Here is a 284,879-nt window from a genome sequence, read left to right as displayed (position 1 = left end):
GCAACAACAACAACAACAACAACACAGACGAGACCAAAGCACCAGCAACAGGTCAGAGATGTGAGGGCCTAGCTGCAGCTGTTTTCCAGGCTTTACAGTGGGAAGAACATTGTATTTGTTGTACAAAGCTTCATGCTGCATCCTAAATATTTATCTCTGTCTTCAGAAAATGGAACGTCGCAGCGAGCGTCCAGCAACGCAGACAAGAAGACCATCAAGTCAGAGCCGGAAGACTCCACATAGTGCCTCCCGCCTCGCCATACCCCCAGCCCCGCCCTTCGTACCCGCCCCGTGTCATTCTACTCACACTTGACAGTATGCAGTTATTACCCATCAATAGATACTAAGCAAGCACAGACACAGTAGAGCCTTAACAACCAATGTTGCCTCATAGATAGCATTTATTTTTCTTTGATTTTGTTTCCAAAGTATTTGCCAAAGCACCTGGAGAGCAGTCGAGGAGCTCTCGGTGCTCTGCAGGTCTGCAGCTCTGTTGATCGGTTGTACGCGTTAGACGTAGACGTAATTTAAGAGTGATCTGTTCGTGTGCTCTTTACCTCCGTCTGCGTGTTGCATCTGTTCTTTCTTTGGACAGCCAGGCTGCAGGCTGCGATGCCGGGGCTGAGTCTTAACTCAGACGTAGATTCAGAGATGAGATGGAAGCAGAGACGTCGGTAACATTTAAACGACTACCATGTAGCCAGTGTTTGAAGGCCTTCAATCACTTGCACCGTAAAGGTGAAGGGGCAGATGGTGCCAATATGGACACATATTCCCCGTGTGCAGTGTTTCTCCCACAGATTTATGGCCACAATAGCAGTGGAGCCCCTCACTTTGGTGCAGACTGGAATATCCTGATAATTATCGGTTTGGTTCTGATGTTTATGCAGTGACCAGTTATCCCTTAAGGTTTCATCTTGTGCCGTACCTGCAAAACTAACCATATTCCCACCAGCCTCAGTGGTGCTAAAGGAACAACTGCTAGCATGCTAACTAAGATGCTAGCCACAGCAAATATTGCATTAGACTTTAGCTTGAAACGCATCATAATAATGGTAGACACACAAAGCGTTACCTGATTCTGAGATGCTTGTCCAGCAGTGTATTTGAGTGTATGCACACAGACATTCACACTGTTTTCATGACTTTACCAGGAAAGTAATTCTTAAAAAAATAAATTAAAACCTACCAGCAACAGCCAAAGATTTAGCAGTATTTGGCAGGCGGCCTATTGGACATCACCCCGCGTCCTCTGAGCCTCCGTCATTCTCCCAAACATGACTTCCGTCTGCATTTGTACTGTAACGCAAAAGGTGTGAAAGTACCGTAGGGAGATGGAGTTAGGACTCAGCCCGTTTAGCAGGTTTTTTCTTCTGTCGTTCACTTCAAAGGGTAAAAGAGGAGCGGTGGGATGAATCCTCCCGTCCTCGCTCTTGTCTTGTGTATATTTATGGAAGGTCATTTAAGAGGAGGATGTACAGGAGCTGTTGTGGAGTAGCAGCCGGGGACCTCTGTCGTCTGTCCTGGGCTGGCACGCCGCGCCCCAGCTCGATGCTTCATTTCACTTTGTAATTTAGCGAAACACTGCTGTTAAAGCGAAACCACGCACCTGCAAACAGGGAATCTTTCAGGAATAAATATGTGTTTTTCTTATTTTTAGACATGATCCAACAAGCTTTCAGCACAAAATCCACTCCCTACGTAAACTTCTGCATATGAAATATTGCAAGTATGTGGTTTTTCAACAAAAGCAGCCAAAAGCAGAGTTCCTGTTTCTTGGTGTTGTTGGCGGAGCAGCAGCCCGGAGTCTGTAAATAGTGACGTGATAACAAATAGTGCTAGCCTAATCTCTCCACCAGGGTTTCCTCTGTCCAGTGTAACTTTGCTGTAGATGTTTGGTGTCGATACAGTGTTCATGTGTGTAGAGCAACAAGAAAAAAGAAAACTTAAGTGTCTCTGAGGAAAAATACAACAGTGTGAAAGTGTCTGGTATATAAACACCTGCATTACATGATGATAATGTTGATTAGCCTTAGCTCTTAACAGTGTTCAGTCCACCTGTGATGACCATCAGTGCATATTCCAAAAGTGTGTTTTTGCTGTTTAGAGGTAGATGCATAACAAATAAGTGTTCACTGTGTTTTTATGTGTTTGCCACACTGTGTAAATACGTCTACAGATGATAATAATGTCCAGACAATTTGGTCTGACCCTCCTGTCCCCTGACTCCCTGCACATAGTTTAGTCTCACTCAGTGTAATGGCAGACCAATGCAATATTTATGTAAGTAATAAGTCTATTTGCATACTATATGGATCCATTCTTCTGTTATGTGCTCAGTAACTGTACGTCTGTCATGAACGTCAGGGTGGGGACTCACTTCCCACCCGGGAGATGTTTGTGTCGCCTCTCTTTGGCGCACAGGGCACTGTATTTGTATTTAAAGACGTCGTGTTCTTTTCATGAAACTCCATGAGGTGGTTTTGTTTCAGCAGCCGCCGTGGCGAGGAGCGGGCAAGGGTGTGTCGTCGATCTAGTTTGCTCAAGCTAAACACGCGTGGTGCGGTCTGTCTCTGGCCTGGTTGGCTCAAAAACACTGGCCTAGTCCGCGTGACTGTTGTACGCATGTGTGACCTGCCGTCTCACTGATCACCGTTCTCCTCACTGTTTATTGTAAAGTGATAGATTAGGCTTCACCTAGTTATGCACCTGTTTTTTAAACACTAATATATTTTATTTGTTATACAGCACATAAACATTAAACTTTATTTTTTTGAACTCTATTGTGAGGTGCGTTCTGTGTTCAATGCTCATCAAGGAGCTGAATCGGAGCTCTTCAGGCGCACTCATCATCCAGCAACAACTCTGTCGGGGCCGTTGAGCAAGGCAGGGTGGAGCTGGATCCAAGCTTTCCAAGTGATGGGATGAACAATTCAGCTTCCTTTAAAGGAGCGTCTCTGTCTTCTTCTGGTCTTTTTTCGTTGTTGCACTGAGATGATTCCCTGCGCAGGCCCATTTACATCAGCGTCACATCGACACATTGTGAAACTGGCGGATGACTCACTCTGACGCAGGTCCTTTTCACATACTTCCCATCATCCTCTCTCTCTCTGGCTCTCGCTCTCTCTCCACTCCCTCCATTTCTCCCTTCACACACACACACACACACACACACACACGCACACACAGTAGTAGACAGATATTCTCTGGAGAATAGCTCGAGAACACCCATGCTGGTTGCTGCTCACAGTGGCAGCCCTGCTCGGCGCTCAAACGTCCACCCCTCCCCTCCCTGTCCTCCTCCTCCTCCAGTGCAAGTCACTGATGATGATGTGTTGCTGTGGCAACGGCTGGAGGTGGGCGGCTCCACGGGCGGTGGGCGGAAGCCAGCCGCTAAGCAGCGTGGGAGGGATCTGCCGAGCGCACCCATCACCCTCATTTTGAAAGGAGCAGGAAGCTGACTGCTTTTGAGAAGGTGTGGGTGTCGGTGAATTATCACCTCCCCTCCCTGCAGCTTCGTTAGGGATCGCCTCGTTTCTCTCCCTGCCTTCCTTTTGTTTCCTGCTTCACTGCTGCGTGCACTGATCATACAGCTGCAAAAATAAACTTTGAGAGCTGCTGTTAGTTTGAAAAAGTCATAGTTTTCACACCGAAGGTCTCTCAAGACTTGAGAAACAAAAAGACACAACACTGAAATTGGAAAAACAAATTCGTTTTTGAAGGATTAGGTGGGTATGGAGAGGCAGGTGGGTACGGAGAGGGTGGTGGGTCTGGAGAGGGTGGTGGGTATGGAGTGGATGGTGGGTATGGAGAGGATGGTGGGTACGGAGAGGGCGGTGGTTACGGGGAGGGCGGTGGGTACGGAGTGGATGGTGGGTACGGAGAGGGTGGTGGGTACGGAGTGGATGGTGGGTACGGAGAGGGTGGTGGGTACGGAGAGGGTGGTGGGTACGGAGAGGGTGGTGGGTACGGAGAGGGTGGTGGGTACGGAGAGGATGGTGGGTACGGAGAGGGTGGTGGGTACGGAGAGGACGGTGGGTACGGAGAGGGTGGTGGGTACGGAGTGGATGGTGGGTACGGAGAGGGCGGTGGGTACGGAGAGGGCGGTGGGTACGGAGAGGGCGGTGGGTATGGAGAGGGCGGTGGGTACGGAGAGGGCGGTGGGTAAGGGGAGGGTGGTGGGTACGGAGAGGGTGGTGGATATGGTGGAGGTCAAGTTCTTCCACACCAAACTGGAAACCCACTTCTTTCTTCTTCATCCACGTCCTTGCATCTGTATCGTGCAGCAGCAGCCGGGCTGATAATCTAATCTCTGCAACTGCAAACAAGGGATTTTTTTAAACTGAAAATGTAGAAAATGTTGGAATTACCCTTTAATTCCTGACCTTGATAACTTAGAGTTTTGAGCCACAGAGTTTGCGTTTCTTCCGGTGCGTTTAGTCCAAATGAATGGATGTTTCATGTTTGAAGAGAAGCATTATTAGTCAGCATGAGTGTGTTTGCTTTATCCTGGTTTGAGGTCCAGGTGGGTGGAGTTTACCGAGATGCAGATAACGTCAGATAAAAGTTTGGATCCACAGAAAAATAAACTGAAACAACTTCTAAAATTCTTTCCAGTGAGTAATCTCTGTTGTAGGTCAGTCTGTGTTTTCCTCCATCCACCCAGGCTGTGAAACCGGGTCAAAACAAACATTATAACTATCAGAAAACGTCTCTTTTATCGGTTTACATTAAAGGTGTTTGACCTGACGATTTATGAAAGGGTCGACTGTTTAAGAAATCTCACTGAAAAATACATAATTCATCAATTAAAAAGGAGCATATGATACAAATGTCTGCACAGTGGTTCCCAGAAATCTATCAGAGAGGAGAACAATAACCCCTAACCCACAGAGTACGTTATTACGGATCACTGCCGGGTATTTAAGGGGACTCTTCTGTCCGCCTGTGCCTGTTGCCTGTGAACTAATGCAAAACAATTCCCAACCATGAGATGGTGCTGTAACTATTTTATTAAAGACGGACAGAGACGCCATCTGCTGAGGAAACTACGGTCTAAATATGTGCAGTACCACAATCACTCACATGGTGTCACACCAAGACAGGACGTGCAGATATGCATCTGTCTGTGCTGCTCACTGGGGATTCATACGGATTTATAAGGCACTTTAATTCACTCAATTATTATAAAGGCTGCATTAAAATATGCACTGACATATTCTCTGATAGCATCAACTTGCTGAAATCATGAAATCATCACAGGTGGCGCAGGCCAGGGGCAAAAAAGGAAGAAAGGGCCACATAAGGCGCCTCCTCACCACTAAAGAAGGCACTTTAGCACACGTTTAGGCTCTTAGAGGACACTTTAGCACACATTTATGCTCCTACACTTTAACACACGTTTATGCTTCTAGAGGACACTTTAGCACACGTTTATGCTCCTAGAGGACACTTTAACACACGTTTATGCTCCTAGAGGACACTTTAACACACTTTTAGGCTCTTAGAGGACACTTTAGCACACGTTTAGGTTCCTAGAGGACACTTTAACACACGTTTTGGCTCCTAGAGGGCACTTTAACACACGTTTAGGTTCCTAGAGGACACTTTAACACACTTTTAGGCTCTTAGAGGACACTTTAGCACACGTTTTGGCTCCTAGAGGACACTCTAGCACATGTTTATGCTCCTAGAGGACACTTTACCACACATTTATGCTCCTATAGGACACTTTAACACACGTTTATGCTCCTAGAGGACACTTAAGCACACGTTTTGGCTCCTAGAGGACACTTTAACACACGTTTAGGCTCCTACACTTTAGCACACATTTATGCTCCTAGAGGACACTTTAGCACATGTTTATGCTCCTAGAGGACACTTTACCACACATTTATGCTCCTAGAGGACACTTTAACACACGTTTATGCTCCTAGAGGACACTTAAGCACACGTTTTGGCTCCTAGAGGACACTTTAACACACGTTTATGCTCCTAGAGGACACTTAAGCACACGTTTTGGCTCCTAGAGGACACTTTAACACAAGTTTAGGCTCCTACACTTTAGCACACTTTTATGCTCCTAGAGGACACTTTAGCACATGTTTATGCTCCTAGAGGACACTTTAGCACACGTTTATGCTAGGACACTTTAGCACACGTTTATGCTCCTAGAGGACACTTTAACACACATTTAGGCTCTTAGAGGGCACTTTAGCACACGTTTTGGCTCCTAGAGCACACTTTAGCACACGTTTAGGCTTTTGAGGACACTTTAGCACAGGTTTAGGCATAGTGCATACATTCATAATCTCTCTAAAATGTTGAAAACTGTGAAAACTGATGGAGAAAATTGATCAAACACTGTCTTTCTCTTTTATTTCATTTACATTTTTATTGGAATTAAAATTAGTTTACATTGTACACTATTTTCTCTTTTGAAAAAAAATAAAAGGGAGAAAAGTATATATATATATATTATATATGTGTATATATATATATTTATATATATGTGTATATATATAGAGAGATATAAACAAATATAAATTAATAAAAAGAATGGGGCAGTTTTGATGATTGACAGCTCTCTTGGCCAATCAGGTGCAGACGTGCGTTCTCATCCTCCAATCAGAGCGGCTGTCGTGTGAAAGGTAGGTTGTCCGTCGGTCTGTTGTTGAGTCACCGGAGAACCGTTATTCGGCCGAGAAAAGCCGACTCTCCGGTTAGAAACTGCGCCTGTATTTCTCTCGTTACCGCCTCACGGTACTTCCATCATCCACTTACTTTTCTCCACGGGATTGAAATGTTACATTTTCGGTCAACGGTCGCGCTCAAGGAGTTATTTCACACCCAGCTGAGGCGTCCGTTGACAGGTAGAGTTGGCGTTAAAGCGACACCTGCGACCGCCGCCTGCTTCAGCACCGTCCCCGGTTTGGATGGGTGTTCTCCGGGCAGAGGGGGGGCGTTCGCCGGGTGGAGAGCCCCGCAGCGGTACACCAGAAGGCACGGCGTGAGAGGCTTTTGCTCCAAGGGTGACGGACCCAATGAAGTCACCAAGGACTCATCGGCGGATAAGTGAGTATCGTTAACCCCGGTGTGTGGGCTCCGCGCTGGGCCGAACCTCATAGGAAAAACCGCCAATTTACCGCCGCGGTCGCCGATGGACGGAAGCCTGTGATGACATCTGGGATCACGCCTTAAAGTGTCTTTTTCAACTAAAATAAGTCAATATTTACGTTCAAAACATATGCCGAATTAGAGAGGGCTTCTAGCACTACCATGTAAATATTTTGTTGTGTGTCTTACAATTATAAACGAGGCCTATTTTAAAGTAAAAGTTATTTACACGGTATTACAGAAAGCGCTTCAAGGGCTAGCTGGGCGTGTTAGCTAAGGAGTTCCATTATCGGACAAGTTGTGACCATAATGGTATTCCAGGACTTTTCCAAATCGTGTCTCGGTCTTATCAGTTGCCTGTGAGAGAGGAGCATCTGCTTAAACTTCCCTGCAGATAAAAAGTCAAACAGATGCATTTGGTGCGCATGCAGACAGATGTCGTGACCAGAAGATGCAGCTCTTCATCCATTCAAGCCCGGCATGTTAACTCACTGAGGCGTGAACCTGCCACCAGCTTCTCTTGCCTTTTTCGAAATGACAATACAACTACAACAAAAGACATATGTGTGTGTTTAACTGGAGGAACCGTGCAAACACACACACACACACACACACACACACACACACACACACACACACACACACACACACACACACACACACACACACACACACACACACACACACACACACACACACCAAGCCTCAGCTCAATGTCTAATGAAGGTCAGCAGGCAGGTCAGTCATCATTACATAGGAAGGCAGCTAACTGTCCTTTTTGATTATGGATGAAAAGTATTGATTATTAGTTATTAAGTCCATGTTGGGACACAAATGACCACAAGTTTCATCAACAGGCAACCCCAGAGATTTCCATTCAGTGTGGCATACAACAATACAACTATACAATCATAAACAATCAGCCAAATGTGCTTCTCTAACAAGCAAATACAGTATTTTCCGACTGATTTTTGACTTAACATAATTCAGAAGCCTAAACGTGTGCTAAAGTTCCCTCTAGGAGCCTAAATGTGTGCTAAAGTGTCCTCTAGGAGCCAGAACATGTGCTAAAGTGTCCTCTATGAGTATAAACGTGTGCTTAAGTTCTCTCTAGGAGTCTAAACATGTGCTAAAGTGTCCTCTAGGAGCCAAAACGTGTGTTAAAATGCCCTTTTCAGTGTAACAAAGTATCAAAGTAGTTGCCAATTAACATTCTTTTGATTGCCAAATCTTTTCAGCAGTGATATCTTGCGTCCATCGTCTCCTGGCCATTTACTCTGTTAAAGTCCTTCTTGAACTGCTGGATGTTTGGTTAACTTTAGCTGTTCAGAGCAGCTGTGCCACCAGCCACCACGCCTTCAGATAGTTTCCATGGTAATCAAACGCCTCATTGCCTCCACAAGCCGTCGTCGTCCTGTTTCTTTCTATTCATGGACAATTTGCTGGAGCTGTCGGCTGCGTTTAGGCGTCCCTGTGCTCAGCTGCAGCATCGTCCCCTTTCCCCTGGAGGCTCATTTCAGATTCAGTGACGCGGCGGCTCGCTCTGTTAAATATCCTCAGATTTGCTGAGTAAGCAGAGGAGCACTGGGACTGCTGTTGAGCAACACATTGACTCTTCAGGAACACGCTTTAAGTTATCTAACGCAACAAAGGAGGCGACGTAGATCACAGTAATTAGTGATGTCACTCAGGTCTGTGGGCAATTTTAAAATGCTTTATGCTCTGACAGGGAAGCCAGAGTGATGCAGAAGTTAATAAGAAGAATATTAAACACATTATGAACATATATTCGTTTTACAACTGAAGCATGGAAAACATTGTGTACTAAACACCTTGAGTCAAAACATACAAATGTGACACTTTACAGACTAAACTACTAATCAGAAAAGTTACACAACACATTAACCACGGTGCGTACTCGCCCAGCAGGCAGACTTAAAGAATAACCCGGGTTAAAAGTCAGTTTACAACATGATTAAATGTGTTGAATGTAATTTCCAGGGCAGGATGTTTGAAGTCCCAGGGGTGCAGACACATCCAGCCTTGGCTCCGGTCTGGTTGTGAGGGTCCTGAGGCTGTGCTCCAGCTAATACAGGGTTAAAAAAGATGTTTGTGATGCAGGGGAGCTTATCCCGCCTACATCATTCCTCCACGCTTTTCGCACCAAAGCCTGGATGCTGGCGTGCTGCCCGGCAGTTGTCAGGGCCTCCTGGAGCAGATGAGTCACTTGCACGGATTGATTTGTGCAGCGCCGCCTCTCATGCTGCCGCTGTAACGTCTGCCTCCGCCCCCCACGCCGACTCCTTGTGACACCCGCGAGACGGACACATCAGGTCAAATGTTACAGATGCAGACGTCTGCTTGTCAACACAGGTTTTAAAGTGTGTCAGTTACTGGAGGGGGACGCTGCACATCTTCATCTACACTATAGTTGCAAGATAGTTGTGATTCTACTCCATGGGACTGGGATTGAATCGGATTTCTAACTTTTAAAACTTAACTGAAAGTGAAACAAACTGTAATGTGGAACTAATATGGAATTAATATCAGGAAATGTAGGCCTCAAATATTTTCATTATCGGCTCATTTTGTTCTCTGTAATCGCCTTTAGTGTCTTATCTAGTTTGATTTACAGTCCAAATCCTGAAGATTTTCATTTTTTCGGGTGACACTGAAAAAACAAAGAGAATATTTAGCATTTTGTTGAAATAACGTCTAAAGTATTAATCTGAATTCACCTTTCTCTAGGAGCCAAAACCTGGAGCATAAAGGAGCATAAACGTGTGTTAAAGTGTCCTGGAGCATAAACGTGTGTTAAAGTGTCCTCTAGGAGCATAAACGTGTGTTAAAGTGTCCTCCAGGAGCATAAACGTGTGTTAAAGTGTCCTCTAGGAGCCGAGACGTGTGCTTAAGTGCCCTCTAGGTGCCAAAGCGTGTGCTCAAGTGCCCTCTGGGAGCCTAAACGTGTGCTAAAGTGCCCTCTAGGAGCCTAAACGTGTGCTAAAGTGTCCTCTAGGTGCCAAAGCGTGTGCTAAAGTGCCCTCTAGGTGCCTAAACGTGTGCTAAAGTGTCCTCTAGGTGCCAAAACGTGTGCTAAAGTGCGCTCTAGGAGCCAAACGCTTGCTATAGTGTTCTCTAGGAGCCAAATCGTGTGCTGAAGTGTCCTCTAGGAGCCAAAACGTGTGCTAAAGTGCCTTCTAGGTGCCAAAGCGTGTGCTCAAGTGCCCTCTAGGAGCCTAAACGTGTGCTAAAGTGCCCTCTAGGAGCCTAAACGTGTGCTAAAGTGTCCTCTAGGTGACAAAGCGTGTGCTAAAGTGCCCTCTAGGTGCCTAAACGTGTGCTAAAGTGTCCTCTAGGAGCCAAATCGTGTGCTGAAGTGTCCTCTAGGAGCCAAAACGTGTGCTAAAGTGTCCTCTAGGAGCCTAAACGTGTGCTAAAGTGTCCTCTAGGAGCCAAAACGTGTGTTAAAGTGCCCTCTATGAGCTAAAGTGCCCTCTAGGAGCCAAAACATGTGCTAATGTGTCCTCTAGCTGGAGCGCTAATGAGAGCAGCGGAGGTAGATCCAGATGTTCCAGCGGCCTCCTCTCACCCTGAGGTGGTGACGCTCCCACGGGGGAAATCTCTCCCAGGCCTTGTTCCTTAAACGAGCTCAAATACAGCTTCATATAATCTGTACTGCATTTAAGTGTCTCTTTGCTGTTTGCACTCAAACTTCTAATGAGATGTGTTTCCTTCACTTTAATTGAAGTCTCAATAATAAGGATTATAGCTGAGGTTCATTTTTAGGTTCAGGCGTCGTTAAGTGCATCTTAAGATTCACTGAGTCACCCATGAATTATGCTCTATTCATACTTGTGTGTGTGTGTATTTAAACAACTTTAATTGAATCTAATGTAGTTTATTATAACATTAATGCTTATTGTTGTATGATGTGCTGATGTGTGTGGAGGACAGAAGCTGCCAAAGTCAAAAATATATACATTTAATATGCATTAAACGTGCCACAAATACTTTAATAATGTGACATAATTAGATATTTCTTCTTTCTGATTAATTCCCCTATTTATGCACTTTTTTCCATTCATTTATTTTTGATTTTGCCAGCGTCTGCCCTCCGTATCTGTGTCCATTCTGTGAATATAAAAGTCATTTCCACTGTTACTAATTCAGTATTCTTCCCTCTGCACACTCTCTCCCTGTTGTTGATCTGCTTGATTTGCATTTGTAAGTATGTTTCTACTTTTTATTTTAGTTGTAGTCGTCTGTTTTGGTTTGTTTTCCAGTAGAAGTAGAGGTTTTCTGCAGAAAGCCGCTTTTACCTTGAAATGACCTCACTTCCTCCCAGCGGCTGCGCTTGAATCCCTTCCCCTCTACTTCACCTCCATCCCTCCCTCCCTCCTCCCCCCCCCCCCCCCCCCACACACACACACACTCTGATGTGTGTATCTTCCTCGCCAGCAGACATCCACCGTCATTAATGAGGTCAGACCAGGCGATGACAAAGTTGCAAGGGCGCAGTGACGGGCTAATCCGAAGTGCATGAGAATCGATTTTTGACTCTAACAATGTTGCGTTGCACACACGAGTTGGAAAGTCAGAAATTGAGATTTCCTCCTTAAAGGAGCCTTACGTCAAATCACTAAAGTCCAGATTTCCGTGTAAGAGACGCAGCAGACATCATGGTCAGCATGTGCTCACACTCAGGAGGACGGGGAGAGGAATCCATCCTGCGTCCTCCATATTTGTCTCTGAGCTGCAAAAGCTGAGTGCACGCGTGACTTTCTGACTCTTGAGTGTGAGTGAACTGTCGGTACACGTAATGACTCATGCCAGTGTTTGCTCTGTGTTGTTCTGCAGCAGCGTGGTCCAGGAAAAAGGTTGATTCTTCAGGTTTTCAGATATTTTCTCCCTCTCTCTTCTTTGAATCAGTGAATCGTCTAAAAACACCAGAACCAACAATGAAGTGATCCTGCTGACACCCGGATGTCTGTTTCAGTTTTGATTAATGTCCCTCATTTTACAATTTCCCTGGTATCCATTATACGCTCTTGACAGTTGCCATGGCAGCTTGGTTAGTTAGGAGTTTTTATTTCCTGATAACTCACTGCTGCAGAACTCCAGAGGAATCCCTGTTAATGAGTCAAAGTGGTAGATTTCTGCTCTCATGTCTCAATCTCAGCTTTATATGTGGTCGGCAGCTGCGAGGAGCCACCTGCCAACTAAAGCTTTACCTTAAGACGTCCTCTCCTAGCACACAGGCCAGTGTCCCATGATGCACTGCGGGGCAGGGGGCGCCTGGGCACCCAGAGCTTTGCACAAATCCAATTTGGTTTTGATATGAATCATAGCGGAGAGTCTTCTGTGAGCCGGTCGGCCCGTCTGCCCTCTGACACTAACTTTCCTCCCAGAGACAACTTGGTGTGGACGCACTGCTCAGAATACCTGCCAGGCTAGACCGTAATACTGTGTGATTAGATCATCAGGCACACGGAGATTACGTTTACCAACTAATCTCCATGGGGAACAAAAGATATTACAGCTGCAAATTAGAGGATTGCAGCAGCATAAAGAACGGGGATAAATGTTTATATTCCTTAAACTGAGATAGCCAAAGAGTTTCAGCACTTGTGTTGAAACTGTTGGTGTAGTTGCACCAATAAAGAATAGTTTCAATGCTGTCACCCAGCCCTCGTGCTTAATGGGTTCACAAACGTGAAGTGTGTGACGTTGTGACGTTGTAGGTTTGGTAATCTGAATCATCTGGAGACACATTCCTGGCTGGTATTCTAGCAAAATACACAATTAACAGTTTACATTACAGTGGCCTTATGGCAGCATGTTAACCTGTGGGAAGGCTGTTCTCAGGTCGTAACACTGACATCAGATCAGTGTACGGTCATGTTTTCCAGTACAGTATTCCAGGTATTACTCACTGCTTCTCCTTGCAGTCAAAAAGCTTTTCTTTCCTCCTCCCTCTGCTGCGGCTCCCCTCCATGTTTCCACCACATCCGGCCTCACCCTGGAGTCCCGTTCCTCACTTTCCTGTCTGTGTTTTCTTTCCTGCAGGAGAAGGAAGGCAGGCATCCTGCCCAGCCTGGAGGACCTGCTGTTCTACACCATCGCTGAGGGCCAGGAGAAGATCCCTGCGCACAAATTCACCACAGTGAGTGGAAAAGATCACTATTGTTAAACTCAAAGGGCTTTCAGTGACACAGAAAAGGGTCCTACACTGCAGGATTTATAGCAGGTGGGCAGACGTGAGTGCTGTTTGTGATTTAACAGCAGTAAACAGTGTTCCTGAGTGTCCGTGTCTCCCTGCTGGAGTTATGTCGGGCTCTTCAGGAGCCTCAGCTCACGGCTCGTACATTTATTGATTTGTTGTCAGGCTGTCTTAATCATCATGCCCCACCCCCCTCTCTCTCCCTGCAGGCTCTTAAAGCCACAGGGCTTCGCACTGGAGACCCCCGGCTGAAGGAATGTATGGAGATGCTGAAGGTGACCCTGAAGACGACCTCTGATGGAGCGCTGGACCGACACCTCTTCAAAAAGTAAACCTTTTAAAAGAACACACACTTATTTTCTAGTGTTGCCTTTGAAAAGATAGCACCATTTAATTTGCCCACAGTTTGATTCTGTACGTTGCAGGTGTTCGTCTATGAGAGCAGTTAAGTGTCAGTGGATGGGCTCTTGTAGTTTTCTCTTCCTTTATTATCAGCATTAATCTTTCATCAGAGTCTATGGTAGGAATAGCAGATGCTGGTCCGAGTCCTCTGCGCTTCCCTGCAGCAGAGGAGGGTCACCGCATGTCATCAATTATTCATCACTCCTCAGTTTGCACGTCATCGCCTTCTTGCTGCCGTCCTCATCCAGCTGGATTCATTCGGAAGCTGCTGGGAGGGAAAACGGGGCTGATGAATAACTGTGATCCGTTTAGCTTTAATTAAAAACAAACACCTTCAGACCAGGACACAACATATCAGTCCCAGTTCAGATAACAAGACAAATCAATGATGTTACAGCCTGACTCCTCTCTTTACGTCTGTGTTTAATCAGATAGGCTGGAGCCCCACCAGCGGCTGAAGCTGAAATAAAACAAGAACGTGTGTGTGTGATAAAATAACATATACCCCGGTAGCACTGCTGCAGTCTACCCCCTCCTCCGTGAACCCAGAGGGGCCGGTGCTGACACAGAACTGGGTGACAGCTTGGGTGAGAGCGCTGAGTCCTCACTGAACAGATCCCAGCGCCAACAGTGCTGGCTGGGATCCATCACATCCGCTCCTCCCCAGGCTTATTTATAGAGCCCGGCCTCACAGAGGGACGCACGTGAGCGGGCGGTGGAGTGTAGCGTGTGTGTGCTCTGTTGGGATCCCATGCTACAGGGATTAGACAGGGTTTGATGCAGTGAGATAGCTGAGCCACAAATCTCTCTGCTCCCAGCGAGGCCCGGCTTCTGTCATCCTGCCTTATTATGTGGAGTCGTGTGTTAACCGTCTGTTGTCCGCTCAAATAAAAAGCTGTGGCAACATTTGGGAGATGTTATTCTGGAAATGAAGGCGCTTTCCCAGAGAAGCAAACAGATTCCCCAAAGACAACACTGCTAATGAGGTGATAGATGAGTCCAGTAGCAGATGTCTCACAGTGGAAGGACTGGACCAGTTCACCCCGCTGAAGGGTCTAAAAACGGTGTGATGATCAGTTTTATGCCAAGGCTCAACATTAAGCCATGAAACCACTGAGCCAAAGTGTTAATTGTTTGGGAAAAAGAACCACCTGTCCAGAGCAAATGAGAAATCCAACACAGCTCTCTCCTGTCTCAGGTGTGTCCAGAGCAACATTGTTCTGCTCACCCAGGCCTTCAGGAAGAAGTTTGTCATCCCAGACTTCCAGTCCTTCTGCGCCCACATGGACGAGCTCTACGTCAAAGCCAAAAACCTCTCTGGAGGGCAGGTGAGTGCGGGCTACAGACGCCTATACCGAAACTACTGTGAGCAACTTTTACCATGAAGAACAAGCGATGCACCTGGCTCTTAGAACTGTGTGATGTCCTGCTGCAGGTGGCCGACTACATTCCCCAGCTGGCCCGCTTCAGTCCAGACCTGTGGGCGGTCGCCCTGTGCACCGTCGACGGACAGAGGTACGAGTCACACCTGCATGTGATCTGAAAACACACACTGACCAATCAGACCTGAAATATCTTACCATATGTCTGCTAAAGATTAGGAGCACTGGACTTAGTGAAGTTTGTAAAGACCTTATGTTTTATAATTTAATATCAGCTCAGATGACCCTTTTTTCTCATGCACCTGTCACATTCAGGTGTGCAGCGCAGTTTTAGAAGTCTCATGCACCAAAAAGTGTTCTGTTCTTCTCAAGATCATGTCAGAAGAGAACAGGAAACATTGAGTTAAAGCTTTTTATGTATTCATTTATTTTCTTGCACCTTACTTTAACTTTATAGTCATAAGCAGCCGTCAGTGAGAGAACAGAGATACAGAACAATGAGAAGAGAGATGAAAAACAAGCAACACTACGGAGCCAGAGACTGTGAGAGAGTGTGTGTGTGTGTTTGTCTGCGTATTTAACGCAGACACACAGGAGAAATGTGCCAAAGTATCCCTTTAAGATCAGACTCGGCAGAACTCATGATGCCACACCAGTGAAAGTGTAAATCTCTTGGATGGTACGTGTGTAAACAGATGCCTTTGTTTGTGTGTGTGTGTGTGTGTGTGTGTGTGTTCGTTCCTCAGGCACACTGTGGGCGACACCAAGGTTCCTTTCTGTCTGCAGTCTTGCGTGAAGCCGCTGAAATACGCCATCGCCGTCCACGACCATGGCACGGAGTACGTGCACCGCTTCATCGGCAAAGAGCCCAGCGGCCTGCGGTTCAACAAGCTCTTCCTGAACGAGGAAGGTGAGGAAGCAGCGGCCGCGCTCTCCTGGTCCTCCGTGCATCGTGACTCAGCCAGCTGCTGCTGAACTTTCCCTGCAGGCGTCCGTTCTCACGTACGCCTGGTTGCCATGGAAATAGATGTCGTAAATAGTTAATGAGAGGTTGCAGCACCACAGCAGAATAAAACAGAGTGGCCAGTGTGTAACAGAGACTTCTAAAAACCTGAAAAAGGAGCAGCTGCTGGCACGTGGCTCTGTAAGAAGCAGCCAGGCCTGAGACAAAACCTCTTTTATTTGAGATTTCCTGCAGTTTCACCAAAGACGGAGAGGAGGATTAAAGATTTCCTCTGTGTTTAAACTTCCCACAGTAGGAGATTCTGAACCTGAACCTGACCAAGAGTTCAATTCCACACTTTAAATCAACAAATATTACACAAATATGATCATTTCTCAACACATTTCTCATTTTTCCATCCACTCCAGACGCCACCTGGAATGAAACCTGCTGTGAGAACGTGTCTCTCCTCTCCTTGTTCTCTAGCAGAGCGGATTAAACTCCAGCTGCTTATTTTTTTTTAACATTTCCCGTTGCATAAGAGGATTAAGCGTATCATTGGACACTGTGTTGTTTCAGTTTTGAGGATATTGTGTAGTAACCTACCTTGTTAAGTTGATGCTCACATGTTAAAGTTCCTCTTTGTTATCCAGGTTCTCCACTTTCACACATCAGTATAAGACAAAAGTTTATATTTGTGCTCAGACTCTTTATTTCCTCTCCCACAGATAAACCACACAACCCCATGGTGAACGCTGGAGCTATTGTCTGTACCTCCCTCATTAAGGTGAGCTGCAGGTACACACCCCATCATATGTCCCAGCCTGGGATCAATAACGTATTTCTATTCTAATTCTAATGAAGTCCTTTTATTCAGGACACTGATCAGCTCAAGTGCAAAGGTTGTTTGGGAAGACGAGATTTAGTTCTTTTTGTTTTTTTTAACTGGAGCTAAAAAGAGAAATTGTATGAAAAAGAATCATAATCGTGTGGAGAAAGCGTTTCCTCCAGATTACCACATACAGGGAGATTAAAGTGTTAGATAATCACGCTGAAAGGGGGATTTGGTTGAAAGCAGCGTCGCTCAGATATCCTACACACGCGCGCACACACACACACATGCACACACATGTACAAACGCACACAGGTCAGAGAAACTGCTCTTCTACCTGTTAACACAACGCTCCAGGGGGAAAACGACAAAATATTTGATCACATGTGCCTTTCGTTTAGACAGCGACGATGTTTTGGGGCTTTTTGTTTGCGTGTAAAGGTAAAAACACTAAAGTGAGCTCTGATCTGCTCCAGCGTTGTGTTTGCGTGTAAAGGTAAAAACACTAAAGTGAGCTCTGATCTGCTCCAGCGTTGTGTTTGCGTGTAAAGGTAAAAACACTAAAGTGAGCTCTGATCTGCTCCGGCGTTGTGTTTGCGTGTAAAGGTAAAAACACTAAAGTGAGCTCTGATCTGCTCCAGCGTTGTGTTTGTGTGTAAAGGTAAAAACACTAAAGTGAGCTATGATCTGCTCCAGCGTTGTGTTTTTGCGAGTAAAGGTAAAAACACTAAAGTGAGCTCTGATCTGCTCCAGCGTTGTGTTTGCGTGTAAAGGTATAAACACTAAAGTGAGCACTGATCTGCTCCAGCGTTGTGTTTGCGTGTAAAGGTAAAAACACTAAAGTGAGCTCTGATCTGCTCACGCTGGCTCACGTGGCGTCCGTGTCTCCGTAACATCCGTGTGCAGAGTTCAGGTAAACAACAACAAACACGTGGGACTGTTTCCATCAGTGGGACGTTCAAGTGTCCTGGGTGGAGCCGAGGCGGTGGGAGGCTGCAGACCGTGCTGCAGTTCCCTGTCACGCTGTACGGCGTCCTGCTTCTCCGCTGTTAGGGAGAGAAGGAGAAGGACGTTTCCCAGCATGCACCAGCTCTGGGTGCTGTTGTGTGGCAGCGCTTCACAGCTCCACCTACACACCTGACGTGCACACTACATCACATTTACACACTTAAGTGTCACCGTATGCACGCAGATTTCCCCCCAAAGACGCTCGTCTACACGCAGAAAAAAAAGTACGAACGCAACGCCACTTTAGCGTTTCCTGTCCAGAGCGTCTCCGTCTGAACGCGGCCTACAACAAACATCCTCACCTGCTCTAGCGCGCTGTGGTCTCCAGTCACAGTTCAGAGCCTGATCAACTGGCAGCAGCTAACGCATGATTACATGTGTATATATCTGTTTTTTGTTCATTTTTAAGTTACAAACATTAATTAAGCACGAGTTCAAACGTCCAAACAACAGGAAAACCTCACGAACGTAACTGACATCACGCAGATAACGAGGAAAACTACCTTTTTAGTCCATTTAGCAGCAATTCAGTGATGCTTCGTGTGTGATATGACAACATTTCTGTAGCTGCAGGTTGATCGTGCGCATTGACCCGAGTAATAACAGCAGGTTCTGTGCACCCCCCCTCAGATCCACGCATCTGTAATGTACCTTTTCCCGGCTCGTTGTGTGGTTTTATGTGTTGTTGCATATTTTACAGCAGTAGGATCTGTGGGAAATTATGACCACTGCAACAGGTCAATGACGTTGGTAATTTTCCCTCTTTAACTCTTTGGTTCCCCTCTTTGCTCTGGGTGTGTGACTGAAGCTTTTAGCCTTCACGTGGCTGTGTCTGAACGCTTCAGTGTGGCTCTTATACTTTTCACCTGCATTCTCCCAAACTGTTTCTACGTCCAGAGTATAAACAGTTCAGCTCCGGCTCAACCCAAACACTGGTGTTATATCATACTATCATACTTTATATCATAGGTTTTTGTTTGGATGTCTTTAATTTATATCCTTGGATTAAATGTCGTCACTTACAGATTTATTAATTTAGCGCTTTGTTCTTGTTAACCTGTCGGCCACAGTAGATGATAAAACCCTAAATGTGAAGTCACACTGCGAGCTGCATGTCAACAAGTCACTTTACTGATGGATTCACTCTTTAAGTCTCACAGTCTGACTGGAGTTATTATATTGTTGCTGCAGCAGCGGGGGACAACGTGTGTGTATGTGTCTTATAGATCCATATCTTCTGCTTGATTCCTGCTGATGTTAGCGTTTAGATCAGAGCACAGCAGCTAAGACATCAGACACTTTATCATCATTATATTCACATTAAAAATGACCTTTGACTCTGAGTGAGCCGCAGCAGCAGCACATAACGACATAAAAGCAAGATGAGAAGATAGAAACGAGATAATAATATGATGTCAGTGTTGAGATGAAGAGCAGAAGCCACAGGTACAGGTCAGGTACGTAGAGGATGGACCCCGGTGTTGGTTTAAATATCGACGGTTCAGAAAATCCAAGATCAAAAAACGTAAAGATAACAAGCAGCATACAAACTGAACCGATACGGGTGACAAGATGTGAAAGTAACAGAGCAAGAGGTGGTTTAATGTCTTTAATATCTGAAAAAGGCTCTTAGGGCGCACTCCCACTGTGCCTCCGTACCGTGCCCCAGCACGTTCCTCGGCTAAAGTCTGGTTCCTTTGACCAGTGTGAGTGCACCCGTATCGCGTCTAGGAGCGGCACGCTTGCTGTCCACGGCCCGTTTGGGAGAGGTGGGCTTTAGTAAAGCACGTTTGCACGTGTACAAGCACGAGCACGAGGCCTACGGCGGTTCTGAGGTCATTTCCTGTGCGCCTGTTGGGACATAGAAAAAAGACGGAGGGACCATGCGCGGACATTTAAAACAATGGCGGTGAAAGGTTCACGTTGGTGTGATGCGGAGGTGGAGTGTTTACTGCAGATTTGGTCGATGAAAAGATTCAAAAACAGTCGACAAGACGCACAAAAACTCAGAGGTCTACGGAAAGATCTGGAAACAAAGCCATGCATCGCCATGACGACATCAATGCGTGTGACGCGTTACGGCGTGATGACGTATAGGCAGCAAGAAGCATTCTCCGAGGCCCAGGTAGTGTGAGTACAAACGGGCCTGGAGGGGGGGACAAGGACCCTAAAGCACGGGGCACGGGAGGGAGAAACAGTGGGAGGGCGCCCTTAAACACTGAATGCTACGTTTCCCATAATGCAACACATGGCACGACTCCCCCAGAAGGCTGTGACGTGTTGACGGAGCAGCTTGCAGTGTGGATGCTCCTGAACGTGAACTAACTTACCTCCACGCTGTGATCAGTAGCTCCACAGCTAACGCGCTTTAGTGGAGAACACTTGATGACACAAGTTCCCCTTTTAAGTTTAACAAGTTTAACAAGTTTATTCTGAGTGGATTAACTCACTTCACCGTCTCCATCTGCAGCTAGGGTCCCGCCTCTAATCTTACTTCATCCTGACTGGTTCGGTTGGTCATGTGACTGATGAGCTCGACTCTTCATTAAAACACCGTAGTGATGTGAACTCACACCGTCTCCTGTCCTTGTTTCATGAGGATCATACATGATGGTGCTGATGTCATGACATGGGTGACTCTTAGTGGCACTTTGATGTATTTGACACTCGATTTAAAGTGGTCAAACAAACATTTTTAATATTTTACTGTGTTTGTGTTTCAGCAAGGGTCAAGCAACGCTGAGAAATTTGATTATGTGAGTATCACTGTGTCGTGCTTTGGTTCCTTCATTTTACTTCATTCTGGACTCGTTCTCCAGGTAGTTCATGATGCATCGATGCGTCGTTTGGTCCCACAGCACATTGTCGTCATTTAAATGTTGTTTTTGTGTGACCTTCAGTTGTAATGTGTAAACGTTTTGTTCTGCAGGTCATGAACTTCATGAACAAACTGGCAGGAAACGAGTATGTGGGCTTCAGCAACGCGACGTGAGTACGACGATGCAGTGATCCAGACGTCACTGTCCGATCTTATCCACTTAAGGAAAAGCTTTTTCACTGAACAAACAATGCAGGAAATGATACCGGGGCTGATTTCGGTCTCCCCTACTGTCCGACGCGAGCTCAAACAACTGAATGAAGAAGTCCTTGAGGACAGGCAGCAGCTCCGTCAGGACTGTTTTTTATATTTTATATAACACGAGCTGAGTCATGCTCCTTCTCTCCCCGTGTGTGTCCCAGTTTCCAGTCGGAGCGAGAGTCCGGAGACAGAAACTTTGCCATCGGCTACTACCTGAAGGAAAAGAAGGTAAAGTCAAAGGTCGCCCACAGCTGAGGGACGCAACCGTCCTCACGGTGCAGCCGGACGCTCAAACACGTCACATTTATTATTCTTTTCATTCTTTAAATGTTGCCTTTGTAACAATAATCTGTGTCTTATGTTCTCCTTGTATTTGCTGTGTTCAGAAACTATCATTTCTACATTATTATCTAATTTTGGCCTTTTTAGAGCAACGACGCTGTTCTTTATGAGCAGCAGGTGAGTTTGCTGACATGTTGACAGTGTTGTTGTTCTCTCAGTGTTTTCCAGAGGGGACAGACATGACCTCCATCCTCGACTTCTACTTCCAGGTAAACGCAGCACCCACCTTGTATAGTGTTAGATTTATTATTAAGGATTCATACCGTGTGAAGTTCACAGGATAAATGACGCAGGAGAACATTAGTATCATCCTGGAATCGGCATTTAAATGAATCAAACTGTCACAGAGGATGAAACTAAACACAAAACATTATTAACCTTCTGTGTACGTGTGATCTCCCCCGTCAGCTGTGCTCCATCGAGGTGACCTGTGAGAGCGCCAGCGTCATGGCGGCGACTCTGGCCAATGGCGGCTTCTGTCCAATCACAGGAGAGCGCGTGCTGAGCCCCGAGGCGGTGCGAGACACTCTGAGTCTGATGCATTCCTGCGGCATGTACGACTTCTCCGGACAGTTCGCTTTCCACGTCAGTGTCTCATCCGTCAAACATTTCCCCCGCTCCTCGTGAACAATGACCATCGAATGAACACGGGGTTGTTGTTGTTCTTCTGTCTCAGGTCGGTCTGCCGGCCAAATCTGGTGTCGCCGGGGGGATCCTGCTGGTTGTTCCCAACGTGATGGGCGTCATGTGTTGGTCTCCTCCACTCGACAAGCTGGGCAACAGCGTCAGAGGCATCCAGTTCTGCACGGTAACCTCCGCCTTTGAAACTTCCACAGTGGTAATAACAGTCACAGCCATCGCGCTGCTTCTCCACATGTGTCCACAAGGAGGTGCTACACCTCCCTGACTGACTCCAACACACAGCTGCAGACATGTCAAACTGTTTCAGCTGTATCTTTACATCGGACTGTGTCATCATTTCATCTTTTATCTTTAAATTTGAAGAATCTTGTCTTGTGTGTTTGTCTGCGTGATCCTTAAAAACGGTTGTGTCTTCTTTCAGGACCTGGTTTCCCTCTTCAACTTCCACAACTATGATAACCTGAGACACTTTTTCAAGAAGCTGGATCCTCGCAGGGAGGGAGGAGACCAGAGGGTGAGTCCCAGCAGCCACCAGCAGTCCTCCAACAAAGCCGGCTGTGCCAGGACGCTGCGTGACACACACACATTAGAATCCACAGCACCATCTGCTGGACAGTTACTGTAAACTAACTCAAAAAACAAACCAACACACTGTTAATGAGTGCTTCCTGTTTTTAGGTGAAGTCAGTGATCAACCTGCTGTTTGCTGCCTACACTGGAGATGTGTCAGCCCTGAGGAGGTGACCCAGCTCACTGAGAACATGCACATGGAATTACAAAGGTTTCTTGATCCAGTGTCTAATGATTGTTGGTTATTTGTGCAGGTTTGCTTTGTCCTCCATGGACATGGAGCAGAGAGACTACGACTCCAGGACGGCCCTGCACGTGGCAGCTGCTGAAGGTGGAACACTGTTAATGTGTCAATATTAACTCATTCTGTCAGTGTGTTCATCGACCTGACGTGTGTCTGTGTGTGTGTGTGTGTCAGGACACGCTGAGGTGGTTCGCTTCCTGCTGGAGGCCTGTAAAGTCAACCCTGTTCCCAAAGACAGGTAACCATGATGTCATACTAGTTTGTGACTTTTTTCATCACATGCTATACTTTAAACTTTTAACTGCATCACTTTCTGACATTTAATGGACTAAAGGATTTCATTCAAGCAGCGTAACGTATTCATAAAAATAATCTTTCACAGATTGTGGTTTTGAAGAATTCAGTGGTGTTTTTTTTTTTTTTTTAAATTCTGTTCCTGTTAATTGAACTCCAAGTGTTTTAGGGCGCGCTCCCACTGTTCCTCCGTACCGTGCCCCAGCACGTTTCACGGCTAAAGTCTGGTTCCTTTGACCAGTGTGAGTGCAACCGTACCACGTCTAGGAGCGGCACGCTTGCCGTCCACGGCCCGTTTGGGAGAGGTGGGCTTAGTAAAGCACGGGTGCACGTGTACGAGCACGAGCGTGCGCACGTGTACGGGCACGAGGCCTACGGCGGTTTACAAAAACTCTGAGGTCTACGGAAAGATATGGAAACAAAGCCACGCATCGCCATGACGTCATCAATGCGTGTGACGTGTTACTCCGTGATGACGTATAGGCAGCAAGAAGCATTCTCCGAGGCCCAGGTAGTGTGAGTACAAACGGGCCTGGAGGGGGGGACAAGGACCCTAAAGCACGGGGCACGGGACGGAGGCACAGTGGGAGGGCGCCCTAAATGGATGCTTTAATGCTGTAGTTGACTCTCATCCCCCTTCGTGTTCGCTGCAGGTGGGGGAACACACCGATGGATGAAGCCGTCCACTTTGGCCACCACGATGTGGTGACGATCCTCCGCGATTACCACAACAAGTACAGCCCTCAGGAGAACCCCGAGGACAAGCAGACGGCAGAGAAGAACCTGGACGGGCTGCTGTGAGGGACACAGCAGCTGGACGGTCGTGAGTTCTGCACGATGGATCGACCTGCAGGGAGAGGAAAGGTCTTAATGTGGGTGGAAAGGTCAGAGAGGAAACCGTATTTAACTCTTAGAACATTAACACAAGACAGACGATCAAGTGTACAGTGGGAACAAGCCCTTAGATGAAACCTAACACTCCCTCACACACCGGGCAGCCACCACCCCTTCAGTGTAAAAGCTCCTCATCATGTTATTAGATGTTGGTGGTTTTTAATGTATATATATATATTGTGTATGTTCCTTAAGTGGGGAAATATTAGTCTTCAGTTTCTCCGTCTCTGTTTTGTCCACAGCTCTGTAGGAAGTGAGTCGACGAGCGCCGCGGTTTACTTTGAAATTGTTTTTATTCTGAAAAGCTGAAAACGGGAAGTTGAAAACCTTCCTCATCACAAGGTGGTGGAATGTATTTCCCCCAAACTCTGTGTGTACGTGTGTGTGTGTGATATTTATTTATCTGTTTAAGATGAAGTGTGTGTGCGTGTGTGTGTGTGTGTGTGTGTGTGTGTGTGTGTGCGTGCGTGTGTGTGTGCATACAGGTGTACAGTTGTAGTCAGATTCAGCTTTGAGGTAAATTTGCGTCAGTGTTTTAAACAGTTCAGCCTTTGAAGGTGAAAACGTGTTTTTGTTTTTGTTTTCTAATGATTTGATATTTATTTTTTGTAACTTGAGGACAGAATGTGATCGAGCGTCTCTGATCCTCGTGACGACACTGCCAGCGCCAACGCCAGCTTGAATTCCTGTAAATATCCAACGTTTGCACTCAACGACAGAAAGAAATCAAACACACGCAACTTTATTTAACATTCCACAGGAGAACCATAAACCCCAGATCTGGAGCGATGCATCAGTGAATCTGAATTATGTTTAATATTTACATCAACAACCATCAGAGAATCAAATCCTTTGTGCAGCAGAGCAGCGATGCTCTGCTCTGATTGGTTGTTCCTGACTGCAGTGCTCTCTGGGACTCGGAGTGAACTCCTCATTTTGTGTTGTTTTCTGTTGTTCGCAGGATTTTACTGCAAACTGTTTGACGTGCTGATGTTAAAGTGAATAAATGCACCTTTTTTAAAGTGAACTCTGACTAAAAAGAAAATCCTGGGGCCTCGTTTATAAAACTGTGCGTGGAATCCTTCCCCCAAAGCGCTGCATTCACACAAATCCATGAATATGAGATTAATGAAACTGCGGCGCACATCTGCACGGATAAATCCCCACCTGCTGTGAAGTGTGCAGGGATGATCTCCGCCCCGCGTCGTCCCACTTTTCCCTGTTCCATAAACGGCGTCTGCGAAACAGCTCATGAATACGGACGCGGTCTTAATGAGGACGTCACAGTGACGGACGTGAGGAAAATGAGACAGAAGGAGGTGGAAAAAGCAAAGTTCTCTGAGGAGGAAACGGAGGTGGAGCTCCCAGAGAAGGGTGTTTTCCTTTTTTAGAAGAATCAGTCGAGACATTTGGAATAAACCTAAACGGAGCGAGGGTCGACGTGTCACCAAGACTCAAGAAGCTTCATTATCCCGAGGGAAATGATCGTGCAACAGTTTCAACACAAAGATGAAAGGATCAGAGTAACAATAAGCATAAAAACATCAATCACATCAAACAATAACTAAAGTGCAACAGACACTGTGGTTAAACGCAGGTATATACAATATACAACAATACGCAGTGTGCAGTTTAGCAGCAGATTCAATAAAATAAGTACAAACTAAATAAGTGAGAAGGAGCGATAAGTGATAACAGTGTTAGAGTGTAGCAGCGTTTCTGACTGAACTAAGTTACAGTCTCCACTGTTCCTCACGTGAGCGCGGTCCACAGCTGTGAATCCAGTTCACTCCTCTGTTATTATGTGTACGGACGTTTATGGCATTCATACGTAAAACACCAATTAATGAAATGATTAAATAACTAAATAATACGACGGGTCCTCCTGTGTCTCTATGAAGAGAGAAAAGAAGTAAAGGAGATCGGTCCTTCCTGTCTCAGCAGGCTCATCACTTGTCATCATTTCCTACATTTAAAAAATTATTCATAATTACTGCACAAAACTTTGTCACAGCTTCGGTCAAACGGACACACCTTCTAAATCCAATGAAACATGATGTAAAGACATGATCATGAACTCAAACTGCATCTAAACTGATGCCAATAGTACAGTTTTACACCTGTCCACAGCTCCAGCGACGCTTTAAACACAGGAATACACTTATTTTACACTTAAAGTGTGCGTTTCCTCTGCTAACTCAGCTGTATTTCACGCTGTTTCCACTGAGTGTCGCTGATTCCAGAGTCAGAAAAACTTTGCAGAGCGCGGCAGCTTTATACACGAGGCCCCTGAGGTGTGTGTGTGTTGAGTGCACCCGTTCCTCTCGTACCACGCTGAAACACCCCAGTGGTGTTCAAATGTGTTTCTATTGACTCTGTTTTCCAAAGGTGTGTTGACTGTAAAGGTTTGTTCCTGCAGGACTCAGGAAGGTCCGGTCTGTTCCCAGGTCAGATTTCAAACCTGAAAACAAAGTGAAGGAGCTTTATAACGCACACGGACTGTTGCTGCTTTCCATTTGTGAGTGTGTCGCACTCCAAAGCGCGTGCAGAGGTTTAGTTTTCCAGAGGTTTGGTGTGTTTTTGTAGCGTGTTGGAGGTTGGATGTTGTTTGTGTACAGACAAAGTGAAGCAGGAGGTCGACGTGTCGGCGATATTAAACATCCACAGTTCACATGTCGTGCGTTTTTACTCCTGGGGTCGGGATCGCTCCGTTCACTTTGATTGAACTGTCATTGACGTTAAACCTAGATTCAAAGAAGCACAAAACGACCTAAAAATGCAATATTCTGCGAGAAGAGCATCAGAAATGTACGGATTGTACCGTGAACTTGAGGGGATCCCGACCTGCGGCTCCACTGAAGTGTTCTGAATGTACCGTGTTTGCTGTCGTTCTCTTCCTGTTTCTTCTTCATGTGTTCGTGCGCTGCTGAGCGTCACACGCAGCCCACTTATTTATTCACAGATCCAACATTTAATAAAAGCTGTAAAAGTCAAACGTTTACTGTCTCCTGTCTTCTCACTTTAACGTGTGCACAGTGGTCCGAGGTCAAAGGTCACAGTGAGAGTGAAACACACGCAGAGGACGGTTGTCAGTGTGAATGGGACTGGTGTCACTGCGTAACACTCACTTTAATTCAATTGAATTGAATTGTCTTTATTGTCTTTGTTCCAGTACAACGAAATATACAGCACGATCCCTTAAAGTGCATCAAATAATTTAACATTAAAAGCATCAATAAGAAAAAGCTAGACCTTTAAAAGACACATTTAAAACGACAAGCATACACTAACACGCACACACACACACACACACACACACACACACACACACACACACACACACACGTCTCTCGGGAGACAAAACAAAACACTGTAGACTGCAGAGACCCTGAGCATCATGGACCCTCAGAGGTGAAGGTGTTTGCGGTGTTCAGCACTGTTGTAGCTTAAAGGGAGAGCATTCAGCTGCTGCGTCTGACCGCGCCGCCATCTTGCTTCTCTCACCCCAGAGTGGGTCCACAGGTCCAGTCTTGAGACGCGTGGGTGTGAACATCGTCTTCTAACCCTAACCCCCCTAACCCCCCTAACCCTAACCCTAACCCCCCTAACCCTAACCCCAACCCCCCTAACTCTAACCCCAACCCCAACCCCTTCTTTCTTTTTTTTCTTTCTCTCTCTCTCTCTCTCTCTCTTTCTTTCTCTCTCTCTTTTGTTTCTCTCTCTCTCTCTCTTTTTTTTCTTTCTTTCTCTTTCTCTCACCCTCTCTCTCTCTCTCCCTCTTTCTCTCTCTCTTTCCTCTCTCTCTCTCTTTCCTCTCTCTCTCTCCTCTCTCTCTCTCTTTCCTCTTTCTCTCTCCTCTCTTTCTCTCTCTCTCTCTCTCTCTCTCTCTCTCTCTCTCTCTCTCTCTCTCTCTCTCTCTCTCCAGCGCTTGGACCATCGTCCCCACCAGTCTTTTGGAAACGCTTGCCTCACGCACGCCAAGACGAGTTTTTGAAGTGATGCACAATAATGGAGGAGGAGTCTGGTTTGGACACTGAAGCTTGAGTTTCAGGAGGTTTGTGAGTGTTTTGGATCAGCTGATGAGCAGCCGACTTCAGTTCAATAGTTGTTTTTTAATAAATCACCTGCTCAAAACGTTTGGTCTCTTGTTCTGTATATTGTAGCTGTATATTCAGCTACACCAGTTAATTGCATGTAGTATATGAGTCCTTTTATTTGCCAAGTCCCTCCTCACAGTCCAGCTCTACGCTCTGAAAGACACAAACACACAGCACAGGTGAAATGATCCTGGGAACAAATGACAGTGAACACCAGAGGGAGGTGACGTACCTTCCTAACCCGCGTGCTGAGGTCCTGGACCAAGAGTCTGCAGCTCTTTGGCCTGAGAACAAAAAGAAAAAGATTCAGAAGGAGAGAGTAACGTACAACAGACATTCACCCAGGAGACAATTCAACCCTCGTTCAAGGAGGATAGAAGACGGGTCAGAGGACCAGAGAGCCAGGGGACCAGAGGACCAGAGGACCAGAGGGTCAGAGGACCAGAGGACCAGAGGACCAGAGGACCAGAGAGTCAGAGGACCAGAGGGCCAGAGGACCAGGGGGCCAGAGGGCCAGAGGACCAGAGAGTCAGAGGACCAGAGGGTCAGAGGACCAGGGGGCCAGAGGACCAGGGGACCAGAGGGCCAGAGGACCAGAGGACCAGAAGATGTGGATTCAATCCTTAGGATCAAAGATCTAGATGGAAGAAGTCACATTGATGAAGAGCTGCTTCAGATAGTACAAGGAGAGAGAGGACAGGCTAGAAGGCTGGAGGTTGTGGGTTTGATTCTTATGTGGTAATAAAGCTTTTACATCAATATCATCAGTGACGTGTGTCAATTATCTCTTGACTGATAGATCAGTGAGGATGATAGATTGTTGTCAGTGTTGTACACAGAGAAGACTCAGTGTTCACACCAAACAGGAGTCCAGGTTCTGAACAGTTGGCTCAGTGTGAAAGGTGCTGGGTTAGAGGACAGGAGGTTGTCTGTTTGAATCTTAAGCTGTTCATTAAAGTTATTTATCAATAAAATGCTTATTGACCTGACCGATGCATCAGTTTATCAGGGTGATATTTGAGCTTTTATCACAGTGATTTATGTCAGTGCTTCACTCAGATCAGTTAGTTTAAGGTGGTAAAGTGTTGGATTCAAAGACAGGAGGTTGTTAGTTTGATACTTATGCTGTGCAGATGTTTTTTTTTAAGTACAGTAAAAGTCAGCCATCTATGACCTCACCAATGCTTCATCATGCTCTACATTAGTCAGGTTGAGATGTCTGCTTGTGTTGGTGCAGAAATATCAATATCAACAGTGATATCCATCAATGTTGTGATGTCTACCAAACAGCAGAAGAGACAACAGATCAGTTAGCTTCATGTGTTAAGAGTTGGGTTTGAAGACAGGAGGTTGTTGGTTTGATTCTCTTGCTGTGCAGTAGATTTATTTATTTAGATACAACAAAAATGTCAGCCATCTTTTGACCTCACCAATGCATCATTGGGCTCTACATTTGTCATATAAGACAAATCTATATCAGCAGCGACATCAGTCCACAGAGAGTGGTGATGTCTAACAAACAGCATGTAAAGTCTCAGCTCAGTTAGCTCAACTTATTATGTGTTGAGTTCAAAGACAGGAGGTTGTTGGTTTGATGCTTATGCTGTGCAGTAGATTTATTTATTTAGATACAGCAACATGTCAGCCATCTTTTGACCTGACCAATGCATCAGTGGGCTCTACATTTGTCAGGTTGTGGTAGAAGCTTGTTTGAGAAAAATCCATTTCTGTCAGTGTTGTATCCAGAGAAGACTCAGATGTGATCTCTACCAAACAGCTGATGGATCTCATATCAGTTAGCTTAGTGTGTAGAGTTTTGGGTTTGAAGACAGGAGGTTGTTGGTTTGATACTTATGCTGTGCAGCAGATTTATTTATTCAGATACACAAAATGTCTTTTGACCTGGCCAATGCATCAACTGAACACTACATTTGTAATATAAGCTTTTTGGCACAGACAAATCAAAATCAGCAGTGACATCAGGCAGTGTTGTACACGGGGAGTGGGGATATCTACCAAACAGCACAGACACACTCTCAGATCAGTTAGCTCAACTTATTATGTGTTGGGTTTGAAGACAGGAGGTTGTCTGTTTGATACTTATGCTGTGCAGCAGATTTATTTATTTATTTAGATACATCAATGTTAGCAATCTTCTGTCCTGACTAATGCATCAGTTGACCTCTACATTTTTCAGGTTGATATATGAGTTTTTTTGGCATAGAAAAATCAAAATCAGCACTGATATGTGTCAATGTCGTACACAGGGAGTGGTCATTTCTACCAAACATCATGCAACCTCAGATCAGTTAGCTCAGTGTGTAAGGTTTTGGACTAGAAAACAGGAGGTTGTCTGTTTGATTCTTGGGTCGTACAAGAAGTTTTAAGGATGTATTTCCAAATAAATGACTAATTTAATGTTGAACACAAAACGTTTTAGATCAGAAAGCTCAGGGAGTTCAGAGCTTGGTTAAACTACAAGAGGTTGTGAATTTAATATTAATCTAATTCTCCATCTTTGAAGGTCTCATGCAGCAGCTGAATAACAAATACAACATCAAACGTGATATTTTCCTGATCAGATGGTGTGAGGTGATAAGAGATGCTCTTCCAGAGAGGAGGTTGTGAGTTCAAGTCCTGTGGGGGAGGTGACTTTTGAATTTTGGGTTTGAATAAACCCAATGAAGTCAAAGTCAAATCCGCCCAGAGCAGAGTTTAGAGTGTCTGTGCACTGGTGGCGCAGCAGGTTTGATCTCGGCACGATGGGCGCCCGTGCCGGGTTCAAGGCTGCTCGTCACCAGTGGGCAGGTGTGGTTAGAACAGGTCGTCGGGTAGAGTTGTTCGGATGGTTGGTTGGTAGATCAGTCGTTGGAATGGTGCGTCAGTAGAGGAGTTGGTTGTTGGGCAGGTTGTCAGTTGGTGGTTCACTTGGTGTGTCGTAAAGAAGACTTGGTCATCGGTGATGGTGGTAGTTTCGGTGTTGGTTGCGAAAGATAGTGACAATCGTAGGCGACCTTGGTAGATCTCTCGATAAGTGGATCTCAGCCATAGGTAGAAGTGCTGGGGTGGGTGCAATTGTAGAAAGGAAGGGAGCTGGGAGAAGGAATAAGCAAATTCTCTCAATTTGAGCTTTTTTTTTTGGTAAAAAAGCCATTTTTGCTAAATTCACCTGAAATTTCTGCAGGACTTGAACCTGTGTCTCCTGGCTGCCAACTCTGGCACTAACCCCTGGACCATCAGCTCCTCCACATTGAACAACATCAGAAGTTGTATTTCTGATGGAGTCGGTTCGATGCCTCCCACAAAAAAAAAATAAGTAGAAAAACCTGGAAAACGGATTAAAAAAGAGGTGAAATCATTATTTACAGTTGTTTTTGTAGTTGCAACATAAATCTCACACTTTCACACAAACGTCCTTCACTAAAAAGATAAACTGAATGAAAATATAACATTATGTTTAAACACATGTCTCCACTTTAGAATACATTTGTTTCAGTCCTTAAATACCAAAGGGATTAAACTCCCACACAAATGGAAACATTCAGTAAATGACATCAACTCTCACTGAAACATTAATGCAGACGCACAGAGGTCACTCTAAAACACTGGAGCACTAACTGGGAAAGATGGTTTGGATCTAATTCACATTCAAAAGTCACAGTAGAATATTTCAAAGGGTCAAATCTAATGCTTCAGTCGGTCATAACAACAGAATAAATCAAATAAATAAAGTCAGAGTCGAGTTTGTCATGAAAAAGATCCCAACAACTAAACAAAAGTTAAAGTTCAGCCACTCACCACAGTCTCCTCCAGGTCCTCTCTGGTCCTCTCTGGCCCTCCAGGCCCTTCAGGTCCTTCAGGCCCTCTCTGGCCCTCCTGGTCCTCCAGGTCCTCTCTGGTCCTCTCTGGCCCTCCAGGCCCTTCAGGTCCTTCAGGCCCTCTCTGGGCCTCCAGGCCCTTCAGGTCCTCTCTGGGCCTCCAGGCCCTTCAGGTCCTCTCTGGCCCTCCAGGTCCTCCAGGTCCCCCAGGTCCTCCAGGCCCTCCAGGCCCTCCAGGTCCTCCAGGTCCTCCAGGCCCTCCAGGTCCTCTCTGGCCCTCCAGGTCCTCTCTGGCCCTCCAGGTCCTTCAGATCCTCTCAGGCCCTCCAGGTCCTTCAGGTCCTCTCTGGCCCTCCGGGTCCTCTCTGGCCCTCCAGGTCCTTCAGATCCTCTCTGGCCCTCCAGGTCCTTCAGGTCCTCTCTGGCCCTCCAGGTCCTTCAGATCCTCTCTGGCCCTCCAGGCCCTTCAGGTCCTCTCTGGCCCTTCAGGTCCTCTCTGGCCCTCCAGGTCCTTCAGATCCTCTCTGGCCCTCCAGGCCCTCTCTGGCCCTCCAGGTCCTTCAGGTCCTCTCTGGCCTGCTCCCTCTCTTCATTCAGAAGTCTGCACAGAAAAGAAACATGTCCAAATCAAAGTGCATTAGATCTGATCCTCAGAAATGAAGAGTACGGTTCGATGCCTACATGAGTTTCTGGAGCTTTGCATCCTTCTCCTGCTCTTCAGCCTTCAGTTTGTCGTAGTCCAACAGGAGCCGCTCCTGCTCCAACAACAGACCCTGGTTCAGACTGTGAGAGGACGACAAGTGGCAATAAGTCACATCATTCAGTTTTATTCATAGTGCAGTTTCAGGAGGTGTGGTTCTGCTGCTGTGTGAAGGATACAAACGCGTGTCACTGTCAGAGCGACGTGCATGAGCAAAGTTAAAGAGGCGTAAGTGAACACAGCATAGAGAGGCTCGCTGTTGAAGACGCTCTTCAGAGCACACAGGTGTTCAGGACGACACCTGCACCATTGTGTTCAGGGATCCAATCAACAACAATCTAAAGTGAACTGAAGAAACTCCACCAAACTCCACCGTCACACCACGTACAGGCAGCAGGAAGCATTCACCGAGGCCCAGGTAGTGTGAGTACAAACGGGCCTGGAGGGGGGGGACAAGGACCCTGAAGCACGGGGCACGGGACGGAGGCACAGTGTGAGGGCGCCCTAAGTGGTCAGCTGCAGAATTATGCCTCATTACTTTAACCTGTATTTGAAACTCTTCTTCCATCTGAAACGTGCACAGATTAGTGACAAACTAAAGGAAACAACAGTAAATGAGAATTCATCTGTGTGTGTTTTCTTATCTCACCGTTGCTCCAGCGCTGGAGTTCAGCCTCCAGCCTCTGGATGATGCTTTCAGGCTCTTCTTCTTCTCCTTCTGCTTCTCAGATTTCTTCTTCCACTCCTCGGCCGTCAGCTCCAGGTTCACCGACACTGTGTTCTTAATGGTCTTGGCTCTGACACAGACAGGACACAGACAGTACACATGTTTGAGCCCCAGATCACCCACTTTCTTTCACTGTGCTTGATCTTTGGACAGCCTGAACCTTCATCCCTCAGCAGCCACATCACATCATTCTCAGTGTTCATCAAAGTCATCCAAAACAGAAATAAGGTGCGTTTGAATTAAAGGGACCTTTAGAGAACAGTGATGAACCAACATGTGCTTTAAAAAGTGACAAAAGGAGGAGAAGAACGATGCTTTTGACTTCCTCTTGAAGCTAAATGTGACCTCATCATTATGGAAATGTGTTTTTGTTTGTTAATAATTCTCTGAGAAACAAAAACTACCAGTCAAATGATCCCAAAGTGATGAAGCAGCTGAAGTCGACTGCTGATTCAATTCTGCACAATTCAAAATGTCGACAACCTGCATCACATTTAATAAACATATAAAAGCACAATAGGGACGTTTCTGTGGCGCTAACGTTCGCTTCTCTCTCTCTTCCTGCTGCGTTCATGTGCAAATGTATTTATTATGACGACACAGCAATAAATACACAAGTTTAATCTAGAGTTTGAGATCAAACTAAAGTCCAGTCAGGCTCCTTGTCCACTAACTGTTGCATCTGTGTCTTCTTCTGCTCTTTGCTCTGATGCTGAAACTCTCAGTGTCTCCTCGTCCACTTGTTATTATGAACTAACTGTTGCATCTGTGTCTTCTTCTGCTCTTTGCTCTGATGCTGAAACTCTCAGTGTCTCCTCAGCAGAAGCTGCAGAGGAAACGTTGCTCACTGCTGCGACTCATCTTGTTTTAGCATCAGCTGTTGGAGTTTTCTCTTTGCACGAGCTACAAACACAACAAACTAAATAAACACATATGTGATTTTCCCTCATACATGTGTATTTTTAGTCAAACTGCTGTGTAACAGTGGGGGATACTCTTTCCACATGTGCAGATACACTTGTCAAACACGTCTGAATGAATGAAACATATGAATAAAAGGGCTTGAAATGAAAAACAGGTTGAGTGTGTGTCATACATATTGGAAATAGTGCACTACTGTGAATTATTATTGGTTTTAGAAGACAAAAAAAAACAAGAGAGCAACATGAGCCTCAGCCAAACACAGAACAAGGTGTGGAGCGTTTGGTCAGAGGAACATGAGAACAGAAATAAACCCAGGTGCACTGTGGGAAACTGAAGCCATCTGGGCACTAGTTCTCAGCTACGCTCCTAATGAGTCACTGTACTCTTCATCAAGTGTCCCAGACTGAGGAGCTGTGTGTTCGGTGGCACAGGACAGAAGAAGAAGTTCTACCTCTGTCCAAACATGAGCGTGGTCTTGGTCTCGGCCTCGTTGTAGATGGACGGCGAGCAGCAGATGATGATGGTGGTGCGACAGTCCCCCCCCAGAGAGTCCTGCAGGGTCCGAGTCATCTTACTGTCTCTGTACGGCACGTGGGACTTCTGAGAAAGAGATGCATCAGACGTGTCACACACTCATTGTTCCAGTGCGTGGAGATGAGAGGTAACTGTGAGGGACTTCACCTCGTCCAACACGGCTCCCTCTGCTCCCGTCTTACTGACCTGTTCAAACAGCAACAACGCACAGATTAGACTTCACGTCAGCTTTACATGAACGCATCCTCCCGATGTCACTCAGAACGACCTTCTCGCTGCCCGCCAGGTCGACCAGGTAGAGCTTCCCCGACAGCTTCTTCTCCGTCTCCATGTTCTCCTGCTTGATGTTGATGAGGAAGATGCTGTGGCTGCGAGAGCTGTGCTCGTTCATGTCTGGAGGATTAATAACTACAGTTGGTCGACAGACATGGTTCACATGTGTGAAGCTCAGGGGTTGGAAGTACTGTGCTCATACTCTGATACATTTCAGAGGGAACAGTGAACTCTTTGCTCTACTACACTGATCTGAGATCTGCTGTAGTCACCAGTTTCTTTCCCAAACGTGTAAAATGAGATTAAAAGGGCGTCTGTGACAGTTCTGGGACCCCCCCTCTGCTGTTGCCGTTTCCTGTCTTCAAGGCTGCAGACCTGCTGGAGGGTAATCAGCTGCATGGGACTCACCTGGAGCCCATGCACATGAGCCAGCGCCTCAGCCAGTGTTTGGATGGACGGACGGATGGATGGACGGACACACACACACACACACACACACACACACACACACACACACACACACACACACACACACACACACACACACACACACACACACACACACACACACACACACACACACACACACACACACACACACACACACACACACACACACACACACACACACACACCTACCTACGTGTCCTTAAAGCACAACATCCATGCAGCACATGTTCACGCATCCTCTGACTTTACAGATCCTTCAAATCTATTTGTTGCATTTGTTGTTTGTTGCTACATTTACTAAAGTCAAGGATCTTTATACTTCCTTACTTAAAAACACATTAAATATAAATATCTTCTTACAAAATTGTGATAAAACGTCACTTAATGACACTAGAACACACATATGAAGATACATACTAGTCACTGCCACGTGCCCATTGGTTTTACCTTCGTCTGTGACATCATCACCTCCTCTGGACACAAAACGCTCAGTGCAACCCTGACATAGAGAGAGAGAGAGAGAAAGGGGGGGGGGGGGAGACAGACAGAGAGAGAGAGGGGGGGGGGAGACAGACAGAGAGAGAGACAGACACAGTGCACATGAGTGTCACAGTCACACAAACACAGGGCAGCCCCCGTCAGCTGTAAGTGAACACACACTTGTGGTGGTGTTTGAACACAGTCTGTGATGCATGAAGAGCACAAACAGATCAGAGACATCACAGATGTCACTTTGACTGTTGTTGTTGTTGAAATATCACAGCTCATGTGGATGCACTCTGGTTTTGTCTTCATGCACAGAGAGGTTCGTCTTCCACACTTCAAACACAACAAACATCACCACGGTCACGTGCTGAGTCTTCAAAAAGGGCTTTTGCAAAACACTAAATGTTCGATACACTTGAGATGAATAGACCCATGTAAAGACACCTAACTCTCCTTTACAGTTTTAATTAATTAACTAATTAAAAATACACTTTAATTCACAGAAATGTCTCTAAAGTGTGTTTTTAACGTAGTGTTTAGCTGCACAGACTTTAAGAATCTCTAATTTGAGCTCAATGTTCAGTTGTAGTTTCTCACCGTGGCCACAGGAGGGCGCGCTAATCCATTTAAAACATATTATTTTGAAGGATCAGAGCGGAAGTGCTGCTTAGATGTACTTCCTCTAACTTGCCGTGAGTGCAGTTGTAGTTGGTGCCTGCGGCCACAGGAGGGCGCACTTTCTCACCTTCTGAACAGGATGTTACTCAGATATTCTGCTCCGACTGCAGCTAACGTTACTTTACACACTGTTTCACATTTAAACGTCACTAAACTGCGGCAGGAAAATAACCAGACGCCATTTTAGAAGCTCACAGGTTCGAGTCTCACGGTTAGCTCACATTAGCCGCGTGTGTTTCCAGTGCGTTGAGCCCGTAGGGCCACCGTAGTTAGCTTACAGCATTAGCCGAAGCTAACGGAAGCATCGACACATATCTACTTCTCTCCAAACTGAATGTTCTCGTACCTTCGGTCTGAACAAGAAGAAGGTTGAACACGTTTCCATGGTTCTCATCGAGCTGACGCCAGACACAAGCGTAGTGTACTTCTATCATTATTAGCGCGCGCACACAGGAGTCTCACTGTTATTGTGAAGGGTGTAAGCGGAAGTGCTTCATATCTCCTTCCGCTAACTTGAGCTGGATGCAGTTGTAGTTTGTGAGCGCGGCCACAGGAGGGCGCCCTAACTCCTCTTTGAACAGGCTGCTCCTTTAACGTCCCTGCTGAGACTGGAGCGAGTTTACTAAGAAGGACTCAACTGGACTCAAGGCTCAGTGAACACATGAATTAATAACAAACACAGGAATCATTCACACACGTGTGTATGTGCTCGTGTCCTGTCTCGTGCTGTATATGTGCTTTTATGTAGGTGTGTGTGTGTGTGTGTGTGTGTCCTGTTTGAATCTACGGCCTAATGTTCTCATGTCTGATTCCTTCTGGCTCTTTCTCCTAATAAATCATTAAATATATGAATAAATAGATCCATAAATGCATGAATAAATAGATCCATAAATGCATGGATACATGTATAAAAATGCTTTTGTGTTTCTGCATTATTGTTTATTTTGGCATTAATTCATTCCTGTATTTATGAACATGTATTGTTGATTTATTGTGATTTAAGTGATGTTTAGTCCTCTGTAGTTTACCCACCTTCAGCTCTTCTGAGTTGAACTGAACATTTCTAGCTTTTACAGGAGCAGCTCACTTGTTTTGAATGTTTGGGATCAAAAGGCTTTGTACATGTTCTTAAATCTGTTTCCCTCAGGTGCACACACGTGAATCCTGCAGCAGCACAATGCTCAACGTCCTGCAGCCATGTTTCACTGCAGCCTGTCATCACGTCCCTGCTGAGACTCTGAGGGTTTGGACATAAATGTAAACACACCTAACTCTCCTTTACAGCTTTAATGAATTAAGGAATTAATTAAAAATACACTTTAATTCACAGAAATGTCTCTAAAGTGTTTTTAACGTACTGTTTAGCTGCACAGACTTTAAGAATCTCTAATTTGATCTCAATGTTCAGTTGTAGTTTCTCACCGTGGCCACAAGAGGGCGCGCTAATCCATTTAAAACATATTATTTTGAAGGATCAGAGCGGAAGTGCTGCTTAGATGTACTTCCTCTAACTTGCCGTGAGTGCAGTTGTAGTTGGTGCCTGCGGCCACAGGAGGGCGCACTTTCTCACCTTCTGAACAGGATGTTACTCAAGATATTCTGCTCCGACTGCAGCTAACGTTACTTTACACACTGTTTCACATTTAAACGTCACTAAACTGCGGCAGGAAAATAACCAGACGCCATTTTAGAAGCTCACAGGTTCGAGTCTCACGGTTAGCTCACATTAGCCGCGTGTGTTTCCAGTGCGTTGAGCCCGTAGGGCCACCGTAGTTAGCTTACAGCATTAGCCGAAGCTAACGGAAGCATCGACACATATCTACTTCTCTCCAAACTGAATGTTCTCGTACCTTCGGTCTGAACAAGAAGAAGGTTGAACACGTTTCCATGGTTCTCATCGAGCTGACGCCAGACACAAGCGTAGTGTACTTCTATCATTATTAGCGCGCGCGCACACAGGAGTCTCACTGTTATTGTGAAGGGTGTAAGCGGAAGTGCTTCATATCTCCTTCCGCTAACTTGAGCTGGATGCAGTTGTAGTTTGTGAGCGCGGCCACAGGAGGGCGCCCTAACTCCTCTTTGAAAAGGCTGCTCCTTTAACGTCCCTGCTGAGACTGGAGCGAGTTTACTAAGAAGGACTCAACTGGATTCAAGGCTCAGTGAACACATGAATTAATAACAAACACAGGAATCATTCACACACGTGTGTATGTGCTCGTGTCCTGTCTCGTGCTGTATATGTGCTTTTATGTAGGTGTGTGTGTGTGTGTGTGTCCTGTTTGAATCTACGGCCTAATGTTCTCATGTCTGATTCCTTCTGGCTCTTTCTCCTAATAAATCATTAAATATATGAATAAATAGATCCATAAATGCATGAATAAATAGATCCATAAATGCATGGATACATGTATAAAAATGCTTTTGTGTTTCTGCATTATTGTTTATTTTGGCATTAATTCATTCCTGTATTTATGAACATGTATTGTTGATTTATTGTGATTTAAGTGATGTTTAGTCCTCTGTAGTTTACCCACCTTCAGCTCTTCTGAGTTGAACTGAACATTTCTAGCTTTTACAGGAGCAGCTCACTTGTTTTTAATGTTTGGGATCAAAAGGCTTTGTACATGTTCTTAAATCTGTTTCCCTCAGGTGCACACACGTGAATCCTGCAGCAGCACAATGCTCAACGTCCTGCAGCCATGTTTCACTGCAGCCTGTCATCACGTCCCTGCTGAGACTCTGAGGGTTTGGACACAAATGTAAACACACCTAACTCTCCTTTACAGCTTTAATGAATTAAGGAATTAATTAAAAATACACTTTAATTCACAGAAATGTCTCTAAAGTGTTTTTAACGTACTGTTTAGCTGCACAGACTTTAAGAATCTCTAATTTGATCTCAATGTTCAGTTGTAGTTTCTCACCGTGGCCACAAGAGGGCGCGCTAATCCATTTAAAACATATTATTTTGAAGGATCAGAGCGGAAGTGCTGCTTAGATGTACTTCCTCTAACTTGCCGTGAGTGCAGTTGTAGTTGGTGCCTGCGGCCACAGGAGGGCGCACTTTCTCACCTTCTGAACAGGATGTTACTCAGATATTCTGCTCCGACTGCAGCTAACGTTACTTTACACACTGTTTCACATTTAAACGTCACTAAACTGCGTCAGGAAAATAACCAGACGCCATTTTAGAAGCTCACAGGTTCGAGTCTCACGGTTAGCTCACATTAGCCGCGTTTGTTTCCAGTGCGTTGAGCCCGTAGGGCCACCGTAGTTACCTTACAGCATTAGCCGAAGCTAACGGAAGCACCGACACATATCTACTTCTCTCCAAACTGAATGTTCTCGCACCTTCGGTCTGAACAAGAAGAAGGTTGAACACGTTTCCATGGTTATCATCAAGCTGACGCCAGACACAAGCGTAGTGTACTTATATCATTATTAGCGCGCGCACACAGGAGTCTCACTGTTATTGTGAAGGGTGTAAGCGGAAGTGCTTCATATCTACTTCCGCTAACTTGAGCTGGATGCAGTTGTAGTTTGTGGTCGCGGCCACAGGAGGGCGCCCTAACTCCTCTTTGAACAGGCTGCTCCTTTAACGTCCCTGCTGAGACTGGAGCGAGTTTACTAAGAAGGACTCAACTGGACTCAAGTCTCAGTGAACACATGAATTAATAACAAACACAGGAATCATTCGCACACGTGTGTATGTGCTCGTGTCCTGTCTCGTGCTCGGGTCCTGGGCAGGGAGGCAGCAGCAGCTTCACGTCACAGATGAGCAGAACCTGATGGACGCGTGCTCCTCCAGGCTGCAGCTCAGGTGTGGAGGCTGTCTGCCAGATCTGAGCCCATCGAGGGTGAACTTACCTGGTTCTCGTTGCTCAGAACGATCATCAGGTGATCGAACAGTTTAGTCTCAAACATTCTGACTCTGGAGAAGTTCACTCTTCTCTCACCACAGGGGATCATCCGTGTGCGGGTCCATTTAAAGCATCTCTCCACAATAATAAACAAGTGTGACACACAATGACTCCCTGGAGGCTGAGTTAATAATGAAATATCAGTTTAGACTAGTCCTTAAATCATTTTACACAGTTACACAAACGCAAACACTGCATTTAAGTGCTTTAATTGGGTTTGCTTCCCTCACTTGTGGAAATCCAAACTACGATAGTTTCTTAAATAAAAAGCTTCAGGAGACGCACACGTACATGGTGTGTTTACGTGTCACACACAGTAAGATGATGCTTTGAGCTCACAGTTCCTGCTACAAGAGGATGTTCAGGCAAACAGAATCACATTCTTCACGCCACTGTTGGACAGCCGGGGACTTGGAGCTTCACATTTGATACAAACAGGAACATATGTACAAAATTAAAGTGACAGATCACATCTAAACTCGACTGAAGCCCCATTCAGGCTGGACTGACTTCTGTAGGGGGGGGGGGTCACACACCTGGCCTGGGCAGCGCGTGTGTCTCTCTGTGCTCCCAGCTCCGACCTCACAGGCTGCAGCAGGTAAACAGCTCTCCTGACTGACTGATGAAACGTCAGCTCCAAATGGGGCATTGGTCTCTGGGGGGTTTGGTAACCGTACTAACTTTTATTCTGATTCCATAATCGCAGAGTTTCAGGGCCTTTCCATCACCACTAAGAGCAAAGTACATGAAACAAAAGAGAGTCCCATACGAAGTGAAGGAGCTGCATCAGTTCTGGTCTGCAAACTCTGCACTCATCTGGGGAGGAGAGAGGAGGACAACAGCTCATTGGATTTTCTGAAGCGTTCCTTCTGAGGCACAGAGACACAAAGTCAAGCAACTTGTGCTGAGAACTGTAGTTAACGAGTCAAGTCCTGATCACAGCAGTGTAAAGAGTATTTAGGGCGCACTCACACTGTCCGTTTGTACCGCGCCCAGGCCTGCTTCAAGGCTAAAGTGCAGTTTGTTTGACCAGTGTGAGTGCAACTGTACCGCGCCCAGGCACGGCACGCTTGCACGGCACGCTTGCACGGCACGCTTGCACGGCACGGATGCACATGTACGAGCACGAACATGAGCATGTGCACGAACACGAGAGCGTGTACCAACATGAGCGCGTGTACGAACATGAGCGCGTGCACGAACATGAGCGCATGTACGAACATGAGAGCGTGCACGAACATGAGAGCGTGCACGAACATGAACACGAACATGAGCGCGTGCACGAACATGAGCGCGTGCACGAACATGAGCGCGTGCACAAACATGAGAGCGTGCACAAACATGAGAGCGTGCACAAACATGAGAGCGTGCACAAACATGAGAGCGTGCACAAACATGAGAGCGTGCACAAACATGCGAGCGTGCACAAACATGAGAGCGTGTACCAACATGAGCGCGTGTACCAACATGAGCGCGTGTACCAACATGAGCGCGTGTACCAACATGAGCGTGTGTACGAACATGAGCGCGTGCACGAGCATGAGCGCGAGCATTGACGGCGGTCCTGATGTCTTTTTATACGCGTCTGTTCTCCGCAACGGACATTTAAGATGACGTGCTGAACGGTTAACGGTGGTCTGATGTGAAGGTGGAGTGTTTACTGCAGATTTGGACGGACAAAACTTAGATCTCCGAAGAGTGATGACGCATAAGCAAGAAGCATTCGGGCCGCGACCCAGATCATTTCAAGTAATGTGAGCGCAAACGGGCCTGGGCCGCGGTACGGATGGACAGTGGGAGTGCGCCCTGAGTGCAGAGCAACAGATTAGAGCTGCAGCTACCTGAACGTCAAACTCTCCAAATCCAGAAATCAGATTGTTGGCCTGAAAGCAGAGAAGGAAGACAAACACCAACAGCATGAAGCCGGCGTGACTTTAGCTCCAATCACATCACAGGAGGAATGAACAGAAGGAGGGAAGATGAAAACTGGCAAAGCTTCAATTTTAAAGACATGTTTGTGTTGAAATAAATAAACCTACACAGGGGCTGTCTCAAAGACAACTAGTGGAGCTCTGTATTTTATATATAACGTCATCATTGGCAGATTTTAACAGCCGTAGTATGCGTTTTAGTTTACTGACTGTGACACCTGTGTTGACTCTACTTGTGTGTTATTTTCTGATTGTCAGTGCTCACTGACACTAAGCAGGTGTCGTACTGCCGTGAAAGTAGCAGCAGCTAAATTTGAATGGAAGCAGATCTGACATTTAAGGCAGAGCAGCGGTCGGTTAAGCTGCAGGACTCACCACAGCATCGATGTCTCTGGGACTGACGTACTGCGACAAAACCTTGTAGTCGTCAGGAGACATCGGCATCATGTTGTCCTGCAGTCGGGACGGATGTCTGGACAGAAGAGCGACGATACTGGCGGTTCAATCTCTGACAAAAGATATCGCATCAATCGTCATAAATGTGAATACTTACACCTCAGAGACGGATATGAGCTCCGTCTTCATGTAGCCACTCTTCTCTGGATTGTTCTCCACGTCCATGGGCTCTGGAGCTGGAAGTCAAACACAAATGGTTTGGTTTATAAATGCGTTGACATGAGTGAAAGCTCTGAAGTATCATCAGAAAAATGTATTTAAAGTATGGTGTCAAATACATGGAGTGCAGTTCAAAGTGCAGTCAAATGTAACTGGAGCTTGGGGACTTACTCTCGGATGGTTTGGGGTAGTACTTCCCAAAGGCCTTGTCTTTGGGGATGTTGGGGTAGAGGAAGCGGAGCGGGTTCTCTGGGATGTTCTCGGCAGCCATCACCTTGTAGGTGCGGATGATGTCGGGCAGAGAGACGGCCGACAGCTCCTTCTTGGTGTACGGCTCCACAGAGTGGAAGAGCGGCTTGTCTGAGTCCAGAAGAGCGTTCATGCAACAGACGTTAACACGCATCAGCAACCAACCTTTATTCTCAAAATGCAAAATCTTTACTGGTGAGCATTTGATGCATTCCTTTGACAAACACAACCAAACATTGAATATATATATTTGGGTTTAGATTGTTGGTGTGACAAAACAGGACACACATCAGCCAACAGCTCGCAGACAAAGTCTGACAAACATCAGTGTGACTGGTCCGAATGGGTTTCATTAAATGCACATGGTAAACGTTAAGATCATATCACAGGACAACTCATTTAATCGAAAATAAAGTGTGTTTGAGCAGCAAATATATTTAGACGCAGTTATTTATCTACCTGACGTTTAGAGGCAACAAAGAGGTAAAACTGTGACTGCTGAAAAAAGGAGGAGGCCCATTTTGCTCACCGTGGACGTCGTGTTCAATCCAGGTGAAGGTGATGGCTCCCTCCCTGCTGCTCTCACTGAACCTGAGCAGGAAGGTGCCGGGACATTTATCACTCAGCAGACCCTTCTCCCGCTCCTTACTGATGAAGCCCATGATGGAGCTGCAGACAGGAAACACCAGAGGAATGTAAACAAGTACACTGACTCAAATACTGTACTGAAGGAGGTACTTTACTTTGGCTTTAGCTTCACAAATGTGAAGGTTTGCTGCTTTTCCTGTGGATCACTGTTATGTATTTGTTATAATGTTGAGGTGCCGTCTCCCCCAAAACAAAACACTGTGAAGGTTAAGAGAGCGTTAAGACACGGGCGGTGTGTCACCGTTGCTCCACCATTGTAGGGGATGTGGATGAAAGGTGCGAACACACATCACCAAGGGCGACTGGGACTCAGGAGGGAGAGCGTCTGATAATCAGCAGATTGGCAGTTTGATCCCCAGCTTCTCCAAACGGGTGAATAGGTAAATTTGGCATTTAGGGCTGAGCAGTGTGAGTAGTCCGAAGACTGGAAAGGCATTAAATATATGCAGGTGGATTTACGGGGGCCATACATGTTTGGGTGCTTTGGATGTTTAAACAGAGCCACTAATCAAAACACTCTGTCAGACACATGTTTGATGTTTTATTACTCTATGTGTCGTAGCTGTTTGTCAAACGGAAAGAAAAAATGTCAAATCAAACGTTAAACGGTACGAATCAAAAGGCCACTGATGCACCGTGGGCTGGGATGTACGCCGATGGGAGAAAACATAAACACACACATTTCAACACAAAAGGAGGTGTATAAACCTCCCAAAAGTGAGCAAACAAAACAGAAGACAACCCTGTGCCTCTCCCGCTCTGGTACGAAACCATCTGCCCACCCAGGTGCATGCTGGTCCCTCACAGACGGCCTACCTATATAAGATCAGGTGCCCCCTTAAGTGCCTGAATGAAACAAAACAAAATTACTAAACGAGGAACAACTAAATAAACAAATAATAAACCAGAATACCAATAGAAATCTAATCTTTAACGAACTACACACTAAACAGAACAGTAAACAAAACTAACTACTAACAATAACTAAACAGCTCCAACACGATGCATTTTCAGTTTCGTAGCTTGTTGCCTTTTGGGAAAGTTTCTCTTTTCTAATCACTGTTGTTTACCAAAGTCTCTCCCAGGTGAGGTGCAGAGGAGAGAGGTGTGTGTGGCACAGCTGCCGTAGTGTGTTCACTCCAGGTGTGTGTCACGCCTCTTTTCTACGTCACAGGTACCAAAAAGACTTACACCTGTGCATCCTCACTCACAGCGCCTCCTATCTCCTCAAAATGCATTTTAAGAATTTAGACATCCTTCAAGATGGCTTGCTGAGATCGATGGCATCGAGAGGACACCCAAAACAGAGAAATGAGAAGAGCCCTTCGTCCGTCTCAGACACCTGCAGTGTCTGTTCAAGGTCACAGAAAAGAAAGGATCCTTGATGTATTTCTACAGTGTGGTGTTGGTACTTTCACAGCACTCACCCGTCGTTCCAGAGGGAAAGCAGGTGTCTTTTAATCAAATCCAGGATTCCTTCGATCCACAGCCAGAAGGGGAACGCTTTCTCATTGGCACTCTGCTGCTGGACAAAGGGAAAGGGGTTTAGCTTAGCAAGGATACTGTGCAGTGCAAGCAAACAAAAACAAATGACACACCTGACAGAATAAGACCACGTCTCATCTCATCTCATCTTCAGCCTCTGATCCAGGATCAGGTCTCAGGGGCAGCAGCTTTAGCAGGGGACCCTAAACTTCCCTTTCCCAGGCCCAATAACCAGCTCTATCTGGGGGATCCTGAGGCGTTCCCAGGCCAGTGTGGAGATCTAATCTCTCCACCTGGTCCTGGGTCTTCCCCGAGGCCTCCTCCCAGCTGGACGTGCCTGGAACAACTCCCTAGGGAGGCGCCCAGGGTTCATCCTTACCAGATGATCCTGAACCACCTCAACTGGCTCCTTTCAACGCAAAGGAGCAGCGGCTCTACTCCGAGTTCCTCACGGATGGCTGAACTTCTCCCCCTCTCTCTAAGGGAGACTCCAGACCCCCTCCTGAGGAAACACATTTCGTCCGTTGTACCCGCGACCTCGTTCTTTCTGATTTTTAATCCCAACCTATATCACAGATATAGTCACCGGTCGCTTTTTGGAGATAAAGTGTGTGTCAGTTACTGTCTGTGATGCTGTCCACATGAACCACTGTGCAGCACATGTGTGTCAATTTGACCGGCACAGAATCGGCCGCAACTGAGAGTGACTGGCCGACGGACTGATGCATCTCTAACTGTGGCTCACCTTGCAGAACTTGATCCAGGGGATTTGTCCCTCTGGGTTCCTCTGGGCTTTGGCTCCTGCAGAGAAACACTGAGGTTCGTGGAACTGTACGAGTAACAGAGGTGTTCATCTATAAAAGTTGTGTTTCCTACCGAGCAGCTTGTCAGCCAGCATGTTGAGCTGCTCCTGGTTCAGACCTCGCTTGGTGACGGAGGAGAACTGCCAGCTGAGGACCTCAGACAGCTGAGACCACTTCGCCGTCGGAGGGGTCAGGAAGAACTTCAAATTCTGAGGACGAGGAGAGAAAAGAGGGGGAGTAGAGGAGAGATGGGGAAATAAGAAACGCATTTTCATTTTTTTGGATAAATAAAAACCTTCATAGTGAGGACGCTCTATTTTGATTATGAAAGAGCAACAACAATAAACTTCAGGGACGACAGCAGCGGTGGAGGGTGTACTCAGTATTTTCACACTAATTAATCATTGATGCATTATTTTAAGGCAGCATTCATCATCCATCATCATTTGCACAGAAAACAGCAAAATTTGAATGCAATTTGTGCCTGAAGGAGTGTGAAGAAGAAAATATAATAAATAAATAAAAAGTATACCCCGCCCCTTTTTCTCATCAAGCGTCTCAAACAGAACGTGTGATGTCACTTCCTGAATTTATGCAAATAAATGTAAATAAACAAAAACACACACATAAAAAACAACACCTTACATAAAGTTTAGGCAGCTGATCCACTTGAAGTAACTTAGAATTATTATTATTATACTTTTATATTCAATCATAACGGTGTTTAGCAAAGCAAGATGATGATAAACCAATAACAAACAAAAAATGATTGTGTTCATCATTTTAATGTTGCAGCTGGTCACTTCATTGCTTAATTAGGTCATATATTGTTTTCATAAACCGCTATTGCTGAATTTGCTGTCATTTGACCTTTAGTTTCTCTTTTATATACTTATATACTACAATTTATCTTTCACTTTTCTCTGTTTATCAGCAGTGAGAACACCTGAGTTTGCAATTGATGAGCCAATAATGGACAATGTGTTGGTCAGGCTTTAAATCAATGCAGCCCTTCCTCTTCTGAGTTTGTGTGCTCACCTTGGGCTCCGTGGTCAGCATGTTGTACCAGAGGATGGAGGCCCAGCCACTGGGCAGCTGACAGACGTTAGAGATGACCACAACAGGCAGAGACATGGCCTACAACAACAACAACAACAGCAATGAACAAACTCACATACAAACCCAGAGTAAGTAACTATTTCTGTCGTCTGGTCTCACCTCCAGTTTGATGTTGAGTCCCGACTGGTTGAGCTGCAGCTCGGATTCAAAGCTGAGTGAGTGAAGCTCCTCTGTGACGATCAGGGGACCCTGAACACACCACGGAGCGAGAGAGAGAGAGAGAGAGAGAGAGAGAGAGAGAGAGAGAGAGAGAGAGAGAGAGAGAGAGCTCAATCTCACATGAGCAAAACTCTCTGGACCCCCAAACTCACCGGTTTTAAAATGACACCATTTATGAAATTGTATCTGTGCCGTATAATCTGTTAATTTCATCATCGACGAATGCTCCAATCTAAGCTTAAATAGTGAGATTTCATCAAAATAATTTTAATCTATAAATCATTTGCACGATTCTGTAAAAGAAACATTTAATTAACGGAGAAGCCATAAATGTGGAATAATCACTCTATTGCGTACAGTAACATCTTTAGGTTACCTACTTATATTTAATTTACAGACTTGGTTGAGAGCTGTGTACCCTCGGTAATTCTACTTCTTTTTCGCCTGAAAAATAAATAAATAGTTAAGCACTTTTGGAAAACAGGTATTTCTCAGAGAAAACCGAGGATCTTACCTCGTTTGTTCGGTTGCCGGCGACTTTCTGCTCTTTCAGTTGCTGCGTGAAGAACAAGAAGTAGTTAGCGTCCATTTGGTGTTTGTGAAAGGTATACATCATATTTCCCTCCAAATACGCCCCATCCCTCCATCCCAACACTTATTCAGTGTTGTTGTGATTGTTATTTTTTAGGTTTAACTGCCTGCACCTCCCCTCATCAGAGCACAAACTTTACTCTTTATTTAAAACTCTTCATGCTGTAAACCAAGCTCAAGACAAACATGACTTTAAATGATCTAACGGACGAATGAACAAAAAATTAAAACCAGCACAATTGACTTGCTCATTTCAGCAAAGCTCCGATAAAAGGATGAAAATCTTACCAAATGTCTGAACTCTGCTGCCAGACTGCCGTTCGACTCCTCCATGTTCATAACTTTGGTGTTTGTTCCCAAAATATTAAACTTCCGAAACCTGACAACAGACGTATCGTTGAGAGCAATTTATTCTGCATTTATTTAAATTTGAACAAGAGGAGGAGAGGAGATAGGGAGGATGAACAAGAAGACGATGGAGGAGCAGGAATTTATTTACATTCAAACATAAAGAACATTTCTCCCCCATGAGCTTCTCCTAACTTAATAATACAGATACAGTGGAAGTATAGTAATAGATGTGTTAATCTTACTTTATACAACAAAAATAGATATTGAAATGTGTGTAATTGGTTTTGAGACTCACCCTTTCTTCTCGGTCACATCTCTGGACGAACAGGAGAAGACAGGTTAAGTAACAGGCTCAAACAGATATATCACAACGGGTTACACAAACTCTTGAACGCAGCTTACTTATCGAACACAGCCTTGACTTTGAGCTGGTAGTTAAACTCCTGCAGCTTCACCAGGAACCTGAAACGAAAAAAAAAAACCCTGAGATGTTCAACTGAAACAGGAAGTTGGCGAGAGGAGGGCTGTACTGTCCGCACTGCAGTGCCACAGATTTCATTGAAAACAGTTTCCCTTTAAGTGACTTCATGGTATTTAGGTAATAGACATCAGGAAGACAGTAGTCGTTCTTACCGGAGTTTCACGGTGAACTGGACACCTGTTTTCAGCACGAGGGGTCTTTGTGGATGGGTGGGCATGCAGGGCTGCCTCTCTACAACCAGAGAGCTACACACACACACACACACACACACACACATACACACCATTACTAGCCGTACTAAGGTATGAGATCCATTTCCTCGTTGATAATCAATAATCAATAATGATGACTAACTTGAGTGAGAGGTTCCTTACTTGGAGAGAAGGTTCTTGAGGAGGTCGAGGGCTCGGGCCTCCAGGGAAGCTTTCTTCTGTGTGATGGGGTCGCTGTCGTACGTGAACTTCTGCTCCAACTCTTGCAGCTTCTTCAGGTGCTGACGGACCTGTTGGAGACTCTCTGCTACTGCTGTGAACCTGCAGCAGGAGGAGGAGGAGGAGGAGGAGGGGAAGGGAGGAGGAGAGGGGAACAAGAGGAGGATGGAAGAGAACAGGAAGAGGAGGGGAAAGGATGCAAAGAGGACCTTGAATGCAGACACTGAAGGAGAGATCCGGTTGTTGTTTAAAGCTTACTGGATGACAGGAAGTCTCACCAGTTCTGCACCTGGTCCACGCAGGCGTTGGGGGGACCTCCGATACAGGCGATCTGCTGCCGCTGCTTCCACTCCGGCAGCTCCTCGGAAATCAGGTCTGAGAGTAACGCCTGAGTGATGTTCAGGAGGTCCGTCAGCTGGATCACCACGTCCTGAGGAACGGCAGAGAACATGGAACCGTTTCAACAGCATCGTTGGTGGGAGACGGATTATCCACGACTGCTCCACTGTAAATGTTGTGCATTGAACAAACAAAAGCTAGATCTTGATGATTCAAGTATAAAAATATTAAATAAACAAATATCCACAATCAAAAAGGGCTCAACAAGACCTGTAGCCTGTGGGAAGGGCTGCAGATGACCAGTGTTTGAGAGCAATGAGCCTTTAGTGCACACACAAAAAGATCTACGAGAAACTAAAGTGCTTGGTTGACATTTTTGTTCCCCAGAAAACTTCTGCAGAGAAGTTTCTCCAAAGTCCTGGATTCATTTTACAGGAACCAACACGTCTGTGCGCTCACCTGTCGTTTGGCTTTCAGGTCAAAGCACATCCTCCCAACGGTCATCTTCTCTTTCTCCAGCTCCTTTTGTGTCATGCCGTTCATTTCATTCTCTACAGAAACAAATGAACTTGAAATCATCTTCCCAATCTAACTCTTCCAAAAACAGAATTCCGTCTCATGACCACTGACACACCTTCACGAAACACCTAATTGTTTCCCTTTGTACACAGTTCAATTTCTCTCACCTCTGTTCTTCAGCGTGTTGACTTTGAAGTCATACTCGTCCTGCACATCTTCCAGGTTCTTTATGTTCTGATCCGCCATCTGAAGAAGACGATTTGAAAAGGAATTTTAGCTTCAACTGTGTGTATACAGTATTAAATCCCTTATTATTCCATGTTGTTTTACCTGGACTCTATCTTTCATCTCCTTCACTTTGTTGTCCAGCTTCTGTTTCTCCACCACCATGGCCGACACTGCCCCCTCACCCTCCTGCTGCAGACAGGAGGTGAAACTTTATTTTACTTTGAGAACTGCTCCACTAGAGCCCAAGTAAAGATTCATTTATTATTTGAAATGTAATTCTTTATAAATTCTGAATTGTACTCAACTACAACTGTGTATGAAGCCTCACTAAATAATTTATCAGAATGAGTTAGTTAATTGGTAGGGTGTCAATAACTAATTTGACTTAAGAGCGCACTCACACTGTCCATCCGTACCGTGCCCAAACAGGTTCCACAGGTAAAGTCTGGTTCCTTTGACCAGTGTGAGTGCAACAGTACTGCGTCTAGGAGCGGCACGCTTGCCGTCCACGGCCCGTTTGGGAGAGGTGGGCTTTAGTAAAGCACGTTTGCATATGTACGAGCATGAGCGTGCGCACGTGTAAGAGCACGAGGCCTACGGCAGTTCTGAGGTCATTTCCTGTGCGTCTGTTGGGACATAGAAAAAAGAAGGAGGGACCATGCGCGGACATTTCAAACAATGGCGGTGAAAGGTTCATGTTGGTGTGATGCGGAGGTGGAGTGTTTACTGCAGATTTGGACGATGAAAAGATTCAAAAACAGTCGACAACACGCACAAAAACTCAGAGGTCTACGGAAATATTTGGAAACAAAGCCACGCATCGCCATGACGTCATCAATGCGCGTGACATGTTACGACGTGATGACGTATAGGCAGCAAGAAGCATTCTCCGAGGCCCAGGTAGTGTGAGTACAAAGGGGCCTGGAGGAGGGGACAAGGACCCTAAAGCACGGGGCACGGGACGGAGGCACAGTGGGAGGGCGCCCTAAGTGCCAAATTACAAGGTCATAGTAACAGAAACAGTGAAAGTGTATTTTTTGCCCCTTGTTATCCAAGAAATAAAAAGTTCAGTCAAAAGATGTTTTACCTCGGCGCTCTTCGCACTGACCAGGATCTTCTGCTCCTCCTTCAGGTTTCTGGAGATGATCATGGCCATGTGGACTGGATCTTCCTGGAACCGATCCTGCAGAGACATTTAGGGTGCATCACCAAAACTACAAGTTAGAACTAACACACTACACGGGGACTGGAGTGTCGGGTCTGGCTGCAATCGGACCTGCAGGTTCCTCTTGATTTTGCGGATGTTGTGCTGCAGCAGGAAGTTGTTCTCCAGGGCGAAGCGGCTGTGTTGGTCGTCCAGCTGAGCCAGGAGGTCGTGGAAGCGAACAGTGGCCAGAGAGTCCTGAACCGCCACTGTGTCCCTGAGGAGGCAGAGAACACAGCACCACTGCTACTACTGCTGCAAATTGATTATCCATTTATCTGACCAGTATATAATAAGTGGAGTATTACATTTTCTGTTGATCAAATTAACTGATTGTTTAACTTAACTACAAATTCTACGACGACAAACAATCATAATCATCCCGAATGAATCAGTGAAAACCCAATTCAAAAAAGTCAACTATGAGTGATGATCTGATGTCAATTAAGGTACATTAATTAACATTATATTTATGTTTTTGACCCCAGTTCAGAAGTCTTTCAATTGCCTTTTAGCATAGCATACATTTACATACTAATGAATTACAGTTCACCAGGAAGAAGAAACGCAAAATCAAACTATCTCATCTCATCTTCAGCCTCTTATCCGGGGTCAAGTCGCGGGGGCAGCAGCTCCAGCAGGGGACCCCAAACTTCTCTTTACCGGACCACATTAACCAGCTCTAACTGGGGGATCCTGAGGCGTTCCCAGGCCAGTGTGGAGATCTAATCTCTCCACCTGGTCCTGGGTCTTCCCCGAGACCTCCTCCCAGCTGGACGTGCCTGGAACACCTCCCTAGGGAGGCGCCCAGGGTTCATCCTTACCAGATGATCCTGAACCACCTCAACTGGCTCCTTTCAACGCAAAGGAGCAGCGGCTCTACTCCGAGTTCCTCACGGATGCTGAACTTCTCCCCCTCTCTCTAAGGGAGACTCCAGACCCCCTCCTGAGAAAACACATTTCACACGCTTGGACCTGGACCTGGTTCTTTGGGTCCTGACCCAGCTTTCATGACCACAGGTGAGGGTAGGAACGAAGATTGGCCGGTAGATCCAGAGCTTTGCCTTCCTGCTCAGCTCTCTTTTCGTCACAACGGTGCGGTAGAGCGACTGCAGCTCCGCCCCCGCTGCTCCGATTCTCCGGCCAAACTCACGCTCCATCGTCCCCTCACTCGTGAACATGATCCCGAGGTCCTTGAACTCCTTCACTTGGGGTCAGGACTCAAACCAGTAATCGATTAATACACTTGAAATTCTGCAACTATTTCAATAGTAAAAGCATTTAATAAGCAAAAACACAGAATATTCTCTGATTATTGATCATCGGTCCAACAAAACAAGACATCCAAAAGACATTTGAGGAGATCAATAAATAAATAAATCATAATCATTTAATTGCAATTATGATTTGTAATTGAGCTGCAACTAAGGATTATTTTCACGACTGATTCATCTTCTAATTAACCGATGATTGGTTCATTAAAGCGTGCCCGTCCCAGTTTCCCAGAGCACAAAGTGACCTCTTCTTACCAGTCGATGCTCTCGATCCACTTGCTCAGGTACTGTCGGATGTCCATGGGAAAGGAGTCGTCGTACAGCTGGTCCACCTGCTCCAGGTACTTGCAGTCCAGCATCTGCAGCTGGCACCACTGTGCCATCTTCTGGTGAACAAGAGCAGGTTTGTTTGAGTAAAAAACTAGAGCATAACACTCATCGTAGACACTTTATATCAGCAATCTGACAATGAGCCTATATGTTATTACATTAACATTAATCATTTTGGATAGAGATCTGTTAATGAACTGAGCAGGACCTTTTAGAGTTAATAATAAACATGTCAGTGCTCTCTGGGGACACCGTAAACTGATATTTTGGACATTTCTTTATCAAAATGTTCTTGTTTTTTGATATGTATGGAAAAAAAACAATATATTTGTGATTGGGTAATAACTACCCAAACAGATTCATCAGCTGGGCTCGAGCCAAAACAACAAATCACCTTTGTCAAAACTAAACTAACAATAGGAAATGTGCTATTTTTAACTGAAAGTAATTGTTTATTCAAACTATAATCTGCAGTAGGACTATTTTAGTTGAATTAAGTTGCCTCCTCAGCCTCCCAGTTTTCCCACAGCACTCAATAAAGTTAAATTTGATCCATAAAGTCCTTTAAGACCTTCAAACTATTGGAATAATGCAATAATTTGATCATTTTAACCGGTTTTCTGTTCCTTTCGTCAGTATGGTCAGAGGTCAAAGGTCAGGGAGCTCTGGAGCTTGAAGGAAATCAGTGTTTTGCACAACAGCAAAGACTTTAGAGTAATATTTTGATGGAAACTCAAAAGAGAAAGACAAATAAAAAAGAAAGATATGGATTTGACTCATTCTTGCATTTCCAAAAATGAAGATAGTTACACAACTACCACTGCTACTCAGCTTGAGTTGTTGTTGGATCAAGGCTTATTGTTATTATTATTATTATTATTATTATTTTAACTATTCAAACTCAGCAGTAATATTTTAATCTATAAGTTTCGTTTTGCAGACTGCTACCAATTCTCCTCCAGCGTCAGTTTAGAAAATTCCCACACCTGAAATCTCCCGTGAACTCACCACGGTCTTCTTAAACCAAATTCCGCCCAGAAATGTGACTTTTTAAGCATTTATTGTATATTTCAATAAATACCAGCGTCGTAGTATTAAATATAATACTTTATCTAAATGTTTATTCATAATTAGTGGATTCGGCAACGTTAATATCGAACCAACGGTTGTTTTAGTACGTCAGTTTGGCTAACGGTACATTTATGTCAATAACAGGTTTGGGCTACATTTGGTTGCTATGCGAGGAAATTGGACATTTAACTTACCTTTTATTTGGTTGAAAAGTGTAAAATACCTGAAGAAAAGCAGTTATATTTCAGAAAATATGTTTCCAAAATTGTTCCAACGTCTCTCAGGCTATTTCTGCTAAAGTACTGTACGGAAACAGTGTCAGCCAATCACAGCTTAAGCTTCCTGACATGCGCCCGCCCCTTTTCTTGTGACAGCCAATCAGAACGATGAAAAACGGCTGTTCTATCAGTTAGCAAGCTGGCTCATAACAACAAATATAAACACATTTTTTACCCTGTAGATTTAGTAAAATTAACAAAAAATCAAGGTTAAACTCATGTAAATGTGTTTCTCACACACTCTAAGGGTGTTAAACTATATGTGAAAATTGTATTGGATGTGATTAAAAGCAAAATAATGTTGTTTCCGGGGGAGGAAAGCCAGTAATTGGAAGAGCTAAGGGGGACCACGTGTTTTCAGAGAATGAGAAAGTAACTCACACCTACAACTCTGAAACTGAAACTTAACTTCAGACTAATATAAGACAATAATTAAAAACATAAGAGTGAAAATCAAGACTCTAATTATCAATAAAAAGCTATAAAATAGACGTGTGTGAGTATTAGATTTGGCCAATAATAATAATAACAACCTCTAATGGGTCACAAGATAAAACAGAGGGGTTTGCAAGATTATTTACAGGCTAGGAAATACATTTTGGATGTATAATTAATAAATATATATATTTTTGTTTTTGTGAAGTTGAATTGTGTCCCTAATTAGGTCCTGGACTAATGAAAAAACAATAACTCAAACACTTCTCGCACCATGTTGGGTCACAAATCCCAGCAGTGTGGAAACTGATTTAGGGATTAAAGTTGTTCCTGTTATTTAACATGGAAGAGAAGATATTGTTTTGTCCAGTAGCACAATAAAAAGTTAAATCTGAAACATTTATAAATGCATTCAAGCATTCATTCGTTTTCTCACCGAAACATGATCGAACCGTTATTCATGCGTGTTTAAGAGTAATAATCCCTCAGCTCTGGGCTAACCCTTTCCTCCCATACTTTAACACTGCATGTAGAAGTGTATAGTACATGCATGATTGTTCATATACACTGATACAGAGTGTGTGAACCACCAGGTGACATAAAGGTCATGTTCTCACTCCCTCAGTTTGAAAACAGTGCACGTTGGCGTCACCTGGTGTCAGAAATAAATAACATTTCATTTCCCAGAAACATTTGGCTTCGACCGTTTGCAAACTCAGACAGCCATGAGGAAAAAGCACCTTTAAATGACTTCACATTCCCATTTTCCAAAGCATTCAATCACTGGTTCCAGTCTTTATTTGTGATAATTAAATAAACAAGGTAATTCAGGTCAATGCAAGAATTGCTCCCAAACTGATGGTGCTTTCAATGACACCAAGATGTATCCAAGGCAGAAAAACATTTTACCTTAGAAAATGATATTTTCAAGTGTTTGTCAATGTGTTCACTCATCGCCTCATTGGTTCAATGCTTCGTTTTCAGCCGTTTTCGCTCTCATCATGTCATTTCATTCAAATTCTGACCTCAAATGCAGCACCATGGCCTGAGGTCTTGTTTACTTCGGCTCTGTGTGCACGTACGTATATGCTACTTACAGTAAATTGTAAGTGACCATCGATGGATTACTTAACGGGGCCCTGCTGAGAAAAGCACAGAATGATCACAAAGATACTGTCAGTGACCACAAACCTACACAGAACTACAAACGAACCACAGAGACGCGTAAAATTACCACAAAATTGCTAGAAATGGATGCAAAACAATCACAAAGAGAGGAAAATTAAATATGCAGAACAAAGGAGGCATTGGGTGTTTTGTGCAAGTGGGGGCCTCACGTGTCTGTGCACAGTGGCCCATTATTTCATAATCCATCCATGATCCAGAAGAAATAGCAACAAATATCCTTTCAAGTCCACTTCTTTCAATATTTTTATGCTTGTTTTTTGAGGTTACAATTTAAAACTAGAACATGTAAAAAGATCCCCCTTTACATTTGATTTAGAGGAATAATTTAGCTTTATATGAAATGCAAACCTTTGTTGTTTTGCTTCCTCGAGTGAATTCATTTGCATATCCTAAGAAAAAAGCATCCCAATAAAAACAGGATGAACTATCCGAATGATCTTATTTTTGTAGGAAAGCAAACCAGTGTGCACCAGATACGTTTGATGGACATTTTGTGTGCCGCAGAATCACAAATGTGAAGCTGTGTCACTCGTGGACGTTCTGTTCCTACAGCAGAGCAAAGACTCTTGGGTCAGAAACCCCTGTGAGGCACAACAACAGTCAGGACATCTGCACTCGGCTTCAAATCGAGATCAAACCTCCCTCTGAGATCACAGTTCCTGCCCTCACGTGTAATGCAACTGCCTAATGGATACAAAACCTCCCCAAACTAAACAGATTTTACACATTAATGATGATTTTCCAATTTGAAACAGCCTCTAGATCAAGGCTGGTTCTGATTTCATTTTTGCTCTATAGGAATGTTGGGGTGAAGTTAGAGTTCAGAGGTCTGGTTTTGGTGCCTGCTGAGCCCCCAGGTGACCAACAGGGAGCTGTGTTTGATTGCAAGAAAACCTCACAGGTGCCTTTAAGATTTGCTTGGAGGTTTGCTTTGTTGACAGGCCTCTCAGCCTATCGTGCCGTCCATTCACTATATTCCTTATATCATAGGGTAAGACAGGGCAGCCCTTTCGCTAAGAACAAAACCTTCTATCTCTCTGTAACACTTGAGAGCAGATCACAGCGAGGAGTTTGCAAACAAGTTTTGGGACAGGGAAGGGTGATCTGTCAGCTCAGAGTCATTTGGTTCATGTTTTTCAAAATAAAGGCACACATGGAAGACACCCTGCAGTGTTTGTTCTGGTCAAGGATCACATCAGGACATGCTTTCATAAGAGAGGAGGACAGGAAGTGGCAGGAGTTAGTCGGTCCTTCAGATTAACATCTCTTGGTTTTACAATGTTTGGTCTGATATCAAATATTTGTAAAAAGTACAAAGTATGACACTAAAGACAACTGTAGGAGTCCTGTCATTGAGAATATTCCTTGCACCTCTTTCATAGATGGGATGTTACTGGGTCTAAGTTTAGATTTTTAACAAAGCATCACTTTTGCTAAATACGAAACTTCTATGATGGAGCCTGTGCCCTGCATGTGCCTGGGTTTCCTCAGGAGCAGCCGCAGTGGTCGACCACCATGGATGGGATCTTTCCGTAGATGATCTGCTCCTTGCGGTTGAAGTAGAGCATGTTGATGGGCGACATCTTGGTAGGCGTGCAGCAGGGCCCCGCTGTGCCCCGCGGGTTGGCCTTGTTCACCAGGTGTGCATGTGGGTACTGCTGCAGATGCATGAACTGGCACTCCCCCGAGCAGTAGTTCGCCCGATAGCGTTTGGGTGCGATGATCCAGTCCCAGCCGAACTCTTCGAAGTCGACTGTGAGTGGGTAGCGGCAGCAGCGGGTCTCTGCAGACTCCTCATCACAGTTGAGGCCTGAGTCCCGGCGGGATCTCTTGGGGCTGTCGAGGATCTTCACTTCAATGAACGGTTGCTGGAAAGGAATTTAAAATGTACTGGCAATGCAAGAACCCATCTTCAGCAAACTTCCATCTGTTTTTGAAGTTAATGTGTTGATCTGTGGTACACTCACCAGTCCTTCCTCTCCAGGCTCTGCTGATGTGACAGCCAGATCTTCTCCATGGGAGTCATAGGCGTTGATCTCGATCCCATAGTTAGTCTCTGGTTGACGCAGCCAAGCCTGCAGCAGAGACTTGATGTCAATGCTCTGCCAGGAGCCGGCGCCAGCGTCGGTGTCTATCTTTAGGGAGCGGACTCTGACTCGTGTGTTGTTTCCCTCCTTCCCAGGTTTGAGGCGGGAAATCTGCAGAAACACGGTGGTGACCATGTCAGCTGGCCGCAGGTGAACCCACAGCTGCGCACGCAGGATGTTTTTGGGCTGGATCTTTGGACTGAGGCTGAACAGACAACAGGAGGACAACTCGTCCTGGGCGATTGGATTAGCTGGAAGAAATCATCAAATTTAACTTATTTCATACAGAATGACTGGCTGTTGTTCAATTATCTAGTTTGTTACATTCTTTTCCATCAGATTTGTAATGAAAGCCCAATTTCAATTTGTCTGAGGGTATTTATGGCCCCCTCAAGATATAATCTTAATGTTCTTCGTGACCCCATGACCCCTCTAGTGCCACCTTGGAGCCACAGAATCCTCTCGTGCACAAGTTAAATCAAAATCTAATGTGCGGTTTGCCACAAAACAGTTCTTATGTTTGCACTACCCTCAGTACAAGACAACAACATTGCCTGAAATTATAATTCACGTAATGTAAATGTCAGATGGACAAGTCTTTTACACAGGTTTGTATGTAATCCAAAACATGTGTTTTGCTGCTGTTTGAGTTTAACACAATAATGTGATGTAAACTCATTCACACCACCAACATTGTGTAAAAATGTTAAAAATCTCTTGCATGAAAGTCCAGCACTTGTTGTTACTTAACTCGAGTGAACATATTTCATCTATTAAACTATTTTGCACGGTTGTTTACACCCAAACTGTCCTGGTTTCTACTCGGAAACAAACTTTACGCATAGGATTTACGCACGGATCATACGGTTCACTATTTGCGTATGCTGCTCAGAAGGTGCAGAAGAAAGAAAAGAAAAAAGAAACGAATACTATTTTAATTTGGGTATAGTTACGCTTGGTGGCCATGGTAATGATGGTTTCCGTCGTAGCGTGGTCCTCGTCCTCAACCCGCGGGTCGTACTGGTCCAGGAGCTGCGTCAGAGGAGGCGCTTTGGGGAGCAGCTGGCGGATCATGTCCCGGCTGATGTTGGGAGCCTGTTCGAGCCGCAGGATACTGAGGATCTGAGACTTGATGCTGTGGAGCCTCATCTGCTTGCTGTGCTCCCGAAAGTCGCAGGCTGAGCACTGCTCTCCGCTCTCCGCCAGCAGTTTGGATGTCTGGTTCATCTCCACGGAAGAGCTCGCAGAGAAGAAGACGGTCAGACCGAGAAAGAGGAGCATCCTGGAGAGAAGAAGAGGTCAAAGCCGTGACGCTGTCTGATATGAGTATGTCCTCAGGCCTCGGGACTTCACGATTGGCTGCAAGGAGGACCTTTTTAATCAGAAGGCAGATTTAAAGAGGTAGCAAGATTTTAGGATCATTTGGTTCATTGAATGACACTTAAATGAAACTACGTTGCTGTCTTTATTTTAACACTTAGACAGACAAAAAACTTCCTCGGCTAAATGGCATTTGTTTTATTTTATTATGGCATTTCCATAAATAGAAAAAAACATTTAAAAAAAAAGGAATCAGCCACTGTCTTTTGCTCAAGGACCCTTCAGCAGATGGGTATGGTTAATTAATCTGATGCACCAAAAACCTTAATAAATAAGCCATAGAATGTGGTCTATACCTACTCTGTAAAGTGTCCTGAGATAACTTTTGTTATGATTTGGCACTATAAATAAAATTGAATTGAATAAGACGGCAAAGCCAGCCCTGTAAACTGTAATTTAAATGCTACTTAAAGAGTTGTCCAAGTTGTCCAACATCAAATTCACATTAGTTCAGTGTGCAGTGATTGAATTGCTGCTAAACACACACACACACACACACACACACACACACACACACACACACACACACACACACACACACACACACACACACACACACACACACACACACACACACACACACACACACACACACACACACACACACACACACACACACACACACACACACACACACATATACTACTTCAAACTAGACTCATTTAAAGTCACTGCCTGCTAAAAAAAAAAAAAAATGCAATTTTCCAGCTTGTGACCAATAAATAATATTTCTATCTATTAAGCCCTGCAGCACACTCATAAACATCAATACTGCATGCTTTACTAGAGTATGAACATTGCAGCATGGAATACATTTGGAGCAACATTGAATGCATATAAATAAACTGCAAATTGACCTGTTAGCAATGAATCTACATTCACCACATTATTTTTTACACCTATGTATTTATACCCTCATTATGCACATACATTTACTACATTTTCCCAAGTACAAGTATTCCCTGTACTTTAAGATTTACTTTAAGAAGAACAAAAATCCAAATAGCCTTGGTTGAGGCTTTTACTATCTTACTAACTAGGCTTCTTAAAGCAGCCATGCACATGAATACATCCTTAAAATGCACCAAAAACCTTAAGAAACACACTGGAAAAGGTGTGTTTGGGTGGTATAGGGGATGGATCTGCTCCTCCCACCAACCTGCATCAGGAGAAAACTGGTTCAGTTGTCTGTTTATCAGCAGCTCTGAAGGTCGTGGGAATCTTAAACAAACGTGCAAGGAGCTGCAACACAGAGCAGAGGGTAAGAGATTAGAAACACCCCGCTGTGGCAATGGGTTCTTTAGAAAGTGTTTAAATGGATGCAGTTGTTTTTTTAATTAGACAAATGATTTGTGTTGCTTTTTGACTGTAAAAAATTGAATTAATGTAAACAGAAAAGTCTTGTTTACAGACTACAGTATATGCTCCATGTTTAATTATTCACTGGACACAGATGACCTCGGTCGAGGCATTTACAAACTGGATCATCTTGATTTACGGTTATTGGTTGCAGGTAATGAAACGTATTCTTGTTGGGGGAAAACATCTTTTTTTATATATGTTTTGGTCTTTTCAGCAGTCGTGGAAATGATCATCAGATGCCCATCTTGTTAAACTGCTCCAGTTGAGATGGGATGTAATGATTCCAGATGCTGGTCTTGGGCCTGTTCAGACAAACAGAAGGAGTCCATCATCAACAAACAAGAAGAAGGTGAAACAAAGGGACTTTTAAAGGATGTGAAGGAGTCAAAGTTGTCTCTCGGTTCAGAGGAGACACCGGCTGATGATGGTTGTTTGTTGAACCTTCTTCCAGTCAACAAACAGATACTGGATTTTGCTCAAAAGATGTCTGAGGACATCATCGCTCAGGCTCTAAAGCTCTGCTGGGAGGAGCAGATTCAGTACAAAGAGTTGCCTTTCATTGACATTGACTGTGAATATGTGATATGAGGTACGTCTACTTGAAGGGAAGTTTTTGACTGAACCAGGACTTAAAACTAGACCAGTGCGTTCTAGCTGCTGAAGTAACAGTTGACATCCTGCTGTTTGAACATGGTCCTCACATGCTGGAGGAATGTAGAGTGTGTTCACAGCATGTAATTTGGTTTTGCGAGCTCCAACTAACATTGTTAAGTAGAATCATGACGTAGAAGTAGTTACACCTGCTCTAAATAGTTAAAGTATTTCTGAAACAGTATTTTGCAAATCAATCACAAAGCAAGAAATGGGTCATTATCTCGAGGAATGCTAACATGCAGACGTTTTCCAAGTATGTCGTGTACCATGTTGGTTCTTGCTGATGGGAATGCCAATCGTTTTTAGCAGGTATTTGCTCATAAGTCAAAGTATCGGACCTGAAGTAGTTTACATGATGATGGCTGTGAGGGACTGGGCTGGCAGGCATGAGGAGTCACAGGTGGAGCCATAAAAGCAATTAACTAATCAGAACCTAACTCAGGCTATGCTAACATGCTAACTGTTCCAATGACGTGATCTACCAAACTGGAGACAAACAGGGAACATGTAGGACTCTTCCTGCAGGGAACGGCTCCTCTTTTATGAGGTGCATCTTGTGCAGCAGCAGCGACCTCAGCACTGCTTGCTCATAAGAAAAAGATATGTATTTATTTATACAATGTTGAACTGTGTTCTGGCTCTTGGATCTTCTCTCAGTGTGCAGGTCAGCTTTGCCTTGGGTATGTACAGGTGCCTCTAATATTAATGAAGCATCCTCTTTAATGTCTTCTTTTCAATTTACCTTCAATGGGAGGAGGCCTCGGGGAAGACCCAGGACAAGGTGGAGAGATTATATCTCCACACTGGCCTGGGAACGCCTCAGGATCCCCCAGTTAGAGCTGGTTAATGTGGCCCGGGAAAGGGAAGTTTGGGGCCCCCTGCTAAAGCTGCTGCCCCCGAGACCTGATCCAGGATAAGAGGCTGAAGATGAGATGAGATGAGATGTGTGAAGGCCATTCATTCAGGGGGAACTTTCTAGCTGGATGAAGGACCGTAAAAAAGACAGTCAGATCAGAGAGCCATACATAGAGTTTAACTTATAAAATCAACTGCAATTTCATTTCTTTGGTCATTTACCTTGTGAAGACATCGGCCCTAGATGCATATGAGTAGACCAGGCTTGATAAAAGTTCTGACTGCTTTCTTTGAATTCACTTTTTTACAACAATTTCTATAACAGTCATAAACAATCCGGGACTAACAATGAGTCAGATGCATAAAACAAAAGTGAAGTGTGATAATTTACCTGTTTGTTGTGTGTGTGCAATGTGCGTAAGGTGAAAAGGTCAACAAAACTCCCAGAGGAGAAAATGAACTGTTAAGTGTCAACTAAAGAAAACTAAGCTGTGTGCAGGAGGGACGTTTAAACCAACTGTTAGATGCAGGTGCAACAGTCACAATGAAGGAAACTCAGAGAATCTGTTTCCTTGAGGAATAAAAAACATGTCACATGGCCCAAGGAAGAAAAAAAATGCTGAACAGACACAATGATCTCTGATTAAAAAGTCTGCAGGTCTGTGAGTGAGGGCGGCCATTTTTGATTTCATATTCAAGTCCTTTGCTGTCTGCAATATATGGATAATTCACCAGGTGTCAGATAACATCTGACTGTACACAACAGGTTTTTCAGGAAAAGCAGTCATGTGTATCAAACAGGTGACAGGTACTAACATCAATCCACCCTGCCGCCTGGAGTGCACCAGGCAGAGCCACACCTGTCACCCGAACAGTCACACCCAGAGGTGTTGGCTGCATCGTCACTCTTTGTATTACTTAGAGCACTAAAGTTATACCGGGGTCGGGTCGCGGGGCAGCAGCTCCAGCAGGGGACCCCAAACTTCCCTTTCCCGGGCCACATTAACCAGCTCTAACTGGGGGATCCCGAGGCGTTCCAGGGCCAGTGTGGAGATCTAATCTCTCCACCTGGTCCTGGGTCTTCCCCGAGGCCTCCTCCCAGCTGGACGTGCCTGGAACACCTCCCTAGGGAGGCGCCCAGGGTTCATCCTTACCAGATGATCCTGAACCACCTCAACTGGCTCCTTTCAACGCAAAGGAGCAGCGGCTCTACTCCGAGTTCCTCACGGATGCTGAACTTCTCATCCATTATTTTATAAAGATCTCAAATGTCCTTAATTTTCAATCATTTTGCATTAAACACGGACTGAAACTCAATTTCAGAGATACCTACAGCCAATACCTCAAACACTGGCATAGCTACTTGAGATACATACATACATACATACAGATGAAACTGACTACTTTAGGTGCTTTCTGCAGGATGTTTTATTTCATATAAGAGCAGAAATACAGTGTTAACCATTTTATTGAACAATGGCATAGTTTTCTGGGACATTTAGTGGCCAATGTGTCTGCTGCCTGGAAGACAAAATAAGACAACAACAATGAGCTTTAAGAAGATTTTTTTTAAAACACAAGAAGCTTTTCAGCGCTCCTTTAGAATCAAAGTCAACTTGGGAATTCATTTTCTCAGCTTGTTTAATGTGAACCAACATACATTTCCACCAAATACATTTCTAAAAAAGTAGAATAAAATGATTTTAGACTGTAAACGTGGCCTTGAATCTTTGTGTATATGCTGCTTATTTAGCAGCATATATGTATCTCACCTGTATTCACATTTTACCAGCGTCCGTGCTCGCCACCACGACCACGCCCTCGACCACGCCCTTGACCATGCTTGTGCCCGTGTTTGTGATGTTTTTTACGACGGCCACCATGCCCATCATCACTGCTACTGCCGCTGCCGCTATCACCACCGCTGCCACCACTGTGGTCACGTTGGCGAGGGCTGTTTTCTCCATGGCGATCATCTCCTCCATGGCGTTCATCTCCGTCATGGCGATCATTTCCTCCATGGCGTTCATTTCCTCCATGGCGTTCATTTCCTCCATGGCGTTCATTTCCTCCATGGCGTTCATTTCCTCCATGGCGTTCATTTCCTCCATGGCGTTCATTTCCTTCATGCCTGCCCCCAGGCTCATGGCCACCCCCATAAGACTCCTGGTCCCCTGGCTTGGGGTCCAGGTTGTAGCCAGATGGGTGGAGGTGACTGGTGTCTGTTGGAGCACCAATCCGAATCAAATAAAGGGATTAGTTTCATAAATAAAGCTTCAATTTCAATAAAAAAATATGACTCAACAAGAAACTTTCACAACAAATTATGATTAGAAGAGAAACTGTGTCTTACCTTGATCACCGCCACCAAACATGTTCTCTCGACGTTGTTTGTCTTGGCAGATGGTTTCTTAAATAAAAGGAAAACAGGTGACAGTGACTGTTCCCTTCTTAGTTAAACCAGTTTGAGATGAAAATGAAGGGCACAGCATCAAGACAAACAAGTCACTAAGGTGAACACTTAATATGCAAATACTTATTTTCAGCATATTTTGAAATTGCTGCAGAACTTTTTTACTTAACACAAGAATTCAATCCGTCAGTGTTGTTTTTTATGCAACACTCTTTTGCTTCTTTGTCTTATCTTCTCAGAAATGAAAAGTTCTGACTTTTACAGGAAGTAGCATTTGGCATTCTGTTGTGTTCAGCTGATCACTTCTATACTAAGCAGCTGTTCAAAGTCAAACCAAAATGAAGAGGACAATTTTACAGGTGTTTTCATATGATCAACAAATCGCATATCACTGATTCGACAGAAAACAATCAATTTAACATTGTTTCATTTTTAGATAGATCTGAAATTCTGCAAAATACTTTCAGAGGTTTTAGTGTAAAAGCCTCATCCCCCAAACAATGTGCATTATTAATGAAAGACGATAAAACTCACATGAGAGGGATGTCAGTCAAAAACTGTATGTTCAGTGGAGCAGACAGACGATGTGGGCGACTGAAATGATCACTGTAATAAGCAGTGTTTTTCACAGCAGCATTCTTGTCCCATCACGTCACTGCATGAGGCAGGTTCACAGAGAGGCGTTGTCATTAAATAAAACCCTGCTCTGTTTTCAGGTGTTGATTTGATCCCCAGCCAAAGTAAAATCCTATCACCTGTTATTCTTGTTAGGCCTGGGCAAAGGAAGACTCAAATGCCGTCAGGGTACAAAATATATATAAATGCATGCTTTATTCCTTGACAAGGCTGGAAGGACACAATAGACGATAATACTCTGGCAACAAGACAGGGGAATAGAGAACTATATACACATGAGGGAGGGTAACACAGGTGGACACAATCAGGTAATACAGCAGACAGGTGACACAGGAGGAAGGACAAGTGACCTGAAACGAGAGGAAGATTAATCTTTCAAAACAAAACACGACTTTCACAAGACAAAAAACCCAAGACAGATAGCGTAGACTTCTGGTTTGGCTGAGATGGAGTAGACACGGGTCGAGTCTTGCTCTCGCAACTTTTGATAATTCTTACGTTTCAGGACCCCCAAAGTCACAACACGGATATACCACCTAAAAATGCAGACACATTCGACCAGACAGACTGTAAAAGACCAGGGGGCGAAGGCTAGCCCCGCAGGAGGCAGGTAGCAAGATTAGCATAACGGCCATTGCTAACCTCTTGGAGCATCACCATGCAAGCCCTCTCCGCCGAGATCAAAGCCCACTTCGTCGAGACCAAAGCCCACTTCGTCGAGACCAAAGCCCTCTCTGCTGAGTTTAAAGCCTCTCTTTCAACACTCGAAGCAAAGCTGAACCATGTCCATGCCACAGTGTACGACCATGCTCAGATAGGCTCCCTCGAGGTAAATGCAAATTTAAAGGACGAGCGTCTGCTAACGCTGGACGCCTCCTGTGCCGTGCTAACAGAGAGCAACGCTAAGCTGCTGGTTATAGTCAGCGACCTGGAGTCCTGGAACCAGCGCAATAACATTAGAGTGATTGGATTACCAGAATCTGTTGAAGGTCCGCGGCCCACAGCCTTCTTCGCAGAGCTGCTCATGGAGGTTTTCGGGGAAGGCTTCCTGGAGTCACCGCCGGAGTTTGACAGGGCTCACCACACACACACGCACACTAGCTAAGAAACCGAAGCCGGGCAGAGACCACGGACAGACATCATCGGGCTGCACAAATACTAGGTGAAGGAGAAAAATCATACGCGAAAACCCCGCCAGGAGAGGCCAGCTACAATACAGAGGGTCTCCCATCGCCATCTATGAGGACTACGCTCAGATGTGGTGGAGCAGCAGAGAAGAAGTGCTAGAAATACAGAGAAGTGATGTCAGAGGTTTAAAACCTGGGCTTCAGACCCGCGTTGCTGTTCCCCATGAGTCTGATTGTCACGATGAAGGCCGGAGCCAGGAAAAGGCTCTCCACGGTCACTGAGGCGAAGCCTTCATAACATCCACCCGCACAGAGGAGCCCTGATGACCGTGGCAGAGCTGTTGATTTCACCGCAAACGAGCCGCTGTCACGTTGTCTGTATAACCGGGAGTGGTGCTGACTGTGCAGCTGTGCTATAACAGCCCCAGACTGACCGTTTGTATATTGTAGTGACACTGGGTTTTGTGTTAGAGAACTCCTCAGAAAGTAGTTGCTTTGGGCTCTTGTGTTTTACCTGTTTCTGTGTTCTGGTCTGCAAAAATCAATGAAACAATTTGGAAAAATAACCCCAACCCAAGACAGGACACCTCTCTATGCGGTGTGACAATTCTGTGTTTAAACAGAAGAATAGCTCATACTGATGAATTAGGTCAAGACTACTGAGATGATTTAAATAACATCCAAGTTCATCCATGATGTCGAATGAGTTCAGACATGAATGTGGTAGTAATGCAACTTTTCCTGAATCCTTGGCACTTATCAGTCGAAAAAACAAAACAAACTTAAATACAAATTCAAGGTACTTTAGTTAAGTATTTCCATTGTTTTCTACTTCATTAGATCTCAGTTCTCTCACCAGTGCATCCATGATTTGCACCCTGGTAAGAACACTCATGGGTGACAGCAGCTATTTGGCTAATTATAAGGTATGTACAGTATATTTACAGGTGTGGCTGTTTCGAGTGACAGTTGGGTGTTGTCCATTGAGAACATGCTACCATAGACAACGCAACATAACATGACCTAACCACGTGTTTGGCTGGTTTTCTCCCAGCCGGGTTACCTTAGATGCCATTGGGCTGGTAGATGAATTGGGTTCTAGGGTTAATATATCAAATGTCATTGATATAGTAACTGTGATTTTGGGTTCCCTAACAAAATTGAAGATGTTGTCTGAATGCTTTTGTTTTTCCTTCTCTCACTCGTCTTCAGGAGCACAGTGTCATTAGCAACGTCTGTTCGATGTTCCTGCATAAGTGTGATCTAGACCTACTCTAAGTGTCATAACGTTTGTTATGATTTGGCACTGTAAATAATATTTAATTTAAATAAAACAACAGAGACGCTCTGAGGGGCTAAAGTCTTTCCATACACCACAGGACAAACCCAATAATGGTCAAAAATGCCTTTTTGTTTTTCCTCTTCTTTCGTGGGTAAGGTTGAACGCATTGTTATCGCAGCTTCTTACCAAATCCACCTGCAAATGTAACCTAAATTACAATTTGCACATAAAACAAATGGGCTTTCTAGATTCAAAAAAAAAAAAGAAAAGGTAAAAAAAAAAAAACGGACCTTCAGCTTCCACAGGTGATATTATACTGATCCTGTACTGCAGGACCAGGGTGGTTGGTTGAAGTGTTGACACGTTATACACGATTGTAATGGGTGGTGTATGGACCCAATTGCAGTACAAAGGACTCAGAAACAGTGGTAAAAGTTCAACGGGTTACTCAGACTCAGGCGGTTGGGCAGGGACAGAAGGCTGGGTCGATCTACCAGGATGCAGATGAAGCAGGGAATACGGGACAGGCGAGGTCAGTACCGTGAAGACAGGCAGAAGAAAGCTGGAAAGTCTCGCATGGCACAAAACAATCTGTCACAGGAGTGAGTGTGGAGCTGGTGATTATGTGCTGGGCTGATTGCATGTGATGAGAGGCAGCTGTGTGCACAGGTGATTAGAGTGAACTGATGAGGTGGGTGTGGCTGACAGGCTGAGTGGGGCAGAGGCAGGATCAATGGAAAACTACTGAGGGCTGGATGACTGAACTGTGACACCGATAAAGTGTTGCCTTCATGATTTGATAATGGAGCCCCTCCATCATCTGAACATCAACATCTGAGTTTTATAACTCGTAACCTTAATAAAAAGTTAAATAAATGACTGGAACTCATGTTTGTTTACCCACAACCTTTATTGATTTTTTTTGGTCTTTCTTTTGCTCGTAGTAATAAAAACATAAAAATGGTACAACAGCACATCTCAGACAGTTTTAACTGACAATCTTCATTTGCAGTAACTTCAATGTTCACATTCACATCGGTATTTTCCTTCTTTCAGAGTCTGACAAATGTTTTTAACTTCATTTCACTAAAATTGAGTTTCTGCAGTCACTCAGTAGCATTTAGGCTGTGTACATTTAAAGGACAGTTCATATTAAGGAAGACAGATATTTGAACCCACAGTACCAGGAAGTAGTGCCCAACGTTAATCAAACCCTCTAAACGTGTTCTTCACTCAAAACTTCACTTCTATGATTTCACCAAAGATTATGTTTGATTTCAAAATGAGTAATAAAAAGCATGAATCGTGGATTGAATCAGCAGCCCACAGATTCTGCAGGAATAATATTTGCCATCTCAGGTGGATCAAATGAAGATGATCTGCCGACGTTGTTTCACAGCAGTGAGAGTTCAGGCTTCGTATTGGGACGAATCAGAAGTCAGGAATCGGCTGAGAACGACCAGACAAAACTGTGATGAGTCAGGATTTATACTTTGTCTCTGATGAAGGTTCAGAGCTCAAATAGTCACATTGTTGCTAACTTTCCTCATCACACTCCTGCTACTGAGAGGATGAAGCCTTTTGATTTGAATGCCGTGACCTTTCCTCTGGCATCACCAACAGGACATTTTTAGCTCCATCAGTCTGATCGAATCATCTGACTCAAACAACTCATTCAGTTCATACATACCATGGAAGGGATCTTTAATTATTCCAGCCCATGGTGATGAGGGCTGCGTCTCCTTCTGCATATTTAGTCCTAAAAGCTCTGCGCTTCCTGCCGCCACCACAGCTCTGTAAGACAGAGGAAGTTAGCCAGGACACTTTACCAAGTCTAACATTTAGCTTTATCCACCACAGCTCTGTGAGACAAAGGATGTTAGCCAGGACACTTTACAAGTCTAACATTTAGCTTTATCCACCACAGCTCTGTAAGACAGAGGAAGTTAGCCAGGACACTTTACCAAGTCTAACATTAGCTTTATCCACCACAGCTCTGTGAGACAGAGGAAGTTAGCCAGGACACTTTACCAAGTCTAACATTAGCTTTATCCACCACAGCTCTGTGAGACAGAGGAAGTTAGCCAGGACACTTTACCAAGTCTCACATTTAGCTGTAGCTACATACAGTCATTATATACTAGACAAGTTTTACATACATCATTCTTTCTAAGTACACACTTGTTTCTGAAACACATTTTTAAAACAAGTGGATTCAACACCGTAAGTTTGACCTTGTTGTAGAACTACTTTTACATCAGTATTTTCTCCAGCTGCTTACCGGAGCACAGGATTGGCCCAGTGTGGGGCACAGCTCCACCATGCAGTGCAGGTAGACCTCATCTGCTTCGCCGACAAACTCGAACATTCTGAAAGTGACGGCGTTGGACGTTCCCAGTCCGTTTCCCAACACTGACACTGTGGTGTCAGCTGAGTTCGGGCATCTGCTCAGAAACAGAAAACAGACACGATGACTTCAGCAGCTGATTCTTACAGCCGCTGACAAAGTCTCACAGTTTTTCTCACCCGTCAGTGACGAGGTCGTGTCGCGGAGTGCTGTCAGGTGAAGTCTGGCTGGTTGCCCAGCAGGAGTCGGTCACTATGGCGACCATGTCTTCATCCAGCCCCTCTGTCTTTAACTCCACCCAGACCGGCTGGTTCAGCAGGATCTCAGTGTCCATGTCTACAAGGTTAACGAGGCTGGAGTCGGTGTAGGCGTTCATCATCAGTGTGTAATTCCAAACTCCAGATACGATCTCCTTCACCACAGAGCTGGAGAGAACACACACCCACACACCCACACACACACACACACACACACTTCAGCTGTCTTAAACTTTAACTACAACAAGCTTCACATTAAAAACCACATGAGGCTCCACACACACCTGTCTTTGATCTTGAAGGACACACTCTTGACACCTTCTGGCTCCGTGTAGTAGCAGGAGAAGTCGATGTTTACTTTAGTGTCGCGGTTGATGATGCCAGAGCTGATGTCAGAGCTGTTGCCTGTCGTGATGGTGTTCTTGTAGATGAGTTGGCTGTTGTTGGACTATATTGTGACAGGAACACAGACTGGTTTTCAGCTGAAGGTTCATTTCATCACAGCAGTCAGATTATTTCATAGTGCTTTCACAGCCCTCGTTGGGGTTTAGAGTCTTTATCACCCAGTTCTTAAATCCCATGCATCTTTCTGTCATTCAAAAAGAAAACTGGTGGAAAATATCCTCCCAGGATTGAACCAAAGTCCAAACAAGGTGAGTTAACAGCCTTACATCAGTCACAGAGTCACTGTCATGTTTGAATAGGACACCGTCTGCTTCACATTCCCAATAACAACTTTATAAAGTGACAATAAGTCACTCTCTGTGTTGTCACTCAGGAGCCAAAAGAAGTATGCTGAGCCTGTCCTGAAAGTAACATACAGTCTGCCTGGCTGACACTCATCAATACTTTTTTTGGTAAAGGGAGGTGAGGATTGTTTGTGCTTGAAGAGAGCAAAACAGAGGAGTGCACCCACCAAGACCTCCGTCCCACAGGCGTTGCTGCTATTGAAGCTGAAAGCCAGCATGTGGGTCTCTTCATCCATGTGTCCTTTGCAGTCGGGGTCATTGAGGTGTAAGGCGGAGTAGTCGATCCCTTTCCCCGCCAGCAGACATCCAACCAGAGTCAGAGTGGCAGAGCTCTCCACGCAGACTGTTGGATCGCCTGAACACCCAACAGAATATAAAACATCACCACTCCAATATGGATTCATCTGAGGTTGAGGAGCTCCATAAGTATCTGCTAGCCTGTGTTGATGTTATCTTTTGATTGAAATAAGATAATGTTCTGAGCTACAGGAGGCAGAAACACGTCCAGTATTTAATGAAATAATTATCATAGAAGAAAAAATGGTGTTTACAACTTCTGAGGAGGTTGTTTCACTTGTTGCACTGTACCTAAAGAGTCTGTTGCTTTGTACTTGGAGGCAAACGTGGCCCGACAGAGGCAGTGCCTTTCACCAAGGCTCTCTCCGCAGAACTCGTGATCACTGCAGTACTGCGGACAAAACGCCTCACGGACAGCTGCACACACAAACAGACACACAACAAAATTTTTAGTATTTGATTGATTCACTTCTTTAAATTCAACTTCCTTCCACTTCTTTTCCACTGCATTTATTTGACAGCCATGGCTGCTTGTTACTTTCTTTGTTCGAGTACATGAGGTATATTTGACTTACACTGTGACTTCTGAGCTTCAGCACTGAAACTGAAGGTTGTGTATGGTGTATTTAAACCCAAGTTAAATACATTTTCCTTATTAGATTCTACTTTCTCTCATCTGTATGATTAAAAATAGTTTCATCCAGGAACAGCAGGGGGATATGATTCACATCTCATGGTGTGAAACAGAATCAGTGAAAGTGAAGGATGATCTTACGGCAGTTGGTCTGTGCCCTCCAGTCCAGTGGGATGTCTTTCAGCAAACAGGCATCGGCGTAAGCCTCAAAAAACTGGCAGTTGAGACCGTCCACCATCGGGTATTGACAGGTCAGGTTTACGCAGGCGGTTATGAAGCCCTCTGGGTCAATGTGGTCGTGGCAGGCAGTGAAGGGTGCCTCATTCAAGAGGTTACAGCTGTTCCAGCCGTGCAGAGAGGAAGAATAAGGGTCAATGAGCACTTTTCTGAACAGGATTATTTAGCTTCCAGAATCCCCCCTGCTCATATGACAGCGTCATGGCACCTTAGAAAGGTACGGGAAAGAAGACTGCAGTTTTAAGGATGAAAGAGTGTTTTGTGATGGGTCAGTTCTTACCGTTCAGTTGCGATGGTGCAGTTGATCGTACTGTCGGGGTCGTCGCTGTGCTGAATTTCACAGCTAGGGGGTGACAAACAGGACAGAACATTGCATTTAAAACTATACAACATTAATGAACAGCTTATAATCAACAATGCATCAAGTTAAGACTAAGTCGTACTCATCACCCAAGGAGACATTCTCATCCGCCAGAGACGTGACAAAGAAGGGATCAACTGTATTGCCACACAAGCCTGTTAGGACTTCAACGAATCCTGATGCCAGGAGACAATTAAAAAGAAATGAATGAACTCTGAAGTTATCAAGCACAGCTGTCATTCTTTAACTCAACACCAGCTTTGAAAAAGGAAAATATTTATGTATCCAATATTGTGTCCAGACAGGATTCATTTGTCTGTACCTGACACCCGTGCAGTTCTGCCATCAAATGAGATGGTCATGTTGGATACTGATGGAGGTAACTTGGCAGTAATTCCAGTCTCGTCCTTGAAGAGCTCCACACCCTCAAACAGCTGAGGCGTGTCGGTGAGCTCCGGTGCATCTCCAATTAAAACCTACATCACAACAGATCTGTGAAGGAACACTGTCTCAAACATTTCAAATACATATGTGTGTGCTTTGTATTTTCACTTATTCCCACTTAGCTTGAGGTTTCTATCAGGATGTTAATTGTTATTTTTTCACCTTTATTAATATTTCACACTTACACTCTTCTCCTTAGTAAATTTTAATAATTGTGGATATCTTTTGCTCAGGTTACAGCACATTTGAACTCAATATGTCACAAAGTTATACATAACATCATATATACTTAACAGATGACAGAAGTGACGGAGGATGTCAACGATTGAGACATTTTGAAATAGATGAATCAAAATCACATTTTGGCTTTGTCACAATGCTTTTAACGTTCAGTCATCATGCAGAAAATCCATCCAGCAGGAGGATAGAAAACCTCAAAGAGCTGTTATTCATAAATGATGAACATGTGGCAACTGTGCAGTGTTTACGTCTTTTTTCATGCATTAGAGGTGAATGCTCTGAAATCACGACACTGTAAGGTTCACATAAAGAGTTTATGAATGCACGGCCTAAATCCCACAAGATGATCCGTGCACCACACAGACATAAGGAGTAAAAAAGATTAATAAAATCAAATTGATAATATGAATCCATAATAATAATTAAATATCTGACACCTGAAGAATAGATCTTTAAACTTAGATGATTTAGTTTCATAGAAGTAAATATGATGGCAAATAGAAACTGAGATAACACACTAATAACTTTGTATGCCTCCGTTTCATTGGATCACCACAGGTCTGAACTTTAAATACATCAACACAAAGTAACTCCTGGCACGTAAAGATTCTCAGTGATCGATCAAACAAAGAGGAAACACATGAATATGCAGTTATTCGCTCTTAGTTGGCAGCTTACCTCAACGCTTCCATCCTGATGCAGAGTAATGACATCAGTTGGCAGAAATATCTTAATGTAGTCAATCAGTGGCACATCTTTACGGCGTTGCTCATTGAAACCAACACCTAAACTATACCTTCCATCACTTATAAACTGCATCAGCTTGTATGCACATCGATCGGGGGCAGTGTGGACTCTGCCCAAGAAATCGATGATTGAGGAGCCAGTCACAGTGCACACAAGAGAGGATGGAGTACACCTGATGGGACGGAAAGAGACAGAACCTTACAGATGTGAGTCTCTCATTTTCTATAGATACTATACTATATATACTGCTGGAGCACATGACCACAGCTTCACACACACAGCACACATTATCATTATCAGTGGCAGTAGTAGTAGAAGTGTTAACAGTGTCAAAGATCGGGTTCTGCTGCTTTGATTTTTAAAACGGTCCATCATGGCACTAACCCTGTATAATCACAACCGTGCAGGAAACTTTACAGGTGTTTTGTTGAGATCAAAATGAAGAGTTCAAAGATGGGTGTGGTCTGAGCAAGGGCTCCAGAAGTAGGGGGTAGCAAAGAGGGCTCCATTGCCCAGCACTACAGTTAAAGGTTTCATCAATAATCAAAATAACGTTAGCTGCAGCCCTGATCCAAATAATATCATTCACAGGTGATTTGTCTGAATACTTTCAGTCCAAATGGTTCGTTTAAATCAGTCTGTCTGACCTTTATTCAAACTTTTCTCAATATATATGCAAACATACTTACACGTGGTTGCCCTCACAAAACTCGAAAGGTCCACAGCCATACGGAATTATCATTCCAGAAAAGCTACACTCTTTAATGAGGCAGTTGTCTGTATCATTCACGAATACAGGTGTATCAGGTAGACCAACTTGACCTGGAAGGGGATAGGTTTGTGAAATTATTTTTAATATTTAACTTGCAAAATTAAAGAAAATGAAATAACAACACTTCTGCTTTGATGAGGAGTCCCAGTCTCTTCTATGTGAACAATCAGATTTGCCTACCTGAGTCTCTGCATCCAGTTAGATCTTCGTAAACTTCGCTGATTAACTCAGTCTTAGGCCATGACCATGACTCTAGCTCTGAGCCCCCAACCTTTGCAGTTATGTTCTAGAAAAGGATAAACAAAGATCAAAGTTAATGCTGTATTACTGGTTGGACAGTGGAGCCTGGAATTGAAAGTTTTTTTTTGTTTGCAACTATTCAAGCCATTAGGCTGCATCCCAATTCCACCCCTCACCCCTTTCCCTTAGCCCTACCCCTTAACCCTTGCACCTTGAAATAGGATAAATTACTTTGTAATAATACTTTGTAATTGTCTGAATACACTAGTGAACAAAGCCTTCTGGAGCAGACAGTCACAACAACAAAGCATCTGAGAAGCGTCTGTGTGGAGCCTAGTTTCAGGTTTCACAGATGTGAAGCAGTGGTTAACAGTTAAAGTTTTTTTTTATAGCGTGGCAGCTCATGCTCAATAAAGACTCTCACAGTCAAAGATTTGGGTACAGCCATTAAATGTCTATTCATTCATCTACCAAAACCATTTGAATATTCTTTCAATATCTCTCACAGTGATTATTGATGTATGCCATCAATTTAGTTTAATAATTCACAAAAAGTACGCACTTAATTAGATTTAAGCCCTACTTACAATCTGATCACCAGGAAATGTAACCTCGACCACGACCCGCAGAGCTGTTTGACCTTCAATCCTGTAGAGCTCAAATTTAGCCTAAAATCAAAAATAGATGAGACAGAAAATATCAGGAGATGCCTTCCAAATGATTTAAAAAATAAACTTTGATTTGAAGTTCCCTGTGCCACACCACAGTTAATCTAAAAACATTGAAGTGTAGATGACTCACCTGAGTGGTGGTGGTTTCCATGAAATTGAAGGTAACTTTGCAGGATGAGTCGTCAAGGATGTTTGGGACAGAGCTGACAGTGCCGAACTGCACTAGCTCAAGCATAGTCGACACATCGACACTGTTTGTAATCCCTCCATCTGACCATACAAGACAGTCCTGGGAGGTTTGACCTGGACCATCGGTGAAACAGATTTCAAAGGTTGAATCTGGATTACGTGTCACCTGAAAAAAACAGAAACAAATCCATCAAGTAACAATAATATTCAGAGGAGTTTTAAATAAAAAAAGGGCATCATTTCATCAGGGAACTACATTCTTGTTCTTTTTATGGTGCAAAACGTTTTAGTCCTACCTACGACCAGCACCTCTGAAGATACATAACTAACACCTGGAATCTGCTTTGTTTGATCCATACAAACACAGAAGTGTAAAAATGACTCAGGTGTTAATGTGCTGGACGATTTCTAACAACAGATGAGCTTTCACGTGTGAATTAGGGAGCTTTAAAGGTGCTGGAAGGTGCAGAATGTGGCACAGCTTGGGAATACAGGCAACAAGAGAAAGGCAGACAAAAGCAGGCAGATAGGTACAAGAAGGCAGTCAGACAGGTACAAGAAGGCATTCAGACAGGTACAAGAGGCAGGCAGAAAGGTACAAGAGGGCAGGCAGACAGGTACAGGTGCAAGAAGGCAGTCAGACAGGTACAACAAGGCAGGCAGAAAGGTACAAGGAGGCAGTCAGACAGGTACAAGAAGGCAGGCAAACAGGTAGAGGTGCAAGAAGGCAGGCAGACAGGTAGAGGTGCAAGAAGGCAGGCAGACAGGTACAGGTACAAGAAGGCAGTCAGACAGATACAAGAGGGCAGTCAGACAGGTACAAGAAGGCAGTCAGACAGGTACAAGAAGGCAGTCAGACAGGTACAAGAAGGCAGTCAGACAGGTACAAGAAGGCAGTCAGACAGATACAGGTACAAGAAGGCAGTCAGACAGGTACAAGAAGGCAGTCAGACAGGTACAAGAAGGCAGGCAGACGGGTACAAGAAGGCAGGCAGACGGATACAGGTACAAGAAGGCAGGCAGGTTTAGGAATTCTGGCAGACTAAATAAATTATATGAATTTGATATATTAATGTAACAGGCCGCTTCATATACATGAGGTGGGTGGATATGACAGTGTAGACAGAGTATACAGCTATGATTCAATCAATATTCATAATGTTAAAGTGAGTATTTAAGAAATATATCATTTACTGGGAAGTGGATGCTTGGGTTATTGCACAGGGAAATTCCCGACACTATGGACTAATATTGACTGTTTATCGTAGTTACGGCCTGCGGTACAACCTGTTCTACCACTGCTGGCTGTAGCTTCATATTTACTGTACAGACATACAGTGATGTCCAACTTAGCATCTAACTCTCGGCAGGAAAATCAAATGAAATCTGTGTTAGATATCTTTACTAACAGACAGTCATCAGCAGTCAAACTGTTCGATAACAAGTTTCATTCACTCACAGACAGCCCTGCGTATTCCCTTCCATAATAGAAGATGGGACAGGGGCTGATTTCCACGTCTCCAGAAGCAGTGATTGTTGTTATTATTTGGGAGAGTGAAGGGTCAACCTGGCTGACGGCAACTACGGCAAAAGAAATATAATTAAACATCAATATTCATGACAAACTTTGTTACTGTTCAATTACACTTTTGACATTCATTAATGCAAAAGATTAAAATAAAGAATATAATAAGTATGTCCCTTCAGTGTGAATCATGTGATTCATAAATGGATATGGTTAAAGGTGACCTGCGTCATGAACAAGTGGAGGAATAAACTGACTCTATAAAACTAAACTGCCCAAAACTTGACTTACTTATGTTGGTTAAAGATATCTTTAGTCATTTATATCGATTTCATGCATGAATATATGTTTTAAAAATGTTTTCCAGTGGAAATTTACCCAATGGCACTCATCATTGACTTTTAAACCCACACAGGCACTTTAATGTCTACAACAAAGATTTGACTTTAAATGGATTTTTGAACAGAAATGTGTCAAATCAGAGGTCCTGAAGAAGCTGCTGTTGAAAATATAGGCTGTTCATGAAATGCCTTTAAAACAAAGGTTTTGGTCTAAAGAGGTGAAAACTTTTAAAGGCTGTTTACCTGCCAGCAGGAGGAGCAGTGCACCCGACTTCACCATGATGGAGCCTCAGCCGTAAAGTGTTGCTGAGGAGAGAAACAGATCACATTGTAAGTACTTAGTATTTAAGAACCCTACACCCAACACCACATATACACACAGCATAAGGTGCAGTAGATTCATAGTATTTTAATGTCTTTATTGCATGTTGCATCAGGTTATCAAAAGATTTCTTACACTATCTAAAATCCATGAAATGGACTCAGACTAATGACCTTAAGTTGTAGTTTATTCAACAAACAATAGTTGGATTAGAATGAGGATCATGAATTAAAAGATCATGAATAAGCTGTAGAGGTGTATAAGGGTAACCACGTTTCTCCATGTAAAGAAGGAATGCCGTTTTTGTGTTTTCCTGAAGCCACAGTTCGAAATGGGGTTTGAATGTTGTGGACGTTGTACTGAGTTCAGTACTTCAACCCAGTGTACAGAATAAAATGTTTGCATTGAACGCTTCTACCCAGATGTTGATTATCATCGTTTCTGAACTGCTGCAATCCGTTCTCCTTCACTGCTCGACACATACCGACCCTTTCTGACGCTCTGTGATCATAGTTTTAAACACACTTTTAACATTACTTAGCTTTAACCATCAAAATGACATGGTTAGTTAAGAAATATTGTGATTAGGGTTAAAATAAGTACATCTGTACCCCAGGGTGAAAGTCCGGTATGTGTTTGACCCAGTCATCCTCCTGACCTCCTTCTTAAGCAATATATATATATATATATATATATATATATGTATGCCTGGTGACCGGACTGGCCTCTTGATGGAAGAAGAAGAATGCTCCAGTAATCCTGTAAATGCATAATAAGCATCGTCTACATGAAGCTGGGCAGACAGAAGAAGAGCATCCAGCTTGTCTTACCGTCCGGAGGTTGAGTGGAGCAGCCAGGAGTTGAAGTTCTGCAGATGGAAGTCGGCGTTGAACCACTCTGGGTTGTTTCAGCTCTCGGGCAGATGCGTCGGATGTGTCTCTCTGTCTCTCTTTTTATACAGGAGCTTCGAGATCCCTGCCCTTAAAAGTTGGCCGAGGTTGGCTATGTCCTTGAAAGACTTTGACTCCCCAAACTGGTTTTTTGGGGGTTTTTCAGGTTGTTGGTAGAGCATCAAATCAACACAACTCACCAATGTGCTGCAGGCACGACATAAAAATACAACCCTGTGAAAATCCACATGTGACAATGCCGCACATGTTATGGTATGTTTACTCAAGTGAACACAGACATCTACTTTAGAGACAATGGCAAGGCAAATTACAGACACTAGGATCCACTTGATATGCATCGGCATCTTGTTGGAACAGCAGAAGTCTTCTTCAAATGTGTTTTCCTTTGGTCACACCCTTTTCAAAACATTTCACACAGATCTAATGGAAAAAAGATGAACTGCTATAGATTGACTGTGTTAACCAAAGGGAAAACATGTATTCACAACTGATTGAAATTACTTTTAAGATGATTAATCTCTAATGCGACTGTGTGAAACACTTTGCACAATTCTTCACTAAGTCATCAGTCAAGAATGAATGGACACATTTATAGAAATAAATAAATATATATATATGAAATGTGTTTCCTCAGGAGGGGGGGCTGGAGTCTCCCTTAGAGAGAGGGGGAGAAGTTCAGCATCCGTGAGGAACTCGGAGTAGATCCACTGCTCCTTTGCGTTGAAAGGAGCCAGTTGAGGTGGTTCAGGATCATCTAGTAAGGATGCCACCTGGCGTCTTTGGTGTCCCCTGCTAGAGCTGCTGCCCCACGACCGGATCACGGAAAAACGGTTGAAAAAAAAAAAAAAGATGTGGATCTAGGTAAAACCATTTTTAGCTTGGCATTTTGGGGCTGAACAGGCTCGGTGCCAGGTCTTGTTGCACAACACAGACTCAGAAAACAATACAGGTGCAAACAGATTGCTGACATTCTTTCATAATGAGCTTGCCTTTTATATCACAAGGTGAATAGGTGTGTTCAAATAAGGTAACGCTACAGAATGTACTCTGTGGTCGAAGAAGTATTTAGGTCATTCACTGGAGTAAATGTCTTCTGGGAAAAAGAAGGGGTCATTGACAAATCACAATATTACAGGCTCTATCCCCAGGACTCAACCCCCGCTTATATGCACTCCCAAAAATCCATAAAGAAGGAGCCCCGCTCAGGCCCATTGTCAGCAGCATAAACTTGGTCACTTGCAACATTGCCAAGCACATAGCCAATATCCTGGCACCACCCCACACCACATCCAAAAGTCCGGGACTTAAAAATGGATCAAGATGAAACCATGGTGGCCTACGACGTGACTTCCCTGTTCACTTGTATTCCAACCATGGAGGCTCTGGCCACAGTAAGAGAGCGGCTCACACAGGAAAACTCCTTACACAACCAAACAATATCAAACCAGACCACATTTGCCAACTTCTGGATTTGTGCCTGAACACCACATATTACCAGTTTAATGCCATTTTTTATAGATAGAAACACGGCTGTTCCATGGGTTCAACAGTAGCCTCTATCGTGGCAAATCTATACATGGAGGAGGTAGATGACAAGGCTTTGAACTCCTTCAAAAGGAGTAACCCCGAGCCATTGGTTCAGATATGTGGACGACACACAGGTTCAAATCAAATCCAAAGAGGTTAAAACTTTTACTGAACATATAAACCCAGTGGACAGGAAGATCAAGTTCCCCAGAGAAGAAGTCAAGGACAATAGTTTGCCTTTCTTAGACTGTGATGTCCATATGGAGAATGACAGGAGCCTCAACATTGGGGCTGTGAGCTGCTGCCCCGCGCCCGGATCACGGAAAAACGGTTGAAAAAAAAAAAAAAGATGTTGATCTAGATAAAACCATTTTTAGCTTGGCATTTTGGGGCTGAACAGGCTCGGTGCCAGGTCTTGTTGCACAACACAGACTCAGAAAACAATACAGGCGCAAACAGATTGCTGACATTCTTTCATAATGAGCTTGCCTTTTATATCACAAGGTGAATAGGTGTGTTCAAATAAGGTAACGCTACAGAATGTACTCTGTGGTCGAAGAAGTATTTAGGTCATTCACTGGAGTAAATGTCTTCTGGGAAAAAGAAGGGGTCATTGACAAATCACAATATTACAGGCTCTATCCCCAGGACTCAACCCCCGCTTATATGCACTCCCAAAAATCCATAAAGAAGGAGCCCCGCTCAGGCCCATTGTCAGCAGCATAAACTTGGTCACTTGCAACATTGCCAAGCACATAGCCAATATCCTGGCACCACCCCACACCACATCCAAAAGTCCGGGACTTAAAAATGGATCAAGATGAAACCATGGTGGCCTACGACGTGACTTCCCTGTTCACTTGTATTCCAACCATGGAGGCTCTGGCCACAGTAAGAGAGCGGCTCACACAGGAAAACTCCTTACACAACCAAACAATATCAAACCAGACCACATTTGCCAACTTCTGGATTTGTGCCTGAACACCACATATTACCAGTTTAATGCCATTTTTTATAGATAGAAACACGGCTGTTCCATGGGTTCAACAGTAGCCTCTATCGTGGCAAATCTATACATGGAGGAGGTAGATGACAAGGCTTTGAACTCCTTCAAAAGGAGTAACCCCGAGCCATTGGTTCAGATATGTGGACGACACACAGGTTCAAATCAAATCCAAAGAGGTGAAAACTTTTACTGAACATATAAACCCAGTGGACAGGAAGATCAGGGACAATAGTTTGCCTTTCTTAGACTGTGATGTCCATATGGAGAATGACAGGAGCCTCCACATTAGGGTGTACAGAAAACCCACTCACACAGATCAGTATCTACTGTTTGACTCCCACCAGCACCTGGAACACAAGCGTGGAGTTATCAGAACCCTGCAACACAGAGATGACAGCTCACAGGCCGAAGGGAGAAGTTCAGCCATCCGTGAGAAACTCTGAGTAGAGTTGCTGCTCTTTTGAGTTGAAACGAGCCAGTTGAGCTGGTTCAGGCATCTGGTAAGGATGCCCTCTGGGCGCCTCCCCAGGGAGGTGTTCCAGGCACATCCAGCTGGGAGGAGGTCCAAGGGAAGACCCAGGACTAGGTGGAGAGATTATATATTCCCACACTTGCCTGGGGATCCCCCAGTTAGAGCTGGTTAATGTGGCCCGGGAAAGGGAAGTTTGGGGTCCCCTGCTAGAGCTGCTGCCCCCGCGACCTGATGCCAGGTGAAGGAGAAAATCATACGCGAAACCCATGCCAGGAGAGGCCAGCTACAATACAGAGGGTCTCCTATCGCCATCTACGAGAACTAAGCTACGGAGGTGGTGGAGCAGCAGAGAAGAAGTTCTAGAAATACAGAGAAGTGATGTCAGAGTTTTACAACCAGGGCTTAAGACCCGTGCTGCTGTTTCCCATGAGGCGGATCGTCACGATGAAGGACGGAGCCAGGAAAAGGCTCTCCACGGTCACCTAGGCGAAAAACTTTGGATTTATTTTACCTCGAAGTAGGGTACCACACCAAAATAAGACAGGATGTTTATTAATCTTTGGTGAAGGTTTTATACCTGTTAGCAACTTAAAGTAACTGATTGTTTAAATGTTATCTGTCTCGTCTCGAACGCGTTAGTTCGTACCACAACCTAACAGTGACTATCCATTTCTGCACGGAAGGGAAGATTCTCACAACGACGTAAAGTTATAAACATTTATTTGGTTAACTAACAAGGATCATACAGAATAGTGCAATAATGAATAGATGAGTGACAAAGGGTTAAATCTGGATATAAAAAGTTTAAGACAGAGTGATTCAGACCTAAGGGGCTGGTTTATAATATTACTGGCGGACTTAAACTGGCTCTAATTAGCCTAGCAACAGAACTCGGATCAGAACTTAATTATCACCAACGTCTTAACCAGAAGTTGTAGTAAAAAGCCAGCCTTACTTCTCCGTTGATAATACAGTCAACTAGGCATCTCACAGTACAGATGCAGGTTCCGTGGGTCCGAGTCCCGGTGTTTGGCGGACCGGTGGTTTGTCTGTGGACTGGGTCGACTGTCTGACTGGACTTTTCTGCTTCACGTCCTGGCTTGGATTCCGGCCCTTTAGGTGGCTTGGCTCTGGCTGTTGTTGGTGGTCAGAAAGAAGTTCTGACCGATTCTGTTGAGCTGGTGTCGCGCAGAATTCAATGTACCTTGCCGGCCGAACAAAGTCGCAAATTAAAGTTGCGCGATAAAAATAGATTAACAAAAACATTTTAGTAAGAAAACTAATTATAAAGTAACGTTTCTTGCAAACTCTTGAGCAACGAAGTTGAACAAAGGAAACAAAAGAAAAACAAAAATGGAAGACAACTGAATAGGAGGTGCGCAGAAGAGGGGAAAGAGAGAAAGACACCTTTGCCGGTGATCCTTTATCCCCCGGAGGCGCAAGAAGTGGGGTCTTGGTCTGACCCAACCTCCTGCTTCGGAGCGAATTAGCTGCTTCATATTCCAACAATCTAACAGGGAAGATTAAACTATCTCTGGGTGATTTTCCGTTATCTACCTTTCTCATATCCAATTTAACCAAAATCTTCAGACCGAGTGAATGGAAGCATTATTAAAACACAGAATATTCAGGGACTAAACAGAGACTTTGCACTTCTGAAGCCACATAAACATAATCACGAACAAGGTACAAATAAAGCATATACAGTTACAGATTTAAAGAATGTCTTTGAACAGCTAGTTGCGATGAAACAGCAAACTTCAACTGTTTTTCCAACTTTTTAACAGGTGTCCTTGTTCTTACCCCGTCCTACCACTGGATGTCACTCTGTCTCCTTAGAGAAAGACCGACCCTTAGTTCAATTAACGGTCAGATTTGACGTTGATTTAAGGGAAAGGGTTCTTCATCCTGGGAGTAGACCGTTCCGGAGTGCAGGTTTTAGTTACACTAGCAGAAGGGCAAAAGTCGTAAAATTTCCTTATCTCATTGCAAAAGGGGTATAAAAACTTCTTATCTCACACTCCCCTCCTGTAACGCTTAGCAGATGGCCAAAAAAAAGGGGTCGGGGGTGGGGGTGGGGGGTTAAGGAATAACAGACTTTCACAGAGGAGCAGTTCATATCGAGGTTCCTACATTACGTTATCTACTTCTGTTACATGTTATTCAATGACTTATTTATTTATTTTTTTACTGCGACCGTGTCTGACGTGGGTTGTGGGGATGATTTAAATAACATCCAAGTTCATCCATGATGTCTAATGAGTTCAGACATAAATGTGGTAGTTATGCAACTTTTCCTGAATCATTGGCACTTATCAGTCGAAAAAACAAAACAAATAAAACAAACTTAAATACAAATTCAAGGTACTTTAGTTAAGTATTTCCATTTTTTCTACTTCACTAGGTCTCAGTTCTCTCATCAGTGCATCCATGATTTGCACCTTGGTAAGAACACTCATTGGTGACAGCAGCTATTTGGCTAATTATAAGTTATGTATATTTACAGCTGTGGCTGTCTCAAGTGTCATATATCAAATATCATTGATATAGTAACTGTGATTTTGGGTTCATTAACAAAACTGAAGATGTCGTCTAAATGCTTTTATTTTTCCTTCTCTCACTCGTCTTCAGGAGCACAGTGTCATTAACACCGTCTGTTCGATGTTCCTGCATAATTAAGGGAAGGTTGCCACTGTGTACTCAAGGGGGAATAGTATGTAAATCATAAATAAGTCATGGGGTGTGGTCTAGACCTACTCTAAGTGTCATAACTTTTGTTATGATTTGCCACTGTAAATAACATTTAATTGAAATAAAACAGAGATGCTCTGAGGGGCTAAAGTCTTTCCATGCACCACAGGACAAACCCAATAATGGTCAAAAATGCTTCCTGTCATTTCTGGTCTCTTTGTTTACCCTCTTCTTTCGTGGGTAAGGTTGAACACATTGTAAGAACTGGATCTTGGTCTTTTTTGCAGTTTCTTACCAAATCCACCTGCAAATGTAACCTAAATTACAATTTGCACATCAAACAAGTGGGCTTTCTAGATTAAAAAAAAAATGGACCTTCAGCTTCCACAGGTGATATTGATCCTGTACTGCAGGACCAGGGTGGTTGGTCAAAATGTTGACACATGAAGAATTGATAATCAGTGAGTGAAGTTTCATAATCATGTGTTAGCGTGTGTATTAGTAATGATTAATGAGAGTGTGATAATGAGACGCAATGAGTATAATTATTTAAGAGTGTGATAGTGTGATTATTAGTCCAGGCTCAAGCTTTCTGCTTCCTGCAAAACATCAGCACCCAAACCTTTGGCAGTCAGTCAAGGTCACAAAGACAATGAAATAGCCAGCTTGTACAAACGCACCTAGCAACTAGTTGAGATTAGAGAATTGCCGTTCGCAAACAACAACCATATAAGGAGGCAGGAACAACCATGTAAGGAGGCAGGGGACAGGGAGGATGAGAGTATGTGCTTCTTTCACAGATAAAGAAGAAGAGTACTGCTGAACAGATGATACCCTGACGCGCGGGGGTGGAAGATGGAGGAGTCGGAACGGCTACTTTTGAAATACACATATGCATGCACAAGCAGACACATAACCACGCCTTTGTAACAAGCATAAATACTGGAGTAGTTAGAATAGATATCAGAACTTCTTGCCTCTGATCACGGGTACTGTGTTGCACACAGTTACTCTAGATAGAGAATTGAACATTTCTCCAGACGTCTGTATCATCCGATGTCCTTCTGTTAATAAATGCCTCATGACTTCTGTTAATAAATGCCTCAATGACTCAGAAACAGTGGTAAAAGTTCAACGGGTTACTCAGACTCAGGCGGTTGGGCAAACAGTCCAGAAAACGGCAAACAGGAATCAGGAGAGGAGAGGCTAAAGTCTCGGTCAGGGACAGAAGGCTGGGTCCATTTACCAGGATGCAGATGAAGCAGGGAATACGGGACAGGCGAGGTCGGTACCGTGAAGACAGGCTGGAAAGTTTCGCATGGCACAGAACAATCTGGCAAAGGAGTGAGTGTGGAGCTGGTGATTATGTGCTGGGCTGATTGCATGTGATGAGAGGCAGCTGTGTGCACAGGTGATTAGAGTGAACTGATGAGGTGGGTGTGGCTGACAGGCTGAGTGGGGCAGAGGCAGGATCAATGGAAAACTAGTGAGGGCTGGATGACTGAACTGTGACAACGATAAAGTGTTGCCTTCATGATTTGATATTAGAGCCCCTCCATCATCCAAACATCAACATCTGAGTTTTATAACTCGTAACCTGAATAAAAAGTTAAATAAATGACTGAAACTCATGTTTGTTTACCCACAACCTTTATTGATTTTTTTTGGTCTTTCTTTTGCTCGTAGTAATGATTACATAATAATGGTACAACAGCACGTCTCAGACAGTTTTAACTGACAATCTTCATTTGCAGTAACTTCAATGTTCACATTCGCATCGGTATTTTCCTTCTTTCAGAGTCTGACAAACGTTTTTAACTAAACACTAAAATTGAGTTTCTGCAGTCACTCAGTAGCATTTACGCTGTGTACATTTAAAGGACAGTTCATATTAAGGAAGACAGATATTTGAACCCACAGTACCAGGAAGTAGTGCCCAACGTTAATCAAACCCTCTAAACGTGTTCTTCACTCAAAACTTCACTTCTATGATTTCACCAAAGATTATGTTTGATTTCAAAAAGAATAATAAAAAGCATGAATCGTGGATTAAATCAGCAGCCCACAGATTCTGCAGGAATAATATTTGCCATCTCAGGTGGATCAAATGAAGATGATCTGCCGACGTTGTTTCACAGCAGTGAGATTTCAGGCTCCGTATTGGGACGAATCAGAAGTCAGGAATCGGCTGAGAACGACCAGACAAAACTGTGATGAGTCAGGATTTATACTTTGTCTCTGATGAAGGTTCAGAGCTCAAATAGTCACATTGTTGCTAACTTTCCTCATCACACTCCTGCTACTGAGAGGATGAAGCCTTTTGATTTGAATGACCCCGTGACCTTTCCTCTGGCATCACCAACAGGACATTTTTAGCTCCATCAGTTTGATCAAATCATCCGACTCAAACAACTCATTCAGTTCATACATACCATGGAAGGGATCTTTAATTATTCCAGCCCATGGTGATGAGGGCTGCGTCTCCTTCTGCATATTTAGTCCTAAAAGCTCTGCGCTTCCTGCTGCCCCCACAGCTCTGTAAGACAGAGGAAGTTAGCCAGGACACTTTACCAAGTCTAACATTAGTTTTATCCACCACAGCTCTGTGAGACGGAGGATGTTAGCCAGGACACTTTACCAAGTCTAACATTAGCTTTATCCACCACAGCTCTGTAAGACAGAGGAAGTTAGCCAGGACACTTTACCAAGTCTAACATTTAGCTTTATCCACCACAGCTCTGTAAGACAGAGGATGTTAGCCAGGACACTTTACCAAATCTAACAATTAGCTTTATCCACCACAGCTCTGTGAGACAAAGGATGTTAGCCAGGACACTTTACCAAGTCTAACATTTAGCTTTATCCACCACAGCTCTGTGAGACAGAGGATGTTAGCCAGGACACTTTACCAAGTCTAACATTAGCTTTATCCACCACAGCTCTGTAAGACAGAGGAAGTTAGCCAGGACACTTTACCAAGTCTAACATTAGCTTTATCCACCACAGCTCTGTGAGACAGAGGAAGTTAGCCAGGACACTTTACCAAGTCTCACATTTAGCTGTAGCTACATACAGTCATTATATACTAGACAAGTTTTACATACATCATTCTTTCTAAGTACACACTTGTTTCTGAAACACATTTTTAAAACAAGTGGATTCAACACCGTAAGTTTGACCTTGTTGTAGAACTACTTTTACTTCAGTATTTACTCCAGCTGCTTACCGGAGCACAGGATTGGCCCAGTGTGGGGCACAGCTCCACCATGCAGTGCAGGTACACCTCATCTGCTTCGCCGACAAACTCGAACATTCTGAAAGTGACGGCGTTGGACGTTCCCAGTCCGTTTCCCAACACTGACACCGTCGTGTCAGCTGAGTTCGGGCATCTGCCAGGAAACAGAAAACAGACACGATGACTTCAGCAGCTGATTCTTACAGCCGCTGACAAAGTCTCACAATTTTTCTCACCCGTCAGTGACGAGGTCGTGTCGCGGACTGCTGTCAGGTGAAGTCTGGCTGGTTGCCCAGCAGGAGTCGGTCACTATGGCGACCATGTCTTCATCCAGCCCCTCTGTCTTTAACTCCACCCAGACCGGCTGGTTCAGCAGGATCTCAGTGTCCATGTCGACAAGGTTTACGAGGCTGGAGTCGGTGTAGGCGTTCATCATCAGTGTGTAATTCCAAACTCCAGATACGATCTCCTTCACCACAGAGCTGGAGAGAACACACACCCACACACACACACACACACACACACACACACTTCAGCTGTCTTAAACTTTAACTAAAACAAGCTTCACATTAACAACCAAATGAAGCTCCACACACACACCTGTCTTTGATCTTGAAGGACACACTCTTGACACCTTCTGGCTCCGTGTAGTAGCAGGAGAAGTCGATGTTTACTTTAGTGTCGCGGTTGATGATGCCAGAGCTGATGTCGGAGCTGTTGCCTGTTGTGATGGTGTTCTTGTAGATGAGCCGGCTGTTGTTGGACTACATTGTGACAGGAACACAGACTGGTTTTCAGCTGAAGGTTCATTTCATCACAGCAGTCAGATTATTTCATAGTGCTTTCACAGCCCTCGTTGGGGTTTAGAGTCTTTATCACCCAGTTCTTAAATCCCATGCATCTTTCTGTCATTCAAAAAGAAAACTGGTGGAAAATATCCTCCCAGGTTTGAACCAAAGTCCAAAAAAGGTGAGTTAACAGCCTTACATCAGTCACAGAGTCACTGTCATGTTTGAATAGGACACCGTCTGCTTCACATTCCCAATAACAACTTTATAAAGTGACAATAAGTCACTCTCTGTGTTGTCACTCAGGAGCCAAAAGAAGTATGCCGAGCCTGTCCTGAAAGTAACATACAGTCTGCCTGGCTGACACTCATCAATACTTTTTTTGGTAAAGGGAGGTGAGGATTGTTTGTTCTTGAAGAGAGCAAAACAGAGGAGTGCACCCACCAAGACCTCCGTCCCACAGGCGTTGCTGCTATTGAAGCTGAAAGCCAGCATGTGGGTCTCTTCATCCATGTGTCCTTTGCAGTCGGGGTCATTGAGGTGTAAGGTGGAGTAGTCGATCCCTTTCCCCGCCAGCAGACATCCAACCAGAGTCAGAGTGGCAGAGCTCTCCACGCAGACTGTTGGATCGCCTGAACACCCAACAGAATATAAAACATCACCACTCCAATATGGATTCATCTGAGGTTGAGGAGCTCCATAAGTATCTGCTAGCCTGTGTTGATGTTATCTTTTGATTGAAATAAGATAATGTTCTGAGCTACAGGAGGCAGAAACACGTCCAGTATTTATTGAAATAATTATCATAGAAGAAAAAAATGGTGTTTACAACTTCTGAGGAGGTTGTTTCACTTATTGCACTGTACCTAAAGAGTCTGTTGCTTTGTAGTTGGAGGCAAACGTGGCTCGACAGAGGCAGTGCCTTTCACCAAGGCTCTCTCCGCAGAACTCGTGATCACTGCAGTACTGCGGACAAAACGCCTCACGGACAGCTGCACACACAAACAGACACACAACAAAATTTTTAGTATTTGATTGATTCACTTCTTTAAATTCAACTTACTTCCACTTCTTTTCCACTGCATTTATTTGACAGCCATGGCTGCTTGTTACTTTCTTTGTTAGAGTACATGAGGTATATTTGACTTACACTGTGACTTCTGAGCTTCAGCACTGAAACTGAAGGCTGTGTATGGTGTATTTAAACCCAAGTTAAATACATTTTCCTTATTAGATTCTACTTTCTCTCATCTGTATGATTAAAAATAGTTTCATCCAGGAACAGCAGGGGGATATGATTCACATCTTATCGTGTGAAACAGAATCAGTGAAAGTGAAGGATGATCTTACAGCAGCCGGTCTGTGCCCTCCACTCCAGTGGGATGTCTTTCAGCAAACAGGCATCGGCGTAAGCCTCAAAAAACTGGCAGTTGAGACCGTCCACCATCGGGTATTGACAGGTCAGGCTTACGCAGGAGGTTATGAAGCCCTCTGGGTCAATGCGGTCGTGGCAGGCGGTGAAGGGTGCCTCATTCAAGAGGTTACAGCTGTTCCAGCCGTGCAGAGAAGAAGAATGAGAGTCAATGAGCACTTTTCTGAACAGGATTATTTAGCTTCCAGAATCCCCCCTGCTCATATGACAGCGTCATGATACCTTAGAAAGGTTTGGGAAAGAAGACTGCAGTTTGAAGCATGAAAGAGTGTTTTGTGATGGGTCAGTTCTTACCGTTCAGTTGCGATGGTGCAGTTGATCGTACTGTCGGGGTCGTCGCTGTGCTGAATTTCACAGCTAGGGGATGACAAACAGGAAAGAACATTGCATTTGAAACTATACAACATTAATGAACAGCTTATAATCAACCATGCATCAAGTTAAGACTAAGTCGTACCCAACAGCACCGAAGGCCTGCATCTCATCCGCCAAAGACGTGAGAAAGAAGGGATCAACTGTACTGCCACACAAGCCTGTTAGGACTTCACTGAATCCTGATGCCAGGAGACAATTAAAAAGAAATGAATGAACTCTGAAGTTATCAAGCACAGCTGTCATTCTTTAACTCAACACCAGCTTTGAAAAAGAAAAATATTTATGTATCCAATATTGTGTCCAGACAGGATTCATTTGTCTGTACCTGACACCCGTGCAATTCTGCCATCAAATGAGATGGTCATGTTGGATACTGATGGAGGTAACTTGGCAGTAATTCCAGTCTCGTCCTTGGTGAGCTCCAAACCCTCAAACAGCTGAGGCGTGTCGGTGAGCTCCGGTAGATCTCCAGAGAAAACCTACATCACAACAGATCTGTGAAGGAACACTGTCTCAAACATTTCAAATACATACATGTGCTTTGTATGTGCACTTATTCCCACTTAGCTTGAGGTTTCTATCAGGATGTTAATCGTTATTTTTTCACCTTTATTAATATTTCACACTTACACTCTTCTCCTTAGTAAATTTTAATAATTGTGGATATCTTTTGCTCAGGTTACAGCACATTTGAACTCAATATGTCACAAAGTTATACATAACATCATATATACTTAACAGATGACAGAAGTGACGGAGGATGTCAACGATTGAGACATTTTGAAATAGATGAATCAAAATCACATTTTGGCTTTGTCACAATGCTTTTAACGTTCAGTCATCATGCAGAAAATCCATCCAGCAGGAGGATAGAAAACCTCAAAGAGCTGTTATTCATAAATGATGAACATGTCGCAACTCTGCAGTGTTTACGTCTTTTTTCATGCATTAGAGTTGAATGCTCTGAAATCACGACACTGTAAGGTTCACATAAAGAGTTTATGAATGCACGGCCTAAATCCCACAGAATGATCCGTGCACCACACAGACATAAGGAGTAAAAAAGATTAATAAAATCAAATTGATAATATGAAGCCATAATAATAATTAAATATCTGACACCTGAAGAATAGATCTTTAAACTTAGATGATTTAGTTTCATAGAAGTAAATATGATGACAAATAGAAACTGAGATAACACACTAATAACTTTGTATGCCTCCCTTTCATTGGATCACCACAGGTCTGAACTTTAAATACATCAACACAAAGTAACTCCTGGCACGTAAAGATTCTCAGTGATCGATCAAACAAAGAGGAAACACATGAATATGCAGTTATTCACTCTTAGTTGGCAGCTTACCTCAACGCTTCCATCCTGATGCAGAACAATGTTATTATTCGGCAGAAGTATCTTAATGTAGTCAATCAGTGGCACATCTTTACGGCGTTGCTCATTGAAACCAACAATGAAACCATACCTTTCATCACTTATAAACTTCACCAGACTGTATGCACATCGATCGGGGGCAGTGTGGACTCTGCCGAAGAAATCGATGATTGAGGAGCCAGTCACAGTGCACACAAGAGGGGATGGAGTACACCTGATGGGACGGAAAGAGACAGAACCTTACAGATGTGAGTCTCTCATTTTCTATAGATACTATACTATATATACTGCTGGAGCACATGACCACAGCTTCACACACACAGCACACATTATCATAATTAGTGTCAGTAGTAGTAGAAGTGTTAACAGTGTCAAAGATCGGGTTCTGCTGCTTTGATTTTTAAAACGGTCCATCATGGCACTAACCCTGTATAATCACAACCGTGCAGGAAACTTTACAGGTGTTTTGTTGAGATCAAAATGAAGAGTTCAAAGATGGGTGTGGTCTGAGCAAGGGCTCCAGAAGTAGGGGGTAGCAAAGAGGGCTCCATTGCCCAGCACTACAGTTAAAGGTTTCATCAATAATCAAAATAACGTTAGCTGCAGCCCTGATCCAAATACTATCATTCACAGGTGATTTGTCTGAATACTTTCAGTCCAAATGGTTCGTTTAAATCAGTCTGCCTGACCTTTATTCAAACTTTTCTCAAAATATATGCAAACATACTTACACGTGGTTGCCCTCACAAGTCGTGAAAGGTCCACAGCGATTAAGCGAAAATATTTCTCCAAGAACGCTACACTCTTTAGTGAGGCAGTTGTCTGTATCATTCACGAATACTTCTGTACCAGCTAGACCAACTTGACCTGGAAGGGGATAGGTTTGTGAAATTATTTTTAATATTTAACTTGCAAAATTAAAGAAAATGAAATAACAACACTTGTGCTTTGATGAGGAGTCCCAGTCTCTTCATTGGGAACCATCAGATTTGCCTACCTGAGTCTCTGCATCCAGTTAGATCTTCGTAAACTTCGCTGATTAACTCAGTCTTAGGCCATGACCATGACTCTAGCTCTGAGCCCCCAACCTTTGCAGTTATGTTCTAGAAAAGGATAAACAAAGATCAAAGTTAATGCTGTATTACTGGTTGGACAGTGGAGCCTGGAATTGAAAGTTTTTTTTTGTTTGCAACTATTCAAGTCATTAGGCTGCATCCCAATTCCACCCCTCACCCCTTTCCCTTAGCCCTACCCCTTAACCCTTGCCCCTTGAAATAGGATAAATTACTTTGTAATAATACTTTGTAATTGTCTGAATACACTAGTGAACAAAGCCTTCTGGAGCAGACAGTCACAACAACAAAGCATCTGAGAAGCGTCTGTGTGGAGCCTAGTTTCAGGTTTCACAGATGTGAAGCAGTGGTTAACAGTTAAAGTTTTTTTTTTATAGCGTGGCAGCTCATGCTCAATAAAGACTGTCAGAGTCAAAGATTTGGGTACAGCCATTAAATGTCTATTCATTCATCTACCAAAACCATTTGAATATTCTTTCAATATCTCTCACAGTGATTATTGATGTATGCCATCAATTTAGTTTAATAATTCACAAAAGGCAAGCACTTAATTAGATTTAAGCCCTACTTACAATCTGATCACCAGGAAATGTAACCTCGGCAAAGACCCGCAGAGCTGTTTGACCTTCAATCCTGTAGAGCTCAAATTTAGCCTAAAATCAAAAATAGATGAGACAGAAAATATCAGGAGATGCCTTCCAAATGATTTAAAAAATAAACTTTGATTTGAAGTTCCCTGTGCCACACCACAGTTAATCTCAAAACATGGAAGTGTAGATGACTCACCTGACGGCTGGTGGTTTCCATGAAATTGAAGGTAACTTTGCAGTATGAGTCGTCAAGGATGTTTGGGACAGAGCTGATAGTGCCGAACTGCAATGCTTCAAGACCATCCGACACTTGGACACTGTTTGTAACCCCTTCATCTGACCATACAAGACAGTCCTGGGAGGTTTGACCTGGACCATCGGTGAAACAGATTTCAAAGGTTGAATCTGGATTACGTGTCACCTGAAAAAAACAGAAACAAATCCATCAAGTTACAATCATATTCAGATGGGGTTTGATTAAAAAAAAGGGCATCATTTCATCAGGGAACTACATTCTTGTTCTTATTATGGTGCAAAACGTTTTAGTCCTACCTACGACCAGCACCTCTGAAGATACATAACTAACACCTGGAATCTGCTTTGTTTGATCCATACAAACACAGAAGTGTAAAAATGACTCTGTGTTAATGTGCTGGACGATTTGTAACAACAGATGAGCGTTCACGTGTGAATTAGGGAGCTTTAAAGGTGCTGGAAGGTGCAGAATGTGGCACAGCTTGGGAATACAGGCAACAAGAGAAAGGCAGACAAAAGCAGGTAGACAGGTACAAGAGACAGGCAGACAGGTACAGGTACAAGAAGGCACGCAGACAGGTACAAGAAGGCAGGCAGACAGGTACAAGAAGGCAGGCAGACGGATACAGGTACAAGAAGGCAGGCAGGTTTAGGAATTCTGGCAGACTAAATAAATTATATGAATTTGATATATTAATGTAACAGGCCGCTTCATATACATGAGGTGGGTGGATATGACAGTGTAGACAGAGTATACAGCTATGATTCAATCAATATTCATAATGTTAAAGGACAGTGAGTATTTAAGAAATATATAATTTACTGGGAAGCGGATGCTTGGGTTATTGCACAGGGATTTTCCTGACACTATGGACTAATATTGACTGTTTATCGTAGTCACGGCCTGCGGTACAACCTGTTCTACCACTGCTGGCTGTAGCTTCATATTTACTGCAGAGACATACAGTGATGTCCAACTTAGCATCTAACTCTCGGCAGGATAATCAAATGAAATCTGTGTAAGACATCTTTACTAACAGACAGTCATCAGCAGTCAAACTGTTCGATAACAAGTTTCATTCACTCACAGACAGCCATTTGTAGTCCCTTCCATAATAGAAGATGGGACAGCCTCTGATGTCCACATCTCCAGAATCAGTGATTGTTGTTATTTGGGAGAGTGAAGGGTCAACCTGGCTGACGGCAACTACGGCAAAAGAAATATAATTAAACATCAATATTCATGACAAACTTTGTTACTGTTCAATTACACTTTTGACATTCATTAATGCAAAAGATTAAAATAAATAATATAATAAATATGTCCCTTCAGTGTGAAACAGTGATTCATAAATGGATAAAGTTAAAGGGGACGTGCCTCATGAACAAGTGGAGTAATAAACTGACTCTATAAAACTAAACTGCCCAAAACTTGACTTACTTATGTTGGTTAAAGATATCTTTAGTCATTTATATTGATTTCATGCATGAATATATGTTTTAAAAATGTTTTCCAGTGGAAATTTACCCAATGGCACTCATCATTGACTTTTAAACCCACACATTCACTTTAATGTCTACAACAAAGATTTGACTTTAAATGGATTTTTGACCAGAAATGTGTCAAATCAGAGGTCCTTAAGAAGCTGCTGTTGTAAATATAGGCTGTTCATGAAATGCCTTTAAAACAAAGGTTTTGCTCTAAAGAGGTGAAAACTTTAAAAGGTAGTTTACCTGCCAGCAGGAGGAGCAGTGCACCCGACTTCACCATGATGGAGCCTCAGCCGTAAAGTGTTGCTGAGGAGAGAAACAGATCACATTGTAAGTACTTAGTATTTAAGAACCCTACACCCAACACCACATATACACACAGCATAAGGTGCAGTAGATTCATAGTATTTTAATGTCTTTATTGCATGTTGCATCAGGTTATTAAAAGATTTCTTACACTATCTAAAATCCATGAAATGGACTCAGACTAATGACCTTACGTTGTAGTTTATTCAACAATCAATAGTTGGATTAGAATGAGGATCATGAATTAAAAGATCATGAATAAGCTGTAGAGGTGTATAAAGGTAACCACGCTTCCCCATGTAAAGAAGGAATTCCAATTTTGTGTTTTCCTGAAGCCACAGTTCAAAATGGGGTTTGAATGTTGTGGACGTTGTACTGAGTTCAGTACTTCAACCCAGTGTACAGAATAAAATGTTTGCATTGAACGCTTCTACCCAGATGTTGATTATCATCGTTTCTGAACTGCTGGAATCCGTTCTCCTTCACTGCTCGACACATACCGACCCTTTCTGACGCTCTGTGATCATAGTTTTAAACACACTTTTAACATTACTTAGCTTTAACCATCAAAATGACATGGTTAGTTAAGAAATATTGTGATTAGGGTTAAAATAAGTACATCTGTACCCCAGGGTGAACGTCCGGTATGTGTTTGACCCAGTCATCCACCTGACCTCCTTCTTAAGCAATATATAAATGCCTGGTGACCGGACTGGCCTCTTGATGGAAGAAGAAGAATGCTCCAGTAATCCTGTAAATGCATAATAAGCATCGTCTACATGAAGCTGGGCAGACAGAAGAAGAGCATCCAGCTTGTCTTACCGTCCGGAGGTTGAGTGGAGCAGCCAGGAGTTGAAGTTCTGCAGATGGAAGTCGGCGTTGAACCACTCTGGGTTGTTTCAGCTCTCGGGCAGATGCGTCGAATGTGTCTCTCTGTCTCTCTTTTTATACAGGAGCTTCCAGATCCCTGCCCTTAAAGTTGGCCCGAGGTTGGATATGTCCTTGAAAGATTGTTGGTGGAGCATTAAATCAACACAACTCACCAATGTGCTGCAGGCACGACATAAAAATACAACCCTGTGAAAATCCACATGTGACAATGCCGCACATGTTATGGTATGTTTACTCAAGTGAACACAGGCATCTGCTTTAGAGACAATGGCAAGGCAAATTACAGACACTAGGATCCACTTGATATGCATCGGCATCTTGTTGGAACAGCAGAAGTCTTCTTCAAATGTGTTTTCCTTTGGTCACACCCTTTTCAAAACATTTCACACAGATCTAATGGAAAAAAGATGAACTGCTATAGATTGACTGTGTTAACCAAAGGGAAAACATGTATTCACAACTGATTGAAATTACTTTTAAGATGATTAATCTCTAATGCGACTGTGTGAAACACTTTGCACAATTCTTCACTAAGTCATCAGTCAAGAATGAATGGACACATTTATAGAAATAAATAAATATATATATATGAAATGTGTTTCCTCAGGAGGGGGGGCTGGAGTCTCCCTTAGAGAGAGGGGGAGAAGTTCAGCCATCCGTGAGGATCTCGGAGTAGGGCCGCGGCTCCTTTGCCTTGAAAGGAGCCAGTTGAGGTGGTTCAGGATCATCTAGTAAGGATGCCACCTGGCGTCTTTAGGGTCCCCTCTAGAGCTGCTGCCCCGTGACCGGATCACGGAAAAGCGGTTGAAAAAAAAAAAAAAAGATGTGGATCTAGATAAAACCATTTTTAGCTTGGCATTTTGGGGCTGAACAGGCTCGGTGCCAGGTCTTGTTGCACAACACAGACTCAGAAAACAATACAGGCGCAAACAGATTGCTGACATTCTTTCATAATGAGCTTGCCTTTTATATCACAAGGTGAATAGGTGTGTTCAAATAAGGTAACGCTACAGAATGTACTCTGTGGTCGAAGAAGTATTTAGGTCATTCACTGGAGTAAATGTCTTCTGGGAAAAAGAAGGGGTCATTGACAAATCACAATATTACAGGCTCTATCCCCAGGACTCAACCCCCGCTTATATGGACTCCCAAAAATCCATAAAGAAGGAGCCCCGCTCAGGCCCATTGTCAGCAGCATAAACTTGGTCACTTGCGACATTGCCAAGCACATAGCCAATATCCTGGCACCACCTCACACCACATCCAAAAGTCCGGGACTTAAAAATGGATCAAGATGAAACCATGGTGTCTTACGACGTGACTTCCCTGTTCACTTGTATTCCAACCATGGAGGCTCTGGCCACAGTAAGAGAGCGGCTCACACAGGAAAACTCCTTACACAACCAAACAATATCAAACCAGACCACATTTGCCAACTTCTGGATTTGTGCCTGAACACCACATATTACCAGTTTAATGCCATTTTTTACAGATAGGAACACGGCTGTTCCACGGGTTCAACAGTAGTCTCTATTGTGGCAAATCTATACATGGAGGAGGTAGATGACAAGGCTATGAACTCCTTCATAAGGAGTAACCCTGAGCCATTGGTTCAGATATGTGGACAACACACAGGTTCAAATCAAATCCAAAGAGGTTAAAACTTTTACTGAACATATAAACCCAGTGGACAGAAAGATCAAGTTCACCAGAGAAGAAGTAAAGGACAATAGTTTGCCTTTCTTAGACTGTGATGTCCATATGGAGAATGACAGGAGCCTCCACATTGGGGCTGTGAGCTGCTGCCCCGCGACCGGATCACGGAAAAACGGTTGAAAAAAAAAAAAAAAGATGTTGATCTAGATAAAACCATTTTTAGCTTGGCATTTTGGGGCTGAACAGGCTCGGTGCCAGGTCTTGTTGCACAACACAGACTCAGAAAACAATACAGGCGCAAACAGATTGCTGACATTCTTTCATAATGAGCTTGCCTTTTATATCACAAGGTGAATAGGTGTGTTCAAATAAGGTAACGCTACAGAATGTACTCTGTGGTCGAAGAAGTATTTAGGTCATTCACTGGAGTAAATGTCTTCTGGGAAAAAGAAGGGGTCATGACAAATCACAATATTACAGGCTCTATCCCCAGGACTCAACCCCCGCTTATATGCACTCCCAAAAATCCATAAAGAAGGAGCCCCGCTCAGGCCCATTGTCAGCAGCATAAACTCGGTCACTTGCAACATTGCCAAGCACATAGCCAATATCCTGGCACCACCCCACACCACATCCAAAAGTCCGGGACTTAAAAATGGATCAAGATGAAACCATGGTGTCCTACGTGACTTCCCTGTTCACTTGTATTCCAACCATGGAGGCTCTGGCCACAGTAAGAGAGCGGCTCACACAGGAAAACTCCTTACACAACCCAACAAATCTCAAACCAGACCACATTTGCCAACTTCTGGATTTGTGCCTGAACACCACATATTACCAGTTTAATGCCATTTTTTACAGATAGAAACACGGCTGTTCCATGGGTTCAACAGTAGCCTCTATTGTGGCAAATCTATACATGTAGGAGGTAGATGACAAGGCTTTGAACTCCTTCAAAAGGAGTAACCCCGAGCCATTGGTTCAGATATGTGGACGACACACAGGTTCAAATCAAATCCAAAGAGGTGAAAACTTTTACTGAACATATAAACCCAGTGGACAGGAAGATCAAGGACAATAGTTTGCCTTTCTTAGACTGTGATGTCCATATGGAGAATGACAGGAGCCTCCACATTAGGGTGTACAGAAAACCCACTCGCACAGATCAGTATCTACTGTTTGACTCCCAGCAGCACCTGGAACACAAGCGTGGAGTTATCAGAACCCTGCAACACAGAGATGACAGCTCACAGACCCAAGGGAGAAGTTCAGCCATCCGTGAGGAACTCGGAGTAGAGCCGCTGCTCTTCTGAGTTGAAACGAGCCAGTTGAGCTGGTTCAGGATCATCTGGTAAGGATGCCCTCTGGGCGCCTCCCCAGGGAGGTGTTCCAGGCACATCCAGCTGGGAGGAGGTCCAAGGGAAGGCCCAGGATTAGGTGGAGAGATTATATATTCCCACACTTGCGTGGGGATCCCCCAGTTAGAGCTGGTTAATGTGGCCCGGGAAAGGGAAGTTTGGGGTCCCCTGCTAGAGCTGCTGCCCCCGCGACCTGATCCCAGGTGAAGGAGAAAATCATACGCGAAACCCATGCCAGGAGAGGCCAGCTACAATACAGAGGGTCTCCTATCGCAATCTACGAGAACTAAGCTACGGAGGTGGTGGAGCAGGAGAGAAGAAGTTCTAGAAATAAAGAGAAGTGATGTCAGAGTTTTACAACCTGGGCTTCAGACCCATGCTGCTGTTTCCCATGATCTTCACGATGAAGGACGGAGCCAGGAAAAGGCTCTCCACGGTCACCTAGGCGAAAAATTTTGGATTTATTTTACCTGGAAGTAGTGTACCACACCAAAATAAGAAATGATGTTTATTCATCTTTGGTGAAGGTTTTATACCTGTTAGCAACTTAAAGTAACTGATTGTTTAAATGTTATTTGTCTCGTCTCGAACGCGTTAGTTCGTACCACAACCTAACAGTGACTATCCATTTCTGCACGGAAGGGAAGATTCTCACACGACGTAAAGTTATAAACATTTATTTGGTTAACTAACAAGGATCAAACAGAATAGTGCAATAATGAATTGATGAGTGACAAAGGGTTAAATCTGGATATAAAAAGTTTAAGACAGAGTGATTCAGACCTAAGGGGCTGGTTTATAATATTACTGGCGGACTTAAACTGGCTCTAATTAGCCTAGCAACAGAACTCGGATCAGAACTTAATTATCAACAACGTCTTAACCAGAAGTTGTAGTAAAAAGCCAGCCTTACTTCTCCGTTGATAATACAGTCAACTAGGCATCTCACAGTACAGATGCAGGTTCCGTGGGTCCGAGTCCCGGTGTTTGGCGGACCGGTGGTTTGTCTGTGGACTGGGTCGACTGTCTGACTGGACTTTTCTGCTTCACGTCCTGGCTTGGATTCCGGCCCTTTAGGTGGCTTGGCTCTGGCTGTTGTTGGTGGTCAGACAGAAGTTCTGACCGATTCTGTTGAGCTGGTGTCGCGCAGAATTCAATGTATCTTGCCGGCCAAACAAAGTCGCGAATTAAAGTTGCGTGATAAAAATAGATTAACAAAAACATTTTAGTAAGAAAACTAAATATTAAGTAACGTTTCTTGCAAACTCTTGAGCAACGAAGTTGAACAAAGGAAACAAAAGAAAAACAAAAATGGAAGACAACTGAATAGGAGTTGCGCAGAAGAGGGGAAAGAGAGAAAGACACCTTTGCCGGTGATCCTTTATCCCCCGGAGGCGCAAGAAGTGGGGTCTTGGTCTGACCCAACCTCCTGCTTCGGAGCGAATTAGCTGCTTCATATTCCAACAATCTAACAGGTAAGATTAAACTATCTCTGGGTGATTTTCCGTTATCTACCTTTCTCATATCCAATTTAACCAAAATCTTCAGACCGAGTGAATGGAAGCATTATTAAAACACAGAATATTCAGGGACTAAACAGAGACTTTGCACTTCTGAAGCCACATAAACATAATCACGAACAAGGTACAAATAAAGCATACACAGTTACAGATTTAAAGAATGTCTTTGAACAGCTAGTTGCGATGAAACGGCAAACTTTAACTGTTTTTCCAACTTTTTAACAGGAGTCCTTGTTCTTACCCCGTCCTACCACTGGATGTCACTCTGTCACCTTAGAGAAAGACCGACCCTTAGTTCAATTAACGGTCAGATTTGACGTTGATTTAAGGGAAAGGGTTCTTCATCCTGGGAGTAGACCGTTCCGGAGTGCAGGTTTTAATTACACTAGCAGAAGGGCAAAAGTCGTAAAACTTCCTTATCTCACATCGCAAAAGGGGTATCAAAACTTCTTATCTCACACTCCCCTCCTGTGACGCTTAGCAGATGGCCAAAAATGGGGGATGGGGTTAAGGAATAACAGACTTTTACAGAGGAGCAGTTCATATCGAGGTTCCTACATTACGTTATCTACTTCTGTTACATATTATTCGGTGACTTATTTATTTATTTCTTTACTGCGACCGTGTCTGACGTGGGTTGTGGGGATGATTTAAATAACATCCAAGTTCATCCATGATGTCTAATGAGTTCAGACATAAATGTGGTAGTTATGCAACTTTTCCTGAATCATTGGCACTTATCAGTCGAAAAAACAAAACAAATAAAACAAACTTAAATACAAATTCAAGGTACTTTAGTTAAGTATTTCCATTTTTTCTACTTCACTAGGTCTCAGTTCTCTCATCAGTGCATCCATGATTTGCACCTTGGTAAGAACACTCATGGGTGACAGCAGCTATTTGGCTAATTATAAGTTATGTATATTTACAGCTGTGGCTGACTCAAGTGTCATATATCAAATATCATTGATATAGTAACTGTGATTTTGGGTTCATTAACAAAACTGAAGATGTCGTCTGAATGCTTTTATTTTTCCTTCTCTCACTCGTCTTCAGGAGCACAGTGTCATTAACACCGTCTGTTCGATGTTCCTGCATAATTAAGGGAAGGTTGCCACTGTGTACTCAAGGGGGAATAGTATGTAAATCATAAACTAGTCATGGGGTGTGGTCTAGACCTACTCTAAGTGTCATAACTTTTGTTATGATTTGGCACTGTAAATAATATTTAATTGAAATAATACAGAGATGCTCTGAGGGGCTAAAGTCTTTCCATGCACCACAGGACAAACCCAATAATGGTCAAAAATGCTTCCTGTCATTTCTGGTCTCTTTGTTTACCCTCTTCTTTCGTGGGTAAGGTTGAACACATTGTAAGAACTGGATCTTGGTCTTTTTCGCAGTTTCTTACCAAATCCACCTGCAAATGTAACCTAAATTACAATTTGCACATCAAACAAGTGGGCTTTCTAGATTAAAAAAATGGACCTTCAGCTTCCACAGGTGATATTGATCCTGTACTGCAGGACCAGGGTGGTTGGTCAAAGTACTGACACGTGAAGAATTGATAATCAATGAGTGAAGTTTCATAATCATGTGTTAGTGTGTGTATTAGTAATGATTAATGAGTGTGATAATAAGATGCAATAATTTGAATCATTTAAGAGTGTGATAGTGTGATTATTAGTCCAGGCTCAAGCTTTCTGCTTTCTGCAAAACATCAGCACCCAAACCTTTGGCAGTCAGTCAAGGTCACAAAGACAATGAAATAGCCAGCTTGTACAAACGCACCTAGCAACTAGTTGAGATTAGAGAATTGCCGTTCGCAAACAACAACCATATAAGGAGGCAGGAACAACCATGTAAGGAGGCAGGGGACAGGGAGGATGAGAGTATGTGCTTCTTTCACAGATAAAGAAGAAGAGTACTGCTGAACAGATGATACCCTGACGCGCGGGGGTGGAAGATGGAGGAGTCGGAACGGCTACTTTTGAAATACACATATGCATGCACAAGCAGACACATAACCACGCCTTTGTAACAAGCATAAATACTGGAGTAGTTGGAATAGATATCAGAACTTCTTGCCTCTGATCACGGGTACTGTGTTGCACACAGTTACTCTAGATAGAGAATAGAACATTTCTCCAGACGTCTGTATCATCCGATGTCCTTCTGTTAATAAATGCCTCATGACTTCTGTTAATAAATGCCTCAATGACTCAGAAACAGTGGTAAAAGTTCAACGGGTTACTCAGACTCAGGCGGTTGGGCAAACAGTCCAGAAAACGGCAAACAGGAATCAGGAGAGGAGAGGCTAAAGTCTCGGTCAGGGACAGAAGGCTGGGTCCATTTACCAGGATGCAGATGAAGCAGGGAATACGGGACAGGCGAGGTCGGTACCGTGAAGACAGGCTGGAAAGTTTCGCATGGCACAGAACAATCTGGCAAAGGAGTGAGTGTGGAGCTGGTGATTATGTGCTGGGCTGATTGCATGTGATGAGAGGCAGCTGTGTGCACAGGTGATTAGAGTGAACTGATGAGGTGGGTGTGGCTGACAGGCTGAGTGGGGCAGAGGCAGGATCAATGGAAAACTAGTGAGGGCTGGATGACTGAACTGTGACAACGATAAAGTGTTGCCTTCATGATTTGATATTAGAGCCCCTCCATCATCCAAACATCAACATCTGAGTTTTATAACTCGTAACCTGAATAAAAAGTTAAATAAATGACTGAAACTCATGTTTGTTTACCCACAACCTTTATTGATTTTTTTTGGTCTTTCTTTTGCTCGTAGTAATGATTACATAATAATGGTACAACAGCACGTCTCAGACAGTTTTAACTGACAATCTTCATTTGCAATAACTTCAATGTTCACATTCGCATCGGTATTTTCCTTCTTTCAGAGTCTGACAAACGTTTTTAACTAAACACTAAAATTGAGTTTCTGCAGTCACTCAGTAGCATTTACGCTGTGTACATTTAAAGGACAGTTCATATTAAGGAAGACAGATATTTGAACCCACAGTACCAGGAAGTAGTGCCCAACGTTAATCAAACCGTCTAAACGTGTTTTTCACTCAAAACTTCACTTCTATGATTTCACCAAAGATTATGTTTGATTTCAAAAAGAATAATAAAAAGCATGAATCGTGGATTAAATCAGCAGCCCACAGATTCTGCAGGAATAATATTTGCCATCTCAGGTGGATCAAATGAAGATGATCTGCCGACGTTGTTTCACAGCAGTGAGATTTCAGGCTCCGTATTGGGACGAATCAGAAGTCAGGAATCGGCTGAGAACGACCAGACAAAACTGTGATGAGTCAGGATTTATACTTTGTCTCTGATGAAGGTTCAGAGCTCAAATAGTCACATTGTTGCTAACTTTCCTCATCACACTCCTGCTACTGAGAGGATGAAGCCTTTTGATTTGAATGACCCCGTGACCTTTCCTCTGGCATCACCAACAGGACATTTTTAGCTCCATCAGTTTGATCAAATCATCCGACTCAAACAACTCATTCAGTTCATACATACCATGGAAGGGATCTTTAATTATTCCAGCCCATGGTGATGAGGGCTGCGTCTCCTTCTGCATATTTAGTCCTAAAAGCTCTGCGCTTCCTGCTGCCCCCACAGCTCTGTAAGACAGAGGAAGTTAGCCAGGACACTTTACCAAGTCTAACATTAGTTTTATCCACCACAGCTCTGTGAGACGGAGGATGTTAGCCAGGACACTTTACCAAGTCTAACATTAGCTTTATCCACCACAGCTCTGTAAGACAGAGGAAGTTAGCCAGGACACTTTACCAAGTCTAACATTTAGCTTTATCCACCACAGCTCTGTAAGACAGAGGATGTTAGCCAGGACACTTTACCAAATCTAACAATTAGCTTTATCCACCACAGCTCTGTGAGACAAAGGATGTTAGCCAGGACACTTTACCAAGTCTAACATTTAGCTTTATCCACCACAGCTCTGTGAGACAGAGGATGTTAGCCAGGACACTTTACCAAGTCTAACATTAGCTTTATCCACCACAGCTCTGTAAGACAGAGGAAGTTAGCCAGGACACTTTACCAAGTCTAACATTAGCTTTATCCACCACAGCTCTGTGAGACAGAGGAAGTTAGCCAGGACACTTTACCAAGTCTCACATTTAGCTGTAGCTACATACAGTCATTATATACTAGACAAGTTTTACATACATCATTCTTTCTAAGTACACACTTGTTTCTGAAACACATTTTTAAAACAAGTGGATTCAACACCGTAAGTTTGACCTTGTTGTAGAACTACTTTTACTTCAGTATTTACTCCAGCTGCTTACCGGAGCACAGGATTGGCCCAGTGTGGGGCACAGCTCCACCATGCAGTGCAGGTACACCTCATCTGCTTCGCCGACAAACTCGAACATTCTGAAAGTGACGGCGTTGGACGTTCCCAGTCCGTTTCCCAACACTGACACCGTCGTGTCAGCTGAGTTCGGGCATCTGCCAGGAAACAGAAAACAGACACGATGACTTCAGCAGCTGATTCTTACAGCCGCTGACAAAGTCTCACAGTTTTCCTCACCCGTCAGTGACGAGGTCGTGTCGCGGAGTGCTGTCAGGTGAAGTCTGGCTGGTTGCCCAGCAGGAGTCGGTCACTATGGCGACCATGTCTTCATCCAGCCCCTCTGTCTTTAACTCCACCCAGACCGGCTGGTTCAGCAGGATCTCAGTGTCCATGTCGACAAGGTTTACGAGGCTGGAGTCGGTGTAGGCGTTCATCATCAGTGTGTAATTCCAAACTCCAGATACGATCTCCTTCACCACAGAGCTGGAGAGAAAACACACATCCACACACACACACACACACACTTCAGCTGTCTTAAACTTTAACTACAACAAGCTTCACATTAACAACCACATGAAGCTCCACACACACCTGTCTTTGATCTTGAAGGACACACTCCTGACACCTTCTGGCTCCGTGTAGTAGCAGGAGAAGTCGATGTTTACTTTAGTGTCGCGGTTGATGATGCCAGAGCTGATGTCAGAGCTGTTGCCTGTCGTGATGGTGTTCTTGTAGATGAGCCGGCTGTTGTTGGACTATATTGTGACAGGAACACAGACTTGTTTTCAGCTGAAGGTTCATTTCATCACAGCAGTCAGATTATTTCATAGTGCTTTCACAGCCCTCGTTGGGGTTTAGAGTCTTTATCACCCAGTTCTTAAATCCCATGCATCTTTCTGTCATTCAAAAAGGAAACGGCTGGAAAATATCCTCCCTGGATTGAACCTAAGTCAAAACTAGGTGAGTTTACAGCCTTACATCAGTCACAGAGTCACTGTCATGTTTGAATAGGACACCGTCTGCTTCACATTCACAATAACAACTTTATAAATTGACAATAAGTCACTCTCTGTGTTGTCACTCAGGAGCCAAAAGAAGTATGCCGAGCTTGTCCTGAAAATAACAACATACAGTCTGCCTGGCTGACACTCATCAATACTTTTTTTGGTAAAGGGAAGAGAGGATTGTTTGTGCTTGAAGAGAGCAAAACAGAGGAGTGCACCCACCAAGACCTCCGTCCCACAGGTGTTGCTGCTATTGAAGCTGAAAGCCAGCATGTGGGTCTCTTCATCCATGTGTCCTTTGCAGTCGGGGTCATTGAGGTGTAAGGTGGAGTAGTCGATCCCTTTCCCCGCCAGCAGACATCCAACCAGAGTCAGAGTGGCAGAGCTCTCCACGCAGACTGTTGGATCGCCTGAACACCCAACAGAATATAAAACATCACCACTCCAATATGGATTCATCTGAGGTAGAGGAGCTCCATAAGTATCTGCTAGCCTGTGTTGATGTTATCTTTTGATTGAAATAAGGTAATGTTCTGAGCTACAGGAGGCAGAAACACGTCCAGTTTTTAATGAAACAATTATCATAGAAGAAAAATGGTGTTTACAACGTCTGAGGAGGTTGTTTCACTTGTTGCACTGTACCTAAAGAGTCTGTTGCTTTGTAGTTGGAGGCAAACGTGGCCCGACAGAGGCAGTGCCTTTCACCAAGGCTCTCTCCGCAGAACTCATGATCACTGCAGTACTGCGGACAAAACGCCTCACGGACAGCTGCACACACACACAGACACACAACAAAATTTTTAGTATTTGATTGATTCACTTCTTTAAATTCAACTTCCTTCCACTTCTATTCCACTGCATTTATTTGACAGCCATGGCTGCTTGTTACTTTCTTTGTTCGAGTACATGAGGTATATTTGACTTACACTGTGACTTCTGAGCTTCAGCACTAAAACTGAAGGCTGTGTATGGTGTATTTAAACCCAAGTTAAATACATTTTCCTTATTAGATTCTACTTTCTCTCATCTGTATGATTAAAAATAGTTTCATCCAGGAACAGCAGGGGGATATGATTCACATCTCATGGTGTGAAACAGAATCAGTGAAAGTCAAGGATGATCTTACGGCAGTTGGTCTGTGCCCTCCACTCAAGTGGGATGTCTTTCAGCAAACAGGCATCGGCGTAAGCCTCAAAAAACTGGCAGTTGAGACCGTCCACCATCGGGTATTGACAGGTCAGGTTTACGCAGGCGGTTATGAAGCCCTCTGGGTCAATGTGGTCGTGGCAGGCGGTGAAGGGTGCCTCATTCAAGAGGTTACAGCTGTTCCAGCGATGCAGAGAAGAAGAATGAGAGTCAATGAGCACTTTTCTGAACAGGATTATTTAGCTTCCAGATTCCCCCCTGCTCATATGACAGCGTCATGGCACCTTAGAAAGGTTTGGGAAAGAAGACTGCAGTTTGAAGCATGAAAGAGTGTTTTGTGATGGGTCAGTTCTTACCGTTCAGTTGCGATGGTGCAGTTGATCGTACTGTCGGGGTCGTCACTTTGTTGAATTTCACAGCTAGGGGGTGACAAACAGGAAAGAACATTGCATTTGAAACTATTCAACATTAATGAACAGCTTATAATCAACCATGCATCAAGTTAAGACTAAGTCGTACCCCTCAGCACCTGGGAAGAACGTCTCATCCGCCACAGACGTGAGAAAGAAGGTATCAACTGTACTGCCACACAAGCCTGTTAGGACATCAATGGATCCTGATGCCAGGAGACAATTAAAAAGAAATGAATGAACTCTGAAGTTATCAAGCACAGCTGTCATTCTTTAACTCCAGACAGGATTCATTTGTCTGTACCTGACACCCGTGCAGTTCTGCCATCAAATGAGATGGTCATGTTGGAAAATGATGGAGGTAACTTGGCAGTAATTCCAGTCTCGTCCTTGGTGAGCTCCAAACCCTCAAACAGCTGAGGCGTGTCGGTGAGCTCCGGTGCATCTCCAAAAAAAACCTACATCACAACAGATCTGTGAAGGAACACTGTCTCAAACATTTCAAATACATACATGTGCTTTGTATGTCCACTTGTTTCCTACTTAGCTTGAGGTTTCCTATCAGGATGTTAATCGTTATTTTTTCACCTTTATTAATATTTCACACTTACACTCTTCTCCTTAGTAAATTTTAATAATTGTGGATATCTTTTGCTCAGGTTACAGCACATTTGAACTCAATATGTCACAAAGTTATACATAACATCATATATACTTAACAGATGACAGAAGTGACGGAGGATGTCAACGATTGAGACATTTTGAAATAGATGAATCAAAATCACATTTTGGCTTTGTCACATTGCTTTTAACGTTCAGTCCTCATGCAGAAAATCCATCCAGCAGGAGGATAGAAAACCTCAAAGAGCTGTTATTCATAAATGATGAACATGTGGCAACTCTGCAGTGTTTACGTCTTTTTTCATGCATTAGAGTTGAATGCTCTGAAATCACGACACTGTAAGGTTCACATAAAGAATTTATGAATGCACGGCCTAAATCCCACAGAATGATCCGTGCACACACAGACATAAGGAGTAAAAAAGATCGATAAAATCAAATTGATAATATGAAGCCATAATAATAATTAAATATCTGACACCTGAAGAATAGATCTTTAAACTTGGATGATTTAGTTTCATAGAAGTAAATATGATGACAAATAGAAACTGAGATAACACACTAATAACTTTGTATGCCTCCGTTTCATTGGATCACCACAGGTCTGAACTTTAAATACATCAACACAAAGTAACTCCTGGCACGTAAAGATTCTCAGTGATCGATCAAACAAAGAGGAAACACATGAAGATGCAGTTATTCACTCTTAGTTGGCAGCTTACCTCAACGCTTCCATCCTGATGCAGAGCAATGTTATTAGTCGGCAGAAATATCTTAATGTAGTCAATCAGTGGCACATCTTTACGGCGTTGCTCATTGAAACCAACAATGACACTATACCTTCCATCCTTTATAAACCGCACCAGAAAGTATGCACATCGATCGGGGGCAGTGTGGACTCTGCCCAAGAAATCGATGATTGAGGAGCCAGTCACAGTGCACACAAGAGGGGATGGAGTACACCTGATGGGACGGAAAGAGACAGAACCTTACAGATGTGAGTCTCTCATTTTCTATAGATACTATACTATATATACTGCTGGAGCACATGACCACAGCTTCACACACACAACACTTCTACTACTACTGCCACTAATAATGATAATGTGTGCCAACAGTGTCAAAGATCGGGTTGTTGCTTTGATTTTTAAAAAGGTCCATCATGGCACTAACCCTGTATAATCACAACCGCAGCAAAGCAAACATACTTACACGTGGTTGCCCTCACAAAACTCGAAAGGTCCACAGCCATACGGAATTATCATTCCAGAAAAGCTACACTCTTTAATGAGGCAGTTGTCTGTATCATTCACGAATACAGTTGTACCAGGTAGACCAACTTGACCTGGAAGGGGATAGGTTTGTGAAATTATTTTTAATATTTAACTTGCAAAATTAAAGAAAATGAAATAACAACACTTGTTTGATGAGGAGTCCCAGTCTCTTCTATGTGAACCATCAGATTTGCCTACCTGAGTCTCTGCATCCAGTTAGATCTTCGTAAACTTCGCTGATTGCCTCAGTCCTAGTCCATGACCATGACTCTAGCTCTGAGCCCCCAACCTTTGCAGTCATGTTCTAGAAAAGGATAAACAAAGATCAAAGTTAATACTGTATTACTGGTTGGACAGTGGAGCCTGGAGTTGAAATTTTTTTTTGTTTGCAATTATACAAGTCATTAGGCTGCATCCCAATTCCACCCCTCACCCCTTCCCCTTAGCCCTACCCCTTAACCCTTGCACCTTGAAATAGGATAAATTACTTTGTAATAATACTTTGTAATTGTCTGAATACACTAGTGAACAAAGCCTTCTGGAGCAGACAGTCAAAACAACAAAGCATCTGAGAAGCGTCTGTGTGGAGCCTAGTTTCAGGTTTCACAGATGTGAAGCAGTGGTTAACAGTTAAAGTTTTTTTTTTATAGCGTGGCAGCTCATGCTCAATAAAGACTCTCACAGTCAAAGATTTGGGTACAGCCATTAAATTTCTATTCATTCATCTACCAAAACCATTTGAATATTCTTTTAATATCTCTCACAGTGATTATTGATGTATGCCATCAATTTAGTTTAATAATTCACAAAAGGAACGCACTTATTTAGATTTAAGCCCTACTTACGATGTGATCACCAGAAAATATAACCTCGACCACGACCCGCAGAGCTGTTTGACCTTCAATCCTGAAGAGCTCAAATACAGCCTAAAATCAAAAATAGATGAGACAGAAAATATCAGGAGATGCCTTCCAAAATAAAAATAAACTTTGATTTGAAGTTCCCTGTGCCACACCACAGTTAATCTAAAAACATTGAAGTGTAGATGACTCACCTGAGGGCTGGTGGTTTCCATGAAATCGAAGGTAACTTTGCAGGATGAGTCGTCAAGGATGTTTGGGACAGAGCTGATAGTGCCGAACTGCACTACCTCAATCATAGTCCACACATCGACACTGTTTGTAATCCCTCCATCTGACCATACAAGACAGTCCTGGGAGGTTTGACCTGGACCATCGGTGAAACAGATTTCAAAGGTTGAACCTGGATTACGTGTCACCTGAAAAAACAGAAACAAATCCATCAAGTAACAATAATATTCAGAGGAGTTTTAAATAAAAAAAGGGCATCATTTCATCAGGGAACTACATTCTTGTTCTTATTATGGTGCAAAACGTTTTAGTCCTACCTACGACCAGCACCTCTGAAGATACATAACTAACACCTGTAATCTGCTTTGTTTGATCCATACAAACACAGAAGTGTAAAAATGACTCTGTGTTAATGTGCTGGACGATTTCTAACAACAGATGAGCGTTCACGTGTGAATTAGGGAGCTTTAAAGGTGCTGGAAGGTGCAGAATGTGGCACAGCTTGGGAATACAGGCAACAAGAGAAAGGCAGACAAAAGCAGGCAGACAGGTACAAGAGACAGGCAGACAGGTACAAGAAGGCAGACAGACAGGTACAAGAAGGCAGTCAGACAGGTACAAGAAGGCAGGCAGACAGATACAGGTACAAGAAGGCAGGCAGACAGGTACAACAAGGCAGGCAGACAGGTACAAGAAGGCAGGCAGACAGGTACAGGTACAAGAAGGCAGGCAGACGGATACAGGTACAAGAAGGCAGTCAGGTTTAGGAATTCTGGCAGACTAAATAAATTATATGAATTTGATATATTAATGTAACAGGCCGCTTCATATACATGAGGTGGGTGGATATGACAGTGTAGACAGAGTATACAGCTATGATTCAATCAATATTCATAATGTTAAAGTGAGTATTTAAGAAATGTATCATTTACTGGGAAGTGGATGCTTGGGTTATTGCACAGGGATTTTCCTGACACTATGGACTAATATTGACTGTTTATCGTAGTTACGGCCTGCGGTACAACCTGCTCTACCACTGCTGGCTGTAGCTTCATATTTACTGTACAGACATACAGTGATGTCCAACTTAGCATCTAACTCTCGGCAGGAAAATCAAATGAAATATGTGTTAGACATCTTTACTAACAGACAGTCATCAGCAGTCAAACTGTTCGATAACAAGTTGCATTCACTCACAGACAGCCATGCGTATTCCCTTCCATAATAGGAGATGGGACAGCCACTGATGTCCACGTCTCCAGAAGCAGTGATTGTTGTTATTAATTGGGAGAGTGAAGGGTCAACCTGGCTGACGGCAACTACGGCAAAAGAAATATAATTAAACATCAATATTCATGACAAACTTTGTTACTGTTGAATTAAACTTTTGACATTCATTAATGCAAAAGGTTAAAATAAAAAATATAATAAATATGTCCCTTCAGTGTGAAACAGTGATTCATAAATGGATAAAGTTAAAGGGGACGTGCCTCATGAACAAGTGGAGGAATAAACTGACTCTATAAAACTAAACTGCCCAAAACTTGACTTACTTATGTTGGTTAAAGATATCTTTAGTCATTTATATGGATTTCATGCATGAATATATGTTTTAAAGATGTTTTCCAGTGGAAATTTACCCAATGGCACTCATTGATTTTTGACCAGAAATGTGTCAAATCAGAGGTCCTTAAGAAGCTGCAGTTGAAAATATAGGCTGTTCATGAAATGCCTTTAAAACAAAGGTTTTGCTCTCAAGAGGTGAAAGCTTTTAAAGGTAGTTTACCTGCCAGCAGGAGGAGCAGTGCACCCGACTTCACCATGATGGAGCCTCAGCCGTAAAGTGTTGCTGAGGAGAGAAACAGATCACATTGTAAGTACTTAGTATTTAAGAACCCTACACCCAACACCACACAAATACACACAGCATAAGGTGCAGTATATTCATAGTATTTTAATGTCTTTCTTGCATGTTGCATCAGGTTATTAAAAGATTTCTTACACTATCTAAAATCCATGAAATGGACTCAGACTAATGACCTTAAGTTGTAGTTTATTCAACAAACAATAGTTGGATTAGAATGAGGATCATGAATTAAAAGATCACGAATAAGTTGTAGAGGTGTATAAGGGTAACCACGCTTCTCCATGTAAAGAAGGAATGCCGTTTTTGTGTTTTCCTGAAGCCACAGTCCAAAATGGGGTTTGAATGTTGTGGACGTTGTACTGAGTTTCCATCTTCAACCCAGAGTACAGAATAAAATGTTGGCATTGAACGCTTCTACCCAGATGTTGATTATCATCGTTTCTGAACTGCTGCAATCCGTTCTCCTTCACTGCTCGACACATACCGACCCTTTCTGACGCTCTGTGATCATAGTTTTAAACACACTTTTAACATGACTTAGCTTTACGCAGCAAAATGACATGATTAGTTAGGAAATATTGTGATTTGGGTTAAAATAAGTCATCTGTACCCCAGGGTGAAAGTCCGGTATGTGTTTGACCCAGTCATCCACCTGACCTCCTTCTTAAGCAATATATAAATGCATGGTGACCGGACTGGCCTCTTGATGGAAGAAGAAGAATACTGCAGTAATCCTGTAAATGCATAATAAGCATCGTCTACATGAAGCTGGGCAGACAGAAGAAGAGCATCCAGCTTGTCTTACCGTCCAGAGGTTGAGTGGAGCAGCCAGGAGTTGAAGTTCTGCAGATGGAAGTCGGCGTTGAACCACTCTGGGTTGTTTCAGCTCTCGGGCAGATGCGTCGGATGTGTCTCTCTGTCTCTCTTTTTATACAGGAGCTTCAAGATCCCTGCCCTTAAAAGTTGGCTGAGGTTGGATATGTCTTTGAAAGACTGTGACTCCCCAAACTTGTTTTTTGGTGTTTTTCAGATTGTTGGTAGAGCAATAAATCAACACAACTCACCAATGTGCTGCAGGCAAGACATAAAAATACAACCCTGTGAAAATCCACATGTGACAATGCCACACATGTTATGGTATGTTTACTCAAGTGTACACAGGCATCTGCTTTAGAGACAATGGCAAGGCAAATTACAGACACTAGGATCCACTTGATAGGCATCGGCACCTTCTTGGAACAGCAGAAGTCTTCTTCAAATGTGTTTTCCTTTGGTCACACCCTTTTCAAAACATTTCACACAGATCTAATGGAAAAAAGATGAGCTGCTATAGATTGACTGTGTTAACCAAAGGGAAAACATGTATTCACAACTGATTGAAATTACTTTTAAGATGATTAATCTCAAATGCGACTGTGTGAAACACTTTGCACAATTCTTCACTAAGCCATCAGTCAAGAATGAATGGACACATTTATACAAACAAATATATTTATATATATATGAAATATGTTTCCTCAGGAGGGGGGCTGGAGTCTCCCTTAGAGAGAGGGGGAGAAGTTCAGCCATCCGTGAGGGATTAGGAGTAGGGCCGCGGCTCCTTTGCGTTGAAAGGAGCCAGTTCAGGGGCCTGTTTCACAAAGCAGGTTCAAAAAACTCTGAGTCTAACCCTGAACTCTGAGTTGATCTACTCTAAGATAGGAAACTCTGAGTTTTCGGTTTCAGAACAGCAGATTTGCGTTAGGTTGATCAACTCAGAGTAGTTTGACCTGGAGTTAAGCGCGTGCACCACAAGTAAAAAAAGACAGCATCAATGAAGCCCTGATTCGTCAAGTCACCATGGCAACGGGGAAGCGAAGCGCTACGCTACAACTTAAATTGGAAATATTAATGCGCTCATACGGTGAGTTTGAGCAGGTTTACACCACTGCTGCAGGAGAACATTGCGGCTCGGGTCAGTGCATAAGTTTAAATGTAGTCCTGTTGCAATCACAGTAATATCACAGGGGGAACTGCTTGAGTGGGAGCCTATTAGTTTATTTCATTTAGGTGCATTCACACGGGGGAGAAGCGCACTTGGCAGCAGCTTAAGATGAAACTTAAAAACATACAGGTATTCAAACAGGTAAAACATCGGCACAATCTCATAGTGACGCCTCATTTTGAGCATGTTTTACATGGTAAAGTAAATATTACCATAAGTGGCTGTTTTTTATACAACATATAAATGTTGTACAAAAAAACTCTAATTTGCAAAAAAACGCAGCGCAACACACAATATCTGCTGTGATATGAGAGCATTACTGGTTGTTAATGTTGGAAATGTGAGGGATGAGATGGACTGTGACATGAAACGGTGTTGTGCCCCCTCGCATTATAGATGATATTCTGGATCAGAAGGCTATATAGGAGTAGTTTATATACCGGTAACCCAACTAAATGCACACACTTTTGAACCTATGAATTGCAAGAAAAGCTGGGATTATATTTAGGAAACGCTGAGTCAAATACATTCAACTTGCTCAAAAGATCCATTTCATTCATTTTGTAATTATGGCTGCAGGTTATTAAGGACGTCTATGCGCGGTCTGAAAATCATCTCCCGACGAATATTTAATTCTCTTTGCGGCAATGCGTCACCTTCATCCACGGGGTCGTTATCAAAAGGACATGCCATGGTAGTGTAAATATTCACCACTTAATATAACTTCTAATGTAGGCCTACTGAATGATTTTCATACGTTGTATACAAAAACTCCCGTTTGCAAAAAAACGCAGCGCAACACAGAATATCTGCTGTGATATGAAACGGTACCGCTCAAAAAGAGAATTGCCTGGAAATGCAAGAACATCTATAATCAATAGTTTAATAATCATCTCCTGACGAATATTTAATTCTCTGCGCAGTAATTCTGCACCTTCATCCACGGGATCGTTATCAAAAGGACACGCCATGGTAGTGAAATAGTCGCCACCTAATATAACTTCTAATGTCTGATTTTTGCAGTGATTTTCTGAAAAAACAGACGGAACTATACTACGCCAAAACTGGCCCGCTGACTGAATGAATGAGGAAATCAAACACTGTGTGTGGCTGAAAGAGGGCGGAGACAGAGAGAAACTCAAGGTTTTCTGAGAAAAACCTGGTCCAGACCAGGTTAGTTTCAGAGAGCATGTTACCATGGTAACTGACGAGAGGTTAAGTTACCTCTCTTTGTGAATGAGGCTAGAGTTACCCCTCTGTCTCTGGTTTGAGTTACCTCCCTTTGTAAAACGGAAAACTCAGAGTTTCCCTCATTTCAGGGTTAACAGACTCAGAGTTTTCACTAAACCTGCTTTGTGAAACAGGCCCCAGGTGGCGTCTTTGGGGTCCCCTGCTAGAGCTGCTGCCCCGCGACCGGATCACGGAAAAACGGTTGAAAAAAAAAAAAAAAGATGTTGATCTAGGTAAAACCATTTTTAGCTTGGCATTTTGAGGCTGAACAGGCTCGGTGCCAGGTGTTGTTGCGCAACACAGACTCAGAAAACAATACAGGCGCAAACAGATTGCTGACATTCTTTCATTATGAGCTTGCCTTTTATATCACAAGGTGAATAGGTGTGTTCAAATAAGGTAACGCTACAGAATGTACTCTGTGGTCGAAGAAGTATTTAGGTCATTCACTGGAGTAAACGTCCTCTGGAAAAAGAAGGGGTCATTGACAAATCACAATATTACAGGCTCTATCCCCAGGACTCAACCCCCGCTTATATGGACTCCCAAAAATCCATAAAGAAGGAGCCCCGCTCAGGCCCATTGTCAGCAGCATAAACTTGGTCACTTGCAACATTATCAAGCACATAGCCAATATCCTGGCACCACCCCACACCACATCCAAAAGGCCGGGACTTAAAAATGGATCAAGATGAAACCATGGTGTCCTACGACGTGACTTCCCTGTTCACTTGTATTCCAACCATGGAGGCTCTGGCCACAGTAAGAGAGTGGCTCACACAGGAAAACTCCCTACACAACCCAACAAATCTCAAACCAGACCACATTTGCCAACTTCTGGATTTGTGCCTGAACACCACATATTACCAGTTTAATGCCATTTTTTACAGATAGAAACACGGCTGTTCCATTGGTTCAACAGTAGCCTCTATTGTGGCAAATCTATACATGGAGGAGGTAGAGGACAAGGCTTTGAACTCCTTCAAAGGAATAACCCCGAGCCATTGGTTCAGATGTGGACGACACAGGGGTTCAAATCAAATCCAAAGAGGTGAAAACTTTTACTGAACATATAAACCCAGTGGACAGAAAGATCAAGTTCACCAGAGAAGAAGTCAAGGACAATAGTTTGCCTTTCTTAGACTGTGATGTCCATATGGAGAATGACAGGAGCCTCCACATTGGTGTATACAGAAAACCCACTCACACAGATCAGTATCTACTGTTTGACTCCCACCAGCACCTGGAACACAAGCTTGGAGTTATCAGAACCCTGCAACACAGAGATGACAGCTCACAGGCCGAAGGGAGAAGTTCAGCCTACCTAGAGGAACTCGGAGTAGAGACGCTGCTCTTTTGAGTTGAAACGAGCCAGTTGAGCTTGGCTCTGGCAGTTGTTAGTGGTCAGAAAGAAGTTCTGACCGATTCTGTTGAGCTGGTGTCGCGCAGAATTCAATGTACCTTGCCGGCCGAACAAAGTCGCGAATAAAGTCGCGCGATAAAAATAGATTAACAAAAACATTTTAGTAAGAAAACTAAATATAAAGTAACATTTCTTGCGAACTCCTGAGCAACGAAGTTGAACAAAGGAAACAAAAGAAAAACAAAAACGGAAGACAACTGAATAGGAGGTGCGCAGGAAGAGCCGAAGAGGGGAAAGAGAGAAAGACACCTTTGCCGGTGATCCTTTACCCCCCGGAGGCGCAAGAAGTGGGGTCTTGGGCTGACCCAACCTCCTGGTTCGGAGCGAATTAGCGGCTTCATATTCCAACAATCTAACAGGGAAGATTAAACTATCTCTGGGTGATTTTCCGTTATTAATCTTTCTCATATCCAATTTAACCAAAATCTTCAGACCGAGTGAATGGAAGCATTATTAAAACACAGAATATTCAGGGACTAAACAGAGACTTTGCACTTCTGAAACCACATAAACATAATCACGAACAAGGTACAAATAAAGCATACACAGTTACAGATTTAAAGAATGTCTTTGAACAGCTAGTTGCGATGAAACAGCAAACTTTAACTGTTTTTCCAACTTTTTAACAGGAGTCCTTGTTCTTACCCCGTCCTACCACTGGATGTCACTCTGTCTCCTTAGGGAAAGACCGACACTTAGTTCAATTAACGGTCAGATTTGATGTTGATTTAAGGGAAAGGGTTCTTCATCCTGGGAGTAGACCCCCACTAGCAGAAGGGCAAAAGTCGTAAAACGTCCTTATCTCACATTGCAAAGGGGTATAAAAACTTCTTATCTCACACTCTCCTCCTGTAACGCTTAGCAGATGGCCAAAAATGGGGGGTGGGGTTAAGGAATAACAGACTTCCACAGAGGAGCAGTTCATATCGAGGTTCCTACATTACATCATCTACTTCTGTAACATGTTATGAGGTGACTTATTTATTTATTTATTTATTGCGACCGTGTCTGACGTGGGTTGTGGGGATGATTGCATGATGTCTAATGAGTTCAGACATACATGTGGTAGTTATGCAACTTTTCCTGAATCATTGGCACTTATCAGTCGTAAAAACAAAACAAATAAAACAAACTTAAATACAAATTCAAGGTACTTTAGTTAAGTATTTCCATTTTTTCTACTTCACTAGGTCTCAGTTTTCTCACCAGTGCATCCATGATTTGCACCCTGGTAAAAACACTATCATGGGTGACAGCAGCTATTTGGCTAATTATAAGTTATATATATTTACAGGTGTGGCTGTCTTGAGTGTCATATATCAAATGTCATTGATATAGTAACTGTGATTTTGGGTTCACTAACAAAACTGAAGATGTCGTCTGAATGCTTTTATTTTTCTTCTCTCACTCGTCTTCAGGAGCACAGTGTCATTAGCACCGTCTGTTCGATGTTCCTGCATAATTAAGGGAAGGTTGCCACTGTGTACTCAAGGGGGAATAGTATGTAAATCATAAATAAGTCATGGGGTGTGGTCTAGACCTACTCTAAGTGTCATAACTTTTGTTATGATTTGGCACTGTAAATAACATTTAATTGAAATAATACAACAGAGACGCTTTGAGGGGCTAAAGTCTTTCCATGCACTACAGGACAAACCCAATAATAGTCAAAAATGCTTCCTGTCATTTCTGGTCTCTTTGTTTACCCTCTTCTTTTCTGGGTAAGGTTGAACACATTGTAAGAACTGGATCTTGGTCTTTTTCGCAGTTTCTTACCAAATCCCCCCTGCAAATGTAACCTAAATTACAATTTGCACAACAAATGGGCTTTCTAGATAAAAAAAGAAAAAATTAAAAAAAATGGACCTTCAACTTCCACAGGTGATATTATAATGATCCTGTACTGCAGGACCAGGGTGGTTGGTCAAAGTGTTGACACGTGAAGAATTGATAATCAATGAGTGATGTTTAATAATCATGTGTTAGTGTGTGTATTAGTAATGATTAATGAGAGTGTGATAATCAATGAGTGAAGTATCATAATCATGTGTTAGCGTGTGTATTAGTAATGATTAATGTGTGATAATAAGACACAATAAGTTTAATCATTTAAGAGTGTGATAGTGTGATTATTAGTCCAGGCTCAAGCTTTCTGCTTTCTGCAAAACATCAGCACCCAAACCTTTGGCTGTCAGTCAAGGTCACAAAGACAATGAAATAGCCAGCTTGTACAAACGCACCTAGCAACTAGTTGAGATTAGAGAATTGCCGTTCGCAAACAACAACCATATAAGGAGGCAGGAACAACCATGTAAGGAGGCAGGGGACAGGGAGGATGAGAGTATGTGCTTCTTTCACAGATAAAGAGGAAGAGTCCCTGAACAGATGATACCCTGACGCGCAGGGGTGGAAGATGGAGGAGTCGGAACGGCTACTTTTGAATTACACATATGCATGCACAAGCAGACACATAACCACGCCTTTGTAACAAGCATAAATACTGGAGTAGTTAGAATAGATATCAGAACTTCTTGCCTCTGATCACGGGTACTGTGTTGCACACAGTTACTCTAGATAGAGAATAGATCATTTCTCCAGACGTCTGTATCATTCGATGTCCTTCTGTTAATAAATGCCTGCTGGTGCACTAAACTGCCAACGACTCTGCTGACTGCAGAAAGCCTCCTGTAGAATTTGAATTACGCAATATATACTCTGTGAGGTCCTTCTGATTTGACTAAAGTATTGTGTGTAAAATTCCTACACACGTTATACACGATTGTAATGGGTGGTGTATGGACCCAATTGCAGTACAAAGGACTAAGAAACAGTGGTAAAAGTTCAACGGTTTACTGAGACTCAGGCGGTTGGGCAAACAGTCCAGAAAACAGCAAACAGGAATCAGGAGAGGCTAAAGTCTTGGTCAGGGACAGAAGGCTGGGTCCATTTACCAGGATGCAGACGAAGCAGGGAATACGGGAAGGGCGAGGTCGGTACCGTGAAGACAGGCAGAAGAAAGCTTGAAAGTCTCGCATGGCACAAAACAATCTGGCAAAGGAGTGAGTGTGGAGCTGGTGATTATGTGCTGGGCTGATTGCATGTGATGAGAGGCAGCTGTGTGCACAGGTGATTAGAGTGAACTGATGAGGTGGGTGTGGCTGACAGGCTGAGTGGGGCCGAGGCAGGATCAATGGAAAACTACTGAGGGCTGGATGACTGAACTGTAACACTGATAAAGTGTTGCCTTCATGATTTGATATTGGAGCCCCTCCATCATCCGAACATCAACATCTGAGTTTTATAACTCGTAACCTTAATAAAACGTTAAATAAATGACTGGAACTCATGTTTGTTTACCCACAACCTTTATTGATTTTTTTTGGTCTTTCTTTTGCTCGTAGTAATGATTACATAAAAATGGTACAACAGCACATCTCAGACAGTTTTAACTGACAATCTTCATTTGCAGTAACTTCAATGTTCACATTCACATCGGTATTTTCCTTCTTTCAGAGTCTGACAAACGTTTTTAACTTCATTTCACTAAAATTGAGTTTCTGCAGTCACTCAGTAGCATTTAGGCTGTGTACATTTAAAGGACAGTTCATATTAAGGAAGACAGATATTTGAACCCACAGTACCAGGAAGTAGTGCCCAACGTTAATCAAACCCTCTAAACGTGTTCTTCACTCAAAACTTCACTTCTATGATTTCACCAAAGATTATGTTTGATTTCAAAATGAGTAATAAAAAGCATGAATCGTGGATTGAATCAGCAGCCCACAGATTCTGCAGGAATAATATTTGCCATCTCAGGTGGATCAAATGAAGATGATCTGCCGACGTTGTTTCACAGCAGTGAGATTTCAGGCTCCGTATTGGGACGAATCAGAAGTCAGGAATCGGCTGAGAACGACCAGACAAAACTGTGATGAGTCAGGATTTATACTTTGTCTCTGATGAAGGTTCAGAGCTCAAATAGTCACATTGTTGCTAACTTTCCTCATCACACTGCTACTGAGAGGATGAAGCCTTTTGATTTGAATGACCCCGTGACCTTTCCTCTGGCATCACCAACAGGACAATTTTAGCTCCATCAGTTTGATCGAATCATCTGACTCAAACAACTCATTCAGTTCATACATACCATGGAAGGGATCTTTAATTATTCCAGCCCATGGTGATGAGGGCTGCGTCTCCTTCTGCATATTTAGTCCTGAAAGCTCTGCGCTTCCTGCCGCCACCACAGCTCTGTAAGACAGAGGAAGTTAGCCAGGACACTTTACCAAGTCTAACATTTAGCTTTATCCACCACAGCTCTGTGAGACAGAGGATGTTAGCCAGGACACTTTACCAAGTCTAACATTAGCTTTATCCACCACAGCTCTGTAAGACAGAGGATGTTAGCCAGGACACTTTACCAAGTCTAACATTAGCTTTATCCACCACAGCTCTGTGAGACAGAGGAAGTTAGCCAGGACACTTTACCAAGTCTAACATTAGCTTTATCCACCACAGCTCTGTGAGACAGAGGATGTTAGCCTGGACACTTTACCAAGTCTAACATTAGCTTTAGCCACCACAGCTCTGTGAGACAGAGGATGTTAGCCAGGACACTTTACCAAGTCTCACATTTAGCTGTAGCTACATACAGTCATTATACACTACACAAGTTTTACATACATCATTCTTTCTAAGTACACTCTTGTTTCTGAAACACATTTTTTAAAACAAGTGGATTCAACACCGTAAGTTTGACCTTGTTGTAGAACTACTTTTACTTCAGTATTTACTCCAGCTGCTTACCGGAGCACAGGATTGGCCCAGTGTGGGGCACAGCTCCACCATGCAGTGCAGGTACACCTCATCTGCTTCGCCGACAAACTCGAACATTCTGAAAGTGACGGCGTTGGACGTTCCCAGTCCGTTTCCCAACACTGACACCGTCGTGTCAGCTGAGTTCGGGCATCTGCCAGGAAACAGAAAACAGACACGATGACTTCAGCAGCTGATTCTTACAGCCGCTGACAAAGTCTCACAGTTTTTCTCACCCGTCAGTGACGAGGTCGTGTCGCGGACTGCTGTCAGGTGAAGTCTGGCTGGTTGCCCAGCAGGAGTCGGTCACTATGGCGACCATGTCTTCATCCAGCCCCTCTGTCTTTAACTCCACCCAGACCGGCTGGTTCAGCAGGATCTCAGTGTCCATGTCGACAAGGTTTACGAGGCTGGAGTCGGTGTAGGCGTTCATCATCAGTGTGTAATTCCAAACTCCAGATACGATCTCCTTCACCACAGAGCTGGAGAGAACACACACCCACACACACACACACACACACACACACACACACACACACACACACTTCAGCTGTCTTAAACTTTAACTAAAACAAGCTTCACATTAACAACCAAATGAAGCTCCACACACACACCTGTCTTTGATCTTGAAGGACACACTCTTGACACCTTCTGGCTCCGTGTAGTAGCAGGAGAAGTCGATGTTTACTTTAGTGTCGCGGTTGATGATGCCAGAGCTGATGTCGGAGCTGTTGCCTGTCGTGATGGTGTTCTTGTAGATGAGCCGGCTGTTGTTGGACTACATTGTGACAGGAACACAGACTGGTTTTCAGCTGAAGGTTCATTTCATCACAGCAGTCAGATTATTTCATAGTGCTTTCACAGCCCTCGTTGGGGTTTAGAGTCTTTATCACCCAGTTCTTAAATCCCATGCATCTTTCTGTCATTCAAAAAGGAAACGGCTGGAAAATATCCTCCCAGGATTGAACCAAAGTCCAAACAAGGTGAGTTAACAGCCTTACATCAGTCACAGAGTCACTGTCATGTTTGAATAGGACACCGTCTGCTTCACATTCCCAATAACAACTTTATAAAGTGACAATAAGTCACTCTCTGTGTTGTCACTCAGGAGCCAAAAGAAGTATGCCGAGCCTGTCCTGAAAATAACATACAGTCTGCCTGGCTGACACTCATCAATACTTTTTTTGGTAAAGGGAGGTGAGGATTGTTTGTGCTTGAAGAGAGCAAAACAGAGGAGTGCACCCACCAAGACCTCCGTCCCGCAGGCTTTGCTGCTATTAAAGCTGAAAGCCAGCATGTGGGTCTCTTCATCCATGTGTCCTTTGCAGTCGGGGTCATTGAGGTGTAAGGTGGAGTAGTCGATCCCTTTCCCCGCCAGCAGACATCCAACCAGAGTCAGAGTGGCAGAGCTCTCCACGCAGACTGTTGGATCGCCTGAACACCCAACAGAATATAAAACATCACCACTCCAATATGGATTCATCTGAGGTTGAGGAGCTCCATAAGTATCTGCTAGCCTGTGTTGATGTTATCTTTTGATTGAAACAAGATAATGTTCTGAGCTACAGGAGGCAGAAACACGTCCAGTATTTATTGAAATAATTATCTTAGAAGAGTGTTGTACTGTACCTAAAGAGTCTGTTGCTTTGTAGTTGGAGGCAAACGTGGCTCGACAGAGGCAGTGCCTTTGACCAAGGCTCTCTCCGCAGAACTCGTGATCACTGCAGTACTGCGGACAAAACGCCTCACGGACAGCTGCACACACAAACAGACACACAACAAAATTTTTAGTATTTGATTGATTCACTTCTTTAAATTCAACTTACTTCCACTTCTTTTCCACTGCATTTATTTGACAGCCATGGCTGCTTGTTACTTTCTTTGTTCGAGTACATGAGGTATATTTGACTTACACTGTGACTTCTGAGCTTCAGCACTGAAACTGAAGGTTGTGTATGGTGTATTTAAACCCAAGTTAAATACATTTTCCTTATTAGATTCTACTTCCTCTCATCTGTATGATTAAAAATAGTTTCATCCAGGAACAGCAGGGGGATATGATTCACATCTTATCGTGTGAAACAGAATCAGTGAAAGTGAAGGATGATCTTACAGCAGCCGGTCTGTGCCCTCCACTCCAGTGGGATGTCTTTCAGCAAACAGGCATCGGCGTAAGCCTCAAAAAACTGGCAGTTGAGACCGTCCACCATCGGGTATTGACAGGTCAGGTTTACGCAGGCAGTTATGAAGCCCTCTGGGTCAATGCGGTCGTGGCAGGCGGTGAAGGGTGCCTCATTCAAGAGGTTACAGCTGTTCCAGCCGTGCAGAGAAGAAGAATGAGAGTCAATGAGCACTTTTCTGAACAGGATTATTTAGCTTCCAGATTCCCCCCTGCTCATATGACAGCGTCATGGCACCTTAGAAAGGTTTGGGAAAGACTGCAGTTTTAAGGATGAAAGAGTGTTTTGTGATGGGTCAGCTCTTACCGTTCAGTTGCGATGGTGCAGTTGATCGTACTGTCGGGGTCGTCGCTGTGCTGAATTTCACAGCTAGGGGGTGACAAACAGGAAAGAACATTGCATTTGAAACTATACAACATTAATGAACAGCTTATAATCAACCATGCATCAAGTTAAGACTAAGTCGTACCCAACAGCACCGAAGGCCTGCATCTCATCCGCCAAAGACGTGAGAAAGAAGGGATCAACTGTACTGCCACACAAGCCTGTTAGGACTTCACTGAATCCTGATGCCAGGAGACAATTAAAAAGAAATGAATGAACTCTGAAGTTATCAAGCACAGCTGTCATTCTTTAACTCAACACCAGCTTTGAAAAAGAAAAATATTTATGTATCCAATATTGTGTCCAGACAGGATTCATTTGTCTGTACCTGACACCCGTGCAGTTCTGCCATCAAATGAGATGGTCATGTTGGATACTGATGGAGGTAACTTGGCAGTAATTCCAGTCTCGTCCTTGGTGAGCTCGAAACCCTCAAACAGCTGAGGCGTGTCGGTGAGCTCCGGTAGATCTCCAGAGAAAACCTACATCACAACAGATCTGTGAAGGAACACTGTCTCAAACATTTCAAATACATACATGTGCTTTGTATGTGCACTTATTCCCACTTAGCTTGAGGTTTCTATCAGGATGTTAATCGTTATTTTTTCACCTTTATTAATATTTCACACTTACACTCTTCTCCTTAGTAAATTTTAATAATTGTGGATATCTTTTGCTCAGGTTACAGCACATTTGAACTCAATATGTCACAAAGTTATACATAACATCATATATACTTAACAGATGACAGAAGTGACGGAGGATGTCAACGATTGAGACATTTTGAAATAGATGAATCAAAATCACATTTTGGCTTTGTCACAATGCTTTTAACGTTCAGTCATCATGCAGAAAATCCATCCAGCAGGAGGATAGAAAACCTCAAAGAGCTGTTATTCATAAATGATGAACATGTCGCAACTCTGCAGTGTTTACGTCTTTTTTCATGCATTAGAGGTGAATGCTCTGAAATCACGACACTGTAAGGTTCACATAAAGAGTTTATGTATGCACGGCCTAAATCCCACAAGATGATCCGTGCACCACACAGACATCAGGAGTAAAAAAGATTAATAAAATCAAATTGATAATATGAAGCCATAATAATAATTAAATATCTGACACCTGAAGAATAGATCTTTAAACTTAGATGATTTAGTTTCATAGAAGTAAATATGATGGCAAATCGAAACTGAGATAACACACTAATAACTTTGTATGCCTCCCTTTCATTGGATCACCACAGGTCTGAACTTTAAATACATCAACACAAAGTAACTCCTGGCACGTAAAGATTCTCAGTGATCGATCAAACAAAGAGGAAACACATGAATATGCAGTTATTCACTCTTAGTTGGCAGCTTACCTCAACGCTTCCATCCTGATGCAGAACAATGTTATTATTCGGCAGAAGTATCTTAATGTAGTCAATCAGTGGCACATCTTTACGGCGTTGCTCATTGAAACCAACAATGAAACCATACCTTTCATCCTTTATAAACCGCACCAGATTGTATGCACATCGATCGGGGGCAGTGTGGACTCTGCCCAAGAAATCGATGACTGAGGAGCCAGTCACAGTGCACACAAGAGGGGATGGAGTACACCTGATGGGACGGAAAGAGACAGAACCTTACAGATGTGAGTCTCTCATTTTCTAGAGATACTATACTATATATACTGCTGGAGCACATGACCACAGCTTCACACACACAGCACACATTATCATTATTAGTGGCAGTAGTAGTAGAAGTGTTAACAGTGTCAAAGATCGGGTTCTGCTGCTTTGATTTTTAAAACGGTCCATAATGGCACTAACCCTGGATAATCACAACCGTGCAGGAAACTTTACAGGTGTTTTGTTGAGATCAAAATGAAGAGTTCAAAGATGGGTGTGGTCTGAGCAAGGGCTCCAGAAGTAGGGGGTAGCAAAGAGGGCTCCATTGCCCAGCACTACAGTTAAAGGTTTCATCAATAATCAAAATAACGTTAGCTGCAGCCCTGATCCAAATAATATCATTCACAGGTGATTTGTCTGAATACTTTCAGTCCAAATGGTTCGTTTAAATCAGTCTGTCTGACCTTTATTCAAACTTTACTCCAAATATATGCAAACATACTTACACGTGGTTGCCCTCACAAAACTCGAAAGGTCCACAGCCATACGGAATTATCATTCCAGAAAAGCTACACTCTTTAATGAGGCAGTTGTCTGTATCATTCACGAATACAGGTGTATCAGGTAGACCAACTTGACCTGGAAGGGGATAGGTTTGTGAAATTATTTTTAATATTTAACTTGCAAAATTAAAGAAAATGAAATAACAACACTTCTGCTTTGATGAGGAGTCCCAGTCTCTTCATTGTGAACCATCAGATTTGCCTACCTGAGTCTCTGCATCCAGTTAGATCTTTGTAAACTTCGCTGATTAACTCAGTCTTAGGCCATGACCATGACTCTAGCTCTGAGCCCCCAACCTTTGCAGTTATGTTCTAGAAAAGGATAAACAAAGATCAAAGTTAATGCTGTATTACTGGTTGGACAGTGGAGCCTGGAATTGAAAGTTTTTTTTTGTTTGCAACTATTCAAGTCATTAGGCTGCATCCCAATTCCACCCCTCACCCCTTTCCCTTAGCCCTACCCCTTAACCCTTGCCCCTTGAAATAGGATAAATTACTTTGTAATAATACTTTGTAATTGTCTGAATACACTAGTGAACAAAGCCTTCTGGAGCAGACAGTCACAACAACAAAGCATCTGAGAAGCGTCTGTGTGGAGCCTAGTTTCAGGTTTCACAGATGTGAAGCAGTGGTTAACAGTTAAAGTTTTTTTTTATAGCGTGGCAGCTCATGCTCAATAAAGACTATCACAGTCAAAGATTTGGGTACAGCCATTAAATGTCTATTCATTCATCTACCAAAACCATTTGAATATTCTTTCAATATCTCTCACAGTGATTATTGATGTATGCCATCAATTTAGTTTAATAATTCACAAAAGGCAAGCACTTAATTAGATTTAAGCCCTACTTACAATCTGATCACCAGGAAATGTAACCTCGACCACGACCCGCAGAGCTGTTTGACCTTTAATCCTGTAGAGCTCAAATTTAGCCTAAAATCAAAAATAGATGAGACAGAAAATATCAAGAGATGCCTTCCAAATGATTTAAAAAATAAACTTTGATTTGAAGTTCCCTGTGCCACACCACAGTTAATCTAAAAACATTGAAGTGTAGATGACTCACCTGAGTGGTGGTGGTTTCCATGAAATTGAAGGTAACTTTGCAGGATGAGTCGTCAAGGATGTCTTGGACAGAGCTGACAGTGCCGAACTGCACTACCTCAAGCATAGTCGACACATCGACACTGTTTGTAATCCCTCCATCTGACCATACAAGACAGTCCTGGGAGGTTTGACCTGGACCATCGGTGAAACAGATTTCAAAGGTTGAATCTGGATTACGTGTCACCTGAAAAAAACAGAAACAAATCCATCAAGTAACAATAATATTCAGAGGAGTTTTAAATAAAAAAAGGGCATCATTTCATCAGGGAACTACATTCTTGTTCTTATTATGGTGCAAAACGTTTTAGTCCTACCTACGGCCAGCACCTCTGAAGATACATAACTAACACCTGGAATCTTCTTTGTTTGATCCATACAAACACAGAAGTGTAAAAATGACTCAGGTGTTAATGTGCTGGACGATTTCTAACAACAGATGAGCGTTCACGTGTGAATTAGGGAGCTTTAAAGGTGCTGGAAGGTGCAGAATGTGGCACAGCTTGGGAATACAGGCAACAAGAGAAAGGCAGACAAAAGCAGGCAGACAGGTACAAGAAAGCAGCAGACAGGTACAAGAAGGCATTCAGACAGGTACAAGAGACAGACAGGCACAAGAAGGCAGACAGACAGGCACAAGAAGGCAGACAGGTACAAGAAGGCAGGCAGACAGGTACAAGAAGGCAGGCAGACAGGTACAAGAAGGCAGGCAGACAGGTACAAGAAGGCAGGCAGACAGGTACAAGAAGGCAGGCAGACAGGTGCAAGAAGGCAGTCAGACAGGTACAAGAAGGCAGGCAGACAGGTACAAGAAGGCAGGCAGACAGGTACAAGAAGGCAGGCAGACAGGTGCAAGAAGGCAGGCAGACAGGTACAAGAAGGCAGGCAGACAGGTACAAGAAGGCAGTCAGACAGGTACAAGAAGGCAGGCAGACAGGTACAAGAAGGCAGTCAGACAGATACAGGTACAAGAAGGCAGGCAGACATATACAGGTACAAGAAGGCAGGCAGGTTTAGGAATTCTGGCAGACTAAATAAATTATATGAATTTGATATATTAATGTAACAGGCCACTTCATATACATGAGGTGGGTGGATATTACAGTATAGAGTATACAGCTATGATTCAATCAATATTCATAATGTTAAAGTGAGTATTTAAGAAATATATCATTTAGGAAGTGGATGCTTGGGTTATTGCACAGGGAAATTCCCGACACTATGGACTAATATTGACTGTTTATCGTAGTTACGGCCTGCGGTACAACCTGTTCTACCACTGCTGGCTGTAGCTTCATATTTACTGTACAGACATACAGTGATGTCCAACTTAGCATCTAACTCTCGGCAGGAAAATCAAATGAAATCTGTGTTAGATATCTTTACTAACAGACAGTCATCAGCAGTCAAACTGTTCGATAACAAGTTTCATTCACTCACAGACAGCCCTGCGTATTCCCTTCCATAATAGAAGATGGGACAGGGGCTGATTTCCACGTCTCCAGAAGCAGTGATTGTTGTTATTATTTGGGAGAGTGAAGGGTCAACCTGGCTGACGGCAACTACGGCAAAAGAAATATAATTAAACATCAATATTCATGACAAACTTTGTTACTGTTCAATTACACTTTTGACATTCATTAATGCAAAAGATTAAAATAAAGAATATAATAAATATGTCCCTTCAGTGTGAATCATGTGATTCATAAATGGATAAGGTTAAAGGTGACGTGCGTCATGAACAAGTGGAGGAATAAACTGACTCTATAAAACTAAACTGCCCAAAACTTGACTTACTTATGTTGGTTAAAGATATCTTTAGTCATTTATATCGATTTCATGCATGAATATATGTTTTAAAAATGTTTTCCAATGGAAATTTACCCAATGGCACTCATCATTGACTTTTAAACCCACACAGGCACTTTAATGTCTACAACAAAGATTTGACTTTAAATGGATTTTTGACCAGAAATGTGTCAAATCAGAGGTCCTGAAGAAGCTGCTGTTGTAAATATAGGCTGTTCATGAAATGCCTTTAAAACAAAGGTTTTGCTCTAAAGAGGTGAAAACTTTAAAAGGTAGTTTACCTGCCAGCAGGAGGAGCAGTGCACCCGACTTCACCATGATGGAGCCTCAGCCGTAAAGTGTTGCTGAGGAGAGAAACAGATCACATTGTAAGTACTTAGTATTTAAGAACCCTACACCCAACACCACATATACACACAGCATAAGGTGCAGTAGATTCATAGTATTTTAATGTCTTTATTGCATGTTGCATCAGGTTATCAAAAGATTTCTTACACTATCTAAAATCCATGAAATGGACTCAGACTAATGACCTTAAGTTGTAGTTTATTCAACAAACAATAGTTGGATTTGAATGAGGATCATGAATTAAAAGATCATGAATAAGCTGTAGAGGTGTATAAGGGTAACCACGCTTCTCCATGTAAAGAAGGAATGCCAATTTTGTGTTTTCCTGAAGCCACAGTTCAAAATGGGGTTTGAATGTTGTGGACGTTGTACTGAGTTTCTATCTTCAACCCAGAGTACAGAATAAAATGTTGGCATTGAACGCTTCTACCCAGATGTTGATTATCATCGTTTCTGAACTGCTGGAATCCGTTCTCCTTCACTGCTCGACACATACCGACCCTTTCTGACGCTCTGTGATCATAGTTTTAAACACACTTTTAACATGACTTAGCTTTACGCAGCAAAATGACATGGTTAGTTAAGAAATATTGTGATTAGGGTTAAAATAAGTACATCTGTACCCCAGGGTGAACGTCCGGTATGTGTTTGACCCAGTCATCCACCTGACCTCCTTCTTAAGCAATATATAAATGCATGGTGACCGGACTGGCCTCTTGATGGAAGAAGAAGAATGCTCCAGTAATCCTGTAAATGCATAATAAGCATCGTCTACATGAAGCTGGGCAGACAGAAGAAGAGCATCCAGCTTGTCTTACCGTCCGGAGGTTGAGTGGAGCAGCCAGGAGTTGAAGTTCTGCAGATGGAAGTCGGCGTTGAACCACTCTGGGTTGTTTCAGCTCTCAGGCAGATGCGTCGAATGTGTCTCTCTGTCTCTCTTTTTATACAGGAGCTTCGAGATCCCTGCCCTTAAAGTTGGCCGAGGTTGGATATGTCCTTGAAAGATTGTTGGTGGAGCATTAAATCAACACAACTCACCAATGTGCTGCAGGCACGACATAAAAATACAATCCTGTGAAAATCCACATGTGACAATGCCGCACATGTTATGGTATGTTTACTCAAGTGAACACAGGCATCTGCTTTAGAGACAATGGCAAGGCAAATTACAGACACTAGGATCCACTTGATATGCATCGGCACCTTGTTGGAACAGCAGAAGTCTTCTTCAAATGTGTTTTCCTTTGGTCACACCCTTTTCAAAACATTTCACACAGATCTAATGGAAAAAAGATGAACTACTATAGATTGACTGTGTTAACCAAAGGGAAAACATGTATTCACAACTGATTGAAATTACTTTTAAGATGATTAATCTCTAATGCGACTGTGTGAAACACTTTGCACAATTCTTCACTAAGTCATCAGTCAAGAATGAATGGACACATTTATATAAATAAATATACATTTATATAAATATATATATATAAATAAATAAATAAATATATATATATCTATATATATATATATAGATATATATATAAAATATGTTTCCTCAGGAGGGGGGGCTGGAGTCTCCCTTAGAGAGAGGGGGAGAAGTTCAGCCATCCGTGAGGAACTCGGAGTAGGGCCGCGGCTCCTTTGCGTTGAAAGGAGCCAGTTCAGGTGGTTCAGGATCATCTAGTAAGGATGCCACCTGGCGTCTTTAGGGTCCCCTCTAGAGCTGCTGCCCCGCGACCGGATCACGGAAAAACGGTTGAAAAAAAAAAAAAAGATGTGGATCTAGGTAAAACCATCTTTAGCTTGGCATTTTGGGGCAGTTCAGGTGGTTCAGGATCATCTTGTAAGGATGAACCCTGGCGTCTTTGGGGTCCCTTGCTAGAGCTGCTTCCCCGCGACCGGATCTTTAGCTTGGCATTTTGGGGCTGAACAGGCTCGGTGCCAGGTCTTGTTGCACAACACAGACTCAGAAAACAATACAGGCGCAAACAGATTGCTGACATTCTTTCATAATGAGCTTGCCTTTTATATCACAAGGTGAATAGGTGTGTTCAAATAAGGTAACGCTACAGAATGTACTCTGTGGTCGAAGAAGTATTTAGGTCATTCACTGGAGTAAATGTCTTCTGGGAAAAAGAAGGGGTCATTGACAAATCACAATATTACAGGCTCTATCCCCAGGACTCAACCCCCGCTTATATGCACTCCCAAAAATCCATAAAGAAGGAGCCCCGCTCAGGCCCATTGTCAGCAGCATAAACTCGGTCACTTGCAACATTGCCAAGCACATAGCCAATATCCTGGCACCACCCAACACCACATCCAAAAGTCCGGGACTTAAAAATGGATCAAGATGAAACCATGGTGTCCTACGACGTGACTTCCCTGTTCACTTGTATTCCAACCATGGAGGCTCTGGCCACAGTAAGAGAGCAGCTCACACAGGAATTTAATGCCATTTTTTACAGATAGGAACACGGCTGTTCCATGGGTTCAACAGTAGCCTCTATTGTGGCAAATCTATACATGGAGGAGGTAGATGACAAGGCTTTGAACTCCTTCAAAGGAATAACCCAGAGCCATGGGTTCAGGTATGTGGACGACACATGGGTTCAAATCAAATCCAAAGAGGTGCAAACTTTTACTGAACATATAAATAATGATGTTAACCTGCCGTGATTCGTGTAGGAGAGCAGAAAGGACATTTTAAAGGTGTCTGTGTTCAGCTTGCTGCTTTAATTTACTGTCATGTTAGGTTACTGCAGATAAAGCCCCACTTCCTGATTTTGCAGGTTCTCAATGAAAGCATTTGATGAACAAAACAAAGGGGGTCTTTTATTGTGAAGAATGTATAGGAAATAAATGTGCTTGATGACAACAATGTCCACATCCTGGACAGAGAGGACAGATGGTTTGAAAGAGGAGTAAAAGAAGCATCTGTGCAAAAGTAGAGAAACCATCTCTAAACGAAGGAGGGCTGAGACACCACTTATCTCCAATTTACAATGCTGCCCTTTCATCCCTTCATTCAACAATCTAACCTCAAAGAACAACTGTTCACAAATGTCCTCCTGTGACCCCGACTGTCGTTAAGACTCAATAGAGCACTAACCAAGTCCAGACCTACTTCACACCAAGGACTGGACCAGGACCAGGACCAGGACCAGGCAGGGACTGGACTAGCACTAATGAAGTCCAAACCTACTTTCCACCAACGACTGTCACTCTAACGACGGTCTTTGGCACTTTGGAGCACAAAGGGTTCCAGTGACATCATCGGCCTTGTGAGAGGTTAAATACCTGGATCTCACACCAGTTAGTTGGTCCAGTCCCAGCCTGGTCCTGGTCCTGGTCCAGTCCCAGCCTGGTCAGATGCGTACATGACCTGATGAAGCCTCTTGGATGAGAGGTGAAACGTCTTCCTAGACAAATAACCAAGTCCAGTTGCTTTGGACTGGAATTGCTTTGAGGATGAAAATGTGCTTGTGCATTTCACTACATTTCATCAACCTCAAAATAAGGTTATTGTCCTCCAACGCTGGGCCTTGGGGCGGCTGCAAAAAAAATCGCCATAGAGCTCAATAAGTGCATCTGCAGCTGCATACGGAACAAACGGACACATCTTCAACGTTATGATAATAACATCCAGAACACAGGATTCCCTTTCAGTGGTTTCTGTGACAGACTTTAAAAATAATAATGTTTAAAAATACAAAAACAGCCCAAATACACAGAGCTACAGGCTTGTATAGAAAGCGTCTGAATAAAGACTTACTTCCTCTCACACACAGGGCGTCAGTTGAGTCACATACCCGTTCTCACTGCAATCTGAATGTGGACACATGTGGCCTGAACCAACTCCGAATGTGTTTTCACCTGTACTTAGAGCCGTCCACTTGTGATCAGATCACTCAGACCACATGTTGATACCAAATGGAGACAGGGTCGAGGATGGAGTTACCCCTTACCATCGACGTGAAGAAGGTGCCAGGTTTGACGTTCCTGATGCCTCGCCTGTACATAAAACTGAAGAGACCAAAAATAGTGTCCCTTCACATGCATTCAACAGGCACGTCATTTGGTTTGGCAGGACTAGAGGAGACACACACGCAAGAAAACAATACATACATCATTAAAACATTCTTTTCTGTCATTGCTTTCTTTGATTCATGAGGTGAACAGCTTGGGATCGGATCACTCAGACCACATGTTGATATCAAATGGAAACAGGGTTGAAGACGGAGTTGGCCTCACGCCCCTTACCATCGACGTGAAGAAGGTGCCAGGTTTGACGTTCCTGATGCCTCGCCTGTTCATAAAACACATGCATTCAACAGGCACACCAATTGATTTGGCAGGAGTAGATGACTAACACACACACACACACACACACACACACACACATCAATTAAAAAATTCTCTTCTGTCAGGGCTTTTTATTTATGAGGGGAACAGGTTCATCAAACAAAGAGTAAATATAAATCCAAAGCAATATTTCTCACAGACGACGCTACAGTGCTTACACTTTGGTTGAATACGTATTAAGGTAATGTACTGATGTAGAACAGTCCTGCATTCGAAAACTAGTCAAAAGTATTAGGAGGAATGTCTTTATAGGTATTGATTGTGCAGTAAAGTGATTTCCTCGTCTGGATTCATATTGCTGATTTAGGAATTTGTAGGTTGCAATGTACTGCTGTAGATGTTGAATGTTTAGCTCATTTTCAAAGGAAAACATTAATAGAGCAGAAAAAACACATTTTGTTTGACAGTCTTACCATCCAAGGCAGGCAAACTGGAGAAGTCAGGGTTGGAGCTGGCCTCATAACCCTTACCATGCTGACGTGACAAGGTGACAAGCTTGATGTTCCTGATAGACCCAAAAATAGAGTGTTCCTTATCATGCATTCAACAGGCACGTCATTTGGTTTGGCAGGACTAGAGGAGACACACACACAAGAAAACAATACATACATCATTAAAACATTCTTTACTGTCACTGCTTTTTTTGATTCATGAGGTGAACAGCTTATGATCGAATCACTCAGACCACATGTTGATATCAAATGGAAACAGGGTTGAAGACGGAGTTGGCCTCACTCCCCATACCATCGACGTGAAGAAGGTGCCAGGTTTGACGTTCCTGATGCCTCGCCTGTACATAAAACTGAAGAGACCAAAAATAGCGTCCCTTCATTGATTTGGCAGGAGTAAATGACTGACACACACACACACACACAAATCAATTAAAACATTCTTTTCTGTCAGGGCTTTTTTGATTTATGAGGACAACAGGTTTGTCCAACAAAGAGTAAATGTATTTCCAAATAAATATTTCTCACAGGTGACGCTACAGTTTGTACTCTGTGGTTGAAGAAATATTACTGCAAGAGAACAAACAACAGTCCTGCATTCGAACGTTTAACTAGTGAAAAGTATACAAGTATTGTGAGCAAAATGTACTTAAAGTACTTGTTAGTAGTAATGATTGTGCAGTAAAATGTCCCTTTCAGTGTTTTCCGTCTCTGGATTCATATTGCTGATTAATTCATGTGTAGGTCCTTATTTACTGCTGAAGGTTGTTCTCATTTGAACTCCTTTACATAGTTTTGGGAAACATTCAAATAGAGTATGGTTCCTCAAAACTCTCGGCTAAATGTAGTTACTTTGCAGGAACCTCTATATCAGGGGAACCGGCCCGGCAAAGGGTCCAGTCCGGTCCAAGGGAGGACTTTGCAAAGTTTAAAAATTAGCAACTGAACTGCAATTTTTCAATAAAAGTGCTGGAGCTGCCGGGGTTCTTCTGCTGTCAGGTCGACTCCTATTTATGAGGATGGACGCATTAAACCAAACCACGGCCTCTGATCTGTTCCTAACCAAGTGGTTTCCATGGCTAACCCTGACCGTCACCTTTGGTCGGCTAACATCGGCCGTGTGACAGTGCTCTTGGTGCAGACACCAATAATAAGCATGCAGAATCAGGCCTGACCCTGCAGGAACCCGCTGTCCAAACCCAACTCAAACCCGAACCACGGCAGCAGTTTTGTGCCCAAACTCAATTTGAATTTCAACTTTAAATGTCATTAAATATAGATTTTATAATATTTAGGATTATAAGAGGCTTCATGATGTCTTGTTTAAATACAGTAGTATTCACAATGTACTTTTTTGCACTAAAACAAAAAGAAAAATTCTAGGTTATGCTGTGACTGTACTGGTCCAAATTGGGCCGTTGTGGCCCCTGAACTAAAATGAGTTTGACACCCCTGCTCTATATTAACAGTATCTGCCGTCGCTTAATCAATAATTTAGGTTTTCTCCAGTCACACAACACATCTACACCATCAAACTTAAAACAATACAGGACTGCCACCTCCTGTCACACGCAGGAAACTTGAGCGTGTGCTGGCAGGACCCTTCATCACGCAGAATCTGTAGCTAAAGACTGAGAAAACGTTTCTGTTACAGCCACAAATCATCTCTGACTCTGTTTTACTCTTTAGTTGCCTTTTTATAACGGCCAGTCTCATCATTTAAAGTGACATAGTACAGAGTGAATGATCATTAATAATCACACAGTGCTCAAGCTTTGAAGGACATATTATCTTTAAATGAAAGATTACAGGTTTTGTTGTTTCAAGTACAATCATCATGAAATACTCTCAATTATACCAACTTTTACAATATGTGTGAAGATTATATATATATATATATATATATAAAGCAGTCAGTGCATTTAGTGAGTTTGGATATTTCCATAGTAAAGCACCGTCCTGTCTGCATTCACTGGCTGCTGACAGACAGAGCTGATCCAAGTGTTTCTATGAAGCGATGAACGTCGTCGAAGGAGTTGTAGAGCGGCACCGGAGCGACTCGCAGCACGTTGGGCTCCCTCATGTCACACTGAACGACACCAAAGCACGACGTTAATGTTTATGAAGAGAAACAAATCTACCGCAGAATGTTTTCACGCGGGTAGAGTACTGTAGACTGAGTGAACCTGGTGCTTTCTAAACACATGATGCACTATGATGAACTAACACTGGTTATATATAATGTTAAGTTTGAATATGAAAAAGCAATAATACAAATAATGTATCTGATTTAAACAAACATGATAATTGTAATGCTTGCAATTATGTGTCCCAAGAACAAAGAACATCATGTTGTTTAGTATGTTTACGATAGAGATCACAAACTACGGCCTCTAATCTCAGACTCTTGCTCTTCCTCCTCTATTGTACAGCATCATACTCACAGCAACTCCCCTCTTCTCCAACTCCTGGAAGATCTTCCTGATGGGAACCGAGAAGGAGAGTGAGAGCTGACAGCCTCTCTGCTGAGGGTCCGACGGCGTGATGATGTAGACTTCTGGTTTTTGAGGCTGAGTGGCGTCCTTGCTGTAATAATGCTGGATCAGATACTCCAGGTAGCCGGTCAACAGAAGGGACTTTGTGCGCAGATCCTGCATGCTGGTCCTGTTAAACACCTATTTCAAAAAGAAAATGATGTCAAAGTAAATCACTTCTCACAAAGCCTTTTGTCATCTGATGTTTTATCTTGTTGATGTGCAGTGAAAAACAGTTTTTACACAAACGTAAAGATCTAGTATTCCTTGTGTGGGGAACCTCTGGACTCTTGGATGAGAGGTGAAACCTCTTCCTAGACAAATAACCAAGACCAGTGGCTTTCTACTAAACTTTCTTTGGGGATAATGACAACCTGGACACATGAGAACATTCACAGGCTCCCTTGTGTTTGCATTTCATGCTCAATAAACCATATAAAACCACTTTATTGTCTGAAGAATACCTTTTTTTTTCAACCTTTGTTGGAAAGGGGGCTGTATTTATTAAAAAGTTCAAGTTCTAGATCATCTCATCTCATCTTTAGCCTCTTATCCGGGGTCGCGGGGCAGCAGCTTTACCAGGGGACCCCAAACTTCCCTTTCCCGGGCCACATTAACCAGCTCTAACTGGGGGATCCTGAGGCGTTCCCAGGCCAGTGTGGAGATCTAATCTCTCCACCTGGTCCTGGGTCTTCCCCGAGGCCTCCTCCCAGCTGGACGTGCCTGGAACACCTCCCTAGGGAGGCGCCCAGGGTTCATCCTTACCAGATGATCCTGAACCACCTCAACTGGCTCCTTTCAACGCAAAGGAGCAGCGGCTCTACTCCGAGTTCCTCACGGATGCTGAACTTCTCCCCCTCTCTCTAAGGGAGACTCCAGCCCCCCTCCTGAGGAAACACATTTCAGCCGCTTGTACCGGTGTGCCGCCCCAGGGGGCATCCTAACTAGATGCCCGAACCACCTCAACTGGCTCTAGATGTTTTATAAAAATCATGAATGAAAAATGGAGTTGAAACCATTTTTTGGGAGTGGCCTTCACGGCTTGGCAGTACCTCCAGACTGGCCTGCAGGGGGCAGACCAGCAGGATGGGCTGGTTCGACAGTCTGAAGCCACTCACTCCAGGCTGCAGCTCCAACACTGAGGAAGATAAAAATAAGTTTATTATAGTGAACAGTTTATAGCACATTTCAGAGATGAGCTCAAAAGGACTTTAAATAAAACATTAGAAGCATTGAGATTCGATTCAAATACAAAAGGGCTTGACACTAACTTTTTGGATCACCGGCCACTGTGGCTAGTGGTTTTCATAGCCACTCAGCATCCTCACGATAGCCATAATTTTGTATATATAGTATAAACAAGAAAAACTAGCCTATATAGTTGTAGCTGTGTTGCACGGTATGCTCTAAAATGTATGTCACGACATCATTGGAAGCATAGACGGTAGTTTTACTATATAAAGGGTTATATACTGAACCTCTTTGTTTGAGGCTTTTGTATTTTCTGTCCATGTTACTGTAGCCCAGCAGAATAAACCCGCTCAGGACACAAAAATCCCTCTTTTGGTTTTTTTTATTCTGAATGAAAAAATTATAAATTTTACCTAGAACTCCAGTTAAAGTTACTTTGCAATTAATATCAGAAATGACAGTTTTCAGGCTAGTGCTTGAGTGCAAGAATAACTACAGTGGCTTAGACTCGGACTTGACTCAACATATCCAGGAGTACAGCGTGCTTGTATTATACTGCCTCAGACTCAATACTCAGGACACAATTATGTAGGTCTGCATATCTTCAAACTCTTCCACCCTGGGAAACACTGCATGTCCGCAGTGGGGTAAAAAACAAGATGGCGCTTCACTTCTGGTTTCAAGCCGTACCTCAAAAGGGGAGAGTGCCATCTAGTGACGTTAATGAGCAATAAGCTTTCCCACTCGGCTACATTACTTTATACTTTACTCCATTAAAATTCAGTGGAACTATTGGCCTTTTCCTCCACTACATTTATTTGATAACTTCAGTTACTAGACTCATTTACATGTTTGCTTCTTCACTGTTACACACTGGTTGCAGAGTTGTTTCAAAGCCTAAAGAGACATTGTGGCGGCGATTTCACCCTTTTTTAAGTGTAAGGAAGTTCAGCAGAAGACTCCTCGCACCCAGAGGCACCACAGAGCGCCACAGGAAGTCCTTCCTGTCTTTGGTAATTAAACTAAACAACGCATCCCTGAGAGTGTGTCACCTCCTCTCTGTGATACGGACTCAATCATAAACAATCTGTTCTTTGCACATTTTTACCATACTTTGCACATTATTACAGTACTTTTGATCCGTATTTATTACTATTGTAAATTTGATATTTTACGGGTTAACGGTTCGAATCCCGGCTTGGATCCTTCTGTGTGGAGTTTGCATGTTTTCTTCGGGTTCTCCGGTCCTGTGATAGACTGGCGTACTGTCCAGGGTGGACCCCGCCTCACGCCCAATGTCAGCTGGGATCGGCTCCAGCCCCCCCGCGATCCCGACAGCGACAAGCGGTTGAAGATGAATGAATGAATATATATATATACTGTTTTATATTCTGTTTTTACAAATCTGTATCTGTATAATATTGTTATTTGCTACAAAAATAATGTTATTATATTATTATTATTAAAGTATTTCTGATTCTGATTCCTTAGACAACAACCACAGCTCTTAAACACATCAATCGGCTTCAGAAAGGTGAAGCTTAGGAGGTTATAAAAACCATTATTTCCTTTACCGTTATTCATCTGGAAACGAGTCTTCAGGTCATGTCCCCACCATCCCAACAGCCTGCAGGAGACAGTGACGGATGAAGAAAAGGATGTGATTAAGCAGTTTGGAGAGAACAGATTTAATCATTAAATATACAAGTTTCTCCTTCAAGTTGTTTTATTAAAGGCCTCACGCAGGTTTGATGGTGTCTCTGTGATTCTTGTGGATAAACGCCCCGGCGAGACCACCAGCACCTGAATTTATATACTGTGAGAAGACAGTCAGCAGTTAAACATGTGTTGTCCAAGTGTATTGGTGTTTAATTTAATTTAATTCTGTGGGAAATTGACAAAAACACTGTCAGTCAGGACCTTGTAGGAGCACCAGCAGGCAAAGTCGACCCCCCATTCGTGCAGCTTCAGTTCGGCGTTCCCCGCAGCGTGGGCACAATCAAAACCCACGTAACAGCCCTGTTAAAACAACTATTATTAATTGAATGAATGAATGAATGCTTTATTGTGCATGTGAAAAATAAATTACACTTGAACCCTTTGTGTTTTGAAAAGGAGCAGGAAGAAGCATTAGCGTATTAATTCCTACCCCTTCTCCACTTAGTACCTAGTACTATAAGTCATCTTACTTCCTGTGTATCCTGGTTTTTATTTGTTTTTTAATACGCTCAACAAAACAAACAATAACCGCTTGTGTAAAAATAAATAAATGACAAGTATGGCAAACTGTGAGAACCCTAGTGTGTGTGCAGGACGGGTTTAGAAACCCCTGGGTTCCTGTGGCTGTCGGCCTTCTTAACGATTAACAGCACTGTGGTCACTTTAACTCCTTATTTTATCCAGTTTTTATCCAGTGAGGCACTGTTGCACTTTGTTGATTGATGATTGTTAATTATTGTCCCATGTCACTCATGTCGTTGTGTAATCCAGCTCTTTGTCATCGTGTGTGTCATTATTGTAAGGTAAGGTAAGGTAACTTTTATTGTACCCAAGGGTAGATTTGGTTGCAGGTTACTGTTGTTTTTGCTGCTGTCAGGACTGCAAATTGCTCTCCCCAGGGACAATAAAGATCTCTTGACTTGACCTCCTTTCAACTACTTTATATTCTGCAAGATATAATCTATATAGATGACATTCATATTTTGTAATAACACTCTGAGCCTGCATTGGAATGTATAACTAAATTTGTCCACATTTGTACCAGAGCAGAAACATAAAGTACTTTAGTAAATAATCATGCCACCGCTCATGAACATGCAGGAACATATTCTATTCCTTGAATGAAGGTTTGAGCAGTTGATGAATACAAAGAGGGGGGAATAGATTCATCCATGTTTGCGTGTTACCTTCCTGTGGCCAGCCTTAGTGATGGTGGCCATGTCGAACAGCTGGCCGGTGTAATACTGAACTCCGCTGAACATCACCACAGCGATGGAGTCGCCCTCCTTCTCGATCACCTCCAGGATGTCCTCAGTTCTCAGAGTCTCTTCTCCCTGAAACATCGAGCACATTAATATCACAGCACTTTCTAAATGTAGTGGTGTGTGCAGGCCTGCGGGGTCACGCCTTGCCCTGAGTTGCACTCTTTAGGTAGGTGCTTTTAAGGTGATTTCAAATGACTGTGTTGCATCACTCCTGCGTGGAGTGGTGTGACGAGCTCTCCCTTCACATAATGAGTACATTTGAGTGACGTAGCTTTAGCAAGCAGGGTATGATAACTACCTGAGGTAAATATTATCACGTTAATCACTGCTTTAAACCTGTCTTTAATACGTAATCTTTCTGAATTGCAGGTTGTCAGCTGCTGTTTAGTCTTAGTTTAGTTGTTTTGGGTTTGAATAACTTTGTTAGTGCCCCCGGTGGCACCCTGCCTGTTTGGTTTGCTTGTATTTTAATTTACCAACTGGTTTATTGTTTTGATTTTTGATAAACATTTTCTATCGCAATTTGATTAAACATTGCATTTCTAACCATGGCGGCGTTGCCGGTGAGTTAGACTCTGGTGGCCTTTCAACACAAACACCATGACAGGAGCAGGCATGAAACATTTGCCATTAAGAGGTAAGCTTGTAAATATGGAGTGTGTGTAAAGTGAGTGGTTGCAGTACCGGTCTGGGTGACACCAGCAGCATGCTCTGCTCAGGGTCGAATCCTCGCAGTCGGATCTGAGACTCGACAGCGTACTGAGGACAGAAGTTAGAGGAACACTCAACACGAGGGTGGGAATCGTTTGCTGCATTCATGCCCTCTCACTGCTCTGAAAGTTTCCAGCTAATGCAAGCGTTTTATCTTCTTTAAGGAAATGGTGACTTATTGAAGCAACAATTTTGCAGCAGTTTTACAACAACCATTTAGTAAAAATGGATCTGTACATAAACACAAAAACATCCCAGCAGCAAAAGGAAGTCTTTCATTGAAAACTGGTGTTTTAGCCTCAGCATGTTGGACCTTGACCCGGTTTGCTCACATGGTCTGAAGGAAAGGCCTTGTCCTCCAGAAGGATTTTGTGCCGAGCTGTTGTGGGTTTGTAGAAGGAAAGCTGCAGAATAACGACATGAAAGGACAGTTAGTGATTAATGAAGTAAATGAATGTTACAACATCCTGATATCCCGCCATTATCCGTACAATCTTTTGCATCTTGAGAACTTAAGACATCTACCAAATGTAAAGTGTTGTCATAAATGACTCGTGTTACCAGTAGAAGGTGTAAGTTAACTGTCAGGCCGTTCATCAGAGCCACCTCCTCAGGTTTAGCGCCTGTAAGAAACATCACAAATATGGATTTATGGGGAACTACACATGTCAGACCATTGTAAAAATGGCCATTAAAAACTAAACAATTCATCATTTAATCATAAACGTAATCAAAATATGTGTCTGTAATGGAAATAATAGTTAGTTGCAGCCCTGAATGATGTCACCAGGGCTCATGAACGCTGAGATATTAATCTGGAAATCATGGCTGAGCCTGGAAATGGACTGAAGATCAGAATCACACTATAACTAACATGTGTAGAAAATGTCAAAATGAACTCAAGAATGTGCATTGCAACTTACACGCTGGTGAACACAGACCATGTGTACATAAACACATTTGTTTAAAGACTTTCATCTGCACTTTGGACTCTACAAAAGGTGCAGTGACCTGAACAAGCTAAACAAGTGGATACAAATTCATTAAATACGTCTCTCACCAACAACCTTAGCCATGAGCTCCTCTATGTTGTTTTCAGCCCATGCCCAAGGTCGAGATCCTTCTGTGTGACCATGGACGCCCCTGTAAAGAGTTCATTATATGCACCGTAACTAAACATTGATGTTGTACTGAAATTCCTCGTTGAATATAAGAGTTGACATACGTTTTGGCCCATTTCTCCAGCTCCTCTTCCAGGTACTTCCTGGCCCTTTTGGGCTGAAGCCCCAACGAGTTTCCCACAAGGTAGATGCATTCCTTGGCTCCATCGACCAGTGAGAGATCAGCTACAGAAACACCAGACAGGGTCACCTAAACTGAGCTTCTCTGATACTGAACATCCATCCAGTACACTATATTTAGAATATTTTCAAAGCTTTGCCTTGCCCCCGGACAGCCCTTAATGACAGAAGAACCATTAACCACCTTAAACCATTATACACTCTCGTCAAAGCCACCAGACTCCATTGACAAAAGCTGTAACTTTAACTTACAGAGCTGTTGCTTTGATATAATAGCATAGCTTCAACAGCTTCACTTCCCCTCACATGAACTTTAACAAGGCTGTTTGACAGCAAAGTGAAGCTCCTAAAAAATGTAAATATATTGGCATCCATGTTGTCCCCGCCTATAGCAGTACATTGCTTCTGTATCTATCCTCCAAACTGGGAGCATGCCAAATGTTATCCACTGTAGGTAACAAACAGGTAATGGATAAGGAACTCATACATACACACTTCAAACAATCGGAGCTATCCTTTTAATGCACACACACACTCACAAGGAGGCAAATCTGCAACTTTTGGCACCAGGAATTCCTCCCTGAGATGCCTCAACTTGTCGTGTTTGTCAAGGTATGCAGCAACTTTTGCAGAGGTTGGACTGCAGCTCAGCTTCTCTGAAACGTGCTCGAAAGTTTCTTTGGGGGTTAAACCAACAAACGGGTCCATTGCAGTGGGATCGGGAGGCTGCAGAGAGAGGAAATACAGTTTATTAAACCAAATGGATGAAACATATTGTAAAGTTTTGGATGGAGATGGACAACATCCTCAAAGCCTTCTTCATTGATCTTCACACCCTGCTACCTGGCATGTGACAGAACTAACCAATCAGAAGCTAAGAGGACATAGACTGAGGTAAATGTAAGGAAAGCCACAGAGTCTTCAAGCTGCTGAAAAATATATTTAAATGAGTGAAATCTGATATTAATATTGTTAAGAATTTCCTGGGTGAGAGCAAAGACAATGTTCCTACCTCGGCTGAAGAATAAAGTTTATTCTATTGTATTCACCAGGTCTCCAGTCATATTTAAACAGTCTATATCCAGCTCTAAATATACAGTATGTTGTGTAGTTTTACTAAAACAGTTCAGTCTTAGTCAGTAACACTGAAAGTCAACCACATGACTAGTCATTCAAAAGAAAAGTGTAGTGAAAGCACAACTCACCGTGTGCAGAGGAGCCAAATCTGTCCACACACAGCCGTTAAGCTCGGCTCTGGAGATGCTCTTTGACCTCCTTTTGTTCAGCCTCAAGTTAATTATTGCTCCAATGAACCGACCAATGAGATAAAGACCCACCAATAACAGTCTTTCCATGTGAGCTGCATATCTGCTGTAGCTCTTGGATCAGACTCTTTCCTGTTATCAAAAGTCCTTCTGTGCAACAAACAGATAAGAGGAGACTTCCTCATTTCCGTGGTTCCACTTTCGCGTGTTAAAATCCAAACGTACAGTGTGAAGTTTCACGTGATGGCCTCAACTCTTCTGAAGTGCTTTTTTCCTCTCATGAAGCACAAGGGTGTCCACATACTTTTAAAATCGTTATAGTGCATGTAGACTATGGAGCCTTTCCAGTCAGATAAGACAGAACTTTATTCATCCCAAAGCAAATCTGTGTGCAAGAGATTACCCAAAAATAAGAGCAGTGAGATACATTTATTAAAAGAAGTTAACTAAAATAGTAGTGGTAATATGTGCGCGATGCTCAGGAAGTAATGAGTAATATTGCATATGATATTGATACCTACTAGAGCTTCAAGAGACAAATACAATGATTCTTTCAATTAATTAGTGTATTTTTTAAGTGGTAAACTATTGCTCAACATTGTTTTATAGTTTGCTAACACTAGCAACGATAAGCTACTGGTCCAAATCAAGGTGTGTGGTGTGTGTGTGTGTGTGTGTGTGTGTGTGTGTGTGTGTGTGTGTGTGTGTGTGTGTGTGTGTGTGTGTGTGTGTGTGTGTGTGTGTGTGTGTGTGTGTGTGTGTGTGTGTGTGTGTGTGTGTGTGTGTGTGTGGTTGTGCGTTACTAAACTTAACTGTCACCTTTAGACTAAACTTAACCGTCACCTTTAGTAAGTTGCACTTCCTCCTCAGAGTAGAAACAGCTCTGTAATCTCCATGAGCGTGACGCTAAAGCAGAGTTTCAGTTTTGTTCAATCAGAGAATATTTGGCTGGGTGAATATAATACCGGGTTCCAGCCCGGTGACGCTTGATAAAACGTCTCCAAAGCACAAAAAACAACCAGGGTTATTCTCGCGTGCGTGCGTGCGTGCGTGCGCGCGTGCGTGCGTGCGTCTTATGAGTTTGATTTTCCATTTGTAAAAAGAAGCAAGTGTCCAATTTTAAGTGCTCAAACTCCAGGGCCAAAACTGAATCACTGAGCAAATATACGCGCTCACCTTGATGTGAATGCTGGAGCGGCTTCTCCTGATGTCAGATGGCGGTGACACCACTTGCAGCTGGATTTCCAGGTTTGGGTCAAACCTGTTTGTCCTAAACAGAGGTGCAGACTTCAGTGCATGTCTCCTGAGAATGGCAAAATCCTCGGGACGTTGATTCAGTTTATAGAGCTGGAGCAGCGGAGGGTTGTCTTATCTAGTTGGAGCCTGTCATTGCTTTGCAGCTCAGTGACATCGTGTTGTAGGTTGTCCTATAAATCCTCTAGTTTCCCATCAGTTCCTTTTGTGCAAACAGATCAAACCAGTTGGTGGTTTGGAGACCAAGGATAACGTTTCCAAAGTCCTGAAAAAACTTCTCAGATGCCTGAAGCACTTTCCCATTCATTCAGGCATTTGACGTGTTAGAATCTGTTGCTCCTTTCCCGTTGCATTTGAGACATCGTTAATTTCCCCTAAAGCAGAAAAGCTGGTTTGGCAACACAGTCTCACTCCCAACGCGTCAAATACTGAAGATTGGGAGTGAGACTGTGTTGCACAGAGGGGGACGATAGGGAGCACAGAGGACTGACGCAGGACTTTGACTGGTGCCAGCGGACCTGTCTCCAGATCAATGCGGGGAAACAATGGTAAATGGTAAATGGACTTGTATTTATAAAGCGCCTTTCTAGTCTTCTGACTACTCAAGGCTCTTTCACAGTGTTTGTCACATTCACCCATTCACACAGAGATTCACACTGATGGCAGTGGACATCTACATACCATCTAATCTAACCATTCATACCACATTAACACAACCATGCACAGCAGGGGGGAGCAATTCGGGGTTCAGTGTCTTGACCAAGGACACTTCGACATGTGGACCGGGGGAGGTGGGGATCGAATCCAGGGAACGGACATCGAGATGGTGACATCTTCTAAGTACCTGAGTGTTCACCTGAACAATAAACTGGACTGGACACACAACACTACTGCACTTTAAAGGAAAGGCCAGAGCAGACTCTATCTGCACAGGAGACTGAGGTCTTTTTAGGTGCAGGGGGCCCTCCTGAAGACCCTTTATGACACTGTGGTGGCATCAGCCATTTTCCATGGAGTGGTCTGCTGGGGGAGCAGCATCTCCGCGGATGACAGGAAGAGACTTGACAGACTGATCAGGAAGGCCAGCTCTGTCCTGGGACGCCCCCTCGACTCTGTGGAGGTGGTGGGAGAGAGGAGGAGGATGACAAAGCTGTCATCCATGATGGAGAATGACTCCCACCTCCTGCAGGAAACTCTAACAGCACTGGAGCTCCTTCAGTGACAGGCTGCGTCACCCAAAGTGTGTGATGGAGCGTTACTGCAGGTCTTTCCTTCCTGCAGCTGTCAGACTGTACAAGCAGCACTGCTCCCAGCAGACCACACACACCAAAACAATAATTATAAATAACAACAATCACAGTATGCACTGCTTTTATTTTCTTCTGTGCCTAGTGTGATTCTGTATATATTGTTCCTGTTATTCTCATATTTTTTTATATTTCCTTGTGTTTATATTGTTCATATTTGTTTTTCTAGATTCTTTCTACAAGTCATTGTTTCTTATTGATGCTTCTCTATGTGTGTGTGTCACTCTGCTGCTGTAAATAAGAAATGTCCCCTGTGTGGCACTAATAAGGGAATATCTTATTGTGTAATAAGTGTAAAACTGGTGCAGACCAGGTAAAGCTGCAGAAGTAAATCTCCTGCATTAAATGTATAATTAATAATTCATAATAAAACAAGGGTGTTTTTATGATTTAACTCTTCACTTTGCATACATGTATCCCACTACAAATACACAAACTACTTGTTAAATAGGCTAAAGTTGAGTAGATGATGTAGAGATCCACGAGATGGCAGCAGAGTATCATCAAGGCGAGGTATGAAACACTTACATCTCATATAAATCCACCATTAACACAACACATCATGTGATAAAAGTGTCATATTTAGTAGAATAAAGTTGGTCGTCATATATAAAGCCACAAATTGAAACATTTGTTCTTAGCGTTGTAGATGTGAATGTTTAATGAGTGTTATTTGTAGATAACATTGCTGTGCAGACCTTGTGACTTAAGGGGACGTGTGCTTTTCTGTACTCTGACTTTACTCGAGTGACTCTATCTTCTTCCTCACCTTCATCTCCTGCCTCATTATTCACCTCTTCCTCGCAGCTCACTAAGCCGTCTGCTTTGATTTCATCAGGCCAGCCATAGCTTCCACTCCTGCTGAAGGATTTCCATCCGCACTGCATCAAAATGTGCTGGAGGCTGAAATAAAGCACAAAGAGTCTTAATACAAAATACTCTCTTTGAAAATAGATTCAGATTATATTCATTCATCAACATTGCCAATCGGAGCCAAGTACAATGCTGATGAGTGGTCTGTTTAATAACCCGTATTGCAGTCAAACAGCTTTCTTTTCCTCACACAGACCCAACGTGGCGTCAGGGACACCTCACTGTCCGGGGAAAGTCTCCTAATCAGATTTGACAGAGTGAGAAAATGAAACGCTGAAGGTTTCAAGGTCCTACTGTACTCTGACCTGCTGAACGGAGGTGTAACCGTCCCTCACTGAGGCCCAGCAGACGGTGTTTTCAATCAAAGTGATGCCAGAACCTTCTGCCAAACAGCATCTCTGCAAAACCTCCTGCGTTCACTCTGCGAATGAGAGATCGTCACTGTAATTTTGGAAAGGGCCAGAGAAGAGAATCAACTTCTTCCCCCGGAGTTGTTTGTGCTTTGTCGTCTCGCAGGTCTCTGCTGCCGTGGTCCTGCATGACTCTTCCTGCTACTATCACAGTTACTCATGTAAACTATCACTAGTCTAATAAACTATAACATGTTGAGCCATAGAAACACCATCAGTGTGTGTGTGTGTGTGTCTCGCTGTATTGTAGCTGCTATTGCCGCTGCTCATCATTGATCATGTTTACCACCATAATTATCATCATTGTCATAATCTATCACCTTAGCTGTGCTTGTTTCTACTATTCTGTTGTATTAACTGCCATAACATATGAGTCATATTCACATTACTATAGATATTATAGTTACTGTTACTCTTTGGTTGCTTGCATCTCTGGAAGTGTGTCTATCTCTGTCTGTCTGTCTGTCTTTGTGTCTGTCTTTGTCTCTCTCTGTCCAACTGTCCCTCTTTTCTCTCTCTCTCTCTCTCTCCTTTTCTTCCTCTCTCCGGTGCAGACAGATGTGCGTCCTCCACAGAGCTGGGTCTGTCTGACGTTCCTGTCTGTTATAGTGAAGGTTTTCGTTGCCACCGTACTCTACGGGGGAATTGTTGGGTCTCTGTAAATCATAAATAAGTCATAGAGTGTGGTCTTTACCTGCTCTGTAAAGTGTCCTGAGATAACTGTTGTTAGGATTTGGCACTGTAGATAAAACTGAATTTAATTGAAGGTGCACTGGCTGCTGTGGCTCGTCATATAAACAAAATGCAGCCGTTTGTGTGTAGTGTCTTTACAAAACCTGTCAGTATCCACAGCTTTTGTTGTTGACACTTAGCACATGTTTACAGCCTCCTAAGGTATTTGAGTTCAGTTTTCTTGGTTTGTTTGTTTGTTCGTCAGCAGGATTACGGAAAACTACTGGCCCAATTTTTAGGAAACCTGATTGATTTGTTATTATCTATTTCTATTTCCCTCATCACTTACATTGGAAGTGCACAAAGGGAACATTTAATCGCCTCTGTGAGCATGTGGATGATGACAGCATGCGTTCTTTATGCTTTATGTAGTTGTATCCATATGTGCCTTCAAACTATACATGCTGCTGATAAATTGGCTCCTATAGACTCCCAAACACCTCACCTCAGAAATGATCTTGGAAAGCTCAAATAGAAGAGCCCTCTATAGGTCAAGCTGTTTGACCTTTGACCTCATTCAGCCTGCCCACTAAGTTTACAGATGGTTGGAGGTCAAGACTGAGGTCACGATTGTGTTTCCCAAAACAAATGTGCAACGTTTCACACATTTCTGTTTGGCCCACAAGAGCTGGGAACAATAACTGCAAATCAGTCTTAACTTCTCAGTGACATAAACAAAGCGAGCGGTAAACTTCACTATTAAAACACTGCGCTGCATTACTATGTGTCGTTTGAATGACATCGGCACAGCGCACATTTGAGCCACATGTCCAGGAAACATCTCTAGCTTGCATGTGTTGGTGCATGGTTGGTGTTTTGAAAAGCTAGCACACAGATGTGTTTAAAATGACTCACGTTTACTTTTTATAGTGCATTAACAACATGGTTGCAAGATGTTTCTGTTGCATTGTAGCCACTGACATGTCTTTTGTATGTTCTCCTCTTGTTTTTCTCACAGTAAAAAGAAGGATGTGTGACATCTGGAAGTGCTCAGGGGGCAGCGCTGAAACGCTCCCCCCTTGTCGTTTTCTCAGGGCACAAACATCAAAAGGAGGCTGAAGATAATGATTTCTCTCCCATTAGGACGCTTCGGTGACGAGCCGCCAACACTGCAGTCTCACACCAGGGAGGTTTTTCGGGAGGTTCTCGAGGTCTGATGTGGATGATATGGCTTCTGAACACATGCCTGACAGGTGTGAAAAGGCTCAGAGTTACAGGACAAATTGAGGTTTTAGTGCAGAAGCAGCAGGCAGGATGACAGGGGAGAGGAGTAAATGTCCCCTGTGTTTAGTGTCAGGAACATCTTCACATTCCAACAACAAATGTCTGTTTGAGGTTTTATTCCCTGTGTTGCAAAGGTTTAAAAAAGAGGCTGTGGATTAAACGTCTACTGTCTGAAACGCGAGGGTCTGGGACTTCCTCACAGTATTGAAGTGAAGTTTGAATGACCTGCCGGAGCGCAGGAACACCTGCTGCTCCTCTCGGGTCTCAGGTCAGGTAGTGGAAAGGTATGTCTTTATGTCTCTGTAGCCCCCAGCACCTGATGTTTACTCTGGGCCAGGGACATCGACCTTCTCTGCTTCAGCTCTGCAGGCTCTCACTTCCCCCTGCAGTGAAATCATCAGTCACATTGAGAGATAGTGAACTGTGGGTGCTGTTGAGGGGAGTTTTCCTACGTTTTAGAAATGCCAGACGTGTCATTTTCTGTGTATTATTTGAAAATTGAGTTCATTTTTTGGGGAGTTAATTAAGTATAAAGTACCCTATTGTTTAGTTGAGTTATTGTTTGAAGAATGGGTGAGGGTAAAGGCCTATGCACTGTTTTCATGTGGGTATATTGTTTCTGCTGTGTATGTATTGGTTGCATTATCTTTTTTTTTGCTTCAGTGTTTTAGAAATTAACTCCTGATTTTGAGTTTATTTAATAATTCTGCAAAACCTTTTTCATGTCTTGAATACAGCGTTTCACACATGAGCTGCACTGTTAGTGATTCATCTTAATGTGCATTATTTTACCCTCATGGTTCTCTAAATTAAAGCCATGAGGATGCTCGCTTCCTCTACAGCTGCTGACATGCTGTGAGAATACACAATCAATATACTGAGTGAGTACAAACTGCTGCACAATACTGCGGCTATATGCACTGCACAGTTTTAGACCATATTAATGTTTGTTTGTCCATTCGGTGATTGTAATGACAAGACAGAAAAATGCAGGTAATATGTCTCTATGAGTCAGACATTTGGCTTCAGATGATGTGTTTGGATTGTTGGATATGTCAACATGTGGCAGCAGACCATGTGTCTCTGATTGTTTACATCTGACGTTCTAACTTTCATTTGGGTCACTTTTACGCACGGATCTGTGTCTCCGGCGAGTCTAAACAGTCCTTGGATGTTCTCAGATGTGTTTATAAACCGCGCTGCAGACAGAGGAGGGGCGGCTTTGTTTATGGGGACGGATCATTTTTTGATTTACATGAATACGTTTGTGTCGGGGTCACAGAGGTCCCACCTATAGGAGCAGACTCCTCGGTGGATTAGTGCGCCTCCTCCCTTCCTCCTCGCTTTTCGGTCATCTTGCTCCGTGCGCGCAGAAATGCCGCAGACTCCAGCGAGTAGCGCGCAAATGTGAGCCTCTTTTCTCTCTTTATCAATCGGGAGCGGAGGGATAAGTGCAGCGTGCGCCACTTTTGCACCGTTTCTCCAAACTCTCAATGGGAACCGACGACTGAAGCCAGCCTGCTACATTTCTGAATACCGGAGTCTCAGCCATGGACTACTGCGCATTTGGATCGGTGCGCCCGCTGTTCCCTGGATATTTACGCGTGGCATTGCTGTGGCTCGTGCAATTAGGAGCGTTCGCGCAACATGGTAGGTGCAAGGAAAACCTTTAATGGGACAATCCTAAATCGTTTTGTTTCCCCTCTGATTTCCACTACAGACTGCCATAAAGCTAATTCATTTACCCACAAAACTACTTTTCATCGTCATGATCAGCGACATAAAATAGACAGATGTCTAATGCAACCTCATATATACACCTTATAATCCTTTTTTTTTCAACAGAAGGCATTAGAAGAGAACATCTTACTTGTAAAAAGCAGCAGATTTTGCAGAAGTGAGAGGCTGCATTCCTGTCACTCAGCAGGTCCAGAGGTTAGCTGGACCTTCAGAGACAAAGAGATCATAGACAAGAGGAAAAAACACACCAAAAAATCCTCCTTGTTGAGTTAAACTTCCTTAATAAAGGTAGAAGTTATTATACGACTGTAGTTTTGAGCTTATTACCAGGGGAGCTTTTGGAGATGGTTAGCTAATGATCAAGTCCTGGGTGTTTGAAATATTTATCCACCAGACTGGAACCACAGAAGAAAAGAAAAACAACACGAAGAGAAATAAAAGTGAACAGTCAGAGAGCATCAACATGCAGCTGTAATTGAAACAAGACTACAACACTGAGTTGTGATGACTCATTTCCCAACACAAAACCCTAAATTTAATCCAGTAAGCTGCTTCACACCGCCTCTTTCAGTGTCTTCTCTTCTTTCTGATATGAGCAGAAACTCTAATGGATCATAGGTTGAAGCTGCTGTCTTCCATCTTGCTCATGTATTTGTCTTGTCTCTAGGGCGTCCGACAACACATCAAAGCACACAGTCGTAAACTTTAAGGCGGGCTATTGTAAAATCAAACGCTGTGGGTCCTCACAGAGCTTTGGGATAACAAGACGACCAGGCATTTATGTGCCAAAACAAAGTCTACCGCAACTTCTGCAGCTACAGGAGACACAATTTGTTCGCTGGAACAGGAGTGTTTAAACAAAAACCACTGAATTTCATGGCATGGTTGACCTTCACTGTATGTGAAGCCCTTTAACTTCATTGATCCTGGTTCTGTTATCTGTCCTTTCATTTGAGAGCGTTTATCAGGAAAGTTAAATAATTAGTGAGTCTCTTCATTTAATCAGATCTCAATGACCCCGTCTGTGCTGGTCTGACTGTAGTTTTGGTTTCCACGGTGAGTGGCAGGCCCTCTGGGAAAAGGACCCTTAGCCTCAGTTGTGTTAACACCGCGCTCTCCCAAATTAATCTTCTTTCCTGAGAAACTGGAAAATCCCCTGCAGAGTCCCTGCACATCTGGGCTGCTGAGGGCCTCCCTCCCAGTGGGATCTCCTCCCCCTGGGGGCCGCTTCATTAGCTCAACCCCCCACTCCCCCACGGCTCTGTAAACTCATTAAGCTGCCAATTGGAACAGTTTAGCCGGCAGCCTAAGGCTCGCTGATTGTCCTCCGGCCTGAAAACCTGGTTGTTTGGACAACCTGTGACCTTAAATCTTGTCAGTGGAGCTTCCAGACGAGGTGTACACACGCAGACAGGCAGCGATGTAAACATGAGCATTTGCTTTCAAGGGGCTGTCAACATGACGAGAAGCTTGTAAGGCCTTGTTTAGGCTTAGGATCACCGGCAGTAACGTGGACCTGTCCATTCAAGATTTTGATAGTCTCAAGACATCCTAAATACCCTGAATGGTTGTTTTTGTGATGTAACTTTACTCGCTGCCACAATCAAACAATCAAACTCAAACAGGGGAAAGAACAGCCTGTTCTCTTTGTTTAGGTTTGTTGACGTCTTTGACCCATTTCACTTGACAGATGTAGGGCTTTTGAGAGTGTGCTAGTGTGGAAAACTACATGTTCTGCTCAAATAATTCCCTCAGTTGTTTCAGCCTGCAGCTGCAGGCGGTGTTCAGAGGCCAGTCATGCGCCATTGGCTTGGGAATGTCTGTTGTTCATAGCAATTTAGATAACCTCTGGGGGTGAAATGATCCCTCCTGCTAACCTCCTCAATGCCAAACGACAGCTTAAAGAGCAATTCACACACGTGATTTTGTCAAATATTACCTGCTACCATTTCTTGCCATTGCCTTTGACAATGAAGTTCTTAAACTAATCATTCACTTATGTCAGATAGGTAAAACAAGCTCAACTGAATCCTTTATCCAAGCCTTTAAATGAATACAAATGTGCTTCTCCTTGCTCTGTTGAAGCTCTAAGAGGATAAGTTGTGTTGTTCCAACCAGAAATAACTAACTTTTATTTGTGCAAAACAACCCTGGAACTCAGCATGCAGTAAATCAGTTGCTTTTGTTTTCAAATTGGGGTTTTGAAGGTGAGGGAAAAATCATATTAAGTGGAACTTTTAAGATTGTTTTGTCAAACAACCACAAAATAAAGATATGACTCATCTGATCTCGGCCTGAGAGTCTTTCATTTTCATTTCCTCTAAATTAAACTGACTCAAAAACACAAAGGGAGAGGGAGATTTTAGGTTTTAAAACCTGATTTTTCACCAACCTAAACACACACATAACACTTTCTAATTCGTGTGTGATTTCCACCATCCTTCTCAACTCAGCTCCAGAGTGTTACCCGGGAGGTCATCGGACTTTGCGCAACCCCTATCGCAGCGTTGAATTTGACTCCACAGAGATCCAGAACACAGCCATCCAGGACCTAATCTGCGACCACTCACTGTCCCTGGGCTGGTACAGATTCAGGATCAACAACAAGCCGGCGGAGATGCCGACCACCTGCGTTGAGGTAAGACACCAAGATGAGCAGGTGAGCTTAGCCAAAAAAAAAGACCATGTTGCCATCATTGCACTACGTATCAGAGAACAAAATCTCTGACAAAAAATGACATCAAACATCTTCTGCCTGCGCAAACATCTGGCATTCAGCATGTTGGTTTAATAAGCATCTTCAGCCCAAGTGGAGAGTATAATAACCACCTCACTGCAGGTAATGACTGTTTCTGTTGACGCCCCTCCCCCCCGCAGATGAACCGCTGCGGTACTCAGGCTCCGGTGTGGTTGTCACTGAAGGACACATCCCTGCCACGGCCCGGCGAGATCCGCCAGCTCTCTGCCTGCGCCACCTGGCAGTTCTTCCACGGCAGCACCAAGGACTGCTGCCTCTTCCGCATCCCCATCATGGTGCGGAACTGTGGCGAGTTCTTGCTTTACCACCTGCAGCCCACGCAGGGGTGTATGGGATACTGCGCTAAAGGTGAACATGCTGAATGCCCCAACAGTAAACAGCGCTGTAAAAAGGGCTTTGTGCTTTTAGTAAAGGTCAAAGGCTGCACATATCCTCTAAAAGTGCCAATGGTTTAAAAGTTTTAGACTGGATTTTTGAGGCTGATACTTTATATACTATACTATATTTAAGAAATCTCATTAAGAGTAATCTCACATTTCAGTTACTCCAGATTTGGGACCCAGACTCTGCCCACCAGGTGAGGTAGAAGTCAACGGCCGATGCAAAGGTGAGACACTTTAATTATTCATTCATGCAAAACTAAGATAGTGATCAGGGAAGTTCCAGATCACGGCTGTATGTGTTTTCAGCTGCCATACCGTCCCTGCCGTCCCGGCCGGTGATCACCCCGGAGCTCATCGGCCACAGTGTCCACCTGAGGTGCTCCTTCATCCCGCCGCCGTGGACCCAGCCACTGGGCTTCCAGGTGGTTTGGGCCAGACACATCGGCCACAGCATGAAGGCTGAGATCAGGCAGGAAACCACACTGAAGCCGTTCTCTCTGGCAGAGATGGATGGCGTTCACTTCAGGCTTGGAGAAACGGTAATTCCTGCCAGACCGTGTGAAAAGTATCGGGGAGCACATGTGGAGGGTGTGACCCCTCGAGTGGGCAACATAAGCCATGGATCATGCTGACCTTTCTTTGCCTGGGTTCAGCCTTACAAAGCAAAGGCAGAGAGGCAATGTGTGTCATATCCCGTTAAGAGAAGGCAAGAGGAGGGTGGGGAAGTTAAATCAGTTGCAGGTTGGGAAAGCCGTGCCCCACATGCTTTCCATTTAAATCTCTCGAGTGTAATCTTCACAGTGAATTCTGGGGAAGTTATTTTCACGTAGACAGATGCACACTTACAATACAACTAATTCTTTACACGGTTTTCTCAACAACTCAACAATTGCACAGTACAGTGAGGTGGTGTTAATTTGGCCATTTCCACAATGTTTAAACAGAGACTTTAGTTATTCCTCCTCAGCTGTCAAGTGTGCGTGCATGTTGGTGGTCAGATGGCCATCAGCTGTATTCCTTTAACAAAAGACGTGAGGTGATACAAAGAATTTTATTGTCTACGCTCTTTGAGCTCATCTTCATGCATCAAGACCATTTTTCCAGGATCAAGGAGCTAGGAGGGTAACTGCATCTTGCACTCAGCTGCAGAAAAATTCATACACAAGGGTCTTGCACAGCTGAATAATAAGCAGAAGATGTTTCTGCTTTCCAGGCTGAATTATCACCTATGAAACTAAGTCTGGTGAGCAGGGATACGGGGAAGAGTTTGAGACATGTTCTCAGTCGTTGGAGACTTTTAGTTGCTCAATAATGGAGTTTCTTTCTCTTGCCAGGAAATATTAAGTTATCAAATTTTCAACGTGATGCTATCTGGAAGTGACGTGATGTCACTCTGACTCTTTGCCCTTGTGCAGCTGTGGACCGTTGTGCTCATCATCCATATTTGGACACCAGGCTTGTGTTAGTTGTATCTGAACCATGTTGCAGGAGGCTGGGCTTGCTCATGGGGCCTTTGTTGCACACATGTTGATGTAGCTGCTGAGTTGTGTCAAAGGTCATCTTGATTTATTCTAACCATTAGAATGAGTTAAACGTTATTAAGCCGTGGATCAGAGCTAAATGGGAAATTCATACTGATATTTCAATGTGTGAAAATCATATCATAGGGGAACCAAACCCAGATAGAAGGATTAAAACTCTATTATACCTTTTATCTTTAACTTATTTTATGCATGTGCTATTTTATTGATAAAGAGAAGATTAAAGTCATGTTTTCCTTGCAGTTCTCCTGCAGTGTGTCGACTTTCAGAGCCAACTCAAGCAACAGCAGATCTCCTCCAAAGGAAAGTGAGGGTTTCTATGCTGGACTGAAGGTAAACATTCTTATGTTTTTACTCCAATCTGCACCAAAATAAGGAGTACAGCAAAGTAGAGCTCAAGCATGCCCATTTAAACTCACCAACAGCTCTTTGTTCCCTCTTTCTCTTCAGTTTTCCACAGACTTGCTCCACATAGCAGAGAACAGCAAAGAACATGAGGTGACAGTGCATAGCACAGTACCCATCCCCTGCTACGGCCCCAACCACGGCCACCAGTGTGGAGTCCCTCTGGCTCTGAGTGTCCATGACCCAGGTTAGACCTGTAAAAAAAGAGGAGACAGTATACTGCAAGTTTACTGTGATAGCGACACTGGTATCGTTTTTGTGAGTCATTTGGCATTGTGGCTAGTGTGATGGTCTCTAGTGGTAAGTTGTTTGGCGACAAAGTCCTAGTTTTGCCAGCGGGATGAAGTGGGATGAGCTTGTTTAACCTTAATATTCCCTCAATTGGACAATATTATTTTACATGTTTTGACTAAAACACAATTCAGAGGAGCTGAAAGTGATCTTTTAAAAGGAATTGCAATCATCTATCAGTATCTTGGATTAGATCAGAGTCCAGTGGGTGAACAAAAGGACAGCTATTTCATGTAATAAACTCTTTTCATGAGCTTGTCTTGGGTTCCCTTTATGTTGATTGGACTTGCCATGTACATCATCACATCAAAGCCAGTTCAGGAAGACATTATTACAGTTCTGTAGGCAGCTGTGTGCCGTCTGTTAACACCAACTCAATCCTGTGTTGACATCCACAGACGGTCTCGGACATGAGGCCCCGAATGTGGCGCTATCCGCCTGCCAGGTGGAGTTACGGCCTAACGCCTGCAGCGGAGGCAGCTGCGGCCGGGCGACCTTTTTTGTCACGGCTGTCACTGATTTCACACGAGATGGGAATCGACCAAGTCTGATCAGTTGTTTACCCGGACCCAGCGCACCGCGACTCTGGAGAAGCTACTCCCCAATGTCTCTGAAAGTGAGTTGAAATCAAACACATATAAATCTGATCATCATGTTTAAAGAGTACTGCTTTACGTCGTCATTAGCTGTGTCCTCACAAGCTATTACGTTATGCAAGACATGATGTCAGCCCTCCAGACATTGTGTCTCTGAGGGGCCTGTAGCAGAGGAGGTTTCCCATCTGTGTTTGGTGAAAACATCAAAAGCCAGGGTCAGAGGGTGGAGCCCACCTCATCTTTGTTCTCCTGAACTCTGCCCCAGGTCCTGGTCCGGGATCTTCCTACTTCTATCTGCTACTCTCTGACTGACCCACATTTCATTACCTTGGACGGCAGGTAATTTACTTCTTAATGGGTCTCAGTGGGCATCAAATGGTATTTTTATTTAAATCTACATGTCCTTCTGTGAATTTGCTATGTGCAGGCGTTATGAAAACCACCAGACTGGCACCTTTGTCCTTTACCGGAGCCTCATCAGGGAGTTTGAGGTCCACTCTCGCCAGTGGGACTGTGGCAGCCGACACTATGCTGTCGCCTGCAATTGCGGTGTTGCGGCGCGAGAAGGGAACAACATTGCAATATTTGACATGTGCAATGGGCAGCCACAGGAAACCAGGCCACAGCTCACCCTGAAGAACCTAAGTGACAGGGAGGGCAGTCGTGTCAGGGTGCTGGAGTCCCACCAGGGGAAGAAGGTCACCGTAGGTATCCAGACACTTTCACATAGTGCAGAAACTACTCCATGCTATTTTCTTACTTACTTTCATGCTTGAACCAACCAATTGCATGAGGGATTTTGACTGTAATTACATCCATCATATAGATTTGATCAGGAATGCGCAGCTCTTTCAGTTTCTAAATGTTTCCTTTTGCTGCATGAGGAGATTATGTTAATGAGCTGCTGGATGTGACTCTCCTCTCGTAGTTGATCTTTCCCTCCGGGGCCTTTGTTAGGGCTGATGTTGGTGATTGGGGGATGAGTCTGTCCGTACGGGCGCCCAGCGTTGACTATAACAACACGCAAGGACTCTGTGGCACCTTTGACCGAAATGGCAACAACGACCTCCACAGTTCCTATGGTCCCGATAATCTGCATCAGTTCATAGAGGACTGGAGGTCAGTTTGTGACAAATAAAAATAAACGTGTTTAGTTTAAACTTTAGTGAGTTTTGTTAGGACTTGTTTGGCTGAAATGGTTGTTGATTTGTGTCTGTGGTTTTATTTTCTTGTGTGTGTGTGCTAGGATAGCTCCTGGTGAGAGTTTATTTGACAGGACACCTTCTGGGACGACACAGCAGGACAGGAGGCCCTTCTGTCAGTGCCAGAAGGGATACAGCCCCTCTCATCATGCTGGGACAGGGTTGAGAAACTACAATCCTTCAGCTCACTCTGACTGCATAGCATACGCTAACGTGGATTACACATCTGTGTTCCCCTCCATGGACACAACAGCAGAATACATCAAGAGTCCAGAGAGAGAGGACAGCATCCTGGATATGTCTGCCTTTAACAGTCATCCCCTGGAGAGGAGGCAGCTTTGGTTTCACACCGAGGACAATCAGAAGAGTGATGGTGACCTTGACCTGGACGGTGAGTTCAGGGATGATCTTCTGCTTTCCATTAACAGGCCAAGGAGACATGCCTCGTTTGAATTCCAGCCTGTCTTTGCTGCTCAGAGCCTCAGCCAGGCCGATCTGGAGAACTTTGCGTACTTCTTTCCTGAGGATCATTTGTCGGAACCTCGACCGGAGGTACAACCTCAGTGGCCCACACCAAGTGGCCTGACCTCAGCCAAAGCTCTGGAGGTGTGCCAGATAGCTTTGGCCAACTCCACCGTTGGTGCAGTGTGCCGGGGGCTGCTGGGACGGCGCCTGGACGAGGCAGTGGATCTCTGCATTCTGGACCTGCAGCTCAAAGACGACCTGGGCTGGGAGGAGGCACTGCTGCCGTACCTGGAGAATGAGTGCGAGAGGAGGTTGTTGGAAAACCGAACCCAGAGAGCCATGGAGGTGGCTGGTCCACCAGGAACATCCAGGGAGGTTGCGACAGTGCTGCGCTGTCCCAACTACTGCAACGGAAATGGAGAGTGTACTGAGTGGGGCTGCCAGTGCTATCCGAGCCACAGCTTCTACGACTGCAGTCTGGCCATCAGTGAGTATCAAGAATCCTTAATAAGTTCAGCAGATCACTTGGATTTTTTCAGTTTAAATCAGACTAGAAAAGCTCTGCATTGAGCATTTGTTGGGAGAAAAGAAAACGCACCATACTTTTCACAGATAAAAAAGAATTTCTATTTCCCATATAAGCCGGAAAAACTTATATTATCTCTTTTGTTTGGCTTGTAATGTGCTAATGACCAGACGATAATCTCTCCTCTGATAGGCCAGCCAGTAGAGTTAACAGATTTGGAGAACGGTGGACTGTGTGACATCCGAGCCTTCAACTGTCGAAACATTCGTGTCTTCGGCCTCGGCTTCATCGACTCTCCTGACCTCAGCTGCCATGCCAACAGACTGAAGGTGAGGAAAGGGGAGGTCATAGGTTGGTCTAAGAGCCTACAAGATGAAAGCATTCTTTCTTTTTGAATAGTTCCCCTGAATTGCGTTGATCTGCCTCCACAGTACATGAATGGAGTTTGGGTTCCAGGGGAAAAACAGAGAACAAAAGCCACTTTCCTCAGCTCCAAGGCTTTAGACTGCGTCGTACCATCTCTGAGCAACACAGCTGTCAATACAGAAGACTTCATGATGGACGACAAACCCTACGCACGCTGGGAAATTAAGGTAATATCATTTCTTTTCTTTGTTGGTTGCTGGCTTATTTGTCAGAAGCTTGTTTTGAATCTCCCTCCCTTTTTCCGTCGCAGGTAACCAATGATGGCTCCCAGTACAGCCAGGCCAAGGTGCTGACGATCTACGACGGCGTTTGCCAGGTCTGCGAGGCATCGCGATCAGGACTCTGTAAGTTAAAGGTAACTCACATACAAAAAATCTCCTCACTGATTTTCCCGGGAGAACACTAAGTTAAGGAAACTTGGACTCTGTAGTGTTTGTCTATTTGTGTAGAGAAAACAGATTTGGGAGTTTAGTGGAGAGGTGTGGTGAAGCGCTTTATATGCTGTTAGGGCTGCAGAGTGATAGCTGGTTAAATGACTTAACCAGAGACAGCGTGTGTGTGTTTTCCCACCCTCCAAACATGCAGCAGCTGGCTTTTTAACAACAAGGTACAGAGGGGGCCCAGTTGTTACTGGAACTGCTATTTAAGGGAGACAGAACAACATGTAAACTTACAAATAACTGGAGTGAACACATGCCAATGCAGATAGACACCAAGAGTTTTGCTCGCCAATACAGCTGAACTAAATCAAATGAACTGAAGTAAAGATAGAGCAGATGTGTGGCGATAGCTGGAAAAATATGTTTTATAATGTTGTAATGTCTGGAAGCTGCTTTCACAACGTTGTAAACATGGACAAACAGCCAAACCTTTTTTTTAAACGTTGTCTCCGGTTGCCAGGAGAGGACGTGTAACATCGACGGGATGTGTTTCGCAGAAGGAGTCTCAAGTCCCAGCAGCCCCTGCCTCCTCTGTGACCCAGGCACCTCCAAGTTCACCTGGTCTGTGAATCAAGGTACATACAACTTATTGTGTATCTCATCCCACAAAAAGACAACAAGCGTTTTCCACCTGGACTCAAGGATGAACGGATTAGACTGGAGGTCAAAGGTCAAGGTCACTTTGACCTAAAAAAATCATAAAAGCAAAGAATTCCTGCTAATTACGACATTTCACACAAATGAAGTATCAATGTTTCACCACAAAATACACTTATACCCCACTACACTTACTAATACCTTATATTTAATTCCTTCAAAGTATCCACTTCACATATTATGTATTTCAGTCATATCCACACCTTATGACCATAGACGTGTGATGACAATATGCCGCTAGGGCCCTTAGTTTCAATGAGGATGAATATTGCTTCAGTGATATTTAAGACAACCGTGTTCCTCCAAGAGGTGCTTTCAACTCAGCTTGTTAGCCCACTAATGATGAATAAGGGGGAAAACGGTATTTATCTTACTGCGTTAGTACGGTGGCACTCAAGGTAGGCTGTTATTAGCTGTCCAACTGTGGTCCTGTTTGTCCCCATGAGCAGATCAAAGGAGGGGAGGTTTAAGTTTCCCAGCATGCCCTGACCTGTCGCTTAACCACGCTGAGACAGAAGGGAGGGGGGTGAATTACATGGTTGATTACCACCGCAACATAGGCTGACATTTATACTTACTTACACTCAACAACCCACAGGTCAATGTAATAGTGAAGCTGTAATTTTGTACTGCACTGAATGACCAACTTAACAAAATTCAGTAATCTCGTTCATCAGTTTCTTATCATACGACCATCATGCTGAGCAAGTGTTTCCTGGAATTCTCATCACTTTCTTCCCATGGCGTGATCTCAGTGAGTGGACGCTACAGGATCTGGAAACCCCTCCAAACAGGGACATGTGTGTTTCCAATGATTCTTCCAGGAAGAGCCTGGAGGGAACCAAGCTCAAAGAGTTTATTTCAGGACAGGACGTAGTAGATTCTGTTAGTTGCAAATGCCCACAAAGCATGTGGTATTTGGATACTCAGCTCACTTAAGTCTATTTCTCTCTTCAGTCAACGAGCTGCCGACCTTCCACCAGCCTCAAAGTAACCTGCGGACATTTGCCGGAGAGCACTTTGTCTTCCAGTTTGCAGCGTCAGACCCCGAGGGCTCGGCTCTCCTCTTCCAGCTGGAGGAAGGGCCGAAGGGGGCCTTGCTCTCCCCCGCTGGCCTCCTTATCTGGAGGGTCCCATCGCTTCCTGAGGAGGAGAAGGAACGTCAATTAAGGCGCTCCTTTCGCTTCATGCTGTCAGACGAGTGCAATGCTCAGAGCACATTCACTGTGCAGGTAGACTTGGAGAAGGAGAGATCACCATTAATCTAACATCAACACTCATAGTACTAAGTCAATAAGTCTCTTTTCCTTCTGTAACACAGATTGACGTGGTGCCATGTGGATGTCAGAATGGAGGCACTTGTGTGACGGACGTTAATTTCCCTGCTGGCAGTGGGAGGTACCTGTGTGTATGTCCTGAGGGCAAGCAGGGCGACCTCTGTGATGAAGATGTGGATGAATGTCTGTCAGCCCCGTGCACATTCGGCAAGTGCGTTAACACAGCAAGCGGGTACAGATGCGAGTGTCCTGCGGGGATGAGAGGCAAGTAGTTAATGAAAGTCCTTCAAATGCATCAGGTGATCACAGAAACTATATTTCATGTGTGCGTTTTCTTTTTCAGGTGCGATGTGCCTGGAAGATGTCAATGAGTGTGAAAGGAAGCCGTGTTTCCCAGGAGTCCAGTGCTTCAACAACTTTGGCTCCTATGACTGCGGCCCATGCCCCAAAGGCATGCTGGGAAATGGGACAATATGTACAGGTAAGCATGAGCACATAGTACATATGTTTATAGTATGTTATACAGGGTGTTATATAGGGTTAAAGTGCCCTTGAGCAAGGCACTGAGTACTTTTTACATACTTTAAGAGATATTCAGGTACAGGTTTGCCAGATGGTCAGAGAAAATACATAGTTTAATCACTACATCATGTGAATACACTGAGAACAGGTTTAAGGGATGATAAAACAATGAACACATGCCAATAAAACAATTAATTCCACTTTATATTCATTATTAAAATTGTTTTCATTAAAGTAAGTGAGATATTTCATTCAGTTTCTGATGCAAAACCATTTTCAAGTGATAAATACTACTCTACATGATTGCTTCTTGCAGTGCACACATACAAGACCAACTATACATGATCCTACCCCCAAACCTGGATCTCATTAACAGGCATAACATGGGTTTATCAGATACTGCTGTTGTTTGAAATGGTGCAGTCATTCTGTAGAGTTTTAAGGTCTCGCATCATAAAAAAATTAACTCTTGTATTTAATTATCTGCATGCATGATATCACTTTGGACAAGAGCATCAGCTAACTGCCCCGAACGTGAAGGTGAATGTGTTTGTCTCTAAGGGACATTCGGCAGGGATACATTACTTGCGTTGAATGGAAACCAGATGGCTGATGGCAGCTGATACCACTGCCTTCCTCTGTGTGCTCACTTTGAATTGCAGCAACTGCTAACTGGAGTTAATGCTCTGAAAATACTGCTGCCGTGGGAGAAAAACTCCTTCCAGCGAATCTTAATCGCTTAACCATGTTTGTGGACATGCATTTTTGCATTCACACAGTAAACACATCACTGATAGTTGGGATACTAAGTTGTATGACTGATCTATATAAAGCTCCTGATGTTTCCCTGCAGCTGCATCACAGAGAACACCTCCCAGCAGCTAGGAATGAATGCTGTAAGGGTGCATAACTTAAAAACTCTTCTACATCAGGGCTAATTTGTAGCTTGTTTGTGGCTTTATTTGTATTTGTCAGTCATTGGTCTTGCAGGCACACATAGTGATTTGGGCTACAGTGGTTGTTTTGTTACTTTCTGCAAAGGCTAACTCCTGACAAGTGAATACATCCCCATGCTTTTTGAGGTGGCCAGGTTTGTCGTTAGTTGTGGTGATATTTTGAGCATAGTTTGTATTTTGCTGTCGTTGCAAAGGTGCACAAAAGTTCCACAAGGTGACGGTGGAATTTGTTTTGGAGGTGCTTGCCAGATAAATGCAGGACTTGTGTATTTAAAGTTAATACATGGCTTTAAAACAAACCTGGGCTGAATAGCAGTTGTAAATAATCTCCAGTGTTTGCGCTCACATCAGGGCAATCTAGATGACAAGTGATATGCGGCTTTCTTGCAATTGCATTGTTATCCGCAAACAAAGAACCTCAAAAATCTAACTGGAGTGTTTCAAGACATTCTCGTCACTAAAGGAACATTTGGCTCACAGGAAAGTACGCAGTATAGATTACTGTTGCAACTTTGTAATAGGACTCATGAGGACACATCCTTGGATTTCTGCATGTCCTTTGTTTTACCACTTACTATCAGTCCTCTGACCTCCTCCAGCAGTTCGATCTATTTGACCTACTTGTCTCGTTCAGTGCAAAAGATGCACCTCTTTGTCAAGGGCGCAGGGTCAAACTGGGAAGTTCCTAAATCTTCACTGTCCTAGATGTATTTTTCTTTGTCTACTTTAACTTTTTTTGCGGTAGCACAGCAGTCAAGTAAGAGTCAGGTTTGTTTGACTTGCTGACATCTCTGCAGCCTGCTGAGTGTTTCCTGCTTGTGGCTTGTAAATGTGTTGATAGGCTGTTGTGTCTCATTGAGAACTTTACACAAACTCATTCCCAAGAAGAGGAAGTCAGTCCAGAACATCAGATGATAGCGATCCAAAATATGCGTTTTTCTTCATACAGCAGTTGTCAGGCCAGTCCCCATCTCTCCCACATCTGCTTCTCATATGACTGCCTACAAGACACCAGATGTTCTGCTGCAGCCACCAAAAATAAAGACAGACACTTTCCAGAAGACCTCAAGTGGAAGCTCCCCGCAGACGAGGGCCGAGGCAGGGAAGATGACGCCAAGGATCGACCCAAACCGATCACAAAATAAGACCAGCACTTGGAAACGGATCCCGGGAACGAGCCTAAACCCAGCACTCAGTAAGGCAGAAACAGCAGCAGTTACACCAATCCTGTCCCAAACGACGACTGAAGCTTCCAGAAAGAGCCAAGAAACTAAACGCAACCCATCCCCGACTAAAAAAGACACTCTTAAGAACATCACAGGGAATACACCAGACCAATTCAAGCCTGATCAGCCCAAAATCAGCAACACTATTGCCAAGACCTCCACTGTAGTCCAACCTTTGGGAAGTGGCGGACCAGCTTCAGGTAAGACCGATGTTTCTCCAAATGTATTTAAACTGAACCCACTTAATGTAATTTTTAAGATATGTGAATAAGGAACAACTTGATATTGGATGCTTAGCAAGCCCTACTCCGCTTGGCTGCACTGATATCTGTTTGTGTCTCAGGTCCTGGTCAGTCGTCGGCTGTCAATGTGTCGCCTACATGTGCCAGCAGGCCCTGCTTTCCCGGGGTTCAGTGCATCAACCGCAGGCCGCCACATGTTGGCTACGTCTGCGGCCGTTGCCCGCCCGGCCTTTACGGCAACGGGCGGGTGTGCATGAAGAACGCCAAGGCAGGTAAGGGATTTTTATCTGAACTGAACTGTAGCTCTGCCACCTAGCTGCGACATAAAGGAAAACATGGATACAAAATGAAAGCATGCATGAATATCAACGTACACGATGGATGAAAAGATCAGTTATGTGAAAAGTGTCCAAACATTGATACTTTATAGATCTTTATCTCTGTTCTGGTTCCCCAGATAACGCTTATTGCATCAGATAAATCAAACCAAAGTGTTTGGAGAGTGCCTGGATGTAATAACCACCTTTGCTTTTTGGGTCGGGGGGCAGGGGTCCTAACTACACGACGACATGAGACGCTTTTATTCCAACTTCAATCTCTTTACTGCCGATTGTGTTTGTGACGGCCTCAAACAACACATGAATCACTTATTACACAATGCAGTTAAGCTGGCAACTGTTGATCTGCTGTTAGACTTGAATCTTTTTAGAAAGCACAACAGGGACACCACCTTCCACACTTTAGCGTTGTTCTCACTACAGCCCTATAGCTTGTGGAGAAATTGTGATAGGCTAGTCATGGTTGCAAAGCTATGACTGGACAATGACTGATGTCACCTCCTGTCTTTCCTCAGCATCCAATCACCTTCCTCAGCAGCAGACAGCAGGCAAGGCCATCCGATCTCCACATGGAAGCAGCAGCAAAGTCCCACAGCTCCACCTGCCCAACCTGCCCACCAGGCACAGCATCAAACACCTGTCCTGGTCTGTCACCAGAGCTAACCGAGATAATGCACCACCACACCAGGTTCCAGCTTCAGGGAGGGGAGGTGGGACAGGGAGGAGAGAGGCGGTCACTGTTGCTTCAAGAGATGTTCCCAGAACGACAATAGGCGCCCTGCAGTTCACTGGCAACACTCACATCACTCGCCACAGTGCCAACCTCAGATCGGATGCCAGGACATACGCCAGAACTACCTCGAGGGATTTTATGGTTCCCCATGTAATGGCCTCCAAGGTGAGTTTTGTACTTTGTGTCGTCTTGACGTGTAGGTTGTCCAATCACCTTCATTCTATGATCATTTCCCAGCAGTTTGAAGGAGCATCGACTGGTTCAGCACCTTTGAAGGAAACACCACCCGCTCCTCACCTATCCACTCAGTCTGGCAAAGCAACACAGTCCAAACAGATAACCCAGCCCAAGCTCAACCACCTGACATCCACCCGGACCAAAACCTTGACCCCTCCAAGACCTGTCATCCCACTTACAGCGGCCCTTACCGCTCTGTCCTACTCACTGTCAGAGTCAGAGTTCTCTGCAGATGGAGATGAGGTTGAAAGTGTGTCTGAAGGCCCAGAGATGCCGCCAGTGGTCCCTGCACTGATCTACACAACGCCGGGCAGGAGGGGGTACAGCCCCCAAAGAGCTACCTCCATCCAGCCAGGGGTTTGGAGTGGAACGACAGCTGTCAAACATGCGACGACCTGTGCCGACCGACCGTGTTTTCCCGGTGTCCCTTGTGAACCAGCCTTAGATGAGAGTTTCCGCTGTGGGAGGTGTCCTGTAGGATACACTGGGGATGGACGATCCTGTCGAGGTAAGGCTCCACACTAAGCCTCTACTCTAAGGTGCAGAGCATTTACACAGGTTGAGCATCTCACCGGTCTCTTTTTCCAGCTGTCTGCAGGCACACATGCGGTAGGAACATGGAGTGTGCCGCCCCCAACACATGCCGCTGCAAACCAGGCTACACCGGCTTCGACTGTCAGAAAGGTAAATACAGTATATACATTATCTTAGCTATTAATTCTCATTATGTATTTATTTGCTGTTTGCCATTGTTATTTTTTGTTGATCCATATTTTCTTAGCAATCTGTGAGCCCGACTGTCTGAACGGGGGTGTGTGCATTGCTCCGGGTGTGTGTCAGTGTCCCCGAGGGTTTCATGGAGAAACCTGTCAGGAAGGTAAAGTTTGACTCCTTTTCAGACTTAATCCCGTCACAGACGTCTTAACTGCACTATGCATCCTCCCCATATTATTACAAATGAATACAATAAAAAGTATAAATGATATAACTGAGTGACATGCATCTCTGCAGCTCTGTGCAGATCACCATGTGAAAACGGAGGCACCTGTGTGGGACTGCAGACTTGTTCATGTCCTTACGGGTTTGTTGGACCTCGGTGTGAGACCAGTGAGTTCAGTTACTTTCCATATTCACTTCATTTTCTTAACCCTTTACTAAAGTCTTCATTCATTTAGTTAGTTATTCATTAATTTATTATCGTACATGTATATAATAAATCATTTTGGGGGAAATAAATAGGGGGAAAAAAGCAAAATTCATAATAATTCATATGAAATTATTTATAATGTATATGTTAATAAATACACTAAAAATAATTAAAATTTAAAGAGTAAATAAACACAAAAGTAAACTCCAATATCACATTTTAATCAATTAATTAATACTTACATTTAATGGTATATTAAGTCATTTATTCATCAAGTCATTGATTTATTTGATTGTTTATATTTTGTCTTTATAACAATCATAACTGTGATTGCTTTTTTTTTTTTGCTGTTGATCGTAGTGGTGTGTAGCCGTCACTGTCACAACGGAGGCAGGTGTGTGACGCCAGACGAGTGTGTGTGTCTGACCGGCTGGACTGGACCGTCCTGCGAGACTCGTGAGTGTGTGTCAGTGTGTGTCGGTGTGTATGTATGTGAACTGACCTCTCGATGCTGATGCTCTCGTCTCTCTCGCCAGCTCTCTGCTCTCCCGTGTGTCTCAACGGAGGTTTGTGTGTTCGGCCGAACATCTGCGAGTGTCCTCATGGTTTCTACGGCACACAGTGTCAGAATGGTACACAGCCAACAATCAATCAATATGTGTGTGTCAATGTTTCAAGCATTCATTGAGTTATGCTGTGAATTTGAATATTTCTGTTACCTGCACTTATTCGTCCTCATCCAGCTTTCTGCAGTCCTCCCTGTAAGAACGGCGGTCTGTGTATAAGGAACAACGTCTGCTCCTGTCTGCAAGGATACACCGGGAGGCGATGCGAGAAAAGTTGGTCTCTCTCCTCATTGTCACTTGTTTGTCCAATATATTTCCTTCACTCGTGACTGTTTAATCCTCATACTTCATTCCTCTCTTCATCCTTTTCTTACTTTGGCACCACAACGTCCTTCTTCTTTCTCACCCTTCGCTTTCTTTACCTAACATCTCTTTATTCTCCTTCACTTTTGTTCATATATTCTCTCTTTCTGCAGGTGTGTGCGAGCCCATGTGTATGAATGGCGGCAGGTGTGTGGGTCCAGATGTTTGCGATTGTCCATCGGGTTGGCGAGGGAAGAGATGTGAGAAACGTAAGTGGCGTGATACAAGAATCAGATCTGCACAGATACAGACTCTTTACATTTACAACAGGAAATAGTTCTGACATGAAACAGCTCACAACAGGGGGAAATCTATACACACTGGGCAACTCACACCAATGGAGCATTGATAAAAAGCACCTGCAGGTAAGAAGGAAAATATGTATTTTTGATTTTGCGGTGAACTGTCCCTTTGAGATGTATCTCAGCCCTGAATTCAGGCCGTTAATGACACTGTAAAACATATGTGAGCGGTGTTTTTTTTCTCTCTAGTCACGTCAGATCTTCAGAGTCTTCAGTCTTGGACCTCATGTTTGTGACTTGACTAAGTGCAGCTCTAATGTGTAAGTCTTGTGTCGCCTCTCAGCCAGCTGTCTGCAGAAGTGTCTGAATGGAGGGGAGTGTGTGGGAGCCAACACCTGTCACTGCGCCCCGGGATGGAAAGGCATGCTGTGTCAGATCCGTGAGTATGAACAATGAAAGTATTACAATAAAGGATTTTTTTAAAAGACAGCCAGGGAGAAATGTGTTACGCTGAGTTTGGCTGATTCACATGGGCGCACACTCCTGGAGTTAGTGTATCTTCTGAAGTGTTTCTGTGTTCCTCCTCAGCTCACTGTGAGCAGAGGTGTCTTTACAGCAGTCGATGTGTCCGACCCAACGTCTGCGCCTGCCGGAGCGGATACTCAGGTTCTCTTTGCTCCAGAAGGGTAAGAAGAAATACACACGGAGCTCAGCACTTCAAACACTTAAAGTAAAAAACAAATGCAACCTGGACTGTTCCTCCTTCCCGGGCTTGAGTTGGGACTTAATGCTATTCTGCGCCTTGCTTCAGAGCAGTTTGACAGCAACTTTAGGAGGGAATGCACAAAAGTGTCAGTGATTTTCCCTGCTCCATTTTTCAACTAGGCTCACACATGTGAAGCTGCATCCCATCTCAGTGACAGATGTACTGAAGTGGAGTGAACAAAAGAAATGTGCACAGTCTGTGAATGCTGCACTGATCAGAGCCAAATGTATTGCGTATTGGTTACCTTTTTATCTTTAAGTGCGCCCATATTCAGGATTGAGAACACCAGCTGTTTAACATGCTTTCGCACCAGGCAGTCGCAGCCGTTTTTGTGTGTTACAGAGAACAAAAATGATGTATGTAAACATTTATATAGTATGTAGGCTTCCTAGATATTATGGAAACACTTGAGAAAGTTATTCCAACCAGGCGAATCCGACAAATTCATAAGGGAAGTCAGGAACTTTTCCAGGAGTCTGTCCAATTTGACATTACTCGTAAAATCTTCTTGCTTTTTCAGCTCCCTATAGCCTGACGTGGAGACCCACTCACAACCAATAAACACCAAACTGTGCGGGGTCAATCAGCGCCGATCAAACCCTCTGGTGAAACGGAGCCATCGGCACAGAGCATCTCCAAAAGGAAACCCAAAGTGTCGCTCCAAAAGGAAACAAAGCAAAGTAACATTTCATCATCGTGCACCCAGTACAGAGCCCATCTTAGCAAAACCAACTCAAAGCAGGGGGAAATGTAGGTTCGTTTGATAGCGTGCAAAAAACACACATAAAAACAGGACATTATGAGTTTTAAAGCAGGTATTTCTAGATAAACGATCATGTATTTGTTTGTCCTGCAACTCTGCCTCATATCTCCAGCTGCAGGTGTTGCCGGGTAGATTTGAGCTCTATGGGACAAATAACCTGAGTAGCCTGATTTCTTGGGTGCATGGATGAAAAGTGGATGATTGTGATGACATGGTTACTGCCAGCGTGCAAATGAAGCAGCTTTGGAGCGGATGGTTTTCACAGATCTAGGCTAACAGTTTAGCCTCACTTTCAGTCTTTGGGATAATGAGACACTGACTTTATTTTCATGCACAAAATATAAAAAAATATATAAAATATAAAATTAATGTTCCACTAATATTCCCTCTTACATGCCGTGCAAAATGGGATTTTTCCATCGGTGGCGGACACAACCTCCTCCATTTAGAAAAGGTCGGCGTTGTGATGTTTGCACATATCCACAAACCTGCCCTCATCTTTCACAGTGTTTAGAAGTAGGTGTGTTTCTCTCATTTCCTCTTCCTAACATTGGACCACACTCTCCGTACCTGAAACACGAACCTCATGATTGGGAATTTACAACAAGCTGCTTTTTCGTTCACTGCTCAGGCGGATCCTTTTCAGCGTGAAAATCAGTTCAGGTTCCACACTACAAACCCAAACCTCTGTATGAGTATTTATTTATTTGGTTGTTTTATGTTGTCACATATTTCTTGTTGTATATATCTTAATCACTGTGTAATGTGTTATTTCTTATTAAAGCATTGTTTATTGCTTGTTTTGTAAGAAAACAAATAAAGATCCTTCAAAGGTATTGGTCTCTTTTTGCACCATATGATGTCTTTTGACAATGTAATGTTTAATTCTGAGTCTGATTGGATTCGAAGCAGCTTGTTTGTTGGATCCACTTTTATGTTTTGGTTTGGTATCAAATATATTGTGGTTCCTCACCTGGGGTTTGAAGAACTGCCTCCATCTCCTTGTACCCATAATCCCTCGTTAACAGCTGTTCATAGAGCTGAAGACCTCAACGTGGCCACCAGAGAATGTGTAACCTGAAAGGATTGAAACAAAGATCACACAATGTTTTACAACATCTGTATTCTGTGTTGTTATGTCCCAAGTATTGATGCTTTTAGTTTACACATGTTCCTGATGTGGCGTGGGCAGCACCAGAGAAGCATTTGACTTTGCTACAGGGGCCAGACAAGTTCATGGCCAGCGGCTTGGGGCTGCAGGGGCACAGAGGAAATGAGGATTAAAAGATTAAGAAGGCCGCATTAGCTCCAGACCAATTAGGATTCCTCTCTGCCAGTCTCTCCTTGACTCCTGCGTTGCACGGCTGAGCACTAAAGAGCCCGGCTGACTTTTTACAGCTGACGAGAATGGAGCCGGATGGTTCGTTAAAACCACAGCAGGAGCAACGAGCTCGGCCATCTGTTGATATTTGTTGCCATCACTCTAACCCCTGTGTGACTCTTTGAGCATCATTTAAAGTCAGGGTTTGGATGCTCGGAAAATATGTCCAGATTTAAGGAAGACATATCGGCTATAGCTGTTAAACTGACCTCCTGTTGCAAACTTACTCCTGCAGGAAGCTGATCTCTGAGCTCATAAGTTATCACATGTCTTATGTTTTATATGTTACTTATAGGACAAAGGCTAGAGGCTGGAAATCTGTAATAGTTTGCAGGAAAGCAAATGTAGAAATTATTCTAGAGTTAAACTGCCCTCTGGTGGCAACAACTGTAATGACACGAATATAAAACTGGACAGAAATGCAGATACAACTCAAAACATCAACAGGTTTAAGTGAATTTCACGTTCCTGGTGTGATTCAAAATAAAACACAACAACCTGCCTTGAAGTATGCTCCAAGCTTTTACAACAGCAGCACACATGCAAGGCACCGTCCATTCACAGATATTTATATCCCCCCCAAAGATGGCACTGGGCAAGGTGGAGGAGGAGGAGGAGGTGGTGCATGTGTCCATCCTGGTGGACACAGTCGGGACGGGACAGACAAGTCCACCTGGGCTCTTCACTCAGTGGAAGTTCAGAGCCACAGGCCAAGGCAGCGAAGTTACCCTGCGTCCTGGATGCCAAAGGGCAGAACACACACACACACAAATAAACAAACACACAGTTAGACAGACTGAGCCTGAGAGGGAAACATGATGAAATATGTGAGAAATGGGCCCTTATTTTACTTTTAGTCCTGCATTCATCTCACTTAAGTACAGAAGCAACAGCATTAAAATAGTCTTTAAGTACCAAGAGTTTGATTATGATTATTGACGCATTCTTTAAAGTTTCAGCTAAGGGTAAAGGGTAAAGGTGGAGCTCAATCTCAAACCGTTGTATATTATCCACAATAAAGATCCTAATGTACACGCTGATTATAGTTTGTGTCATAATTTAAATGATCAAAAACATTTAGTTCAGAAGTAAAAGATGTCCCTGAAGTGCAGAAGTATAAAGTCAAATGGAAATACTCATTACCTCAATACTGCAGCACATTTAAATAAATGTACTCATTCTTTTTCAGAGATATTTTGAATCTTTGAGCATTTAAAATGTCTCACTTCAGTCAGCTCTGGAGGAGGACGCTCAACAGTTTCCATTTTCATGTTTTGGCTAAATGAATACTCAGTTGTGTGTCCAGTCCAGGTCACGCTGACCCAAAGAGCTGCTGCCGGTCTCATCTCAGTGTGGAGAACAAATCTCAAGTGTTTTTCAGTATTCCCCTTTCATGCTTTGTTGGTTTGGTATTAAATACTAAATATTGGCCAAAATATCAAGATTTTTATGTAAAATCTGAAGGCAGCTCCATATCGGTCGAGCCTAATTTAAACCAGTATCCTCCAGACCACAACAGGTGCCCCTCCGCCCTCCCTTTAGGCTCCACCTGTCTTCTTCCCGACCCAGAAAGCAGCCGTCATTCATTAGTAATGGTATGTCGATCAGCCGGGGGGCCGGACGGCGCAAACCCCCTCGGTCACCGGATCGGCGGCAGCTGCTCGGCCCCCCGGTGCTATTTTCACCCTCAGAATAAAGTGATGTGCAGCCGCAGCCCGCCCGCACGGCCTCAGCAGCCCCAGTCACACCACAGCAGAGCCAGGATGAAGTCCACAGGCAGCGAGCGCGCCGCGCAGCCCGACGGCTTCACCTCCGACGACCTGGACAGCGGCACCGACAGCTCCGACGGGAAGTCCACCGGCGACTGCAGCCCCAGCAGGGAGCCAGGGGAGGAGGCCGGAGCCGGTGCGCCGAGACGGAGGAGGAGGAGGAGGAGACGCAGCAGCAGCGGAGGCGGCGAGGACGCGTGTCTCCCCGGTGTGAGCAAACAGAGGCAGGCGGCCAACGCGCGGGAACGGGACAGGACGCACAGCGTGAACACCGCCTTCACGGCGCTCCGCACGCTCATTCCCACCGAGCCCGCCGACAGGAAGCTCTCCAAGATCGAGACGCTGCGCCTGGCCTCCAGCTACATCTCACACCTGGCGAACGTGCTGCTGCTCGGGGAGGACTGCCGGGACGGACAGCCCTGCATCGGCTACCAAAGCCTCCTGCACGGCACCGCGGCGCTCAGCGCGCCCTCCCTCAGGCCCATCTGCACTTTCTGCCTCAGCAATCAGAGGAAACTGGTGAGCAGCCACTTCACCTGTTGTGTCATGATGAAATGTAAGGAAAAAGGGCTCATTGTTGATTTTACGCAGGAGCAGGAGGGCGGGTATGTGGTCCAAAGTCACTCCACACAGGTGGATTTAGATGCCGCACCCTCAGTGTGATTAAAGTAGATTTTCAGGTGCGTGGTTTTCAGGGTTGTTTGGCCAAAGTGGCAGCTGTTCCTCCAGCCAATGACAACACGGAATGAAAACAAGCCGTGGTGCCTTCAGAGGGGCTTAACTCAGCCACACTGGATCCTCTTCTGCAGAGTGGATCTCATGTCAGTGTTGTAGAAAGAAAGCAGCTAAACTGGATTTGATAGAGGCCCATTAACAGCCTCAGCAGCCTGGGTAATAATCAATGATGAGGTAACCATAGAAATCCCTTTATCTATGCAGACTTGATGAGTTTGAGTCCTGCAAATGTTAAAACATGTGCTGTAAATGTTCAAACTCTAATCATGATTTTAACCCACTGAACAATGAAGTCTGTCCTGACACACACGTGTGGTGGGTTACAAGTGTTTACAGTAGTTTGCCTGGACAGCTCTGCACTTATAGAGACCATAAGATCAGTGGCCGGTATCAAAAAACTACTACCTTTATGTCCAACTGTGTTTCCAATAACACAGCACAGCAAACTTTACTTTTACGGCTGCTCTGCACAAGTGTGTTTGTCTCCTAAAGTCTTAAAATCTTCCTTTCCACAGTAAATAAATGAGCTGGATGAGGTGTGAGCTCACGTCTCTGATACAGATGGACCTGGAGTTTCTTTTAGGACACATGCCGTGGTGCTTTCACTGAACTGTGTTCATGGTAGAAATGACTGTTTTCTTTGTTCCCACAGCTCAGAGATGGAGGGAAACACTCAGCTGCTGTGTAAAGCAAAGTGGCCCCGGGCAGACAGGGAGTCCGCCGCGGTGCTGTTTACATGTACACCTGTGGGACTTTGTACATATATAAATATATCTATTTTTGGATTAGACTAGGAAAAAATGAACACTGAAAAGCACTTTCTGTTCCTGTTGGTGTGCTTCTGATCCTGTGTTTTGGTTGAGCTGTAACCTGAGCCAATGTGTAAAGTTGCACCTGATGGGGGGCTATTTTGGTCCCACGAATAGTACAAACGACCACCCAACCCCCACACCACCACCAGCAGCACCACCTCATACCCTACTCCTAAAAAAAAGCCTTGGGTCACATGAAGAGCAGCGGCTGCTGTCAGTTGAGTGGCGTTGAGCTGCCTTCGAGTGTCGTTAGAAATATTGCCATTATTCAGGTGCACTTTAAAGGAGCATTCACTGATCTATCAGCGCCGGTGGTGAACGCTAGAGACTGCACCAACACTGACAGATCTGGGCTCCTCGATGCACGCTGAAACACACCAATATCTCAGGAATCACAACATTTCATACCCTACCCTTCAACAAAGGGAGCATACGCGTGTTTCCTTATGTAAAACTATACAACAAATGTGTTCGGTTCATCTCTGGAACGTAAAAGCAGTGGTCCCCAACCTTTTCACTTAAGGGAGCCCTTTTCTATCACTCCATGAACTAACCTCACCTCTCATGCACAACACTACAAAATAGCTGAAACTGTACAGTAAACCCAAATAGTGAAGGCAATAACTGCAGGACGCCGTTTGGAGCAGATCGTTTCTTTTGATGATCACACCAGAGATGAAGGATGAATATAATTCTGTCTAATGTGCTTTTATTTAAACAATCAGATTCTTGTTTTTAACAAATTCAGTCTTTTCTTCTCCCAGACAGCCTTTGGTTTTAACTGCATACAATTGAGACACAGTGGACAGTGTGCATGTTGCTTAATGAACCTTGAATGTAGGAGACGAGGAAGAAAAGAGAGTTATCAAATGGAGGATTTTTCTTTCCCCTTAGTGCAGGGGTGTCAAAGTGATCCAGTAAAGAGCCGCTGTGGCTGCAGGTTTTCATTCCAACCATTCAAAAACACACCTGATCCAACAAATCAACTGTGTGAAGGGGATTCAGGTGATTGAGTGAGTGGAGTCAGGAGTGTTTTTGCTTGGTTGGAATGAAAACCTGCAGCCACAGCGACTCTTTACTGGATCACTTTGACACATGTGCCTTAGTGTGAGCATTATTCCTCTGATCCTGTAAAGCAGGGGAAACATGCTCTGGCGTCATCTTGGATGAACTCTGGAAGATTTGGATAGCTTCATGTTTAAATAGTGCCAGGGTTGGTTTCTATTGTTGGCGAGATGAAAGTTTGAGTCTCAGTCGTTGCCATTTTAATGCACATGTGTAATTTCAAAACTGGCATTGAAGGAAGTTTCTGGCTCCTGTTATGCCATTTAAGCCTTTAAGGCTTTGCGGACTAGGTGGAGAGATTAGATCTCCACACTGGCCTGGGAACGCCTCAGGATCCCCCAGTTAGAGCTGGTTCATGTGGCCCAGGAAAGGGAAGTTAGGGGTCCCCTGCTAAAGCTGCTGCCCCCACGACCCGACCCCAGATAAGAGGCTGAAGATGAGATGAGCCATTACCGATTTATCCCTCATCCATTAGATTCTCCCGTCCGTCTTCTCGGCTGAACTCATGATGAAAGGCTCAGATAAATATATTTGCAGTGTGGTGAAATGTTTACGTTTGCATTGTTGCACAATCTCTTTATCACTTTAAGAGTGCATTAGGGTGCCTTTTGCACTAATCTGGAGAATATATAAATTATTTTACAATCAACTGGATCCCTGATATTACAGCACACGGAGAAAACGTTGCACACTACCTCAGACCTGTTTTCAATACGAAGGCCTACCTCGAAATCTAATGTGTGACATGACTTTGAAAAAATGTACTTGAATACCTGACAATTGTGTCCTTTGCACATCACAGATGGTGAGAAGCTGCTTTAAGATGAATGTATTTTTGTACAACAAATAAAAATGAGAATAATACACTGTCTTTGTTTAACTGATGCAGCATGAACACACAGTTTCAGTCACTGAAGCCACAGAACACAGTCTAACCATTTCAGTAATCTTTATTTTCATAAAAAAGTCAATTGGTTTGTATCAGATTAAAGAAAGTAGAAACCAATAATAATCAGTTAGCTGGCGAGGCATCATACAGGGGGACCCACCAGAGTGATCGAGACACGCGGTACAGGTTTACCCAAAAGTCAAGAGGAGTTAACACCCAACAGGAGCCAAAACATGAGCTGTGCAAAATCAAAGAGTCAGGAGAGAAAAAGGAAACATTGGCAAAGTCGCATTTTTGTCGGCCTCACAGTCGCGAACTTGAATATCAAACAAATCGTGGTTATGATTCACAGGAGCGACGGCCATCGGGATCACGTGGAATGTTTTGTATCCAAATTAAAGAAGGAAGTACAATGATGGCAAAAGTAATAAAATAAAACAAAAGGATTCATAATTTTCCGCTTCCACGTGGAGCCGGGACACCTAAACACGTTAGGTTGTTTCATTTTGAGTGGAAGGGTGTGTGTTTGGGCATGAAGTGGTAGAAAAAAGACTTTTACTGCTCCTGTTGCTGTTGGTAAAAAAGAAAAACCGAAAAAAGGGGGGAGCTCATCTGGCGGTGGAGGTTTTAGTCAGTTTCTTCTTCGTCTGACTCCGACTCTGCAGAGAAAGATTGATCAAAATGATCATTAGAGTGTTTTAATTCAATTCAGTTTTATTTACAGTGCCAAATCCTAACCAAAGTTATATCTCAGGACACTTTACAGAGTAGGTAAAGACCACACTCTATGACTTATTTATGATTTACAGAGACCCAACGATTCCCCCGTAGAGTACGGTGGCAACGAAAACCTTCACTATAACAGACAGGAACGTCAGACAGACAATGTTAGGGTCAGACCAGATGTATCATTTCTTACCTTCTTCTGCATTTTTGAGCCACTCCACAAACTTTTTCATCTGCTCAAGGAAAACGCTCTTCCCCTTGGCAACATGGGCATCTGTGTACCACTTCAGTATGGCCTCTTCGCTCAATACATCCGCTGTTTGGAGGGAAAACAACAGAGTCAAGACTGTGATCACACAACTAGTCAGCACACACTCAGTGCCTGAGATGTGCCCTGGCAAAGGATCACTTGAAGAAAAATGGTGGATTGGTGGCAAGTATCTCAGAATAGTGCAGCTTCTCAAACACTCAAAAGCTGTGTGCAGAGGCTAAAGACAAGCATGGGTTAAAAACGTGACACCAACCTTTATAGAGGAGCACCACAATCTTCTGAAAGGCTTTCATGAAGTGGATGTTGTCGTAGCAATACTCCTGGATCTTCAGCAGCAGGCTGTACTCAGAGAGACCCTGGGAGGTGAAGGCTTTCAGCAGAAGGCTGTATTGCTGCAGAAACGGAAAACTGTCAGAGACGGAGATGCTCTCAGCCAGCTCTCTTAGGAGTTAGTATGTATGTTGGTGCATTGAGGCATATTGATAAACAGCTGAATGAGTTCCTCTTCATGCTACAGCAGTTTTATTTTACAACTGTTCCTGTTCCCACCTCGCTACTTTCACACCCGTCTTAATCATCACATCAATGGTACAAACTCCACTAACACAAACTTAACTAATCCCCCTTTATCGTCATTTATGACCCACTGGAGGTGCAGTGGCGTCTGTATCTGCAGAGACGCTGCCCTCTACCTGGACTTTATTATGTTAAGATGGACAGGGACATTTGTAGGTGTACGTTTTAACCCCCAGCTGATAACCGCACGCTGGGTGGGCAGCCCTGTGATTCCCACCGCAGCTTTATGGCACCTGCCCCCTCAGTGTTATACTGACAGAGGGAACAAGGCATCTTCTCTGTTACCAACACACAAATAGAAGTTCTGCATTGACTCATTTTCCCATCGTGCAGCACCTTGCAGCAGGGTTGTTTGTTCAGTTGTGCTTTGACCATAATCAAGAGCTCTCGCTCTCTCTCTCTGGATAAGTGTGACACAATGATTCCTCCTAAATTTACTCACTTCATTCCTTTACTACAGAAAAAGCAATGTTAAGTTAATAATGCCAGAGATTCTGCTACAATTTAGTAACATGAAACACCCCCACTCCAAACATGCTACGGTTAGATGAAACAAAGTAAATCAATTGAAATAAGAGAAGTGAGCTACTCTCAACTGTATACAAGGCTTTTAAACCACTTCCAGGGCATGCATATAAACAACTCGGCATACCTTCAAGTGTTTGATGGCTTGTTCGGTCACCAGCTCTTCTTTCTTGTTCCACTCCACGCAGCTCATCACGCTGGTCCAGATGATGCTGATCATGGCCTGCTCAGAGAGGTTGGACTTTTTCATCTCCTCTTTGGTGAAGGCAATAATCTGAAGCAACAGGGAAGAAAACACTGCACGGTTAGAGTTTCTTCTTGGCCACTAAACATCACATCCACACCCAGGAAAAGGGGGAAATAGACACTGATTTGCACCATGTAAAGCCACACAAGGCTCAGTACGGCATACGAGGGATATTACAGTTAAGAGTTGAGGCAGTGACACACTTATCACCATCATGCCTCTCATAACACCAGCCAACTGCTAATTTTGTATTTAACTCCTTGACTCGCTGTGCTGCTGCATTTGTTATTGTGCTGTTCAGCATCTACTTCCTGAACTGCTAGTGTCAGTCACAGAAATGTATGCAACATGGCAGGGGGGAGGTGTGTGCGCTACCAAGGCTGAACAATAATGACATTCAGGCCTTCACCTGCACCAACTGAGACATTTAACAGGATGACAGCTTCTGTCAGCTTGCTGTATCCTTGCTTTATGATCTGATGTTTAACCTTCAACACTACAGCAACCTCACCTCCTTCTGAGGGTCACCGCGGGACATCTGCTCCTGGAGCTCCTTCTGCAGCTCTTTGCGGGCACCGATGGATTGCTGGTTACGGGCAAAGTCGGACAGCTCCTTCAGCCCGGCATCGGTAAAGTACTTAGAAAAATGCTCGCAGCTGCGTTTGTTGGCGGGAAAGAGCTCCTGTGGGGCAGATACAATTCCAGGTCAGAAACAGCTCAAATCTGAAATACTGTGTAAGAAAACAAAAAGTTAATTTTCCAAAAGTTAATTTACCATCAGCCTGTTGTCCATGCCGACTTTGCGGAGACTGCCAGCAACAGAGTTGATGTCCTTCTCATTGATCCATGACTTGAAGAGTTTGACAGCGAAGGCTGCAGATACTCCTAAACAAACAGACAAGAAGTTGGGTTTGTGTTGTAACTCACTGAATACAAAGTCTCCGACGCTGACGGCAAATATAAGCACAGAATAAACATTTTGGGAAACTTAAACAAAAGGAAGCTTTCTTGCTCATTTCTAAAGAATGTCTCCTAACCCTCTTTGACGAGGTTCTCGTTGTAGAGGCTGTTGAGGATGGAGGCTGATATGTTGCCGTTGGCCAGCAGGATACCCGTCAGCATGGCCAGTTTGTTGCGCTCAGACTCCGTGAACCCCTTTAGAAACAGCAGCAACTACAGAGAACAGGAAGAAAAGCAATGACATTTTAGGGTATGAGCTGCAGCTTTTACTGTTTTACATTATGTGTCATTGTTGCTTTGGCAACATTGCCAAAGAAGTTCCTTTACTCAAAAGCAGGTCTTTTATCCTGTTAAAAAAAAAAAAAACACACTCACCTTCTTGATCTCCTCTTCGAAACCCTTCTCCAGGTACTTGTAACGCCTGATCAGCTTGTTAAAGACCTATTTTAAGACATTAAGTTAGCTCAGCGCTTTAACACATAATGAAATCAAATAGATTACTGGTTGCTTTTCCCGTATCTGAATTAAAAGAGTAATGGGAAGACAATCATGCAAACATCGTTGATCCATAACTAACAGCAACCATGAGTGCCGTCTACCTGAGCATATGCTTGCATCGTCTCCAGGTCTTCTTGTGCCGTAAAGAGGCAGAACTCAGTGCGGGTCATGTCATCAGATAGAGTCCCGCCTGGGGCTGCAGGAGAGAAATAGAAATGTCTTTACAAGTCAAAACCTAAGCCTCCTGCTTTAACAACACGGGCCCTCCACTTCCTGCCCACGTTACATTGAACTCTTAACACCTGCTTTACATGATGGGTCATAGGAGTACTCAAAACATTTTTGCATTAAATACCGAAACAAGCGAAAAGAATGTTAGGATTTATTCATTTACAGGTAAGTGTTTCCTTACATTAACTACTTAGCCACTGATATGCTCCCACTACTTAAGCCTTCTAATCACTAAGATCCTCTGAGGCCAATCTGTTGGTGGTTGGCAGAGTAAAGTCAAATCAAGGGAAAGCATCTTTCAGTCATTATGCAACAAACAGCTGGAATAAGCTTTCTTTCACCCACTCTGACCACTTTTAAAACTAGACTGAACACTTTTATGTTCACCGTAGCTTTCTGCTAAATCTTTGCACTTTTAACGGCCACACCGTTTTTATTCTCTTTGTCTTTCTGTAATGCATTTTAATTCATGACATGTTGTGCTGTGAAGCACTTTGAGTCTGCCTTGTGTATGAAAAGTGCTATACAAATAAAGTTGCCTTGCCATTAGGTAGTGCAGACCTAGAACAATGTACAATAATTAAAAATGCATGCATTTACACCACCACCAACGACGATCTCTAATGCCCTTTAAATAACTATTATATAAAAGGGAACATGTATGTGCTTTATTAAAACTTAGTTTAGGTTTTTGACAACTCACCCAGCATTCCACCAGCCACCAGGATGTCAAAGAGTGTCTCTGCATACCGACGGTAGTCAAGCTTGGCGCCAGAGGCATCAAGGAATTTCGCGACCGCTTCCAAATCAGAGCCAGTTTGATTCAAGCCTTGTACGATACTTTCTTGAAACTGAGTAGGGTCAAATCTCTCCTTTTCATCTGTAGAAAAAAGACCGTGGATTACAAAAAAACGCCAGTAAAAAGGGCAATACTTGAGCATAGTTAGACACGTAAAAACAGGAAACACAAACCTCTTTTCCGCGTTTTGAACCGCTGGCCTGTTAGCGTCGGCTTTTGCTGCTTTTGATTACTCATAAAAGACACCCTGAAAAAAGCACAACACACAGGTATTTAATGTTTACTATGTGCAGAATGCATGTGCCGTGAGTTCCCCATTGTAAAATTATTCTCAGGTAACACGTTTGAAACATCACACACCCAAGAGCCACACGGTTGCACATGCTATCTTTTCATAAACCTCGCCACTGACCTCACAAACACCCTCCTGCCACTCAATAAGAAAACTGTCAAATTAGATTTAACTTCTATGTAACTGGTTGTGTTGACAGATGGTATTGCTTTATGTTAACCTCTGTGATATCTGCAAATACCAAAGAATCATATTGTAATCTGATAAAACATTTGCACATTCAATCAACAGAAGCAAACCAGCAAAATAACTAACTTTATCCTTATAACAAGTATTTTAGTGCGTTTTTGTATTTCATGAAAATGTCTGTTCATTACATTGTGCACACAATGATAAATTCAATTCACAATTGCATACATTTAAACATTTGCATGCATGGAAAGGAGCAGATAATACACTTCTTATATTTGTCTGCAGCTTTTCAACACGACACAAACCCCTGATTCCCCCGACCCTCGCACAGTTCTCACCAAATTTTCACGTTTATACAATACATGCATCAAGCTAATCGTCAAGTTTATATGATTCAAAATGTTTAGTTAAGTACAATCTTTTAAAGTGAAAAATATTCAGACAACAGTTTTACCCCTTTAACAGATGATTTGCTTTAATGTTTTTTTGTGCACGCTGATGTTTAAAGCTAAACTTCCTCCTGTGATTTGTAATCTCTGATGTTAAAAAACAACAACTTTTGTATGTTTCTAGCTTTAAACATTACCAATAACATCTGCACTTCTATAATGTTTTTGAGTTTTGCAACCAGACATGGATGGGACTTCAGATTTAGACACTGAATTTTGTGATTGTCACAGGACAAATTAACACGAGAAGTGTGGGTTTCAGGTAAACTTGGATGACACAATGTTTAAAATCAGTTTAAAAAACAAAGTTACAGGAGGACCTTTTTATAATTGCACATACAAACGCAATGCATTGTTGTGTCTATGTTAAACTTAAAGAGGTCAGAGTGTGATCTAGACCTACTCTATAAAGTGTCCTATAATAACTTTTGTTATGATTTGGCACTGTAAATAAAATGTAATTGAGTTCAATACAGACAAAAGACCATGCAATGGAGCTAATGGGTGCTGGTAGCAGTCATCTTTTGGGAAACTAGTAGAGTTTAAACCTTCATCACTCTGCAGCAGATTTTTTGTGGATGTTTGAGTGGTAAAAATAAGCAACTGCTCGTTTATAATGAGGAATTCCCCAACTACTGCTTGCTAATTCTAGGTTAGCATCGGCTAACTCTGGGCCTCACCATGCGCCGAGCCTGGGCTGGTTAACCAGGCCCGCTAGCTGGCTAACAATGCCTCTAAATTTCTAAAATAAGTGGTCACACACAAGAAAAACACAATGAGCTAAGCTGCCATTGAAAGCAACTTCCTGTCAGGTGCCATAAAGTTAAATAAACATCGAGGCAGGTACATGAGCTGTAACGAGGCTAACGCTAAGTTAGCTAGCTGCAGTGGAGTTAGCATGATCACACTACACACTACCTAGTAAAATCGTTATCTTTCACTCTCTTATTCGATGTGTTAAAGTATTTACGGTTGAGTTAAAGTGCGGGACAACACCAGGAAGATGGAAGTGTAATAATACTCACCGAAAGTAATGCAGATAAAAAACGGTTGATAACCAGGGACCCAAACTAACCGTCGACTCTCTCAGCGGCCCAAACAAAAAGACCTTTCCGTCAGGACTTCCGAAGGCTCCGCCCTCTGCGCATGCGCCATTTAAAGGGACTTCCCGTTCAAGGAAAAAATAAAAATGCTATTTTTTTATTTTTATTTCATTAATTAAATTAAAATTTCCTAAATGACGGCACTCCCTCTCTTCAACATTGGGTTAAAAAGCCTTATAGAAATGTGCACACCTGTCAAATGTACATTAGCTTAGCATATATTTATATATAATAGATATATATTGGTATATTTTCTTGTTTTTTTATTTTTAATGATTGCTCTTTAGTGAACAACCCTTTTGTATATATATATCAGCACCCATTAGCCCCATATATGTATATGTGTGTGTGTGAATATGAATAGAAAAACAGCACTGTCATGTTTTTTAAAGGCTTGTTTACAAAAAGATAATTATCCAAAGCATTTAAATACGATAAATCTTGAGTGTTGATTACAGCAGCTGGAGTCTCAGCAAGATGGAGGGATGTGTCATTTGCCAGTAAGTCAAATTACTGAATTATATACAGTATATATATATATATATATATATATATATATATATATGCCACCGTACTCCACGAGGGAATTGTTGAGTCTATGTAAATCATAGATAAGTCATATTGTGTGGTCTTTACTTAGTCTCTAAAGATTCAAGATTCAGATTCAAGCAGCTTTATTTATCCAGAGGGAAATGATTGTGCAACAGTTTCAATACAAAGATGGGAAAGGATCAGAGTGACAATAAGCATAAAAACATAAATCAAATCAAAATAAAGCATAAAACATCAAATAAATCAAACAATAACTAATGTGACAGTGCAACGGACATCGTGGTTAAACGCAGGTTTATACAATATACAACATAAAGTGTCCTGAGATAACTTTTGTTATGATTTGGCACTATAAATAAAATCGAATCATATATATTGGTACATTTTCTTGTTTCTTATTTTTAATGATTCCTCTTTTGTTGCTGTATTAATGCAAATGTCCCAGTTTTCTGGAGTAATAAATCAAAAGGCTGGTTTATAACACACTTAGATAAAAGACAACACATGACAGAGAGAAATGGATTACAAGAGAAAATGACGTTATATGGTTTAAAACCAAGTGTCCTTTAACAACTATAGACGGGTCTCCACAGCTTGTGTTGACAGCGTGTCGTGCTAAAGCTCCTGTTTGGATTTCATTTTAAGAGTCTTTGATCTGGCAAAGAAATGGATTTATATGATTTCTGATAAGATCAAAGTTACTCCTGCAGCCGTAAACATTTCATGAGCACTTCACCATCTGGGTGTCTTATACCTATACCTATACCTACCTATTATATCTTATGTATAATGCCCACTGCTGCAGCAGACAGTTTCATTCATCAGGCAGGTGTGTGTCAGAATCAGCTTTAATGGACAATTAAGTGTGAACACATACAAGGAATTTGACTTTAGCTTTTTGTCACTCAGAGTGTCCCCATTAATAGAGTTGGTGCGTGCAAGTGCATGCACCAGGAACAGCAGATTTCAATGATTTATATAATAAATGAGCTTATTTCAGAGGCTTAATGTTCAGTTCTGCACTGGCGTCAGAGCCAATCCGCAAATCTAGGTTCAATTATTCATTCTTATTATTGAAGTGGGGAAACTGTAGGATAAGCGTAAGATTAAAAACAAAAATAATGTATTGTTATAAATACATGTGCAATTAACTTATTCAATTAGCCTCTAGAGTATCAGTGTACGGCTTCATTATTGTTGGTTACGTTCAGGTCGGTCAGTCGAGCTTTAGTTTAAATAAAAAACCAAACAAAACCAGATTTCGTCTCAGATGTTTAAGGCCCACGGTTTGAATGACCCTGGTTTGCTTGCTGGGATCTGAAAACAAAATAAAACAACAAACAAACCAAAACAATCAACATAAATTTAAAAAATGATGATTTTAATTTGCTTTGTATCGTAAACCTGAAAAGATTAAGTCAATAAAAATGTCAACTAATGTCAAAATCCACGCTGGGAGAATCTTAGTAAAAGGTGCTGAGAGAAAGATAAAAAAACAAACACGCATTTACCTTCTGAGTGAACGGGGAGGAACAGGCCAGGCAGGCCCTCTCTGGTGTCACAGGGCTGTCCAGGGCGAACGGGCCGACTACACCGGTCTCTGAGCGGACTGCAGCCACAGCGTCTTTGATGGCGAAGAACACTGAACTGCCCAAGAACAGGATAGGTTCCCCAATTCCCTGCAGAGCGAAATAATTATCCGTAACACTACTTGTGACATACACTGTAGATCAGGGGTGGGCAATTCCGGTCCTGGAGAGCCACTGTCCTGCATGTTTTAGGTTTCTCCCTGCCATAAAACACCTGAAGGCGCATTCACACTGTCCTTCCGTACCGTGCCCAAACAGGTTTTACGGGTAAAGCCTAGTGCGTTTGACCAGTGCAACTGCTCCGCGCCTAGCTGCGGCCAGCTGGCCGCCCACGCCCCGTTTGAGAGAGGTGGGCTTTTGTAAAGCGTGTTTGCGCGTGTACGAGCACGAGCAGGAGGCCTACGGCGGTTCTGAGGTCATTTCCTGTGCGCCTGTTGGGACATAGAAAAAAGAAAGAGGGACCATGCGTGGACATTTAAAACAATGGCGGTGAAAGGTTCACGTTGGTGTGATGCGGAGGTGGAGTGTTTACTGCAGATATGGTCGATGAAAAGATTCAAAAACAGTCGACAACACGCACAAAAACTCAGAGGTCTATGGAAAGATCTGGAAACAAAGCCACACATTGCCATGACGTCATCAATGCGTGTGACGTGTTACGGCGTGATGACGTAGACAGCAAGAAGCATTCGCTGAGGCCCAGGTAGTGTGAGTACAAACGGGCCTGGAGGGTGGGACAAGGACCCTAAAGCACGGGGCACGGGACGGAGGCACAGTGGGAGTGTGCCCTTAGACTCAGGTGTGTTGGAGCAGGGAGAAACCTAAAACATGCAGGACAGTGACCCTCCAGGACCGGAATTGCCCACCCCTGCTGTGAATTGACAGCAGGAACCAGAGAAACAACAGACAGAATAAACCTATGGACAAGTGAGTCTTGAGACACGACCACCAAAAGAAAGAATAAGCAAGGACGGAGAGACAGAAAGAAAGAAAAACTAGAAAATGAGGGTGTATATATATGTAGATCATGACCTCCGACCTTTGAGGAGTAGATGGCGTGGGGGTTATCGGAGTCTGGCAGCAGATAGACGTTGAAGCGCAGCGGCACATCGCACACCGCAGGGATCTTATACTGAGATGGACCTCGAGTGTACAGGAGCCCAGACGGGGAAAACTTCAACTCCTCCAGAGTGTAGAGACCCAAACCCTGCATGAACGCGCCTTCAATCTGAGAGGAGGAGGGAGGAGAAAAGAAAAGGAAGATGGAGAGAAGAGAGTTTGATGAAAGAAGAAAGAGAGAAAATGGCCCTTAGCAATGTTGTTCTTTTTAAGCTGATTATGTTCTGCTTAATGATGCTGCTATAGGCCGAGTCTGCCGGGGGATAACACTGTTCCTGATCCTCTGAGCTTCTCTCCTCTCTGTCTGTATCATTCATGTCTCATCAACGCATGTTACTAATTCAACTTCTTCCCCGGAGTTGTTTGTGCTTTGCTCAGGTCTCTGCTGATCGTGGTGGTGCCTGCTGCCGTGGTCCTGCATGTCGCTTCCTGCTGCTGTTATAATCTATAACCTTAGCTGTGCTTGTTTCTACTATTCTGCTGTGTTAATAAGTCATAACATATAAGTCATATTCACATTACTATAGATATTATTATAGTTACTGGAAGTGTGTCTGTCTCTGTCTTTGTGTCTGTCTTTGTGTCTCTCTGTCCATCTGTCCGTCTTTTCTCTCTCTCTCTCTCCTTCTCTTCCTCTCTCCGGTGCAGACAGATGTCCGTCCTCCACAGAGCTGGGTCTGTCTGACGTTCCTGTCTGTTATAGTGAAGGTTTTCAACGCCACCGTACTCTACGGGAGAATTGTTGGGTCTGTGTAAATCATAAATAAGTCATAGAGTGTGGTTTTTACCTGCTCTGTAAAGTGTCCTGAGAGAACTTTGGTTAGGTTATACCTTTGTTGCAGCTTAAACCTGGATAAAATGTAAATGTTTGAACCCTTTGTTATAGTTGCATATCTGTTCCTTATGGAAGTTACAAGGTCTCATATTTTGTCCTTTTCTGCCTTTCCAGTTGACAACAGAGTAGTACTCACCTGGCCTATGTCCACCGAGGGGTTCACACTTTTACCGATGTCCACCACAATGTCTGTCCTCACAGTCTACATGACAAAATAAACAATTTATGAAGATTTCCCTCCGTTACAATCAGACAAAAAATGTTGAGATGAGATGGTTCAGTTCTGACCCTGTAGTCTCCCGTGAGGCAGTCCAGCTCCACCTCACAGCAACACACTGCGAACGTAAAGTAAGCGTACGGCTGCCCCTCCATCTTGTCCCAGTCCATGTAAAGATCCGGACCTCTGAGGATACACAGCAAGATGTTACGGTCACTTGATAAACAAACACATCACATCAAACTAAATCTATTTCTGTCGTACCTGTAGAATCCAGTAGCTGATAAACTGATTTTCGCAAAAAATGCCGCGTTGACCTGAATACAAATGAAATTACTATTTTTCTCTGTCATCAAAGGCTGTAAATCCCCCATAAATGATCTTTTCCTTTCTTATCAAAGTGTACCCAGCTCTCCCATGATCCTCCGGGGTTCTTCTTCCTGACTGGCTCCAGTCGTTGGAACAGAGTCTCGCAGGCAATCTGGAGAAAGGAAAAAAGAAAATACTTGTATGCGTAGGTTTTCTCCGGGTAGTTGCCCATAGGTGTGAATGGTTGTCTGCCTCTGTTCGTCTCTATGTGTCCTGTGATAGACTGGCGTCCTGTCCAGGGTGGACCCCGCCTTACGCCCAATGTCAGCTGGGATCGGCTCCAGCCCCTTGCGACCCCGACAGGGACAAGAGGTTGAAGATGAATGAATGAATGAATGTATTGAAACATGAACGACGAATCTGCACACATTTATCTGCAGCAGTAATACAGAATAGTTTATGGCTTCAAAAGCAGGAACTGGACTTTACCTTGACAGCCATGCCGTTGGCATCTGTGCCGAAGGAGGCGGCAGAGGGGCAGGTGTTGGGAACAGTGTTGGTGCTGGTTTCACTGATGTAGATTTTAGAGGGCGGGATATGAAGCTCCCGACTCGCCACCTAAGAGCAAAAAGGAAACAAGCCTTAAAGGACAGTACGAGCTGCTCTTAAGACGAAATGTATTCTTAAAACCCACTTACACAGTTTTCCGGAAGATTCTGACATTCAACAATGTCATGTGGGATTTATTCTGACAATATGGTCTAACACTCAGGGCGCACTCACACTGTCCATCTGTACCGTGCCCAAACAGGTTCCACGGGTAAAGTCTAGTTCCTTTGACCAGGGTGAGTTCAACCGTACCGTGCCTACGAGCCCGTTTGGAAGAGGTGGGCTTTTGTAAAGCACGTTTGCACATGTACGAGCACAAGTGTGCGCACGTGTATGAGCACGAGCGTGCGCATGTGTACGAGCACGAGGCCTACGGCAGTTCTGAGGTCATTTCATGCGTGGACATTTAAAACAATGGTGGTGAAAGGTTCACGTTGGTGTGATGCGGAGGTGGAGTGTTTACTGCAGATTTGGTCGATGAAAAGATTCAAAAACAGTCGACAACACGCACAAAAACTCAGAGGTCTACGGAAAGATCTGGAAACAAAGCCACACATCGCCATGACGTCATCAATGCGTGTGACGTGTTACGGCGTGATGACGTATAGGCAGCAAGAAGCATTCGCCGAGGCCCAGGTAGTGTGAGTACAAACGGGCCTGGAGGGGGGGACAAGGACCCTAAAGCCTGGGGCACGGGACGGGCGGACAGTGTGAGTGCGCCCTAACACTTTGGTTTACATCAGTAATGTTTGTTGAGAACCATACAATCAAAAAATGGTGATTGATGAGCTATTTATAGGCCCAACGTAGGTCTTTTTCTTGTCTTTATTGACAGCTGAAGAAAGACGGGGAGAGAGGGGGATGCTCCACCTTCTTTGGACTTTTGTTTGGGCCTTCTTGACTTTATTCTCCCAACCTTCCTTTTCCATTTCTGTGTGTGGCTGTGTGCAGACTTCGAATTTACGCTGACAATGGGATTCATCATAAACTATTTTTACCTTTCTTAAGAAGAAATGTAATAAAACAAACATCTGACATTGTTAGGCTGCTATGAAGGTAAAGAGAGATACCATATTTTGAAGGTTTCAGTTGGGGACACTGTCATGAAATGTGCCTGGATTCTTCTAACTACATTTGTGTGAATGCTACGACCAAAAAGTAAAATCTATCATTAAATGTAACATTACTTGGAGTCTGTGAATGTGTGAATGCTCCTAACCGACACTAAATTTACAGATAAAGTAAGTATAAGGGTCTTTGTCACAGTACCTGTTGCATTTTAGTGTGGAGACCCTGACCCATCTCAGTCCCACCATGAGTGACCAGAACAGAGCCGTCTTTATAGATGTGGACCAGTGCTCCAGCCTTTTGCACACACAAAAGAAGCACACGATCACCATCACGCTACAAGAACTTTGGGTTTCATGACTGGAGGAAAGACGCTATATGAATTAAGTTTGGTATAATCCTTAGTACCCATATAAGCCAGTATACTGTAGGTCAGAAAATATTGTAACAGTTAAGAAAAACCCGATGTGTGCATGACTAAAACTGTTGAAGCTAAAATCCCACACACCTGGTTTAAGAAGCTCTCTGCAAATGCAATCCCGTATTTAATGGGGATCATGGACATCCCCCTCTTTTTCCAGCGGTTCTGCAGGTTAAACTGGTCGACAGCTCTGCGGCGAGTGCTGTAGTCAGACTTGACCTTACATTCCTCCCAGCAGCTCAGCATGTTCTCTGGGCTGAACTCAAACTTGTAGTGGGTGATTGACGGCCCCTCGTACATGTTTATCTCCCGAACCTGGATTTGAAAACAGAAATGAGTGATGCTGTGCCGTTTCTGTTCATTTAACCATCGGCATGCGTACGCCACGGGATATGACCTGGTCTGCAGGGCGTCCCAGCAGCATGGCCACGTCGTTGACTATGTTCTCCATGACGATGATGCTCTGGGGCACGCCGAAGCCCCTGAAAGCGGTGTTGGAGGGCAGGTTGGTCCTGCAGGCGGCAGCATGACCTTTTAAGTTGGGAATGTTGTAGGCGTTGTCAAAGTGAAGCAGGATTTTTTCAACTACCTGCGAGCAGAAGAAAAATCGATGACGACAGAGCACATTTTTTTCTCTGACTTCATAATAACCGGTTTTACCAACCAGAGGAGATTCATCGACAGTGTTGCCAGCATTGATGTAGTATTGGACATCTGCAGCCACGATCTTCCCATCGTTCATGAAACCCACCTGAAACAAAAACAAACAAACATCAGGGTTTCTAAACATCTCCACCTGTTGGATCAATCATTAAACCAAAGTTTGGTCTGAGTGTTACCAACCAACGTCCTTTGTATGCACTTAAAAAGTAAAAGCAAATGGATGATTTAAAACAGTGGCTCATAACTCTTAAATTGAAACACAGTCTGTCAGATTGTGACCTCCCCATGACAGGTATGAGCAGTTCAACTGAGGTGCTGCGGTTTTCCTTCTCAGATTGTTTAGCATGAAGGAAGTGAAGTGTTTAATCATCTTTTTATTCCTTGAATAATCCTGTAACCTGTCATATTTATCTTGAATTTAAAGTTTTATCTTGAGAGCTTTGCTGAAATGAAAGCCGCAGTATGTTGTTGTACTTTGTATTTTGCCAGGACAGGGTGACGGCCTCCTGAGATCAACATGTCCTCTCCTCGCTCCAGGACACAGCGGACTGCACGATTGGTCCTGAACAGAAAATACAAAACAATTAGAAAAAGAAGAAATCAGGATCTTTTGGATGTTAAGCACATTCGGTCATTTGGTCAATTGTGACTTAGGGCGCACTCACACTGTCCATTTGTACCGTGCCCAAACAGGTTCGACGGCTAAAGTCTGGTTCCTTTGACCAGTGTGAGTGCAACTGTACCGCGTCCAGGAGCAGCACGCTTGCCGTCCACGGCCCGTTTGGTAGAGGTGGGCTTTTGTAAAGCACGTTTGCACATGTACGAGCACGAGCGTGCGCACGTGTACGAGCACGAGGCCTATGGCGGTTCTGAGGTCATTTCCTGTGCGCCTGTTGGGACGTAGAAAAAGAAGGAGGGACCATGCGCGGACACTTAAAACAATGGCGGTGAAAGGTTCACGTTAGTGTGATGCGGAGGTGGAGTGTTTACTGCAGATTTGGTCGATGAAAAGATTCTCTATCTACGGAAAGATCTGGAAACAAAGCCACGCATCGCCGTGACGTCATCAATGCGTGTGACGTGTTACGGCGTGATGACGTATAGGCAGCAAGAAGCATTCTCCGAGGCCCAGGTAGTGTGAGTACAAACGGGCCTGGAGGGGGGGACAAGGACCCTAAAGCACGGGGCACGGGAGGGAGGCACAGTGGGAGGGCGCCCTTACTTCCACGCAGCCACCGAGGTAATACAAGCCAGTATCGCAGTTTTAACGACCTTCCCACCGAAAGCTCCGCCTATCCTTTTGACGTGACAGGTGACTCTGTTGGACGGGATGCCCAACGTCTCGGCGATTGCATCCTGCAGTCGGGGAAAGTGAGACAAAGCAAACAATCCACATCTCCTCTGATTTAGAGATGTTAACGAAGCAATACTTTGTCACTAATCACACATTTATGAGATGATGAATACAATCTATTATTAAAAAAGTCAACAAACAACCATAAAATTACATATTTATGCGATATGAGTTAACACAGCCATTAAAAAGCCGACCGTGATGTACAAGGGTTATCAAACTATGTGTGTACCTGAGTTAACGTTGGCCACTGTGTGGAAACGTAAGCTTTGAACTCCGTCTCCTCACCAACAGGAACAACCAGCATGCTCTGGGTCTCCATGTAGAAATGCTCCTGGCCACCCATTCGAAACTCTCCTGTGGAAACGAATAAAGAACACAGCACACAGGTAAAATCACGCACATTTAAATATTATCACCCGTGCTTTAAGAATGACCTCTGAATAACTCCCACTCACTCCCACATTGCTCCCAAATGTTAATGCTTTGGTTAAGTTTCTTGTAATTATTTAAAGATTTTATTGAAACCAACATGTTTAAGCACATAATAGAAAGCAGACGTGTACCTTCATGAACCTGATCAACAGTTTTAAAGGCTTCAGTCACATTCCCTTTCTCTATCGTCCTCCGATGCTCAAAGAAAGACGACTTCTCAATGGCTTCCTGTCATAGAGAGACAAAAGTAGGAGGGTATTTAAGCCATAGAGCAGACATCTAATGCTGCACAGTGCATTTCTCATCTGGTGCAAGTTGTATTCAAAGAGAATAAATAGGTCAGGCTTAGACAGAAGGAAATGTAGTGGTACATTCACAGAAACATAGCGTCTGTTGGATCGGTTTGATAACAGTAACAGCTGTGCTGGTCTCCACAGACCTCCTGGGTAAAAACTGGGTCAGGCAGGTCTTCATAGCTGATCTTCACAGATGCTGCTCCTCGTTTGGCGTGTGCTCTCGTATCAGCGACCACTGCACATATCATCTGACCAATGCAGGACACCTGCAGGAAAAAATACAGTCAGCAGTGGAAATTAAATGTACATTTTACTAAATATTCCTTGGCGTTTTTGCCCCTTTTGGAACTTTAGCTCAGAGTTTTACTTTTGAGGCCACAGATTATACACATGTACGTACACACACAATCATAAAGAAGGGATATGCACACACTCACGCTCTACCTCAGTCTCTGCAAGCAACTCCTCTTCATAACCAAGCATTTTCCGAACTTTCTGCCCTGGAATATCTTTGGCCGTGATGACATCCACAACACCAGGAACACGCAGAGCCTCACTCACATCCAGCCCTCTGTTGGATAAAAGAAACATTTCAAACGAGAAGTAAAACAAACAAGTGTGTCAGAGATCATTCTCCATCTCTCTTTACATGATTTTAGCATGTGGTCGAGAGCTGGTGACCAGAGCCAGGAAGAGCTCTCCGTCTGATCTGGGGATGTCATCACAGTACACGGCCTCGCCTGTGGCCTGGCTGATGGCAGAGCGATGCATGATGGGACGTCCCACTGGGTCCTGGTCACTCTGGTCTTTTGATACATGCTGAAGAAGAAGAAGAAGAAGAAGAGGAAGAGGAGAAGGCAGGTTTGTTCACTGTAAGTGTGGGTTGATGAAAGGAAACACAAGCTTGTTTACCGCTAAGTAGGGTTTTTTTTACAGAGGGTATTAAAACTGTATTAAAAGATTTGAATGCAGGATATTTTGTTACCTGGAACTCCTGCAGGCTGGGTTGGATCTCTCTGGGTAACGGCTGGATCTTCATTTTCTCAGGAAGCTCATCTGTAATCACATTCTGTACACAGAAACTGGTATCAATGCCTTGCAGGATCTACCATGTGGAATTGCATTGTCAGGATATTTGAGGCTAATCGAACAATGGAAAGTTTTACCATTTCTCTAAGTTTCTGCAGGACCTCCAAGTTAAATTTGAAGAGGAAACTGAGAGTCAAAGAGCGACGGAACTGCACTTTTCCTCCAGGAGTCGAAGGAGGGAGTACCAACTCATCCAGGAGGACATCATAGGCCCTGCTGAGGGTCTCATCATCCCAAGGCCTGAAGGAAACACTCGCTCAGGTCAAGCCAGGATTATGATGCTTTCTGGTTTCAGTGCACCAAGAGGGCGCGCACATGTTGAGGAAAGAAAGGAGGAAGGAAGAAAAGAAGGGGCAGAAGGAATGAAAGAGAGGTGTAAGCATTAAGAAAATAGGCTGGAAACAATGAATCAAGGTGAACGTGGAAGGAAACAGAGGAACAGAGGACATAAATAAGACAGAAGCTAGGAGTCATGACCAAAAGAACCAGGTCGCGGGTACAAGCGGCCGAAATGTGTTTCCTCAGGAGGGGGGCTGGAGTCTCCCTTAGAGAGAGGGGGAGAAGTTCAGCATCCGTGAGGAACTCGGAGTAGAGCCGCTGCTCCTTTGCGTTGAAAGGAGCCAGTTGAGGTGGTTCAGGATCATCTGGTAAGGATGAACCCTGGGCGCCTCCCTAGGGAGGTGTTCCAGGCACGTCCAGCTGGGAGGAGGCCTCGGGGAAGACCCAGGACCAGGTGGAAAGATTAGATCTCCACACTGGCCTGGGAATGCCTCAGGATCCCCCAGTTAGAGCTGGTTAATGTGGCCTGAGAAAGGGAAGTTTGGGGTCCCCTGCTAAAGCTTCTGCCCCCGCGACCCGACCCCGGATAAGCGGATGAAGATGAGATGAGAATGAGATGAGAAGCTAGGAAACCAGAAAAGATAAGGAAATGAAAAGCAAGAAATGAGGGATTCAAGCAAGATAAAATGGCTCGGACCTTGTGAAGATAGCTGCGCAGGTCTTGGTGGCACTGACAGTGGTGGGCCCCATTCCTCCATAGTAAATACTGACGTCCTGAACCACCCTGGACCCCTGTGAGAAAAACACTCTCATCCCGGTCGTCACTGTGGAGAAGGAGCTCTCCTTCCTGGGAGCCTGGCGGAAAGCTCGAACAAACTCTCCCTGCCACCAGAGACAGAGAAAGGAGTAATCCGTAAAGTTCTTACACACATAAATGTTTTAACATTTTATCAGCTGTTCAGTTAATAGTGTATTTTGCTTTGATTGGAATACAAATAAGAAGAGCTAGGGAAGAATAGCAGCTGTGAGCAACCTTATATAAAGACACAACAACTGTCAGAAAGGATATACAGTATGTACCTTTCTGGAGAAGGGAATGAAGACAGAAACAATGATCTCTCCTGGCTCCAGGATGGTTTTTCCAAAGCTCACAAAGAAGTCTTGATTCAGGGGAACCTCTCGTTTTGCTCCTGGTTAATCAGGAGGGAGGAGAAGTAAACACGTTTGACATGAATCGACATTTCTCTACAGCCACAGAGTTTCCTAACCACATCTTAAAACCAACAAACAAACAACTTACCATTTGAAATTACGCTCACTTTGCAGTTCCCAGCTGCCAAAACAGGGTTCAGGTCTGAGTTTGGGCACGCACTCATGATGTTGCCCCCAAGAGACTATACATGCAAAAGCAAAGTCATCAGATATATACATTCACAGGATTTTACTCACAAGATTTCATCTAAATTCCTGGAAATCTTTGGACAGATACTTCCCACATCTTACGTCATTCGTCTCTGATTTAATATATTATAATATATTTATTAGTAGAGTTGAAGTGAAGTCTCCTTACAGCAACGTTGCGTATCTGCTGGCTTCCCAAGTTCCCAAGCTGATGGCTCAGGGCTCTGAACAGCTCGGTCTTCTCCTCCGGAAACTGGGGAACCAACTTCTCCAAAAGAGCCCGCACTTCAGTAAGACTGCAGCCTGCTCCCACCCAAACACCTGCAGAGGAGCGAGTATGTTACCTGACAACGCTACAAGTTCTTTTCATACGTTTTCTGCTGAGTCTCATGAGCCTCCAGGACAGGACACATGCAGAGGAGTTTAAAAAAATCCCATAAATACTAGAAATCTTCTGCACTTGCAAGCAGAATTATTGTCCGTATGACAAACTCAACCCACCGTGTGGTGTCTGAGTGACCTGAAACAGATCCATAACTCTGGTCGGAGATATTATCAGTGGATGCAGGATGCCCTTGAACTTCATATCTGGACCTTCAACACAAAGCAGAGTGGGAGTGGGACAACTTGCAGTAGATAATAATGTAGAATAACATAACAGCAAGTTTACCAGTACAATGAAAACCTTCTAACATCATCATGGCCCTATGAAGAACACCTCTTTTAAACATGACCACTGAGTAAATGATGAGACATTTGAGTAAGTCGGCAGAAAGGGCAGAAACTCAATCACCAGCTCACCTATGTTGGTGTTTCCCACGACAAGCGGAGCATTAGGGTGAGTGGTCTTGAGCTGGACCAGCTCCTCCAGAGAGGCGGGGGACACCCAGCTCATCCTCTCCCCATGAAAGGTGAGTGTTTGTGGGTTCTGTTCTGCCATTAACTGTGGAGAATGTGGCATTTTATCATTAAAATTACAATTAAAAGTACTTTGTGGACTTGAGATACTCATGCAACATTTGTATAATTAAAACTTATGGAGGGAAAAAATTACTTAAAGTCATAATCTGTAAGATTTGAGATACGTTGAGTTTATGTTTCCCTCTTAAATCCACACACACACATTTCTGTTACACCTCTGCCCTCACTGTACTACAAGCCTGATTTAGAAGTTCGATTCCCGATTACAATGAAACGCAGCATAACTGTCAGTGACGGGCTCCAGCGGCAAACCGACCGTTGTCAGCAGCGTCCCTAACATGGCGGCGTGTTTCCATTCAGACACAGACAAACACACACACACACACACACACACACACACACACACACACACACACACACACACACACACACACACACACACACACACACACACACACACACACACACACACACACACACACACACACACACACACACACACACACACACACACACACACACACACACACACACACACACACACACACACACACACACACACACACACACACTTCTGCCCTTACTAAAATTCTGACTCAGAAGTTGGAAGATCCAGATTTCAGATGACAAGTGAACGCAGCATAACTGGCCGCTGACACACACACAGACACACACCCACACAATTAGTTGATTTATTTCTAATATCCATTTCTGTTCCCCAGCATTTATTTCCATATTAATTTATTTTTATATTTATTTCCACATGTATTTTTTATTTATGTATTCCTGTATTTTTCATCTGCCACATACATTATTTTCTTTTAACAATAAGCCATGAAAATGAATATAATATTAATATTGTGTGTAAAAAACTGAAAGTCTTACGATCAGCTCAGGGGGGAAGATGAGCTCCTGTGTCGGGTCCAGAGGCAGAAACTCGTCCTTGTCGAATAACTTTGGCTTTTCCTGCCGCACATTAAGAACGGATGAAGAGCATGAACACAAGCGTGGAAATGTGATTCACCATGGCGTGATTATAGGAATGTTGTGTGAAGTAAAAGATTAAACTTCACCCTGCTATTCCTAGAAACGCACAAGGAGGTAACAACATTTATTATAACAAGTTCGATGACGACAAAAGGGAAGCGAAGAAAGATCAGAGAGGTTAAAAAGCAACAGAAGAGCAGAGGAAAAGGAAGAGATGAGAAGACAGAAAAGGGTAAAGAGAGAAAGAAAACAGTACAAAACAAAGGGGAAAGAGGAAAAAGCTAAAACGTGGAACAGATCAGGATGAAAAAGAAAGACGACTGCCAAGAGATAAACACTAGAAAGACTCAAAACAAGAAAAAGAAAATCAGTTGAACTCACATGCTCTGGTGCATCGAGGTTTTTCCCTCCGTCTGCGGCTCCGTTGGCTTGGCAGCAGTTGGCTTCCTGTTGGAATTGACTGAAGCAATTATCACGTTATCTTCTAATCATTAGATCAGAAGGATTCTCCACAGCCTCTCTGCGCTCTTTGCCATAAAACTTGAACCTCATGCACTGGGACAATAACCAGCCCTACCAACAGGTTACATTATAGTCGGATAGAAGTTCAGTTATTCCTGAATTATGCCAGGGGTGCGCTTTGTCACCAATCCTGTTTGTGATTTTCACAGACCAGAGCCGTAGTCCTGGTCCTGATGGCATCGTCGGTCAGTAACCTGCAGCACTCACTGGATCGGTTCACAGCCGAGTGTGAAATGGCCGGGATGAGGATCAGCACCTCTAAATCTGAGGTAGGGACTGAGTCCTGACCCCAGGTGAAGGAGTTCAAGTACCTCAGGATCATGTTCACTAGTGAGGGGACGATGGAGTGTGAGTTTGGCCGGAGAATCGGAGCAGCGGGGGCGGAGCTGCAGTAACGAAAAGAGAGCTGAGGAAGGCAAAGCTCTGGATCTACCGCTCAGTCCTGGTTCCTACCCTCACCTGTGGTCATGAAAGCTGGGTCAGGACCCAAAGAACGAGGTCGAGGGTACAAGCGGCCGAAACAGGTTTTCTCAGGAGGGGGGCTGGAGTCTCCCTTAGAGAGAGGGGGAGAAGGGAAAGGGAAGTTTGGGGTCCCCTGCTAAGGCTAGTGCCCCCGCGACCCGACCCCGGATAAGCGGTTGAAGATGTATTGGTTGTAGAGCTGAGTTGTGTACCTGACAGAAGGTCCTGCAGCCGTCAACAATGGGTCGATATCCGGTACACCGGCACAGATTTCCTGAAAAGCACACCATGAAGAGAGAACTTTGAGTTTGTATTCCTCTATGTAAGGTCAATGAGCAACTTAAGAAGGTCAAGATCACTTGGTGTGTTCACATGCATATAAAGAAATGGAGCATAACATGAATAAGGAACTGGTGCATCCCATCCTTGACTTTAATACTGCATCACCCCCTTCTCAGTGTTACACAGCTCTAAACATTATTTATAATAGATGTCAGGCAAAAACAAAACAAGCTAACATACCAGCTAGAGCCTGCGTAATGTCCTCCATGGTGGGCTGAGGCTTGTTCCTCAGCAGCGTGTACATGGACATCACCATTCCTGGAGTGCAGAAGCCGCACTGGGAGCCATGAGCCTTCGCTATCCGCTCCTACAACACCATCCACAGTTTAGGGCCTTGAAATGACTTTGGCTAAGGTGTGTTTTTGCATTTAACAGGATGTTTGGTTGGGGCTGCACACCTGAAGGGAGCTGTTTTTACATACAGTACTTGTACACTGTATGTAAGAACAACTGCTGCTTGTGCTAGTTAGCTTAAGAACAATGTGATTCCTTATGACGGTAGGGGCCGACTGGGTCCATGATCACATTATTATTGCATTGAATTGCTATACCTACAGTTCAGTGCAGGGTGTATCAGCAAAAAATGATATTTCGAATACTTATACTAACTATTATACTAGGAAACTACGTCTGCATCATGACCGAAAGAACCAGGTCGCGGGTCCAAGAGGCCGAAATGTATTTCCTCAGGAGGGGGGCTGGAGTCTCCCTTCGAGAGAGGGGGAGATGTTCAGCGTCCGTGAGGAACTCGGAGTAGAGCCGCTGCTCCTTTGTGTTGAAAGGAGCCAGTTGAGGTGGTTCAGGATCATCTGGTAAGGATGAACCCTGGGCGCCTCCCTAGGGAGGTGTTCCAGGCACGTCCAGCTGGGAGGAGGCCTCGGGGAAGACCCAGGACCAGGTGGAGAGATTAGATCTCCACACTGGCCTGGGAACGACTCGGGATGCCCCAGTTAGAGGTGGTTAATGTGGCCCTGGAAAGGGAAGTTTGGGGTCCCCTGCTAAAGCTGCTGCCCCAGCGACCCGACCCCGGATAAGAGGCTGAAGATGAGATGAGATGAACTACTTCTGCACATCTTGGGGCTGAACATGGGCTGGTAAAAGCTTCTTGTGTAAAACAAACAAGAGGCCCTCAGCACATAATGCTGAGATGCCCACGAGTAAAGCGTCGCAGGCAGCACTGACCTGCACAGGGTGGACCCTGGTCTTGGTGCTGCCGACGCCCTCCACCGTGGTGATGGCTGCTCCGTGAAGCTGGCAGAGCGGCAGGAGGCAGGCGTTGACTGAGTAATGTCTGACAGTATGGTGAAGAGAAACACATCCTGCAGAAAACATGTCAGTGTACTTCTGTCCTCCTCGCTTATACTACGAGCACTATGTTGTCTTTGTAACATACTTGATAACCAACCAAAGTCACTCTAGTGATGCAACAGTTTACTTACTATTACTGCAAACGTTATCACTGCTAATACTACCTGGCTTTAAGTAAACTGTAGATTAGGCCATCCAACATGTGATTATGAACAACAAATAATATGTGATGTTTTGGGCACACAGCATCAGTTTAAGGCTGAAATAAGCAAGTTTACATCTGTCTTACATTTGGATGTGTGTGTTTGTGATTAACTGTCTCCTCCTCTGCTACAGGGGAGTGAAGGAGTGAAACACACGTTGTGTTGGTTTGGTTTCAGGACGGAAAATTACCATTAACAGCCAAAAAAATCCTGTTAATCTTATCTGTGGATGTCCAAACCACTGTGGCAGATAACCAGCTCCCTTTTCAGCCTCCCCCTCGTTTCCTAAAAATCTAATTTAGATAGATAAAATGGCGACAGTTTGGTATTTTGGAATTTAACCAACCATGTTCGTGACTGAACACATTGATTTTCCAGTCTATGTTGCTCCCAGTTATTAATTTACAGACAACGGTAGGTGTTTAGCAGACTTTAAAGGGGGTTGTATGAGGATATTACTCATATAGTAGATGACCATCATAAAATGTTTATGTCAAAGGGACACTGGTGGCTTTGAAGAGAGCATAGATGGAGCCACTTTCAGTTCCCTCTTGAAAAGGGCTGTGACGGCAAGGTTAAGCTGTGAAAATATTCTAAATACAGCATACACTTTAAACTGTATATAATATATATATATATTTATATATATTTTTTTTTTTAGGGGGCTATATATTCATTCATTCATTCATCTTTAACCGCTAGTCCCTGTCGGGGTCGCGGGGGGCTGAAGCCGATCCCAGCTGACATCAGGCGTGAGGCGGGGTCCCCCCTGGACAGGACGCCAGTCTATCACAGGACACATAGAGACGAACAGAGACAGACAACCATTCACACCTACGGGTGATTTAGAGTCATCAATGAACCGAACACCTGCACGTCTTTGGACTGTGGGAGGAAACCGGAGAACCCGGAGAAAACCCACGCAGACACGGGGAGAACATGCAAACTCCACACAGAAGGGCCCCAGCCGGGATTCGAAACAGAAACCCTCTTGTTGTGAGGCAACAGTGTCATCTGTCCGTCATCATTAGTCATCACGCAAACCCTAACTAAACTAGTAACGTATACTATGATAGTTTGGAATTGGGATGCACTCTACAAAACTCAATCTGTCACATAATAACTGAGTTCTGTCTGGAATATTAAAATGATTGTTAAGAGGTCACAACTGGTGTGATCGAGTCGATCAGGGTCAAGGAGCAGGACCGTGTCCTTCATCGTAAAGGATACGTGATGGTTTTGGTGGCAGGTTGGTAGCGTGACAACATGACTGTGCAAGCCCCGCAGCCGCCCCCGCCGCAGCCATACTTGGTCCCAGTTAACCTCACTGAGGTAGCAGTCAAGGAAGTAACCAGGGGGTGTTGAAACCTGAAGGTGGCGCTCACATCGACATTAAATTCAATCATGACACTGTATGTGTGTGAGGGTGGGGTTGAAGCTGATGGGAAGGATACGCTGCTCTCTGAGGAAGGACAACAGCGTGGTTTCAGGGTCTGCGTGGTTCTCCGTAACCTGTTTTTCACAGAAAACACATTTCATGAGTGTCCTCAGCTCTAAAACAGAATCCACACACACTCAAACTTCAAAGATATTTCACATCAGTTCCCATGTCAGGCTGAATCTTTTCCTTGTATTTTATTTCTGAGCTGGAGCTATTTAAGGACAGGACGGTGCCTCACAGCCTCTTACCAAAAACTATTCATATTATAGTGCGTCTACATGGCTTTGATTGATTTGTTTAAGTGCTATCTGTGCACATTCACATCTATACAGTCACAATCTGCAGTAATCCTACACATCTGCTTCAGTTTAAACCCAGTTTGTGTTTATTTTTTATTACAATTTGCCCCAAAATAACCCCAAAATAACTCTGATAAATAACCCTGATAAATAACCCTGACAAAAGCACTCTAGCTACTGATTGACAGACTGCAGTGACCTTTGAACAACCTACTGTTCTTGCAGCTCTTGCTTTCTTTTCTTTAAAACACACTATGTGACCAGATTTAAAGTTATTATCACATACTGCATGTTTGCATTAAATGCTGAAATGGCAGACAGTTGTGGACAGTAGCAGTGTCTTAATGGAGCTCTTATTTTGTAAAGCTATTCGCCCTTTTCCTGTCACAGAAACTACTTTAACGCTTATTTAATGTTTCCAAATGCAGGACACTGTTATTTACGGAGTTATACGAGTCACAAATACAACTTTAATCGTTAGTGGAAACTCATTTGCAGCTTAAAAACAGATTCTTCTGGCTGAAACCATAAGGATAAATAACACTACAACACAATAAGCTGTTTATGACATGACTAAATGCTAAACTTACCTTTCTCCCGTTGATAAAGAAGCACAAAACATCTCCTTTTTTCTCTGAAGACATCTTTGAAGCGCAAGAGGCGACTGTGACAAAACAACCAGCAAGTGTTTCTGCATCTACAGCACTTCCGCCTGTCAAGACCTTCACAATAAAACAAATGGTGGAGAAGTGCAGTCATTTACTCTGGCATTTTTAATACAAAGGTAGAGCTGTGCCTTAGTTTAACCGTTTTAATGTAATGTATTTGCATTTTTTAGACATTTGCATTCACAAGAGAGTACGTCTTTACTTGTGCATGGGGATTTTGTCTGTATTTAAATGTGCTATATATTACACAACTTTATTTTGTGTCTGTTTGCTGCTTTATCAATTGCTTCCATGCATATGTGTTATGTTTTTACTAACACTCCCATGATGCTTATGCACACTGCTTTTGTGTTCGTGTGTCAACGTTTGTGTGCTTTATTTTCCAGTTTTCTTAAGTGTTATCAGCAGGGGTGCAGATCTGATGTCAGGATTGTGTGTGCGTGTATGTGTGTGTGTGGGGGGGGGGGGCAATTCAGGAGGGGTCTGGAGTCTCCCTTAGAGAGAGGGGGAGAAGTTCAGCATCCGTGAGGAACTCGGAGTAGAGCCGCTGCTCCTTTGCGTTGAAAGGAGCCAGTTGAGGTGGTTCAGGATCATCTAGTAAGGATGCCCTCTGGGCGCCTCCCCAGGGAGGTGTTCCAGGCACATCCAGCTGGGAGGAGGTCCAAGGGAAGGCCCAGGACTAGGTGGAGAGATTATATATTCCCACACTTGCGTGGGGATCCCCCAGTTAGAGCTGGTTAATGTGGCCCGGGAAAGGGAAGTTTGGGGTCCCCTGCTAGAGCTGCTGCCCCCGCGACCTGATCCCAGGTGAAGGAGAAAATCATACGCGAAACCCATTCCAGGAGAGGCCAGCTACAATACAGAGGGTCTCCTATTGCCATCTACGAGAACTAAGCTACGGAGGTGGTGGAGCAGGAGAGAAGAAGTTTATTGATTTTTTTTGGTCTTTCTTTTGCTCGTAGTAATGATTACATAATAATGGTACAACAGCACGTCTCAGACAGTTTTAACTGACAATCTTCATTTGCAGTAACTTCAATGTTCACATTCGCATCGGTATTTTCCTTCTTTCAGAGTCTGACAAACGTTTTTAACTTATCACTAAAATTGAGTTTCTGCAGTCACTCAGTAGCATTTACGCTGTGTACATTTAAAGGACAGTTCATATTAAGGAAGACAGATATTTGAACCCACAGTACCAGGAAGTAGTGCCCAACGTTAATCAAACCCTCTAAACGTGTTCTTCACTCAAAACTTCACTTCTATGATTTCACCAAAGATTATGTTTGATTTCAAAAAGAATAATAAAAAGCATGAATCGTGGATTAAATCAGCAGCCCACAGATTCTGCAGGAATAATATTTGCCATCTCAGGTGGATCAAATGAAGATGATCTGCCGACGTTGTTTCACAGCAGTGAGAGTTCAGGCTCCATATTGGGACGAATCAGAAGTCAGGAATCGGCTGAGAACGACCAGACAAAACTGTGATGAGTCAGGATTTATACTTTGTCTCTGATGAAGGTTCAGAGCTCAAATAGTCACATTGTTGCTAACTTTCCTCATCACACTCCTGCTACTGAGAGGATGAAGCCTTTTGATTTGAATGACCCCGTGACCTTTCCTCTGGCATCACCAACAGGACATTTTTAGCTCCATCAGTCTGATCGAATCATCTGACTCAAACAACTCATTCAGTTCATACATACCATGGAAGGGATCTTTAATTATTCCAGCCCATGGTGATGAGGGCTGCGTCTCCTTCTGCATATTTAGTCCTAAAAGCTCTGCGCTTCCTGCCGCCACCACAGCTCTGTAAGACAGAGGAAGTTAGCCAGGACACTTTACCAAGTCTAACATTTAGCTTTATCCACCACAGCTCTGTGAGACAAAGGATGTTAGCCAGGACACTTTACAAGTCTAACATTAGCTTTATCCACCACAGCTCTGTAAGACAGAGGAAGTTAGCCAGGACACTTTACCAAGTCTAACATTTAGCTTTATCCACCACAGCTCTGTGAGACAGAGGATGTTAGCCAGGACACTTTACCAAGTCTAACATTAGCTTTATCCACCACAGCTCTGTGAGACAGAGGAAGTTAGCCAGGACACTTTACCTAGTCTCACATTTAGCTGTAGCTACATACAGTCATTATATACTAGACAAGTTTTACATACATCATTCTTTCTAAGTACACACTTGTTTCTGAAACACATTTTTAAAACAAGTGGATTCAACACCGTAAGTTTGACCTTGTTGTAGAACTACTTTTACTTCAGTATTTACTCCAGCTGCTTACCGGAGCACAGGATTGGCCCAGTGTGGGGCACAGCTCCACCATGCAGTGCAGGTACACCTCATCTGCTTCGCCGACAAACTCGAACATTCTGAAAGTGACGGCGTTGGACGTTCCCAGTCCGTTTCCCAACACTGACACCGTGGTGTCAGCTGAGTTCGGGCATCTGCCAGGAAACAGAAAACAGACACGATGACTTCAGCAGCTGATTCTTACAGCCGCTGACAAAGTCTCACAGTTTTTCTCACCCGTCAGTGACGAGGTCGTGTCGCGGAGTGCTGTCAGGTGAAGTCTGGCTGGTTGCCCAGCAGGAGTCGGTCACTATGGCGACCATGTCTTCATCCAGCCCCTCTGTCTTTAACTCCACCCAGACCGGCTGGTTCAGCAGGATCTCAGTGTCCATGTCGACAAGGTTTACGAGGCTGGAGTCGGTGTAGGCGTTCATCATCAGTGTGTAATTCCAAACTCCAGATACGATCTCCTTCACCACAGAGCTGGAGAGAACACACACCCACACACACACACACACACACACACACACTTCAGCTGTCTTAAACTTTAACTAAAACAAGCTTCACATTAACAACCAAATGAAGCTCCACACACACCTGTCTTTGATCTTGAAGGACACACTCTTGACACCTTCTGGCTCCGTGTAGTAGCAGGAGAAGTCGATGTTTACTTTAGTGTCGCGGTTGATGATGCCAGAGCTGATGTCGGAGCTGTTGCCTGTTGTGATGGTGTTCTTGTAGATGAGCCGGCTGTTGTTGGACTACATTGTGACAGGAACACAGACTGGTTTTCAGCTGAAGGTTCATTTCATCACAGCAGTCGGATTATTTCATAGTGCTTTCACAGCCCTCGTTGGGGTTTAGAGTCTTTATCACCCAGTTCTTAAATCCCATGCATCTTTCTGTCATTCAAAAAGGAAACGGCTGGAAAATATCCTCCCTGGATTGAACCTAAGTCAAAACTAGGTGAGTTTACAGCCTTACATCAGTCACAGAGTCACTGTCATGTTTGAATAGGACACCGTCTGCTTCACATTCCCAATAACAACTTTATAAAGTGACAATAAGTCACTCTCTGTGTTGTCACTCAGGAGCCAAAAGAAGTATGCCGAGCTTGTCCTGAAAATAACAACATACAGTCTGCCTGGCTGACACTCATCAATACTTTTTTTGGTAAAGGGAAGTGAGGATTGTTTGTTCTTGAAGAGAGCAAAACAGAGGAGTGCACCCACCAAGACATCCGTCCCGCAGGTGTTGCTGCTATTGAAGCTGAAAGCCACCATGTGGGTCTCTTCATCCATGTGTCCTTTACAGTCGGGGTCATTGAGGTGTAAGGCGGAGTAGTCGATCCCTTTCCCCGCCAGCAGACATCCAGCCAGAGTCAGAGTGGCAGAGCTCCCCGTGCAGACTGTTGGATCGCCTGAACACCCAACAGAATATAAAACATCACCACTCCAATATGGATTCATCTGAGGTTGAGGAGCTCCATAAGTATCTGCTAGCCTGTGTTGATGTTATCTTTTGATTGAAATAAGATAATGTTCTGAGCTACAGGAGGCAGAAACACGTCCAGTTTTTAATGAAACAATTATCATAGAAGAAAAAATGGTGTTTACAACTTCTGAGGAGGTTGTTTCACTTGTTGCACTGTACCTAAAGAGTCTGTTGCTTTGTAGTTGGAGGCAAACGTGGCCCGACAGAGGCAGTGCCTTTCACCAAGGCTCTCTCCGCAGAACTCGTGATCACTGCAGTACTGCGGACAAAACGCCTCACGGACAGCTGCACACACACACAGACACACAACAAAATTTTTAGTATTTGATTGATTCACTTCTTTAAATTCAACTTACTTCCACTTCTATTCCACTGCATTTATTTGACAGCCATGGCTGCTTGTTACTTTCTTTGTTCGAGTACATGAGGTATATTTGACTTACACTGTGACTTCTGAGCTTCAGCACTAAAACTGAAGGTTGTGAATGGTGTACTTAAACCCAAGTTAAATACATTTTCCTTATTAGATTCTACTTTCTCTCATCTGTATGATTAAAAATAGTTTCATCCAGGAACAGCAGGGGGATATGATTCACATCTCATGGTGTGAAACAGAATCAGTGAAAGTGAAGGATGATCTTACGGCAGTTGGTCTGTGCCCTCCACTCCAGTGGGATGTCTTTCAGCAAACAGGCATCGGCGTAAGCCTCAAAAAACTGGCAGTTGAGACCGTCCACCATCGGGTATTGACAGGTCAGGCTTATGCAGGCGGTTATGAAGCCCTCTGGGTCAATGTGGTCGTGGCAGGCGGTGAAGGGTGCCTCATTCAAGAGGTTACAGCTGTTCCAGCCGTGCAGAGAAGAAGAATGAGAGTCAATGAGCACTTTTCTGAACAGGATTATTTAGCTTCCAGAATCCCCCCTGCTCATATGACAGCGTCATGGCACCTTAGAAAGGTACGGGAAAGAAGACTGCAGTTTTAAGGATGAAAGAGTGTTTTGTGATGGGTCAGTTCTTACCGTTCAGTTGCGATGGTGCAGTTGATCGTACTGTCGGGGTCGTCGCTGTGCTGAATTTCACAGCTAGGGGATGACAAACAGGAAAGAACATTGCATTTGAAACTTTACAACATTAATGAACAGCTTATAATCAACCATGCATCAAGTTAAGACTAAGTCGTACCCAACAGCACCGAAGCCGGGATTCTCATCCGCCACAGACACGAGAAAGAAGGGTTTAGCTGTAGTGCCACACAAGCCTGCTAGGACTTCAACGAATCCTGATGCCAGGAGACAATTAAAAAGAAATGAATGAACTCTGAAGTTATCAAGCACAGCTGTCATTCTTTAACTCAACACCAGCTTTGAAAAAGGAAAATATTTATGTATCCAATATTGTGTCCAGACAGGATTCATTTGTCTGTACCTGACACCCGTGCAGTTCTGCCATCAAATGAGATGGTCATGTTGGATACTGATGGAGGTAACTTGGCAGTAATTCCAGTCTCGTCCTTGGTGAGCTCCAAACCCTCAAACAGCTGAGGCGTGTCGGTGAGCTCCGGTGCATCTCCAATAGAAACCTACATCACAACAGATCTGTGAAGGAACACTGTCTCAAACATTTCAAATACATACATGTGCTTTGTATGTGCACTTATTCCCACTTAGCTTGAGGTTTCCTATCAGGATGTTAATCGTTATTTTTTCACCTTTATTAATATTTCACACTTACACTCTTCTCCTTAGTAAATTTTAATAATTGTGGATATCTTTTGCTCAGGTTACAGCACATTTGAACTCAATATGTCACAAAGTTATACATAACATCATATATACTTAACAGATGACAGAAGTGACGGAGGATGTCAACGATTGAGACATTTTGAAATAGATGAATCAAAATCACATTTTGGCTTTGTCACAATGCTTTTAACGTTCAGTCATCATGCAGAAAATCCATCCAGCAGGAGGATAGAAAACCTCAAAGAGCTGTTATTCATAAATGATGAACATGTGGCAACTGTGCAGTGTTTACGTCTTTTTTCATGCATTAGAGTTGAATGCTCTGAAATCACGACACTGTAAGGTTCACATAAAGAATTAATGAATGCACGGCCTAAATCCCACAAGATGATCCGTGCACCACACAGACATAAGGAGTAAAAAAGATCGATAAAATCAAATTGATAATATGAATCCATAATAATAATTAAATATCTGACACCTGAAGAATAGATCTTTAAACTTGGATGATTTAGTTTCATAGAAGTAAATATGATGACAAATAGAAACTGAGATAACACACTAATAACTTTGTATGCCTCCGTTTCATTGGATCACCACAGGTCTGAACTTTAAATACATCAACACAAAGTAACTCCTGGCACGTAAAGATTCTCAGTGATCGATCAAACAAAGAGGAAACACATGAAGATGCAGTTATTCACTCTTAGGTGGCAGCTTACCTCAACGCTTCCATCCTGATGCAGAACAATGCTATTAGTCGGCAGAAATATCTTAATGTAGTCAATCAGTGGCACATCTTTACGGCGTTGCTCATTGAAACCAACAATGACATTATAACTTCCATCATTTACAAACTTCACCAGATTGTATTCACATCGATCGGGGGCAGTGTGGACTCTGCCCAAGAAATCGATGATTGAGGAGCCAGTCACAGTGCACACAAGAGGGGATGGAGTACACCTGATGGGACGGAAAGAGACAGAACCTTACAGATGTGAGTCTCTCATTTTCTATAGATACTATACTATATATACTGCTGGAGCACATGACCACAGCTTCACACACACAGCACACATTATCATTATTAGTGGCAGTAGTAGTAGAAGTGTTAACAGTGTCAAAGATCGGGTTCTGCTGCTTTGATTTTTAAAACGGTCCATCATGGCACTAACCCTGGATAATCACAACCGTGCAGGAAGCTTTACAGGTGTTTTGTTGAGATCAAAATGAAGAGTTCAAAGATGGGTGTGGTCTGAGCAAGGGCTCCAGAAGAAGGGGGTAGCAAAGAGGGCTCCATTGCCCAGCACTACAGTTAAAGGTTTCATCAATAATCAAAATAACGTTAGCTGCAGCCCTGATCCAAATAATATCATTCACAGGTGATTTGTCTGAATACTTTCAGTCCAAATGGTTCATTTAAATCAGTCTGTCTGACCTTTATTCAAACTTTTCTCCAAATATAAGCAAACATACTTACACGTTGTTGCCCTCACAAGTCGTGAAAGGTCCACAGCGATTAAGCGAAAATATTTCTCCAAGAACGCTACACTCTTTAGTGAGGCAGTTGTCTGTATCATTCACGAATACAGGTGTACCAGGTAGACCAACTTGACCTGGAAGGGGATAGGTTTGTGAAATTATTTTTAATATTTAACTTGCAAAATTAAAGAAAATGAAATAACACTTCTGCTTTGAGGAGGAGTCCCAGTGTCTTCTATGTGAACCATCAGATATGCCTACCTGAGTCTCTGCATCCAGTTAGATCTTCGTAAACGTCGCTGATTAACTCAGTCTTAGGCCATGACCATGACTCTAGCTCTGAACCCCCAACCTTTGCAGTTATGTTCTAGAAAAGGATAAACAAAGATCAAAGTTAATACTGTATTACTGGTTGGACAGTGGAGCCTGGAGTTGAAAGTTTTTTTTTGTTTGCAATTATTCAAGCCATTAGGCTGCATCCCAATTCCACCCCTCACCCCTTCCCCTTAGCCCTACCCCTTAACCCTTACCCCTTAAAATACGATAAATTACTTTGTAATAATACTTTGTAATTGTCCGAATACACTAGTGAACAAAGCCTTCTGGTGCAGACAGTCACAACAACAAAGCATCTGAGAAGCGTCTGTGTGGAGCCTAGTTTCAGGTTTCACAGATGGAGCAGGCGCTAACAAAGTTGTTTAATGTTTTTGACTGCCTAAATATAATATTAATAATTCTATGATTGCCCTGCGATAGAGTGGTGTCCTGTCCAGGGTGTAGGCCTAGTCCGACTCATGCCCAGTGTCAGCTGGAATCGGCCCCAGCTCCCCACAACAATAAGAAATCTTCCAAAATGATGCCACTTGTCCCCATACATCACCACAGTGGTTAAACGATAGAAGCAGTGAATGAAGCAGCTTTACTTGGGAAGGATCCATTGTGTTTATCTTTAATAAATAGCGTGGCAGCTCAGGTAAATTAGCCTATGTACAATAAAGACTCTCACACCGAGCTGAAAAAGAGTCAAATATTTGGGTCCAGCCATTAAATGTCTATTCATTCATTTACCAAAACCATTTGAATATTCTTTCAATATCTCTCACAGTGATTATTGATGTATGCCATCAATTTAGTTTAATAATTCACAAAAGGCACGCACTTAAATAGATTTAAGCCCTACTTACAATGTGATCACCAGGAAATGTACCCGTGGCCCCGAGCCGCAGAGCTGTTTGACCTCCAATCCTGATGAGCTCAAATCTAGCCTAAAATCAAAAATAGATGAGAGACAGTAAATATCAGGAGATGCCTTCCAAATGATTTAAAAAATAAACTTTGATTTGAAGTTCCCTGTGCCACACCACAGTTAATCTAAAAACATGGAAGTGTAGATGACTCACCTCAGTGCTGGTGGTTTCCTTGAAATCGAAGGTAACTTTGCAGGATGAGTCGTCAAGGATGTTTGGGACAGAGCTGATAGTGCCGAACTGCACTACGTAACGACCATCCCACGCATCGACACTGTTTGTAACCCCTCCATCTGACCATACAAGACAGTCCTGGGAGGTTTGACCTGGACCATCGGTGAAACAGATTTCAAAGGTTGAACCTGGATTACGTGTCACCTGAAAAAAACAGAAACAAATCCATCAAGTAACAATAATATTCAGAGGAGTTTTAAATAAAAAAAGGGCATCATTTCATCAGGGAACTACATTCTTGTTCTTTTTATGGTGCAAAACGTTTTAGTCCTACCTACGACCAGCACCTCTGAAGATACATAACTAACACCTGGAATCTGCTTTGTTTGATCCATACAAACACAGAAGTGTAAAAATGACTCTGTGTTAATGTGCTGGACGATTTGTAACAACAGATGAGCGTTCACGTGTGAATTAGGGAGCTTTAAAGGTGCTGGAAGGTGCAGAATGTGGCACAGCTTGGGAATACAGGCAACAAGAGAAAGGCAGACAAAAGCAGGCAGATAGGTACAAGAAGGCAGTCAGACAGGTACAAGAAGGCATTCAGACAGGTACAAGAGGCAGGCAGAAAGGTACAAGAAGGCAGGCAGACAGGTACAGGTGCAAGAAGGCAGTCAGACAGGTACAACAAGGCAGGCAGAAAGGTACAAGGAGGCAGTCAGACAGGTACAGGTGCAAGAAGGCAGTCAGACAGGTACAACAAGGCAGGCAGAAAGGTACAAGGAGGCAGTCAGACAGGTACAAGAAGGCAGGCAAACAGGTAGAGGTGCAAGAAGGCAGGCAGACAGGTAGAGGTGCAAGAAGGCAGGCAGACAGGTACAGGTACAAGAAGGCAGTCAGACAGATACAAGAGGGCAGTCAGACAGGTACAAGAAGGCAGTCAGACAGGTACAAGAAGGCAGTCAGACAGGTACAAGAAGGCAGTCAGACAGGTACAAGAAGGCAGTCAGACAGATACAGGTACAAGAAGGCAGTCAGACAGGTACAAGAAGGCAGGCAGACGGGTACAAGAAGGCAGGCAGACGGATACAGGTACAAGAAGGCAGGCAGGTTTAGGAATTCTGGCAGACTAAATAAATTATATGAATTTGATATATTAATGTAACAGGCCGCTTCATATACATGAGGTGGGTGGATATGACAGTGTAGACAGAGTATACAGCTATGATTCAATCAATATTCATAATGTTAAAGTGAGTATTTAAGAAATGTATCATTTACTGGGAAGTGGATGCTTGGGTTATTGCACAGGGAAATTCCAGACACTATGGAATGATATTGACTGTTTATCGTAGTTACGGCCTGCGGTACAACCTGTTCTACCACTGCTGGCTGTAGCTTCATATTTACTGTACAGACATACAGTGATGTCCAACTTAGCATCTAACTCTCGGCAGGAAAATCAAATGAAATCTGTGTTAGATATCTTTACTAACAGACAGTCATCAGCAGTCAAACTGTTCGATAACAAGTTTCATTCACTCACAGCCAGCCCTGCGTATTCCCTTCCATAATAGAAGATGGGACAGGCGCTGATGTCCAGGTCTCCAGAATCAGTGATTGTTGTTATTTGGGAGAGTGAAGGGTCAACCTGGCTGACGGCAACTACGGCAAAAGAAATATAATTAAACATCAATATTCATGACAAACTTTGTTACTGTTGAATTAAACTTTTGACATTCATTAATGCAAAAGATTAAAATAAAAAATATAATAAATATGTCTCTTCAGTGTGAAACAGTGATTCATAAATGGATAAAGTTAAAGGGGACGTGCGTCATGAACAAGTGGAGGAATAAACTGACTCTATAAAACTAAACTGCCCAAAACTTGACTTACTTATGTTGGATAAAGATATCTTTAGTCATTTATATTGATTTCATGCATTAATATATGTTTTAAAAATGTTTTCCAGTGGAAATTTGCCCAATGGCACTCATCATTGATGTTTAAACACACACAGACACACTAATGTCTACAACAAAGATTTGACTTTGAATGGATTCATGACAAGAAATGTGTCAAATCCGATGTCCTGAAGAAGCTGCTGTTGAAAATATAGGCTGTTCATGAAATGCCTCTAAAACAAAGGTTTTGCTCTAAAGAGGTGAAAGCTTTTAAAGGTAGTTTACCTGCCAGCAGGAGGAGCAGTGCACCCGACTTCACCATGATGGAGCCTCAGCCGTAAAGTGTTGCTGAGGAGAGAAACAGATCACATTGTAAGTACTTAGTATTTAAGAACCCTACACCCAACACCACATATACACACAGCATAAGGTGCAGTAGATTCATAGTATTTTAATGTCTTTATTGCATGTTGCATCAGGTTATTAAAAGATTTCTTACACTATCTAAAATCCATGAGATGGACTCAGACTAATGACCTTAAGTTGTAGTTATATATAGGTATATATGTATTCTGGTGACCGGACTGGCCTCTTGATGGAAGAAGAAGAATTCTGCAGTAATCCTGTAAATGCATAATAAGCATCGTCTACATGAAGCTGGGCAGACAGAAGAAGAGCATCCAGCTTGTCTTACCGTCCGGAGGTTGAGTGGAGCAGCCAGGAGTTGAAGTTCTGCAGATGGAAGTCGGCGTTGAACCACTCTGGGTTGTTTCAGCTCTCGGGCAGATGCGTCGAATGTGTCTCTCTGTCTCTCTTTTTATACAGGAGCTTCGAGATCCCTGCCCTTAAAGTTGGCCGAGGTTGGATATGTCCTTGAAAGACTTTGACTCCCCAAACTTGTTTTTTGGGGTTTTTTCAGGTTGTTGGTAGAGCATCAAATCAACCCAGCTCACCAATGTGCTGCAGGCTTGACATATCAAAACAACCATGTGAAACACTCCATATGACAATGCCGCACATTTTATGGTATGTTTACTCAAGTGTACACAGGCATCTGCTTTAGAGACAATGGCAAGGCAAATTACAGACACTAGGATCCACTTGATATGCATCGGCATCTTGTTGGAACAGCAGAAGTCTTCTTCAAATGTGTTTTCCTTTGGTCACACCCTTTTCAAAACATTTCACACAGATCTAATGGAAAAAAGATGAACTGCTATAGATTGACTGTGTTAACCAAAGGGAAAACATGTATTCACAACTGATTGAAATTACTTTTAAGATGATTAATCTCTAATGCGACTGTGTGAAACACTTTGCACAATTATTCACTAAGCCATCAGTCATATATATATATATATATATATATATATATATATATATATATATATATATATGTGTGTGTGTGTTGCATTTAATTCAGTTGATTTTATGATCATTACTTTTTATGTACGGCATCAGGTGAAGTATCAGCAAACACAGGCATACAGCTCAAACTAAGGTTCTTAAGAATAATCCTGCACCTCCTTCGTTTTTTTCATCAAAAGCTATCAATATATTTTGTGTTATACTCTCTTCAATCAGACCTGTTCTGTCATTTTTTAATTCACACTTCCTTTTTTCAATCTAACAAGGAGGGTAAAAGGTCAAAATGACATTCACAGTCAATACTGCCCCACAGCTAGTGAGCATTTGAGTTGTGCAATGAAACAAGTACGGTACAATTATCCATTGTCATGTCAGACGATCATCAGGCACCTCCTGATTTACAAATTAAACACTGCACTAACTCAATGAACAAACTCTCACAAAAAACTAAAAATAAATTATATACACTTAGGGCGCACTCACACTGTCCTTCCGCACCGGGCCAAAACCGTTTTTTCAGCTAAAGCCTAGTGCGTTTGAGCAGTGTGAGTGCACCCGCTCCGCGCATAACTGCGGTCAGCGGGCCGTCCACTGCCCGCCTGAGGGAGGTGGGCTTTTGTAGAGCGTGTTTGCACATGTACGAGCACGAGCGCACGCACGTGTACGAGCACGAGCACGAACACGAGGCCTACGGCGGTTCTGACGTAATTTATGTGCGCCTGTTCGGACATAGGGGGGACCATGCGCGGACATTTAACAACAACAACAATGGCGGTGAAAGGTTGACGTTGGTGTGATGCGGAGGTGGAGTGTTTACTGCAGATTTGGTCGATGAAAAGATTCAACAACAGTCGACAAGACGCACAAAAACTCTGAGGTCTACGGAAAGATTCGTAAACAAAGCGACGCATCGCGATGACGGCAATCAATGCGTGTGACGTGTTACGGCGTGATGACGTATGGACAGCATGAAGTATTTGCGCGAGGCCCAGGTAGTGTGAGTACAAACGGGCCTGGGGCGCGGGGGAAGAGGGAGGGGGGGCCAAGTACCCTAAAGCCCGGAGGCGTGGTGCGGAAGGACAGTGTGAGTGCGCCCTTATTTATTCTTACTCCTTATCCCCTATTTTTTATTATGTATAGATTTGAGGTCATGAGTACAAGCGTCTGAAATGTGTTTCCTCAGGAGGTTGGCAGGAGTAGAACTCGGAGTAGAGCCGCGGCTCCTTTGCTTTGAAAGGAGCCAGTTCAGGTGGTTCAGGATCATCTTGTAAGGATGAACCCTGGCGTCTTTGGGGTCCCTTGCTAGAGCTGCTGCCCCGCGACCGGATCTTTAGCTTGGCCTTTTGGGGCTGAACAGGCTCGGTGCCAGGTCTTGTTGCACAACACAGACTCAGAAAACAATACAGGCGCAAACAGATTGCTGACATTCTTTCATAATGAGCTTGCCTTTTATATCACAAGGTGAATAGGTGTGTTCAAATAAGGTAACGCTACAGAATGTACTCTGTGGTCGAAGAAGTATTTAGGTCATTCACTGGAGTAAACGTCTTCTGGGAAAAAGAAGGGGTCATTGACAAATCCCAATATTACAGGCTCTATCCCCAGGACTCAACCCCCGCTTATATGGACTCCCAAAAATCCATAAAGAAGGAGCCCCGCTCAGGCCCATTGTCAGCAGCATAAACTCGGTCACTTGCAACATTGCCAAGCACATAGCCAATATCCTGGCACCACCCCACACCACATCCAAAAGGCCGGGACTTAAAAATGGATCAAGATGAAGCCATGGTGTCCTACGACGTGACTTCCCTGTTCACTTGTATTCCAACCATGGAGGCTCTGGCCACAGTAAGAGAGTGGCTCACACAGGAAAACTCCTTACACAACCCAACAATATCAAACCAGACCACATTTGCCAACTTCTGGATTTGTGCCTGAACACCACATATTACCAGTTTAATGCCATTTTTTACAGACAGAAACACGGCTGTTCCATGGGTTCAACAGTAGCCTCTATTGTGGCAAATCTATACATGGAGGAGGTAGAGGACAAGGCTTTGAACTCCTTCAAAGGAATAACCCAGAGCCATGGGTTCAGGTATGTGGACGACATATGGGTTCAAATCAAATCCAAAGAGGTGAGAACTTTTACTGAACATATAAATAATGATGTTAACCTGCCTTGATTCGTGTAGTAGGGCAGAAAGGACATTTTAAAGGTGTCTGTGTTCAGCTTGCTGCTTTAATTTACTGTCATGTTAGGTTACTGCAGATAAAGCCCCACTTCCTGATTTTGCAAGTTCTCAATGAAAGCATTTGATGAACAAAACAAAGGGGGTCTTTTATTGTGAAGAATGTATAGGAAATAAATGTGCTTGAGGACAACAATGTCCACATCCTGGACAAAGAGGACAGATGGTTTGAAAGAGGAGTAAAGAAGCTTCTGTGCAAAAGTAGAGAAACCTTTGCTAAACAAAAGAGGAGGTCTGAGACACCACTTATCTCCAATTTACAATGCTGCCCTTTCATCCCTTCATTCATCAATCTAACCTCAAAGAACAACTGTTCACAAATGTCCTCCTGTGACTCCAACGAATGTCGTTAAGACTCAATAGAGCACTAACCAAGTCCAGACCTACTTCACACCAAGGACTGGACCAGGACCAGGACCAGGCTGGGACTGGACTAGCACTAATGAAGTCCAAACCTACTTTCCACCAACGACTGCCACTCTAACGACGGTCTTTGGCACTTTGGAGCACAAAGGGTTCCAGTGACATCATCGGCCTTGTGAGAGGTTAAATACCTGGATCTCACACCAGTTAGTTGGTCCAGTCCCAGCCTGGTCCTGGTCCTGGTCCTGGTCCAGTCCCAGCCTGGTCAGATGCGAACATGAACTGATGAAGCCTCTTGGATGAGAGGTGAAACGTCTTCCTAGACAAATAACCAAGTCCAGTTGCTTTGGACTGGAATTGCTTTGAGGATGAAAATGTGCTTGTGCATTTCACTACATTTCATCAACCTTAAAATAAGGTTATTGTCCTCAAACGCTGGGCAGCAAAAAAATCGCCATAGAGCTCAATAAGTGCATCGGCAGCTGCATACGGAACAAACGGACACATCTTCAACGTTTTGATAACAACATCCAGAACACAGGATTCCCTTTCAGTGGTTTCTGAGACATTCTAAAAATAATAATGTTTAAAAATACAAAAACAGCCCAAATACACAGAGCTACAGGCTTGTATAGAAAGTGTCTGAATGAAGACTTACTTCCTCTCACACACAGGGCGTCAGTTGAGTCACATACCCACTCTCACTGCAATCTGAATGTGGACACATGTGGCCTGAACCAACTCTGAATGTGTTTTCACCTGTACTTAGAGCCGTCCACTTGTGATCGGATCACTCAGACCACATGTTGATACCAAATGGAGACAGGGTCGAGGATGGAGTTACCCCTTACCATCGACGTGAAGAAGGTGCCAGGTTTGACGTTCCTGATGCCTCGTCTGTACATAAAACTGAAGAGACAGAAAATAGTGTCCCTTCACATGCATTCAACAGGCACGTCATTTGGTTTGGCAGGACTAGAGGAGACACACACGCAAGAAAACAATCATTAAAACATTTTTTTCTGTCATTGCTTTCTTTGATTCATGAGGTGAACAGCTTGTGATCGGATCACTCAGACCACATGTTGATACCAAATGGAAACAGGGTCGAGGATGGAGTTGGCCTCACACCCCTTACCATCGACGTGAAGAAGGTGCCAGGTTTGACGTTCCTGATGCCTCGCCTGTTCATAAAACTGAAGAGACAGAAAATAGTGTCCCCTCACATGCATTCAACAGGCACACCAATTGATTTGGCAGGAGTAGATGACTAACACACACACACACACACACACACATCAATTAAAAAATTCTCTTCTGTCAGGGCTTTTTATTTATGAGGGGAACAGGTTCGTCAATCAAAGAGTAAATATAAATCCAAAGCAATATTTCTCACAGACGACGCTACAGTGCTTACACTTTGGTTGAATACGTATTAAGGTAATGTCCTGATGTAGAACAGTCCTGCATTCGAAAACTAGTCAAAAGTATATAAGTATTAGAAGGAGGAATGTCTTTATAGGTATTGATTGTGCAGTAAAGTGATTTCCTCGTCTGGATTCATATTGCTGATTTAGGAATTTGTAGGTTGCAATGTACTGCTGTAGATGTTGAGTGTTTGGCTCATTTTCAAAGGAAAACATTAATAGAGCAGAAAAAACACATTTTGTTTGACAGTCTTACCATCCAAGGCAGGCAAACTGGAGAAGTCAGGGTTGGAGCTGGCCTCATAACCCTTACCATGCTGACGTGACAAGGTGACAAGCTTGATGTTCCTGATAGACCCAAAAATAGAGTGTTCCTTATCATGCATTCAACAGGCACGTCATTTGGTTTGGCAGGACTAGAGGAGACACACACACAAGAAAACAATACATACATCATTAAAACATTCTTTACTGTCACTGCTTTTTTTGATTCATGAGGTGAACAGCTTATGATCGAATCACTCAGACCACATGTTGATATCAAATGGAAACAGGGTTGAAGACGGAGTTGGCCTCACTCCCCATACCATCGACGTGAAGAAGGTGCCAGGTTTGACGTTCCTGATGCCTCGCCTGTACATAAAACTGAAGAGACCAAAAATAGCGTCCCTTCATTGATTTGGCAGGAGTAAATGACTGACACACACACACACACACAAATCAATTAAAACATTCTTTTCTGTCAGGGCTTTTTTGATTTATGAGGACAACAGGTTTGTCCAACAAAGAGTAAATGTATTTCCAAATAAATATTTCTCACAGGTGACGCTACAGTTTGTACTCTGTGGTTGAAGAAATATTTCTGCAGGAGAACAAACAACAGTCCTGCATTCGAACGTTTAACTAGTGAAAAGTATATAAGTATTGTGAGCAAAATGTACTTAAAGTACTTGTTAGTAGTAATGATTGTGCAGTAAAATGCCCCTTTCAGTGTTTTCCGTCTCTGGATTCATATTGCTGATTAATTCATGTGTAGGTCCTTATTTACTGCTGAAGGTTGTTCTCATTTGAACTCCTACACATAATGTAGTTACTTTGCAGGAACCTCTATATCAGGGGTGTGTAACATACAGTCCGTGGGTTGGAACCGGCCCGGCAAAGGGTCCAGTCCGGTCCAAGGGAGGACTTTGCAAAGTTTAAAAATTAGCAACTGAACTGCAATTTTTCAATAAAAGTGCTGGAGCTGCCGGGGTTCTTCTGCTGTCAGGTCGACTCCTATTCATGAGGATGGACGCATTAAACCAAACCACGGCCTCTGATCTGTTCCTAACCAAGTGGTTTCCATGGCTAACCCTGACCGTCACCTTTGGTCGGCTAACATCGGCCGTGTGACAGTGCTCTTGGTGCAGACACCAATAATAAGCATGCAGAATCAGGCCTGACCCTGCAGGAACCCGCTGTCCAAACCCAACTCAAACCCGAACCACGGCAGCAGTTTTGTGCCCAAACTCAATTTGAATTTCAACTTTAAATGTCATTAAATATAGATTTTATAATATTTAGGATTATAAGACAGTAGTATTCACAATGTACTTTTTTGCACTAAAACAAAAAGAAAAATTCTAGGTTATGCTGTGACTGTACTGGTCCAAATTGAACTAAAATGAGTTTGACACCCCTGCTCTATATTAACAGTATCTGCCGTCGCTTAATCGATAATTTAGGTTTTCTCCAGTCACACAACACATCTACACCATCAAACTTAAAACAATACAGGACTGCTGCCTCCTGTCACACGCAGGAAACTTAAGCATGTGCTGGCAGGACCCTTCATCACGCAGAATCTGTAGCTAAAGACTGAGAAAACGTTTCTGTTACAGCCACAAATCATCTCTGACTCTGTTTTACTCTTTAGTTTCCCCTTTATAACGGCCAGTCTCGTCATTTAAAGTGACATAGTACAGAGTGAATGATCATTAATAATCACACAGTGCTCAAGCTTTGAAGGACATATTATCTTTAAATGAAAAATTACAGGTTTTGTTGTTTCAAGTACAATCATCATGAAATACTCTCAATTATACCAACTTTTACAATATGTGTGAAGATTATATATATATATATATATATATATATATATATATATATATATATATATATATATATATATATATATATAAAGCAGTCAGTGCATTTAGTGAGTTTGGATATTTCCATAGTAAAGCACCGTCCTGTCTGCATTCACTGGCTGCTGACAGACAGAGCTGATCCCAGTGTTTCTATGAAGCGATGAACGTCGTCGAAGGAGTTGTAGAGCGGCACCGGAGCGACTCGCAGCACGTTGGGCTCCCTCATGTCACACTGAACGACACCAAAGCACGACGTTAATGTTCATGAAGAGAAACAAATCTACCGCAGAATGTTTTCTCACGGGTAGAGTACTGTAGACTGAGTGAACCTGGTGCTTTCTAAACACATGATGCACTATGATGAACTAACACTGGTTATATATAATGTTAAGTTTGAATATGAAAAAGCAATAATACAAATAATGTATCTGATTTAAACAAACATGATAATTGTAATGCTTGCAATTATGTGTCCCAAGAACAAAGAACATCATGTTGTTTAGTATGTTTACGATAGAGATCACAAACTACGGCCTCTAATCTCAGACTCTTGCTCTTCCTCCTCTATTGTACAGCATCATACTCACAGCAACTCCCCTCTTCTCCAACTCCTGGAAGATCTTTCTGATGGGAACCGAGAAGGAGAGTGAGAGCTGACAGCCTCTCTGCTGAGGGTCCGACGGCGTGATGATGTAGACTTCTGGTTTTTGAGGCTGAGTGGCGTCCTTGCTGTAATAATGCTGGATCAGATACTCCAGGTAGCCGGTCAACAGAAGGGACTTTGTGCGCAGATCCTGCATGCTGGTCCTGTTAAACACCTATTTCAAAAAGAAAATGATGTCAAAGTAAATCACTTCTCACAAAGCCTTTTGTCATCTGATGTTTTATCTTGTTGATGTGCAGTGAAATACAGTTTTTACACAAACGTAAAGATCTAGTATTCCTTGTGTGGGGAACCTCTGGCCTCTTGGATGAGAGGTGAAACCTCTTCCTAGACAAATAACCAAGACCAGTTGCTTTCTACTAAACTTTCTTTGGGGATAACGACAACCTGGACACATGAGAACATTCACAGGCTCCCTTGTGTTTGCATTTCATGCTCAATAAACCATATAAAACCACTTTATTGTCTGAAGAATACCTTTTTTTTTTAACCTTTGTTGGAAAGGGGGCTGTATTTATTAAAAAGTTCAAGTTCTAGATCATCTCATCTCATCTTTAGCCTCTTATCCGGGGTCGCGGGGCAGCAGCTTTAGCAGGGCACCCCAAACTTCCCTTTCCCGGGCCACATTAACCAGCTCTAACTGGGGGATCCTGAGGCGTTCCCAGGCCAGTGTGGAGATCTAATCTCTCCACCTGGTCCTGGATCTTCCCTGAGGCCTCCTCCCAGCTGGACGTGCCTGGAACACCTCCCTAGGGAGGCGCCCAGGGTTCATCCTTACCAGATGATCCTGAACCACCTCAACTGGCTCCTTTCAACGCAAAGGAGCAGCGGCTCTACTCCGAGTTCCTCACGGATGCTGAACTTCTCCCCCTCTCTCTAAGGGAGACTCCAGACCCCCTCCTGAGAAAACACATTTGGCCTGGGAACGCCTCAGGATCCCCCAGTTAGAGCTAAGAGAGCTAGAGATAAGAGGCTGAAGATGAGAAGAGATTTTTATTGGGAGTGATTTGATTTGTTTAATGCAATTTCATGACATATAAACAACAACTACCAAAGTTCCTCTGTAACTATTACTACTATTTTTTTCACCAAACGTAAAAAACATTGTGCTTTTATTTTAGAAACAATATTAGTGAACTTCCTGTCCCACACTGTTGGTTTCCTCTGGCTTGACCCATCCCAGAGAAACCTCCCACCTCTGTCCTTATTTGACATCACCTCATCAAACATGCCCTGCATTTCCGGTTTAATGATGGATAAAAGGTAAATGTTAAATTTCAATGATATTCACGCCTCAACAGGAAGTCATCAGTAGAACTACCTTTGGACACTCTCATGCATTTATGCCTGATGGGTCAGTCTCTCCTCTCTGACCCCTGATCACTGATTAATGAACTAATGACAGCTCACATACTTCATAAATGATTTTACGGGCTTCAGTCCTGCAGAGCTCAAAACACATGTGTATTGTTTTTAGTTGCTATTTACTCAGATATGTTTAGAGCTTTTGTAGCTTAAAATGTTTTGTTTGTTTGTTATTAATTAATTAATTTAATTTTGTTTTTAATGCAAGTATTATCTGATTTGATCTTTTTATGATTTTATTATTCTATTGTTTTTTTGTAGTTTATTTACCTACATCCTCCATAAACTGATAGACCTTAATATACACAACTCCTCTTCTTCTTCTTCTTCCTCTTCTTCCAGTTTCTTCTTCTTCTTCTTCTTCCAAATTCTTCTTCTTCTACTTCTTCTCCTTCCAGTTTCTTCTTCTTCTTCTTCCAGTTTCTTCTTCTTCTTCGTCCAGTTTCTTCTTCTTCTTCTTCGTCCAGTTTCTTCTTCGTCTTCTTCCAGTTTCTTCTTCTTCTTCTCCTCCTCCTCCTCCTCCATACATCACAGCAGAAACCATTCATGCCTCGTGTGTGGACGCTCTAAAGCTCTTCAAACATCATGCTCTATTGTATTGTTTTGTTTTAACAAACAATAAAAATGATTTACCTCTGCACCAGTTTAAAGTAAACAGTCTTCAGAGTTAAAGAACAGGGATTTGTCTTTTTTAGCTTTTTAAAATTAATGCATTCGTAAAATGTCACAATGCAATCGATACAATAATAAGTACTCTTTTGCATAATGAGAGCTTGTACTTTTGACAATGTACATTTTGCAACAACACTTGATTTAGGGATTTATTTGGATCAATATAAAGCGTGATGTCTCAGTTAAAACTGTCTAAAAATGTCTTTATAGGACTTGGTTACACGGCAGAAACCATATTAAAGTAATAGTGGCATGTCACCTGGACATCTACTGACCTGAAAGTCATTTGCAAACATTTCCTCCACTGTAAATGATAAATAACTCCCACTAACCCGTGACCCCGTGACCCTCCTCTTCAGTGGAGCGTTTGGGCGCCATACCCAAAGATCTCGCAGCATGGGGTTTGCAAATTACATGATTTTGGGGGGGAGAATCTGCCGACACGCCCTTTTTCTCCCTCTCACCCGGCTGTACATTACACACATGAGTTAGCTGACAGTCCCCCACTCACCAATTAATACCTACTTTATTATACGCCGACTTTCCCTAATGTTCTTGCATGTGTTTATGCACTATTACCTTGACGGATGCCTATTCTACGATGAGACATAATTGGCATATCAATATGCAAAACCTAAATGGATTAACCTTCTTTAAAGCTAATGAGCACTTGGGTGCCCAGCTGGGGAATGGACCAGAATTAGCATTTGTCATCTTTTTGGAACGATGCACGAATAAATAATTGAAGAGATGCTGGGTATTGTCTTTCCTTGGGCTACTTGAGCGTAAAGTGACTTTACTGTTTAAAAAAAAAAGGGGAACATGCAGATTTACTGTCTTAATGACGACTGTGGGACGACTGATTTACAAACAAGCCGTGGGAAATGGACATTTTGGATCAGAAAGGAGCAAGTAAATAATGTCATAGTGTAATATGTCTTCAAAACTACTGCTGCACTTTGTACCTTTTAAACTTTTTTGAGATGCCCAGTTGAAAAACTGTTAGAAAACATATTATTCTTGTGTGCAGTTCTTTCCATGTCCATGTTCTGCTGTTTCCATGTAAGCACAGATACTGGACACAGTCATTCATTCATTGTTGAACAGCTTTTGTGCTGCACTCTCTCTTCAACAAATAGTCAATAAAGCCTTTTGTCCAAGGTTAAAAAAGGTTACTCAAAAACCTTTTTTAATTGTACTGCATCAGAAAAAACAAAATGTAACCTGCTGCTCATACACTACTCTTGGATCAAGTGTGTGTGTGTGTGTGTGTATGGGTGCCACAGCAGCATCTAGTGGATTTATTCAGTATAACACCTAAACCAATAAGCCAAATGTTCCATCCTGGATTTGAACCGAAAACCTCTGGAAGTGTGCAGAATCATGTAGTCAGCAATGTTTAATATTTAGTTCAAATCTTGTGTTTTGTTGTTTGAATACAAAATAACACTGCAATACATTATTTTGAGTGAAATCAAAGTTCACATCAGACATCACTCACTACCCCCTGCAGGAAGATCTCGTATTTGGAAAGGAAACAAAAGTCAACACCCGGGTTCATGAACTCATTCAGACCCTTCACGAGTTGTTTGGTGCTTCACTTATTTAAAGTCATAAATGGTCATGTGGTGCAAAGATGCAACGGTTCATTGTTATAGGTGGTGCTTGTTCCTTATTCGAGGACACCACCACATTCCTCTACACTACCACTCCCTCGCACACATTAACTTTCTCTTTGCATACATGACTTCTTCAATTTAGGAGTTAAACTCAAGACCCACTGCACCTCCAAAAGCCTTCCACAACCTTTCACCTTTCACCCAGACTCCTGTCACCCCCAAGCTATCTGACGTCAGACACTTATCCATCACTCCTCACTTCAGACATTAAACCCACTACGTCACATAAGGATTGAACCTTCAACCTTGTGATTTCCACATGGTCTCTTATTGCCCTAAGCTGCCTCCTCTGAGACACTTTGTTGGGATTTGCCTCTTATTGACATAATATACTATGCAGTCATAAAATAATTATAGTATAGTCTCATCATCTCATCTTCAGCCTCTTATCCGGGGTCGGGTCGCGGGCGCAGCAGCTTTAGCAGGGGACCCCAAACTTCCCTTTCCAGGGCCACATTAACCAGCTCTAACTGGGGGATCCTGAGACGTTCCCAGGCCAGTGTGGAGATCTAATCTCTCCACCTGGTCCTGGGTCTTCCCCGAGGCCTCCTCCCAGCTGGACGTGCCTGGAACACCTCCCTAGGGAGGCGCCCAGGGTTCATCCTTACCAGATGATCCTGAACCACCTCAACTGGCTCCTTTCAACACAAAGGAGCAGCGGCTCTACTCCGAGTTCCTCACGGTATAGTATGTCATAAAAATCACCAACTATGATATTTTCACTCCCTTATGGTTTCTGACATCCTTTGTCTTCTTCTCCTCCATCATGTGTGAGGACGTGTTAAGCCCGACTCCCCAACTGGGTAACAGGGATTGAGAGCCGCATGCATCAAATCTAATTACCTTAAACAGCCCCGGTCTCAAGCTTATTTTTCCAGTCCACGTCTCTCCCATTCGACAGCTGGCAAAGGTAGCCACAGTGCTGAGGTGCTGTGTGAGACTTTTCATCCCCTTAATTAATTGTAGGGGAACTAAACCGTGAAAAGCTACAGACGGGGACTTCAGCGGCCGCTCTCTTGGCATGTGTGAGGGGCATATACATATTCATAAAGCCAGGTGTTTAAAGAAAAAACAGGTTTGAGTGGTGGTTAACTTTCCATTTGAGGCTGAGCTCAACACGACGCTATCAAAGAATTCCATCAAATGCTTTTAATAAAGTGGATAAAAGCAGCTCGTTTTGAAGTGGAGGGAAATGGTTTTGTTTGAAGAACAGGCTCCACGAGAAAAGAGAGGGAATCACAGTAAAAAATACAAGAAAAGGCAAAATATTAGCCGAAAAGACAAAAGGAAAGACGGGGTGCTCTGTGCTCAAATGATCTGGAATCAGATACTACAACCTTGTTAGCATCGCAGCTTATTTCCATATTAACGACCCCTTCAGAACCTTCAAAGTAATGAATAATTGACAACAAATGAAATGTTTTGATTGTCGTCGGCGCCTGGCGTGTTTAATGTTTCATATGTTGCTTCTGAGCTAATTATGGAGATGGCACATTCATCAGAAATATGTCCCCTCGCAACCCCTGCGCGACCCTCCCACCGTCCTCCGCAGATGCCCGTGTGTTTCCAGACCGTAGAGAGAGAGAGAGAGGGGGAAAGGGGGAGGCAGGGGTGACTACAACTACCGGCCCTGTTGTAATTAGCTAGCAGGGAACGCTCAGTGACCCGGGAGTATGTTGAGTGCCATAGTACAGTAGGCCTGTGTATTAAACAGACGTCACACTTTGTTTTTAGAGGTAGGAATGAAATTCACAAGCAGTCCAGACCTGACAAACATCAAGGTATCCTCTCAAAGGGACACCGGAGATAAAGGAAACAGGACCGACCACGGATCGCCTGCTGGAGATGGATCTGTCCTGGAGTGAGGCACTTTCTGGAGCTTTCTTATATCAAAGGTCAACAAGGCTCGCTGTTGGTCAAAGGCACAAACTCGTGTGTCAAAGAAGAAGTATTAGGAGTGTTATTATACAGGCTACACACACACACACACACACACAGGCCCGAAATACACACACATGCACAAACAGGACCTATATACATGCAATTAATGGAGAGATGCCAGATGGATCGGCGCCTCGAGCAGTTGGGGGTTCGGTGCCTTGCTCAACACCTCGGCAGTGCCCAGGACATGAACTGGCACCTCTCCAGCCGCCAGTCCACGCTCCATTCATGGTTCACACAGGGACTCGAACCGGCAACCCTCTGGTTCCCAGCCAAGTCACAATATGTACCTATGGAAGTTGATCTCAAGATTTTCAGAAGCAGTTCGTGGTTGAACTTTTTGGCCGACACCTCGTCTTTCTGATTGACCTTGACAAAACACAGACAAACCAGGGCTGACAGAGGTCATCCGTCAGACAGAGAGACAGCGGCAGAACACGTGGGCTATATTTGGTTGTGTTTGTGTGTGCGACAAGTGTTTATTTGTGTGAGTTTAAGTGTTTATCTATGCACTTTCCTCTGTGCGTGTGTGTGTGTGTGTGTGTGTGTGTGTGTGTGTAGTTGTCATGGTCCAGTCAGGTCTGAGTATCCTGAAGACACTGTCAGGCAGGATTGATTTTCTCTTTCCCGATCCGTGGACGCATTCCTGTAACACAGCTGACCCCCCGAGTTGCGTTACCTTGTCATTCTGCGACACGGATCAAAGTGAAGATGAGCTGGAAATAGCCGTGCGGCGACCTTGAACTCTGAGAGGAGACGGAAGTGACAGGAGCTCTCGAAACACACACACGCGCACACGCACATGCACACGCACACACACACACACACACACACACTCAACCCGACTTCATACCATAAATAAATACATACAAAACAGACAGTCCCAAACAAAGACAATACATTAATGCCAAAAGATGCAGTGCAGAGGGGTGACTGAGTGGAGTGAGATGTGTCGCCTGTTTGTGACTGTTCAGTGTGGTGATGGCAGTGTTTGGGACTGTTCAGTGTGCTGATGGCAGTGTTTGTGACTGTTCAGTGTGGTGATGGCAGTGGGGATAAAATATATTTTATAGATGTTTGTTCGTGCCAACGGGACCTTGTAGCGTTGACCCGATGGCAGTAAGTCACAGTATTGGTGGAGGGGGAGGGTGGGTGGGGTCCTGTGTGATGGTACTGACCGGGTGTACAGTTGTGGTAGGGGGGTTTGGGGAGAGTAATTATTGATTATTGATATATATGATGAACTATACGTGCAAGTTTTGTTGTGTGCTTGATGGTGAAGCTGTTGCACCAGGCTGAGATGTTTAAAGTGAGTATGGATTCAATGAGTGCACAGGAAACCACAGTTCAAATGTCCGTGCTGACATTAAGAGCTAAAAATAAAAGATAAATGGAGACTTGCAGACTTGCACACACACACATGCAAGAATGAGTTCAATCAAACATGAAATGTCCTTCAATAAACAGGTTCTTGAACATGGAAATGTGCCTCCTCGCTGGATTTAAACCTCCTGATGCAACTTCCTGTCAGCGGCCAGCAGAGGGTAGAACAGCACCAGGAAACACGAGTCTACCTCGACCGCAGCAGCATCCAAAGACCCTTTTCTCTGCTGGTTCACAGCCACAGTTAACAGGTGAAACGTCGGTTACAGAGAAAAGGAAAGAAAAAAGCTTAAGAAAACATATTAAAACGCAAATGCTTCATTTATTATTGTAATCCTGAAAATATCAGCTGCTAAACAGATTTTTTAAAAATATCCTTCTTTAAAAAAAAGCTCTTTTTTAAACCATGAAAAAGGTATTTAAAAAAAAAAAAGTGATACGGTGTGTGTGTGTGTGGAGGTCAGTGGTGACCTGATTTAAGTCAAATAATAAAAACATGTTCTTCTGCATTAATATGAAATCTGACTGTTAAGTGAGTTAAGTCTGAGCAAAAGTAATTATTTTATTTCATTTAACCACTGTACTGATACATATATATGATAAATCTATACTCTATACTATAAAGCATTTGAATAAATGATTACAGAATTATATTAAGGGAAAATAAATGTGTATCATCTAATATTAGACATTTATTGTTATTTTAAGGCCTGTGATTTTCTCTGTTTCCTGTTTTGTGCAATATTAATCTGTGATTTTATGAAACAAAGTTAGAAAACGATCATATACAGAATGAGGTCAAAGGTTTGTAGATGCCCTTACTGGATATTTCAAAGTTTTATTGTCCTGTTTCATCGAGATAACGCCCGTCTGCACGAGAGCCGACCTGCATGGATGTGGAAGAATGTGACCTCAACACCTCTGAGCTGAACTGGAGCACAGAGCGAAGGTACCACATCTGGATGAAAGTCTGAAGCCAGAAGAGTTTCAGCTGGAGTAGCAGCACGTTAGAGTTGAACGTAGGAATCTGTCGAGAGAATGTAGCGCCGAAGAAAAAGGCTGACTGACGGCAAGACAAGACACTTAGAGTATCAACACAATACACACTTAGGGGTCTTTTTTTAAAGGTGGGCCTTTTGCTGTTTGCTCCCCCGTCCACAGCAGCGTCTGTGTGTGTACTCGTGTCTGCTTCGCCAAACTGACGGCGTGCTAACCGTCACTTACACGGACTACGGACCAACATCTCATACGACCCCACTTCCAAAAATCTGATTTCACAGTCAAACCCCTGACTGACCCCCCCCCCCCCTCCAGATCAGGTGATCACGTCACTCACTGTATGCTGGGAGTCAGACGCTGTGTCACACACACACACACACACACACACACACACACACACACACACACACACACACACACACACACACACACACACACACACACACACACACACACACACACACACACACACACACACACACACACACACACACACACACACACAGAGGGAGAGAGGGCATGCCCAGCTGGACAAGCTAGTCTCTCCCTCTCTATGAGTTACGGATCCCCGAGGGATGCTGCTTGCACGCCAGGCCCTCGGACGAACCCCACGTGTGTGTGTGTGTGTGTGTGTGTGTGTGTGTGTGTGTGTGTGTGTGTGTGTGTGTCAAAGAGAGAGAGAGATACTCTGGCTGGCACTGTCTCAAACATGTGCCAAAAGACAACAGTGAGGATGTTTGTGTTTGTGTGTGTGGTTCATGTTCAGAAACACCACACACACACACACACACACACACACACACACACACACACACACACACACACACACACACACACACACACACACACACACACACACACACACACACACACACACACACACACACACACACACACACACACACACACACACACACACACACACACACACACACACACACACACACACACACGGAGTGAACAAAGTTTTTAGGTATTTAAAGAACAAATCTAGAAATTAATTATGTTGTAATTTGAACATTTTAGAGCCAGAAACAGGCAGAAATATTGTGTTTTTGTAACGCCTGCCACTTTCCTGGAAGCAGCTTCTCCAGACCGGTTTCCTGAAGCTACGACACGTCACACATTTACATTTTTATAACAAAATCTTCGATTCAAATGAAGTTGTACTGATAATAAAAGAACAGATTTGATACTAAAAGCTTCAAAGCAAAGAACAAATCCTGAAATTTAGTATTTCTACATCAGAAAGTATTATTACACTCTTTGTCTCCTGACTGAAAAACACATTTTTAAATATTTCAACAGCAATTTTGAGGCTTTATTATGCGTTTAAACGCGTAGTTTCCCCTCTTTTAATGCTTGTTACACATAAAATCATGTCGTTACCTGTCAAAGCCTCATTTACACGAAACTTAAATAGCTGACGTTCAGTAACAGTTGCTTGTTTAAAGCAGTGAGACTCACGGAGGCACGTTACTAAATCCTGAATCAATCAGTAAATACAAAATAAACTCGCATCCTTTTGACTTTTCATTTTTTAAATGTGGATTTTGCACATTTACTCAATCTCTGCACATTTACAGGTACAATTCTGACATATAGCACGCATGCATATACATATATTTATATTCTGTCAAAGCCTCATTTACATGAAACTTAAATAGTTGCCATTCAGTAACAGTTGCTTTTTTAAAGCAGTGAGACTCACGGAGGCACGTTACTGTGTTAAATTCATCAGTTAACACAAACTAAACTCTGCTATTGGACAGAATCCTTTTGACTTTTAATTTTTCACGTGTGGATTTTGGATTATTAAAAATTATTATTACGTTTTTTGTAGATTTACTAAATCTCTGCACATTTACAGGTACAACTCTGACATGTAGCACGCATGCATACACAGTATATACATATATTTATATTTCCATTTCACGCTACTGTAACATTAAATCCAATACCATTGAGGAGGAAATACTGTGACTTTTACACTACATTTATTTATTAATGGCCATAATATTTACCATTTTGTATATATATAATATGTACAGCCTCTATAAATACATATTTACATACTTTGCTATGTACACAGAGCATCTTTGGTGCAGAACTTTCCCTTGGCTTAAATAAAGTCTTAGCTTAAATTATGAAAAGCTTTTAAAATATTACACAACGCTGCAGATGAAAGGACCTAAACGTACATAAAGTACAACACAAAATGCTGCTTTAATGTTAATTATTGAATTAAAAATAACCCAGCAATAGAATAAACATCCTGCACAATGAGCACTTTAGCTTTTGATGCTTTAAAAGCACATTTTACTCATAACTTACGCACTTTTGGATCAAATGTTTTGAACGTAGCATTTTTATTTGCAGTGCAGAAATTTGACTTTCACTGGAGTTAAGGGTGTGATTTACTTTAGTTACTGCCCTCACTCAACAGTCTGCTGCTCTTTGTTTATTAAAGATACAAAACCTCACATTTTCTTGTATTTTGACTTTTCTTACGTGTGTAAATAATATACATATTTATATATTTATGCATTTTAATTTGTCACTGCCTGTGTGAGCTGCCCTGTCTTTAAACTGCAGCATACACTCATGTTTTGTGAGTCTTATGACAAAGGAGCGATCCTACGAGCAGTAATTTCTCTGTTTTTACCTTTTTATTGTTCAATGCTGTAGTTTAAGGACTGGTTTCAAAGTCCATTTTTCATATTTCCTTAAAAAGTCAACACACATTTGGAGTTTGAAGGTTTTCATTCCTAAACAGATGCTGTTTATTCGACACACTCCTGCAAATACACACTCCTGCACTTTCTCACAGAGCAAACCTGACGCACGACGATGCAAATGCTGTTGTTCGACCCTGTTTTAATTGTGTGTGTGTGTGTGTGTGTGTGTGTGTCAATCCTACAGCTTTGGCGCTTTGCATATGTTATAAAAGGACTTTTCTTTTTGCCCTCTGAGCTCTAAATTTCTTAGTTTCAGTTTCTGCCTTGCCTTTTCTGGCTCTAACAACTTTGTACCATTTCTCATTTTCTGGCATAATTACGGCTTTATAGCATTCTGCACTGCTCGGGTATGCTGTAGATATTTCTCCCCCCCCCCTCTCCTCTCCTTTTTTTTTCTTTTTTGGTTTGGCTCTCATTAATAATTCACAGAGAGAGAATGGGAAATTTTAGTGCAATTTGCAGCTGCTGAATCCCAGTTATTGTTTTGCAGGGTGTTGCACAGAGAGAAAACCTCGGACGAAGGCTTTGTAGTCCTGAATGTAATTTGGCTGTGTCTCTCTGACAGGCCACACATCATTAGGGGGGTGAAGGAGATGTGTTTGTGTGTGTGTGTGTGTGTGTGTGTGTGTGTGTGTGTGTGTGTCCGTCCAGCCAGTCAAACACACTGTCCTAATCTGTCGCTCCAAACGCCCGACGCTCTGTTTCCTTAATGCTTTTAGATGCTGTTTGTTCATATTTATGCTTCATAACTATCTATGTTTTATTCCATTTGTTTTGCTTAGACCGGGCAGCTGCTGAATTATTCAGAGCAGGCCGAGCAGCTTTGAGAAGATGACAAAGACGACAGGAAACTTTTGGCTGCTTTTCTTTCAGGATGCCAGACGAGACGCTTCATGAAAGAACAACAAAGTTTTTTAGGGCATCCTGGACGAGTCGTTAAGGAACACGCGCTATAACCGGCTTTTATTGCACAACATCAAACTGTTTATCACTGTTTATCAAAAACTCATGACGTCATTTCTCTTGTAAAGCAGCGGGCGGACGTTACCTGGACCTCAACACTGCATTAACCCATTATTTAAGTGTTGTAAAATCCAAATGCCGCACCGCGTGTGTGTGCGCAAAAACAGGACCCAGTCTGGAAAACCTAAAAACCTAAACTGTTAAATCAAAATGTTTGTGTCTATAAACCAACAGCTATCTGCAGCAGGTGCACGTCAGACTTTTATCCACCTCTACAGAGAGTTTGCTTCTGGAACGAGCATCGAGCCGCATCGATTGGCTGAAACGATCTAATAGCTCCGGGCTGCAACTTGAGAATTTGCTGCTTTCTCATCGTCTTACATTAAAACAAAACCATTTGCTTAATAACGGTTTCAGACTGATGGTTGAGACACTCTGATGACATTACAGTGGGCTGCTGCAGGAGGCACATTTTCACTGTTGTGTGTTTTTCCAGAGCAGGAGATTAATTATGAATTAACTGAGGAAATAATCTGCAAATTAATTGATACTGAAATTGCAGCACTGAGAGCAGGAAACAGACAATGAAACTTGATTTTTAAACAATTAGCAGGAAAGAAGCAACACTGCAGGTGTGCCCCACAAAGAATAACACAAAACACTTTGTTTGTTTGAGACGTGGGGCTAAAGGAACATGCTTAAACAAGTACAGAGCTTCAAAGTGAGCAGTTTCTCATCAGACCTGAGCTCAGTTTTTACAAATATTAATCTGTGAAAAACCTAAATTGTGGATTTTAGCCAGTGAATATGTTTTACCTAGAAGTGAATCTAAGTTTTTCAGATGCAGTTTTTCATTGCTTCCATGCCTCAATCTATTACAAAATTGTACTTAAAGAAAAAAAAGTCAAAGTGGTCAGTCTAATTTTGATTTGCGTGTTCGTGCGTGTCTCTGTGTTGAGCTTGTGTGTGTTTGTGAAGGCACCAACCACCGAAGAAGAGTCCAGAAGCATCAGGGCTCGGAGCAAAATGGAGAGGAAAAAAAAAAAAAGACATGAAAACCTCTCTCTTTCCTTCTCCCTCTCCTGGCCTATTTTGCGCGGAGTATCTCATAACTGGAGAGTTTAGGGCTGTTTAATGCTAGGTGACACAGCAGTGTCCTGTGGTCTTTTCTTTCTTAATCCCTGGCATCTTCGGTAAAAGATCTCTCAGAAGAATCCGCACTCGTTTCTGGCATCCAGCCGCCGGAGGGAGAGAGAGATTGTCAGGGCGCATTTCTCCTCTGCTCGCCAGCCATTCCTCGGGAGGGTTGTGTGTGTGTGTTTGTGCGTATGTGTGTGTGTGGATAAATCTCCCCCCTTTTTTTTGGTGAGTTAGGTAAACTGAAAGGAAGGAGGGAAAGAAAAAAGAGAGGTGGCAGCTTTCCCCCTTGGAGAACAATTCCACCTTAAGCTCTTTTTGGAAATTACAGGAATGTTTCTCTGGTATTGCTCTTGTCACCTTGCCTCCAACATGGCCGCAAACAAGCTGAAGTGAAACTCACTGATGCGTTTGCTCCAGAGCGGTGGAGGAAGGAGGAAGAAAAGGAGGAGAAGGAAGATGCCCGGCGGGCTGGTGTTTCGTGTCATCCTCTGATAGCGGGTTTTGTTTGGCCGGAGGAGGTTTGTGCAGGGGGATGCTGAACGCGAGGCTGACTGCGTGTCCGGTAATCTCACTGACCTCCTGCCCAGCCAGCAAGAAGGGAACACAGTGTGAAGCCGAGTCACTGCACTCTTCTCTTTCTGCGGAGACGGACTGTAATCCACAATTTACCCTCCAAACTCTGTGAGTGAAACAGCCACACAGGACGTTAAATACAGGTTTATAGCAGCTGATTAAGCTCACCGAACTCGTGCTAATTACGAGCTTTATTATGACAAATACAATATTTCTGCATTATTCAATTATTACATTTTGACTTCAAACCAACAAGAGTGGCTTCAGACAGATGCAGATTCAACCTGACCTGGTTATAATGTGGAGCGTGTATGAGATGCTCATTTTCCAATAAATAAAAACAAATCCTAGAAACTCGAATTCAAATTAATTCCAAGAACAACTAACGGGTGATTGTGAATGCAAATGAGCTTCTGATCCTTTAAATGTCCAGTCCAAACACTATTTTTGCTCTTTTGTTTGTCTAACTGGACAAAAGGACCATGATTGGTAAACAAAACCAAATATAACACTGAATCGGCTGAGCTAATGTGCATGAATTTCCACATAAACTCAAGTTTACAGGATTAACCATATTCATAGTTTGTGGGATTTCTTTCTCATTCATTAAAATCGTATCCAGCGAGGTGTTTCTGATGATGATGGAATAATAACAAGGGTTGTAACGTGTTAACTGCTGACTAATAAAGATTATCCTGCACAAACACCCCTATTGAATGTTATTAAAAGGGACAGAATCCTCATTTTAAGGTTCATACTTTGATTTTCTGAATAAACCTGCGTTCAACTTCTGTCTGAAATGTGCCTTTCTCTTTAAGACCCCCCCCGAAAAAGTCCAGCCTGCTGTGATTGGCCAGGTCTTCTGCATCTGGGCCTTCTGCGCTGTCACTGCAGCCGGGAAATGACTGTAACAGCGCTGTAGCTGTGCTTTCTACCTATATAGAGTATAGTTGTGACATCACACTGGTACAGAAGTCGTGCTGGCTCGTTTAAAGACACAGTTTCTGAATGTGGGCCGTGTGCATTTCTCTGTGGATGTATTTATGAAGCACCTCCACCTGCTTTATAATGAAAAAACATGGAGATGTCACTGTTTTACAATATAGGACCAGGGCAGGAAATTGGCACCTGTTCACACGTCAAATGCGGGTAACTTTTGTGATTGGCGGGTGAAGCTGTCAGTCTACCTGTCACTTTGGCGGGTAGCCAATAAGACAACACAACATCGAGCAAGTGTCGTGTGTTGTTGACCAATCAGGGAGCCTGTTGTAGCTAAGCAAGCCCGCCGTTTTCTTGGACTTTCAAAATAAAAAACGAGAAGAAGAAGAAGAAAAATAAAAAATGTGGCGGGGTATTGCTGCGCGAAGAGGCCGCTGGCCGCAACAGAACAAAAAGAGGATGATTAAAAAAAATACAAAATACAAAGTGGAAAGTGGAAAGGGATCTTATCTAGTAACTGGATTACCTTTAAGTCTATAACAGTAGCAGGTTATTACATTTTCAACCCATTTACAGATTCTTTTTTGTGCAATTTATCACAATATTAGTTTTTACAGTGCAGCTCTAGCTTGTACAAAGCAAAGAAAGCCAAATAAAAAGCGTGGTGGTTGGGCGCACTTAGGTACTCCTCCAGAGTGGAAAACACACACGAGTAAGTCGCCTTTCTGCAACGGCAGATAAGGAGGAGGTCGACGCCCTATACGTCCCATCTACAAGGAAACCGCGCATCCAGGAAACCAGAGTTTTCCCCAATCAAAAGTTCCATTAACCTGGAGCACCGGGAGCTAATTGAGAGCGGGAGAGGGTGAGATGTATCACCGTGTCATTTCAGGAGCACAGCTCTCCAACGTGCCGGCGTCAGCAGACGTCACACGGTGACACGTCTGACATACAGTATTTGTAATTATCCGGGATAATAAGAAACGAAATGCAGCAACAAACCAGTCAAGCTGAGGGTGCTGGTTCAGGCTGGGAGTGGAAAAGACAATGAGCAGGAAGATTTCTCCAACCTTTGATAACCCAGATCATGTTTTAAGCATTAGGAGACGCATAAGTAGCGGGCAAAAATCCACAAACGTGCATTACTGTTTTGAAGATTTATGAATCTCAACTTCACACATGCTCTTTGGTGCTGGGAGATCACAAGTTCATTATGTTTTGCACCGTTTCTTGATGCTTGTGTCTCTCTTATCTTCTTGAGAGGGTGAAAGATATTCTAATCTGTCGCCCCAATAGCCTTAAGCCCTGGTACGGCGAGTGGGCCAACTTTTGTTCCACATAATCCCTCCACCCCAGCGAGGGGAGGTCATGTTTGTCAAAATGGGGCGAAGTGAACATGGAATTTCTTCCCTCCTCCTCCTCCGTCTTCCCTGGCTTAATTTGGAATTAAAAATGCAAGCGATTCTGAACTTTAGATCTCCGGAGAGAGCCGTAAACAAGTATGAAATTAAGTGTCTTTTGAAATGCTGCGGCAGGGACGTGAATCGAATTGAGGCACTCACATTATTCAGCCTTCAGAAGGGTGGGCGGGTGACCAGAGTGGCCTCTCAAGTCAAATCACTCAGAGTGGGTCTATATTGACTAAAACAGAGAGGGCTGCAGGAACACCTCTTTGAAAACTGCAGATTTGAATACAGAAAGATGTTGAATGTGATTAGATGCAAGAGCATTGGCATAAATATGAGTAACTCTTAAATATCTTAGCTGTGTTTTATCACCTCCTGCCCCATAAAACTATTAAAATGAACATTTTATGAATGAAAATCTAGGGTCAGGTATTAACAGAATACCTTTATGACTGCTTAAGAAAAATGAAGCATACAGTAAGACAAATCGCAAGAATGTACACACTGTAAAGTACATATATATATATACTTTATCCGACACTGAGCTGCTAAACTGAACTGTTAGCCGAACCACATATATACAAATGTTTGTCCCTGTCTGTCTTTCATCTGCTGACCTGATTCTCCTTATAAATGAATCTAAGCTGAACACTTCCAACCTCTCTCGTCTCCCCTTCACTCCTTAATTCCAGAAAGTGAAGCTACGTTTTGCAAACACTACATTTCCTCGTCTCCGTCTGCGTTAGCGTCCCAATATTTACACCTTTTTATGAGCTGCGCTGCTCTTCGCTCATTAACAGCAGCAACATTTGTCCCTCTTTAATACCGGGTCGTGCAGAGGTCACGCAGCACCTTAAGTAGAAGACGACAGACCCTGTTCTCCCTCAGGCCACAGAGAGCGAGTGGTTAAGCAAATCTGCATGGTAATAGGTGATTAGTATTCATTTCTGTGTCTTATTTCTACACACTGAATCCTTGGGTGACTTCCTGGTGATTAGGGTTCCTCCGGACGCTAAAATAGCATAAGAACTTTAACATTTACAGGTTCTTTAGTGAAGAGAGGCATCGTGAGGTTCCTCAAGGAATCCTTCAGCGACGATTTCAGCAACTTTAAAGTGGCTCTCTTAACCCGGATTAAACTGAACTCTTAAGAGCGTCTCCAGCCAACAACACATCTGCGGGGTCAGGCTGCAGGATGCACAGCCGTTTCAGTTACATTACATCTCAGGTATTCAGCTCTTGCGCCCAGCCGGAGGCACTCACAGCTACTGACACTTGCTCCCATTTCTGTAATGTAAACTGTAAAAATGATACAGAAAGACACCTATGAGGGTCAGAGGTCAATGTACTACCCAACAGTCAAAGTGACAGAACATCAGCGTTGAACAGAAGTCTAAAAGGACATTTACATTTCAGAAAACTTGTTTTTTTTCTTGCAATAACAAAAATCCCACACTGTGTGACATCACTTTGCCACATACACACCATAGACTGTGGTCAAGTGTTCATTTATCTGATGTTTTTGGTTTTAATTAGATGCTATGAAAGTGGTGTGAAACATTATGACTGGCCGCTGTGGTCAGGTGGATGTTTTGGGGGGGACTTCTATGACAACACAAATTAAAACATGGCGCTGCCCGGATCTGGAATATTTTGGCTTCACTGTGGAAGTGGAAGTGCGTCCATCTTTATATACTGAGAGGTCACAAGCAAAGAAAGCATATGCTCCACTGATGCATACCACTTACACCCTGTTACATCAAGAGACATGTACAATGACTAAACCACTAGAACATTATTGCATTAGAATCAAGTAGCAGTGCAGCTTGCAGGGACAAAGTCAGCAAGTGTCTTACAGTTCAACATCCTGCAGTAAATCTGGCCGTTTCTGTGATCCAGGCTGTGACGGGCAGTTTGTGCAGCACAGAGAGGGCTTTCACTAACAAATAAACTTTGTAACCTCGGCAGTGGAGGCCACGAGGCGGCGAAGCGAGCAGCTCAACTGCTGCAGTCATCTATTGGAGCAGCAGACAGCTTGACCAGGGGAGCAACCCCCGGATGACGGATGGCGTGCGCCCGGAAACGAGCGCCTTTATCAGGCCGCATTATCCTCCAGCAGCCGATCCAGACAGGCCAGATTTTTATCGAACTGTATTGGATTTAGTAATTTCCTTTTCCAAGACAAATGGATTGAGATACTGAGGGGGGAGGGGGGCTTATTGTCTGCAACCCTGGGGTGATTATTACTTATGATCCACTTAGTATTTTGGACAACACGTGCTGGTTGTTACCCAGTCCACCTTTCTGTGAACACTTTAATGCTGCAGGGTTAATACTTCACAGCTTCTACCCACAAAGTTTAGTGAAATGAGCTTTAAAGCTTTAAATGCAGATCACGCATCAATGTGAACGCGGTTCACCTGATCGCTCTAATGCAATACAGTGAAGTATATGTTGTTGCACATAGCGTGGGTTTTGGTTTCATAAGTCAGCAAACGCAGGAGTTTGGTCAAATGTGAAATACAAAGTGAATAAAACTAAAAGAGGACTGCAGAACAGTGATTAACCTGCAGCCCTTAATTGTGCAAACACAATAATGCTTCAAAACTAAAGTGTCTTCATCAGTCAAAAAAAAACGGCTTTTGCACAATTAAAGGCTGCAGATCAATCAGTGAGCTCCAGTTCGTTCCTTTCCTTTGGGATTTCTCCGTCTTTGAGCAGAGGTACCTGATGTAGGTGTTGGCAGTATTACTGTTAGGTCACTGGTGGGGGTTAGTGAGGTTTAAATGATGTGGTTAACTTTAGAGATTATGAGCTGGAAACGTCTGTAGCTGTCGTTAAATATGAGATACTTTAGCTCAAACTTTAAAGTTCACCTCCACTCATAAATGTGTCTCTCTTCTGTTTCCGTCCTCAACTACACTGACTTGTATCTGATCAAAGTTTGCCACTAGAGAGGTGTTTGTTTGTGCACTTCTTTGAAAATCCCACATTCAAATGTATCTTGTAACCCTAACCCTAACCCTTACTAGTAGTAAACCAATCGCTGTCCAATATGTCACTCTCAGACTCTGCCCATCTGCCCACTTTAACTCAGAGGTTACAGTTAGGAGACCTGACCACAATTTGATTTCACCGCTCCCTGTCTGCTACCCATTTAACCAATCAAGCCTTTTCATGCTCATTACTCATGGACTGGCAGCAGTCTTCTTCATATTTCACTGCCGCCAGTGGAGCCTCATACAGTAACAGCGCCATTAGGCGGTTTGGATTAAAGCGTTCACCAAGAGGCATATGTTATGTTCTCCCACGTCCTTCCCTCCACTCTCTCTCTCTCTCTCTCTCTCTCTCTCTCTCTCTGTGTGTGAACATGTGTGTACAAATCCCACGGCTGCGAACACACAGACGGGGGAAGCACCTTGTGCCGATGAAAGCTGTGTCAGGTAATTTCACACTCTCACACGCGTGCAGTCATGTCGGCCTCCCCCAAGCTAACTCATTACCTGTCTCAGCCCCCGAGTGTGCACAGGATGTACCTTCTGGAGATGCTGGCGTTAAACAAGCACGCAGGTGTGTGTGTGTGTGTGTGTGTGGGGGGGTCTATTGTTACACGAAGGGCATAAAAGGGGAGGGCAGGCTTTGTCATACTGAACATGGCGGTGAAAAGAGACTAATGTACAAAACAGACTGAAATGGTTCAAACTTATCCTGAGGGGCTTTTTGGGGTGAAAAGCTAGAAAAAAGAGACTGTGCCAGACCTGGGTGTCCTCAAACAAAGGCTAACCCGCACAGGCAGCTGCACTCACCTTGTAGCGACGATGGCGACGACGCAAACAAGAGCGAGGCTAAAGGGGTCGAGGTTCACCTTCTACAGGCTCAGGGAGAGTAGATAGGGGAGAAATCAAGGGCCAGGGCCCCCCGCCAGCTGTCTTTCTCCCTCTGTTTGGCTCTCTGACAAACGCCTCCCCCGCTTCTACACCATTGCCACCCCTACAACCTCCCTGCCACGCGGGAGCTGTCAAGGGGAGGGGGGACCAGACCTGCCAGCATGCATCTGGCTGACAGGCAACTGAGAAGGTGCACTGCGAGCGCACGTCACAATCAATAAGCCCCGCTGAGAGCGATGGACCAGGGGGCTGTAGACGTTCCCCGCCACCTCTCTGGGTGTTTTTATTTTTGTACAGAGGGAGAGGGCGTGGTGGCGGGGATGGGTGACTTGTCACCTAACAACACAGGCTCGCTCCGGGTCTTTGGGAGTTTGTTTTGAGAAAATACATATGCGCCGTGTGCAGGGGTGCATGCATGCATGAAGAGTGGGTTGTGGAGGTGTGATATATATGTATCTCATACGAGTCCGTAATCTAGCCAGAGATGTACGGTCATCCAGTGAGTTGTTGCTGGATGTACCTTGATCAAAAGTGAAGACCAAGGGCGACCGTGCCTTCTCTGTAGCTGCTCCCAAACTCTGGAACAGCTTGCCATATCATATTAGACATGCGGGATCCATGGAGACATGGACGTTTTTTCTCACTGACCTTCGGATCCACAGGGACTTCTAATCCAGCCCGTTTCACGACTAAAGTCTAGTTTGTTTGACCAGTGTACACTTGCCGGTCACGGCCGGTTTGGGAGAGGTGGGCTTTTGTAAAGCACGTTTGCACATGTACTAGCACGAGGCCTACGGCGGTTCTGACGTTATTTTATGTGCGCCTGTTGGGACACAGAAAAAAGAAGGAGGGACCATGCACGGACACGGGCTCCGGGGAAGAGGGATATGTTATGTGATAAACTGTAGGTTGGCGTTGGGGTAGGGAGGGAAGAATATAATGGAGGAAAGAAGGGAGGACTGAACAGAGCGGCAGGTTGGGGTGCAGCAGCAGAGAGAGATCAAATTAAGACTGTTAAGTCAAAATATCATTACAGAATCAACTTGTTTTAACGTTAGATGGGACATTTGGTTTTTGTTGACTTAAGTTATATCTATGACAAAGAAGGTAAATGATCTTAGCTACTGTATATTATTATACTTCATTTACTTCGTACCTCAAAATGCTGACTAACTTTTAATCTTCCATCAGACTTTGTAACGTCATCCATTTTTAAATGTTCCTTGACGTGACAGGACTTCCATAAAGTCTTTCACACGGCTATGACTTACAAAAAAACTCAAAGTTTTCAGGTTTAGAAGGGGGAATTGTTCTGTGGATGTTTACATGGTGATTATGTGTCGGTGTGTGTGTGTGTTGTGAAGGGGGGGGAGGTGATCAATTGCCTTTGCACTTACAGTCAACAGGCCGAGCCGCGGCTAACACGCTGGAAGATCTGTTACGATTCCTTCCCAGAAAAAGGGGAGAGGAAGAAGAGCGAGCTGCCGCTGAGTTGAGGGATTCCTGGCACATCCACGCTGCCGTATACAGATATAACAAGTTCCCTCCATCGTAAGATGAGAGAATGTCAATGGGGCCTGACACTGAGACACCCGACCGCCGATCAATCGATAGGTGACATTACACCTCAGCGCGTCAGGCCTCTTCAGTCACGAGTATTAAAGTTTTGCATTACCAATGAGGTCCTGCTGCTGCTGCTGCTGGGTTCTCCCCCCCTCCTCCACCCTCCTCCTCCTCCTCCTCCCCTGATAATTCATGTTTACCAGCACTGCTTATATTTTGAAGGGTGATTATCCAGTCACATCAAAACCTTAATGAACCTCATTTCACTCGCAGCAAGAGTTACAAGTTTTTTCTTTTAAGCAAATGAAATGTAATTTTGAAAGAATTCAAGGGCTGATCAAAGTGATTCGGCGGGTGTGTTTGAGCCACAAAAAGACCATTTCTAAAGTGTGTGTGCCCTTCTATGGGATGGAGATGGTCGGTCATGGCTTTTGGACGCGCCATGTCGTATTTAAGCCGACAGTGTCCTCCTCCTTAAGGTTTTCTAAGCGCTGACAGATTTTTCTAACAGGGTAAATTAACTGGCTTTGATACCTCGCTCATCTCCTCCTAAAGCCAATCAGAGCATGTTTACCATCACGGCCACAGAAGGGAAGAACTCTGAGTGTGTGTTTCTGTTTTTCTTTTTAATCTGCCCTCTGATGTGATGTGGGCCCGTCCGCAGTGAGAAGACGGGGCATCCTCAACGAGCTCGTCGTTCTTTTAACGAAGCAGAGCAATTATCAAAGCCCCCTCCTGTTGATATCTCATGTGAGGTCCACCAGCCAGATGCTGGATTTCTAGTCATTTTTTCAGCTCTGGTTCGTTACAGGGACCCGACACCATGAAAATGAGGGTCAGGATGCCAGGCCTGGTCTCTGGTTCCTCCATCTCACTCAAACTCAGCCTAGGTCGGGGGTCCAAGAGCAGCCAAAAAGAGACTGATGGTTTGTATCTTCCTCTTTCAGGGAGATATATAAGGGTTTGATTAGGTGAGAGTAATGTAGGGTTAGGACCTGGGTTAGGTTCAGGCATGAGGTGGGGTAGTGCATGTGTGTATTGGTGTCAGCTAGGGGGAGAAGTGTGTGTGCGCTGCTGGTGTGTACAGTTCAGTATGTGCTCCACATCAAGGGAAGTGGAGAGTGATCGAGTTGCAGAGTTTGTGACTGTACGTGTGTGAGCAACTGCAGGATCACACACATACATTTATCCCTTTGGAAATGTGTAAATCTGCGGACCCGGCTCCGTCGCTGTGTGGACTCCACAGCCTGACCGAGGCAATAAAACTCTGACTCAGTCTCGTGAAATATGCTGTTGCGTCGCTGCAGTCCGCTGCTCCGCTTCCAAACACATCAGTCTGTATTGTTACGGCGCTCTGTTTACCTTCGGGCCCCGACGCTCTTCATTTTTGCATCGCCACCTGTCACCGAGCTCTCATTTATAACACGAGCGGGTTCCTTGCCCTTCCAAACAATGCCAGAACTGTGAAACTTTCTGTTATATTTATACCAAAAAGAAATATAAATATTTGAACTAACGTTTAATGGGGGGGAGGTGGGGGGGATTGTGCATTCCATCATATCGTACACAACCTCAATTGTTACCTTGTACGAAAGGCCGGGTTGTATTTACTTTGGGGTCTGCGTGAGTGATATCCGCATTGATGCTGTTTGCCATATTAGTGAGCTAAGACCTGAGGCTCTCCAGCTGAACTATTGCGGCTGTGTACACAGTTTAGATGAAAATCCTGTTTATATTGCAAAAGAGGTGTATTTTGTAAGCCCTTCTCCCCCCATCATGCTGTATATTTAATTGTGAAATATTTCCTGCTGCCCGGCCGGTGTGTCCGGCCTAACAAATCCCAGAATGCATCATCAGATGTGGGTTCATGTCACATACCACTTTTATCATCAGTCATAAATGATGTAATCCTTGTTTTCGTCATTAAAAAACCTACCTTTATGTATTTTTGTGTCTTTGAGGTCGTCACAGGACCACTTGGATCCTAAAACCTGTGACTACTGTCGGACAAGAACATCAAAAGTATACGATGCTGCAAAATATTGTTTCCCAGTGATTTAAATGCACTTGTACTTAAATGGTAAATGTACTTATAAAGTGCCTTTCTAGTCTTCTGACTACTCAAGGTGCTTTCACAGAGTTTGTCACATTCACCCATTCACACAGACATTCACACTGATGGCAGTGGACACCTACAGACCATCCAATCCATGGGTGTCAAACTGAGCCAGTAAAGGGCCGTGTGGCTGCAGGTTTTCATTCCAACCACGCAAGAACACACCTGACTCGGCTTACTCAACCACCTGAACTGTCTTCACACAGTTGATTTGTTGGATCAGGTGTGTTTTTGAATGGTTGGAATGAAAACCTGCAGCCACACGGCCCTTCACTGGATCAGTTTGACACCCATGATCTAATCTAACCATTCACACAACATTTACACACCCATGCGCAGCACGAGGAGCAATTTGGGGTTCAGTGTCTTGCCCAAGGACACTTCGATATATGTTAGATGTGTTGACCTGGGGGAGGTGGGGATCGAACCACCAATCTCTCGAATGGAGGACGACCCACTTTTTCCACTGGGTCACAGTCGAAATGGCAGAGTGATAAAGAAATTCTGCGACAGGGCGAATGCCAATCACATACATGAAAGTACTCTTTACACAGCAACAGTAAGCCAGACTTGTACTGCTGTTCTGCGATGCAACTGCAACATTCAGGGATGCAAAGATATCATTTTTTCACTGGTGCCAGTTTGTGAAAAGCCCGTGTTGCTGATGCACAGAACAAGCGTTTTGAGCATGCCTCTCTTTTGAATGGTTGGTGCTTAACTTATTTATAGAGTAATGAATTTATAATAAGCCGCTTGTTCTGCAGTGATGAATATGTCATTAATACAGCATTTTTGCTTGACAATAACACATTAAGTCCAGAGTTGTAAATATTAATACAGTAGAATGGACGCAATCATGGAGAGGTTTACAAAAAGTTGGATAATTACCGATCTAAGCATTTCAAAAGTAACCTTTTAACATGAATTTCAAAGTTATTATTGATCAATAAAGCATCAGTTAATGATATTTTAATACAGCTTATAAACTCCTTACAAACCATGTCTTTTTAGGAAGTGGTATTTTCTGATTCCTGAGGTTTATTTTGAACGCCTTTATTTTATTCAGTTCAGTTCTTTTGATCCTGATTGGCTCCCATGCAACACTGACCACATGCTGCTGCTGTAACCCAGTCTGGACTCGGAGATCTTTGAAAAGAGGCAATTTCAGATTATCACGCCATGATCTGTGTGGATTGTCGGCCCCAGTCCCTGTCAGCTGTGCGTGGATACGACCAGGACACACATGGTTTGGGAATGCACAGATGCCTTGTGTTGTCGTTAATCTCCCCGAGTGGCTCGCGTCTCGATGGCATCCATATGCAACTTTAATTTCAGCACTTCAAACTGCGGAGGGATAAAGATAGCTTTTTGAAGATTGCTTTTCATGTTCACTACGTTTGTCTTAGTGCAGCGGAGGAGATCTTGACGGGTTTCTCTTTTGTGGAGTGGTTCGGCTTCTTAAATGAAGTCACTCCACTCGGAGACAACTTGAGGCGTCTGAAAACGGCTGCAATTTCCTGCTATTGTTTCACGCTAATGAGATAAACACTTTCTGTCAATCAGAGCTTCTTCCAAAGGTGTCAGATTTCAACACCATGCAGGATTACATGTGGTAACAGTCAGTGGTGGATGGAAATAGTCATTTTGCGGAGAGAACTTCATTGAGCTGCCAGCTGTTTTGGACATTTTTACATTCATGCATTTTCTGAACCCGGCAATAAAGTGCCAGCTTCTTTCATGACTGTTCCCCTTCCACATAAATATGCTTCTAACAAACAACCATAACATCCATGTTATACGATCCCTATTGTTAACAGTTCTCTTTTAGCTTGCATCCAAATCAACTGGCGCTGCTCACAGAGGTCCAGTGCTAAAAGGATATGGAGCTTTCAGATGGCACCTAAGTGCTGTATCACATAACCAGCGTGCCTTTTTATGGATTAACAGTTTATTCCTTTTGCTGGAGCAACACCAAAGCGCCCCGGTCCTCTGTAAAATATACTGCTTTTGGTGAATTATGATTGTGGCCTTCATCCAAGTGCCTGTGGCCTTCCTGTTTATTTGTACGGCGGCGCAGGTCGGCAGCGAGGTGGGGTCCGACGGATCCAGCTGAGCATGTGTAAACACTCATCCTGGGAGCCGTGGTGAAAGTGGCTATTTTCCTCCAGCGAGGGGATTTTTTTACAGCCCATTGTTTTTAACACAGAATCGACCTCTTAAAAACATTGGACACTCTCAGGGCTCTCCTGTGGCCTAAAGAGTGCTTTGTATATGCCTATTGACAAAATATTTCTGTGTTATGGCATGTGTATACTGCGACTCGTATAAACTGGAAAAGGAACGCGAGTGTGCTGGCGGGAATATCTCGCACATTTCATGCAAGTGCTCTTTGGAAAGCTCTCTGGACACGGGCTTAAAAAACACTGACGACCTGCGTTTTTCTGTACTGCAAACCTCAGACATGCAAACAGCTCGGTCTCACCTTCAGTGTGACGTGAATGCACTACTGCTGCACTTTTGCTACAATAACTATATCATAATCTTATTCTTTTTTGCATTAAATCAACTTCTAAGAGATCAACTTGCTCCAAAATGTTATTAGAAATGAGTGTCCGTAACTTAAATCAAGAAAAACTAAAAAGCCATTTTCTCCTTTCCACATCTGCATGACTGTAAGGGCCAACACACTTATTATATCTATAAAACATGTTGAAATAATCTAATGAAAATAAACTGTACTGTCGCTAAACTGGATAAGAAAGTTGAATACGTTTTCATCCAATAATAGACGAACAAACGAGGCAAGACTTTAAGAAGCTGGCACAAAACATCACAAGATGGAAGCTCCAACTGTACACAGTCGGACACTGTGATCCTCCTCACGTCAATTTAACCCTTGAGCGGGATCATGGGGACGTTTCCAGACTCACTTATGTGTCTCTGGGGTGCAAGTGCCACTGTTTTTGTCAACATGATACGGGTTATCCACGGGCAACACGTTGTGGCTTCGCTGCAGCTCTGACTCAACCAAACTCAAACAGCTTCAGCCTCAACCGGCGGAGGGAGCAGCCGTTCATCTGCTGCGACACAACGGAGACAACGACGATGATGATGACGGTCGTGACCAGGACATAGTTTGGGGACAAGTCGGAGAAAAACACATCTGTAGGGCGGAGGTTGGAAGAAGAGTAAGGGACGGGCGGCTGTTTGAGTGTTGCCACTATGTGAAAGCTTCTCCGGGCTCCCCGTGCACTTTGACACCGGTAGCCAAGTCCCGGAGGCCTCGACCGTCAGGGAGAAGTGTGCGTTTGTTGCTGCTGAAGGGGTCTGGGAGCGGGATCCAAGCCAGGGTCACAGGGTTAGCTACATGTCCTAAAAGCAAACTGTAACCTACTTTCACCCCCCCACACACACCACAGTGAGCTAGTCAGACATCCTGCCATGGAGTCCACTCTTGACGTTCTGTCTGCTTTACAAAGTCAAAAGGCCACAAGAGAGAAGAGGTAGTTCACCAAAAACTTTGGGGCATCTACCAAAGTGCCTCAGAGTTCCCAGAGTGCCGTTGGTTTCAGTGTGGGTGGCTCCAATCCCTCAGCCCTGCAGTGTTACTGTCATTTGCATAACTGCAGCTAAAGTATACATTTAACATACCAAGATGATGAGATGGTGTTTCACTGCAGAGGAGACTTTAAGTTTGAAATACCAACTACAGCTGTTGTTACAGTTGATAAATACATGCACAGCCATGTTCATTGTGTTCTGCTACGGTTAAAAGACAAAACTGTCGTTGACTGCAGTCAAGTAACTCATGAGGATATTGACAATATTCAAGATTATCTCCACCATGATCAACTTCTCGAGTCTTTTATCGCAAATAAAATGAATTTTCAACAGTAAATATGTTTTGTAAGAAACATAATGCTGCCAAATTAACAAAACAACAATAATTATAGTATAGAAACATTTATATTGATTGTCTTTAAACTGTATTTAAATACTGAAAAGTGCTTTACAAATTAAATGTATTATTATTGTATTTTTATGATCATGTTTAGGCAAGTGAAAGCCTTTCCTGGACCAACTGTCCACCTTGACCACCACTTCTGTGCGGTACAATACTTCCTGTATCGGTAGAAAGTTTTCCAGCAATTATGTTTCAACCAAATCACATTTGGCAAAGCAGATTAGCAATATATAAAAGCATAGGAGACAAGGTTGTGCGGTTCCTGCTCCGGCTGCTGCCCCGCAGGCTGTTGACCCTCCCGCTAACCTCAGTGCAGCATTCAGTCGATGCAGACTCACCAACACGAACACACACAGACACACGGCTGGCCTGTAGCACCAACAACAAGATCTGCTCCACTCAGGATCACGCTGCTCGTCTTCTCTCAGCGACTCGCGGAGAGTTTGAAGTTTGACTATGAGGCGCGTTGGAGATCTTATAGGGTTTGAAGTTGAGAGCCGCGGCACCGACAAGTACCCGCTTCTCCTTTCACCTCGGAGCGCTTCGAAACCCCAGAAACAAAGCAACAAAATCGTCAAGCGTCTTCCAGATCAAGCAGAAGGAAGGAAAAAAACAGAATATCTCCAGGAGGCAAGAACGGTTTCTTTTTGTGGCTGGTGAGGATCAGTGGAGCGTCAGTGATCACATGAAGGGTGATGCTGTTAAAAATTTGCCTCAGACCTGATCAGCCTCTTTTTCTCGGCCCTTGAAGCTCTTCTAACCGGTAAAAACATGTCAGCACAGATAAGGAACTTACTGCTCATATGTTTTGGTGCTTTCTGTACACCCTTCGGAGACGGAGGAGCTGTTTGCAGCAAGCGGTCAGTCGTTAATGGAGAAAGAGATGGAGATGTGACCTTTGTCTGCGCCGCTTCTTGAAATCTTCAAATTTAAAGCTTGTACTCATTCTGAGGAGCTCTGACTTGAAATCATTTCACAAGTAGGGTTTTCTTTTTAGGGGCAAACTGTGAATAAAGTGTCAAAAACTATCACCCTTCCATACTCCACTTATTGGCACCAATGAACCAAACCAAACGTCCTTCAACAGTGGTTGTACTTTCTAAGCGTACAGTCAAAACCTAAGTTAGATTTAAAATGAACATCTTGCATGTTTCCTAACTTTTCCTTTCCAAACACCTTAATGCATGTTTACTACAGTAAGCACATTTGATTATCCGTGGAAACTTTTCCAGGAGCTTTCTCTCCAATAGCTACAAAGATTGACTCAAGATATTTTTATACCTGTATACGACAGCTGCAGTGGAGGAGATGTGGGGAATGACATGCAACACATCCCAACCAGACACATAAAGGGCCAGGTCCTGCACTGACAGGACACCACCCATAAAGTTGAGGAATGGGTAAAAAATATATTTATAGAGATTCACAGGTAAAGGCAAAAATAAATAAAATGACTGACTGACATCGGTGGCCATGTGGACGCATCTTCTGCATCATGTGACAACTGTATCACAAAGACTGATAAAAGTATGCACAGCACGTTCATCAAAACATTATAACGAGGCTGAGGGAGCAGCTGACTGACATTTGGATTTGTGGACAGATGGTGGTCTCTTTTAACTCTTTACATCACAACAGGTGACAGGTCGCGGGACTTCTATGTACAGGTCAGGTCCAGAACTGACTTAGAGATCATTGAGGAAATGGGCTTTGCGTGTGTAGGTTTGCAAAACCTAGACACGTGCAGGACAAGTCAGCCCAGAGAACGCTCCTGCAGGGTCAAAGCAATTTGTTTAACATAACACAAAACGACAAAGTGCAACTAAAACAATGAAAGCCAGAAAGAGATTGAGGATTTACGGGAACAGTCGTCTTCGTCCAGACACCAGGAGGAGACAGAGGGAGTCCACCCAAACCTCAGCCATCTGATCAGGCCTCGAAGCAAGTCTTTGTTGAATATTACATGAGGAGCCACATGCGTTTATTGTGATTTGTAAATAAAGTGGCTTCAGCTCATTCCAAAACTGGATATATTTCAATAGATTTGCATCCTGTCAAGACTCAGCTGCACGATGCAGATTAGTTTTTATCATAGATACATAAAGACGTGGCAAAACAAGCCATAGTTTCAAAAGTTGGAGGGTGTTTTATTCATGTCGCTTTAAGACGCAGACAGAGGAGTCTGCGAGAAGCTCTCTGGCATGGCAGGAAGTCAAGCGAAGAAAGATAAGGGCTGTATGGAGCAGCAGGAGAACATCAGTTGGGGGAAAAATAGTTGAACAGTAACCACAGGACGCACTGCCGGAGACAAATATTTCATCAGAAAAGTTCCTAGATACAGGCTGGAAGAAAGTGGGATGCTCAGTGTGCTTGTGAACGCACCCCGGCCTCAGTTTGTCTTTGCTCGCATCGACACTGTGAGCTGGTAAATATGTGTTTTCCTCTGCAGTGATTGGAGATGGGTTTCTCTGCCCAGAATAAATCATTGTGGCTTCTCTAAAGCAAATACATATCTGTTGCTCAGCTTATTGACAATGTAGAGAGACCGGAGAATAAATAACAGAGAAAAAGGGAGGAAATGAAGGCGGCTGCCCAATCATGACGCCTGCTTAAGACCTCATTGCTTCTGAGTGCTACTTTACTGTTGCCGTATTTTGACTGAAATCTTAATGCAATGAGGATTAAAGGGATTACAACATAATCTTGAATAATCCAAAGTGCCACGGACGGAGGAGCGCTTGTAATAACGGCGTAAAACCCGTCCGGAGGTCTGACAACATTGTCAGTCACAGCAAGGATTAAATATTTGCGGGAAAAACTTTCGACTAATGCCCGAAAAACCATCGTTGGGGGAAAAAGCACGGGGGCCAGAAGGCAATTTAGTAATTTAAGAGACATATAGCACCTCCGTAAGTGCTGGCCAGCCTGCTGCCAGGACAAAGCCCAGGCAGAGGAGGGGGAGACAGGCTTTTTAAGCAGATTTACTCGTCCAATTTTTGTTTTTGATCAATGCTCAGGCAGGTTCATTACACATGTAAAGCACGGGGGAGGTTTGAGGAATGAAAATGTTCTCACAACCAAGAATCAATTCTTATTAGGTTTACCAAAATGCCATCAACATGTCCATTAGCTTTTCCATTCATTTATATTTATTCCTCAAGAGCAGGGCTTCCTTGTGTATTTTAAAAGATTATGTATGTATCTTTGGAGCTAAATAACCCATATTCATCGACGGGAACCAGCCTTTAATTACAACCCTTCACTCAATAAGAGCAGCGCTCAAATCTGGTTGGGAGGCACATCAGTGGGATTTGATGCAGACCTTGCCTGAAAATCATGTGGGCTGATTGAAGTCATATTGACGCTTAACTCCTCACTAACATCCAAACCCTCAATAACTGAATGAACATAAACGGCAAGAAAGGCTTTTAGAAGCAGAATCTACATTTAATGCACAGGAATTTGTCTCGTGATGGAGCAGCAGAGACACAGATGACTAAAATAGTGACAGTACACGGAGGCTGGACAGCCAAAAGCAAAAAGACAGACTGTGCATGACTCAAATAGCATATACAGTGTATGATAAATCTGCTTTATATTGAATATTCAATCACTGTGTGCATTCAGGCTGAAACACATTGTGGCTGCTGAGGAGGAAGAGAGGGTTTGCAGAGTTCAGACTTCTATGCTTTGCATCGGATCAGTCGTTTTGTGTTAGAGCTGTCGGCTGGAAGTCAGCACTTCAATTTCAACTTCAAATATCACATTTAAAAGGGCATTTATCCAAATAAATCCTCCTTTTTGGTATTGTAATTTAAGCAAGAAAGTGACTCATTAAGTGCATCGTTCAGAACTCCATAAATCATAAACAAAAGAACAAATTTCTGAATTGTAGAAATGTAAAATTGTCATGAACAGACGTATGAAACAGTTTATCTGAGGACTCGTGAAGGTCTGTTTCCTGTGTGCAGAAAGTCGTTACCATCAAAACTGAACTGCTTTAATAAAGCGGTTCTAACTTGAGTTTGCGAAGGAGCGGGTTTCTAACACAAAGGTCACAGAGAAGGTCAACGGATGTCGGCGGCTTCTCCAAGAAGTCACAGAGGTGACGCGTTGAAAGTTGAACGTACTTCACTTGTGTAAATGAAAGCTGCCGCCAGCCAACGGCACGTCTGGCCTTTCTAGTGTTACACGGGCACATTTCCTGCTCCGGGTCAATGAAGACGTGCACCCCGACTGAACCTGCTGCTGCCTTGACCCCACGCTGCTGTGTGTGTCCAGCAGCGGAGGACTGGCCGCCATCCAGTTTGAATAAACAAAGATGAAATAAAGATGAAGATGATACTGATGTGCTGATGGTTCTCAGATCGTTCACATGACTACTGAAGACTCACTTTGCATCGGACACAAGTTTGGGTTAAACTCATGCATTAGTCCCGTTTCTCACTTCACAGGATGATCATTTTATTTTATCAAATTATTCAGAAGAAGTTAGAAATGCAGATGCAGTGTAGAAGTCACTTTGTAGCTTTTCCAGAGCTTTCCACCGTATCACAAACATTCGTCAGCAGAATCTATTTACATTAAATACTGATGCATTTGAGTTTTCTGATACTGTATCTCAAAAAATGGACTCACTATTGACTTTTTAAAAGTTTGCATACAAAGGTCGACTCCAGTTTCGCAATTAGAGACCTGAAACGCTCCAGTTTAGTCAGAGCTCATGTGAAGAGATGGTTCCTTGGTGCTCAGCTCTGTCAGCACTTACACTTGATGACACCTGCCTGTCCTCGGTCCGTCTGTGCTGAACCTGCAGCCATCTCCTCTTTTTACTGCGTGCTGTCGTATTGTGCTCTTGTTGTTATTGTGTTGCATGCATTCTGTATTTGTGCGTCTGCTTTGCGTACTGTGGTGACACACACAGACACACACAAACACACAAAGACCACAGAAAGACACAAAACAGCCACAAAAAGACAGAAAAAGACCACATAATGAGGACAAAAAGACACAAAACGACCACAAAAAGACACAAAGACACAAAACGACCACAAAAGACACAAAATGAGGACAAAAAGACACAAAACGACCACAAAAAGACACATAAAGACACAAAACGACCACAAAACGACCGCAAAAAGATACAAAACGACCACAAAAAGACCGCAAAAAGATACAAAACGACCACAAAAAGACACAAAACGACCACAAAAAGACACAAAACGACCACAAAAAGGACAAAAAGACACAAAACGACCACAAAACGACACATAAAGACACAAAACAGCCACAAAAAGACAAAACGACCTCAAAAAGACACATAGACACAAAACGACCTCAAAAAGACACAAAAAGACAGACACACACACACTGCGTGCTGTCTTATTGTGCTCTTGTTGTTATTGTGTTGCATGCATTCTGTATTTGTGCGTCTGCTCTCCGTGCTGTGGTGTGATGATGAAATGATGTTTTCTAAATTGATGCTGTTTTGTCATGTTTGTTAACTGCTGTGCATGTTTTGTAGATCGCCCTGGCTGTAACTTTATAATTTTAATCTAATTTTCTCTATTTTCTATATTCTGTTCTGTTTTTAGGGTGACTGTAATAATTTTTAGGGTGATGAAAAACAGCCTCTTGGCTAATTCTGGCGCATTTACAGTAATGGTATTAATGTGCACTGTCCCTGTTTTCAGATAAACTCAACTTCAACACCGTAACCCCTGTATCATGGTTGCACTCCCAGATTCTTGGTGAAACACAGCCCTCACTGATGTTCATGCTGATAAAGGCATATTTAGATATAACGGTTGGCCAACAGAGATGTTGAGATACCAGCATTGAAAATGCCTCAGATATTTCCTAAAATGCTGGATTGGCGATCAACGGGTACGCAAGTCTGTGCATCGATCTGATCCCGGGTAGTTTAACCAAAATAACAATAAACAAATATATCTACTTGCAGGACGTTTGACCTTGATCAGTTCTTCTAAATAAAACAGTGACCTACACAGTGAGTTTGGCTTTGCAGAGCTGGTTTTATAACGTTACTGTACCATTTAAGCACTACTCGCTCTGACATCTCTCCATTAATTGCATGTATATAGGTCCTGTTTGTGCATGTGTGTGTATTTCAGGCCTGTGTGTGTAACATGAATAATAACAAACATACATAATAATAAAATTGAATTTTTCTTCTTCTTCTTAACATTAAACTAAATAGTGGCTGCTAAGTCACATTTTGTTATATGACTGGTTATTCAGGGCGGCTGGTGGCACAGTGGTTGGAGCAGTCACCCCGTGTAAAGAGGCTGAAGGTCCTCGAGGCAGCGGCCGCGGGTTCGACTCCTACCTGCAGCCCTTTTCTGCATGTCCCCCCCCTCTCTCACCCCATTTCCTGTCGGCCCTATCTAATAAAGTCTTGAAAAACGGCCAAAAAAGGTTCATTGATGACTCTAAATCACCCGTAGGTGTGAATGGTTGTCTGTCTCTGTTCGTCTCTATGTGTCCTGTGACAGACTGGCGTCCTGTCCAGGGTGTACCCCGTCTCACACCCGATGTCAGATTGGCTCCAGCCCCCCGATACCCCGACAGGGACAAGAGGCTGAAGATGAATGAATGAAAAAAAAAGGAGGAATCATTATTTAAGGTCAGTTATGGAAAGGAAACATGGTATCTGTACATCTTGAGTGTTTTTATAATGCTTAGAAATGCAAAATAGTCGAGGGGGGTGAAGTGAAGTGTTACCATCAACTCAAAGAAAGATCTTCCCTGTTTTACATCCTGGCTCACAGATCCTGAATCAGTCTCCTCTAATCTCACCCACAGTGCTGCCACCCAGTGCAGACTGCCGTCAACAGCAGCCAGTCCCTTTCTGTCATGGACACAGATAACACCCTCGACATGTGTTTTAGTTAGCAACAGGAAGACTGTTTTATAAGCAGGCACTTTACACCAACTCCTCATTTCTCTGAGAAAGGAGGGAAAAAAGCTGCCAGGCGGTACAGACAGTTTATTTTTTCTGCCTATAAGCCATAATGAGGTTGTGCCCTGGGGAATCAGTCGAGCGGCATGTTATTAATGCCTCAAAAAAGGAGGAAAAAAATCCTCGGCACCTTCTGCGGCCGTGGCATAAAGGCAGGAAAAGACTGTCAAACAATTAAAGTGAAGTGAATTCCCCGAGATGGAGGGGGAAAGGAGAGAAAGAATAAAAGAAAAACAAGTGAACAGGCCTGGAAATGTGTGAGGACGAGGGGAGGAAAGCGCTTCCTCCAGGATGTGGAGGAGAAACGATGAGCTCAGCTTTAGTCTAATCAGTGGTGTGAAAGCTATCTAAAGACCTGGATGTTTTTCCACTGAGGGTGCATGAGAGCCCAGTTTAGATCAAACAGGGTCAGGAGCCATTACTGTACAAAATGTGTACATTTACACGTTCAAATAATGAAGCGGGAACTACAGAAACCCCACTAAAGTTCACACAAAGTTCTGCGTAGAGACAGCATGTGATAATTGGCACTGCCACTTATTGCTACATGCCTCTGCCACACACACACACACACACACACACACACACACAGAAATATATATTTTTAATTCCCTACACTGTTTCTAGGGAACTTTTAGAAACCCAAATGTAGAAAAAACAGGACATCTGTAATCATCTATAGCTACAATTTGTATTTGTGCATCAGCGCCAATGAATCTTTCCGCACTTAGTTTGAAACCTTTGATCGTGCCGGCTGCAGTGAAGTGCACACAGGAAACACTGAACTTGTGTTCCCCTGCACAGTCTGCACTCCTGAGACAACAGGGAGGAGATCACGAGAGGGGAAAGAAGCATGTGTGTACAACTGGTGAAGTAAGAGGTAATGAGGAGCAGATAAGTCACATGATCGCTGTGCTCTGTAGCTGCAGAACCATCAATGTGTTGTCCCACATCCTCTTCTTGCACGAGGGCAGGGATGGACACCGAGGACATTTGAAATCCAATCTTCCTTCTTCGGTCCCTGGAGGCCGCGCTGGTGCCACAAAGCTACAACGCAGGAGGTGTGACACGTTTTTATTTCATTCAAAGAAACCCAGATGACTCTGATTTAATCTGCTTAGTTACATCCTCCTGGCCCGGCCTCCATTGTTTCTCCCGATGTGTCAGGGCGACATCCTCGGTGGAAGACTCTGTCACTGTCAAAGCTGGGTGGCCCCGGCGGGTCGAGACCCCGCGAGGTCCGCACCTCATTGTCTGTCCTCACCTTTGTCTTTGTGTCTTTATGGACTGTCGAATCGTGGGCTTATTCAGACGTGACCGCTCAACAAACGCAGTTCCCACAGGAAGTCAGGAGGTGGGAAAAGGAGATAGAGAGGAAGCATATCAAACGAGGAGAGGTGAACGCCCGTGACACTTCCAGCAGCTGAAACTGCAGCTGGCGGGTTAAAAAATAAAAATAAATGAGATTCTCCGTCTCCAACACACTTGTTTCATGCTTGATCTGTGTGTGTGTGTGTGTGTGTGTGTGTTTTATCCTGCTGCTTCTCATCGGGGACACTGTCAGACCAGAGCTTCACAACCTTATGTGTAAATATAATACGGCCATTTTCTTCAAGCTCAAACAAATACAGGTGACACGACTCTTTAAATGTCTGATTGGTTATCTACCATGCAAAGCCAATCAAAGCTACAGTCGTCCCTCCGTCTACGTCTCAAACAGTCGCGTGGGAAGACGTGATAGAAAACTGGTGACAATTGTTCTGAATCCAAAACTGAAAACTTAACAACAGCCCAAACTAGGTCAAAGACAACAGTCACTTCAGCCTCTCACTGTAGTGAATTTGGTCCTGAGCGTTTGTTTTCAGGATCCGTACTGGGGCCTCGCTCGTCACACCCATCAACTCTGATATGCTGACAATCCCCTCATTAATTTGAACGGAGCAGCCGGGTTTGAAACACGAGAACCCTTCAGCCATTTCCCTAATGGTCTGCGAGCCGGCCGACCCGAGCACAGCCGAGCGCTCGTCTCCGTGCCGGAGCAGGGATGGTGTTAGAGGTCCTTTCAATGCAAGCTGAGCAGCCATGATGGCTAACCACCACACCAGAGGCCCCTTTGTTTCTCTTTTTTCTCACCCCAACACTTTACAAACAGCTAAGCCTGTCATAGTCCAACATCAAGGTTCAGTGGTCTGTCAACATTTACCAGCAGATAAAGACAGAGAAGGGGAAATTCTCGGCCCTGGAGACCACATCGCTCCGTCCGCAGACTGTGTTTGAGAGAGAAAGTGTGTGTGAAAGGATACAGGGCGAGTGCTTATGTGTCTTTTCTCAGTGACAGCAGCCAAACAGAAAACACTCATGCGGGGAGGAAGGCGGCGCGAGTACATTAGAGCCCCCCGCCGCCTGCCCGTTGATGAAAAGTGACGATGGAAAGCTCTGACAAATAGGACCAGATCCCGCCTCCCCTGGGCTCAAACTGAGCTGCATCTCGTTTTTCGGCCTGTGGGTCTTTTGCTGTGTTTGGAGGAAAAGAGGGCTATCACAAGCCTCGCCTGCTTAGATGTGTTTAAGACGAGGAGCTGGAGCAAAGATTTGAGATTCGGTTCTGCAGCGCCCATTGAGTTCGACTAATAAACAGCGAGGGGATTGAAAAGCACAACACACGCTCTTTGAAACAGTCGGGGTGAGAGGACGCTGCATTGAGGGGGATTTTCATCTATTGCCATTTAATGATCCACCTACAAGAACATATAGTTTTTCTCTTTCACTGTTTGCCGGGAAATTTGTGCGCTAATTGGGCCACAGATGACAAAGAGTCCTACAAAGTCTGTCTGAAGTTGGTCGAGCAAAATACATAAATCTGCCTGAAACATCGCACTTTACACCGCCGCCCTGCTGTCGAGGTTCAAAGAAGAAAAGGGGAAGGGGTCATTAACAAGCTGCACTGAAAAAAGGCTGAGCTGGACGTACATATTATAACGGGATACTTCAAGTGTTGTGATGCCAGTAGATATGTTTTTACATCCACCTGACGAGACGCAAGTCGGTCTGTGTAGATTGAAATGGTCAAAAGAACACGGACACCCCTGAACACACACTTATAGCTTCCTAGATAGACGTTTCAATCCAATAAAGAAGAAATCTTAATGCTACAGCTTGGCTGGAATAGTGCCTTTCCAACTTTGTGTCCGCACTTCTGTGCACAAAGAACAATAGGAACAAATGATTAAAGGGGAAAAGTCTTAACACAGTCACTTGTTATTGGTGCGTCAGTTCAGGTATAATTAATTCCCTGATGATGTATTCTTTTTAAACAATTTTAATAACTCATTCAGTCTTCAGTGTGCATCATTCTAGTGTAAATTACAGTAGCTTATCAATTTAAGGGCACCATTTTGTTTCCTAAATGTCATGTAATGTCACAGTGCAGCTCTTCAGACAATTTTGGTTCTTGGAGGAGGCATGTGAGGTGCAGGTTACATGATTTAAGTAGTCTCCCCCATCATCTTCTGGTTTCCACATATGTGTCACCTGTCGGTGCAATTACAGTCGTCTGCAGGCCAGATGCTCCGGCCTGACTGCAGAAGACAAAAAGGCATCTGTCATCGCCGGTTTGCTGCGGTGTCGCGGTCGCTTCAATGTCACGGAGCTGACGTGACTGAGGTTCCTCTCCCTGCAGCGAGGAGGGGAGAATATCAGGGCCACTTTATTATTAACTCAAAAATCCAGCTGGAGCCCGTTGATTCTACATGGCAGACTTTTGAGAAAGTTACACCCAAAATCGTCCACTTGAGTCTTTAATCCGACCTACTTGATTGACTTTGTCTCGCTCCTAAAGGGCAACAGATACCTCAAAGTGATCACATGATTCAAACTCACAGCTGTGAGATATTCCTGATTTGACTCTGACAATACTGATTCAAACAAAACCTGAAACTGCTGCTTTTAATCAGCAAAATTAAAAAGATGGTTCAGTCAACATGCATCATACGTAACGGACATACCGCGCTAGTATCAGGGCTGAGGTTGGCAGCTAGCTATGAAGGGTTAAGGTTAAGGTTATGTTCAAAGACAGGGTTTGGGTTACAACACTGCATTGAAGCAGGATTGAAGACCCGTCTGTATGTGGATGATGGTGCCAGTCCCTCTGGGAACTAAGATCGAGCATCTACCCAAAACGCACTGGCACCAAACAGCTACCGCCACTTTTTGTATACAACCACAAATGTAAGATACTATATCACCCCATCACTGAAGTAAAGATTGGAGTCTTTCAGACACTAAAATGGCTTTTTTCAGACGGGCAAGTCAAGAAACGAGTTAACTGTTTGAGACCTGATTCTGTCTCAGCAACAAACTCACGGGATCTGATAACACCGCTAAGCTAACACCAAGTGACATTCATCAGCGCCTTGCATTCTGTAAAACCAAATATGCCCGTGTAAATATTTAATTCTGCACAGAGCATTTCATCCAACCCCATGATGTTCATTACGTTTTCAAACGAGGCTTCACCCGTCTATGAGATTGGAAGTTTGCATTTTTTACCAAAGGGAATCTTTGGTACGACCCCTCACATGCCTTTTGCTACTGAAGCAGTTGTTGATCACATGCAACCATGAGAGCTTCTTGAGCATACAGTCATAAATGTAGTATGTCTACATGTGTCCAGTATGTGAGATTAGCTGCAGACAGATGCACTCACACACACACGCACACACACACGATCCCCTCTAGACTTACGCCTGGCACAGACACTGATCGCCTAAACACATTATTTTGCTACAGTCAGCACTACAGAAAGAGTTGTGTCTCTGTTCAAAGGTATACAAATAAATCTGCCTTATGAATGCTATTTCACCCATACGGTCACACTGTCAGTGGTGTAATTCAGTGTCGGAGATTGAGTGTGTCCAGCCCGGCCGCTGTCTGAGCTCAGTCAGCTGAACTCTGCTGGAATGCGATGGAGGAACCAGGTTGGGTTTCACGAGCAGGTGTCTGTTGTTTTTCTCCCTCATATTTCTCACACTGTTACACCACCTGTTCTCATCTCCACTCCTTCCCAGGTTTTTTTTTTTTTTTTCAAATCTGTGAAGGCTTTTTTCAGACCTCAGAGAGTGTGCGCACAGTAGCTCGGACTAAAACGGCATCAGGTGAAAACATGTAATGTGAGGAATACATCTCTTTTTCTGTCTCAGGAATTTGCATTAGCACAAGGCCAACATGCATGAAGCGCGTTTTCCCTCAGTATATGCCTTTAACAACAGCACGCAGGACAAAAATGAGTTTACAAGAAACGTAAACAGGATAAAAACTGCACAATATGACAAAAGGTTTTGCTAATACAGCTTTGGAAGGGAAGATATTTAGGTCCTGATGTTATGAAAAGGATGCAGGATGCAAATCAACGACCTGTGCACTCATCTGCTAATAAAAACTGTGAATAAAGCAGTTTTTTGCTACATCCCTGGATACCACATTAAAACGCGGTCAACATTATATTCTAATCTAATTTTCTAAAGGCTGAAGATCGAGTTTTAAGAACAAAACAGTTTTATTTTCTGTGTTAAAGCATCTGCCGGGGTTTGATTTAGCTATGTAACAAAGTTATTCTCCACATGTGACGGCTCCTATATTGATATTGATTTCCATAACGTTCTTATTATTGCCCACCTGTCGGGGAGGGGAGACATCTCTTGTGTTTCAGGTTATGACAGGAGATGGATAAATGAGAAGAAAAGAAAGCCTTTGTGATTGTCGGCGTGTCCGCCAGTGTTCCCCCTCTCTGCTCCGACACACTTTGCTGTGTTGCTGATGCAACGTTACACTTGTCAATGTATTTGTTCAAGCAACTCAACCGTCGGCCCCTGCGAGGGCCGTGCACCGCTGCCTCCTCTCTCCCCCATGTCTCTTTTTTAAAAAGCTGTGGCTCTTGCTTGAATGCTCTCTGTGTCCATGCCCAGTGCCCTAATCCAGGGCCTGCTCTTCCTCTAAGCATGGAGTTAACTTAATCCCTCTCATTTAGGCAGCTGCACTGCCGGGAACTATGGGGGGAAAAAAAAGTTATAACTCTGTGACAGACACTTTCAGCTGCTGACAGCACCTCCCTGATTCAGCTGCCTTAACATGCAACTCTCACTCTCGGCCCGGTATTTTAATTTGGCTGTGAATAATGCATGCAGGGCGGTGAGCATGGAAAGCACAGAGAGAGGTATGCATGGCTGGGATGATAGCTGTGTGACTGCAGACAGAGTCAGTGTAAAGCAGAGCGAGCTGTAAAGCACTGACTGGCATCTATGTGCACACTGAGCTGAATGCCAACAGGACATTTGCTGTGAATATAAATGGTCGTTCACAACAGACAGTCCGACAGTTGAACTTGAAGAGTCGCCAAAATAAAAAGGAACAGTTTTGAATACAGGTCAAAGACTTTAACTCAACATAATATACAGAGCATTCTTGAATAGCCTCTCTTTAAATCTTTAATTTATGTAATAAACTGAACGATTGTTACTGAACAACTGTCTAAAACCCAAAGCAATATGAAACAAAAGCAAATGTTTGTTTGCAGGACTTCACACAGAATCAGAAAGTAAACTTTTCCTCACACCTCTTCACTTCACTTTGCAGAAATACTCTGCTGAACATTTGTAATGGGCCTTGATTAGAGCGCAGGACAGACACGGTAATAAGCTCTGGAACCTTGTCAAGAGAGAGGTCAAATCTGAAGACAAATAAATAGGAAATTGCTCCCTGCGAGCCTTCTCACTGTCACCCTTTGCTTGTTACCTTGAGCGCTAAAAAGGTATTTATCTGACCCCCTCCCCGCTGTTTAAACAGGCGTCAGTGCTGCTCTGTGGGGCTTAATTGTGCTTCGGTCTCAGGAGTTCACTTGGTGAAGTGCAGGTGCGGCATCCAAGAAAAATAATTGAACAAACAATTATAATGTGTTCCCACACTGCTGGTTGGAGACAGAGCAGTAACAGGCTTTTGTGCTGTTTAGCTTCTCTCCTAGTCCTAAATATTTCACTGTAGGAGTGTTGAAATGCTGCAAAGATCTACGGCTGACGTGTGTGTGTATTCTGGCAGCGGGAGTCTTGACAGTACTGTCCCTCCACCCTGGGAAAGAATCTGCACCGTCCCTGCAAACATGTGAGTGCCTTTCCGTCCAGAAAAACAAAAAGGCAGGAGTTCTTTGTCAGCTGCACCTTGTGACAGGAAACAAACGCCACCTCAGGACATCAACACGTCTTGGGCCTCAGCGCCTCAGGGTGGGAAAGATCCCGAACCCAAACATGCAGCGGAGACCCGACCGGCCCTTGGAGGTGCTCATCACTCCACGGAGCTCTTTGTTTTCGGCTCGGCCCATTGTTCCTCAGACGGGGAGTTGTTTGGGTTAGATGACAAACGGTACGTCTTCACTGTCACTGGATTATTTTGACAGTACGGCATCAGCGGGAAAGAGCTGCTGGAAAATGTTGAGTCACAGAACAGCTGTAGTAGTTCATTCTTGTCAATATGACCCCAAAATTAGGGCTTGTTACCTTTTGCAAGACTTTAGAGGTGCTGTTAGTCTGGTCTGGACAAAGCCACGCTAACCATGTGTAGTCTTTATGCTAAGCTAAGCTAACTGGCTGCTGGGTGTAGCTTCATATTCACCATACAGACATGAGATAAACATAAATCACATCACATCACAAAGGCCTAGACACACTTTACATGCATCTTGCTTGTGTAGATTTTTACTTTGGTTTGGTTTCATTTATTGTCAACAATGTGGACATTTGTCTTTGGTCTCATAAAAGCCACAAGCAGGGCGGCAACAACAACAGCAACACTTAGACGCAAACATCCTCAGGGCAAAGAGCAGGACGGCAGCGACAACAACTATAAAAACGCATCAGCGGGACACGGTGTTCACTGCTCCAAGGGCATCAGGATGAAGGAAATTTTTAAAAATATTACGATTTGCACTTTGTACCTTGTAACGTCTACCAGAGTTTTTGTGTGTCTCTGACATAAACTGACTCTTAAAGAAAGTGGGAAAGACCAACATCGCAGATTAGAAAAGAACAAAAGGAGATGGACACAAATGCAGTTTGAATGGTAAAATCTGTTCAGCCGCTGTGGAGTTGTCAAGGTCTAAGTCAAGAAAACTGTCTTTCTGCTAATGTGAGGGTGTCGGCTTCACACTGCAGGTGGGTGAGTACAACATACTGACCCAGGGAACACACTTTAACATTTGACCTTGGCTTCTTTAATGTGTCATTAAGAGGATGCTGAAAAAAAAACATTTTCTATTTTCATGGAAATGTATCCTGGTACTAATCCATAAATAACGGCACAAAAAGTTTAAAACTCACTTTTAAACATTTCCAACTCTCTGGAGGCCTTATGGCAAACATTTAGGCGCCACATTATGAGCGAGGAACACCAGGTTATGTGTTCAAACTGTTTTGGAAGAAGAAACCTTCAAAAGAATCAAGTTTGCATTTGCTCCATCAATCTGATTCCTACTCCACCGGCCTCCCCGAGGAATCCTCCTTCCATGTAGGAGAAGTTCAGCGATGGCTGCTTTGCTTCCTCTCCTCTCTCTCCTCTCTCTCTCTTTGCACTGCTCTTCCAGAGATGCGTACTTGTTGGCAGTGCTTATGTAATAACAGATGGAAGATAGAAATTAACACGTCTTGCCTCTCTCGTTATTCTCTTCTCTCCATTTATTTTTAATGCTGTGAGCACGAGCATTTCTCTCATTCTCTCTGTCTCTCGCTCTGTGTGTGTGTGTGTGCGTGCATGTGCGTGTGTGTGTCTGTGTGTGTGTGTGAACCCGGCAGGCCAGCAGCACCTGTCAGGAGTGTATCCACTGTGGTTGCGTGCCTAATTAGCACACAAGGAATTTGGTGGCACGAATCGCGCAGCATCGGTGGGAAGAAAAGAGTGTGGGGTGCAATTAGGATTTGTTGGCATGTACAGAACACACAAGGAAGAATCAAACAAGGAGGAGGAGGAGGAGGAAGAGGGGCTGGGGTGTGTAGGTGTGGGAGTGGAGAGAGGCATGTTTGGCCTGATACTACTCTACTATACTTTTACTACACAAAAAGACGAGAGAAGGGTTTATTAATTTGGAAAAAGTGACGTTAAATTCTGTCTGCTCAGATATTAACAAAAGGAAATGAGGTTTCAAATGTAGTCTGGAGGTAAAGCTTAAAGATTATCTAGATCAAACTGGAGTACCTACATTAGATGGCCATTTTGACATATGACTTATACATATATATAAAAAGATATAACAATTTTTTGGTGTGTATTCTGAAAGTATTTCTGAGCGTGAATCTTGTGTCATGGTCGTGTTTTTGCTCCGGTCTTCCTGCTCTCATCACTGCTGGAGCTCTGTGCGTCGCGTTTTTTTGTTTTATAAAATTCATCCAAATTCACAAAAATGCAGAATATTCCTTTAGACGTTCCTGGTCTTATGTCATAACATCTGCTGTTGCCTTTTCAAAACTGGCGAGCCTGAGGAGCGGCTGTAAAACGGTGGATAAGAACTATTTTTCTTTTACGACGAAGCAGCAAAAGTAGGAAATGTTGGGTTTTCATGAGCACTTCTCTCCGTCTCCTGCACAGACATGAGTTGAGTGTTGCAACACGTGCTTAACTCTACTTTAGTATCAGCTCAGGTACCACAACAAAAACTTTTGCTAAAGGAAAAACAAAAAGAGTGAATCAAACGTCCCACTGTCAGTCCATCAGCTCAACACAAACATTTGCAAACAGATCCACTCTCCCTCCTTTGAATCCTGCTTAAACGCAGTCACGCAAAAACCACCATGTTGTCCTTCACACAGCAACATTGCTCAACATAAACCAGCGACACAACCCCACGGATGCTGCTGGAGCATTCTCATCTGCACTTCATCATGCTCCGCACACAGAACCCCACCACAACACACCGCCTCCACCAGCATAGGTTTCCACTTAGACCCCCGTGTGGCTCTGACCCTGCATTTCATTTTCTGCTGCTATTCAGACTTTGTTAAAGTTTAAAGGGATTTTTTTTTGAATGAGGGAAGAAGAAGAAGAAATAACAGATAAAGAATTCATAGGTTACATCTTTTGGTGTCGAGCAGATGCCGCCACAAAAAGGGTCTGATGCCAACAACTGCCACCGACTTTGATGAGGCTGTAATGACCAATCAGTGGCTGAACAAAGTCACTTCTGAGCGCTTGAGGAAGAGGAAAAAGGCGGTAGGCGGCTGCTGGAGGAGATTGTATCGAGGTTTAACTTTGTGTCCGCCACATGATTTATTTATCAACACAGCGGCCGTTTTCATGGTTTGATTGGGGTGATGGGAGGGAGGGGGGGGGGGGGGGCTGCTGGGAAGTTAAAAAGAGTAGAGGGAGCTACAAGGAGCATACATGACCTCAGTTTGGCAAGAGGAAATCAAAAAGATCACAATTGCTCTTGTGCCCACAACACTGAAAGGGAACAAATGGCTCTTTAATATTTCCATGCATACTAAAAGAAAGAAGAATCACGACAATGGTGATGAATAAAACAGAAAGAAGCAACAAGAAAGGGCTGCAGCAGCAGCGTCTCTGTGAGGCAGAGAGGAAATATGCGGCATGTCAAAAGCCGGCATCTTTTTATCTAATGGGTGCGGTGGCTGTAATGCATCCATGTGGCCCTCACTTTAATAATTGAACAGACATCGGGGCGGCACCTGCTGGGAGCCCAAATCATCGCCGCCGCTTTGAACAAACCGCTGTGACATTACGGCATCAGGCATGGCAACGCAGCGCCGAAAAAGAGAAAGAGGGGAAGAGGGAGAGAAAAAAAGGATGCATTCGAGGCGGTGAACATGGCCTGGGGCTACAGAGTAATGAGCACATCTCCATGGAGGTTTCACGGATTCACTATTTGAAAATTGTTTCTTGTCTTAATAAATCCTAAATGTGTAATTTACTTGTGAAAGAGGAACAACAAAGCAGCTGACATTCCTCTCGCTCTCTTTTCCTCTGTTAAACGACAGAAACCACACCGTCCTCAGGTGGAGATGCGGCACCCTCAGATCTCCTCCCTCCCTCCCTCCCTCCTCCTCCTCCTCTCCTGATCCCCAAATTGCAAAGTCATTGAAATTCCTGGTCCGCTTTTGCAGAAATTATAAAACCTTCGCAATCAATTAGAACATCAATCGGGCTGAAATCTGCAGCCGATGAATATGTATAAAAGTACACACACATGCGGTTTATTAAACAAGGCCGTCAGAATTCACTTCAGACAGGTCGTGCAAACGCACAGCGAGCATACATTAACCAGCAGGAAGTTCAGGCTAAGAGACAGCTGATGCAGGAACTGAATGCTGAATGAATGTATATGCAAATTCTGCCTCCTCAAAACAAGTTTTTTTTACTTGTATCACATAGAAATGACATGCAAAATGCTGTTTTATGTCTTTTTCTGGATGTATTTAGTAAAAAATGTTAATCTCTGCTGCTGCCTTTTCTCTTCTCCATCTGAAGTTTGCAAGTTCAGCGTTAAAAAGGTAGCGGTATATTTTTAAAAGGTGTGAATCTAACATGCACCACAATCACAAACATTCAGTCGGCTGAACGGCGGCTGCAGCAGGAAGACAAGCGACCCTGCATACAGGATGCCTCTCAAGGCCCCAACGGAGATAGTCATGTCAGAATTTGTTTGTCTTGTCTGCTCGACGACATCTACAACATGATTTTTGCCGTTTCTCAACACAATTCTGTCCTGCACTCTCTTACCTTTGTTCATCCCACAGACTGCAAGCTGACGCGTTGGAGTTGGACATCTGACACGTCTCCCTGCACCCTGATGGCCCAATTGGATCGTCTGACAATGACAACGGGGAGAAACATAAATGTCACGTTGTCTGATTCTGCCATAAATGACGTAAAACATGTTTAATATACACTGTGTATTGACATGCGGAACAGTCTGTATAAAGCACTGGATGCATGTTTAAATTACATTTCTGAAACCTTCAGTCTACCTTCCAATGCACTAAATGAACGTTGACTCATCTATTTCACTGCTCCTTGACATAATATAGTGTTTTGCATCTTTTCTATCAGTAACTGCTCTTTCTTGTATCTTCCTCTTGTGATGGATTCATCCAATTAAAGTAAGTTCACTCTTATGCAAACTTTCACCACAATAATGTACTTGAGAAATACAAAACAATGCTGCAGATATTCTGCAGAATTAGAGAGGACTCGATGAGCAGCTCCTCTCTGCATGCCCATGCCCTTTTCCTTTTTTCCCCTCGCACTCTGACAACAGTGCTCGGTTGATCATTAAGTTGAACGTTAGCACCGCTGTCTCATGCCTAAGGGTGCTAAAGCACAGATATTTTCCCCATTAGGAAATTTGTGAAGTGAAAATTAAGCTCCTTCGTGCAAAGATGTTCGTTGCACAATTCTACACACAGACAGGAGGAAGTGTGTAAAGTCAGTGTCACAGTTCAGTGACGGCATCCCCAGGTGTTGTTAACTCTGCTGCATTCAGAAAGGCAGTTAAAGGTTTGAAGACAACAGCTAGAATACGGCTGAAAGGTCAAAAAGGCGAGTGAAAGGAACCATTGAGCTCAGATTATTTTGTTGCACACTAAAGTATTTCTAACTCTGGTCGTCCAGGGTTTTTATCCTCTGTGCAGTGTGCAACAAAACATACATGCAGGTTAGTGACCAATGGTAAAGTGCCTTAACGCTGAATTATCTCTAATGTCCAGCAGGGGTCTGATTGTACAGAAGTCAATGAGAAAATGAGCCTGCTTCCCACATGATTTATTACCTCAGTAAACATTTCCCTGATGAGTTCATGGTCTCAATCTTTAGTTTCAAGTCCTCTTACAATACAGCAGGGGACGCTTCAGGGCGGGGCTACCGTGTGTCACACCGTGGTGAGGTCTATCCTGACTTTGGGTTTTCCGTCTTGTGAATTTCATGTTTTATTTTGAAAAGTAACTCTCCTCTCGTTTCAGGTCACTTGCCCTTCCTCTTGTGTCACCGGTCTGACGTCCTCCCCTGATCCATGATTGTTTCCACCTGTGTCCCCCCCCTCATGTGTATATAGTCCGTGTCCCCCCCTCTCAGGTGTATATAGTCTGTCTTCCCCTGTCTCGTTGCCAGAGTATTTCGTCCGTCACGTCGAAAAACGTCCAACCCGATCCACAGCCTTGTCCTAGCGTTTGAGTCTGAGTATCGCCACGCTCTTTTGCTTTTCTGTTTTTTCTCTGATGAAGAGTGATTTTGATTTTGATTGCGTTTTTGTTAGCTCTGTTTTTTGGAGAAGCTTATTTTATAGTTATATGGTTATAAAGCCAGCATAACCTGTTCACCTTCGCATCATTCCTGCCCAGGCCTGACACCGTGTGATGGACAGAAACGCCAGCAGTTTCCCTCTTTAGCATTTAGCATAAGCTCAGTGACACTGAAACGACAGTGGAGCGCGGCCTGAAGCTGCTCAGAACTCCTACCAAGCTCCGCCCTCTTGTCCAAGTACGGTTACGTTTAAAAAACCAAGGCGACGATTGCCAAATGCCAAACTGGAGGCTTCAAAACCGGAGTCCAAAAACCAAAGGGTGTGGTCACAGTAGCTACGTCTATCTCTTTAATATAGTCTATACTCTGGTAATGACAATAAATTCAGATTGTAAAGCGAATTTCCACTTTAGACTGTATTTTCATACAGACATGTAAGTAAACGCCTCATAAAATGTTCACGTCGGATAAAATCCCCTCACTGTAATTCTCTGTCTCTGTTTCACTTGACAAAGTTACCCGAGCATCTCAACAGTGGTTTCATGATTTAATATTTTTGTTTTGGCGTTCTGCTCCTCGGCCGGTTGTCCCCGGGCCGTTGCTGTCTCTGCCCATGTCTCCCATCCTAAGATGTGCTGCTCACAGAGCTGAGGAAAGGAAAGGAAAGGGGGAAGCAGAGCCCTGCCAAGAGGCCCCGGGGCCGCGGCCCTCTCTGGACCCCCAACCTCGGGTCAGTGAGCACCTCGGGTCAGCCGGTCCCGCTCAGCCTCCTTGTGGGGGAATCGCCCGGCTACCGGATTGAGATGAAGGGAGGAGGCTCCCCCGGTGTCTTGTGTAATCAACATTTAGAGAACAGCTGGAAGGAGGAGGAGTGTGTGTTTGTTGTGTATGTGTGTTTTCTCACGTTCGGATACATTTGATCTGTTGTATGTGCGCTTTTAATTCAGTGTGTGTGCGTATGTAAACGGCTACAACACCATTAACAAGTGTAAATATGAGCTTGTGAACTACATCATTATGTGTGTGTGTGTGGTCGGTGTGTATTCCCTGCTGGCCCCTGGTGCTCAGAGCGGGTTCAGTGTCGGGGTCTTTGCCTGCAAATAAAACTCCTCCTCTGGGTGCCAACATGCTGGTTTTTGGGAAGAACTGTCAGAGCGAGGAATTTCAGATGCAGAGGAAATTCATGAGACAGACAGAAGGTGATATTTACAGTTTCAAAGTACGAAATAAAGGACCTGAAATGACATCAGCAGAATGACTAGGGCTGCAAATAATGATGAGAGTCATTGTTGATTAATCGGTCGATCATCGACTCGTTGTTTGGTCTATAAAATGGTGAAAAATGTGGATCAGTGAGGTCATAGAGGAGGAAAGAAACCAGGAGAAAATTCACATTTATGAAGCTGAAATTGATTATCAGAGTCAAGTCAAGTCAAGTCAAGTCAGTTTTATTGTCAAAAATTGCAATATGCATGACATACAAAATGCAAAAAATGAAATTACAGTCCTCTCAGACCCAGTGCAATCGGCATATTAATAATTAAAAATAAAAATAGACTAAAGAATTAACATTTTTTTTTTATACATACAACATAATAAAAATAATAAAAATATACAAAGAGTAAAAAATGTAAAGTGGCAGTGGATTGTAAAGTGACAAGTGAAAATGACAGTGGTATGAATCAGAATAAGATAATAAGAATAAATAGACAGTAACAATGCAATGACATTTGTTGAATTGAGGTAGAGCGGTATTGTTCATTAAGGTGAGGTAGTGCAGTGAAGTGCAAATAGCAGTTCGAGTCCGAGTTCAGATGTAATGTGTGTGTGTGTGTGTGTGTGTGTGTGTGTGTGTTGGGGGGGGTAGGGGGGGCATGATGTCACATTTGGGGGGCATGATGTCACATTTTTTGCAGCTTTTGGGCCCTTAACACACTGACGTCACAGTTAAATCTAGGGAGGAGGACTGGACCCTCCACATCTTATTAGAACGAAAGGAAAATGTTTGCACAAAGTCTTAAAATACAGCAGTGACAGCAGAGAGCTGACATTTCTGATTTGGTTGAAATAAAAATGCAGATGGAGCCAGTTAACATTTTGCCACATGCACTGTTTGTTTTGGATCTATAAATGATACGTTGGCCTTGGGTACAGTATTAATGCAACAGCTAGCTCTGTGTCACACAACATTTGAATCGACCATCTGACTAATTACAGCGGCGTGCGATCACATCAGGATCCAGAGAACCTGTGAAGACCCTGAATGTGGCCTTCTGGTCAGGAAGAGGAAGCTGCCTCATTGTTGCTGCCAGAAATAATAATTTTCTATAATTTCCAGCATCTAAACAGAGCAAACCAAGTCAGGAAACAAAACAGGGGCTCGCCAAGCCCCGCCTCCACCTCCCCCAAAAAACACGCGCACACACGGAGGCCTATGAGAGCCTGCCATCTAAAAACAGCCTCTGCAGCTGGCAGCCGCAGCGAGAGGCGTGCTTCCACTGCTCGCACAAGCAGTTGCAGTTTACTCCGTTAAATGTATGGAATCAGGCTCTCGCTAAAAACTACAATTACAGGTGATATACAGATTGAAATCATAGGGGCAGCTTTTTTGTTGAGGAAAATTGTCCTAATGAGCGGTTTGGCGATTTGCGGGATGGGAGGGAGGGAAGGGTTGGTGCTGGTGTTGGAGGAGACTGTGAAAGTCTTTTCTCTTCTAAGTGTGTGTGTGTGCACTGGGGAGGTGTTGGGGGGGCATAAACAGCTGCACCTGCTGCTGCGGCGCGCACTGCCACAGTTAATGATATCGGATGATATCATTAGGCAAAGTGCTCATAAACAGATGTTGGAGGCGCTGCCTAAACAGTGTCAGCTGAGCCGGTTTGCATTTCTGCGAACATATTATTTATATAGGGCATTTAAGTTTGTTATGTTAATAACCCCTCTGTTAGCATGCAGGATGTGGCACAGGAAGAATTAAACTGCACTGCAGCAGAGAGTGAAAGTGCACCTCAGAGCCGCTGTGATCAGAGGTGTGAGGAGAGGAGACTGAACACAGCATCCACCTGATTTCACACCGTAAAATCATCCTGATTTCAAATTAAGACTAAACCAAAAATCTCTCCATTTAGTAAACCTTGATTCAACATCTAATTTTAACACATTTAAGGCCAGATGCAGGTGGATTTCCAGCAGGTCAGGAAGTTTGCATCCCAAGTTTGAAGTCATGAATAACTTAAAAGGGCATTTAGTGCTTTTTGTGAACCTACCCTCTTTTATTATGTATGATGTAATGACTACATGTAGGGATGCGCTCCCTGCTTTTGTTGTTTTTGCGTTAATGCTTCCACCTGGAACGGTTCGGGCCTGTGGGAGAAAGCTCCAGACGGGCAGTTTGTACAACATCATTGTATCTTTGACAAACTGAGTCAATGTATGTGAGAAGTGATGAGTGTGATGGAGGTCTGCCTTTCTGAATAAAAGAGAATTTCAAAGGCATTTCGTTTCAAATGCTATGGTTAAAATGTGATTAGATGTTTTAAACTATGCACCATCTATGAAACAACAAACTCAATCATGGCATTAAGCATTAACGTATTAAATAATAATATAGATAATAATAATATTGTAGTCTATAGTACAGTCGTTTAATATCGCACAGCAAAATCTTCCTCATCTGTCCCCAAAACGAAGTAGGTTTGATTAGAAAGTTTCTTCATGAGTGCTTAAAGCAGGTGAGATTCAGCTGGACCACTTCATTTGAAAGATGCAAAGTGTAAAATAGTGAAATTGTAACAGTTATACCTGTCCTGTATGACCACTTGTGGAGACCAACAGCCGGCAGAGAGGAGGCGGAGGCAGTGATCTGAGGCAGAGGCGGGTGTTGGGTCGATGTGGCCTGCGAGCTCCACGACTCCACAGCGACGTCAGGGATGTTTTCGTGCAGCCAGGTCTCTGCTTACACCATAAACAAAGCTATCTGTGCTGTGTTTGGTCTTCCTAAAAAGTTTACCATAGTATAGTCGATAAACTGTTTCTGCAAGAGCTCTAACCTCTTTAAGTAAGACATTAACAATAGTGACAGAACATATAGTCAGGGAAAGCAGGAGGGGAAGAGTCAAACACAAGGCTGCTTACCGACCGGGGAGGCTGGGTGTCTGCTCCAATGATGCAGCTGCAGTGATAAACCTGAGCTCTGCAACAACATAACAGAAAAAACACATAAATACATCAAAGCGCTGTTTGCATTTTGTGCCAGTGGAGTTACTCTGGTACTATTTGTGCCTTTCTCTAGAGAACTAAAACAATCACCTTCTGACTCTGGCGTTGTCCCCCCTCTAACCCAGCAGTTAGTGCTTTGCTCTGGGGAATTTAAGCCCCTAACCCTGGTACGGTCACGCATCACTCTGGGGAATTCAACCTGCTATTGTGAAAGGATGTAAACCCCAATGTTAGAGCTACAGTTTATTTAAGGATGTGAATCTTTATATTCTGGTAAGTGTCTGGGATTACTTCATTTTCAAACATAATTTACTTACTGCAAAGTTAAAGCATGCTACAACTTTAACTATTATAACTACTATGTAACTATTTACACTACTAAAACAAGCTGAAATACAGAACGCTTCAATCAGAAGGATTTTATCGGATCACCTGAGCAAAGTATTAACGTATTGTAGCAATAAAACTCTCAGGATTCCACTTCCACTGATCGAAACAAAGTCGTGTGTGTGTGTGTGTGTGTGTACAGGTGGGTTAACAGGCTGAAGGTGCTGCTCGCTTACATCTTTACTCCACCTTTGAAGCACATCGCAATCTGCTTTAAGTCACTGATTTGCGTTTAATGTTCAGTGTTTCTCATCCAAGCTGCAGGAAGCACCTGTGTGAGGGAACACTGTCCACATGTAGGTTCACACTTCATTCAACGGTCTTGATTAAAACCTGATTCACCTGGCACTATCCTACTACTTCCTCCTCCTCCTTCTTCTTCTGTTCATTTGAACATCAAAACACAACATTTGAGGTACACTACTGCCACCTTGTGCTTCGGAGGGTGGACCAAATCCTTCCCATTAATCCTCTCTGGCAGAACCTGCTGCGTGTAGCACTTCACAGCATTTGATGTTCAGTTCAACACTTCCTAAGTCGGCCTTAAGCTGAAAGCCATGATCGTTTGTCTATGCTGTGAGGCTTTTAATGTGAAGTATCTACAGGAAGGGCTGAGTGAACCTGTTCAGGGAAATGACACATGGTTTGGAAAGTAAACATTGTAACCTCACTGTAACGTGACCGGTGTTGATTTAACATTAGGATATCCACATTTAAAGGATTCACTGCATGTAGATAGATTTTGTAATTTGAAGCTTGTAGAAGATTGTATTTCATCATGCTCTGATTGTACTTTATGCTTTATTTTAACTTAACTGGAACAAATCTGCACTTCCTCTGTTCTTGCATGGGTTTCTTCTCATGCAGCTCCCGCACATATGTAAGTTTACATGACAGCCGTCTGGTTCGGTGCAGCGATAACGTGAAAATATATTATAACTAATTCAAGCCGAAAGTAGCAGGGAAAAGCTCCAGCAGGCTCAGGCCACCTTGGAGGAGGAGAGCATCAAGCCTCACTTTTAAACAGCACTCATACACGTGTTAACAGATTTATGTAAAAGGTTAACGTTCTTGTGTTATTCTGCTCAGGCGCTGCCATTTCCCCCCTCCTCCTCCTCCTCCCCACCTCCCTGGCTGCAAAAAAGGGGGAACAGGCGCCCATTTCCCTGCCACCATTATGCTCATTTGTCCTGTCAAGAGAATGACAGGCCAGTTGACTCTTCCCCAGATACGACCATTAGGTAACGCTCTGTCATCTGACAGCGAGGCATTCTGCCGCTCCCTAAAAACCCCCTAATTATTTCCTTCGCCAGAGACAGGCGGTGGCGGGTAGGTAATTTTTAACCTTTCACGTGCACCTGGGGAACTCTCCTCCAGGGAGCCAAGGTGCCTGTGTGGCATTCAGTCATCAAAACATGACCTTTTATGGCCGTTCGGAGAGCAGTTGGCACCGGGTGCCACGCGCCGGCTAATGCTAATGTTGATGACTAATTTATGCATCAGCCGACCGCATCTGCAGCAAGTTTAGGGTAGCAACAATGTGTGATAGAGCGGTGAGAGGGAAGAGGAAGAGAAGAGGGGGGCATCACCGCAGAGCAAGCAGAGGTGAAAGGCATTTTGGGGGAAGGGGTGGGGCTTTTGAGACACCCGGTAGCCTGGCACGACAGGGAATTGAGGGGGCTAATTATGTTGCAGGGAATACATTCGGCGTGACCAGCGAGCCTTTTTAGAATTTGTCGAGCGCAATCTGACTAACGTGCCTGACCTTTACTTTTTTTTTGCCCAAATTGCGGGAGACCAGAGAGCATGCAAGATGTGTGCATATTCTATGACCTAATTGTCTTTTGCTTGTGACTAAATGCTGCACAGCACCTTTTCTCCTCAACAACGTGGGATGTCAAAAATCAGTCGGTCACATGTGCATTTTACAGCTAACAGTAAATACAACAGCACATTTATAGTGGGTTAACACTCAAACGTTTGAGAGCATTGTCTTCAGAAAAACACCACCCTCAATGTCTGTATTGTCAATGTGAAGCTACAGCTAGCCGACACTTAGCTTAGTACAAAGACTGGAAACAGTGGGGAACAGCTAGCCTAGCTTTTTTTGGATTAAAGGAAACTCTTCAGTATATAAAAGCCCCTCTTGATCATGCTTTTATTTCCACGTCCACAGCAGAGAACACGGATGCAATGTCAGCCTCTCTGATTGATGGAAACAGGGTGACAGAGACATTTATGTGGGAGCATAAAAAGAAAAAAGGCAAGGCCTCGGGCTTTACAGTCAGCTGACAAAAACGCTGCATGTTCATAATCTTCCTCAAATTCCTGCAAGTCCATAAATTGTTATTATTATGTGTTTCATCAAGCAGACAAATGGAGGTGTTGGGGTGAAGACGAGACGGATTTCATGCAGCAGGAGGAAAAAAAAGGAGCAGAGAGAATGAAGCTAATCGGATCAAAAGTAAGTGATGGTGCTATTCTGCTTGAAAAACATAATTTGTATGAATCAGGCTATGTGTGCATTTGCAAACATGTCAGGCCTCCGCTGCTCCCTGCGTTTGTATATTCACTGTCAGCCAGAGAAAGATGCTGATGAACTCTTTGTTTGGACAAATCAGGAAATTATTTTGCCTGGAAAGCGTGATTTTTTATTCCCCCCCACCCTCCCTCTCATCGTGTGGAGAAAGGTCGCGGCAAAGTGTTTCCCTCGGAGCAACGTAGCGCAATAAAACACAAGTAAACACAAAGCAAGACGGATTCAAGCCGCCGTACATTGGTGCAGCCATTAGTGATTTATACTCTGTTTCTAATCCCTTGCTCAGGCCGCCCTGCTGCCATTAAGCTTCCAAATTACATGTTCTATCAAGAGCAGCCGCTCTCACCTGAGTATTGGATTACTGAAATAAAATATGAATAATTAATACTGAGAAATAGGTTCCTGGCAACAGGAATGGCTGCAATTAAATAATGAGCATTATGTTTCGTGTGTTTTTTCCTTTCTCTCCTCCTCCGGTGTCGTCTGATCTTCTCGGGTATCTCTACCAGGGGAGTCGGTGCATCCTCTCCTTCTTCTTCTTCTTCGTTGGTTCCTCCTTGGCTGGATCCACTCGCCTAGCCAATGGGGCGAGAGACCTGCCTTCAGCCTGTGTTCTCTATTCTTCCTCCTCCTCTTCTTCTTCTTCATCTTGTTTTTTCTTTAATAAGCTGCCGTTAAATAAATTAGAAAATACCCACCCAGGGGTGATCAGACGGCCACAAACCCTTGTCATCTGTCTCCCGGTGCTGCCAGGCAAAAGAGAGCAAGGGAGGGAAGGAAAAGGAGAGAGGAGGACAGCCAGGATTTCTTCTTCTTCATCTTTTTCTTCCCTGGCTTTGGATTCTGTCAGAGGTGAGAGGGAGAAAGAGAGCTTGAAGAACAGGCTTGTTTTGACCCTGCCAGAACACCGAAGGCGATCTGCCATTTGCTAAAAAAGAATTCCATACATCCATATTTATTTAATGCGGCGAGGGAATACATGAGGAGGAGAGGAAGGAAGGGAAGGAGACAGGCAGAGAGAGAGGAGGGAAAAAACTTTGCTACATATGGAGTGCTTCTTACAACTAATCAGCAGACTGTTGGTGATTGGGGCCGCGGGCGCCAGGTTGGCTCAAACCAGAGTTAGCACAGTGCCCAGGTCTTTGCTGCAGGCTGCACAGGTTGGCCTCAACTCTGCTGGGGAGCAGATGGCGAGCCAAAGCTTGTAGTCACACTTACCTTCCCCACTAAATCCCTAATCCCTCCGTGGACGCTCCTCCAAGGCAGGTTTTTGGAGGCAGAAATAGGGGTTACAATCTGGACGGGCGCGGCGTCTGCCAAAACACTCACAACACAGAAATGCAAATTAACTTATTTGTGTTGTCCGCTGGCCAAGGCGCCGCTTCTTTTGCGAGTAATTAAGATACCTTGAAAAATATTTGTAAAAGATCAATAATTTCAAATGGATTTATAACAATGCAGAGAGGAGCAGGGAATAACACTGTGTTGCACGTCTCTTTATTCTGGTATTTGATAGCCGCCCCTCCTCTCCATCTGCACGCACCATCAGCTCCATCACTCCCTCTGTCACCTACGCACACGGAGAACCAGTCCCTCAGGTGTTGATTCTGTGTTACTTCTAATAACTCGGCCGTTACAGCCACTGGACCGCGCTGCAAACAACCAACTGGATGTCAAACACAAACAGTCCTGTTCCTTTAAAGGTGGCGGCGTGAGGCTACACAAAAAACAGAAAAAGAAGAAGAAGAAAAACAAGCGCCCCCTGAATCAGTAACTGTTAGAGGAGGCGTAGGAGACTCGGTGACACCTTTCAGCTGTGCTTGTTGGCTGGTGCTCAGGGTACACACACACACACACACACACACACACACACACACACACACACACACACACACACACACACACACACACACACACACACACACACACACACACACACACACACACACACACACACACACACACACACACACACACACACACACACACACACACACTGTTATTAGCCTGGTGTCAGCAGCACTAAATGGGCTGCAGATGTTAATGCACTGTTTTAGATACAGTGGCAGGAAAAGAGGCAGAGACGGACCCATTCACAGGCAGAATAACTAAATACAGCGAGAGAAACACATTCATTAGTGAAGAACACATGTTGGATAATAATTCAGAGGTGATGCATTATAAACAGAGCTGTTTAAACACAGTGGGTATGTTTGAAATCTTGTGTAGCTTTTACTTCTGTCTCACATCTGCGGGTTTCAAACACTCGGAGGAGGAGGAGGAGCTTTGTTTAGGACATCAGGACATTTGTAGTGTTGACCATTAATATAAAAGTGGGTATTGAGGGATTTTTTATCTATCTTTATTATATATTTAGTGCAGTATATCACACTGTATTCAATGCTGATTGAGCCCACTCTTCATTGGAGTTAATTCCTAAAAAAAACAGCTGATTTCTCTTGAATCTTCTCACCGAATTCATTTAGTTTTTTAAGGCAGGATCCTTTTATTGGGAACTTTGTCATTAAGGAGGGTCATTTTGTTGATCTTGTAAAAATAGATTGTTTATCTGGAAAGTCAAATTTAGTGGTTTATAAAAAATAAAGGTTGTTCAGCCATGTTTTCCTTCCTGATGCCGTTTTCTGAAACCTGAACTATCGGACGATACCGAGTCCTGATCTGACACCAGTGCTTTAAAATAATACCTAACTATTCATTATCAGCTGTATACTACCATGGATGCATCTGATAGGATTGCTATCATCGTTGCATGGCGTCCAGGTTTGTATAAGACAGGGGTCTGCAACCCACGGCTCTTGGGCCGCATGCGGCTCTTCAGCCCCTTTTGAGCGGCTCCCTGTAGCTTTGCCAAAAATCAGATAAACAATGTGTAAATAACTGGGGTTTTTTGCACAGTGGGTAAGGGAAAACATTATATTTTGGAGTTCAAGGTGATATTGAAAAACATATTAGGTGAAACTAGAATATGCGTCACATCCTTGGTGTACGGCCCGGCGCCTTTCCCTGCAGGTGCTAATCTGGAGTTGGTGACCCGCACTGATGCTGGATAAATAAGTTTTGCGTGGACTTATTCATTTACTTTCACATGATGGTGGCTTACCTGTGTGCTTGATATGTGGTGAGGAATTAGCCAACAACCACAGTATAAGAACGGGTAACAATGCACGGTAACAGTAACTACATATAAACCTTTATAAGCTGTGACATCAAATCTGTTTTGCGGCTCCAGACAAATTGTATCTGGTGGAAGAGGGGGCAAAATGGCTCCTTTGATAGTAAAGGTTGCAGGCCCCTGGTATAAGAGAATGATTGTGCTCTTTAAAATAAAGTGATGCACAAGTCAGTGAAATAAGAGAGGAAACTGGTGTGACGTGGGCCTCCAGCAACACTCAGCTTTGTGAAAGTAAGTCTGGGAGAGTGTGTAAGGCCTCTGGGACCAGTCAGGCGCATCAAACGACCTCCCCAGTATCTGACCAGATGTCCTTACTGGGACGGGTTCAGATGGTCCCAGCGAGCAGCAAGGGAAAGGTCAGAGTCACACAGTGGGTTAAACTGGACCCATCATGACACTGGCTCCGGTTGCAGGTTCTGGGCAGCGCCGCCCCGCTCATCGGCGGGGATTATTTCAATTAAGGCTCACGCTGGCTGAACGCAGGATTACAACGTGGCTTTGAGTGGCAGGACGCATCTGAACACACATGGTCACACAGGCAGCTCAGGGGTTAGACGGCTCAAACGTGACAGACAGAGTCATAATTAGTCTGTTTCTATCGTATGTTTTAAAAAGATATTTATATATATGTTTTATTAGTTAGTAAAATTCCAGACTCACTGTTGATTTGAATTTAGTAACTCAATAGTTCAGTTTAGCTTTTTAATTCTCATTATTTTAAACAGAATTTTTAAGAATTATTTGCGTATTTTGCAGATTTTGTCCTTTTATTCGGATTTAAGTTGTTGTATGTGAATATTTACATTAGAAAATGTTGCGATATAATAGCAACAATATCTAAAAATGAGATGATCCGTCTCTTTTTTCTTCAAAATAATGCTTTATTATTCTTGCATAGCTCTCAAACTGCACTGAAAATTAGTCTTTTGGAAACAAATTTGACCCCTCACCATGTGAGTCGACTTCAAACAGTTGAATTAATCCTTTAACATCCAGTTTCCCCTTTTTATTCCAAGAATATGAATTTATTTCAGCACTCTTTGCACTCCCACACACACACACACTACTGTGAGTAACAATGTGACACGTATATAGATACATCTGAGTGTATTCTCCTGTTTATATAAAGCTGATCTGGATCCTGATTATTATTTTATTCTATTATTCTCATTTTAGAAAGTTCTCATTTAAGAAACCCGACCCCGACAGGGACAAGCGGTTGAAGATGAATAAATGAACATTTAAGAAATCCAGATTAAAGAAGCTGGAAGCTGAATTTTGAGGTATTTTTCTTTAAGGAAAACGAGCAAACAAACAAAATATATGAATATATAAAACTTTGCAGCTCAAACTTCCATCAATAGGTGATCGTCTCTATAAATCAATAACTTTTAGCAACTGTTTGTGATCTAAATCCGTTACGAAGGGGGAAAATCCTGAAGTGCAGTTTATTTCACGTGGTTCCTACACGTGACCCTCCGGCCCTGAGCTCCGACCAAAGAGAAAAACACCCGACAGGGATCAATAAAACATTACATAACTATTATCAAAGCCTTAAATTGTCCGCCATTGTGTATTGCATCTTAAACTCTGTAAAATGAGGGAGCGGAGGGGTCTCCCAGAGGGATAATTACCTCCCCATCTCCCCTTCTTTGCTATTCACAGACGTGCTGCTGCTGTTGGCAGAGACTGAAAAAGGAAGGTAAGAGCTGCGATCACATATAGAGCGAGGAGCATCATGACGGCGATGAGACTTAAAACCAGCCAATGAGAGACCGTGAGCCTCTGCCCCCTGTGCTGTATGCATGGCATGATTTGGACATGAATAGCATTACCGGCCGGCTGCCGTTAGCATTCATGGCGGCGACCGGCGACTCCGTCTGGCATTTCACCTGCGGACAGTCCGGATTGATTGAGATGCGTCGGGGGAGCCGTCGGAGACACGGCGAAGACTCACCTAATTGGCCCCGGAGTCGGCCCTAATTCCTAATTCTCAGGGAGGGCCACATTTCAAAGCAGCACCCGGATCAATTAATGGACCGGTAATGTGTCTCATTTTCATACAAGGCGCGAGTCGTAGGTCGGGGAAATCACGATATCGGCCACCTTCAACTCAGCAAGGCGAGAATCACTGGGAGTTATGTGGAGGGGAATTCGATGCGGTGCTCAGCTTTTCAGAGAAGATCACACCATGTTTTTGTTTGCCTCTTATTTCTCCTAAACACTCAATGCTTCAGTTCTTCATCTCTAGGAATATCGAAACTGTCTCTATGTTGCTTTAGTTACACAGACATCGGAGGCCCAGTCTCAACGTCAGGGCTCAACATGGTATAAAAAGGAACGAGACATCACTTTAACTTGATAACACCAAAACTAATGTGTATAACTGTAGGTTTGGCACTTTTAATTTCACCTTTTCTACCTCCTTTACAGCTGAGGGAGATGTGAATGTTTCCCCAGACTCTTTACAGAGCGGAGGAGTCAGTCAATTTACGCATTTTTGTCACATTACGCAAAATTCAAAAGAGATACGTTTAAATAAAGCAGGTGTGTGTTTCCTGATTTCATTTCAAGTGGGATTCAACCTAAGAGCCACACTGTTGCACTGTGAGCCATATTCCCTCAGCACCATCAACACACACACTCACACACACACACACACATACTCACTAGAGCACCAAATGTAGATTAATCCGCTGCTGAAAATAGTCCCCATATCTGATAAACAGCAGCTAGCACGTGGAAGCTAGCGTTAGGACGCAGTGTGTAAATGGTGACATGAGATACTTTCTAGCTCTTAAAAGTATTTAATGATTAAAACGAATAAATTCTTTATACCTTAATAAGATATTTTGCATGACAATTTGTATTCTTTTGACTTATAGTAGATGTAACTGCAGCGGGCTCTCTGTTTATCCAGCATGACGGCTGATTTGTAATAAAAAGTGTGACAGACCTGCTCGCAGCGTTTCTCCGCGCTGCGCTCAGACTCTGACAGCAGTGAGCGCACAGCACTCTAAGGTGGAGCAAGGTACACCCCTGCTGTTTCCTCAACGGCAGACTGTTTGAAATATGAATGAGCAGCCAGTCTATACATCATGTTAGGTGACATGTTGTATTAAAATTTATGAACGACTTCATCAAAAAGCACTTTCTGCCAGACAGATTTACCCTGACATCAGAGTTACATGGCTGGTTGGAGCCTCAGATAAATGTGTGTGTGTGTCAACGGCTACGTGTGAAATTATGTGTACTGTGAGCTCGTACACCATAGCTTGTGTGCACACAGTGAGTGTGTGTATGTGTATGTGTGTGGGCAGTCTCAGAAAACCAAAGTTCAGACTTAAAGACCACACAATTAAGGAAATAAATGGCAAAACACATACATAGTAAATCCAATTTGTGTAAATAA

The 284,879-nt window shown here is 43.6% G+C and overlaps 16 protein-coding genes and 1 long non-coding RNA gene across 21 annotated transcripts in view; 4 read left to right on the top strand and 13 right to left on the bottom strand.

Annotated features, from left to right (window-relative positions):
* Nucleotides 1-2,783, top strand: part of LOC310964846 (NGFI-A-binding protein 1-like) — a 14,033-nt gene extending 11,250 nt beyond the window's left edge. The window contains 2 exon segments of the mRNA XM_083938140.1: nucleotides 1-51; nucleotides 167-2,783. The exon segment at nucleotides 1-51 is cut by the window's left edge and continues 123 nt beyond it. Of these exon segments, the coding sequence (XP_083794266.1) occupies nucleotides 1-51; nucleotides 167-243 (128 nt within the window). The 3' untranslated portion in view covers nucleotides 244-2,783.
* A 3,930-nt stretch (nucleotides 2,784-6,713) lies between these two features.
* Nucleotides 6,714-26,923, top strand: glsa (glutaminase a). Its single transcript, XM_083937606.1, has 18 exons — nucleotides 6,714-7,074; nucleotides 13,183-13,279; nucleotides 13,546-13,664; nucleotides 14,937-15,066; nucleotides 15,174-15,253; nucleotides 15,867-16,030; nucleotides 16,792-16,850; nucleotides 20,627-20,659; nucleotides 20,833-20,891; nucleotides 21,144-21,210; nucleotides 21,483-21,533; nucleotides 21,733-21,909; nucleotides 22,001-22,132; nucleotides 22,388-22,480; nucleotides 22,645-22,706; nucleotides 22,791-22,867; nucleotides 22,955-23,018; nucleotides 23,728-26,923. Exons 1-18 carry the CDS (start codon nucleotides 6,803-6,805, stop codon nucleotides 23,873-23,875), a joined length of 1,884 nt encoding a protein of 627 aa, XP_083793732.1. The 5' UTR covers nucleotides 6,714-6,802; the 3' UTR covers nucleotides 23,876-26,923.
* A 13,858-nt stretch (nucleotides 26,924-40,781) lies between these two features.
* Nucleotides 40,782-54,724, bottom strand: stat1a (signal transducer and activator of transcription 1a). 4 transcript variants are annotated; one of them, XM_083938329.1, is made up of 25 exons: nucleotides 54,598-54,724; nucleotides 53,258-53,385; nucleotides 51,801-51,945; nucleotides 51,612-51,707; nucleotides 50,627-50,713; nucleotides 50,464-50,542; nucleotides 50,237-50,328; nucleotides 49,717-49,868; nucleotides 49,382-49,540; nucleotides 49,160-49,252; nucleotides 48,929-48,988; nucleotides 48,822-48,842; nucleotides 48,464-48,554; nucleotides 48,099-48,140; nucleotides 47,525-47,614; nucleotides 47,345-47,443; nucleotides 46,380-46,515; nucleotides 46,249-46,304; nucleotides 45,446-45,543; nucleotides 43,900-44,039; nucleotides 43,293-43,481; nucleotides 43,060-43,138; nucleotides 42,882-42,978; nucleotides 42,417-42,458; nucleotides 40,782-41,391 (listed from the first exon to the last, which is right to left on the bottom strand). In XM_083938329.1, exons 2-25 carry the CDS (start codon nucleotides 53,383-53,385, stop codon nucleotides 41,362-41,364), a joined length of 2,301 nt encoding a protein of 766 aa, XP_083794455.1. In that variant the 5' UTR covers nucleotides 54,598-54,724; the 3' UTR covers nucleotides 40,782-41,361. The 4 variants fall into 4 exon arrangements, with proteins under 4 accessions (XP_083794455.1, XP_083794454.1, XP_083794456.1 ...); XM_083938328.1 differs by having other exon boundaries at nucleotides 53,258-53,388; nucleotides 54,598-54,697; XM_083938330.1 differs by having other exon boundaries at nucleotides 45,446-45,540; nucleotides 53,258-53,388; nucleotides 54,598-54,697.
* Nucleotides 54,725-57,785: 3,061 nt separating this feature from the next.
* On the bottom strand, nucleotides 57,786-61,701 carry LOC310964963 (growth/differentiation factor 8-like). The gene is made up of 4 exons (XM_083938303.1): nucleotides 60,931-61,701; nucleotides 59,345-59,673; nucleotides 58,272-58,642; nucleotides 57,786-58,172 (listed from the first exon to the last, which is right to left on the bottom strand). The coding sequence occupies exons 2-4, from the start codon at nucleotides 59,670-59,672 to the stop codon at nucleotides 57,792-57,794; spliced, it is 1,080 nt and encodes a 359-aa protein (XP_083794429.1). The 5' UTR covers nucleotide 59,673; nucleotides 60,931-61,701; the 3' UTR covers nucleotides 57,786-57,791.
* Nucleotides 61,702-64,052: 2,351 nt separating this feature from the next.
* On the bottom strand, nucleotides 64,053-65,697 carry LOC310964858 (uncharacterized protein). Its single transcript, XM_083938152.1, has 4 exons — nucleotides 65,590-65,697; nucleotides 64,996-65,052; nucleotides 64,415-64,864; nucleotides 64,053-64,163 (listed from the first exon to the last, which is right to left on the bottom strand). Exon 3 carries the CDS (start codon nucleotides 64,799-64,801, stop codon nucleotides 64,421-64,423), a length of 381 nt encoding a protein of 126 aa, XP_083794278.1. The 5' UTR covers nucleotides 64,802-64,864; nucleotides 64,996-65,052; nucleotides 65,590-65,697; the 3' UTR covers nucleotides 64,053-64,163; nucleotides 64,415-64,420.
* A 3,294-nt stretch (nucleotides 65,698-68,991) lies between these two features.
* LOC310964833 (alpha-tectorin-like) lies at nucleotides 68,992-79,434 on the bottom strand. Its single transcript, XM_083938121.1, has 19 exons — nucleotides 79,304-79,434; nucleotides 78,395-78,457; nucleotides 77,745-77,866; nucleotides 76,227-76,451; nucleotides 76,013-76,093; nucleotides 75,366-75,471; nucleotides 75,103-75,235; nucleotides 74,345-74,585; nucleotides 73,305-73,458; nucleotides 73,065-73,158; nucleotides 72,902-72,964; nucleotides 72,526-72,722; nucleotides 72,042-72,167; nucleotides 71,621-71,808; nucleotides 70,989-71,152; nucleotides 70,627-70,872; nucleotides 70,382-70,544; nucleotides 69,791-69,894; nucleotides 68,992-69,549 (listed from the first exon to the last, which is right to left on the bottom strand). The coding sequence occupies exons 2-18, from the start codon at nucleotides 78,429-78,431 to the stop codon at nucleotides 69,805-69,807; spliced, it is 2,430 nt and encodes an 809-aa protein (XP_083794247.1). The 5' UTR covers nucleotides 78,432-78,457; nucleotides 79,304-79,434; the 3' UTR covers nucleotides 68,992-69,549; nucleotides 69,791-69,804.
* A 7,279-nt stretch (nucleotides 79,435-86,713) lies between these two features.
* Nucleotides 86,714-96,967, bottom strand: LOC310964603 (uncharacterized protein). The gene is made up of 19 exons (XM_083937792.1): nucleotides 96,838-96,967; nucleotides 95,953-96,015; nucleotides 95,307-95,425; nucleotides 94,160-94,384; nucleotides 93,946-94,026; nucleotides 93,298-93,403; nucleotides 93,032-93,167; nucleotides 92,274-92,514; nucleotides 91,236-91,389; nucleotides 90,993-91,089; nucleotides 90,830-90,892; nucleotides 90,454-90,650; nucleotides 89,970-90,095; nucleotides 89,548-89,735; nucleotides 88,916-89,079; nucleotides 88,552-88,797; nucleotides 88,307-88,469; nucleotides 87,513-87,616; nucleotides 86,714-87,268 (listed from the first exon to the last, which is right to left on the bottom strand). Exons 2-18 carry the CDS (start codon nucleotides 95,987-95,989, stop codon nucleotides 87,527-87,529), a joined length of 2,433 nt encoding a protein of 810 aa, XP_083793918.1. The 5' UTR covers nucleotides 95,990-96,015; nucleotides 96,838-96,967; the 3' UTR covers nucleotides 86,714-87,268; nucleotides 87,513-87,526.
* A 7,217-nt stretch (nucleotides 96,968-104,184) lies between these two features.
* Nucleotides 104,185-114,117, bottom strand: LOC310964574 (uncharacterized protein). Its single transcript, XM_083937752.1, has 19 exons — nucleotides 114,004-114,117; nucleotides 113,118-113,180; nucleotides 112,529-112,650; nucleotides 111,295-111,519; nucleotides 111,086-111,166; nucleotides 110,439-110,544; nucleotides 110,179-110,311; nucleotides 109,689-109,929; nucleotides 108,650-108,803; nucleotides 108,455-108,551; nucleotides 108,292-108,354; nucleotides 107,916-108,112; nucleotides 107,432-107,557; nucleotides 107,012-107,199; nucleotides 106,377-106,540; nucleotides 106,023-106,268; nucleotides 105,778-105,940; nucleotides 104,984-105,087; nucleotides 104,185-104,739 (listed from the first exon to the last, which is right to left on the bottom strand). Exons 2-18 carry the CDS (start codon nucleotides 113,152-113,154, stop codon nucleotides 104,998-105,000), a joined length of 2,433 nt encoding a protein of 810 aa, XP_083793878.1. The 5' UTR covers nucleotides 113,155-113,180; nucleotides 114,004-114,117; the 3' UTR covers nucleotides 104,185-104,739; nucleotides 104,984-104,997.
* A 7,066-nt stretch (nucleotides 114,118-121,183) lies between these two features.
* On the bottom strand, nucleotides 121,184-131,632 carry LOC310964474 (uncharacterized protein). Its single transcript, XM_083937605.1, has 19 exons — nucleotides 131,476-131,632; nucleotides 130,591-130,653; nucleotides 129,941-130,062; nucleotides 128,463-128,687; nucleotides 128,249-128,329; nucleotides 127,602-127,707; nucleotides 127,339-127,471; nucleotides 126,581-126,821; nucleotides 125,543-125,696; nucleotides 125,300-125,396; nucleotides 125,137-125,199; nucleotides 124,764-124,960; nucleotides 124,280-124,405; nucleotides 123,897-124,084; nucleotides 123,265-123,428; nucleotides 122,887-123,132; nucleotides 122,642-122,804; nucleotides 121,983-122,086; nucleotides 121,184-121,741 (listed from the first exon to the last, which is right to left on the bottom strand). Exons 2-18 carry the CDS (start codon nucleotides 130,625-130,627, stop codon nucleotides 121,997-121,999), a joined length of 2,433 nt encoding a protein of 810 aa, XP_083793731.1. The 5' UTR covers nucleotides 130,628-130,653; nucleotides 131,476-131,632; the 3' UTR covers nucleotides 121,184-121,741; nucleotides 121,983-121,996.
* Nucleotides 131,633-137,257: 5,625 nt separating this feature from the next.
* kynu (kynureninase) lies at nucleotides 137,258-147,015 on the bottom strand. 2 transcript variants are annotated; one of them, XM_083938178.1, is made up of 15 exons: nucleotides 146,634-147,015; nucleotides 145,398-145,842; nucleotides 144,732-144,918; nucleotides 144,117-144,237; nucleotides 143,952-144,034; nucleotides 143,453-143,514; nucleotides 143,224-143,295; nucleotides 142,865-142,939; nucleotides 142,103-142,249; nucleotides 141,117-141,215; nucleotides 140,939-141,012; nucleotides 140,771-140,823; nucleotides 139,058-139,143; nucleotides 137,916-138,146; nucleotides 137,258-137,560 (listed from the first exon to the last, which is right to left on the bottom strand). In XM_083938178.1, the coding sequence occupies exons 2-15, from the start codon at nucleotides 145,545-145,547 to the stop codon at nucleotides 137,441-137,443; spliced, it is 1,560 nt and encodes a 519-aa protein (XP_083794304.1). In that variant the 5' UTR covers nucleotides 145,548-145,842; nucleotides 146,634-147,015; the 3' UTR covers nucleotides 137,258-137,440. The 2 variants fall into 2 exon arrangements, with proteins under 2 accessions (XP_083794304.1, XP_083794305.1); XM_083938179.1 differs by lacking the exon at nucleotides 145,398-145,842 and having other exon boundaries at nucleotides 146,634-147,010.
* A 5,757-nt stretch (nucleotides 147,016-152,772) lies between these two features.
* LOC310964843 (von Willebrand factor D and EGF domain-containing protein) lies at nucleotides 152,773-171,293 on the top strand. Its single transcript, XM_083938137.1, has 32 exons — nucleotides 152,773-152,907; nucleotides 155,451-155,635; nucleotides 155,875-156,103; nucleotides 156,306-156,362; nucleotides 156,445-156,677; nucleotides 157,923-158,012; nucleotides 158,130-158,271; nucleotides 158,774-158,991; nucleotides 159,237-159,310; nucleotides 159,399-159,675; nucleotides 159,900-160,090; nucleotides 160,218-161,125; nucleotides 161,357-161,493; nucleotides 161,596-161,757; nucleotides 161,841-161,945; nucleotides 162,491-162,605; nucleotides 163,645-163,919; nucleotides 164,009-164,228; nucleotides 164,308-164,445; nucleotides 166,392-166,868; nucleotides 167,012-167,182; nucleotides 167,764-168,146; nucleotides 168,219-168,726; nucleotides 168,807-168,902; nucleotides 169,000-169,095; nucleotides 169,230-169,325; nucleotides 169,726-169,821; nucleotides 169,902-169,997; nucleotides 170,109-170,204; nucleotides 170,408-170,503; nucleotides 170,880-170,975; nucleotides 171,125-171,293. Exons 1-32 carry the CDS (start codon nucleotides 152,808-152,810, stop codon nucleotides 171,268-171,270), a joined length of 6,309 nt encoding a protein of 2,102 aa, XP_083794263.1. The 5' UTR covers nucleotides 152,773-152,807; the 3' UTR covers nucleotides 171,271-171,293.
* A 3,420-nt stretch (nucleotides 171,294-174,713) lies between these two features.
* LOC310964884 (uncharacterized protein) lies at nucleotides 174,714-178,637 on the top strand. Its single transcript, XM_083938185.1, has 2 exons — nucleotides 174,714-175,734; nucleotides 176,603-178,637. Exons 1-2 carry the CDS (start codon nucleotides 175,039-175,041, stop codon nucleotides 176,636-176,638), a joined length of 732 nt encoding a protein of 243 aa, XP_083794311.1. The 5' UTR covers nucleotides 174,714-175,038; the 3' UTR covers nucleotides 176,639-178,637.
* Nucleotides 178,638-178,759: 122 nt separating this feature from the next.
* On the bottom strand, nucleotides 178,760-185,610 carry bzw1a (basic leucine zipper and W2 domains 1a). The gene is made up of 12 exons (XM_083938184.1): nucleotides 185,508-185,610; nucleotides 183,723-183,796; nucleotides 183,454-183,630; nucleotides 182,621-182,715; nucleotides 182,397-182,462; nucleotides 182,099-182,234; nucleotides 181,837-181,946; nucleotides 181,573-181,743; nucleotides 180,942-181,088; nucleotides 179,967-180,105; nucleotides 179,636-179,758; nucleotides 178,760-179,375 (listed from the first exon to the last, which is right to left on the bottom strand). Exons 2-12 carry the CDS (start codon nucleotides 183,784-183,786, stop codon nucleotides 179,344-179,346), a joined length of 1,260 nt encoding a protein of 419 aa, XP_083794310.1. The 5' UTR covers nucleotides 183,787-183,796; nucleotides 185,508-185,610; the 3' UTR covers nucleotides 178,760-179,343.
* A 797-nt stretch (nucleotides 185,611-186,407) lies between these two features.
* Nucleotides 186,408-204,950, bottom strand: aox6 (aldehyde oxidase 6; the record flags this gene model as incomplete). Its single annotated transcript, XM_083937614.1, has 35 exons — nucleotides 186,408-187,454; nucleotides 187,649-187,816; nucleotides 188,766-188,954; nucleotides 189,817-189,882; nucleotides 189,969-190,083; nucleotides 190,162-190,214; nucleotides 190,304-190,378; nucleotides 190,696-190,824; nucleotides 192,085-192,180; nucleotides 192,392-192,619; nucleotides 192,702-192,893; nucleotides 192,969-193,055; nucleotides 193,442-193,529; nucleotides 194,190-194,323; nucleotides 194,554-194,678; nucleotides 194,888-194,984; nucleotides 195,196-195,318; nucleotides 195,497-195,623; nucleotides 195,702-195,871; nucleotides 196,038-196,121; nucleotides 196,219-196,381; nucleotides 197,118-197,302; nucleotides 197,501-197,610; nucleotides 197,721-197,814; nucleotides 197,991-198,142; nucleotides 198,323-198,415; nucleotides 198,623-198,764; nucleotides 199,628-199,708; nucleotides 200,111-200,176; nucleotides 200,926-200,987; nucleotides 201,236-201,362; nucleotides 202,238-202,346; nucleotides 203,797-203,893; nucleotides 204,021-204,078; nucleotides 204,897-204,950. The coding sequence occupies 35 exons, from the start codon at nucleotides 204,948-204,950 to the stop codon at nucleotides 187,404-187,406; spliced, it is 3,990 nt and encodes a 1,329-aa protein (XP_083793740.1). The 3' UTR covers nucleotides 186,408-187,403.
* Nucleotides 204,951-205,919: 969 nt separating this feature from the next.
* On the bottom strand, nucleotides 205,920-212,937 carry LOC310964732 (alpha-tectorin-like; the record flags this gene model as incomplete). The annotated part of the gene is made up of 15 exons (XM_083937988.1): nucleotides 205,920-206,438; nucleotides 206,683-206,786; nucleotides 207,274-207,436; nucleotides 207,519-207,764; nucleotides 207,879-208,042; nucleotides 208,514-208,701; nucleotides 208,935-209,060; nucleotides 209,419-209,615; nucleotides 209,795-209,857; nucleotides 209,958-210,054; nucleotides 210,201-210,354; nucleotides 211,240-211,480; nucleotides 211,998-212,133; nucleotides 212,261-212,366; nucleotides 212,923-212,937. 14 exons carry the CDS (start codon nucleotides 212,935-212,937, stop codon nucleotides 206,697-206,699), a joined length of 1,986 nt encoding a protein of 661 aa, XP_083794114.1. The 3' UTR covers nucleotides 205,920-206,438; nucleotides 206,683-206,696.
* Nucleotides 212,938-214,994: 2,057 nt separating this feature from the next.
* LOC310964600 lies at nucleotides 214,995-216,128 on the bottom strand. Its single transcript, XR_014593754.1, has 3 exons — nucleotides 216,022-216,128; nucleotides 215,613-215,675; nucleotides 214,995-215,085 (listed from the first exon to the last, which is right to left on the bottom strand). It is a non-coding gene; the product is annotated as an uncharacterized lncRNA (long non-coding RNA).
* A 6,794-nt stretch (nucleotides 216,129-222,922) lies between these two features.
* On the bottom strand, nucleotides 222,923-224,171 carry LOC310964566 (kynureninase-like). Its single transcript, XM_083937743.1, has 2 exons — nucleotides 223,454-224,171; nucleotides 222,923-223,098 (listed from the first exon to the last, which is right to left on the bottom strand). Exons 1-2 carry the CDS (start codon nucleotides 223,664-223,666, stop codon nucleotides 222,979-222,981), a joined length of 333 nt encoding a protein of 110 aa, XP_083793869.1. The 5' UTR covers nucleotides 223,667-224,171; the 3' UTR covers nucleotides 222,923-222,978.
* Between the last annotated feature and the right edge of the window lie 60,708 nt (nucleotides 224,172-284,879).

This window comes from Echiichthys vipera (assembly GCF_963691815.1).
Source record: "Echiichthys vipera genome assembly, chromosome: 23".
Lineage (NCBI taxonomy): Eukaryota > Metazoa > Chordata > Actinopteri > Perciformes > Trachinidae > Echiichthys > Echiichthys vipera.
The sequence above is the reverse complement of the archived record's forward strand: the minus strand, read 5'-3'. Positions and strand labels throughout refer to the sequence as shown.

Excerpts from the sequence above, each read along its gene's own strand:
- LOC310964843 (XM_083938137.1), top strand. The coding sequence starts at position 152,808 with ATGGACTACTGCGCATTTGGATCGGTGCGCCCGCTGTTCCCTGGATAT. Across the intron at positions 161,126-161,356 it reads CGACTGCAGTCTGGCCATCA|GCCAGCCAGTAGAGTTAACA; the intron begins GTGAGTATCAAG and ends CTCCTCTGATAG. Across the intron at positions 169,326-169,725 it reads TGGACCTCGGTGTGAGACCA|TGGTGTGTAGCCGTCACTGT; the intron begins GTGAGTTCAGTT and ends TGTTGATCGTAG.
- LOC310964474 (XM_083937605.1), bottom strand. The coding sequence starts at position 130,627 with ATGGTGAAGTCGGGTGCACTGCTCCTCCTGCTGGCAG. Across the intron at positions 130,063-130,590 it reads ACTGCTCCTCCTGCTGGCAG|TTGCCGTCAGCCAGGTTGAC; the intron begins GTAAACTACCTT and ends CTTTTGCCGTAG. Across the intron at positions 125,200-125,299 it reads CAGGCCTTCGGTGCTGTTGG|CTGTGAAATTCAGCACAGCG; the intron begins GTACGACTTAGT and ends GTCACCCCCTAG.
- LOC310964833 (XM_083938121.1), bottom strand. The coding sequence starts at position 78,431 with ATGGTGAAGTCGGGTGCACTGCTCCTCCTGCTGGCAG. Across the intron at positions 76,452-77,744 it reads GGGAATACGCAGGGCTGTCT|GTGACACGTAATCCAGATTC; the intron begins GTGAGTGAATGA and ends TGTTTTTTTCAG. Across the intron at positions 72,168-72,525 it reads GAGGGCACAGACCAACTGCC|CTGTCCGTGAGGCGTTTTGT; the intron begins GTAAGATCATCC and ends TTGTGTGTGCAG.
- LOC310964963 (XM_083938303.1), bottom strand. The coding sequence starts at position 59,672 with ATGCTCCTCTTTCTCGGTCTGACCGTCTTCTTCTCTGCGAGCTCTTCC. Across the intron at positions 58,643-59,344 it reads CATTACCATGGCCACCAAGC|CTAATCCAATCGCCCAGGAC; the intron begins GTAACTATACCC and ends GATTTCTTCCAG. Across the intron at positions 58,173-58,271 it reads AGCCTGGAGAGGAAGGACTG|CAACCGTTCATTGAAGTGAA; the intron begins GTGAGTGTACCA and ends ATTCCTTTCCAG.
- LOC310964574 (XM_083937752.1), bottom strand. The coding sequence starts at position 113,154 with ATGGTGAAGTCGGGTGCACTGCTCCTCCTGCTGGCAG. Across the intron at positions 109,930-110,178 it reads TTTTGTGAGGGCAACCACGT|GTGTACTCCATCCCCTCTTG; the intron begins GTAAGTATGTTT and ends CCGTCCCATCAG. Across the intron at positions 107,200-107,431 it reads CAAAGCAACAGACTCTTTAG|GCGATCCAACAGTCTGCGTG; the intron begins GTACAGTGCAAC and ends TTGGGTGTTCAG.
- LOC310964884 (XM_083938185.1), top strand. The coding sequence starts at position 175,039 with ATGGTATGTCGATCAGCCGGGGGGCCGGACGGCGCAAACCCCCTCGGT. Across the intron at positions 175,735-176,602 it reads TCAGCAATCAGAGGAAACTG|CTCAGAGATGGAGGGAAACA; the intron begins GTGAGCAGCCAC and ends TTGTTCCCACAG.
- glsa (XM_083937606.1), top strand. The coding sequence starts at position 6,803 with ATGTTACATTTTCGGTCAACGGTCGCGCTCAAGGAGTTATTTCACACC. Across the intron at positions 20,892-21,143 it reads GTGGGCTTCAGCAACGCGAC|TTTCCAGTCGGAGCGAGAGT; the intron begins GTGAGTACGACG and ends TGTGTGTCCCAG. Across the intron at positions 21,910-22,000 it reads CCGGACAGTTCGCTTTCCAC|GTCGGTCTGCCGGCCAAATC; the intron begins GTCAGTGTCTCA and ends CTTCTGTCTCAG.
- bzw1a (XM_083938184.1), bottom strand. The coding sequence starts at position 183,786 with ATGAGTAATCAAAAGCAGCAAAAGCCGACGCTAACAGGCCAGCGGTTC. Across the intron at positions 182,463-182,620 it reads CGATGCAAGCATATGCTCAG|GTCTTTAACAAGCTGATCAG; the intron begins GTAGACGGCACT and ends GTCTTAAAATAG. Across the intron at positions 179,376-179,635 it reads GCTCAAAAATGCAGAAGAAG|AGTCGGAGTCAGACGAAGAA; the intron begins GTAAGAAATGAT and ends CTTTCTCTGCAG.
- stat1a (XM_083938329.1), bottom strand. The coding sequence starts at position 53,385 with ATGGCACAGTGGTGCCAGCTGCAGATGCTGGACTGCAAGTACCTGGAG. Across the intron at positions 50,714-51,611 it reads TCAGTGCGAAGAGCGCCGAG|CAGGAGGGTGAGGGGGCAGT; the intron begins GTAAAACATCTT and ends TCCTGTCTGCAG. Across the intron at positions 49,869-50,236 it reads ACCTGAAAGCCAAACGACAG|GACGTGGTGATCCAGCTGAC; the intron begins GTGAGCGCACAG and ends GCCGTTCCTCAG.
- LOC310964858 (XM_083938152.1), bottom strand. The coding sequence starts at position 64,801 with ATGGGGGTGGCCATGAGCCTGGGGGCAGGCATGAAGGAAATGAACGCC.
- LOC310964566 (XM_083937743.1), bottom strand. The coding sequence starts at position 223,666 with ATGCAGGATCTGCGCACAAAGTCCCTTCTGTTGACCGGCTACCTGGAG. Across the intron at positions 223,099-223,453 it reads TGGAGAAGAGGGGAGTTGCT|TGTGACATGAGGGAGCCCAA; the intron begins GTGAGTATGATG and ends GGTGTCGTTCAG.
- LOC310964603 (XM_083937792.1), bottom strand. The coding sequence starts at position 95,989 with ATGGTGAAGTCGGGTGCACTGCTCCTCCTGCTGGCAG. Across the intron at positions 91,390-92,273 it reads ATCAGGATGGAAGCGTTGAG|GTTTTCTCTGGAGATCTACC; the intron begins GTAAGCTGCCAA and ends GTTGTGATGTAG. Across the intron at positions 90,893-90,992 it reads CAGGCCTTCGGTGCTGTTGG|CTGTGAAATTCAGCACAGCG; the intron begins GTACGACTTAGT and ends GTCATCCCCTAG.
- kynu (XM_083938178.1), bottom strand. The coding sequence starts at position 145,547 with ATGGAAAGACTGTTATTGGTGGGTCTTTATCTCATTGGTCGGTTCATT. Across the intron at positions 139,144-140,770 it reads TCGTTTCCAGATGAATAACG|TGTTGGAGCTGCAGCCTGGA; the intron begins GTAAAGGAAATA and ends TATCTTCCTCAG. Across the intron at positions 138,147-139,057 it reads CCCTGCAGGCCAGTCTGGAG|GTGTTTAACAGGACCAGCAT; the intron begins GTACTGCCAAGC and ends TTTTTGAAATAG.